Source organism: Mixophyes fleayi, chromosome 12 (assembly GCF_038048845.1).
Source record: "Mixophyes fleayi isolate aMixFle1 chromosome 12, aMixFle1.hap1, whole genome shotgun sequence".
Lineage (NCBI taxonomy): Eukaryota > Metazoa > Chordata > Amphibia > Anura > Limnodynastidae > Mixophyes > Mixophyes fleayi.
In genome coordinates, this window is record NC_134413.1 from 75,401,542 (window position 1) to 75,689,899 (window position 288,358).

At 43.4% G+C, this 288,358-nt stretch overlaps 4 protein-coding genes across 5 annotated transcripts in view; 1 reads left to right on the plus strand and 3 right to left on the minus strand.

Annotated features, from left to right (window-relative positions):
• Positions 1-11,057, minus strand: part of CIART (circadian associated repressor of transcription) — a 20,156-nt gene extending 9,099 nt beyond the window's left edge. The window contains exons 1-2 of the mRNA XM_075191999.1: positions 10,963-11,057; positions 2,065-2,626 (exon numbers count right to left, since the gene is read on the minus strand). Coding sequence (XP_075048100.1) covers positions 2,065-2,626; positions 10,963-11,057 — 657 coding nt within the window. The remainder of the gene's footprint in view (positions 1-2,064; positions 2,627-10,962) is intronic.
• A 13,531-nt stretch (positions 11,058-24,588) lies between these two features.
• Positions 24,589-52,447, plus strand: CA14 (carbonic anhydrase 14). Its single transcript, XM_075193560.1, has 11 exons — positions 24,589-24,803; positions 31,637-31,657; positions 36,474-36,653; positions 43,352-43,494; positions 46,200-46,295; positions 47,641-47,707; positions 48,412-48,569; positions 49,021-49,144; positions 50,812-50,829; positions 51,527-51,614; positions 52,082-52,447. Exons 1-11 carry the CDS (start codon positions 24,719-24,721, stop codon positions 52,089-52,091), a joined length of 990 nt encoding a protein of 329 aa, XP_075049661.1. The 5' UTR covers positions 24,589-24,718; the 3' UTR covers positions 52,092-52,447.
• A 4,639-nt stretch (positions 52,448-57,086) lies between these two features.
• Positions 57,087-69,471, minus strand: APH1A (aph-1A gamma-secretase subunit). Of its 2 annotated transcripts, none has more exons than XM_075192588.1 (7): positions 69,312-69,471; positions 65,158-65,328; positions 60,766-60,839; positions 60,504-60,626; positions 59,987-60,114; positions 59,583-59,706; positions 57,087-58,869 (listed from the first exon to the last, which is right to left on the minus strand). In XM_075192588.1, exons 1-7 carry the CDS (start codon positions 69,422-69,424, stop codon positions 58,859-58,861), a joined length of 744 nt encoding a protein of 247 aa, XP_075048689.1. In that variant the 5' UTR covers positions 69,425-69,471; the 3' UTR covers positions 57,087-58,858. The 2 variants fall into 2 exon arrangements, with proteins under 2 accessions (XP_075048689.1, XP_075048688.1); XM_075192587.1 differs by having other exon boundaries at positions 57,087-58,916.
• Positions 69,472-84,082: 14,611 nt separating this feature from the next.
• KIRREL1 (kirre like nephrin family adhesion molecule 1) lies at positions 84,083-238,704 on the minus strand. Its single transcript, XM_075192556.1, has 15 exons — positions 238,385-238,704; positions 113,116-113,262; positions 108,073-108,222; positions 105,911-106,068; positions 103,799-103,949; positions 101,380-101,485; positions 99,680-99,828; positions 98,285-98,412; positions 97,532-97,658; positions 94,046-94,146; positions 91,949-92,147; positions 91,745-91,852; positions 90,589-90,728; positions 90,371-90,445; positions 84,083-88,302 (listed from the first exon to the last, which is right to left on the minus strand). The coding sequence occupies exons 1-15, from the start codon at positions 238,434-238,436 to the stop codon at positions 87,832-87,834; spliced, it is 2,262 nt and encodes a 753-aa protein (XP_075048657.1). The 5' UTR covers positions 238,437-238,704; the 3' UTR covers positions 84,083-87,831.
• Between the last annotated feature and the right edge of the window lie 49,654 nt (positions 238,705-288,358).

Genomic DNA, 288,358 nt, shown 5'->3' on the forward strand with positions numbered 1-288,358 from the left:
TTGCGGTCTCTCTCTCCTATATCCGTCTATTGCGGTCTCTCTCTCCTATATCCGTCTATTGCGGTCTCTCTCTCCTATATCCGTCTATTGCGGTCTCTCTCTCCTATATCCGTCTATTGCGGTCTCTCTCTCCTATATCCGTCTATTGCGGTCTCTCTCTCCTATATCCGTCTATTGGGGGTCTCTCTCTCCTATATCCGTCTATTGGGGGTCTCTCTCTCCTATATCCGTCTATTGGGGGTCTCTCTCTCCTATATCCGTCTATTGGGGGTCTCTCTCTCCTATATCCGTCTATTGGGGGTCTCTCTCTCCTATATCCGTCTATTGGGGGTCTCTCTCTCCTATATCCGTCTATTGGGGGTCTCTCTCTCCTATATCCGTCTATTGGGGGTCTCTCTCTCCTATATCCGTCTATTGGGGGTCTCTCTCTCCTATATCCGTCTATTGGGGGTCTCTCTCTCCTATATCCGTCTATTGGGGGTCTCTCTCTCCTATATCCGTCTATTGGGGGTCTCTCTCTCCTATATCCGTCTATTGGGGGTCTCTCTCTCCTATATCCGTCTATTGGGGGTCTCTCTCTCCTATATCCGTCTATTGGGGGTCTCTCTCTCCTATATCCGTCTATTGGGGGTCTCTCTCTCCTATATCCGTCTATTGGGGGTCTCTCTCTCCTATATCCGTCTATTGGGGTCTCTCTCTACTATATCCGTCTATTGGGGTCTCTCTCTCTACTATATCCGTCTATTGGGGGTCTCTCTCTCTACTATATCCGTCTATTGGGGGTCTCTCTCTCTCTACTATATCCGTCTATTGGGGGTCTCTCTCTCTCTACTATATCCGTCTATTGGGGGTCTCTCTCTCTCTACTATATCCGTCTATTGGGGGTCTCTCTCTCTACTATATCCGTCTATTGGGGGTCTCTCTCTCTACTATATCCATCTATTGGGGGTCTCTCTCTCTACTATATCCATCTATTGGGGGTCTCTCTCTCTACTATATCCATCTATTGGGGGTCTCTCTCTCTACTATATCCATCTATTGGGGGTCTCTCTCTCTACTATATCCATCTATTGGGGGTCTCTCTCTCTACTATATCCATCTATTGGGGGTCTCTCTCTCTACTATATCCATCTATTGGGGGTCTCTCTCTCTACTATATCCATCTATTGGGGGTCTCTCTCTCTACTATATCCATCTATTGGGGGTCTCTCTCTCTACTATATCCATCTATTGGGGGTCTCTCTCTCTACTATATCCATCTATTGGGGGTCTCTCTCTCTACTATATCCATCTATTGGGGGTCTCTCTCTCTACTATATCCATCTATTGGGGGTCTCTCTCTCTACTATATCCATCTATTGGGGGTCTCTCTCTCTACTATATCCATCTATTGGGGGTCTCTCTCTCTACTATATCCATCTATTGGGGGTCTCTCTCTCTACTATATCCATCTATTGGGGGTCTCTCTCTCTACTATATCCATCTATTGGGGGTCTCTCTCTCTACTATATCCATCTATTGGGGGTCTCTCTCTCTACTATATCCATCTATTGGGGGTCTCTCTCTCTACTATATCCATCTATTGGGGGTCTCTCTCTCTCTACTATATCCATCTATTGGGGGTCTCTCTCTCTCCTATATCCATCTATTGGGGGTCTCTCTCTCTCCTATATCCATCTATTGGGGGTCTCTCTCTCTCTCTACTATATCAATCTATTGGGGAGTCTCTCTCCCCTATATCCATCTATTGGGGGTCTCTCTCCCTCCTATATCCGTCTACTGGGGTCTCTCTCCCTCCTATATCCGTCTACTGGGGTCTCTCTCCCTCCTATATCCGTCTACTGGGGTCTCTCTCCCTCCTATATCCGTCTACTGGGGTCTCTCTCTCCTGTACCCGTCTATTAGGCAGTGTCATGTATCTGTGTATTACAGGAGGTATCTGTGTATTACAGGAGGTCTCAGTCTACCCCCCCCCCCCCCCCCAGGGTCTCCAGCAGTCAGTGTCTCTGGAGAAAACCATCTAAGCAACTGAATAAGATCTTTCTATGTCTGAGGCTGTCTCACCTGTGTTGGATGTCTCTGGGGTACAGTGGATGTCTCTGGATGCAGCTGGAAGTCCCAAGCACTAGCACTCAGCAGTAGTGGGGTGTCGGTGGCTGTCTCTCGGTTGTCGGCGGCTGTCTCTCGGTTGTCGGGGGGCTCTGGGCAGCGGTGTAGGCAGTCTCGGCAGTGCTGGCTGTCTCTCGGGTGTCGGGGGGCTCTGCACAGCGGTGTAGGCAGTCTCCCTGTGTCTCCGCAGTGCTGGCTGTCTCGGGCAGTCTCGGGCTGGCTGCGGACGTGGCTCCTCCCCCTCCTCGCAGAACACTCGCATGCATACACGTGAAGGCCGGCACGTGCCTCCCCCTGTGCGCTCGTGTCTGGCTCCCCATTGGCCCCCTCCGCTGCCGCAACACAGAGGCGCCCGCCGGACGATTGGCTGAGGAGGGATCGGGGCGGGTGAGAGGAGGGGACGGAGCCGCCGGATTGGCGGAGGGCGAGCGCACACTCCGCCACGCCCCTACATGTGGACTCGCAAAGCCGCGAACGCCGCAGCCTGGATGCAATGTGAGGAGGTGAGAGGGCGGGGCTAGGCGGGCGAATGGAGGGAGAGCTGCGGCGTTATTGGCCGGGCTGGCTCGGTGGGCGGGGAAGGAGGAGGGGCGGAATGAGGTGGAGAAACGTGAGGAGGGCGGGGCCGGCTGAGTGTGACAGGGACGAGGGGCGGGGCTGACATGTCAGACGTGTTGTACAGGGAGATCTATTATAGAGATATTATATGTGTTATCTGAGATAAGTACAGAGCTGAGGACTTATCACTATCTGGCTGTGGGAGTGATGGGTTTCCCCATGTGGGGCCAGTGCCCCCTGCAGAACATACATGTGCCCCGTCCTCTGCTCATATAATAATGTACAAATCATATAATATACCTCAATGAAGAGAGTAATACAAGTACATACAGTAAACAGCAGAAATTAATTGGAATATAAATAATATTAATGAAGATTATGTATTCTTTTTAATAAAATTTTACATTTTAGGCACATTACTTTGGTTGTGCCCCCTCCTTTATCACACGGTGCCCCCTCCTCCGTCACAGTGACCCCTCCTTCATCACATGGTGCCCCCTCCTCCGTCACACTGTGCCCCCTCCTTCATCACATGGTGCCCCCTCCTCCGTCACACTGTGCCCCCTCCTTCATCACATGGTGCCCCCTCCTCCGTCACACTGTGCCCCCTCCTTCATCACATGGTGCCCCCTCCTCCGTCACACTGTGCCCCCTCCTCCGTCACACTGTGCCCCTTCCTTCATCACACTGTGCCCCCTCCTCCGTCACAGTGACCCCCTCCTCCGTCACACTGTGCCCCCTCCTTCATCACATGGTGCCCCCTCCTCCGTCACACTGTGCCCCCTCCTTCATCACACTGTGCCCCTTCCTTCATCACACTGTGCCCCCTCCTCCGTCACAGTGACCCCCTCCTCCGTCACAGTGACCCCCTCCTTCATCACACTGTGCCCCCTCCTCCGTCACACTGTGCCCCCTCCCTCGTCACAGTGACCCCCTCCTCCATCACACTGTGCCCCCTCCTCCGTCCCACTGTGCCCCCTCCTTCATCACACGGTGCCCCCTCCTTCATCACACTGTGCCCCCTCCTTCATCACACTGTGCCCCCTCCTCCGTCACAGTGACCCCCTCCTCCATCACAGTGACCCCCTCCTTCATCACACGGTGCCCCCTCCTTCATCACACGGTGCCTCCTCCTTCATCACACGGTGCCCCCTCCTTCATCACACGGTGTCCCCTCCTCCGTCACAGTGACCCCCTCCTTCATCACACGGTGCCTCCTCCTTCATCACACTGTGCCCCCTCCTTCATCACACTGTGCCCCCTCCTTCATCACACGGTGCACCCTCCATCATGGTGCCCCCTCCTCATCACACGGTGCACCCTCTTCATCAAACAGTGCCCCCTCCATCATGGTGCCCACTCCATCACGGTGCCATCTCCTTCATCACATGATGCCCCCCCTTTCATCACACGGTGCCATCTCCTTCATCACATGATGCCCCCTCCTTTATCACATGGTGCCCCCTCCTTCATCAAACAGTGCCCCCTCCTTCATCACATGGTGCCCCTCCTTCATCACATGATGCCCCCTCCTTCATTACACGGTGCACCCTCTTCATCAAACAGTGCCCCCTCCTTCATCATGGTGCCCCCTCCATCATCAAACAGTGCCCCTTCCATCATCACACTGTGCTCCTTCCTTCATCACATGGTGTCCCCTCCTTCATAACACTGCATCCTCCTTCATCACACTGTGCCCCCTCTTTCATCATACGGTGCCCCTTCCTTCATTACACTGTGCCCCCTTCATCATCACACTGTGCCCTTTATCACACTGTGCCCCTTCATCATCATACAGCCTTATTATCTAATAGGCTACAGCTTAGAGTGCAAGACCTTTAGAGGGGGTGCGCAAAATTTTGACTTGTGCAAAATTGTGACAGGGGAAAGTGTAAACTACAACTTATTTTGAAAATGAAAAGAGTTGTAATCGATGTATTCCCATGGTAAAGGCAACAGGTGCAGACGAGACAGCGCCCTTCACCCCTTCACCCTCAGTAGCGCTCGTTCCTGCCTCCCGTTCCACTATACAGTTCTCAATTTAAACGAGTGACAAAGATTGCTTTGACCCTTTTAAAGAGGTTAAGTGGAGCGGATTATCGAAAACACAGGATGCACCAATATCTTATTAATCCATTCATGCCTCAAATCAGCATTGTTTATGTTAATGGGCCACAAAAAGCCGAGTATACAATACAGTCCTTGGGGAAATGATGATAAAATGGTAGAGAAAACCGTAGCGGTTGTTAAGTTGTGTGAGGGAAACATTTATAGCTCTGATAAGATTTTGATCAATTAAACCCAAATCCTGATTTCCCAAAAAGTACAGGACACCGATGTATCACCTCCAGCAATTGAAATTCCACTTTAGGTTTTTGTGTTTCTTAATGAAGGACCTGAATTCAGTTAGCAAATTAGAATTTTGACCTGGTTATATATTCAACCGAATCCTAAAGTATAGATTTGGTGCATCCCTAAATGGTGCACACTAGTGGCCCATAGATATCATCATCTAGATCTAGGTTTGGGCATAAGTGTTGCATTTCAGGGGCTAGGTAGTGTTATTTACCATTTTCCTTATTTTGTTTCTTCCGGCTGCTTTTAATGATTTCTGAATCTGGACTACCATAGCAACCACAATCGCATGGCACATGATTTAGTGAGCAGGGAGCATTTGGAACATCCCTCTGCGCTGTGACATCCTCCTTCTCCCCCCTTTTCCATCACAGGACATGCTGCAAGCTCGTGTCTGTGTAGCTGACTGTGTCTGTGCCTGGCAGCCTTTTTTGTTTGCCAACCAAAGAGCTTTTGAAAAGGAGACAACAGAGGCATGCTTAAAAACTTAACTTGCATTTTAAAGGGGAAAAAAATCTATGTGAGATAGCTGCTTGAAGAAAATGTATTAAAATAGCAAATCTATGTGTTGCTTTCTCCTAACATCAGTGTCTACAAGCTCACATCGATGTCTTGCAACAAAGGACACGATTATGGCTAATCCTGTTGGTGGTACTCACAAGTATATTGTTTTATGACTTTGTCAACTTTCTCCGAATTAGGACAGAATGTTTTTCCAGGAGAAGTGTCACAATATGGCAGACTCCAGGATCTGAAGCTGTACATATGTTTGGAAATAAAATAAACAGCTGCTTTTAATTTATTCATGTACTCATAAACATTATAAACATTACCGTCACAGTGGAAGAAGTCTGCTGCCGGTACTGCGAACCTAAGGCACGCAGAACTATTGCACAATATTAATGAACCTGCAAACATGTAATTTTGTTCCCTACCGAATTTAGGTCAAAATAACTCGAGGATGGAGAGGCGTTGGATCGGTCTAATATTTTTGGTGAGTCATTAGGAAAACTGCCAGGAAGTCTCTGTACTTCACACACAGATGTATTCAACACAAACAAAGCACGGAGCGAGTAACACCAAGTATATTGAAAGCAAATGCTTCCGCAGATGTGGTTGATCGCATCCTATATATAGTTGGAATGCCGTGCATAAGACACTTACTACAGCTCACAAACTATGAACACCACCCCCCCCCCTTCCCCACACACACACTTTGGATCCATCCAACAGAAGTTACCTACTTGACATCTCTATTTCTGTTGACAACATGACATACATGACCTCGCAAGCTTGCTGCTTAGGTGTAATCCTTAACTCAGAACTATCCTTTGTCCCCCACATACAATCTATAACTACATCCTGTTATATACACCAAAAAATATTTCCAAAATATGGGCGTATCTCGCACAAGACATTGCAAAGAATAATGCACTCATTATCTCCCACATGGACTATTGCAATTCCCTCCCTCACACAATAAGACTTTCCTCTAGTCTTCAAACCTTCAAGCGTTCTCTGAAAACTCACCTCTTCAGGCAAGCTTATAATATTCCTGAACCACTTGCTTAACCTCCTTAGGTTACCCTATTACCACCCTTTACACAGGTCACACCTGACAACAGCCATCTGACCAACATTACTGTGTCACTGATCACACAGCCCACTCAATACTTATTACCTTTGCAATCTGGCTGGACCAATATGCAATATGTAGCACTTAACCTCATCTATCTGACTCCCATTGTCCCATAGATTGTAAGCCTACGAGCAGAGCCATCTTACGTCTCTGTCTGTATGTATTACCCAGTATTGTTTTAATACTGTGTTTGTATCCAATTGTAATGCGCTACGGCATCTGTTGGCACTATATACAATGATGATTATGATGAGTCCTCAAAGATTCCCCAAGGGACAGACTTCACGTTGACCTGACAACAAAATTGCATCACACATGTACAGAAAGTCCAATTGGAGACCTTTGTGTATTGGTCATGTGATAAGTCTGTGTGGTCACATGAGATACGGTTGTATGGCAAATCGCCAATATAGCCTTGGCCTTACTTCAGTGCTGACATTTTGGGTTTGGTTTTTCGCTGGCTTATAGGACTTTTGATCACTTCACCCTTAATATGCCAGCTGGAGCGCACGCAGCAGCGTCTGATTCACGCTTTGGGCGTCTCTCAGGTACATGATTCTCTTTCATATCACTTGCACCAGTTACAGGTCGGGTGTAAGTGCTGAGTGATAGTGATGACGGCTGTGTGTGCAGCTAGAACATGTGTTTGCAGGCTATAACATGTGTTTGCAATAAGGAGCCACTTTAAAAATGTATTTTATATACAGTAGACATTGATAACATCCTAATAAATGTATTTTTTTTTTATATTTGGTCATTAATTGCTATATTACAGGTGACATTTGTTTAATTGTTTTTTTCTGAGCGTGACTTTATATTCCACATATATACTGGACGCATCCTGCGGTGTATTGTCTGTTAGAGCAGAGCGGACCTAGACCCGTATTCATTAACAGATGCATCTTCACATTCGTTACTTGTTGAATACAGGCATGCATATGCCCGTATGTGCGTTCTGAAAAAATGCACTAGACGTCCGTTCGCTCTGTACATGTGTTGACAAGGATATTGTGTAGGTCTCGGGTGAGGAGATCCTACAGCGACGACAGAGGCGTAGTCAGCATTGTCCCCCCTAGGCACACAGCTCAGTACCATAACACAGGAGAGATTAATGAATGAGAGGAAGCATCCGCCCACTCTGCATCATCAGCCAATCGCATCCACCGCTGCTGTGTTTCCTCCTCCCCTCTTATATCCTGATGCCAAGCCTGTGATTGGACGGCACACAGGTCTCAATGGAGCTCAGTGTCACGGTGTTTAAAGCCACATGCCTCTTACACACACACTCAAAGCTCCAGAGCTGAAAATCTCTCATGTCTGGTGCAGCAGCCGCATGTACTTATGTGATCAGTGATGGCTGAGGATGCTATAATTACATTCAGTGACATTCAGATGTAGTTATTAGGTTCTATAAAACAAGAACATTTAATGATAGCCCAAACCCTGGCAACCAGGCTGCCGTGCCTTCACCTATAGCAGCTCTGTTCTAGTGCAATGGCTGCAGGGATCATCATCATCACCGATTATTTATATAGCGCCACTAATTCCGCAGCGCTGTACAGAGAACTCACATCAGTCCCTGCCCCATTGGAGCTTACAGTCTAAATTCCCTAACACACACACAGACAGACAGACAGACAGACACAGACTAGGGTCAATTTTGATAGCAGCCAATTAACCTACCAGTATGTTTTTGGAGTGTGGGAGGAAACTGGAGCACCCGGAGGAAACCCACGCAAACACGAGAACATACAAACTCCTCACAGATAAGGCCATGGTTGGGAATTGAACTCATGACCACAGTGCTGTGAGGCAGAAGTGCTAACCACTGAGCCACCGTGCTGCCCACAAACGGTGGCTTAGTGGTTAGCACTTCTGCCTCACAGCGCTGGGGTCATGAGTTCGATTCCCGACCATGGCCTTATCTGTGTGGAGTTTGTATGTTTATGGGGCAGATTAAATTCGGCGCGCCGTGCCGATGAAAATCGCCTCAATGTTCAGATGCGCAGGTTGCGTTACGAAACCTCAGCTCATGTTTCTGCGCCCCTCGATGGGACAGGAGGAAAAATGAGCGTAAAATTCTGTAATAACTGAATCTGCCCCCTGAGCTCAGAGATATGAAAGGAAAGTTCAGCAAGAGAACTAAGCGCCAACTCCGAATCCAAAAGCGAGGTCCGGGTAAAGCGGAGATCGGCAGTGGGACAAAAGGAATAGCAAAAACGTACTCCAAAGCCTAGTTTGGGCAGGCAGATAATACAGTAAACAGGGTCAGAAACCAGCAACCAGAGGCAGGCTGGGCTGGTGGGTAGGGGGGCATCTGAAAGTCACTGATCAGCGCCAGACGGATGAGGGGGCCGGACAACACAATGACACTGAGCTAACGCTTCTGAAAGTGGGGGGGACTAACTTGCTTATGCAATGTGGGACATTGAAGAAGTCATCCATAGAAACTGCACCTATAAATATATGGTGTGTCCAAGACATTAGATTGTAAGCTTTCAGGACCAGGATCCTCTTTCCTCCCGTCTCTTTCTCCTCTCCCACCTGTGCGCCCTTGTGTCAAACTTCTTGCATGTTCTTTATGACACCTGTGTGATATACACCGTACAAATGATGTCTTGCACACACAGTACTATGGTTAGTTTCATGCTAATCTGGCATTAATGCTTTTATCGTTGCCTGTGGGTCCTTCACGTCTTTGTATTTCCACACTGTACGGCGGCGCCGAATTTTACGCCGCCATAAAAATACATAAGTGATAATAATAGCAAGAAGCTGTGATGCTACTTCTGCATATTGCGTAATATAGAATATTGGGAAACTGCCTTGAAGTGATCAGTCCGGTCCATACACTAATCACAAATGTTATGAGACACAGATGTGGCATTTAAGGTGTAAACATTTTGCTATGGAACAGCGCAGAGGATTAATTGTATAGCTATAAATAGTTATATATGTCATACTTGTCCTCCTGCCCCTACTTGATAAATCAGCCTGGGCAAGTACTGACATTTGGGTTTTCTACCAACTTAATGTAGATTTTTCCAAAAACTTATTCTACCCAGTACACACAGCTTAGTTCCCGCAAGTGTGACATATGGGGGTAAATTTATCAAGCTGCAGGTTTGAAAAAGTGGAGATGTTGCCTACAGCAACCAATCAGATTCTAGTTGTCATTTTGTAGAATTTCCTAAATAAATGACAGCTAGAATCTGATTGGTTGCTATAGGCAACATCTCCACTTTTTCAAATCCACAGCTTGATACATTTACTTCCCTTGTGTTTCTCGCAGTCTCATCTTCTTTCATTTTCCTAGACGACGACTATGAACAACTGGAGCAGAATCCATAGACGCAGCATGAATCATCGGCAGGATCCTACATCGAGCAGCCTCATGACATAGGCTGGATAAACACTACAGGTTTTCAGATGATTATCGGCCCAATCACACGATAAAGGACCGTTCGGTCCGATATCACATTAGTGTGTACGCTCCAACGATGAACGATTATCGTTCCAAAGCACATTGTATGTTTTTATTTGATTTTTAAAATGAGTGTTGTACGTATACCAGCCATCTGTCCTGAGTTAGGCTAGACAGGCCAGGTTGCAGGGAACTGTCTCAACAGTCAGAACATTTGTCCCGACTGCCGAAACCATGAGGGGTAGGTCATGCTTACCTCTGCTTTGCACCAGGGCCATCTTAACAACATTATGGGCCCCCGGGCAAAGCAGTGCAGCGGGGCCCCTAGATATAGATAGATATATAGATGTATACAGATACAGATATAGATATATAGAGATAGAGATAGATGTACTTGCTCAGTGACCCTTGTAGGTTTTTTTGCAGGTTTTTTTTCTTTTGCAGGATTATTTATTCTCATTAAGAGCCATGCATATGGGGCCCCCTTGGCTGTGGGGCCCCCGGGCAGCTGCCCATCGTGCCCAATGGAAAAGATGGCCCTGCTTTGCACCCGTTTTTGTTAGGGGTAGCTTAGCCAAAATTAACATCTCTAAAACAGAACTCATTGTCTTTCCTCCCCCTAGACTCTCCTCCCACCATGACCACTCTATCGTTGTTAACAACCCCACCATCTCCTCTGTCAACCAACTCTGCTGCCTGGGTTTCACCCTTGACTCCTCTCTCTCTTTTGCCCTCCCACATTCAATCCCTTGCTCAAACCTGTTGCTTCCAACTACGCAACATTGCCTGCATCCGGCCCTTCCTCTGAGGATGCCACCAAAACTATCATCCACGCACTCATCATCTCCCGCCTCGATTATTGCAACCTCCTCCTTACTTGGCCTCCACCACTACCATCTCGTCCCCCTCCGCTCTGTACTGAATGCGGCTGCTGGACTCATCTTCCTTCAGGGGCGATAAAGAGGATGTCATGAAGCAAAATAATCAGAAATCATTAAAGAGCAGGATGACCCATTATGAACCACAGAGTAATCGGACCACTCGGCCGGAATACTCTCAGCAACAATTAATGAGGGTATGAGTGAGGCGTCTAGAAGAATAAAATCAATCTTAAATTTGGCGGCTTATGAAGCAGAATCAAATGTGAGCTACTAATCTAGTAGTATGACATTGTCTCCGCGTATCATCCAAACGAAAATCTCAAAGGACAGATTCTACGTCCTTCACGGCAAGAAGTTGGGGTGAAGGATCTATCCCAACGTAGCTCCTCAATCTTAAAGAGGAACTCTCCTAGGAAGGAGTCTACACCCGTAGACTGACCCAAGTCATCTTTCTAAACTAAAAAGAGACTGTTAGAATAATAAGCAACTTTCTGGTTCTCTATCAACATCTTTTTTTGCCCAAATTTAACTTTTTCGTCTATCACAATAGCTGTTCCCCTCTTTAGAGCAGGCCACCGCGTAAGGAATCTGACAAACCCTCATGTCTACACAGAAATTAAGTGAATTAATGTGTATATGTGTCACTTGGCGGAAAATAACATCAGACCAGGTGGCTCAGTGATGAATTATAGTTTTCCGTTCTGCACAAGATCTGCGTCTCTCATCCACACTCATTACATCCTCCCATTCCCGATTACAGGACTTTTTCCGGGCTGCACCTACTTTATGGAACTCTCTCCCTCGCACAATAAGACTCTCCTCTGGTCTACAAGCTTTAAAGCGTTCTCTGAAAACCCACCTCTTCAGACAAGCTTATAATATTCCTCAACCACCCTCTTAACCTCACATTACCCTATTACCACCTGTTATACAACTACCCCCTGACCAATATGGTTGTCTGACGGGATCATTTAGCTTATGAGTCATTTTTACCTTTGCAGTCTGGCTGGGCCGACTGCAAATGTAGATTTAACCTCATGTATCAAACTCCCATTGTCCATTAGATTGTAGCTTGCGAGCAGGGCCTTCTCACCTCTTTGTCTGTTTTACCCAGTTTGTTTATTAGTTTACTATGTTTGTCCCCAGTTGTAAAGCGCTACGGAATATGTTGGCGCTATATAAATAAATGATGATGATGATGATGCTGATTTCTGTTCGGTATTATTATGGGAAAATACTGACAGTGGAGATAAGTTATCCATCGTCCAGTAATTTCTGGTCCGGCGGAGAAGAAGTGAACAAGATAATATAAGAAACTTAATGGAAGAAAGAAATATTAAATATGGAAAGCAACAATCTGATTCTATTTGGACTTTACACTGTAGTTTCTTAAACAGTCCCTAGAGGGCAGCAAAGCAGCATGGAGTGCCCAAGGACTGAGCGTTGGGCTTTAACCGATACAGTTGAGACAGGACATTGGGGCCCTCTAGTGCCTGTGAATGGTATTTAACAACAATTGGCAAGATGATGGAAAGTCTCCAGTGAAAGAGAAAACAGAAATAAAAGTACGGCACAGACTTTGTCTTGAACGGCCTTTAATTATCCTCTAGGGAAATGCAAGGCCTGACGAATTTATATTTACCTTATATTTACCACTGTACAACTTAAGTTAATAGACCCAGCAAAATCCTCTGCTTATAGGTTTACTATCAGCGCTGTCAGTTACTCTCCTGGCAGGGGGAGGGGCTTCTTTTTAAGGGGGGGGGGGGGGAGCACTCACTCCTGAGGTGCGTAATATCAGCTGGACCCTGTTACGGACGTGGCAGGCTCGTTCCACTAATTGGATTTACCGCACACAATTTTACAGTCAATGAAAAGCTCTCGCCATTAGAAATGGCAAGTGAGGGTGGTGTTTACTACATTAGCCAATACCGCTGTTTTGGCGGCACGATAAAGGGCCACAGTCTCATCAGGAAACTTCCCTTCGAATCCCATAGGATTCTAAACATAAAAGGACAGAATGTTCCATTAAACGCTATGTCGCCGGCTAGCTCTGGGGCAACAGATGGGCACTTTTGTGCATGAATAAAGTGGATCAGGTCAATGGGTTATCTGGCGCTATCAGGGACCTGACAGGCAGGGGCGTATCGGGTGGAGCAGTTGCCCCTGGCTGTCATATGGGGCCCCTGACCTCTGCTCCTCCTGGCTGACCTCTGCTCCTCTTCCACTCGATGCTTGGCTCCTCGGCACCTATACTCCTCCCCCTAGGAGTTTGCCTCTGTGTCTTCAATATTTTTTTATGTGTACCCATCTCCCCCATGTGTGCTTCTGCTCCCCTTTGTGTATGTGTGTTCATATGTCTTCTATGTGTGTGACTGTCTGTATGTATGTATACCCCCCCTTGTTTATGGTTGCCCCCCCTCCGTATTGTGGGTTTCTGTCCTTTGACGACCTGTGCGATGAATCAAAGAAGGAAGAAGTGGATTCGGTCTATTCACCAAGATTTTAACATAGATTTTGAGGTCAACATTTAATAATGATATCGCCCAATAATTTGTACATAAATTGGGTTATCGTCCAGGTTATCGCCCAGGCTTGGGTTTCTGTTGGTTCTTTCCTCCATAACTAGTGTGACTCTTATATTTCTTTTTGATCTCACCAATGGGCTTGAGTGTCCTTTTTTTTGTCTTAATTGGGATTCCTTTGACGGGGGGGATTCCATCTTCGCAGAAGGGGAAGCTGGTATTTGGGTTTTTTTTAATAAAGGGTTTAAAACTAACGCCATCCCCTATAATTATGTGATATGGCACATCTTGTTCAATGCATCTAAAGGCCTTACTGACAAAGGGGCCTTGTCATTCATTGGGAACGCACCAGGGTGACTGTTTTGAAACGGAGAGAGCCAATCTCGCTATTGTTTAGCCGCAAGTCGTACACACAATTCCAGTATATCTGATCCTGTGGATCTCCTGCTGCTGTTATCTGCCTGCTTGGCCATTCACCAACCAGACTGGTGGGAGATCTCCATCACTGATTGGTGAATGGCTGGGATCATCCACCAATCAAAGTGCAGGAGGCTGTTAGACGTTGTACGTAGATGGGGTAAGTAATTTAATAGGTCATCCTCATCCGATCTGGGGTCTGATTTTTTTTTATTTTTTTTTTACTTTTTATTTGTAACAGCAGATGTGTGTAAAGCACAACAGTACATGTCATACATAATACTCAGGTACCAGGATTACAAAATGTAGAAACTTCAGATAAGAAAAATCAAAAGAAACGTAGAAAAGCAACAAAAAACATATAAATGTATTTTTCACATCCTAGTACATTCCGAGGGGGGCTTAAAAAATCTACAAAGTGAATACTAAGATAAAAAGTTTTCCCAGTTCTAAAAATGTATCTTGTACCATTGTACATATCCAGTGAATAGAGCAGACTGCCAGAATTTTTTATTTTTATTGGGGGTATAGGGTGAAGGAGGGAGGGAAGGGGAAGGGACAGTCCAAATTGGGTAAGTATCCTTATCTGAGAATTCAACACATTAGTATAGTAATAAAAAAGGAGGGGGAGAGGTGACCAGAGGGAACACAAAGAGAGTAGAACAAATAGAGTCCTAGAGATTGATAAAAGAAAAGGAGGGGGAAGCATCTAAAGCTTATGAGAGACCTGGCATAGAGCTGTTGTTAAAGCTATACCAAGGATCCCACACTTTGTGGAACGTGGGAACTGTGTCATGGAGGAGACTAGTCACATATTCCATGGATGCCAAGTTCTTTTCATAACACCCTCTCTAGAAGGTTGTGAGGCCTTCTTCCACTCACTAGCTATTTGTAACTTAGCTGCATTGTATATGTGTCGGATCAGCTTATCTGATGTCTTAGTAATGCCCTTAATAGGTTGGTATAGAAGCACTGAGAGTGGGGTCTTAGGCACATTGATTGAGGTAACCTGCTGAACCAGTGATATTACCTCGTCTCAAAATTTAGCCACCAGAGGGCAATCCCACCAAATATGAAGGAAAGAGCCCACCGCCCCACAATCACGCCAACAAAGATCTGAAGTCTGGGGAAAGATAGAATGAAGTCTCTCAGGGACCATATACCATCTGGTGTAGACCTTGTATGTATTTTCACGGATGGCTGTATTAATAGATGACCTCGAGACTCTTTCACGAATGAGGGACCATCTCTCCTTGTCTAGGGTCACCCCAAGATCCTGTTCCCAAGCCTGCTCAAATGGCTCCTTAGGAGGAGAAGAGGAGGTCATGAGAGAACTATACAGGATCGATATATAGCCTCGGCGGCCCGGACTATATATACAGTGCCTCTCGAAGGGTGTTGGCAACCGCAGCTTAGATGATTGAGTCTGGGCTTGTATAAAGCTTTTGATTTGCACATAGTGAAAATATAGGTTATTTGGAAGTGCATGTCTCTCACTCAGGTCTGTGAAGGAGCGTGGTGCATGCTCACCCATCAGGTGGAAGAATCTATCTAACCCCGCTTTCCTCCAAGGGTAGGCAAATGCATTGATGCAACCCTGTGGGAAACGAGGGTGTCTCCACAACTGGGTGAAAGGCGAGGGGTATGGGGCCAGTGTATACTTTTTGTTTAATTTGTCCCATACCTCCAGCGTAAAATGGATGGAGGGCGTAACAGTGGCTGAGGCTGTCGCTTCTCGGCTTTTTGGCTAAGATCAAGTGCAGTTGTGGCAGAGCTGCACTTGGTCCTCTGGCCAGGGGCCGGGATTGCTGCTTTGAAAGCCTGGGACAAATGTGCCTCCGGGAGTGGTGACCCCGGGGGGTGCCATAAATCACTGGTCATAGCACCTTAAACACGTGATTAGATTGGCACCCACGCACTTTTGACCACTTTCTTTTAAGCACTCGCTCTATTCTTTGCCCCGGCCTTATGGCTGGGCGAGAAAATTTTTATACCAAGCCCAGCCATTAGGCTGGGGCCGTACCCACTCGGCACTATTTATTTTTGTTCACGTTTGTCACTTTTTCTTTTGTGTTCCCATTTCTGGATTTTATTGGGTGCAGGTAGGCCCTTTTGGGCTCCTGTCCCCGAGACGATCTATGGGGGGTTGTGTGGCCCTGAGGCTCCGGCCCCCCTGAACACCTACGTAGGTCCTCCCCTTAGGGGGTGGACTAGTTGTTGAGCCCTGGGTGAAGCTTCGGTGGATCCCAGGGGCTTAAGGGACCCCCCTAGCCTTGCGGCGAAGGGGGTCTGAAGACCCTTGCCCCCTAAGGGACCTTTTTGTTTTCGGGGGGTCGGGGACCAGGGCCCTTTCTTTTTAAAGGGAGGGCCAGTACCGCACCCCTTGTGCACTTTTTTATGGTTTTGCACCTTTTTTGGGCACATTGGGTTTTTGATTGCACCTTCTCAGGCTTTCGATTAAAGAAAAAGTGGCTGAGGCTGGTCTGACACTCCCAGGGATCCAAGGTAAGAAGCGAACTCCTATACCTGGAGACAACAATTCTTCAATATCCACCCACTTCTTGAGTCCTAACGGTGAGAGACAAGAGATGAGATGGCGTCAATTGTGTAGCTTGGCAATATTTGTCAAATAAAGGAAGGCCCAGACCACCGTTATATTTAGATTTAGCTAGACAAAGTTTACTACGTCTGGGTCTCTTGCCTTGCCACACAAACTTACCACATATAGATTGAATAGAGCTTAAGAAAGAGTCAGAGACTTTAACCCGGAAGGGATTGGAATAAGTATAAGAGTCTGGGTAAGACATTTATTTAGATGGTATTGATCCTTCCGAACCACTCCAGGTCAATAAATCTTGTTTTATTGTGGACAGCAAAGGGGGGTAATTAGCCTGAAACAACATTTCGTAGGAGGCTGTTATATAAACTCCCAGATATCGGATTGCTCGGGGACGCCATTGAAACTCAAAGTTGAGCTCTAATACTTTCTTTATGTGAGGTGGAAGATGTAGCGCAAGCGCCTCTGATTTAGACTTATTCACTTTGTAGCCAGAAAGGGAACCAAAATTTTGCAGTTCCGCAAATAAATTAGGAAGAGAGGTTTGAGGTGATGATAATGTATGAAGAACATCATCTGCGAACAACGAAATCTTGTATTGTCTACTCTTGACCTGGATTCCTTTCACATCTGGGTTTAGTCGAATCCGAATTTACGTTCAAAAAAGTCTGAATTAACAGGCGGAGACCACTGACCAAAGTATAACCTTTGAGACCAATTCTGTCACAGAAATAAATACTTGGCCCTGATTTAAATGAAAATGGGACATTAATTTACTTTTTATTTATGTTATCTTTTCTATTATAGGTACCAATGGGTACTTACATGATTAACACCATACAGACTTGTCACTTTTGCAATTTTCTTCAGCTATTGTTCAAGATAATATTGTGTGAATAAGGTGATTTTATATTTAATGATTTGTATCCAGTTTTATATCTAGAAATATATATATATTTTAATGTTATTGTATGGGGATGTGTGTGTTATTCACTCATTTCATTTACATAATTAATAATAAACTTGCACATAATTAATTTTAGGGGGGACAAAACATCACTGAACTTTGTAACACCAAATTATTCTCGAAGCACAATATAAAGCCTTTTCTGTATTAAACAGATTTTGTGCAACACCCAAAAATAACAATTGTGACACATCATTCAAATATGTTTAGAACAGATTGCATATACCAAAAATTATTTATGCCACAAAATTTAGTTTGTGTGTTACAGAATTGTTTTGTGCCACAAAAGCATTTCCTGCTTTGCAAAAATGTTTTGTCACAAAAGCAAATCGACCCAACTGGTTTTGTGGCTACAAAATAGATTTTTGTTACAAAATGATGCTATATTTCAGCTGATTCATATCTATCTATCACAGTGAAGTGTCTAAATAGTTCCCAACATAAAAAATGTTGAACCGACAGACCTAGCCAGAATAATATCAAATGATGACGGTGCAAGTTTTTATTTTTAAACTGGAAATCAAAAAATAAATGCTAAATTAAATCTACTCTGGCTCATGGCATGGTCAAAATCATCCAACAGTTTATAACTCTAAAATCGAATTACAAATCCGCAAGATGTGTTTGCCATATCAGTGTAATTTACTGTGTGGAAAGTGGGGCTAGATAACCGAAATTCAACAAGAGCTGTTTATACCCATCTAAGGAAAGGTCAGCATAAGGGAGCGTGGAATTCACTCCCATCGCGGCTCCCTGCTCTTGGAAATAAAACTCGCTCCCAAATAAATAAATAACGTAGCAGTTAATGTATACTAAATAGAGCATTTAATAAACATTTTTTTTTTGTTTGGGAATGTATTGCATTGACTCTTTATATACAATATCAGGGCTGCTTTAAGAGCAAAAATCGAATGAATGAGCCCCTATACTTTGCAAAAAAAAAAAATCCTGCAACAGAGCAATACAAGACTTTTAACCTGGTATAAAATATACTGTAAGGATGTTTCATATCTTCTTATAACTTGTGGTCCCAATGGCCGTTTGTGGCCCCCCGAGCGTTCACCTGCGGCCCCCAGCTCCCTCCTGTTTTATTGGCAGACTATGAATTATTAAACTATTTTCAGACTTAATCTATGTCATTACACTTCTATGAAATTTCAGAGCACAAACCAAAATATGTTTGCATTTGTTTATTTTAAGCAGAAATAAAAATAAAAACAAAGGCCATCTAGAGAAACAAGAGTTACCGTACACTTGTCCATCCATACAGAATAAAAGCATATTAATAGAATTACACCCAACTTGTAGAACAGGGTGAATGGTTCTGTAAATTTGGCTATGCATACAAAATATGATTAACGCTGAAAGTTGTCTACAGGACAAGAGAAGTGGTACTGTGCAGCGGTCCATTTGTACAGAATGATATGACAGCGCAGTTATACTGTGTATGGATAACAATGAGGGTCTACGTCTTTTGGTGAATAGTAACTATCTCTCTTCCAAACAGGGCCCCAACATTCCAGGATCTGTGCGAACAGCAACAAAGCTTAAGATAGGCTCTTAAAGCTGCAAGAACAGGTAGGAGAACAGATCGGTCTACCTACTGTCCAACTCTACAGATATCTGCCTATGCTGCTGGTGGTGTGTGCGTAGACACTTCCACATTTGCCCGACATCCATCATTGATAGTGATTTTAGTCAATTTCTAAAAACAAATCAAACAATACCATGTGCTTTGGTACGATAAAACGTGATTGTGGGACTGTACACACTAGTGAGATATCGGACCTAACGGTCAATAAACATGTATTATCCGCAATAATTGGTTGAAAATTCAGTAGTGTGCACCCAGTCTTAGGCTGGGTACACACTAGATGTTTTTCATCTGATCTTTGTGCCAATCAGCCGACATACGACCATTCGGTCGGATATGGGGTCAGTGTGTATAGTGACACCATGATCTACAGTCGTTCCAAAGTACCGATCATCTTTTCATTTGGTTGGTCGTATGGTTTAATATTTTCTGACCAATCACCGACCGATCATGCAGTGGGTACGCACTCATGCTCACGATCCCCATAGAGTTTACAGAGTCGGGCTCTTTTCAGCCGATGCTAGCGATGAATGTCCTGGTGAATAAATGTAGAGAGTGCTGTAGAAGGAATAATTTATTCATTCCGAGACAGAATATTTTTCTTTCAGAGTCACAGGAGCTAACGAAATTTGTTAGGACATGTGGATAGCTATAACAAGGTGGTTTTAGTCAGTGTGATAATGTGATAATAATGAATGAATGAATATTGTGCTGTCATTCTCTGAAGACTAGAGGACCAGATGAAGGACCAGATGAAGAGCACAGATCTGAAGGTAAATCGTGTCAGTGTGTATGGATGGATCGTCAGACTGATCGGACCTTCAGTTGTAGGTACAATGGTTTGAGATAACAAGTCAGTTGGAAAAATTCCACTAATTACAAAGACTACACCAACACAATGGAACAGCTATTAGCTCTGCACAAAGTAACAATTGTAACGAAGGTGACATGAATCTGGCCACACATGGAAACGAAATATAAAAGGATACATTCTAATTATTCAAAGCACATTGACAAAGCAAATGAGAAAGTGAATATAACATTGTTACAGCATGGTACACACAATTATTTGTGTAATGTAGGAGGGGATCAAAGCACTTAGAGCCTTTAATTCTGTCACATCCTTTGTTTATTGTATTGTAATTTGTGTCGTTAGATTCATTATATTCTGTTCAATATATGACCTGCAGCAAAAGGTTTCTATAAAGTATGGCGAGCAATTGGAATGTTATCTGCGCCATTAATGGCTGGTTATGGGGTAGGGGCTTCTGAAATCATTCGTTAGAGTATAAATCCTCATAGAATAGGAACATATATATTTGTCTTAGGTTTATAGTTACCCAGGCTAGGAATATAACAATTCTCCCTCCAAATATCCTTTAAGCAGCAGCCTGGAAAGTTATCGCTGACATAAAAATGTTCTTGTTGGTAAAAAAAATACACTAACGCGTTTCGCAAATTGAAGGGAGTGACTTTGATAGGACCTTTCTCTGGTGCTTATTGTGAAGCCACAAAGAGATGGCGATATCTGGGCAATTTGCTGACATGACGGGCGATATCGCGGCCTTGACGCCAGCGTTACATTGTGCACAGAAATTTGCAAACGCAACCTGCGCGCAAGTCGTTTGTTCAATATCAGCGCGGAGCTTGAGCGCACGTACGGCCGTATTCAAATCCAAGTGGATCTCAAGATGCGTCAAGATAATACAGTATTTGTCGTTTGTTAAGAGACAGAACAAACTGCGGGATACACGCATGCATATGTGCTATATCAAGTCCGATCAGAACGCATGCAAAAAAATATTTTATAAAAGAAATTGTCACACTGTAATCATTCATAAAAATATCTGTTTATTTTTTTTTTATATTAACCACATAAATCAGGACGCAAGATACGGCACGCAAAGGGACTTACGCCTGAAAATGAATCACCGTAATGAAAAAGAAAACAGGTAAAAGTGAAATTTGCTTTGAATTGTTTTATAGAGTCCTATGATAATGAGCAGGGAAGGGGAGGGGCATGTAAGAGGGCAGACTTCTGTCTTTTCAAATATGATATCAAGAAGGTCTGACCACACTTATATTTAAAAGCTTTAAAGTCTGAGGGTCGTCTATATAAAAGAATCACCGACTTGGATATATAAATGGCTTTCTAGGACCAATGTAAAAAAAAAACATTAAACACCTAAATGTGGGGCATTTAAAATAGACCGTCCTGATGTCTCACTCTCATGATTTTAAGCCATCGTTGAGGCTAAATCAAGCAGTATTTTAGAAGAAAAACCTAAAAGTTTTATTTCAGGAAAGCAGTGGTAGTAAAGTGGATGGAGGATGGACTTTGAGGTCCTGTATGGACAAGGCGACTTGGTACCTTTTAATATAGTAATATATTTCATATCATTCTGGATTCTGGCCACTAGGGGGCTCTGCTGGATAATATGCAAAATTTCTCTGCCAATCACCTACATTATGCCAATCTGAGTAATAGGGTGCGGGATGATCAATGTCCCGAATCATTAAGGAACGCAATCTGAACACAACTTACTTCTCAAAAGATCGCACCCAAGGGAGGGGCATTTGACTGCTATGATCAGGATCCAAATTGGGATTCATGAATCTGTTTTTGAGGTCACTTGAATGTCATATATCAAACACCTTCTATTGGGAAGCGCATCTGGGGACCCAGAAAAATAACACATTGGTGTGTTGGGTTCTAGATAAAAATAGGTGTTTATGGAGGTTCCTCTGTATATTTCCCACAGTGAGTTCGGGAAAATGACCTTTTCTCTCTCCCTGGAGCACAGATTTTGGATGCCAGTCTTGTCAATAGACGGTTTTAGGTGTTAACATTATCAGTCACAGCCTCATCTAAATTTAGGGACCTGACCTCTGTGTAATTCGCTCTTTCAAATTCATTACTTGGGTGGGAATAGTCTTGTTACCGTAGAATATACTGTACACCCTGCATAGCTGTATATGAAGACTATATATATATATATATATATATATATATATATATATATATATATATATATATATATATAGATACACACACACACACACACATATATTTATATATATGTGTATGTGTGCGTGTGTACTGTATATCTATCTATATATATATATATATATATATATATATATTTTTTTTTTTTTTTTTTCTTTTTCTTTACAGATAATGAAGTGATTATAAGTAAGAGCTGAGGATTCTGTCTGTACTACACCTATCCAGCATTTGACAGATAAGCTTTATCTTTATCTGGAAAATGCTTTCATTTTCAACAGTTGTATTGATTGTACATTAATTACTACACTATAAGCGCCCTTTCTCCCTATGTTTTTTGAGCACTGTGCAGCCCTGCAGCATATATGTGTACTGAGTACTGTGTACTTTTATTAAAAACTGGAGTTTAAAAGTTAGTCAGGTTTTTCCTTTCTAGGTTGAACTGGACACAATTAATGATTACTGCCTGTTCCTGACCTCTGCCAGGACACTGACCACTGATGAATGTTGCCTGCCCTGACCTTTGCCTGGATGCTGACCACTGCTGAATGTTACCTGCCCTGACCTCTGCCTGGACGCTAACCACTGCTGAATGTTGCCTGCCCTGACTTCTGCCTGGACGTTGACCACTCTGAATGTTGCCTGCCCTGACCTCTGCCTGGACGCTAACCACTGCTGAATGTTGCCTGCCCTGACCTCTGCCTGGACGCTGACCACTCTGAATTTTGCCTGCCCTGACTTCTGCCTGGACGCTGACCATTGCTGAATGTTGCCTGCCCTGACCTCTGCCTGGACGCTGACCACTGCTGAATGTTGCCTGCCCTGACCTCTGCCTGGCCGCTGACCACTGCTGAATATTGACTGCCCTGACCTCTGCCTGGACGCTGACCACTGCTGAATGCTGCCTGCCCTGACCTCTGCCTGGACGCTGATCACTGCTGAATGTTGCCTGCCCTGACGCTGATCACTGCTGAATGTTGCCTGCCCTGACCTCTGCCTGGACGCTGACCACTGATGAATGTTGCCTGCCCTGATCTCTGCCTGGATTGTGACCTCTACTTTGGGCAATTTTCTGGGTTTATCTGTAGCCCATTCCTTAAAAATTCCTTTAGATTAATGTGTGAAAGTTTGAGGGTTAGATGGCAGTCCATTCATAGGAAGCTTGACCAAAGAAAATTTAGAGAAGGGATTTATTAGACCTATTACCACACCTGTTGGTTTTTATTTCTTTACACTTTTTTTAGCGGCTTAAACAACAATATATAGAGGATCGAGCCATACCATGAGCCAAAAATAACATGTTGAGCAAAATTTATCATCAACTATAGAAGACTGAACTGATGCCAAGGAGAACTCAGCAATGTGCGCTTACCAACCACAGCTGGAGAACTCTCGCGTGCGCCGGTTACCGGTGCAGCGACCGGTGCCCGCCAATCGCTCTTAGTAATGTCCCTGCTCTTCGCCAGTCGCTATACAGAATATGAACGTAGTCGAAGGTCGTCAGCCAACAATAAGCTCATAGAGGCTCAATTACAGTTGGCTGCAAAAACGTTGGACGTCTACACGCAAAAATACCGCCACCTAATTGTGCTTGTCATCCTCATCAATACTAAAAGTACAAAATGACGCAGTTTCTATAGGATGTGCAAAGATATGCCTATGGCCCTAACACACCTCTCTTCTGCGGTCGCAAACAACATGGAAACGTGTGTTTTTAAGCACTGAATGCGGACTTACTCATTGGTCAATGTGGAAACATGGAAGTGGCGGTGTGAAAAATGATCTGATAGGCTGTGATGTGATATTTGATGCAATTAATTATTATTTGAGCTATTGCGGACAAACCAGATGACATTTCATCATCACCATTTATTTATATAGCGCCACTGATTCCGCAGCGCTGTACAGAGAACTCACTCACATCAATCCCTGCCCCATTGGAGCTTACAGTCTAAATTCCCTAACACACACACACACACAGACTAGGGTCAATTTTGATAGCAGCCAATTAACCTACCAGTATGTTTTTGGAGTGTGGGAGGAAACCGGAGCACCCGGAGGAAACACGGGGAGAACATACAAACTCCACACAGATAAGGACATGGTCGGGAATTGAACTCATGACCCCAGTACTGTGAGGCAGAAGTGGGGGCCAGGTGTACGCGGGGGAACTTCATAAGGGTGACACACTGAAGATCATTACCCAGCGGTAAGATGTTGCAAATTGATACACTCTGCTAGGGAGTGTATCCAACCAACAATTATGCCGGCCACATCGGCTGAATTATCACAGGCCATATCAGCTAAATCAATTCTTAGATGCTCACAATTCTTTTCAAATTCTGCAAGAAAAATAAAAAATAAAATACGTCGACTAGGCTACGTGCGATTTGGTGGTAAATGATTGTTTGCTTTGCAAAGATCAGCCTCATCAGTGATTCAAATGTTGTATGTGCCCCCTACTGAGATTGGGGCTAGTACATCTGACTGTCCCTGCCCTCTATCTCTCTGGGACCACCTTAAATAGAGCTACAATCTCAGTGCCAGTATTTTCAGTGAGGTGGGGGCAGACTGCTGGACCTCAAAGTTCTCTCCAGCACTGTGCATGATCAGCCTGTCAGCAAATCCAGTGTAGGACACACAGGACAAGGATACCATCCTCTTGACGTTTAAAGCCCAGCAGCGGATATGTTTGCTCACAGTACCTGCGGGGTCCCTTGGATGCTGGGTTACTCCGTGCTCATCCTGAGGATCTGTCAGTCCGTGGTTGCAAGTGAGTAGACGGTATATGGATCTTTATATCAAATTCTGTCTCAATGTCCTTGAAACTGCAGATTTTTTTTGACATTTATCTCCTTTGGATTGAATAAGGAGATCACTACAGTCACATAGATACCTGTTAACCCTTTCACTGACTTCAACGTAACGCAGATGGGAAAGAGGTTTTAACGCTTTTGGCTTTTTAATTATAAGGCGCATTTTATTCCCGAAATCTTTGCGTGGGGTACTCCCTCCAGTTTCAATGTACCCCATTCATTGTGAGCCCCTCGTTGATGGTGCTTCTTATCCCCCCCAGACCTTCTTTTTGGTCGTTAGCATTTTGCAAATAATGAGTTGATTTGCATTCAAGAGTCATGGAGATTAAACTTTTCCGGACTTAAAAGGGAGATTAAACTTTCTCGCCTTTCCCGTGGGGTGGGGGTGGGGGGAACATTTTGTGAAACTTTCAAAATGTCATAGTTTGCAATGTTTCAAGATATTATATAATTGAAAATGAAGAATTATATGATTGTGTTTAAAATCACAGGTAGATTGTATTACAGCCAGGGTGTTGCCCTACTTGATGGGTCAACCACGGTGTAGATCAGTAGTGAGTTGTGCTTTATTATCATCATCATCATCATTTATTTATATAGCGCCACTGATTCCGCAGCGCTGTACAGAGAACTCATTCACATTAGTCTCTGCCCCATTGGAGCTTACAGTCTAAATTCCCTAATATACACACACACACACACACACACACACACACACACTTTAGAGATACCGGCGTCAACCAATATTTGCTGCATGTTGCATTTTTACATAATTCAGTTTCTTTACACCTTTGATACTAGTTTGTGACATTAAATGAAATTTAACCGGATGACCACAACACCCATATTTTATATAATGTGAAGTTTAATATAATGTTCTTGCTGTTGTAGGGGGGGAACAGACTGCAATTTATAGTCTCATAGCTTTTAATCATTGAAAATTGATGTTGAAACGCTATATTAGCACATGGTGTTTACTTTAACATCTCAATTGCGTTGTTTTTGTTGTTGTTAATATGACTGGAACCTTCTCTTTTGAATAGACTAAGTTAGTAAACTATTCACGTGTAGTTTATAATTTCTGTTAAAAGGACGGGGAAAAGATTGAACATTCACTGAAGTTGGATTTTGGCCAAATGGTCTTTGTCCGGTCACAGTAATGGTCTCTGTACGGTCATGGTAATGGTCTCTGTACGGTCATGGTAATGGTCTCTGTACGGTCATGGTAATGGCCTCTGTACGGTCATGGTAATGGCCTCTGTACGGTCATGGTAATGGCCTCTGTACGGTCATGGTAATGGCCTCTATCCAGTCATGGTAATGGTCTCTGTACGGTCATGGTAATGGCCTCTATCCAGTCATGGTAATGGTCTCTGTACGGTCATGGTAATGGTCTCTGTACGGTCATGGTAATGGCCTCTTTCCAGTCATGGTAATAGTCTCTGTACGGTCATGGTAATGGTCTCTGTACGGTCATGGTAATGGCCTCTTTCCAGTCATGGTAATAGTCTCTGTACGGTCATGGTAATGGCCTCTGTACGGTCATGGTAATGGCCTCTATCCAGTCATGGTAATGGTCTCTGTACGGTCATGGTAATGGCCTCTATCCAGTCATGGTAATGGTCTCTGTACGGTCATGGTAATGGTCTCTGTACGGTCATGGTAATGGACTCTGTACGGTCATGGTAATGGTCTCTATCCAGTCATGGTAATGGTCTCTATCCAGTCATGGTAATGGTCTCTGTACGGTCATGGTAATGGTCTCTGTACGGTCATGGTAATGGTCTCTGTACGGTTATGGTAATGGTCTCTGTACGGTCATGGTAATGGTCTCTGCACGGTCATGGTAATGGTCTCTATCCAGTCATGGTAATGGTCTCTGTCCAGTCACAGTAATGGTCTCTGTCCGGTCACGGTAATGGTCTCTGTACGGTCATGGTAATGGTCTCTATCCAGTCATGGTAATGGTCTCTGTACGGTCATGGTAATGGTCTCTGTACGGTCATGGTAATGGTCTCTGTACGGTCATGGTAATGGCCTCTGTACGGTCATGGTAATGGTCTCTATCCAGTCATGGTAGTGGTCTCTATACGGTCATGGTAATGGTCTCTATCCAGTCATGGTAAAGGTCTCTGTACGGTCATGGTAATGGTCTCTGTACGGTCATGGTCTCTATCCAGTCATGGTAATGGTCTCTATACGGTCATGGTAATGGTCTCTATCCAGTCATGGTAATGGTCTCTATCCAGTCATGGTAATGGTCTCTGTACGGTCATGGTAATGGTCTCTATACGGTCATGGTAATGGTCTCTGTCTGGTCACAGTAATGGTCTCTGTCTGGTTACGGTAATGGTCTCTATCCAGTCATGGTAATGGTGTCTGTCTGGTCACAGTAATGGTCTCTGTTCGGTCACGGCAATGGTCTCTATCCAGTCATGGTAATGGTCTCTGTCTGGTCACAGTAATGGTCTCTGTTCGGTCACGGCAATGGTCTCTGTCTAGTCACAGTAATAGTCTCTATCCAGTCATGGTAATGGTCTCTGTCTGGTCACGGTGATGGTCTCTATCCAGTCATGGTAATGGTCTCTGTTCGGTCACGGCAATGGTCTCTGTCTAGTCACAGTAATGGTCTCTATCCAGTCATGGTAATGGTCTCTGTCTGGTCACAGTAATGGTCTCTGTCTGGTCACGGTGATGGTCTCTATCCAGTCATGGTAATGGTCTCTGTTCGGTCATGGCAATGGTCTCTGTCTTGTCACGGTAGTGGTCTTTGTCCGGTCACGGTAATAGTCTCTGTCCAGATATGGTAATGGTGTCTATCCAGTCATGGTAATGGTCTCTGTCCAGATATGGTAGTTGTCTCTGTCCGATCATAGTAATGGTCTCTGTCCGATCACAGTAATGGTTTCAGTGGGTCAAGGTAATGGTCTATGTCCGATTACAGTAATGGTTTCTGTCCAGTCACAGTAATGGACTTTCTAATGGTGCAATAAGCCAGTGAGACTCAATATAATAAAGTTTGGGAGCCACCTCGAAAGGGCAGCACAATATATTTCTACTATGCTCACTCTGTATGTTTCACCAAAGTGCATTCACTGTGGATAAATTGTACTTATAAGGGAACAAAGCAATGATGATTTCATGATGATAATTTTATGACAACAATTAAAACTAATTGACATTTTCTCATACTGTATGAATCAAAAAGGTAAAATACATTGTTCTTAGGTCAAGCTCTGCCCAACCCTTGAGATCAGTGTCCTAACGTGATGCAATAAAGTTCAAAAAGTTGAGACTGCAGTCATGTGAGCTACTGTGACATCACCACGTAGAATTTCACCAATCCACTTAGAGCATTACAGCACAGCAAGTCTGCAAAGCCATCACTCATACTGTGCTCAATTACCACAGTCTAAACCCTAACATTGCTGCCAACTGCAAGTCACCTTGAAAGTGACCTCAAATGTTCTCATTATAATCAACAAAATGTCCAAGGGAACTTGGATAATGTTGACAATTTAGGCATCATGTCAACATTATCAATTTTTTGACATGTACCCATATATTCCCATTAACCTCGATATAGCCAAACTTATACCTCTGCAAACAAGTTACATTTTTAAATCTCTTATGTAACGAAATAGTGCAGAATCTGCAGATATTAACATAAGCTTCTAAGACAAATGATGGGGGCAGCACGGTGGCTCAGTGGTTAGCACTTCTGCCTCACAGCGCTGGGGTCATGAGTTCGATTTCCGACCATGGCCTTATCTGTGAGGAGTTTGTATGTTCTCCCTGTGTTTGCGTGGGTTTCCTCTGGGTGGTCTGATTTCCTCCCACACTCCAAAAACATACTGGTAGGTTAATTGGCTGCTATCAAATTGACCCTAGTCTCTCTATCTGTCTGTCTGTGTGTGTATGTTAGGAAATTAGACTGTAAGCTCCAGTGGGCAGGGACTGATGTGAGTGAGTTCTCTGTACAGCGCTGCGGAATTAGTGGTGCTATATAAATAAATGATGATAACTCATTGCATTGTCCGAAACTCTGTCCTACTTCTCCATAAAACCACCTTAAACCGTGCTGTGCAGTGCTGTAATCTCAGGGAGAGTTTCAGTGAGGTGGGGAACAGCTCCTGGACCAAAAAACTTCTCTCCGGCTCTGTGCATGATGAGCCTGTCAGCAAAAGCAGTGTAGGGATTCAAGACAGGGATTCTCTTATAGCTCATCAGCGGATATCTCTGTTCAAGCCCCCCTGTTAACCCTTTCCCTGCCTTCCACAGAAAGCATGTTTGGGCAGAGTTTGCAAAAACATCTCGTCACCAAAAGCGATCTCATGGCATTGTTGGCGAAACCACTTTGTTTGATTGACCCTGTGCATGGGCAAACGCAGGATTTGTAGAGGGGGGTTTCCATACCACGCCACCAGTGGACGTGACCAGTATGCATGGGGGCGTAGCTATAATTTTAGACAGTGCTTGGTTGCTCTCCAACTCTTCCTATCCCCATAACATACATGGGCAGTGTTGCGTGCACTACTGTTAGATGCACGCAGATCTCCCTTTTCAAGCAGAGCCGTGTGAAGCTGGGGCAGGGTCCAGCCACCTCAATTATACAGTGCCCCAGGCTTGGAGAGGGGTTGTCTAGGCACTAGGAAACCCCCCTTGGTTTGCCTATGCTGTGCTAAAATGCTTGAGCTGACACACTACCTTGCACATAATACACTTCTCAGGTTGCATATTAAGGGACCTTGGTTAGCCTTTGTCCTGTAATTAGAACTAGTTAGCTGAGAAAAATCACAGTCCAAAAATAAAGGGAGGGAAGGAGGGAGGAGAGGCAACAAATGTCCTGTTGTTTGATGGAGATTACATTCCCCGTGTGAATTGACCATTCCAATCCATCATACCTCCCCCCATTGGTGGGACAGTCCAAATTCTGGGGAACTAAAAAAAAAAAATAGATTTTTTTTTTGATTTTTTTTTTTTAAAAAAATGTATGCAATTTTTTTGAAATAAAGCATTTTATTTGGATGTATAGAAGCTTTCAATTAATCCAATTAGTCTACCCAGCATTATCTAACGTGATTCTAACTTAGTTTACAATGGCGGTGGTTATAGGTATATTTGTTTTGGGGAATAAGACCAATATTAAATAATAATTAAACTAAGCAACCGCTAATGAAAAATGCACGCTCAAAATAGCTCACTAATTATCTTCCATTAATAAATTGCTTGACTGATTATTTGCATGGCCAACCGTGACTAACAGAGAAATTGTTTCTCTATAGAAAATCTTTCCAGCTCAAACATCTCTCAGAAATCAAATGTATTTTTTCCTCATTGTTAAAGCAAAATTATAAAGCCGAAATAATTAATTAAAAAAGTATGGGAGACGCTCTTTAAAACAGGTTAGAAAGTGTGTTGGTGTTGTCCTTAGCAACCAATCGCATTCTGATTGGTAGATTTACTTAAGCTTCTAAAAAGGAAACGTGGAATTGTTGCTCATAGCAACCAATCAGAGTCTAGCTCTCGTGTTCTAGAACGTACTAGGATTGGGAATTCTAAGTATTTTGTTGGTGCTTGTAGGACAACATTACAAAACAATTGAAGAATTCTTCAATCTTTAAAATAATTTTTTTTCATGCCAAATTGTTTTACAAAAAAAATAATAAAATTTTCATATTTTTTGTTAAAATTGAGACTTTTTTTTTTATATAAATGTGCCTCTATGTTTTATACATCAATCATTGGCGAGCACAACATAGGTACTCCCAGAGATTGACTCTCCCTTTGATAAACAACAACAAAGTCTGCATTGTAGGCCGGATTCATTAAGGGACGCAAAACGAAAGAAAACTGTGTTGTTTTTTTAAAATAAATAAATAAATAAAATCTTGCATAAATCGAGCGTACGGACGTCCGTATTGTACAAGGAGCGGATCTAAAGATACGTTGATGAATACGGGTCTAGATCTGCTCTGCTCTAATGGCCAATACATATGTGGGATATAAAGTCACGAAACAACGCACAGGGTAAAAATAATATATTCTATTAATGACACCTGTTAATAATAGTTGTTAATGACAAAGCATTTAATTAAAAATAAATAAATGTTTTTTTCTTTTTCTTTTTTTCTCTCCATAAAATACATTTATTAGGATGTTATTAATGTCTTCTGTACATAAAATGCATTGTTACAGTTGCTCCTGATTGCAAACACATGTTATAGCATGCATACACAGCCGTCATCACTAGTGATCAGCACTTATACCTGACCTGTGGCTGGTGCAAGTGATACGGCAAAAAATCAGGTATCTGAGAGATGCCCAGAGTTTGAATCGGACGGTGCTGCGTGCACCTGACCTTGGCTCGTCCTTACTGTACAATGCATATGCCCAGTCGCCACCCCTGACATCCTAGGCTGTAGTAAGGGTCCTTTGTGCTCAAAGATGAATTGGACGTTGCAGCGTTTACTGGCGTATAGTCCGATACTGAACAAGTGCATAGTGATTTAATGCAAAATACGGCACGCATCAGCATTTAGGTTCCTTAATTAACCAGAACCCTGTAAGTGGATATATGTCACAGCGTTTTGAGGGTCTGTTTGTTTGTTTTTATCAAGAAAACCTCCTACTGAATGACTAGCATTCCTGAAACACATCAACTAAACACACTGCATAGTATCTGTATATTCTGACAAGTTGAGATTTATTATGATTCTGCTTTTCGCATCTTTAGAGCCATGTGCAGTTATCTGTTTGGTAACATTTTCTCATCTTGTCTTTCTTCCAGGTGCCTCGTGGACCTACACAGGTAAGTCGTCATTTGGTTTAATCTGACGTCTTAATTTTACGGAACTCTTACAAGTTCAAAGACAAAGTCTACAGTGTGTTGTGTATGAATGTGTGAGACATTGACAGATGTGCTGGATTCTCGGTCTGCACAGCGCAATGGTCAACCCGGTTGTCAGGCCAGGATTAGAGAATGTATTACTTGTGGGGAATTTATTTAAAAGTGGACCTGTCACACTCAGTGGAGGCCGCCATTTTGTGGGTTGGACTAATATTCAACATGGGAATGTAGCCCGTTAAGAAGGGAGTAACTATCGCCGTGACCCTGTATGTGGCTGCACTGCCTAAACGGGGAGATGTGGAAAATACGCTGGCACATTAGTTTGACAGGAGACAGAGCAACCAATCAGATTCTAGCTGTCATTTTGAAGAATGCACTAAATAAATGACAGCTAGAATCTGATTGGTTGCTATAGGCAACATCTCCACTTTTTCAAACCCGCAGTTTAGTAAATATACCCCTTGGTATTGTTCCTCCCTCTTGGAGGTATCAGGGTCTGTGCTACCATTAGGTAATCCTAGGCAGTTGCCTAGGTCGTCATATCTCCCAACATGCCAGTCAGCGAAAGTAGGGGCAGGGGGCGTGGCCATATCGCGATGGGGTCATGACCCCAGAGAGCTGCCTGAACACGCTGTAAAGACTCTCAAATTCATGGTAGGTCTCCCGGACTCCCGGGAGAGCAGGCCGTTGTCCTGCATCCTGCCCTGGGGCACGGTGGGAGCCTCCAAAAACCCCATCCCCCCATAAAAGCTTCCATTAGCAATTGGCCTTTTCACGGTTATAAATATGCCTCTAGATCTGCTGGTACAAGGGGTGGCAAGGCATGCTGGCTCTTGTAGTCACACAACAGTTGGGGAACCGCCGATTGCCTGTAGATCCCCACGTTCAGCAGAAGCCCCTCGCAGACTAAGCAGTAATCAACAGATCACTGCCTAAGAGGTTCTGCAGCAGCTGAATCTGGTGCCGATGCTGGGGAAGGGGGGGGGGGGGGGGCGTCCTTTGAATGACATAAGCTGAACGCCCATCATCTCACCCTGCTCCGTCCTATCCAGTCTAGACAGAGATGCTTCCCTCGCTCTCTGGACGAATATGTGACAATTCTCCGGACTATTTTGGAGCACTGTCTATATTTAGGACACCCTTGGTGAAGGTGAATGGCTGCTGGAATGGGCTGCAGATATGCTGCATCAGGGCAGAGATTCCTGGGCCAATTATATCATTGTTCAACAGGTTTGCTTCTCCTGGGGTTAGAAGTGGGGTAATCAAGTCCATACCATGAGGGTAGAGGGGGGGGGGAAGGAGATTATTTCCTGCTACCAAATTAGCATAGGCAGAAAGGGTTTTATTGAAATGCAAATAGGTCTCTGTCTTTAAACACCACATGTCCCATTACATAGCACTTTAAACAATGGTAAGATTGGAATGGAGGCCCAACATAAAAGGTCCTATGAGGCCCTGCTGAGGGAGGTGTATTGTAGTGATATCTTTTAGTGTCCCTTTTTCCCAAGGAAATTCCATTGTGTATCCATGTCCTGCATTCTCTATCTATCTAGCGTCTGATTGGTTATTAGGGGTTACAATATAGGTGGGCCTATAACGAGGTGAACTGGGGCAACTTTTAAGGACAGAGGTTATTGAAAGATAGTAAAAATTTGGGAATTAATTACAAAAATACAAGATTTTTTCAGCCACTAGAATACTACTTACTCTCTCGTTCTTTGAAGAGGTAACTCGACTCAAACTTTTTTTTTTTCCTCTAAATAAAATTAGACGAAGTGGAAAGACTAACGATACTTGAAAATTAGGCTTCTGCCTGAAATCAGCAGTTGACATAGCTGTTGCTGTCATTTGGCAACATAATGTGAGTATCTGATGCTCCTTATCAAACATTCATAACCATGGAAATAGTTGTTACAGTACACAGATTGTGTCCATGGTTACTGATGTTGCTAAGGAAGGCCTTTTATTCACTATCAACTGGTAGCAGCAGTGTGTTTCTTAGTTTTCAAAGGCAATTTCGCCAATGAGGACTGATGACAGTTAACGGCGTAGAGATTATCGTTGGCGATGATAGGGTCATCAACAGTTGTAGAAACCAAACAGTTCAAAAGGTTTAACCCACGTATTTCAAGGTAGAGCACATTTTTACTGTGATTACAAGGAGGTGGAGGAAGTCTGACACTTATGGACTATTTTCTCCATCAAAGAATAACTATTCAGTATATCCTTTGTTTACTAAGCCTACATCTTGCCCATTCCTGGCAGTCGCAATAGTCGAATGCTATGCTCAATGAAAAATCGTTTTCATTAGTGAAGTGTAGTACCATCCTGTAGCTGATAGGTGTCACTGTTGCAATGGAGAAATTGTATTTCCCACAAAACAGTTTTTCCTTTGGATGATTTTAATTTATTTGCATGTACTTGTCCTCCTCACCTCAACTAAATACACTTCCCTCTGTGTTTTTCAGCTATATATTATATTATCAGGAAGATTTTTTTTTTATTTTTATTGATTATGACACAGGCCTCCCATGCTCCACCCATAACTCCGCCCACTCAACCCAGGGCCTACCTAACCACGCCCACTTTCTGATAAACCCTGCCAATAAGAAATATTGAGAATTGGGGTAACACTTGCATAAACCAATAAATCAGTGTCTTATTTTTTTCCATTATCTCTACATATCCTTTGATTTATGTAACCTATAGGCTTTTGCAGTGTCATGCTTTTTGTGGAAAATATTACAGCTGTCAGCGAGTCACTGACTCTGCAAATGTTACCAGCTGCGCTCCCCCTTTTAGTATCAGGCATGTAAGAGACAGACAAAAATAGAGGCCACACATGTGTGTGTGTGTGTATGTCACATCACTCATATATGATTGACAGTACTGAAGTCAAACACATGTGGACATAATTTGCACCTAGTCGATTGGGGTGCAAGATACTATTAGAGATTATATCTATAAAGTTAAAACATGAAATTAAACGAGGTGCACTATGGAAATTCATAGTATATGTCATCAGACATAAATCATACTTGCCAACTTTTCCTCGTTGGCTTCAGGGAGATCCCGGGGGAGGTGGGTGTGTGGGGGCGGGGCTTGATAAATTGCATCATTTTGGCACCGCCCCCCTAAACAATTGTCTCAATTTTGGCCAATTACAGCAGAAGCAGGGGGCTAAGATGATGCGATATTTGCGTCATTAAGCCCCTCCCCCCAACATATCTATTGCGGGGGCGAGAACTGGGAGGTCTCCCAGAAATGCGGGCGTCTCCCGGGCATTTCGGGAGAGTAGGCAACTATTGCGTTAAAGAAAAGCAGCTAATGAATCTCTAGAAACTGAAGTGTCTTTTACATTTCTGTCTCCATTACTGAAGTCATGTTGTCTTACCTGCCAGTCTTTGATTAAATCTTGGTCTCCATGAAAATGGCCACCGCCATAGGAATCAATACATGGACATAGGTCACAATTTCTGAACTGTGTCATCATGCCACAGATGGCGAAGCCAACCACGTCTTGTACTGGCTCAGCATCAGGGAGAATGCCAGACTCTTCAGGGAGTGAGGGAGATCATCCCTATTTCTCCCTGACATTTAGGGACAGTTGGCAAGTGTGATATAAATAACATTCCCAACATCTATCATCATTGGAATAACTTGGGCCACACCCCCGTCACGCCCACGCCACACCCACTTATAGCGAGGCCTCTCTTGCTTTCCAGCAAGCCTTATCACTCCATGACCTGTCTGACCTTTGTGCACTACAAGCGCCATCGTGACTTTGCTGACTAAACTTGGTTATGTTATAGTTCTTAGTTTTTGATTGTTTTTTTTTTTTTGTATATTTAAACGCTCAGCTAAAATAAATATTAACATATGCTTCCCAGAGAACAAGAATGGAAGTAAGAATTGCACCAAATATATACATAACAGCAGGAATTGTACTGGGCAGGGGAGACTGGATTGTGCTGGGTAGGAGAGATGCTCTAATTATTCAAACAGGTTCATAAATGGATCACATTTTTCGGTCAGTTTCGATTTGGGTCTAACTGGGTCCGAATTTGCATTTTGGAGCTCAAGTTTGCTGCCCACAGTCGAAACAAGAAACATTAAAAAAAAATAAAAAAAAAAATTGTTGCCTAGCTGAAATTGCATTTTATAGTCTTTCTCTTTTTTAATCCAAACCGCTAACATTACTGTGTTTCTGTCTGAAGTTGGTGCACACCAAAAAGCCATTAAAAATACCATAAGAATTCACATTTTATGTTTATTTCTCAGAATTAATGTACACTCTTAGTGGTATATTGACTAAACTGCGGGTTTGAAAAGTGAAGATGTTGCCTATAGCAACCAATCAGATTCTAGTTATCATTTATTGAGTGTATTCTACAAAATGACAGCTAGAATCTGATTGGTTGCTATAGGCAACATCTGCACTTTTTCAAACCCGCAGCTTAGTAAATATACCCCTTAAACTTTATATTTGAAAGTGTACCTTTCATACAGCACAGCGCAGGAAGCCATTTCGGTGGCTGAACCAACATTCACAAGGATGCTTATCTAATCAATAAGAAATAAGAGCATTAATGACCTAAGAGAATTAACAGGACGACCATTGGTTCAACCCACAAAATGCCTCCTCTTACGTGTGACAGGTCACCCACAAAATGGCTACCCCCGCTGAAGGTGACAGATACACTTTAAGTGGAACTAATTTTACCCACCTGTATGAAATAGTTACCGATTGCTGTTCTCATCCAACATTATCCGACAGGTCATCATGGCCAGGAACATTGGGAAGTAACGTACCCAGACTGTGGAGGAACTGCCCAGTCCCCCATCAACATTAACACGTCTAACGTCTCCTATGATGAATCGTTACCAACCATGAAGGCGGAAGGATACAACGCTCCAGACGCTTCTCCCTTCACCCTCACCAACAACGGTCATACAGGTAATTAGTAGAGATGCTCGAGCTTGGTCTTCTGAAAACTGAGCCCACCCGAACTTAGGGGATCCAAGTAGGCTCACGAGCCGGCTCAGTGCTTTTGCGCGTCCTCGGATCTGAATCGAGGCAAAATGTCATTGTTGCGTTGTTGGATCTCGCGGGTTTTGGATTCCATAAGTACCTTCCTCTCCAGGAGATCCAGCGCCATTGCTCATACAGAAACAGGGGTAACAGTGTTCTTGTCACTCTCCAGTCTCCAGTGCCATTGCTCAGTGCCATTGCTCACACAGAAACAGGGGTAGCAGTGTTCTTGACACTCTCCAGTCTCCAGTGCCATTGCTCAGTGCCATTGCTCACACAGAAACATGGGTAGCAGTGTTCTTGTCACTCTCCAGTCTCCAGTAACATTGCTCAGTGCCATTGCTCACACAGAAACATGGGTAGCAGTGTTCTTGTCACTCTCCAGTCTCCAGTGACATTGCTCAGTGCCATTGCTCACACAGAAACATGGGTAGCAGTGTTCTTGTCACTCTCCAGTCTCCAGTGACATTGCTCAGTGCCATTGCTCATACAGAAACAGGAGGGGTAGCAGTGTTCTTGTCACTTGACAAAAATTGACTGGAAATGACTGGAAATTAATGTTATTGAGGTTAATAATAATGTAGGAACAACAAAAAAGCCAAATTATATGATTTTAGAAAAAAATAGGAATTTTGGAAAAAATAGGGATCCAAAACCCAAACATGCGAGGGCGGTTTTGCCAAAACCAAAACACAAAGTTAATCCAGATCCAAAACCAAAACACGGGGGTCAGTGAACATCTCTAGTAATTAGGATATTGATACTTTTAGTATTTTCTAAGATAAAGATAGAATTGTGGCACAAAATTTATGAAGTGCAAATTGTGCAAGGCACTTCGCCAAATTCTCCTCGGTGGTGTCACGTCCTTCGATTCACGCCGCAGCGCTGCAAAGCACACGGGCTTGAAGAACCAGATGGCGAAGTTTGAGGAGATGCAGAAGTTGGAAGAGAGGAGTTGTCACCCATAGCAACCAGATTCTATCTAGAATCAGATTCTATCTATCATTTACCTGGTGCATTCTAGAACATGTGAGCTAGATTGGTTGCTATGGGCGACACCACAACTTTTCCATTTGCTTTAGACGTTTTAGTAAATCTAGGCTGGTAACTTGATGCGCGGTGGGCGTGTCGTCTAGTTGCCAGCTACAGTTTTGATTGGTTGTTATAAAAACGATTACAACCCTGACCTGTTTAAACGGAAACACACATAGAAAACGCGGTAATAGTGGCCTATGTTTTTCTCTTGACTGGGCTATCGTACAGTATTATAATAACTGTCCTGGTAACATATAAGCACAATACAAATATTCAGATATATAATAACAAATTCACAGTTAAATCCTTCCGCATGGAAGGCTTACAGTAAACGCCTCTCACACAGAAGATACTCCGTCACCTCATAGAGGGTTAATCCTCAGGGTAATTAGACACAAACTCAGGGTATGCCCCCAATAAGGATCATAGAGCCCCCCCCCTACCAGGCACCTACTCTGTGTTTGTTGTGATACCTTAATCGCTTTAGCCGCTCAATACAACCTACTTCTGAATACAATAGGGTCATTGTCAGTGTGTCTCCTAGTCACGAAATAAGCGGACTGTGGAAACAGACTTGCCCTGTAAGGAATAACTTGTACCTATCGCTTGCACCAATGGTGCTTAGTCTTTTTTATTTTTCTTTAAGTGGCTAATTTATCAATGGACAAAATGTCCTATTGTCGTTTTTAACACTGTTATTGCGGCATGATTTGGAGAAGCCCGTTTAACAAGTATCATTGCGGTACTTGTACCATCGCAATACCTGTCCTGTTATTGCCAAGATGTTAAAATGATTAAAAAATGCTTTATTCTTCAAATAAAGCATTTTTTTTTTGAAAACTTTTTTAAAATAAATATTTAGGGCTGGATATACTAAACTGCGGGTTTGAAAAAGTGGAGATGTTGCCTATAGTAACCAATCAGATTCTAGCTGTCATTTTGTAGAATGCACTAAATAAATGAAAGCTAGAATCTGATTGGTTGCTATAGGCAACACCTCCACTTTTTCAAACCCGCAGTTTAGTAAATATACCTCCGATACCCAGTGAATTGCTAGGCTGCACCTCACGCCTCAGTGACGTGACCGAATCGACAGGCTGCTTTCTAATAAACATTGGTCCAGTCCGCAAACAATCTACTGTGTGTCGGCAAATGTCCATTCAGCTTTCACTCTGAGAGCGTAAATATCTTTCTTTTGCTAACAAAAGTATTATAAAAGGATAGATTGCTGAGCCCAGTCGTGACATGCATGTAAATAAAATGTTTAGTTTCCTTGGTAACACCACCCCCACCCCCCCTCCTTAGAATTGGGTCGCTCCACGCGCGTTTCTTATCCTAGCTCATTACGGGTTAGTTGTTTACAATGCTTTTTACAAGAGCGCTACACGTAGCGTTCGCACCTAGCAGGTTATCAAGCTGCTGACGTCCGAGACCATTGTAATGAATGCAAAGCACCCTGGCCTGTCATCACAATGTGTAAAAACCCAATTAAAGTATTAAGACATCCTTTTCCCCAGTGGACAAAAGTATCAGCATTAATAATATTCCTAAAATGCAATTGAGGTGGAGATCTTTTCTGCAAACTTTTAACTGCCTATTATTTTTGCTGCAGAGATGAACCGTGACTTTTGTTTTAAATAAATGCCCCCCCCCCCCCCCCCCGTTGTTATTAAAAAAACAAATCTTTCAGCCTCCGGAGCTCTTTTGGAAGATGAGGGACATGCCGGTGGTGGGAGAAGACAGGTGTCACCCTTGGGGGGGGGGGGGGGGGGGGGGTCACGGCTGGCGCATTTCTTGCACCCAGTTCTGTAATGATAGGTTAAGGAGGCAGGAGGGGGCAGTGAAGTCGTCGGAGGGTGTACGTGCTGTGACATGGGGCTCGGTGGTTTATCTTGGCACAGGCGGAGGAAGATGAAGCTCCCCTGGCCGGAGTCCTAGCAGCGAGAGGCTCTGTCGGGTGACGCTGCCATGGGGACAATTGTCCGTGTGAGAAAAGCAGAGTAGAGTGTCAGAGGGGGGAGAGGGAGGGGAGGGTGATATAGTGAGAGACTGAATAGAATAAAGCCGAGAGGGATGAAAGGGTGATAGTACAGAGTGAGGATGAGAAATAGAGGGAGAGGGGACGGAGGGAGGAGAAGGAGCTCTAGAAGTGGGGGAGGGAGGGTAATGGGGACAGTGCGGATAAAGGCAACCATGGGGCCAGTGAGGGAGAGATACAGGGCACGGGGGTGACCCACAGGGAGTTAATGTGTACAATGACTTGCAGGGATGAAGTTCTGTTGAAGTCAAGTTAACAACAGTTATAAAATACACACAATGATGTTCTAACCAAAGAGGATTTCAATGTTTTCATATTTTTTGATGGGATGTCAAACTGGCTCAAAGAGTTCTAATAGAGAGAGTGAGCCCAGTTCTAGATGAGGTCAGATGGTGAGAGACATATCAGTTCTAGATAAGGGCAGATAGAGAGAGTGAACAGAATTCTAGATAAGAGCAGATCGAGAGAGAGAGAGAGAGAGAGAGAGAGAGAGAGATTCTAGATAAGGGCAGAGTGAGCACAGTTCAAGATAAGGACAGATAGAGAGAGTGATCACAGTTCTAGATAAGGACAGATAGAGAGAGTGAGCACAGTTCAAGATAAGGACAGATGGAGAGAGTGATCACAGTTCTAGATAAGGACAGATAGAGAGAGTGATCACAGTTCAAGATAAGGACAGCTAGAGAGAGTGGTCACAGTTCTACATAAGGGCAGATAGAGAGACTGATCACAGTTCTAGATAAGGGCAGAGTGAGCACTGTTCAAGATAAGGACAGATAGAGAGAGTGATCACAGTTCTAGATAAGGACAGATAGAGAGAGTGAGCACAGTTCAAGATAAGGACAGATAGAGAGAGTGATCACAGTTCTAGATAAGGGCAGATAGAGAGAGTGATCACAGTTCTAGATAAGGGCAGATAGAGAGAGTGGTCACAGTTCTACATAAGGGCAGATAGAGAGACTGATCACAGTTCTAGATAAGGGCAGATAGAGAGAGTGATCATAGTTCTAGATAAGGGCAGATAGAGAGACTGATCACAGTTCTAGATAAGGGCAGATAGAGAGAGTGATCACAGTTCTAGATAAGGACAGATAGTAATCACAGTTCTAGATAAGGACATACAGAGAGAGTGAGCACAGTTCTAGATAAGGGCAGATGGAGAGAGTGATCACAGTTCTAGATAAGGGCAGATGGAGAGAATGATCACAGTTCTAGATAAGGACAGATAGAGTGATCACAGTTCTAGATAAGGACAGATAGAGAGTGATCACAGTTCTAGATAAGAACAGATAGAGAGAGTGAGCACAGTTCTAGATAAGGGCAGATAGAGAGAGTGATCACAGTTCTAGATGAGGGCAGATAAAGAGAGTGAGCACAGTTCTAGATAAGGGCAGATAGAGAGAGTGAGCACAGTTCTAGATAAGGACAGATAGAGAAAGTGATCACAGTTCTAGATAAGGACATATAGAGAGAGTGATCACAGTTCTAGATAAGGGCAGATAGAGAGAGTGATCACAGTTCTAGATAAGGACAGATAGAGAGAGTGATCACAGTTCTAGATAAGGACAGATAGAGAGAGTGATCATAGTTCTAGATAAGGACAGATAGAGAGAGTGATCACAGTTCTAGATAAGGCCATATAGAGTGAGCACAGTTCTAGATAAGGGCAGATAGAGAGAGTGAGTACAGTTCTAGATAAGGGCAGATAAAGGGAGTGATCACAGTTCTAGATAAGGGCAAATAGAGAGAGTGAGCACAGTTCTAGATAAGGACAGATAGAGAGACTGATCACAGTTCTAGATAAGGGCAGAAAAAGGGAGTGATCACAGTTCTAGATAAGGACAGATAGAGAGAGTGATCACAGTTCTAGATAAGGGCAGATAGAGAGAGTGATATCAGTTCTAGATAAGGGCAGATAAAGGGAGTGAGCACAGTTCTAGATAAGGGCAGATAGAGTGATCACAGTTCTAGATAAGGACATACAGAGAGTGAGCACAGTTCTAGATAAGGGCAGATAGAGTGAGCACAGTTCTAGATAAGGGCAGATAGAGAGACTGATCACAGTTCTAGATAAGGGCAGATAGAGAGAGTGATCACAGTTCTAGATAAGGGCAGAGAGAGAGAGTGATCACAGTTCTAGATAAGGGCAGATAGAGAGAGTGATCACAGTTTTAGATAAGGGCAGATAGAGAGAGTGAGCACAGTTTTAGATAAGGGCAGATAGAGAGTGATCACAGTTCTAGATAAGGGTAGATAAAGGGAGTGATCACAGTTCTAGATAAGGGCAGATAGAGAGAGTGAGCACAGTTCTAGATAAGGGCAGATAGAGAGAGTGAGCACAGTTCTAGATAAGGGAAGATAGAGACTGATCACAGTTCTAGATAAGGGCAGATAGAGAGAGTGAGCACAGTTCTAGATAAGGGCAGATAGAGAGACTGATCACAGTTCTAGATAAGGGCAGATAAAGGGAGTGATAACAGTTCTAGATAAGGACAGATAGAGAGAGCACAGTTCTAGATAAGGACAGATGATGAGAGACAGTCTGGTTCTAGACAAGGGCAGATAGAAAGACTGGGCACAATTGATCTAGTGGTAAGGTATTGACGACAGGTTAGATATTGATGATGATTGTGCTGTTTAGCCCGTAAGGTCTATTGTTTGTAATATTTGCAGCGCTGCGGAAAGCTTGTGGCGCCTTATAAAGCTTAATGACAATAATATTAATACACTAAATAAATTAAGGTAAATAAAATGAAGCTAAGCAGTAGGTTAGATGATTTTACTGGGACGTATCCACGGACGGTGTAGTGGGCTGGACACATAGGCACACTTGTACTAATAAAGGAACAATAAAGGTCCCCAGTTTTAGCAGTTCTTTAATTACCCCTTCTGAAAACTACACAGACCGGGAGCAACGAGAGAGTTAAATCCTGAATAACCTCCTGTGCAGTCACGCTCCCTACACTCACATCATATTGCCTCTCTGTCCTGAGAAATTGTAATAATTAGCATTAATAACACAGGAACTCGGCTTCCAGGGAACACACAGTTCAGTGAGGCAGAAGTTCCCAAAACAATCCCCTGCTCAGTCCAACATCCAGCCTGGATGACCACAGACAGGCTTTGAAGAGTTGGAAACAGTCTTCAGTGTTCCGTTACCACTTAACGCAAAATACGTCGTAAGCTCTTCAGCCGAGGCAACATCCCACAAGGTCACCTTGGTGCGGTGATGTAGTGCATTGGCGTTGATGAGCAAATGCTGCTCCTTGTCTACCAGGTGCCATTTCTTATGCCCACTGAGATGTTTTGTGTGATATTTTGCAGATGCTTAATCCGACTGTAAAGGTCATTTCAAAGTCCTGCAAAATGGCAAAAGTCTGGTTTGCTTGACTGAAAAGGTTCCCTGACGTGGGCAAGCCTGTAATAATGTATAATCTCCAACCCGTGAGACTAAAATAATTGTAGAGTATTTAAAGGCCCGCTGCTGGTAGGTATAGCGTGTAAGGCGAGATCTCTTTCTGATGTGAGTTTTGTGCATTTTGTATTCCAGCTGTGCTTTCTCTACCGTCATCTATGCACCTCCGCGGTCTCCGTAATAACTTCACAGCCGTCCAGCTCCACCTACATTGGGGCAACACGTCCCTAGCGGAAGGGTCTGAGCACCAGATTGACGAGAAGGTTTACCCGGGAGAGGTAAGATCGTAGAGCAGGGTCGTAACTAGGGATGTGCCAGAGGGGGAAACCGCCCAGGGCGCCAAGCTGAAGGGGGCACAGGGAGATGAATATTTTAGGTTAATTAGGTTCCAGTTGAGGACTAGGAGGCGTAGAGTGGCACTAAGTACTGTCATGTCTTATAATGGAGAGGCCGCTAAATGTCAGAAATAAGGATTAGATTAATTTACGGGGGTACGGGTATTTGGCCACCTTACCCTTCCGTGCCAGTATCCCCGGGGCATCTGAACATCGCTCAACGGATGAGTGGAAGAATTAAAGCTCTCCCTGGGAATTCTGGGAAGAGATATGCAAATCACTGCAATATTATCAAGATATTTGTTGCTGGGCCACAATTGGATTAAGGTTGAGGCTTAAATTCTTATTGCATGGTTTGTAGCATTAGTCAGGGTTCAGCTCAACAAAATCTTTTCTTTGTTGGAAAAAAGTTTATCCTTTCTCAGCGATGCCAACCTCAATGCGCAGCCGGGGGGTCAGACTATGAAATCCTAGCAGAAATCCCAGATACTAACAGCATCTGAAAGACTTTGTTCTATCATTTCATTTATTATATTGGTTGGATGGATCGCTTCTCAGCCTTTTGGCTAAGATCACCTTCAGGAGTGGCAGTGGTGTGCATATCCCTCTGGCTGGGGGGCCGGCATTGAAAGCGTGTCGGCCCTTATGGGCTCCATAGCCTGGAAGATCTAGGAAGGATTGGTGTGGCCCAGAGGTTGTCACCCCCCCTGAACCCCTCTGATGCCTCTCGGTGGAAGGGCATATTGTTGAGCCCCAGGTGGAGCTTTGGAAGAATCCAGGGGCTCAAGAATTTGGGGCCCCCAAGCCTTGCGGTGAAGGGGTCTGAAGATCTTTTGGTCTTGGAGGTCGAGGATAGAGCGGCCTTTTCTCTTTGACCTGAAGTTCGCACCCTTTAGCACTTTTTTTGTGTTTTTCACTAGGGCACAAAAACACCATTACTGGTCTTTCAATAACAACAAAAAAAAATAGTTGGAAGTACTTCAATTCAGTTAATGAAAAAAGATTTTGTTGAGTCAGAAAAAGTTGCATCTGACCACAGTATAACAGGGCCGGGCCTTCACTTCAGTAATGTCTTCCTGGATTCAATTGAATCCACTTCAATTGAAGTGGATATTTCAATACGGGCCTACTCACGTGCAAGTTATGTGCATTTTTTTTTGTTGCATTCACATTGCATTTGAAGATGAGTTATTAACTCAATGAGCACGGCAAAACGCGTCAGTTTTGCATCAGTTCATGTGCATGCTCTGACTAGCGCACATTAAGCTGCACGCCTCCCCTCCACTCTCTGGAGATTCTGACCTTTATATCATCATCATCATTTATTTATATAGCGCCACTAATTCCGCAGCGCTGTACAGAGAACTCACTCACATCAGTCCCTGCCCCATTGGAGCTCACAGTCTAAATTCCCTAACATACACACACAGACAGAAACAGAAACACAGACTAGGGTCAATTTTGATAGCAGCCAATTAGCTTACTAGTATGTTTTGGATTGTGGGAGGAAATTGTAGCACCCAGAGGAAACCCACGCAAACACAGGGAGAACATACAAACTTCACACAGTCGGCCATGGTCGGGAATCGAACTCATGACCCCAGCGCTGTGAGGCAGAAGTGCTAACCACTGAGCCACCGTGCTGCCCCATTGACGACTTACAGTAATTGTTACAGTGAAGGGACAATGGGATTGTTTTTCTTACATGCGGCAGTATCTAGCATTGATGTCATTTTCCGATCCCTGCGTTATTGAGCCAATTGCCCGATATCGACTGAGATGGCTCAGTGTCTACGGACAGGGTCAATTGGGCAGACACTGGGTGGGTGAGCTAAACACAGAGATAGAAAGGGCCCCCACGCCACCTGTTAACTGCTGACCAAACACATGCGGTTATCGGATTTTCCCACACTGACTGATAAAATCGGATGTGATTTTGATATTCTACTGTGATCATCTCCCGTGCCTCTGCCAAGGGAGCTCTCAGATCGGCAGACAATATCAGCAAGCGCGTATATATAGCTTGAGGCTCTTGACATTTTATTTGGAGGTGTTATACACTTATTGTTCGTGCGTAGGAAAGGTTAACCTGCTTCGGATCACAGCGGGACAATGTCTATTTTCTACTTCATTAACCCCGGAAGGATTATAAACCTGCAGACTCTTTTCTGCTGGGAATGGAGGAATGTGCTTACTGCCCTATAGAGCACTGAGCACAGTTAAAAGACAAAGGTTCCTTTATAACTCAGACAGCGGCCTCAGCAAATGTTCACCCCTCAGTCCATGGGCTATCCTAGTACAATAACTCGGGATTACACTATTGTAACATTGTAGTGGATGGAATAATTTGATATATTCATAAGGCATCAAGGTCTCACAGTACACCACTGAAAATGTCTTGGTCTTCCAATATTGAGTGTAAACTCATTCAGACAGCGCGATGTTTGACCGTTAAAGTGCAAGCTTCTCAGGACGGTATGTTCTTCTTATGCTGTTAGATTGTAATTTCTTGGAAACCTTTATACCTCAAGACAAATGCCTCTAGAACAGTAACTAGCATTATACACTAGACTGCAAGCTGATGGTTGCGGTGCTTGGGATAAGAAAATAATATAATGTTATATATCCATTTTTTGTTCACAAACCAGGTACACATCGTCCATTACAACTCGGACAAATTTTCCACTATCAATGATGCCAAAAACAAGCCGAATGGGCTGGCAGTCTTGGGGATCTTAATTGAGGTGAGAAACGCGTTGTGAGTTCCTTCTTCGTTCCCCCATTTAATTCCCCTATTAGGATGTAGAATTATTTAACGAGAGTAATGTACTTTACACTGTCTTACGTCCATATTGCATATGTTGTCTCCCATTTTTAGAGGCTTATGTTGAACGCCACGCATTTCGAGTCACAGCTCAATCACCAAGTTGTCAGTCTTGTTTCCAGGCCCAGTACTTGCTCTGAGGCCTTTAATGGGCATCCATTACTCCCTCCAAACTTGCGTAGAACGTACAGCTAACACCAAAGCAGCACGTTTTAGGTTGAGAGACACTTTGTTTTAAGTAAATCAGATTATAGGAATTATTCCTACGTTTGCAGGAATTATGGCTGCGTCAGGAGCCTGATTGATGGGGAAATCAGTATTTGAGTTCAAGTATTTGGGTGGAAAAAAAGGGGACTCTCCGGGGTAACTTGGGGCACATAGTGTCACAGGGGTATTTTTTTAAATTTATAAATAAAAATCCCACACTAGGGGGCGCCCCAGCCAATGACCTGGATGACTCAGTAGGTGTGTAATTGTGGCTCAGTGGTTAGCACTTCTGCCTCACAGCATTGGGGTCATGAGTTCAATTCCCCACCATGTGTGGAGTTTGTATGTTCTCCCCGTGTTTGCGTGGGTTTCCTCCGGGTGCTCCAGTTTCCTCCCACACTCCAAAAACATACTGGTAGGTTAATTGGCTGCTAACAAATTGACCCTAGTCTGTGTGTCTGTCCGTCTCTGCCTGTCTGTGTGTGTGTGTATGTTGGGGAATTTAGACTGTAAGCCCCAATGGGGCAGGAAATTATGTGAGTTCTCTGTACTGCGCTGCGGAATTAGTGGCGCTATATAAATAAATGGTAATAATAATAAGGGGCCTGATTCATTAAGGATCTTAACTTGAAAAACTTCTTATTTCAGTCTCCTGGACAAAACCATGCTACAATGCAAGGGGTGCAAATTAGTATTCTGTTTTGCACATAAGTTAAATACTGACTGTTTTTTCATGTAGCACACACATATCAACTTTAAATTTCAGTGTACAAATAAGCTATCAAGTATTTGTGTGCTACATGCAAAAACAGTCAGTATTTAACTTATGTGCAAAACAGAATACTAGTTTGCACCCCTTGCATTGTAGCATGGTTTTGTCCAGGAGACTGAGATAAGAAGTTTCTCAAGTTAAGATCCTGAATGAATCAGGCCCAAGATCTTTAAGACTTCCTGTAGGTATTTGATTTGGCGATCCCAGTCTGTATTTACATTCCTATTCTCCTGCTGTGCCACTGATCTGATATATCCTATTTTCTTCTTAAACCCGTATAAAACAGATAGGGACAATGGAGAACGTCGGATACAGCAACATTCTTAACTACCTGGATAAAGTCCGTTACGCAGGTAAGAAAATACATTTACTCTGCCATCAATGGTGGTCAGTTACAAGATGCCCCTTCTGCGGTGCAAAATCTGCATTTGCGTCCACTGCGCGCCCTGATGTGCACAACGGCAGCTAAATTCCTGCCGAGAGCCCCATCATAAGGTGGACGAATCTGCACTAGTGAACAACAGCCAGACAGATGTTAGTATAGCCCCAGTCCTCCTCTTCGCTCATCCGTCAGCTCTCTCTTCTTTTATGTTTCTCCACTGATTTTCCTTTTGCACTGATCGTTCTTCAAACTATTTGTTCTTCCGTGCGCTCCTTCCCCACTGTTCCTATATTTTCTCCTTTCGCTTCTCACTGCTCCGATTCTTTTCCTTCCTTACTGCTTGCTTTCTGTTCACCTTATTACGTCTAAACCATAGTTTCCGTTCTCCTGGAAAGTCCAGAAGTCACCCCAATTAGGGTGCGATCCCGCGAACTCCCGAAGGAGCAGGTAATTCTCCCGGAAGGGCACTTTAGCTCCCTGCGCGTGGGCGTGGATGTGACGCGATGATGCAAATCTCGCCATAAAGCCACGCCCACCTCAGTGCGCACAAAGTGGGCAGGGTCATGAAGACACAATTAGCATCAACCTCATCTTCTTTTTATGACTCCTCATGTCCCGGGAGCGAGGTAAGGGAAGCAGGTGAAGATGTACTAATGGCGGCGGTGTCTCCTGCAGGTCAGACCGTACAAGTCCCCTCTTTCGACGTGGAACAGCTGCTTCCTGAAAACATGGAAAAGTATTTCCGATACAGTGGATCCCTGACGACACCCCCCTGCTACCAGAGTGTACAGTGGACGGTCTTTCGGGACCCGGTCCAGATCTCAGTGCCTCAGGTGAGTGAAGGATATTCACTTAGCCTCCTGTGCTTTTTGTGTGCTAAAAAAAAATAGTTAAGGTGGACGTTTCACTTAAAGTGCCCCTGTCACCTACAAACGTCGGGAGCGGACATGTTGTGGGCTGACATTGCTCATAATGCATCCTAATAACAGGCTGCAGAATCATGAGCATTACCTCAGTCCACAAAATCTCTGCCCCCTCATAAAAATTGGTTTGTCCTACAAATTATCTGCCCCCCCCCCCCCCCCCTCATAAATAATGGTTCAGCCCACAAATTATCTGTCCTCCTCATAAATTCTGTTTAAGTCTACAAAATATCTGCCCCCCCTTATAAAAATTGGTTCTGCCCACAAAATATCTGCACCCCTCATAAATACTGGTTCGGCCACCTGGTGTGGAGCCGGATGTACTGTGTTTCATATTCTGTTCTCTCGTTTGTATTTGTAGATGCAGAAACTGCGCACGATGCTTTATTCTACTGAAGCCAGTTCACCCTCGAGCCCGCTGCAAAATAATTATCGGTACCCCCAGCCAATGAACCAGAGGACTGTATACTCCTCCTTTGTGATAAGTGAGTGCATGGTAACCTAGACCCTCAAAATGTCCGTGAACAAAGCAGCAGTCTAGTGTCCCTTTGATAATTAATTTGGAGACATTATCAGTTAAATACTTAAGAGTTCTTAGATGTGATCATGTCCCTTTATGGGGAGGTCACATATCTCTACACGTCTCTTTATGGGGAGGTCACATATCCCTACATGTCCCTTTATGGGGAGGTCACATATCTCTACATGTCCCTTTATGGGGAGGTCACATATCTCTACATGTCCCTTTATGGTGAGGTCACATATCTCTACATGACTTATGGGGAGTTCACATATCTCTACATGTCCCTTTATGGTGAGGTCACATATCCCTACACGTCCCTTTATGGGGAGGTCACATATCTCTACACGACTTATGGGGAGGTCACATATCTCTAAACGTCTTATGGTGAGGTCACATATCTCTACATGTCTTATGGGGAGGTCACATATCTCTACATGTCTTATGGTGAGGTCATATCTCTACACGTCTTATGGTGAGGTCACATATACCTACACATCTTATAGGGAGGTCACATATCTCTACACGTCTTATGGTGAGGTCACATAACTCTACTCGTCCCTTTATGGGGAGGTCACATATCTCTACACGTCTTATGGGGAGGTCACATATCTCTACACGTCTTATGGTGAGATCACATATACCTACACATCTTATAGGGAGGTCACATATCTCTACACGTCTTATGGTGAGGTCACATATCTCTACTCGTCCCTTTATGGGGAGGTCACATATCTCTACACGTCTTATGGGGAGGTCACATATCTCTACACGTCTTATGGGGAGGTCACACATCTCTACATGTCTTATGGTGAGGTCACATATCTCTACCCGTCTTATGGTGAGGTCACATATACCTACACATCTTATAGGGAGGTCACATATCTCTACACGTCTTATGGGGAGGTCACATATCCCTACACGTCTTATGGGGAGGTCACATATACCTACACATCTTATAGGGAGGTCACATATCTCTACACGTCTTATGGGGAGGTCACATATCCCTACACGTCTTATGGTGAGGTCACATATACCTACACATCTTATAGGGAGGTCACATATCTCTACACGTCTTATGGGGAGGTCACATATCCCTACACGTCCCTTAATGGGGAGGTCAAATATCTCTACACGTCTTATGGGGAGGTCACATATCCCTACACGTCTTATGGGGAGGTCACATATCTCTACACGTCCCTTAATGGGGAGGTCAAATATCTCTACACGTCTTATAGGGAGGTCACATATCTCTACACATCTTATAGGGAGGTCACATATCTCTACACGTCCCTTAATGGGGAGGTCAAATATCTCTACACGTCTTATAGGGAGGTCACATATCTCTACACATCTTATAGGGAGGTCACATATCTCTACACGTCTCTTAATGGGGAGGTCAAATATCTCTACACGTCTTATGGGGAGGTCACATATCCCTACACGTCCCTTAATGGGGAGGTCAAATATCTCTACACGTCTTATGGGGAGGTCACAAATTCCTATGAATTCCAAGTTGTTGAGGTCAGTATATTCTCATTCTAGTGAATAATTTTGAATATGATGTTTTTATTCCTCTGTTTACTATATTACATCACTAATCACTTGCTTTTTCTTTTTTTTTTTTTGCAGAACCAGCCTTGTCTTTAGGTACTGTCCCTTTATTCCCATTTCAGAAGGCTCAGGGGTTGGGGGGATTAATAAGTGCTGTACAAAGCCTGTAACCACTATTATTATTAACGCTGAACTGCGTGATGTCACTACCTGCCCCCCAATCACAAGTTGCGTTTGTCTCAGCCAATGAACACCCCCCATGCCTCCAGCCATTCAAAACATATCAGGCAGCAAATTAATTTGCAATCTTGTTTTAAAAGATTTTTCTTTTAGCATTTTGACCATCCTTCCTTTTAGCCTTATGTCTACTGTAAAATATAGTTTGTTGTCTATTCTAGGTCAGGTGGTATGGACTGTACTTGTGTGCATAAATCACAAATAAGATATAACGAATGACGAAACAAAGGGTGGGCGACTCCTATGAAAATCCTGTATTTGTCCCTGTTACAACGCCAATGCTTCTATAGGGTAAATGTGGACAGGTGTTGAGGAACTACATATACCAGCAAACTCTGCCAGAAACTAGGACTTGTCGTTCTACATCAACTGCCTACCCCTGGTTAGGAAAAATAATAATTAGGACTCTTAGCCTGCATCCCTGAAGTTTCCCAAACTGTCTTATAGTCTTTTATTTCAATAGGATTCCATAAAATGTCCTAAGAAATACATATAGTTTGCTGTTGACCCCACGCATTTTGCCCCTGACGATGGCGTCTCTGTTTCTCCCATTCAGGTGAAATTCTTGCTATTATTTTTGGAACATTGGGCGGAGTGCTCGTCCTCTCTCTCGTGATTTTGTTCTTTGTCATCAAGAAAATCAGGTAACGGATCTCACCAACATAACTCCACCATGTTAACGGGTGACTATAACGTTTCTGTACCAATAGTAATGGACTGAACTCCCATTTCAAAAATATGATTATATGAACATTTAAGAGAAATCATTTATGAAATTAAACCCTGCTTAACAGATATGTTTTCCTTAAAATGCAATAACCGGTTTAAAGGCCACTACAATTCGTTTAATCAGAGAGCATTACGATATGATCCCCCACCTCGTTGGGAAGTTAAGCCCGGTCTGTAGTCAGCCCTGAGGTTTTGTCTATGTTATATTGGTGCCAGATTTTTTTTTTAAAATAGTTTATCACATTGCGCCACCTGCAGTCTATTTGGGATACTGCAGATACATTTCAGTCGATCTCGTATTACTAAGGATACTTTGGTTTCAATCAAAACTAAACCTGCAAAATAAACAGATTTTCCACTGTATTTCTTTTTTTGTTTATAGGAAACAATGAACCTAAACACGTGAAAAAAACAAAGCAAGTAGAGAAGTAAACTGTGAAGACTTAATATGAAGATTTTTTTTTTTAAATAATATATGGCTGCCACTCTACTACTGGTAAAGTAAGATTTGGGAGCCAGTTTTAAGACTGTAAATCTTTTTCTGAATATGCTGCATCTGCAAAGCTCTACCAAGCAAGACACTGTCCTATCTTAGGAGATGAATTTAATTCACCCCCATCCTATACTGTTAATAATCCAGATATCTTGAATGACTAATGGGAGAATGACACTTTCCTCGCTGCGACAGTGACCTCCTGCTAATTGGAGAACAAAACAGAGTCCTTCAAAAACTGTTTTTTTTTTGTTTTTTTTTTAAAGCCATCGGAAACCACTGAGCAATGGGTTCCAAAAGTAAACATTTGTTCGCTGTAATGCTGATTTGTTACAGATATTATATTCCGAGTTCCAGTCTGGACTCTAAAAGACAAATGAACGCATGAATTTATGGAAGCGGTGAAACGCGTCGGTGGACAGATGAACGTGTACTTGGCGTTGATGCTGTGCTGTTGGGGAGAGATGGAATGATATAACTTAGACTGTAGCTAATACATTTCGTTGTGTGTTAACGATAGGGGGGTACGGTTAATCATTAGTTCTAATTGTTTGAAGAAATCGGTAGCAACTTCAGATGATGGTTTTTCCGATAGACCGCCCTTCCGCCAAAATGCTGTATAACCTCACGACCTTATCTGATTGTGGACTAGGTCCAAACCAGGGTTAGCTAACCACTCAAGTGCCTTTCAATCTTGTTTTATCATTCAGCTCTTCTGCCTTGTACATTCTCTCATCCAGAGGCAGAACTAGTGAACTGTGGGCCCCGGTACAGGGAGGCGTGAAGGAGGTACCCGGGGCCCCCCCGACCCTCATTTGCCATGCAACGGGCCCCATTATCTCTACGGGCCCCCATGCAATGAGCCTGCGGCAGCAATGGTAGTTCCACTACGGATCTCATCCCACATACCGGCAACATTGATTAACGTGTTACCGATACGCTCATGTTTTTCTCCACCTCTGCCGGTAGAGATTACTGAACAGCGGAGAATTCAAACCATACTGCGCCAGACCATTCCGAAATGCCTGCAAACACCCGTTTGAGAAACATATTATATGACATGTTCTTTGTGTATTAAGGACCTGCCACCTTCACACAGTGGGACGAATGAATACGTAATATCAATTCACTAGGAACAATAGTTCCTCTGGGATGTACTGCAATAATACTCAAAACGGCTCCATCCATGGTGTGCAAGTGACCGATCCACATTAATGCTGCAATTATTACCATGTCGTTTTAGACTAGCTGCTGCGTACTTCTTGGTTCATCTATTCGCATCAATGCTATGGACTGTTTCTGTTATTTTGTTTGTCAAGTTCTACAGTAATAAAGTTTTATTAATCTGAATGTGTCTTTTAGACACTGAAATGTAATGTTCAAAAGTATATTTTATTGGTGCAAAGTTGGACAGCTAGGGGGTGGGGCTTAGCCCAGGAGGGGAGGAGACTGCTACAAATGCCTTTACTTGTTGACAAATCGCCGCTTGAGCTATTAATCGACACTGCATTGCAGATTATTGTATAGTAAGATATTTAAATATTTTTGGGGATTTATCTGCAATACACAAGCATCCATTGTTCAAATGGATTTTTTAAACTATTAGAAGTGTATAATGAAAAAATGGTACATCCAGTAAATGAGTGCACCTTTGATGCCCCCCTACCTCCTAAATTATACTTAAAAGTGGTTCTTATAGAGGAGTTTGGTGCAGTGATGATGGAAATACGGCTGGGGTACTAGGTTTCGTTGACAGCAAAAATAACCAATATTAAGAAATGTATTGGAATAACACCATATATACTGTATAAATATCACGATAAATACTCATTTAGTAGAAAAGACAAAAACAAAACTAATCTATATTCTCTCCTCCTGTCATCACCACTGTTAACTCTGCTCTCCAGCTACTTAGCCCTCCTCCTTGAGGACCCTCTTTCCCGCGTCCCCTCTCGCTCCCTCCTCTCCCCTTGGAGGTCTCCCTGTCATCCGTGCCTTCCCTCTTGGACTCCGTCGTTGGCGGACCTTCCCCTCTCCCCTCCTCCGCCCCTCTAGGTGTGCTTTGAGCTCACTGAGTTACTGTGATTATTGTTTACTGTACTGTGCTGTCTCACCTCGTATTGTAATTTCGTTTGTCCCTGTACGGCGCTACGGCCACCTAGTGGCGCCCTATATATATATATATATATATATATATATATATATATATATATATATATATATATATATATATATATATATATACACATACATATAAAACTTACAATACCTCTATAGTAAAAGCATGGATATTTTGGAACCAAATAGTCAATATTAGGAGCAAATAAAGGCGATTGCGTCATAGGACCCAAAACATGGATATTTTTGCAAGCTGTCCACCACCTTAAACTCTTCACACTCCAACTCCTCCAAGCACCCAACTCTCCACCGCTCTTCTCTCCCCAACTTCTATGTTCTCCTGTCCTGATCTGGCGGTGCCACAAATTAATTGCACCCCAACAAGAGCCTTTGATCAGGTTGGGCCAACTAGGAGTTGCCTTTAAAAAAAAAAAAAAAAAATCTCCCAGAGAGTAGAACATCACTGGCAGAAATATCGTACATCTTGTGACCTCCTCAAATACCGCTACCTACCACACCTATCAAAAAAGCTCTGGTCACTGCAAAACAAACAGACGTCCAATCTCTCATCTCTGCTCAGGCTTCCAAATCCAAACACTTCGTTAATGCCTTTTAAATGTCTCCTCAACCCTCAAACTCTCTGACTACCAACGACCTTGCTTCCTACTTTAAGGACAAGACTACTGCCTGTACACTTTATCCTATCCACTCACAAATCAGTTGATGTCTCCTGTACTCATCCCAGCCTTAACTGACATAGATAATCTCTCTCTCTGCCCACTGGTAATTTTTCAGCATTATTCAAGCATGTGGTAATTACGTCTATTCTGAACTAAACTCTCTTGCAGATTACCGTTCCAACTTCTATGCCTCTCCGAACTTCTTCAAAGGCATGCCTACACTCAATTCACACAACCTGTAGGACCATCTACAGTCAGGCAGTGATCAATGATAAATCTAAAGGCCATTACTCATTTCTAATTCTCCTGGACCTCTCTACAGCCTTTGACACTGTTGATCACTCTTTTTTCAAACAAACACTACATTCACTAGGTCTTCAGGACATATTCCTATCCTGTTTCTTATCCTAATTATCAAACAGTCTTTCAGTGATTGTTTCCTTAGATCAGGGAACTTTATTACCTTTTACCCCCAAATATATTTAGATACGCCGACGTTACCCCCTTGATTTGAAAGGAAGGAAATCATATATTATTAATTATTGGAATTGAAAATTTTATTGAATCTATTCAAAATTTCTTTGAAAGCTTCAACTTCAAAACTTCAGGTTTTGGAGAAATGATGTTGCTTCATTTTTGACACTAGAGCATCAATATTGGGGCATTTTGATGTCAGAGCAATTTGGATACGGTCTTCAGAGTCCAATCGATTTCTCCGCTTTGTTTTTATGTTCGTTAGAGTGGAAAATACTTGTTCGCAAAGGTAGGTTGTTGCAAAAGGCAGCAACTTTTTGACTTCCTCCTCATGTGCAATTTTGATGCCTTTGCAGCTGTTGACATCCAAAAATTTGACAGATCTGCTTTGTTTTCCAATGCAATACGTGCTTCATTATTGCATCGAAGCTCAAGAAGTAACTCTGCCAACCATTGTGGCTCTTCTGGTACAACAGCAATTTCACGTTTAAAGTGGTCTACAATCCAACTGACAGCATGTGAATCGGCAGCATTACCCCCAGGAATTTCATTTTTACCCCATTTGGGGTAATTTACCCCTGTTCCCTGACCACTGCCCTAGATCTACCTCCTCTATCAGTTGGCTCACACTATAGAAAATTTCTCCCGATGTGACATCTTTAACGATTTTAACAATGACGGAAAAAAAATCCCAATCAGCAGCCGATTCATGTGTACACACTATACACGTTTTACCTTCAGATCTGTGATCTTCATCTGTCATAACCATCGGCTGAAAAGATGGTGACTCTGCACACTCCATAGAGATCTATGGACACTGCCGGTCCTGAGTGTGTACACACTGCAGGATCGGAACGTCATCGTTCCATCGTTGAATGACATTTTTAGTCCGGTTTAAAAAAATCAAATGAAACGAACGAATGAAACGATACGATGAGTTTTGGAACGATAATTGTTCATCGTTGGAGCGTACACACTAATGCGATGTTGGGCCAGACGGTCGTTTATCGTTTGATTGGCCCAATAGTTGGCTGAAGACACAGTAGCCTTAGTCCTAGACCGGTGATGGCTAACCTGTGACTCTCCAGATGTTGTGAAACTACAAGTCCCAGCATGCTTTGCCAGTAGATAACTAGCCGATAGCTGGCAGAGCATGCTAGGACTTGTAGTTTCGCAACACCTGGAGAGTCACAGGTTAGCCATCACTGTCCTAGACCATCCTTTAACTACACCTCTTCTCTTGGAAAACATTAAAACAAACATTTCACCGCAGCTCAACTCTATCAGTCTCTACGTTGGGTATCTGTAGTTTACTGAATACTGTGCAATATCCGTCACCAGCTAGGTAATGTTAACACCAACTTCAAAGGATATATAAATGCCAAAACGCGTTCAAATATCAGCGGATTCCCATCAACACCAGTGCACAGGAAAAAGATGTCATTCACAACATCCTGGCATTTGTCTGCATTCTCTAAATTGCATAGTTAATGTCTTTGCGTGTACCAGCACCTAATATTTATTTTTCTTCCGTTACCTGCGCCCTTGTTTTATAAGCGCCCCCCCCCCCCCGCTCTCTAGACTGGAAAGAATGTTGTCTATATAAAAACACACAAACAAAATAACCAAGAAATTAGTCTTTATTGGAGAAATGTATTGCAGGCTTTGTAAAAACAGTAGTGATTTGTACCTGTTGAATGGCTGCTCACAGAACGTAGCCACGGACCCCGCAATGCATAGTGGGAGGTTGGCCGCGTAGGATCTCTCGAAGGGCTACGTGACGCCTACGCGGCACAGTTTAGCCCTCTCTACGCACTGAACCTTTAAAAACCTGCCAGTAGAGAGATTAAGTTCCGCTTCCTTCAGACCCCCCTCCCCCCAAACAAAAACCATAGGTCTGAGAATACATGGGGATTGGAAAACCCAACTCATAATGGTGAACTTAAAAAAGGATTCTAAACGCAGTTTGTTTTTTTTTCCCCATCTATTCCTCACCTCCCCTTCTAAAGTAGCGTCCTTAAAATAAGAGATTCTGCTAACATATAATAATTCATTTCCTACTGTAAATTATGATATTAGAAGTGACCATTGAGTTCTGTGACCTTATAAAGAGGTCAAAGACATCCAAGGTGACTTCTTAAGTTACTTTCAGCAGAGGGTGTTTTATTCCTTATAACACATAAGTTTCCCTTGCGATGGCATCACAACTCACCGATTATACTCAGATTATTCCCAGGAGTTTATATATCTATTAACATCACTTGAAGAGGGAGGGGGGGGGGGATCCGCTTATGAACAGGATATACCTGGTTCTTAAATCATGTCTCGGAGCTTAGTCGTTAACTTTTGCTTAATGCAACTCAAAACAGAGAAGTGTCTAACCTAAAACACCCCAAAAGTGGTTTGGAGAAAGCCCAGAGGAGGTCGCTGTGTACTCACAACAAATCTGACGGAGGTGCAGGGTTTATTTTAACAATAAAGCAATGCTAACCTTGTGTAAGTCTTGCAGTAGGGCTACGTAGGCAGCTGTCAAAGGGAGTCCCCCCCGCCCCAACTTTAGATACAAGCCCTTGAACAAGGACAGCTGTATAGACGACCCTTCCTCTACATAGAGGAGCAACAGCTACAGATTAAATAAAATCAAAGTAAGTTCTGGCACCCACAGTACATCCTGACACTTCTGATGTTCCGTAAGTAGGTTAGTGCACACATAAATAATCCCCCTGAATGTAGTATAATTACACGCCTTGTCATAGTGTTAATCACGGACCTTTTAGTAGAATACCAAGTCATATTCTTGCCACAAAAGGAAAAGCTCTACAACAAAACTGAAAAATGATTTACAACTGCTGTGATTTCCATTCCCTGAGGAGCAGCCTTTCCCGACTGTCCTTTGACAGGAGGGAGGAGAAAATAAAACATTGTGTGAAAAAAAAAAAAGTCTCCCACATTCAGAGCACCTTTAGCAACAATACGTAGATGTTCTAGGATTAACGGTTCTCCGGGACAGCAGTTCTCAGCCTCATCACAGGAATGTCTCCATTGTAACGGACGGAAAACAAAACAAAAAAAACCACACATGAGGAAAGCCGTAGACTTGTTGAGGATCCCAGTAGAAGAACAGCATGTGGCCTCGAAAAGTCATGCTATTGTACTGGTTTGGAATACATGAGCAATGCCAGATTGCTCCACAGCCTGAGTAGGCCCAGCACCGGCGTGTAGGACGGAGGGACTGGAGGCAAAACAAAGACACAAGAGAGGAAGGGAAAGGTCCTTATCGTCTTGGGGAGGAAGGTATAGAAAAGGGAGCCGGATTCTGGGAGAGAGGAGCACTTGAATGGTGACTCTTAATGTCTGTTCCTGGCTGCACGGCAGCGGAGCCGGGTATCACTCCTCACTGGGCACCTGAAGAGCAGAATATACCATAACCTGGTTACTCTCTTGCCGTTTGCCTGCAGAAACAAAACAGTTTCTGTTTTACCTATAAACCCAGAAATGGCTGCGGGGGAGACTGGTCCTGCAAAATCAAAGCTGGCAAGGTATGCTTGGACTTGTAGTTTCACAACAGCTGGAGACAGGCCAGCCCCAAGACACGACGGGCAGTATCTATTGTAAATATGTCATCTAATGCTTAAATAGTCAATTGTGAAATGAATGACCATATAGCCCTGTACATTCATTGTCACCAATTAAATGGGAAATTATCTCCCTACCCAACCCCCTTTACAGAGAGTCTTATTTTCTATTAAGAGTGCCCTGCTTCAACGTGCGGCCAGTAGACCATCTAACGTTGCCCCCCCCCTGCTCCTGACACATACAGCTATGAAGCGCTATACTGCGATGTGCGTGGAAGTCTGTCATGCGCTGAACGTAAACCAGATCGCAGCCAAGGCCCATGAACCAGTGCAGCAAAAATAACTAGTCTTATATACACAATAAAATAACGTACCGAGGTGTGAAAATTAGCGTGTGCAATAGAATCATTTCCCCTAGCGCACACAGTATTAAACAAACTTCTTTAACTATGTATGCACAGAGTACTATAAAAGGAATTTTATAGATCATTGTTTCCGTCTGCCCAACGTCAGTCTGCACCTTGTAAAGGCCCCAATACTTACAAGCAAGGCATTTGCGTATGTTGCGGTGGTTGCCTCCGGCAGCCACAAAGGCCCACACTCCCATGCCTAGGGTGATGACGTATATCGGGATCAGGCTAGCCTCATACCACGGGTTCAGGAACGTCTGCAGAGGAGATTAAATAACAGCGAGCTAAATATTACGCCTTAAAAACAAATTTACCATCGACTTCGTTATTATGCGAGAAGTGCCCGAATTATTACAAGAGCAGAAAGCGTCATTGAAAACAAGAAAACAGACTCCCTTTATTGGTTTTTATGACTAATGAGGTGGCCATATTATTGTACAACATGCTCTCTGATGGTAAAGTGTTGCAAAACAATATATATCATTTTCAGAATATCGTTCATTTGTCCAAATACAGCACCCCCTCCACCCGACTCACCAGACCGGAGGTAACCAGATGGCTGAGCACAACGCCCACGATGTGCAGAGGTTTCCGTTTCTCGCAGGCCGCGAAGAACACGATGCCCCAGAACGTGTGCAGGAAAACAATCGCCATGGTCAGGAACGCTGGCAGGAGACAACAGAGAGACATGACATACTGCACCTGCCATGGGCCGCTTTGCCGACATGCAGAATAGGAACAGGACGCACGTAAAATGTTTGGATTTATATGAAGAAATCATTTTTTCTTTTTTAATAAATTATTATTATTTTGGTTGCTTCCAGAAAAATCTACTGCAAACCTCATACCCAATTTATTAGAATTCTAAGTCGGAATTTTGACACTGTGTTGTGAAAGCACCAGACAAAGCCACGATCCACCGATACGGGTGTAATTATCATTATAAATGGGGTCTGAGGACTGTTACCAGATTTATACATTGTCCCAACAATGACTTGATACACGGTGAAGACACTGGGGCCGTGCACCCGACCCGTTACAGAACATCCCGTACCTGAAGTTAGAAAGTAATATTGGGAATCTCCGTGGACTCCCACAATCCCAGGACCCACCGCGTCCGCCAAGATATTGATGACGGAAAACACACCGCTGATGATGCCGAAAGAGAAGCCGGACACTGCGGAAGACAGACAGGCAATCGTTACCGAACGGACACAGGCTAACATGCGGAGGACACGATCGAGGGCTGATAAGAACGCCCTGTTATTAGATTACAGCTGCTATTATAGTGATTATACAGAACAAACGGTCCTTACCGTAAGCCATCTGCTGGATAGAGATGGGCGACCTTCCATCCTCACTGATGGTAGCCAGACCCTCGTCAGCTTTCCTGGGAAACACAGATCATAATCAGTTTCACGCAACAAGTGGAAATTTAGTCTATAACTGGGTAATGCATCACTGTACAGGAGATGGCTAAATATTTGACGATTTCAAAAAAGATATTTTTGAGACAAGGAGATCCAATGAACTTAAGAGGACGTTACGACGGAGAAAAGCAAGGTCAGATCATGACAGAAAAATAAGGAACACTGAGATTAATCTAACGCTATATATTCTCCAGAGACATCATAAATAGTCCAGAACTATTGGCAAAATTCCAAAAAAAAGGTACTTTTCAAAAAAGAAAAAAATGATAAGTTCCAGAGAATGAGACGGAATTGTACACAAGTAGAGAAGTATAATCAACAAGCTTCAAATTTGAAAAATCAGTTTGTAGCTAAAGGATATGATAATCAAAAATTAGATTTGGTTATTGAAAAAGTACAAAATATGGAACGAAAGGAACTCCTTATTCCAAAACCAAATCGAGATACAAATGAAAAAAATATTCAAAGGGGGTCAAGTATATCATTTATCACCCAATTTAATCCCCATTATAAACAGGTTGAAAGAATAATAAAAAAACATTGGTCTATTTTAAGAAAGGATAGGGAATTGGAGGAGGCTATAAAAGAATATACTGGCTTTATATACAGGAAAGCTCCAATATTAAAAGATATTCTAGTTAAAAGTGTAATCTCTAAACCTCAAAGAACATTGAATATGTCCAAAGGTTTTTTTTAGATGCGGCTCTTGTATAGTATGCAGAAATGTGAAATCTGAGACCACCAAATGGACAGAAGTCCAAATTAACACCACTGGTGCAGTCTATAAGATTGAAGATTTTATCACATGCAACACAAACAACTGCATTTATTTGGTGGAGTGTGAATGCAAAAAACAATATATAGGTAGAACTAGCCACAAAATAAGAGAACGTTGGGCAGAACACCTAAGGAATATCAGAAAAGGATAGGAGTTGCATTCCCTATCACTTCCCTGCAAAAATGAACATAAATGCAATGTTTCATCGATTAAATATTTCTGTGGTTTTAAAAAAGTTTGGGGAGATTGGAGAAAAAGAGAATCAAAAGGAGAGTTAGCAAAAATGGAAATGAAACTCATATATGCGATGGATACTTTAGAACCAAAGGGTCTGAATTCGGACTTTGAAATTAAATGGTTTTTGGGAGAAAATGTAGGGTATAAAGAGATATGGGTTACCATGTGGTTGGAATGGTGACATATATTTACCTCATAATGTATTTTCTCTTTTGTGATATAAATTGGAAGACCATTTTTATATATAGTTTGTGCAAAAGTCAATATATGAAGTCTATCCATAAGTCATAGGAAGAGGCTTATCCTTGCTTGTGGGGGTATATGAGAATTAATCTTCAATCCCTAGAGATAAAGTGTGTACTATTATGACCATCATATGATAACTAGGATAGAAAAGAATAGGTTTTGAAGAATTTTCTAATATACATACAATGTCTTATTCCAATGAGATAAACATCCCCTCTCACCTTTTTCCTCCCCCGCTGGATATATATTAAAGTATTATTTGATTGGTTTACTGAAAGGAGGAAAAGATACTATTGACCTGTGAGAAAAGTCTATGAGAGATAGAACAGACTACTAACGAAAGTAAGGAATATTTTAAGTCAAACTGTGTGTTATTGATGTTTTTTATTAGTACATTATGTGAATTAGGTTAAAATGTGTTATGTTGCAAGATTCTTTTAAATAACTTTACCCGAGCGATGACGGGTAACCATAGCAACTGTATGCTAATATGGAAGATCCTGATTGGATACAAGTGCTTTAAGACCTTGCAGTTTTTGAATGTCACTATACTGCCTTGATAAAGATTTTTTCAAAGTGAAACGCGTTGGCGGAGGCGGTGACTAGGAGGAGGAAGTACGCAGATCACCTGAAAGGAGAGGAATCATAACCCGATTATTGTGGAGTATGCAACGGTAACCAGCCGGCAACCCGATCTTTTGGAGAGGGATAAAAGGTTTCCCTACATGTGTAAGACCATCCCACATGGGGTAAGAGTCCAACTGTTTTCAGGATTTTCAGCGACTTCACTATGACCTCACTTTTTATATGTGTTTTTATGTTGTGCTTATATTAAATCTGTTTTATTAAGATAATGCACCATTTGTAGCACTTCTATTTTTTCTTTTGAGCAATTACTCAGAGAATGATGTGGATCTGATTGAGGAGCAGCAAGTATAATCTACTCCCACTATTGAAATCACAGAAACACTTATGTGTAAGTGTATTATTCAATTGGGAGTTCAGTGGTCACATGTGGTGGTAATTAAATATCTTCAATACCACATGAGGGTTAAGAGGTTATTGATCGTGGCAGAGTATATAGTATATATGAAATTACTCAACCCAATTTTTTTTCTGTTTGTTTATATATATGAACATCGGTGGAGAATCAATATCTGGATACACATCCATTTATACTGAGATATGTATGAACATTGAAGACATTATTTTTATCATTTTTATCTTTTTTGAAAAGTACCTTTTTTGGAATTTTACCAATAGTTCTGGACTATTTATGATGTCTCTGGAGAATATATATAGAGTATAAGCGCCATATCTGTTGCCTTATAATATATGGTTTTGTTGATTTTATATACATAGATAGGTTGTATTTTAGCAAATAGAGGCAGCTAGTATACTAGTCAGCGCAGACAGGTCCACCCTTAGTAATAACTGAGATTAATCTGCATTATATGTACAATCCAAATAATTCACAATATTAAATTACACACAGAGTTTTACTCCTTTGTCTTCGATACCGGGGGAAGAGGCTGTAAGAATGTAGCACTCATCACAACGGCTTCCTGATTCCTCCTACGCAACTCCCCTATGACCTCATCGCTGCATGTGATAAGCTGCATCAGCCAAAACCACAAACTTACAATAATAAATGTCTGGGAGTCAACTACGGGAGGGGAAGGGATGAATCACAGCCCTGTTAACAGGCTCAACAAGATTATCAGTGAACTGCAACCCCCAGCAGGCTCTACCGTCAGATGAAAACAAAACAAGGAAGAATTAGAAATCTAGCCCTCGTTTTACTAAAATAAATTTTGTTATAAGGATAAGTGAATAAACAACCAACATTAGATAGTCAATAATTTCAATGAAAAGATACCAAGATGATCTGCAAATATTTGTGTCCGCTGCCTTATGGCTGAAAACCGGCATTTAGTTTATCTGTTTCTCTGCAGCGGAGGCTAACGAGTCTATGTTGTGTCCACATATGATCGCTGCATACAACGTGTGAACGGTGAGCTCCGGCAAACCGTAGAGTAAACATCTGGCAAGCGGAACTAGTGCAGTCGTTCTGTGCAGTTCACATCAATATATCAATCATAGGATATAGCACAGACTGATATACATCTAGACAAGACTCTCCCCATTGTACCCTGAAATCTGGCTATCACTAAAGTACTAAAATTTTTACTGTATGACCAAACTTGTCCGTGTCATGAGATGGATGCAGAGAACGGCACTTGAGGAATGTAGTAGTAATATAAGAGAACTCCAACTCTATTCGCTCTGCTGAGGGGAATCTCCTAAACAGAACTTACTCCACAACATCAGTTTCAGGTGAATTAACTTCACAGTGTGTCTGTATTACTGACTGAACTATATTGGGCAGGAGACATTTTTCTGGAGACCAAAATGCACTGAAGTCCATGAAAATAGCTCCCCCTATGTGGCTTCCTAATTGGAGACAAATTTGTTTGTGACAATTGGTTACCAAGGGGTGACAAGCAGTAGGGAGAAGTGACGGTATGACATACCGCCCTATACTGGCCCACTTCAACCACTGTATATCACAGTTTTACATAACAATATACATATATTAAACACACATTGTAGGTCTTATTTTACATTATAGAATTTTGCTCTATTAAATCTACAGTAAATCCTTGAATGTTACTGCTGTCTCCTTAAATCCCCATGGTAAGTTAAAAACGCCTACAGTGTCATAGAAAATACTAAACATAGTAAAAAACGAAAGCTCACAGAAAAATAAACCTTATATAGCAAATTTACAATAGATGTGCACTTCTTAACTTATTTTTAATTAAATAGGATCCACAGAATTCATTGGACAGCTCCCCCTAGGAAACAAATCATCATTAAAAACTATAAAATACCGTCCGGACCACAGAGGAATAACTTTTGAGCAAAGCGTAATACAAGGGCTGACAATCGCATTGGATTCATATCGCTATATAACAAGGGGTGATTACGGCAACTAGAGTTGACGAGCAACTTACTTGAGCAATCTGTAGTACGCATATCTGAAGGCCTCCTGTAGCAGGACAGAGATGGCTGCTCCGAATATTAACAGTCCATACTGAAGATTGGAGTCATTCTTATTACTGACCTGCACAGACACGAACCAAATCAGAGAGGACAGGAGGACCGACACCAACCAGAAGAAGGAGCTGCGTGGGGAAGAGAATTGGTTGTCAATACTGCGTGCAGATAAAAGATACACAGAGTCTATACACGCTAATCCTCTAGCTCCATATGCAGATTTCTCCACAAAAGTTCAAGGAGAACGGAGAATAAATTTGACTAATACTTCACATTGTGCACTCACTAAACAGACCAACTTATAATGGTGTCCACACAGGTCGCTATCGTGCTCAACATGGATCAGTCACACATAATGCAATCCCACCGTCACTTCCAGGTCACACTATGATCCCAAACCCAAATTTGAATATTTATAGCGATTGTTTTGTAACCAACAATCCATACAATTACTGCTAACCAAATAGTATCAAACCTTGTGTACACAGCAGTCTATAGTGTCTCCTATTCAACCCTGTGTGTGCCGTATTAATGTGCATCACCCCCCCAAGTGTGACATCTATTTCTGTGCCACCAATCTCACCAGCCCCCCTTCACCCTACAGCCACCCCTTTCCCAAATGTCACCTACAGCCCCCCTTCCCCAAGTGTCACCTCACATCCCCCCTTCCCCCAGTGTCACCTCACAGCCCCCCTTCCCCAGGTGTCACCTCACATCCCCCTTCCCCCAAGTGTCACCTCACATCCCCCCCCTTCCCCCAGTGTCACCTCACATCCCCCCCCTTCCCCCAGTGTCACCTCACATCCCCCTTCCCCCAGTGTCACCTCACATCCCCCCTTCCCCCAGTGTCACCTCACAGCCCCCCTTCCCCCAGTGTCACCTCACTTCCCCCCCCCCCGTCACCTCACTTCCCCCCCCCCCGTCACCTCACTTCCCCAAGTGTCACCTCACAGCCCCCCTTCCCCAAGTGTCACCTCACATCCCCCCTTCCCCCAAGTGTCACCTCACATCCCCCCTTCCCCCAGTGTCACCTCACAGCCCACCTTCCCCCAGTGTCACCTCACAGCCCCCTTCCCCCAGTGTCACCTCACAGGCCCCCCTTCCCCCAGTGTCACCTCACTTTCCCCCCTGTCACCTCACTTCCCCAAGTGTCACCTCACAGCCCCCCTTCCCCCAGTGTCACCTCACATCCCCATTTCCCCCAGTGTCACCTCACATCCCCCCTTCCCCCAGTGTCACCTCACAGCCCCCCTTCCCCCAAGTGTCACCTCACATCCCCCCCTTCCCCCAGTGTCACCTCACAGCCCCCCCTTCCCCCAGCGCCACCTCACAGCCCCCCTTCCCCCAGCGTCACCTCACAGCCCCCCTTCCCCCAACGTCCTCACATCCCCCCTTCCCCCAGCGTCACCTCACAGCCCCCCTTCCCCCAAGTGTCACCTCACATCCCCCCTTCCCCCAAGTGTCACCTCACATCCCCCCTTCCCCCAGTGTCACCTCACAGCCCCCCTTCCCCCAAGTGTCACCTCACATCCCCCCTTCCCCCAGTGTCACCTCACAGCCCCCCTTCCCCCAGTGTCACCTCACAGCCCCCCTTCCCCCAAGTGTCACCTCACAGCCCCCCTTCCCCCAGTGTCACCTCACATCCCCCCTTCTCCCAGTGTCACCTCACAGCCCCCCCTTCCCCCAGTGTCACCTCACATCCCCCCCTTCCCCCAGTGTCACCTCACAGCCCCCCTTCCCCCAGTGTCACCTCACATCCCCCCTTCTCCCAGTGTCACCTCACAGCCCCCCCTTCCCCCAGTGTCACCTCACACCCCCCCCCTTCCCCCAGCGTCACCTCACACCCCCCCTTCCCCCAGCGTCACCTCACATCCCCCCCTTCCCCCAGTGTCACCTCACAGCCCCCCTTCCCCCAGTGTCACCTCACATCCCCCCTTCCCCCAGTGTCACCTCACAGCACCCCTTCCCCCAGTGTCACCTCACAGCACCCCCTTCCCCCAGTGTCACCTCACAGCACCCCCTTCCCCCAGTGTCACCTCACACCCCCCCCTTCCCCCAGTGTCACCTCACACCCCCCCATCCCCCAGTGTCACCTCACACCCCCCCCTTCCCCCAGCGTCACCTCACATCCCCCCCTTCCCCCAGCGTCACCTCACAGCCCCCCTTCCCCCAGCGTCACCTCACATCCCCCCTTCTCCCAGTGTCACCTCACAGCCCCCCCTTCCCCCAGTGTCACCTAACAGCACCCCCTTCCCCCAGTGTCACCTCACACCCCCCCCTTCCCCCAGTGTCACCTCACACCCCCCCCCTTCCCCCAGTGTCACCTCACACCCCCCCTTCCCCCAGTGTCACCTCACACCCCCCCCCTTCCCCCAGTGTCACCTCACACCCCCCCCCTTCCCCCAGTGTCACCTCACACCCCCCCTTCCCCCAGTGTCACCTCACATCCCCCCCTTCCCCCAGTGTCACCTCACATCCCCCCCTTCCCCCAGCGTCACCTCACAGCCCCCCTTCCCCCAGCGTCACCTCACAGCCCCCCTTCCCCCAGCGTCACCTCACAGCCCCCCTTCCCCCAGCGTCACCTCACAGCCCCCCTTCCCCCAGCGTCACCTCACAGCCCCCCTTCCCCCAGCGTCACCTCACAGCCCCCCTTCCCCCAGTGTCACCTCACAGCCCCCCCTTCCCCCAGTGTCACCTCACATCCCCCCTTCCCCCAGTGTCACCTCACAGCCCCCCCTTCCCCCAGTGTCACCTCACATCCCCCCCTTCCCCCAGTGTCACCTCACATCCCCCCTTCCCCCAGTGTCACCTCACAGCCCCCCTTCCCCCAGCGTCACCTCACATCCCCCCCTTCCCCCAGTGTCACCTCACATCCCCCCTTCCCCCAGTGTCACCTCACATCCCCCCTTCCCCCAGTGTCACCTCACAGCCCCCCTTCCCCCAGTGTCACCTCACATCCCCCCCTTCCCCCAGTGTCACCTCACAGCCCCCCTTCCCCCAGTGTCACCTCACATCCCCCCCTTCCCCCAGTGTCACCTCACATCCCCCCTTCCCCCAGTGTCACCTCACATCCCCCCCTTCCCCCAGTGTCACCTCACAGCCCCCCTTCCCCCAGCGTCACCTCACAGCCCCCCTTCCCCCAGCGTCACCTCACAGCCCCCCTTCCCCCAGTGTCACCTCACAGCCCCCCCTTCCCCCAGTGTCACCTCACATCCCCCCTTCCCCCAGTGTCACCTCACAGCCCCCCCTTCCCCCAGTGTCACCTCACATCCCCCCCTTCCCCCAGTGTCACCTCACATCCCCCCTTCCCCCAGTGTCACCTCACAGCCCCCCTTCCCCCAGCGTCACCTCACATCCCCCCCTTCCCCCAGTGTCACCTCACATCCCCCCTTCCCCCAGTGTCACCTCACATCCCCCCTTCCCCCAGTGTCACCTCACAGCCCCCCTTCCCCCAGTGTCACCTCACATCCCCCCCTTCCCCCAGTGTCACCTCACAGCCCCCCTTCCCCCAGTGTCACCTCACATCCCCCCCTTCCCCCAGTGTCACCTCACATCCCCCCTTCCCCCAGTGTCACCTCACATCCCCCCTTCCCCCAGTGTCACCTCACAGCCCCCCTTCCCCCAGTGTCACCTCACAGCCCCCCTTCCCCCAGTGTCACCTCACATCCCCCCCTTCCCCCAGTGTCACCTCACATCCCCCCCTTCCCCCAGTGTCACCTCACATCCCCCCCTTCCCCCAGGACGTAGCAGTCACCCAGCACAGCTCCGTATAACACGGGGACACAGTACAGTACAGTACAGCACACAGCACACAGTACAGCACACAGCACAGCACACAGTGCACAGTACAGCACACAGCGGACCCCCCCAGCACAGCTCCGTATAACACGGGGACACAGTACAGTACAGTACAGCACACAGTACAGCACACAGCACAGCACACAGTGCACAGTACAGCACACAGCGGACCCCCCCAGCACAGCTCCGTATAACACGGGGACACAGTACAGTACAGTACAGCACACAGTACAGCACACAGTACACAGCACACAGCACACAGTACACAGCGGACCCCCCCAGCACAGCTCCGTATAACACGGGGACACCGTACCCGGCCACCAGGATGATGACTCTCAGCGGGTCCCCGGCGATGGTCAGGATAAACAGGGACAGCGCCGGCCCGAAGGCCACGAAGGTGCAGCCGAAGAACACGGCCGCCCCCATCTTCCCGGAGCGCCACTTCCGCCCTCCCCCTGTACGGCGGCCCGCGGGGAACACAAAGCTACAGAGCGCGGCGCTGCTGCGTCGTCACGTGACTAGCGCCCCGGGGCATGCCGGGAGTTGTAGTCCCGTGCTCAGCAGTGCAGCATTGAGGGGCTGGTGGTAATAATAGAGGGATGTGCTGACTGCAGACAGGTGAGTCCTTCCTCACCCTTTATTTATATATTATCACCCACCTCACCCCCATCCCTGTCATATACATAATTATATGTAATACCCCCATACCTGGCATACAGGAGACGTCCATAGCCCCTGGTAACTGTCAGTACCTGTACATAGGCTCTTATGGAGACCCTCCCCCCAAAAAACACCCTGCATAGGCTGTAGAGACACCCCAAAACTTTCTATACCCCTGTAAACAGGCTTTGGAGACCCCCTAGCACTCTCCAGTCTATTGCATAAGTTCCCCTAATACCCCCACAAACCTTTGGAGCCAAGGTCTGGATGACCGACCCTCCACCCCGATACCTGCCAGACCCCTGGAGACCGTATAGAACCAACTACGGAGACCCCCCCCTAATTGCTCCACACAGAGGAGACGTTTTCCTCTTAGGAAATTTGTATATTTGTGGTACTATTTTACCAAGTTTTCAAAATATATTTACTGACACGTCTGTGTAATACTAAGGGGTAAATAAATTTATCAAGCTGCGGGTTTGAAAATGTGGAGATGTTGCCTATAGCAACCAATCAGATTCTAGTTATAATGTATTTAGTACATTCTACAAAATGACCTCTAGAATCCGATTGGTTGCTATAGGCAACATCTCCACTTTTTCACACCCACAGCTTGATAAATTTACCACTGTTTGCGTATGAATGTTGGATCATTTAGAAGACACAATCGCTCTGAAATTGCAAAAAGAAAATTGTGTATTGTAACCAATATCATAAAAACAATGACATGTTGTCAGGCTCTGGTATTACAGGGGTCTCCCAGGACCTGATTGTGAAATTAAACTTGGTAAGGAGGACTTGTTTTTATCCTACATAAATGGCTTCTCAACCCGTAGTTATAAATTCCGCATTTCACATTATTTATAGTCTGGGACAACATCAATGTCATCCTTCTTTGAGGGTTGGGGCAGAATAAAGGCAGACATCCGGGCGAATTCTTTGCAGAACACTTCAGAATGCAAAACGTGCAAAATTTAGTGTCCAAATGCAGTATGAGGCAAATGTTTGAACAGTTTTGAAAATTTAATATATTCCTTTTCCATTTTTATTTGAAGTGCTTTTGTTTAACTATTGCCAGTTTGTGGATACAACCAATATTTAATAGCAGTTTATGAACTCACTAAGGAAACAGTGATCTCACTGAGGCAGTGTGGAGGCTGCCATTTTGTGTGCTGAACCAATATTTGAACATCGCCTATCGATGAACTAAATTCTTAGTGAATTGATAGGTCTGTAGTCACATAAATCTTGCTTTCACCTTAGCGATGCCACTTTTAAGCGAATCCACTTTAAGATCACTGATTTATTGTTTTGGCAGATCCCACGTCTTGAAGTCCCGGTGAGGGAGGTAGCTGCCATCGCAGCTAGTTGAGAGGGAGATTACATTATAAAGGTATGTAAGGAAACATGTCACTAGAATGCTATTATTTTGTTATCCAGGATTAGGAATTTTGTAGTCTTCCTGATATGGTTAGAGCATAATTCCCAGCTATGTCGTACATTATGGTGTTGCAGTATATCTTCTGTGAGAGGTTTGGGGCGTGGACATGAATAATATTGACCCTTGCCAAGTCATTTAATTTTATGGACTGCGTTCTGTTATTAAAGATCTGTACTGAAAAATGACACTTTGCATAAACAAACTTATACTTATCGGGCCTGATTCATTAAGGAAAGTAAAGCAAAAAAATGAGTAAGTTTTCTCCGGGACAAACCATGTTACAATGCAAGGGGTGCAAATTAGTTTATTATTTTGCACATAAGTTATATATTGGCTGTTTTTCGTGTAGCACACAAATACTTGATAGCTTTATTTTTACACTAAAATTTAACGTTCATCTAGGACATGCCCTACCCCAACTATAAATCTGTCCCCATTACATTTTATTCCCCCCCCCCCTCCAATGCAACATGGTTTTGCTAAGGTGTAAAGTTACTAAATTTTTTTTGCTTTCCTTTCCTTAATGAATCAGGCCCATCTTGTATACACCATTTTCCAGATGTATTTGCCAGTATATTTATACTGTTCTAATGTTCTCATTGTTTAAATGTGGATTAATTACCTAAAACAATACAAATCTACAATACACCATATTAAGCAATCAGCATTTAGGCTAAAGAGGTCTAGTTCAGGTTAGGCTAGGTACACACCGGCCCGATGATTGCACGAAAAACCTACAATCAGCCGACATCCGACCGTTCGGTCAGATATCGTGTCAGTGTGTATAGTGACACCATGATCTAAAGTCGTCCCAAAGTGCCGATCATCGTATCATTTGGTTGGTCGTACTGTGTAATATTTTCTGACCAATCACCGACCAATCATGTGGTGTGTACGCACTCATGCTCACGATCCCCATAGAGGTTACAGAGTCGGGCTCTTTTCAGCCGATGCTAGCGATGAATGTCCTGGTGAATAAATGTAGAGAGTGCTATAGAAGGAACAATTCATTTGTTCGTTCTGAGACAGAATGTTTCCTTTCAGAGTCACAAAATGCGTTAGGACATGTGGATAGCTATAGCAAGGCGGTTTTAATCAGTGTGACAATGTGACAATTATTAATGAATGAATATTGTGCTGTCATTCTCTGAAGACTAGAGGACCAGATGAAGAGCACAGATCTGAAGGTAAATCGTGTCAGTGTGTATGGATGAATCGTCAGACTGATCGGACCTTCAATCGTAGGTTCAATCGTTTGAGATAACAAGTTGGTCGGAAAATTCTTCAGTGTGTACCTAGCGTGAGACAGCGAAAGCAAATGTGTAATTAGAAAAATTGCAGAACTCCAGTGCAAATGCTGCTTTTGGGATGTCAGGGTCTTTTTTTGTTTGGGGGGATATCGGGGAGTTACTTGGTGAATGCACGCATCTCTCAATCCCCTCTTATTGTGCCTGTGAAAGAAAGAAGTTTTGTGTTGCCGGCTAAAATGTTAACATGAGACTCAAGGAGTAGAGATTTATATTTCTGCATTAGTGGGGGCTGCAGAACTGTTGCTCACCTCTAGTAAAAGGACTTGCACCTTAGACTCACTTTAGACAGGAAATTGCATTGTTCTGAGCACTGTAAAAGGGGTCTGTGTGTTTGTCACATCCTACAACCAGAGTTAGGAGCATATTAAAGATGTTCCTAAACACTTGTGACCTCTGTACTCTTCCTAGGACTCCTTGTAGTTCACTATAATAACATACAGCCTTCACTTTGTTCCATAGTTAGTGTACCAAGGCTGTATGTACAATAGAAATCTCACTATCAGAGTGTAGATATATAGGTATAAAATAGTATATTTTCCTTACAAAGCAATGTTACAACATATGTATTCAGTAATATACTCTTACACAGTCCACATAACAGTTCAACATCGATGAAACAATATCTGTGTGTTGGTGCATTAACTTCCGTGACTGTGTCCTTTGTACAACTCCTGTCTCCATGTGCATGTGTACAATTCCCTTGTTGCTTAGCATCTCATGATTATAATATCAGAATACAATCCCCATCGTATCAATCTCAGCATAATCATAATTATATCACATCAGTATTATCTCAGATTCTATTTCAGAACTACTCCAAAAAAGAGTTTACTTAAAGTGTAGATGTGGTAATCAAAATAGATTTAGCTGTTCTCCTCGGGTCTTGGAAGAAGTAGACTTGGGCTTTCTGTAGATCGTGGTCCAGTCCTTGGTTGGGGATCGTTGCAAGATGGGCAGTGGAGTAGTTGAAGCCGTGGATGGTGGGTCCACAGAAGGTAGTGGCTGGGTGGAAAAGCCAAGCTTGCTAGGACAAGAGTGGGCCTCTTATGTATTCTTGGCCTAATACATTGTGTTATGGTGCCTCAGAAGAAGACGTAACGTATAGCCCCACATTTATTTTATGTTCTGAACGTGGAGTAGGGTGCTGAAATCTCTGCGTTTTGCTAGGGTTAGGGGGAAATGTCCTGCAAAATTTGAAGTTGGGTGCCCTCGAAGGTGATTCGATGGTGCTTGCGAGACTCTGTCATCACCATGTGTTTCGCTGTAGAAAACTCTGACAACAATTGGGCCTAGGGTCCATTGGGCTGACGCGTTTCGTCACCACTTCTTGCATCTGAAGAATAACCACTCTCATGGGGTCATAAATGGCTTCCCACAGTCTAGTTGTAAAATGCTCATGAGAATGGGATCATTCCTTTGATGAAGTCAAATAAAGATGCCCTGAGTGACGACGAAACGCGTCAGCACAAGGACCCTGTTTGGACCTAGACCTAGTTGATGTCAGATTTTTCTAATTTATGTACTGTGCTTTAATGAGGTATTTCAAAGAGTAAATAAAATTTGCTGCTTTTATATAGAAGTGACCCACAAGCTTGACTTTGGTTGTCGTGCACATGTTTGCATGAGATTTTTATATTTTTATAAGTAAGTGAGCGGTGTATTTTATTTGGAAGATGTTGGACCTCATTGGGACCTCATATCTCTACTATTGTTTTATTGATGTCCAAGATGTATGACTTATGCTATCCAATAGGTATACACCTGCACTCCGCTGTTTATGCATACTGAAGTACAGTTTGATATTTTGATATTGAACATTTGCATCTATACCTATATCTACCACTGTCGATGTTGATTTCCAAGATTACCACATTCATCTACATCGTCTGTGGCAATTGAACTCTCCATTATCAGAGTCCATACATTGATTTGTCTTACCTGGCATTATCATTGATTTATCATTATTGCTATCAACCAGTTATACATTAGCACCGTATTGTTTATGCATATTGATCTGCAGTCTGACATTTTTTTATACTGTACCTTTGTATCCACTTGCACCAATAAAGTGGTTTTGCTACACCCATACATCAATATTTGTTATCTTGGCGCCACGAGATTGTCCAACATCTTCCATGTACGTTATTTAGAGGGTGGAAGCCTACCCCTCTTTTTTCTTGAGGCAGCCTACCATCTACATCTGAGGGAAGCGCAGGCCCCAACCCACTTTCGCACTTGTGTATTTTATTTATTAACTTTTCTTCCATGTTTATATAATCCCAATTGTATATCACTGCATTATCTCAGATGGCCTTATCTGTGTGGAGTTTGTATGTTCTCCCCGTGTTTGCGTGGGTTTCCTCCGGGTGCTCCGGTTTCCTCCCACACTCCAAAAACATACTAGTAGGTTAATTGGCTGCTATCAAAATTGACCCTAGTCTGTCTGTCTGTGTGTGTGTGTTAGGGAATTTAGACTGTAAGCTCCAATGAGGCAGGGACTGATGTGAGTGAGTTCTCTGTACAGCGCTGCGGAATTAGTGGCGCTATATAAATAAATAATTAGTGGCGCTATATAAATAGCTGCTGCTGATAATGATTATGGGAATCTCAACATGTACTCAGTTTATCACATTTCAGTCTATCAATATCACTATGAGTATATAGCAATCCTTCACTATACCTATATTCCTATATCAATATAGCGATCCCTTCCTTCTCTTTGCCCCAATGTGTTCGCAACTCATGGGCGATCTCTGCACGTTGCCGGGTTCGATGACTCATTGTCCATTGTGTAAGGCTAGTTTGAGGCAGCCTAGACACCGCTGCCGTGTCTGTGCCAAACGGATTCTCTTGTGACAGATCACGACCCCCGCGATGACGTCGTGGAGGAATTATTGCATATTAGCGAGGGCTCGCTCCTTCACATGGACAGATCCCAAAGTAATAAAACATTTTAAAAAAGTGTAGACGTTGTAATTCATGAAGGCGTGGCCCTAAGGGGTGAGCAGTTGGAATTTTAACGCGGCAGTTTTACTCGGTCCAACATGCGAATCTCCATCTGGCTCTGCAATCGCGCAGAACGTTGCGCCAGTCAGTTTTACGGCTCCCACAAGCATAACGAGGGCAAACGGGCTCCTCTCTGCTCTGTATAGCAAAGTGCCCTGCGCCTCTGAGCATTTGGAAATGACCACTACTGTGTATAAAAGTGCCCATTTTTGTATTACATTTAGCTTTATAAATAAAATATCATCGTTAGGGACACCATGAAACACAAATACTAAAGATCGAGTGTACATGTGCAAATATATAAGAGACTTCAAAAGCAAGTGTCTGATTGGTTGCTAGGGTGCAAAAGTTGCACCTAAATGTCTGTGACTGCCACCTTCACTGATCACCTCCTCTCACTCTCGTCTTCAGGACTTTGCCCGGGCTGCTCCCCAGCTGTGGAACGATCTTCCACGTTCCATCAGGTTAGCATCTACTCTGAAAGGCTTCAAGCGTGCCCTTTAGACTCATTTCTTTATTCAAGTCTACCAGTCCTCCTCCTAACTCCCGTGTCCCGGCTCTCTCCCCCAGTTACTACCACCCTATTTGTGTCTCCCCCTTCCCTTTAGGATGTAAGCTCTCATGAGCAGGTCCCTCGTTCCTTGTGTTCTCCTTCTACTATTCCATCACCCTCTGTAACTCTTGGCCTGCTTCCCTAGCCCTGTTTTCTTAAGCTTCGGCCTACTTCTCAATGATTTCTACCATCACTTCCACTCATTGTCCCAGATATAATTTGATTTGCATTATCATGTTACCTGTGTGTATATGTTTTTTTTTGTGTATTTTTTTTTTTTGTTCTTCATTTTTTGCTCTTTCTGTATCATGTTGTGTCATGGGTCACTGTTTTCTGCATATTTAATGTACGGCGCTGCGGACCCTTTGTGGCGCCTTATAAATTAAAGATAATAATAATAAATGCAATATTAGTGATTGAGTTCTAAAGTTTTCCTTCTTCTCCAACAATGCTGCTTATTTATATGTTACATAGGTTATGAGAATAAGGGACCATCTGGGACTGTCTTCATTTGTTTTGTCACATTTTAATGTTCTAACTACTTTGGTATTGGTGTGCCTATAAATTCCCATATGAATGTCCTCTGGATGGCGCAGAAGGTGGGCGGGCTGTCCGACGCCTGATGTGTAGCGCCTCCGAGGTAGTAGAAAAATCAGGATTTTTTGCTCCCACCTAAGTGCGTCCAATTGAAATCTTGAAGCCCAATTAAATACCTGCTCCCACAACTGGAAACTCTTATGAATGTTTTCCGTAGACAGAAATAGCGCCACCTTCTGGTAATGCTGTGCCTTGCTCCAAAAATAGGAAGACTACGAATCGCAACGGAGAAGATTTTAATTGGCAATTCACTCCCCACATTTAAAGGGCAGTTATGAAATTCATTCCTTTAACAGTCCATTAAATCCTAAAAATACAGGTAGACAATTGGGTACTACATTTCATAAAGCCAAAGAAATCTAGCTGAACGTGTTGACTTATCATTTAGTGGGCAGTCTGCAGTAACATTCATTTAACCACAAGGTGGCGCCTTTGTACCATGGATGCTAGTTATGGATTTTTCGATAATTGGCCCTTGTTTTCTCAGCATCTGCCAAAAAGACTTGCCTGAATATTCAACACTGACATTAAACATGAGGACTTCCTCACTCCAAAACGGGAATGGAGAAGTATGCACGTGTGTTAATAGAATTAATGACAATATTGACATTATTTTGCAGTGGCGTATCGACAGAGGATCATGGACCTCTAGGACAACTGGGGGCCCAGAACCCCTAATTCCCCCAATGTGCAGTGTCTACAGCTCAGCCGCTACTCATTGGGGCACTCCCAGATCTCGGACACTCTCTACTGCACATTGGGCAAATGATAAAACATGCGCTTGTTGTCTAATTAAAAAGTCTTAGCTGATGGGGACTGGGGGACGTTTGGGGTGGGCAAAGGCAGCGTCGCTCCTCAGGTGGATTAATCCACTGCCCCAGCTGTTGATCACAACGCAGGGATGTCACATAGTGCCAGCGGTACAAAGGAGATCGGGGAACTGCAGACTGCACATGATCTCCCCCGTCCTCTTTGGGAAAGAGTTGTGTGATTACCGCTTACTTCAGTCAAAACAGGTGAGAAATTTTAGGCGGGCTCTTTTATGTACCTGCGTGCTGCAAAGTTCAACAGGCAATCCTCTATCACGGGACACGTTAAAAGCAAAAAGCCCAACAGTTTGACGTACTGGAACCGCATTGTGTCTCTCCCAGCACTTAACTTTTAAAAGCGTGTGAAAAATCGGGTCATCCAGAAGTCACATTGAATTGTCAGATTTGTTTGTTATAGCTTGTAACATTTATTTATCTTACAATGCCTGACGATTGGCGTCGCTCTTTGATTAAACTATTGCTTTAACTTATTACAGTGTAAGGGTAACGTGCGGCCCTTTTGACGGATAGAGGGCCCTTGAAGGGTATCGTACAGCTTCTTTAACTGTATACATTGGTTGGTGTATGGAGATGCTATACAATCATCATCATCACAATTTATTTATATAGCGCCACTGACTCCGTAGCGCTGTACAGAGAACTCACTCACATCAGTCCCTGCCCCATTGGAGCTTAGTCTAAATTTCCTAACACACACACACACACACACACACACACACAGACAGACTAGGGTCAAATTTTGATAGCAGCCAATTAACCTACCAGTATGTTTTTGAAGTGTGGGAGGAAACCGGAGCACCCGAAGGAAACCCACACAAACACGGGGAGAACATACAAACTACACACAGATAAGGCCACGGTCGTGATTTGAACTCATGACCCCAGTGCTGTGAGGCAGAAGTGCTAGCCACTAAGCCACCATGCTACCCAAGGATATCTCTAATGGTTATTGACACTGCAGAATTTCATTCTCCAGTCTACAAACATCACCAAACTCCAGTAAGAGAAGGGGACTCCTAAACTGCGACAAGTACACCAGATAGCATTTCCTCTACTCCCCTGTCCCATCTGCTTTTCTTCTCAAGTTACAGGTACCAAGGCGAGCACTCTTCCTGCCCTCTATGGACTCTTCAATGAATTGGAAACCCACCAACAGAAACAATGTTGCTGTGCTCTATCAATGGGAAATCCAGCGTTTCTTTTTTTAAAAAAAATAATTCTTATGCCGGCAGCCCTGCTTGTGTGTGCCGGTGGCAACCCTGGTAATTGGCATTCTTTTGGGCATGCTGACGCCTAAAGGCATATACTGCCACCTATAGGCTATTCAGTGTATTGCAGCTTGTTGGAATTGCACATCTGCCTGCAAGAGATCTACAGGACTGTTAAAAATATGAAGAAAAGGAATTCATTAATTCACACTCTTCATAAGCTCAGTCTTTGCATTTCTTGTTTGAATATGTAGCAAGTTTTAATTACTTATGTTCTTTGCACGCAGAGCAAAATATGCTTATTGTGGTTTATTCATCATGAGATTACCACATTCAATTGTTCTCCCCTAAAAGCCATTGTCCCTCTTTTATTGTACAGAAAATGTGCACAGTACCAGCTCTTGTTCTGTATCCCGGACATAATTCTGAGTTCTTATTCAGTATGTCTGGTGAGATTTAGCATAGTACTTCTTCTATATGTCGTTTGCAATTCCCAGTGTCTCTTGCAATGTCCTATGAATAATTCTCAGTGTGTGTGTTCTTATGCTTTATATATGGTCATTCATCATCATCAGCTATTTATATAGCGCCACTAATTCCGCAGCGCTGTACAGAGAATTCACTCACATCAGTCCCTGCCCCATTGGAGCTTACAGTCTAAATTTTCTAACATAAGCACAGACAGACTAGGGTAATTTTGATAGCAGCCAATTAACCTACCGTTATATTTTAGGACTGTGGGAGGAAACCGGAGCACCTGGAGGAAACCCACGCAAACACGGGGAGAACATACAAACTCCACACAGATAAGGCCAACTTTCCTCTACCTTAGTATGTTCTTAATGTGTAGGGCAGCACGGTGGCTTAGTGGTTAGCACTTCTGCCTGACAGCACTGAGGTCATGAGTTTGATTCCCGATCATGGCCTTATCTGTGTGGAGTTTGTATGTTCTCCCCGTGTTTGTGTGGGTTTCCTCCAGGTGCTCTGGTTTCCTCCCACACTCCAAAAACATACTGGCAGGTTAATTGGCTGCTAACAAATTGAACTTAGTCTCTCTCAGTCTGTGTGTGTGTTAGGGAATTTAGACTGTAAGCTCCAATCAGGGCAGAGACTGATGTGAGTGAGTTCTCTGTACAGCGCTGCGGAATTAGTGGCGCTATATAAATAAATAGATGATAATGAACGTGTACTGCACATACAATGCGTTTTTATAGTCTATCTTCCTTACATACACATGTTCTGTACTGTTATTGGCATGCACAGGTGTAGTTTTCCAAGCACACACTATGCGGTGACTATCAGTGGGCACTTGCACCTGCCCTGTAGCCGGTAGGATACGTCTGAAACCAAAAGTATTTTCAAGAGACCCTGGACTTGAATCCCTGCGTAAGCACACCCTTACTGTACATTGGCTACGGCCGTCCGCCCCTTACCTCCCCCGTTCCGATCTTCAAGTCGTAGGCAGTCATAAGTATGATTTGCATTCAGACACGAATTGCATGCAATTCCCTGGTGTAAGGACCGGTTCTCAGCATTCGCAGAGCTATTTCGTGCGAGATACAGAACGCAACTGTTTTTTTCATCCATTATGCACACACAACTGCACAATACTACTTCTCTTGTTCCATATGCTGTATATAATATTCAATATCTGTTCCTGCTCAGTACCACTTCTCTTGTGCTCTATACACGGGCAAACGCAGGATTTGTAGAGGGGGGTTTCCACACCACGCCGCGAGTGGGCGTGACCAGCATGCATGGGGGCGTGGCTATAATATTAGACAATGCTTGGCTGCTCTCCAACTCTTCCTATCCCCATAATATACATGGGCAATGCTGCGTGCACTACTGTTAGGTGCACACAGCTCTCTCTTTTCAAGCAGAGCCGTGTGAAGCGGGGGCAGGGTCCAGCCACCTCTATTATACAGTACCCCAGGCTTGGAGAGGGTTTCCAGGCACTAAGAAACCCTCCTCGGTTTGGCTATGCTATGGTGGATGTAATAATGTGTATCTGTTTTATTCCATACACAGAGGCCCAGTACTGCCTGTCATTCCCCATATGCTGGGTTGGTAATAATCAGTATGTGTTGTTATTCAGCATGCACAGCTGACTGCGCACAGTACTACTTCTCTTGTCCTGTATACTGGATGCAGCACTGAGCATTTGCACAACAGCATCAGACTTACCAAGCGATTTCTCGATCTTCAGAGCAATTATTATCCTTGTCCCTATTTTCTATGCACGTGTCCATTAGAATCTCTTTATTTATTTTTCTTATTCCAATTCCACAGGCTCCAGATTACAAGATGGGAAATTTTGAACGTTAAAAAAACCCAATTCTACCGCAAATAACAGAAACACACAACACTTTCTTGTAACATTTATTTTTATATATATTTATATATATAAAAAATTAAATATATATCATATATTGTGTTTAAGACTAAAAAATATAGTACATAATATAAAAAAAAAAGAAAAAAAAAAAGGAATGGAATAGAAGTGAACATTAAACAGAGTGTGGGGAACGTTTCTATACTTTTACAATGATTAATATTCCTGTTTTTTTGTGTGTGTCAGTGTTGGTCTATTGGGGAGGTGTTCCATAGTATCCACCCCACTTCCCAATCGGCTGATGCCTGGTGCTGGAAAGATGCTGTAATGCAGGCCTGTCCAACCTGCGGCCCTCCAGGTGTTGTGAAACTTCAAGCCCCAGCATGCTTTGCTAGTAGACAACCTGTTGATAGCTGGAAGGGCATGCTGGGACTTGTAGTTTCACAACATCTGGAGGGCCGCAGGTTGGACAGGCCTGCTGTAATGGATAGAACCAATGAGTCATATTGGCGCTATATATCCTTATTTTCATTGAATTTGACATCTGCAATACTGCCTATGACAGTTTAAATGGGAAAGTTCACCTTGAGACAACCTTATCTTCATTGCATCATTTTGGGCGCCCCCCGTGGTAAAATGACATGTCTGCATCATTACGTCACAGGGGGCGGGGCCAAAATTGTCTCGATTCGCGGAGTTTCACCCCTCCCCCTCAACACCGAGATTTCTGGAAGCCAATCTTCAAAGGTTGGCGACCTGTCTTCAATAATTACCAAACTTTTTTTTTACTGTTGGCTCAAGAGTCAAGTATCATATTTTAAGAACACAAACAATTCTCACCAGTCATTCAGCGGGAGCAGCCATTTTGTGTCCTGAACCAACATCTAGCCTATCAGCTACCTGGGAACTAGTGACATCACTAGGACGCAATTCCTAGTGCAGTTATAGGCTGCATCCAAGCTTATTGTCTCAGCACACAAGATGGCGGCTTCCACTGTGTGCAGGTGACCCGTGCACCTGAAAGAGTCCATCCTTCAGTGTCACGCTGCGGCAATAGATATTTCATCAGCCGTTTCTTTTTACTCTGTAAACCCCCGACAAGCATACATTGGCATTATTATTAAAAATGTACCTGTCATGGCCGCTGGAAAACAGACCATTGAAGTGAACATAAATAAAAATTAGTTTTGTTGTGTAAATTTTACCACACGTATTTCTATAATCTGCTCGTGAGCCGTTTTATGGTTTTCAATTTTCGCCGGGGACTAATCGCTTTTCTTCCTTAATAAGTTGTGACGCTCACGTGCGAAGGAAGAGGAATGGTGATGTCACAGGGACTGGTCTTGGCATTTCCGGCAGGGTTATGCCCAGAGCCAACGGTGCCCACACACAGCAGTTCTGATTAAGAGACCTTCTCACAGTCAGTGTATGATTTATACTCGTGCAAAACGATCTAAATCTGATAAACTTTATACAGCGGATATGTGCTGTAAGGAGATTAATTACGGTCGTTCAGTCTGACTGCGCACATGGCGATATGACTGGTTTCAAACTGCAATGATGTTCCTGAAGGTCTTATCAACTAAGACGTCAGACAATGATGACATCCAGTAAATAAATATATATTGTGTCACTGGATTAGTCTGTGGCGGCAGCTATATTTCACCTAGGGTTTTTGTTTTAAAACCCCAGAAAAATGTTATTGCCTGTGAGCTTCTGAAGGGCTATAGGCCCGTTGAAAAGGAGAAAAGGGGTCCTGGGGTCACGAATGGAGAGAAGGGGGGCGGGCTCCATCCATTAGGCCCATGAACCAGGTCTTCCAAGTTACCAGTGATCCTGCTGCTAATCAGGAGCTGCACCTGAGAGGTGCTAATAAATGGCTGCAGATCAGTCAGTCTGTATATATATATATATATATATATATATATAAAAAAACATGATTGCCTCATGAGAAAAAATTGTGTGTAGGCACCTTACTGACTGGCACAGGCAGCTGAGTACTGCAAAGTGGCACATCAGTGCCCGCTGTTTAGCAATATAGACATTTTATTATGTGTCCTCAATCATACCTGCAATTTTATGGTGTTGTTTTGATGTGACAGGTATACTCTAAATAACTGTTTACAGGAATCCGCCATTAAAAAGATAATAGGATTTGTGGTTAATGTGCACCCGCCGTCTGCGCGGCACCCGTGTTAAATGAACTGAACGGGGGAAACGTCCTAACGCAGAAATAAAGCTGTTCATGCTTACAGCTGAGGCTGGTTTTATGGACATCTAGAGAAATGCTGACCATTTATTGCCAATTGCAGCCTGGAGATTTCCCCCGAGCCCGTTCCTCAGCTCAGTAATTAGAATCCTGCACTAAATACACATTAGGCGGAATGTAATAAGCTATAGAAAGATTCCGCTGGATGCCGGTGTCTTGGCAATTTTCTCTAGATGATCCTTCAATGTCTCACAGACACCCTTCGGGGGGTGCAGGGAATAGGTTTTGATGACCTGGAATGGGGAGTTTAGTCTAGACGTTGGCTCTGTTGGAAGAAGTGGCTCTGGAGACAAGACAGACACACAGATATTCCTAAGATCTGCTCTCTTTCACCTCCGTAAAGTATAAAGTGCAGAGCCAGCACAGAATTTCGACAGGGGTGAAAGGAAGTGATTGTTATGTCTGGAATGGGTTTAAACATGGTTTCAGTCACGCATTGGGGGGAATTAAATAAGCCGCGAAGGATCTCCGGAACGTCCGTAAGACACTTCGCGGCAGAGATTTGCAGGAAATCCAAGTCGATTAGTGAACTGATTGGTCACATTCTCACCGATGTCTGTAGGTGATGGATACACTTTCAATATGACACTAGTAACAGAGTAATGCTGTAGCCCACAGCTACCAATCAGATATTGGCTTTCATTAGTCTGTTGCATGATTAATTAAAGCAGACACCTGATTAGTTGAGACCTCAGACATCTTATCTTTTCAAACTGAAATGACACGTGTCTGCTGAAAGCTCCGGCGCACAAGTAGATAGGTTAGAAACAACTTGCTTGCGCTTTTGTGTTGTTAAAGAATACTTTAGAGGTGATGAATGGGATAGAAAGACATATAATTTAAGGTGATATACAAGCACATGACAGCATAAAATATAATTGTGGAATGTATGACATTTTTATTTAATGACCTACAGGTGTCATTGCTAACTATGACAAGATTTAAATAGCAATATTGATACTTCTGGGGGTATAAAGTACTATTCAACATATCAAGAGAGAACAATAAATAGAATCAAAACTTTGGCTTTTTTTTTCTAATCAATTATTGCAAAGATTCCTTTCATTTCAACGCGTTTCACTTTTATTATAAATGTTTTGCCCCTTTTCAGATTGTCAGCTGTGTGTGACAGGCATGCAAGTTTCACTCCTTCGTACAGTTGCCTTTAAAGTAAGTCGGTCGAATTCACAAACACTAATGTGACGCCCTGTGAGACAATCCTGTAAGGTGTGTAAAAGTGCGACAATATTGTTTCAATAAACTTAAAAAGCAAAGCCCTAAATAACTAGCAAGAATAGTGGCTGGCAAGTTGTATTATGGCTAAGGAGGAGAGATGCGAGTCCTGGGACAACTATCTTTTCAAACTGAAATGATACGTGTCTGCTGACATCTCCAGCTCACAAGTGGATAGTTTAGAAACGACTTTTAATATATACCCTTTGTTTTGTCAGAAGGCAGTAAAAATGCTAATAAATTGTTCCTTATTATGAGTACTGGAATATGAATGAAAACAAAATATATGGCTTTCCCTTTTAATCAATCTCCTTACTTTAATACATATTATATCCTTTAAACAACGTATTTTAACGCTACCCAGGGTGTGGCTTATCAGATGTCAGAACAACCAGTGACACAATATATTAAAAAAAAACGAAAATGCATTCTTTACATCAGCCTAGGAACCGTAACGCGGTAGAGAAAATGAAAGGAAAAAATTTCTTCTTGACCCAAAAAAACTCAAGAAACGTCAGTGTTCTCATGAAAAAAAATAAAATAAAAAATAGAATATAATACTGATAATATCACTCGTGTATGCTTTTCACGTTTTACAAGATATATAAAAAATATATATGTATATTTACACACGGACTGTACAAAAATGATTGCCTACGAGTCTCCGTTTGCAAAAAGAACAGATTTCGTACAAAAGAGAAATTTGGTTGAAATTGTAAAAAAATGTAAAAAAAAATCAGTTATGTACAGACTGATAGGAAATCGATACAGATCTACTTAACCCTTTCAATGGAGAGAGATGCTGGTCTTTATGAAGCCACTGATAATTCTGTACACTTTTCAGGGAAAAATGGAAATCCCCATTCGCTATACGAATGTATAATTTGGTTAATTGTTGTATATTGGTTTGTTTTGGCAAAACATAAAGGATAATAGTTCATATTCTATCAGAATGGTATCTTTAGGACGTTAAAAGCAGCAATAGTTTACATAACTGTACCATGTATTTCAAATTCAGGGTGATTCTCCGATATTTTAGATAGGGCATTTAAATACGTCATCGATATACCGAGTCCTCACATTAACTGGAATTGACCAGTTACTTAGCACATATTTGTCCTCGTTGCCATATACAAGTGCATTTTTTCTACGTAATTTTTAGAAAGACCAATCAATGTTCTGCTAACGCAACGATGGAGTCCGTTCACTGATACAAGCAATATAAGCCACAGTAAACCTCTTTCATGAAAGATGGCAGGGTTGCCTGTCCCCATACACAGACCAGAACAAAGTCACATCAATCATACAAAAAATGTACTCTTCGTTTACATCGCGATTCCCATAGGAATAATAAAAAGTACCATGCTTTTAAAGTCTTAGCGAATACAAGTGTTTTTTGCTTTTTTTCTTTCTTTTTTTTATAAAAGGTATAAATCCTTAACAACGAAATGTGTTAAGGCACAGGAATGAAAATAAACGGGTTGTTTTGGACATGGGCAAGGCCATGTCAGGTACCAAGGTGAATAGTTTGATCGTTAAATATTAGATGTGAGCGAGACTGAGGTCTATTTTAACATGAAAGACCCCACGACTGTTTCAAACAGACATGTGGAATGGATAAGCGCAATTAATGGTTCTTCTCTTTTAAATATAAGCCCACGTACTACTAAAATGTTGTACTGTCTTTCATTGGTACCACCTTGGAGGTTTACTGCTTTCCACTCCGGTTGTACGTTCTCTTACAGACTATGGTTGAACATCTATAAAGAAGCTTCAGTGGTTTCATGGAGAACTACACACTGTGGATCATTAAACCGGTTGTCCCCCCCCCCCATTTATGGTCAGTTGTGATAGTGTCACAGACAACACCCCAAGTTTAAAGTAAGAGTTATTTGCCATACGAAACAAAGAGATTGATATTAAATAAGAGATACATAATATATTGCTGGATGGGCAGGACGTCTGGATTGACCACCAGTGTGCGATAGCAAAACGTTCTTCACTCTGGACATTCATTCTGCTGTGATATACCCAGCCCTTTAAGGATAAATAAATACAATAAAATGCATGTGTTATAGTCTAATACTCAGTACTGTAACCTGTTTTAGTATGTGGTACAGCCTAGTAGACCCTCACGTGTTCCAAAGTGGAAGGTTGACTATGAGTTTTAGAGCCAGTCGGCACATTTGGCCTCAATGTTCTCAGTGATTGTCTATACCAAGTCCATCACCTAAAGGTCCACATGAGACGGATATATATTAGGGCATAATACTGATTCACCAAAATCTTAGACCATTCATCCCCAAGTCACTCACTCAATCAAAGAGCAATGCTGGAGTTTTAAAAATGTAACACTGGTCATTGTCTACTGAAGCCCAATGTTCTACATCTACTAGAAAAGGTCTAGATTGAATTAAGATTAACAAAAAAAAATATTATGTGCAGAAAAATAGGCAGTAAGGATCAAATAATTATACGTTGAAATACCATTTACCCTCAGTTGGCCATAAAGTACAATTCAAACATGGGTAGAGCTATGTTTACTTAGCAGTGTTTGGTAACCCGTGCTGAGGGATGGGAAAGTGAACTTAAGCTCAGCATTTGGTAGTAATCTTAGGCCATGTGTTACTGAAGCAAAAAATAATATCCACACAAGTGGAGTTTATAAAATGACTTATAAAGACGCAAATAAAAAGATTCCCTAAATTTTTCTGATTGTCCAAATCCTGGATTCTCCACTTTCCAGCTGCCGCTGCCCAAAATGGGCTGCTTGCGTGCCAGAATGTTGAAGACCGCTGTGACAGCAGATTGGTGATGACCACGCATGGCATGTATGTTACATTACAATGTTCCTCTTCCTCCCCTCTCTTCCAGCAGCTGGAATGTATACCTACAAAAGACCCTGCTATGGTAAGACCAGATGTTGATTAGCAGTGATGCAACAACCTTCGTAGCATCTGAGGAGAGTAAGAAAATGCAGGAATGTGTCCCCAAGAGAGTGTAGACACCCATCAAAGTATTGGTGGAAAGAAAAGCTTCACCGGTACCAAGAGACTCTTTAAGTCATACCATTTGCCATACACCAGATGGCAAAAGCAGTGGTATTCAAGGAATGATCAGGTGCTGAAAGGCCAGCCTTCTGTTTGGCATCGTATTCCGTATCAAAGCCTCAAGGCTTTTCCTGGTCGGGCAACTTCAACTGGTTTCTTGGGGACTTCTGAGATCAAGACAATAAGGTCCCTGAGTATCAGAAGACACGGTAAGAGGTCGTTGCTCCTCCTGGAGTCCTATCTCGTCTTTTGATGTCATGTCAGAGAGGATTTACCCGATTAGTGTCCTCCACTCTGCTTTTCCCCATTTATGCCCACCAGTTTTTTTTTTCCGACAGTCCTCAGACATGCGTCTGCATCCGTTGCTGAAATCTCTGTCCGTAGTCGGAGTGTTGGGAAGTGTATGAGAATCGAGTGGCACCTGTGAACTTCCCAACTGGGTCAAAAGTGTCATATGGTCCCCGATCCATACCTGTGGTGGTTGGCTGTGTGTAACCAAGCCGGTATGTTGGGTAGCCAGAGTTAGCTGAAAATCCATGTGTCCCGAATTTATCATAGTTATCGTAAGAAAGTTGACTGGTGGTATCTGTTGCGGCTGATGTAACTGTGGGTGTTGGGTCTGTACTATAATCTGAAGTAGGAGCCCTACTATAAGTGTTCAGTTGGGCATAACCACTGGAGTGAGAGAGACGTGATGAAGGGCGAGCATCGAAACGCGCTGGTCCAGGATTGCGGTAATCTGGGTACAACACCGTCCGGGAGTTCGGCCTGTCGTCGTGAGCACGGACATTGTAATAGCCATTAGTTGGATCCTAGGGAAGAAGAGCAGGGTGATCAATGATGGGCATGGTCAAAGAATTAGGAAAGAAAGGATAGAATTAGAAAGGAACAAGTGGGTTGACTTATCTATGATCTACGATGACTTTGAGGAACATACTGAACACTGATCTATATGTTTACACATATATATGTGTTTAAATACTCAGTGAAGCAAAAGCCACTATACAGGTGCATACATTTATTAAGACAATGAAGTAAGAACGGTTTTAGACTACAGACATATACGTAAACATATGCTTGCAAAATCGAGGAACGCTTGAAATCTACTCATCAAAGTCATGACGGCATAAGAAAAATCTCTATGATGATTACATTTTGTATGTACTCATCACCTCCAAGGAGGATGCAACCTAACAAGAAATGGCAGCCTACGGTAAGAGTTGGTAACAGCTATACTTTAAGACCTCGCAGTCCTGAGTGGGATACTTAATGGGATTTCTTTAAGCTCTGTAAAAGCCCGTTAACTTTTGTACATTGTAAACAAATGGAACTGTAAACATACTTTATTATACGCTTTCCGCGAGAGTTATATATAATGGAGATGTATGGGAGCACTCTTTAATGACGTAGTACGTTATGCTGAGGGGAGGCTTTGAGAACACACTTTGAATGCTCTGTAAAAAGGGGGGACAACTACAAGGTTTTGTCAAAGCTTTTAACAGGAGACTCCCAAACCCATGAGTACAAGGCTTTAAAGTCCTAAATTCATCGATGTGTACTGCATAGAAATTTGCCTAAGAACCTGTGTTTGATCTATTGTTTCAAAAGGCATTGCGTTAGTATGAACATTTATCTGCTGTTCAAGGACAGGCGAAATGGCCTGTTTCTCAACACAGGATCAATTTTGGATTCAGATTGGAATTTAAGGTGGAAATCTCTCTCTCTCTGTTGTCTGAATCTCTGCTGCCCAAACCTGTTTTCAAAAATTAAACAGATTAGATCTTATTTGTGTCGTTTTCTAGGAATGGATTTTTTTTTTCTGGAAATGGATTTGTAATTCCCTCAAAGAAAACTTTAATTAACCAGTAAGGAGTTTAGAGGACATTGATTTTTATGGTTTTAAAAAAAATAAAAAAAAAATGTTTGAATTTTACGTGATCTTTAATGCTCTCATTGGCAAGTGTGTACATTCACCAGACATGTCTTTGATGACTAGACCCAAGTTTCGGCACTGATGGTTACAAGATAGATGAAGAAAGTCAGGCTCCGTAGGCGGTGTGCGGAAGCAGTGTTTGACCAGTCCATAGAAGTAAATATATGTCCATAATGTTCAGTTCAAAGATATTTGTAAATCCACGTGAAGACTTGTCAACCATAAAGGGCACCTCCATCTGGTTGGAGGCACAGTCCACAAAGTTCCACACAAGTCTGGATAAAATGTTCACATCACATCCCTGTAGGACATTTCCAGTTTACGGTCCATCAGACTAAGTGGACTTCACTGGATTCTGGTCAAAGTTCTCCTTCGGGATCACGTCCTACCAAGGCACGCCAGGTCCCATAACACGAGCGTTCAATATGTGTCCTTGTTACACCTGCAACAATCTGCTGCCACATCTCCCCTAACTTCACAGAAGTGTAACTGGGGTCGGGGGACCTTCTTCACCAAACAGCTTATAAGTCACAAATCGAAACCGAACTGTAATACTGATCTTTGTCTAATGCCTAAAAGTATGCAACTGTATAGTAATGTTTGCTTCACTCTCCAAGGTATAGAGGAAGGTACAGAGGAAAAGAAAGGGAGAGGTATTACACACACATAGTACAATACTTTACACACTTCACAAATATTACACAATTCTTGATGGTCTTGCATGCCAGACAACTCGTTCATGCCTAATACAATGTGTCCAGATACTTTCAGACTAATGGCTCGGTGATGCCAATACGCGACTCCTGCCGGCATCGTCTCGCCAACGCTTAACCGCGCTGCGGCTCGTGCAGGACCCGGTGGTAACTAGACATCCTGCAAGTGCATCATCTGGATTACATTTATTTTTTTTATTATTTGTATGGGTTGAAAAGAGACGGATGTCGCACCTTCAGCTCGTACTCCTCTCTGTCGATGGTGTCGCAACGTAGGTCTTGCTTCAAGTCCACGTCGTCCTTGAAGGACTGAAATTAAGAAGAATTTGGAGGCAGAAAGTCAGTATAACCAGCGTATTGTTTCACAAGTCAACATAAGCAGATTTAGAATTTATATAGCTAACGCGTTTGTATTCTGACACTCGGGTTCTTTGTGAACAGCCCTCCCTTACCGAATAGATGGCTTTCATGACGCGTGTTGCGGTGGACACGCTTGAGGTGTCCTCCTCTCTGTCTGCGTGCATGGTTAGGGGCTCACGGTTGACCGTCTCCACCTTGATATCGAGCTTCCTCAGTGTGACATCCTTGCGGCCTGGGGAGAAAACCTTGATTACTGGATGATAGCAGTGTTGGGGGGCCAGGTTAGTGTTAGGGTCACAAGATAATGTTAAGACATGGCAAGAAAATCTAAGTAAGACTAGGGATGGAGTAAAGATTATGGTTGAAATTCAGAACTTAAGTCTAACTGAGATCCATATTGGATGGAGCGAGGGCCCTTCAAAACATCCGACCTAGTAACAGTTCACGACCTCCATCTTCATTCATTTAATAATTTTCGATTTTTCCTGAACTACTGCTCCGTTTAGCCTCATTAACGTCTTAAATTAATCATGAGTGACTGTATTTATTATATTGGGCACATTTCTTAATTGTATTTTTATTAATTCTTTATTTAACTGTTTATCATTTCTAATGACATTAGATCATGCAAAACAGTTGATGTACAAACCTATTTACATTTTTGGGTACATCATTACGCATTGTAAGAAATAAGATACAGATGTGTACAGTTTATGAGGTATAAATATGTACTTAGTATAAATCTGCGTGTTTTGAATGTTTTCATGACGTTCAAAGTGCATCTAGATACGCGTTTTTCCACAGTATTGCATGGCACGATGCAAAACGCGTTGTACTGAATGTATAGGGGGAGATCCGACTGCTGTGACCGCCAAGGTGGTGGAGAAAAATCTGTGCATCTTCCCGTAAAGTATGTAAGGCCACTATCCCCATCCCTTCATCTCAGTTATATAATCTCGTCCAGTAAGAGGTATCTTTGCATGTTGGTGTACTCATGTGCGTAATCCTTACTCGGCAAGAATCCCTCCAATCCACCATTGAAGTTGTCTATCGCAAGCTGAATAGAACCGTGACGAGACGAGGGGCTAGTAGTGATAATTGGGGAGTTACAGGAGTAAAAATCTAATAGATTTCCTTAGTGGTGCTGGGCATAGATCTTAGCAGAATCTTACGCAAAGAGCTGTCTACCACCAAAACAGTGGATCCAACGCTTCTCACAAAGTATGATACCCGTCCCCTCGTACTCACTGCCTTTACGTCGGCGATAGAGGAAGAAAATCAGGAAGACAAAGAAGATGGTGACCAGAATCCCCACTGCAATAGTCACTCCGATAATGGTTCCCACCGGTACACCTTCTGAAAAAGGACAAAGGAAACGTTGGGTTAGGTGCGTAGCCGTTCTTGATGACGACGTTGGCTATAATGTACGGCAGGAGATTGGTCTCCGCCTACCTTTCTCTACCAGCTTGATGATGGCCGTTCCCGATCCGAACGTGTTCCATGCCGAGCAGTTGTAACTGGTCTGGAAGTCTGTCTCCACGACCCTGCTGATGCTGAGAGTTGACCGCACGCCGTTCTCTGTTTTGGTCCGTTCCACCGTGTACCGATCCATCGTTCCGGCCTCCAGGAATTTCTCCTTCCATGCCCAGGCCTAAAGTTTAAAGGGAATTAATCATCAAAAGTCCTGAAAAACATATGTCTGGTTGCACATGGCAACTTCATGTTACGGTAATAATAGTATTATTTTCTTTAGCTAATAAACATTCTGTGCTATTACAGCCTATAAAGTATGATCTTGAGTGGGACAGGGAAAAATTTGAGTCATTGCTTATAGCTATAGCAATAAAGATAGCTCATCGGAGGTCTACTAGAAAATCAAAACGATTGCTGCCTTAATGTCAAATACAATGATAAAAAAAATAAGTACCATTTTCAGCAAAACGGCTCAATGAATAAAACAGTTTTGCAGACTACAGGGTAGATTTATCAAACCTTTTAAAATATATAGGTGTTGCCTATAGCAACCAATCAAATTCTAGCTATCATGTATTGAGTACATTCTAGAAAATTACAGCTAGAATCTGATTGGTTGCTATGGGCAACACCTCCACTTTTCTTTTTAGTTAATCTACCATTATAACTAAATAATGTCACACTCAACACTGATTTTTAATGTTTATTAATAATTTTCCTGGCCAGAAAAAAATAAATGGATCGAAGGTTTGAAAATAAAGTGTACAAAAACAATGTTTTGCATTTATCTATGTTCAAAATACGCTACTTTAATGCTCTGCCACGTTTGAGAATAAATTTAATTATTTAAAATAAGTGTAAGCACTATTTTTGGACTATATTGTCCATAATCCTCCCGAGCACAGGAAATTTGGCAGCGAAATAATGTATTGCGTGTCATTTATTAATCCACCCGCTGGCAGACCGCATTTGGGATGTATAATTTAACGGCCGCTGAATAGCCACAAGTTGAGTATCTGTAAATGAATCATTTGGTTGATGTGTTTTTTCCGTGCTGCAGCTGTGGAATGGTTAACTAGGAAACAGCCACATCGCTGAGAGAGCCTGTAATGAATTCTCCTCAGTCGCTTCCTCTGCTAAACACTTCATTTTGTAAGCCGTGATAAAATGATTTCAGCCGCAGTGGATGCTGTTTGGAGAGAGCGTCTCCCTCGGGACTCTGCAGAGAAGCATTTGTGGCTGTTGTACAAATCTGCACTTTAATTAATACAAAAAAAGACATATATATATATATCTCTATATCTGGAGAGGTGGGACTGGTCACTCGCTTTATCCAAGCTGGGGATTCGGAAAGGCTCCCCCCTCGTCTGTTTACAAATGCCCCTGTCACTTATTCCATCAAATTCCCACCTAATTTAAAGCCTCAACCAATTTAAAAGCGACAAAGCCGTTTCTCACTTGCCAGGGAGGATTGTAGTAACATGAGAAGATGGATAGATGGCGCCAATGCTAAGGTTACAGGCAGGTGAAAGATTGTCTCCAGCCATTGTCCCCTTAGCCATAAGTAATTACTGATATAATCATTCATCAGTTGAGCAAAGCACATAAAAGACGTAATTTCAATATAGAGCTTTTCGTCTAGGGTGGGCAAAGCTTTAATAATCACCTAGGGGATGATGAAAGTTTATAACAGGGCTATAGACAAAACTATTTACTAATATATGATAATACAACAGTCAGGCCTCATATGGCTTCTTTATTCTCCCAATAAGGTGCCCGTACATGGGCAAATATATCCGCACATACCCGGCGTCCAATAGCCGAATATAAAACAAGCCCCGCTCCTACTTAGTATTGCAGCACAATAAAAATCCGGTGGCAAGCCATCGAGGCGGAGAGATAAATGTACCGCAGGCCTCGGTGATGCCATTGGTTCCTAATGAATGGATAGGCCATGTTACCGCCAATATTGGTTCAGCCCACAGGACGGCCACCACCACTGCTCGAGGAGGACACCTTAATAATGTGTCACCACGCTGCGTATGGTGACCTGGCCGATGACGACAGTATACTCACAATGCGGTCTGGGGGTGGTGTGCTCCCGATAAAACACTCTACTTTTCCTGTGGTCCCTTGCGCGGCGTACTGCACTCCCTCGCTGGTGATCACAGGAGGACCTTAAAGGAGAACAAAGGACATGGTTGTGTTCAGGGCTTCTCATATTTTGCTATACATTTAAAAAAAAAATGGCTAAATGTATGATATAATGGATACGATACTGTAAATAATAGGGATACTAGAAGTCACCGAAAAGTTCTGTGGACATATAACAAGAGAAGGCTGTAGACAGAAATCCGAGGTGACTTCTAATATCTAATCATTTACAGTGTGTGGTGCACTATAGCTTATAATACACATGATGGACACAGAAGTGATTACATTAGAACTGATTATAATGTAACAGAAGCTCTCACTCTTTATACAAGTATTATTTACTTTGAACCCAAATCTCTGTTTAGGATAAACGGTCTAATGGTGATATATATTTTACAATAAGACTTTCCTATCACCAGGTTATATCTCTTTCGCAGATGGCACACTTTACCACATCCTTTCTAAATAGAAAACAAACACCACAAAGTCCTCTAAATTTAAGGTTTTAAAGAACCACTATACAAAAACCGAAAACGGCTTCTCTGTTAGCAAGGGGTAATAATGTTTCCATAGCTTCGCTTATTAGGGCAGACTTGCATTGCGGTGGTAAAGCAGTGAGTATGGCTAGGTACACACTGGCCCGATGATTGCACGTAAAACCTCCAATCAGCTGACATCCAACCATTTGGTCAGATATCTTGTGAGTGTGTATAGTGACACCATGATCTAAAGTTGTCCCAAAGTGCCCGATCGTCGTTTCATTTGGTTGGTCGTACTGTTTAATATTTTCCGACCAATCATTGACCGATCATGTAGTGTGTATGCACCCGCGCTTACGATCTCCATACAGAGTTGTGTTCTTTTCAGCCGATGCTAGCGATAAATGTCCCGGTGAATAAATGTAGAGAGTGCTGTAGAAGGAATAATTCATTTGTTCGTTCTGAGACAGAATGTTTCGTTTCAGAGTCACAGAAGCTAACGAAATTTGTTAGGACATGTGGATAGCTATAACAAGGCGGTTTAATCAGTGTGACAAGAATGAATGAATGAATATTGTGCTGTCATTCTCTGAAGACAAGAGGACCAGATGAAGGACCAGATGAAGAGCACAGATCTGAAGGTAAATCGTGTCAGTGTATGCATGAATCGTCAGACTGATCGGACCTTCAGTCGTAGGTACAATGCTTTGAGATAACAGGTCGGTCGGAAAATTCTTCAGTGTGTACCGAGCCTATCTTGGCATGGGGGTGGCTATATACAATGGAAGTGGGGATAGAACTCAAATACGTTGCTATCTGTGTGTCGTGCTATTTTTGACCTTGTTTAGGACAGACGAGACAGAGTAGAAAACAAATCATTATTCCTCTAGTATAACTAAGCCAGATTTGAAATTTGGGTGACACGGGAGAAAACAAGTTGGGGCTCCAACATTCCCCTTGGGTATGGTGCCATGTTAAATTAAAAACACTAATATCTATATTACTAGAGCACTGAAAACAAATAAACAATTGCAAAAAACTGTTTGCCCCTCAGTCCTGTAATCCCACTCCCCCTATAACACCATTCTCCATGATAAATGTTTTAGTTAATGATCTTGTTCCATTTCTTCCACAAACTAGACCTATTAACCATGTTGTTTCTATATACAATATTCTGTTATATAGTTATTGTATATCAGTTATCTGTTGAAAAATAAAAACATAACCCCCCCACTGATATTGGCATAAAAATAATAAAAATAGCAAAAAGAATATGGAATCATTATAGGAACCCACAGGAAACCTTTGTATAGGGGGTCCTCTGGGAAATGTACTCCTGTACTCCTTAGCCCTGCCCGAAAAACAGCCTGTTGTTTGGGGGGAGACTTCAGATTATTTGCGTGTAATCTGAGTTTTGTAAATTTTAATTTCCACACAGGCTGTGTAATGAACGAGTCCCTTTAAACTTGTCTTCGAGCAGACAGACGTCTCTTTGTGAGACAGATTAGGACGACGTTCATGCCCATTATCTCATCAGGAGGAATTAATGCAATCCTACTGAATTTGCAACCACATTACGGGTAATGCGCTATTTGTTTTATACCTTCCTTTGTTTTATTGTCCAATCTGCTGATTTTATCGCTGCGTATAATCTGCTTGTGCCAGTTTTTACTGAAGTGCCTACGAGACTGATGTATTCTGCTTGCAACGAACATTGCCGGTTCTTCACAGGGAAGTCACTATGGGAGGACCCAGGGTGCCAGAACGTTATAGATGATTTGGGGGAGAGGTCACTCTGCAGGATTAATCGATTGCCTATTCAGCAGCGGGATTTAAACTAAGTTACGCTATGGTAATTTGCACATTGGCTAACATTTAAGGTATCGTTGTGTATTTAAGTCTCAAGGGAACGTGAGCTGCAAGACTAACATTTGGGACCAGAAACTTTTCTTTAAGTGAGAGAAATGCACCTTGTTCCGGCCAGTACTTTGCGCATGGTGCATGTAAGTCTAGCACTAGGACCACCTCTTCGTTCCACCCTTTCCAAACCACACCCAGGTCTCCACAGACACACCCACATTCTTGTGAAGCCACACCCCTCTGCGGAAGCTTCAATTTGGCGCTCCAGGTTTTAAAAGGTGTAGCTACATTCAAACACCACCGGTTAGAGAGCTTCATTGCAAGACAGGTATTTCATTTCATTGTATATTTTGTTGACTAGTTGAAAAGGCTGAGTCCAAACTGACTCCTTTTAATGTCCAACCACTAGAGCACATATATATAATGCAAAATAAATAAGAATAAAATGTGGTAAAAAAAAAAATTGGAGTTATATAATAGATTTATGAATGCATTTGTTAAGAGGTGACTGAACAAAAAAAATATTTAAGAATACATTTATGTTAACTTCAGGTTGAGAAGACCATGGTGAAATTAATTTACTGTATTATGCATAATTTAACACCAAGGGCTAGATTTACTAAACTGCGGGTTTGGAAAAGTGGAGATGATGCCTATAGCAACCAATCAGATTCTAGTTATCATTTATTAATTCATTCTACAAAATGACAGCTAGAATCTGATTGGTTGCTATAGGCAACATCTCCACATTTTTAAACCCGCAGTTTAGTAAATCGAGGAGAGATTGGAGAGTACCAAGAACCGGCAGGTTAACCCATCTCCGATGCCCCTAGTGGCCGGGGCTTAAGCCATTTCACACAAGCCTACTGTCTTACAGCAGAACCCCGCCCCCCTTCCAATAGTGGAACTAACCACTAGCAGATGGTTCATTGGTCAGAAGGTCTTGGTAACCGCGGTTGAACATTTAGAGGCACTACCTACTGATCTCGCTGCAAGACTGGAAGAATGTCAATCACTGTAGGTCTATTCAGTAAAGAATAGTCGCAGATACTGATGTAACGGTACTCACCGTTCACATACAATGTCACCTCCCTCTCTCCGACTCCAATGCGGGGGACAATGGCTTTGCACACGTACTGCCCCGCTTCTTCCTGGATGACGGACTTCAGAAATAGCTGGTTGCTGTTGCTTAGTACCTGCGGACGAGAGACCGAGATTTAGAAACTGCCAGTAGAATGTTATAAAACAGCCACCGAACATGACCGATGTCACATGCAGCCCTGTCCTCACTAACACATCACTCATCTCCTGATATACTCTGTGCTGCTGGAGGACCCTGCTCCTTCCACTATATAACTCTCAGTCTGTGACTTCCTGCTGCCTCCATTCCCCTCCTCACATCATGTCACTGCCCCTGTCACATGCAGCCCTGTCCTCACTAACACATCACACATCTCCTGATATACTCTGTGCTGCTGGGGGACCCTGCTCCTCCCACTATATAACTCTCAGTCTGTGGCTTCCTGCTGCCTCCATTCCCCTCCTCACATCATGTCACTGCCCCTGTCACATGCAGCCCTGTCCTCACTAACACATCACACATCTCCTGATATACTCTGTGCTGCTGGGGGACCCTGCTCCTCCCACTATATAACTCTCAGTCTGTGGCTTCCTGCTGCCTCCATTCCCCTCCTCACAACATGTCACTGCCCCTGTCACATGCAGCCCTGTCCTCACTAACACATCACACATCTCCTGATATACTCTGTGCTGCGGGAGGACCCTGCTCCCCCCCAAAAAAACAACTTAAAGTGCTACTCACCATATTTGATCCTTTCTTGGTCCATGTCAGGGTGAGCGGAGGATTTCCTGCCCAAATACAGGTCAGGGTGACATCGGATCCTATATCTATCGTTGCAGGTTTGGGTTCAACGACAATGCGGGGGGCAACTGTGGAGAGAAGTCTTCTCATTAGCAGGGTCCCCAGGCATCGGCATGAAGCAAAGCGCAGCCTCTTAATATAGAAAGCCCCGTCCTATATCAGGGGTATTGAGTATTACTTATTCATGCCCATCTATATTAACCAAAGCTGGAGCACATTATATATCAAAAGCTTATCACTGGAGAGATGGATTCCCTCACTGTCTTCAAAAGAATAAGGAATGTGATTTCTAATGTAACAGAATTGCGCTTTTTTTTTTCCCTCAGACCTCAGTCTAATTTCCTCTTTTAAGGATGCTTTTATTTCCTGTGGGAATCCCGAAATGGCCTTGAGCGGGAGAGCACAATCTCAGAGATAAAGTGGTCTGTGAAGCTTCTCGCTGATCTGTGGCAAAATTTATTAACTTTCCTAGCGCGGCCAAATCACTGATTGAAGGGAGAATGGACATAGTAACCTCACCGGGACTTCTGTCACTCGTCCAGGAACCATTTTGTGATGGATGAGACCTTACTAATTATCAGGGCTATCACTGTAGCTTGGCCTACAACAATATGGCTTATTTTGTCCCCTAGAATAATCTTTTTGAAATGTTTTTCGCACACAGTACAGTAGAGGTACAAGTGGCCTCCTCTGGTATCAAACGTGCTTTAGTTGATTTCTGAAATCTATTAGCTATATAAGTCTATTTTAGACTATTGTGTTTTTAGAACCTTGATACTCCACCGGTGACTCTCCAACCTTTTGTGGAACTACACATCCCAGCATGCCCTACCAGCCAGAGGCAAGCCCACGTTTCATTCACAGAAGAAAATGGGCGTGCTAATTAAAAATAGATTGTTTTTAACACATATAGTGACTTATAAGTGGGTTTACCAAGAAAGCTATATAGGTGTCTATTACTAATTATAGTATATTACAGTATGTACATTACTAGGTTAAATTGTAGGAAAAGAATCATATAAAAAAAATTGGAACGAAAAGTGGGACTATAGGCATGTGCAAGGTTATATTTGCCATGTGGGCTAACTGGGCACATGCTTAGGGCAGCACACTTTATGGGGCATCGAAATGGTTTATGTTAATTTTATTTACTTTGCTAACTGGGGGTTATCAACCATGTATATAGGTAGCATATAGCTATAACCAAGTACCACAGCTTGCAAATAATGGGAGATGTCAGATGGAAGGGCATGAGCATCGGGATGTACGTTTTATATTTTTGGGGCGTATTTACTCTCTAGCATTGGTCACACTTGGGAGAGAGGCCGAACTTACAGTGAACATCCACTAGGGTGCTGACGTTGGTACTGCCGACTTCATTGTGCACTTCACACGAGACGGGCTCCGTGAAAAAGGTGTAATCCACTTGTGTCTCATAGGTGCTGTCCCTGGCCGCCTCGATGATCACCCCCCCTTTAGCCCACCTAAAAAATAAATAAAAAAAGAGTGTAAGATGTCAAATTCACTAAACATTTTCAGCGGCATACACTGAAGCAGCTAGTAGGGCTATGTACATAATCTAATAAGTGCAGTTCAGCGTCTTGAAGGTAACACACCTTTTCAAAAATATGGCACATTGATGGTGATAAAACGAAGATATAATTTCTCCATCAGTGATGTCACTACTTCATAGTGATTTAATAGGTTGCATATGGGTTCAGGCCACCCAAAAATGACTCCGTTGTGTAATTAGTCCACTTTAAGTATGTCCAAAGGGTCAGCTGTTTAGGCAGAGTGTACTTACACTCAGATTCAGATCGAAGCACATTTTGAGAGGCGCTCAACTTCCGTGCTCAGTCTTGAAACGCAAGTTGCGTTCGGACTTAGGTCAAGCCCGTAAACAGGTCTTGTGGTCTGCACTTTTATACACATCGTACGTGATTCTTACAGAAACACGACACCCTGATGCGATGACGTTTAAATTGCACCGTACTAAAAGTCCCCCCCCTTAAGGTTAGGGTTCCCCTTTTAGGGTTAATACTCGCACCACCACTTCATAGGCCATCTTCAAGCTCCGTTTAACCCTGCTTCCTCCCTCCCTACCCCGCTCTGCAGAGCCAGTCTCCGCTCCCTGCCCTCACTTCACAAACACGGCGCGGATAACAGGCGCACTTGAAGGCAGCAATAAATAAAACATTAATACACCCGTACAGTTTAAATATGCATGATTGTAAAACAGAAGCAGTTGGCAGTAAACAGGATCGTAAAATAAAAAGGCATTAAATTCCTCAGATAAGGTGTTTAATGGACAGCCCGGGCCCTGCCGATCTTAACGCTTCTGTGCCCGCTGCCGTCTGCGCCTCACAGGGAACGGTAGGTTGATTTTTCACCTACGGCCCCCGCCAAAGCTACAACCAAGGGGTTAAATAATTGCAGTCATCAGGACATAAATACTAGGACAGAGGCTTTCACGGTTTGTTGTGCTTTATAGAGCGCAAGCTCTTTGGCGCAGGATCACTTTACTTCATGTGCTTTTCAAACCTTGGTGCTTGTCCCGTTAATTTTATACATTTTCTGTGTACTTCTATTTATTTTTTTTGTATTTGCTTTTGCATGACTGCCTACCTCCCATGGAGCTAATTAAATGCATGTAAGTGTGAGGTGTTTGCAGATTAAAATTTTTAATTCTGACAGAAAAATACACCTTAAAACCTCATTATAGCACGTCTGCCTGCATTGGTCTCGTTTTCATTAGCAGTCACATGATCTGTGGCGATAAGCACTTTACTTTATACAGCGTCAAGCTCTGTGGTAACGAACGCCACTTGGCCTGGCTCGGTTTCAGAAATTATGTCACCGTAGCTGGCGTTAATAAATTAATCCCTGCCAGCGATTTAGTTGTCAAATACTTTATAATATAACTATATAAAAATATAATTCACAATAAATAAATGAAAAAAAATCTAAAAAAAATAATAATAATATATAAGTACAAAAAAATAATAATCCAAAAACCACTTGGCCTATATACTGACCTGTAACCTTTAATGGCTGGATTAGCGGTCGCCATGCAGGTGAAGCGAACTCTTTCGCCCTCTTGCACTGTCTGGGGGTGGATAGACAGGGTGACGGTGGGGGGATCTGTGGAGGGAAAGAATACACTCAAGGGTTAATACATGCTTATTAAGTAATTAGAGGAATTAACTTTTTGTAATCCTGCGCCTTTTTTTTCCTGTACGGATTCCTTTTTTTTTTATCAGGGGGTCACTAGTTCCTCTCTTCTCATGAATTCAACCTACAAGATGGCTGCCTCCGCTTAGTGTAGACGGTGGGTGCAATTTAAGGTCGATTTTGCTGCCACTATGTATGTCTTACGGCTTTCATTCACAATGGCTCCCTCTGTTTTTATCTTTGCATAACTATTTGAGTCCTGCCCCCCCCAAAAAAAATGCGATGCCGCTAGTTGTTTGTGAATTAGCAGGCTGTGTCCTTATCGCTACTGGTGCGGCCAAGAAATATCGTCCGCCATTTTTTTGTAGACAGTGTGGATACTGTTTTTTTCTGTCTATAGGTTTTTCATTTGTTTTTTATATCTCCCCCCACTCGCCTATATTATTAAATACAGATTTTCACTGTTACCTTGTGTTTAAAACCACAAACAAATCTTTAATTTAATTACAGGTTGAGATGAGCATAAGGGATAAATATGTTCTTTAACACTGGTGTGTTCCTGTCACCAACTAACTCGGACAAATCTAAGGCGTAAGCAGCGTCAGGTCTAAACGGCGAAACGCATGAGGGGGGGTTCCTTTGAAAGACTTGATAGGTTCAGATTTGCAGCCGCGTTTTGCTATCTGATGGCAATAAATAGCTGGGAATATCTTAAATCACTATCAAGGAGATGTATTGTCTTTCTCCCCTCATCTGCATTCACTTGGCGTCGGGGAGCCTTGCATCCAAAATAAGCCTAGGTTAGATAAATGCTATTAAGCAAATTGTCTGTTAAGTCACACAGCCATACGTCTATGCAAATAGAGCCTCGCACAAGTGCCATTACACATTAGAGAGAGAGATGGAGCTGGGGGGGGGGGGGGGGGGGGGTTGATGGTGCAGAGAATCCGAGACTACGAGAGAGAGAGAGAAAAAGAGGGAGAGAACCTGTGGTTCTCCAGCTATTGTAGAACTACTACTCCCAGCATTCCCTGACAGCCAAAGCTGGAGAGGCACAGCCTATAGCTTCTCTGTAGACACCTAATCAGACAAAAGAACCCTGCAACACAGAGGGAATCAATGAGACGGCCTCCGATCAGTCAGGGGGGGAGAGATGGGGGCCGCGCAGCCTGTTCTCATAGAGAGTTATTACCTGCCCTGCAATCAGATAACTCAGCATTTTCTTGCTCCAGGCTCGTATTAAGATAAGACGTGTGCAGCCCCCTCCCAGACGTTAATCAATGCACTTGGCTTTCTTAATCCAATTTAATAATGCTAACAGCAGTACCCTTGGCACCGGCCATTAATTATTTTTATATTTTTATATATATGCACACAGAATTTCTTCCTGATGATTATTGATGCTATGACATCACCAGGCAGCCATTGTCACGATCATTTTCAGCAGGTTTATAAGTGGAATAATTACACATTTGTGCCTAGCTCTTAGTGAATCGATAACCTGCATACTCGTGACTGTTGCTTCAGCTCCCAAAATGGCTGCCTCTATTGAGTTTGTTAGTGATGTCGCTGGTTTCCAGTGAATTAATAGGACACTTCCTCATGACTATTAATTCAGCTCACAAAATGGCTGCCTCCATTGTTTCACTTAGTGATGTCACTGGCTCCTGGTAAATTAATCGGACACCTCCTCATGACTATTAATTCAGCTCACAAAATGGCGACCTCCATCGTGTTACTTAATGTTGTCACTGGTTTCTAATAAATGATTAGGATGCCTCCTCAGGAATATTACAAAATGGCTGCCATAATTGTCCAGATTTCCATATAACTTTATATGTGGGCATTTATGCTACAGTTACTCAGGCACTAGGGTGAATGACTAGATGTCAAAAATGAATCGGCCTGAAGAAGCTTGGTTCCATTTCCATGACTGCTGAAAGCATCCCCTGCACGTTTAAGGTCATCGGTCAAATTGGCTTTTTGACCTGTTGGGTAACGATCCTGATAGGATGAGACAACACAACGTATATTTATATGAAAGATCAGTCGGCCAAATCTCCACGTTGGTGGCCAGCTTTAGAAGCCAACACAAAGACCTCAGACCCAGTAATGATGACATCACTAAACAACAGATTATATGCATTGGTATATATATTAATATGACGTGTGTTCTCGCACACTAACAAAATAAAGAGTAAGGTTAGAAGTGACAGGGAGAATAAAAGAATATGTAGAAATATATGTTTATATTATAGTATGAGCTGGAGATGAAGGACTCACGGTGGACATCTAACTTGACCGAAGTCTCCTTTCCAGTCGGTAGAGCGTCGTTCGACGTCCTACAAGTGAACACTCGTCCGATGTCTTGATCCGTGGGGACGATCAGCAGGAAACTTATAGTGGTCTCGCGTTTTCCATCCGCCAACACGGTCTGCGGAGAGAAAGTAGGGATAACCATGGCTGCACTGATGTCAACGAGCAAACGTTTGTTAATGATAAGGGACGCCAATATGATCATCGCCTCCTTCTTCCACCGCATGACGTATCGGCTCCCAGTCACTACTGGGCTTTGAGAACTACAAATCCCAGCATGCAACATGGTAGACAGGAATTTGCATGGGTATGCTAGGGGCACGACTAGTCACAGAAAATGTAGCTATTACAAGAGTTTATACATATAATACACAAGTAATATTAGTCTATTAGGGGAATTCAATTGACCGCGAGTTGTTTTTTACCCCCGCAGAGTTGAAAAAAAAAAAATCCTGCGTGGGTTTTTAACTGCTATAGCGACCGGTTTTAGTTAACGCAGCGTTAAAACTTGTGCAATTCAATTGAAAAAGAGGTAACGCTGCCCCCCCGTGTTAATCATTGGTGCTTGCAAATTTTTAGGGGAGTGAAGGGGAGGGTTTAACGCGGTCATGTATATAAAAAATAAAACGATTGGCATACATTAGATTGCATTATACAACCTTTCTATTTGATAATATTATTATTATAATATTATTTCACTATTTTTACTATAGAATCATCTATACCATGTCAAAACACATTAGTACATACATATTAGTACAAAAAACATACATAAATATAATTAATTAGTGATTTTTAATTTTTTATTTTTAAGTGGTTTTTTTTCATTATTTTTTAAAATAAAATCAACTTTTTCATGTTATGCATTACTGATAAACATAGTTTATCTTTTTTTTGTTCATTATTACATGATTTCAAATAGTTTTCTTAGGTTTTTTATTTTTAGCACACCCCAAAGAGGTGCGAGATAAAACAGCACATTGGCCTGTTTAACGCGCCGCGTTAAAAAACAGTTGAATAGCTTTTAACTCGGCTGCCTCTCGCACACCCTATACTTTCAATAGACCATCTACTGGAGCGCGAGAGGACCGTTTGATGAAAAAAAAAACGTTGCGTTAAAAATGGAATTGAATCGCGGATAAAGTTAACCCGCTCGAAAATGATAAAAAACTGTGTTAAAGTGAATTAACGTGGTGTTAAAAAAAACAAAAAAAAACTTGCGCTCAATTAAATTTTCCCCTATGTATAAACTTCTGGGGCATGATTCATTAAGGATCTTAACTTAAGAAACTTCTTATTTAAGTCTCCTTCTTATTTAAGTCTTATTTAAGTCTGACTGTTTTTCCATGTAGCACACAAATATCAACTTTAAATGTCAGTGTACAAATAAGCTATCAAGTATTTGTGCGCTACATGAAAAAGCAGTCAGTATTTAACTTATGTGCAAAACAGAATACTAATTTGCACCCCTTGCATTGTAACATGGTTTTGTCCCAGAGACTGAAATAAGAAGTTTCTTAAGTTAAGATCCTTAATGAATCAGGCCCCAGGTGATTACATCTGTATAAATGGTTCGGATGTCATTGCTTATAATCAGTGAGTGCTGATATCACATCAGTGCTCATTAAGGCAAATTGATTTCTGAATAGCTGGAGAGCACCTCGTTGTAGAAAGGAGCAGCTAAATGAAATAATTTGGTACAACCCTACAATGTACGATATCTCTCTAGTGATGAGCCGGGCGTGTTAGAACTCTCCCCGGCTCAGATGTGTTACAGAGATAGATCTGGCCGCGTTTTTTTTTCCCTGCAGGATAAAGGAGATATTGTTACAGGGTTCAACAGTGCGTCTCTGGTCACCTCAGATGTCTCTCTTTGGAAGAACTAAAGACAGACACTTCCACAATGACCTTTTCATGTCGGCTCGGCAGACACAGATCAAACTCTCCTTTGCTCTCCAGGGCCGTCCGCGGCTGCCGGAGGCTTGAGTGAAACCAAGAGGGCAGGATTTCGAGAAGGGAGAACAAAGGGCTTTCACGACACAGTAGAGAGTAGGCATCCGTGGCCTTTGGACTTCTCACCGTGCTAGTGACGGCTCCTTCCTGTGAGTTCCCGTCCCGGAGCCACTCTATTGAAGCCGCTGGTTTAGCGTTCTCAGCCCTGCAGGTCAAGTTAGTCGGGGTCCCGGCTCTGAGAAGGATCTCCGAACCTCCTTCTATAATGGGGTCTTCTGGGGGAACTGGGAACAAAAGATAAAAAGAGACAAGTCTGAAAATGTCAAACATCAATCCAGAAAGAGTAAAAAAAAATAGATGTTGACAGCAGATAACGACCAGATGGTAACTCCAGTCTGCCCCACTCACTTCTTAATTGCTTACTCTCATCTGTGTTTATATCACACATACTTAAATTAATTTACTTTTTTTTCTCTCATTCCTGCACCCGATGCTTGCATGTTTTTCAGTGCAGAATTACCCGTCTTGTTCCGCTCATAACTTCTGCAAAAACTGCCATTCTTTACAGTGGATATAAGACCTCTACTCTATTTCCGATTACTCTGCCCATGCAGTCCAGGGTTCCACTAATCTTACTTCACGTCTTAGTTATAGGACTTCATAAGTTACCCACCAATGCCTGTCAAAAACGTACGACTCCTTTATTTAAAAGTATTTCGTAATAACCAAAGATATCTGCACTATTTCCCCACGGCTTAATACATCACTTAGACCCCAATATATTCCCAATGAGATTGGGAAGCATTCAAGAAATCGGGAATTCAACGTAAAATCGATTCCCCCTAGTAGCTGTGAACCACTAATATCACATTTTTTTTATACGTTTTTTTAATGTACGGTATGTTCTTTCGTCTAAATTAATTATGGTAATTACTAAGTCTAGCAAAATACTGCTCCTGAATTAAACTGGGGCAGTGTGGTGTCAATAATTTGACTACTGACGGCTGAAAGTTGCGTATAGTAAAGTAGGTGAGAAAGTAAACATTGGAGGAAAGAGCTTTGCACAATACCCTGATTGTTCCACGCTTGATTGTTACTAAGTGGGCGAGCACTTGGAAGCCTCTCTGACTGCCTGACTGCTGATTGCTGGCAGGTTGCTGCAGGTCTTGCACTGTTCCTCTTAGGTATAAAACACCCCACTCCATGCAGACCCGGAGGAGGGGGGTGTGAGCTGCGCCCACTAAACAAACTCCCAACCTTTTAAGGTGTGAGAGGAGATCATAGGTTTATTCCCTAAATCTCCATTAATGGCCACGTGTAAGGAGTGTGAAAGCACTAGCACCTCAGCTGCTGCAAAACCTCTCGAGAAGCAGAATTGCCCTTCAGGTGATGTCACCCCCCCCCAAAGCGGCTCCTGTCACATGGTCATTGTGGCGTAGAGTGTAGACAGTGGGTGCCAAACAGAACCTGGGACCTTCTATCACACCAGATCACAAACTCTATGATTTAGGGTCTGATTAATCGATATACAAAAAAAACTCTATTGCCAGAGAATTAATTCTGCTGAAGCAAATGCATTTAAACTAGAGATGCTCACTGACCCCCGTGAACTGGTTTTGGATCTGGATTAGCTTCGTGTTTTGATTTTGCTAAAACCGCCCTCGTGTGTTTTGGTTTTGGTTTTCTATTTTTTTAGAAAAAATCCTAAAATATTCTAAAATCACATAATTTTGCTCTTTTTTTTGTTCCTACATTATTATCACAATATTATTTTCATACACTTTTAAACAAATACTGCAGCGACCTGGCTGGATGGTAAGCGACAGAGCAATGACACCAACAGACGGCAGTTCCTAGCACTAGGACACATTGGCACACAGCAGTGGCAGAAAAGAAAAATGGTGCAAGATGGAATTGTCCTTGGTCCGCCTGCCCTCCCTCCCACCCACCGTTATGTTGGATCTTAAAAAGGATTCCAAAACTTGCGAGATCCGACAACGTAACGATAACGTTTTGCTTTGTTTTCAAATCCAAGGTCGCGGAACAGTACCGACCCGGCTCGGTACTCGGATCTGTTAAGTTCGGGTGTGTTCGGTTCTAAGGAACCGAGCCTGAGCATCTCTAATCTACATATCCCTGGTTACCACTTTTCCTCCATGCCTGGTGTGAGAAGCGCGCACATAAATACCTGACATAGGTTATTTAAAGACTTCATTACCAACTGAACGCTGAGTACCACTGATACACATTCAGCGGTACCCGTATTAAGACATCCTTTAAATCCTTACTTAACACGGTCAGCTTGGCTCCTTTGGATCGCAGGGCGGCCTCGGTTGCCTGGCACTCGAAGTTGGCATCATCATAAATACTGGCGTTGGTAATCTCCAGGTTGAACTGCCCAGAATCTGGGACTCCAACCACTTGGTAACGGGGCCAAACTATGGAGAAAAGAGAAGAGAAGATGACTTAATTTACTGTATGTAAGACATCAAAACCATGCACTCAGCATTAAAGGAGAAATATACCCTATGTGGAACTAGTTTTATTTCCATGTGATGCACACAGTACATACATATAGACAACATACTTTTATTTGTTAACAAGACAGATGACAACCATATTGATTACTCTGCCAAAGAAATATGAAAAAATGTAGTAGACTTGCATCCAATTATAATTAGAGATGCTCACTGACCCCCGTGAACTGGTTTTCGTTTTGGATCTGGATTAGCTTCGTGCTTTGCTTTTGGCAAAACCGCCCTCGTGTGTTTTGGTTTTGGATTTTTTAGAAAAAATCCTAAAATATGCTAAAATCACATAATTTTGCTCTTTTTTTGTTCCTACATTATTGTTAATAACCTCAATAACACTAATTTCAAGTCATTTGCAGTCAATTTTGACCACCTCACAGGTCACAATATTATTTTCATACACTTTCGGACAAATACTGCAGCGACCTGGCTGGATGGTAAGCGACAGAGCAATGACACAAACACACGGCAGTTCCTACCACATCTAGGACACATTGGCACACAGCAGTGGCAGAAAAGAAAAATGGGGGTCCGCCCAGACTCCCACCCCCCGCTATGTTGGATCTTAAAAAGGAATTCAAAACTCCAGAGATCCGACGACGTAACAATGACGTTTTGCCTCGTTTTCAATTCCGAGGGCGCACGACAGTACGGAGCCGGCTCTGCTCGGTACTCGGATCCTCTAAGCTCGGGTGTGTTCGGTTCTCGAGGAACCGAGCCTGAGCATCTCTAATTATAATGGTATAATATATCTCCTAAATTATAGGGGTATTTAATATCACTGAAGACAACTATGACCATATAAGGATGAGTGTCCAACGCCAGTTAAACCGTATTCAAGCGCAAACGCAGTTGACATGCATTGGTTTGAGACCCTGTCTTCGTATATTTTTCTAACATCGCAAACTCTAGTACGATACACAAATTTACCGGCGTTGGGAATGAGACATGAAGTTACAAGGCCACAGAGTGAGTTATTTATGCAGATCATGGAATGGCTTATAACATCTATAAAAATGAATAATAGACGTTTTTGATAATTCAGACTTTAAGGAGGACTAGATCGAAGTAAGGCAGCCATTTTGGATCACAAATTGCTTACAGCCCTGTGTATCGCCCCGTACATGACATTTTGTGAACAATTATTGCCATTGTTTATGTGCAGTTCTCCGCTGCGCCCATAGGGGACAGTGTTGCACCACATTAGCATACAATCCGCTGATAACAATGAATGGGAGAGAAAAACAACATTGTAATGAGGGAACCAGTCTGGAGACAGAAGATCTCAATAGAGATGTTTAAAAATAGGCAGTGGGTGACGTGAGGTGCTTTGAAATATTAATTTCTACCCCCAGTCATAAATAAATTTATTATTGCCCCCCCCCCCGTAAAGGTCCATGTGTTCAACTGGCAGATGGCCAGGCGCAGAAATCCAAATTGCATTTTTTGGGTGGCGCTCTTGTCAATGTTGGCTCAGGTTGCAAAATGGCCGCCTTGTGTAGGCGACGGATTCGCTGTTAATGGGACCATTGTGTGCAGAATATTTACGCCCAGGAGAAAGAACGTTCATATATTATACTATATAAACAGCAATAGGTTACACAGTACCAAAATGATTTAAGGGAACGCCTGTAATGCTTTCATGTGGGAAATAGCTATAGATTGAAGTGCAGAGTGTGGGAAAGTCCCCAGTAATTCACCCACACATGACGTAGGACAATGCCAGCTACACCAGTTTACTGACGGCTTCCGATGTCTGATAACTATTGTGTCATTGATACCATATTTCTAGGAATGTTTATTACTAAATAAGGCGTTTAAAGCCATCCAGGACATATATCCTGTAATTGTCTATTGGGAAATAAAATAAGATGTGTGATCATCTACAGAGAACATATCCGTTTGTTATCTTTTAATTATTATTATTTCTCTATAAATTCAGAAACGTACATAAGAACAAATCATTTGTAGTTGATAACCCTATTTTTTTCTACATATTTGCATTTAATAGCCTGTCTATTAGGCCGACTATAACCATATTGGTTGCTCTGTGAGGTAAAAATGACAGCAATAGAACAGTAAAACACACAGGACTAATGAATAACCGTGAAAAAAGGTAAAATATTTACCAAAAAGTGTTTTTTGGTGGGAAAAAACCTCACAGGCACAAAGGGGCTATTTAGTACCAAATTAACTGACCTATTGCAAGCTAAACAATAAGGAGTAGATTAACTAAAACTTCTGAAAAGTAAAAAGTGGAGGTGTTGCCCTTAGCAACCAATCAGATTCTAGCTATCGTGTTCTAGAATGCAGTAGATAAATGATAGCTAGAATCTGATTGGTTGCTATGGGCAACACCTCCACTTTTAATTTTTAGAAATTTTAGTAAATCTACTCCTGGAGGGTCATTTCCTAATTGCAGGAAATGTGGATCCGCTCCGATGGCACAAGTGTGCTTGATTGTCCGCAAGGCACATTTTGAGGTGCACGCCTACACCCGAGAAAATTAAATTGTGACTATATTCTTGTGTTTGCGGATACTTCAGAAAATGTCCATTGTGGAAGCAGTAAAAGTGTCCAAGTTACTTCAACATAGTTATATTTTTCTCCCATAATACTGCTTGTTTTTCCGATTTATTTAATTCTTGAATTAATGTTATAAGTGAGGGGACATTGAGTCTCTATTACACGTTACACTTTTGTGTGCTTTCCAACATTTGGGTAGGCAGCATCAGGGGACAGGGGGCGCTTTAGAAGGCTGCCACGTTCTCTCCACCCCTCCCCTCCAAGCCCCTTCAATGCCATGTGCAAGCCGTTTTTCTGGGGAGGAAAATCCAACACACCTACCCTTAAACCGCAAGTAAGGTGAAAAGTACATTTGAAGAAATAAATTGTGGGGCAGCATGGTGGTTCAGTGGTTAGCACTTCTGCCTTACAGCACTGGGGTCATGAATTCGATTCCTGACCATGGCCTTATCTGTGAGGAGTTTGTATGTTCTCCCCGTGTTTGTGTGGGTTTCCTCCAGGTGCTCTGGTTTCCTCCCACACTGCAAAAACATACTGGTAGGTTAATTGGCTGCTATCAAATTGATAATTGTCTGTCTGTCTGTCTGTGTGTGGGGAATTAGGGAATTTAGACTGTAAGCCCCAATGGGGCAGGGACTGATGTGAGTGAGTTCTCTGTACAGCGCTGCGGAATCAGTGGCGCTATATAAATAAATGATGATGATGATAAATTACTACCAGCAATTAAAATACATGTATGTGATTGCTGATGTCAATCCTTCTTGTATAGAGGTAACTAGAGTTGAATGAGGGGATATCTCGTTCACCTGGATAACTGAGGACGCACCCCATGTACAGACAGCCTTGTAGCAAAGTAGATCATATATAGCACCTGAATCTGACCCCAGACTCTTATCATCCCCATTCAGAGCCTCCCACGCTGCAAGCAGCGAGGACCTTGGCATCTATCACTGTGTCAACAGGACGCCAACAAAATGAAGCATTTAATGCAATCCTGGTTAGTCAGCAGAATCCAGACCTGTGTGCAAGGCCGGGGGGGGGGGGGGGGGGGGATGAATTGCTGCCTGTGGTTTTGTGGAGCAGAAGCAAGAGGAGGGGGCAGCAACTGATGGATGGGGAAGACTGTAAGAGCCTGTCCTGATGTATTAGATAGGTAGTGGGGCCCTATGAGGGTAGACAGTGGATCTATAGATGATGTAGCAAATGAGAGCTCTGATATATATATATATATATATATATATATATATATATATATATACACACATCCACATGACATTATTAAAGAGCAGGTAACATTACTATTTCAAGTGATATAAATGAAAAACAAATGCTGCAATAATATATATGAAATAACTGGAGTGTTTATACTTAACTAAATATGCACCCCAATGCACTTTCATTCCTTTTCAACAGGTTGCCATGTTAGAAGGAAAAACTTCTCTAACAGAGCAGGCACAGAGTGACTAACATATATTCTAGACTTGCTTTGTAGAAATGCACAGTTGTGGATAGGTGGAGTCGCACACAGGGGTAAGGCCAGTGACGTCACAGCAGCTCAAACGACTGCATTCTCCAATTGTCCTATAGCTTCAACTGGGAACAGTGTATTTTTACATGAAGGTTTATATCTGAAAATGCCACTGTTGGTGTCCAGTGGCCCTTTGAAGTGTACCCATTGCCTACACAGAGAGGTCAGCCAGTTTGTGGACTGACACTATATTCAAGTTTATGAATTCACTCGTGGAATAGAGACATCACTAAGTACTGGTGAAATGATGGGCTCAGTGATGTCACTAGTAAATTGGTAGTCTCAATTTTTATGAATATTGGTTCATCTCAAAAAATGGCTGCTTCCTGGGTGTAAAGACAATAGCCATATTTGGCCTTCCCGCCCCCCCTTTTTGCTTTTCTGTACCCCTTAAACTTTGAAGAAATAAAAATACTATTGAAGTTAAAAGACAATAGCCATACTCCTCTGATTGGCTGAATTAGGTCAACCAATCGGCAGTGATTGAGATAAGGCGTTACTTCAGCTCACTCCAACCTGAACGCTGCTAATCTCTCACCATTATAGTAAACGGATGGGGAGTTGCTATGCGCTATAATTATATTATATTAAACAGTTAACACTCAGTGAGGATGGGAGTTTAGCGTTAAGCGTGGAAGTTATAGCGAGCGCCTTTTCTTTGTCAGGTGGTACGAGACAGAATGTCACGATTGAATGTCAAGGGTGAGAAAAATGACAGTGGGAAAGAGAATGAAACTTAGTCTTACTTTTCAGATTTCCCAGTCCTAACGCCAGTCCATCTTTGGTCCATTGCACAATGCCAGAGTAGTTGAGCACCACGCACGACAAGACCACCTTCTGCCCCGCCACCACGATCTGGTCTGTAGGTTCCTGGAGGAAACGTGGCTGCACGGCTGCAATAAAATAATGATTCCAAGAATTAAAACAAATTCAGATTCATACTAAAAGAGGTAAAAACGTATATATGTATAGTGTGGTTGGCGCCCAGCAGCAGGTAGTGATACCATTTTGGTTTTAATGACAGGAAATGTTGGCCTGAATGCAATAAGGCTTAATTAATTGCACCATGCAAATGACACACCTCTGCTGTAACCCGTAGCAACCAATAAGATATCTGCGTTCATGTATCATGACCTACGTTAATCATAGCTATTATCAAATTAGTTGCTAGGGGTGATAGATGGATGCAAAAATGTAGCTTTGAAATGTACCTGTTGCTATACACAGCGGGGGGCAGCCATTTTGTGGACTCAACCAAGATTTAAGCTATATCTATTAACTTTAATAATACAACAGGTAGCCTCCCATACATAAAACCAAATGTTTTCTAAGATGTCTGCCGTCTGCGCAACTGACAGTATGTGATTTAATGCCATTACTAGACTATTTTTGAGGTAAAAAAAATAATTCAGCTTTAGAAATCTTTTCAAATATCCTCTCTTGACATAATACAACTTATCTATGAGAATTAACATTCCCTTGAAAATGACCAAAAAAGCCGGTCATTCCGCAAATTTAACTGACACAAGCTCCTTTCAGGATTATAAAGAAGAAGCCGTGGTCTAGGCTGCAGGCAATCTGACGGGATGGAGCACATTTAGGGGTCTGCAGGAAATAAGGGGTTAGGTACAGCAAGATTTGGGACTTTTATGTATGAAATTATCTCTTCATCATCATCATCACCATTTATTTATATAGCGCCACTGATTCCGCAGCGCTGTACAGAGAACTCACTCACATCAGTCCCTGTCCCATGGAGCTTACAGTCTAAATTCCCTAACACACACACACACACAGACAGAGCGAGAGAGAGACTAGGGTCAATTTTGATAGCCAATTAACCTACTGGTATGTTTTTGGAGTGTTGGAGGAAACCGGAGCACCCCGAGGAAACCCACACACGGGGAGAACATACAAACTCCACACAGATAAGGCCATGGTCGGGAATTGAACTCATGACCCCAGCGCTGTGAGGCAGAAGTGCTAACCACTTAGCCATCGAGCTTCATCAACATCTTCGTCCACTCTGTAAATGGTTCCTACAGTCTGTGACTAATTTACTAACAAATATATGGCTGATTTCCGTCACGGCCAAGTGTTCAGGTCATAGCTGCGACATTATACTAACGCGGAACATGACGTGTAGACGCGGTCCTACGACAAGTGTGAGAGTTATTTTACTGGTTATTTATATACTTCCCTAAAGGGTACTAAATCAGGTAAAAAAAAAAAACACAGATCTATAAACATCCAATGCTAAATGGCCGTAGCAAATGCAATCGGAAAAAGTAGAAACCAGTTCCCTGTCCCAAAGAGCTTACAATCTAAATGAGGCTGTATGGCAAACTATGGCAAAAAAAGTTTTACCACCAGTTCCTGTTTTTCAGGATTTCTTTAATCCTGCACAGGTGAGTTAATCTATTTTTCCTGGGTCATTCATTATCCCACCTGTTTCTACAGACAGAAGTCCTGGAAACATGACCTGCGCTCCATGGTGTAGGACAGTGTTGACTAACCTTTGACACTCCAGGTGTTGTGAAACTACAAGTCCCAGCATGCTTTGCCAATATATAGCAGCTTATTGCTGGAAGGGTATGCTGGGACTTGTAGTTTCACAACATCTGGAGTGTCACAGGTTAGCCAACACTGACATAGGTTCTAACAGCTGCAGCATCCCAGAGTGAGTGGAGGGAACATATTTGGGTTTTCTCTCTGTCCCTGAGGACACAGCTAAAGCAGAAAGCTGTACTCTGAGCAACTCGCTGCCCACAGGGAGTAATTGATGTTAACTGTAGGGCTAAACGCAGCCATCCCCCCCCCTCCCCTCCAGGAAACTTCCAGGCCGATCAATAGCAGCCATGTTTCCAAAGAGATGCAGCGTGATTCAGTCTCCGAGGTTAAAAGCTGAGCGGCCGCCCAGGCTGCCCCGGGGGCAACAACAGGTTATCGATTGAGCCATTCACTACAATGACCCTCTGCTACCTCTACTGTGGGTACAACTGTTCCCAGCAGGGGCATCAGTTAATTGAGATGGCCCCCTCATAGGGAATTTAGGGACACAGCAGGCAAATAAAGCATTGCAATACAAATCTTAATTTACATAGGAAAGCAACAGAGATTTTGCAAAGTTGGCCATTGTTAAAAGGACAGTCCCAGTTTTTCAAGATTTATCCTTTGTCCCTGTTTTTTTTCAATACTGACAAACTGACCAGAACAATTCATTTTATTCTGTATTATATTTAATGCATATCTCTTTTCTTGTTCTCTGCGCTTTAAAATTAAGAATTGATGAAGTTGAGCAGATAAGAATGAAAAATAATTGTGTGTATATATATATATATAGTTTGTATCTATGGCACTTTGCACCATTGAAAACATTTCTAGGGTAAAGGATTCTGGGAAGTTGAGCCTAGCCAATCAGAAATCTGAAGATGTTGTCTTCTTGTCCCCATATAAATGTACCGTACCCCCGTACACATAGAGACGTGTTACAGCATCGCCCACGTGAAGCAGTGCAGAACAATTCCCCCTCAACACTATTGTTTTGGCATCTTCGAGCCCTAATTAGCATTTTTAAATAGACGGGAGAAGCCAGCTCTAGGTTAAACATTCAGCCTGGTTCCCTGGTGCCTAAGATGCTCAGCAGGTTGTGTTCCTGGCTGGGAGAAGAGCTTAATAATCCACATATGCTGTGAGCCCCGCAGCTCGTCAGACAGTAGTGTGCAAGAGATTAATACAGCCCCGAGTCCTGGCAGCCGGTGCAATTTCTCATCACACCAGCTGACAATCTAATTGTGGGTATTTCAGATGTGCCTGCTGGGAAAGTGTGACAACGGTAGCGTCTAGGTTGGCCAGAAGACCATCCATTGCCTCTCTCACTCCTGTTTGACCGCAGTGCTCTAAATCTGTCCTGTGTAGAATTGAATAGTGTCATATTCCAAAGTAGAAACGAACGGCGTTGCCGCAACGGTTCATGCAAATTGAATTTACAGGCGGAACGGACCGTTCAGCGCTGTATTTGTAAAGTCACATTACATAGGATTTATAGTCTTACCAGTAGAGCTGAGAGTTCCCAGACCTACCCCGACTCCTGACAGCGAAACGCGTGGCGCTTCTCAGACAAATGCGGGACGGGCTGAATTCCACTGGTGAAACGTGTCAAATCTTCACGGCCAGACGCGAGGCGAGTGGTTTGTGGAACGTTTTTGAAAATGAAGTCTCTCTCTATCTTACGGTCTCGTACAATATTAGCTCCGCCCACAAAATGGCAGCCTCTATGATGTGCAGATCATTAACGCAGCACTTGTCAGAGGCTTCAATTTGAATCCATTCGCCCAGCAGATATTTGTTTTCCCCTTTAAATTAGCACTGACTTTTAACCTGGGTGTAAGAACTCGTAACCTGATATGAAAAACAAAAATGGAATGGATCAGATTGACATCTATGAATCGGATTGGTTTATTGTTGACCGTGCTTTTGTTGTTAAGTTTAAGTAAAACATAACATTGGATATGTTGTAAGTCTCCCAGCACTGCACTTAGCCTGTAATCTAAAGTACGGTTTTATCTGTTGCCAGTTCTCCTCCGAGTGAAGCCACACAAACTATTTTTTTTTTCTTCCAATTTACAGATCCTGAAAAGTTTAATTTGCTAAAAGCATACTTTAAATGCACCCTTTCCTTTGCTTCCTTACCTATCTCAGTCAATTAAATTAATGGCGGAAAAAGAAAAATCACTATTAAAGAAAACCGCTGCGGAAGCAAGAACTGGAATTGGTGTACGTAATGTCTCCACAGAATAACCCTTGATGGTGCTGTTTAGTAAGACTTAAGAAGAGTGTTGCGGGCTGAGTGGAAGCCGCGGGGGTGAAAGTTCATTGCTTTAAGGTGCAAGCTCCTGGTCCTAGCCCCTTGTACTCCTGCTGGAGCACAGTTATGTTTAAAGAAGAATTTTAAACAGCTCTATTGCTCCTCTGTTCAGATAAAAAAAAAATGGACGTAACATACACTGTATGGAGAACATTTTTTTTTTCCCCCGATGAGCATTCATTTATAATAAAATATGTGTATTATTTTGAAGATAACTCGCAAACCAGTGTAATAAAACGATATACTGTTCATAGAACGCAGAGGAGGTCGGAAGCCGGGAAGGTTTTGAAACAATAGTGTATTGTTCTAAATATGAAAAAATAAAAATTCATGTGTGACACTTGAATAAGAATCACTCTTGTCAAGGACTCACATGTTTCCATGAACTGTTCAGTAGAATAATAAGATAAGATTTTTGCAATCCCCCCCCCCATATTCAGTGATTAGGAGAAGGCAGATTCAACAGGAAATTAAGCAGGTTAATTAACCAGACTGTGTTTGGGAATCTTTCAATCTCACTAACAGGTCCCAGCAACGGTGAAGTGATCTGGGCACTCGTCGTAGATCTTATCCAATTTGGTCATATATAAGTGTGACCAAATAGGACATTGATCCTGTTGCTCAGCGATTAGGATAGGTTAATGTTTGGCGCCGTTAAGGTGTTTATAGACGGACAGACCGAGCACAGATCTATGCCCAGTTTAAGTTCCGAAGGGGCAAATTGGTGCAGTTGGGCGGAGCAGATAGTTAGATGCGATCAATGGATTTTTCATCAGATAAAGATCTGATCATGGTCAAGATCAGCAACGTTTTTTGGGGCATACCGATATGTCTTGCAGCCAAACGAGTAACCGACCGGCAGATCGCGTGTACCGCCACCTAAGATGGACTTATGCACGCGTGGCAAACGCATACCTCAAAAGACGTCAAGACACAAACATCACAGAGCTTGTGCTGGCATAGAACAGCTATCTACAGACAGACAGTTTTGGTCTTGTTTGGTCTCATCAGTGCAGGCTGGTCTGATAAAAGCCATAGAAGCAAGATAAGTATAGCTAGCGTTTTCTATTAACATATACCACCCGGTAAACGGGGTCTGTATTTTAATTTTAAGTTCAGAACCTATAATAAGTAATGTTTCTTTTTGTTTATTTCTAAAAGTGTTCTGTGTGGACATAAGCTGCCCTACACACAGAAGCTTAATTCTCTACGTATTTACCTCTATTAATAAGCTGAGATATCATTGGTGCCGAGGACACGACGGTAAAATATACCCGCCCCTTCCACACAATGGAGGCGGCCATTTTGTACACTAAACCAAAGTGCCTCCATGATAGGCTATATTCTCATGAATATTGGCTCAGCTCACCCCAGGGCTGCTTTCACTGTAAGTAGGTCATGAGTATAATTATAAAGACCATTCATTATCTCCCATGGAACAGTGTGAGGGCCTGGACAACCGGCAGCTCAACAAACTACATGTCCCAGCATGCCTTGCCAGCTACAGGCTGGCTATTGGCTAGCAAGGCATGCTGGGGCTTGTAGTTTCACAACACCTGCAGAGCCACAGCTCCCCTAGGCCTATCAAAGACTTAATGTTACCTGTGCTCAGGTAGAGCAAAGGCTGAAAAAGCACCTCGGTGTAAGGACACTCCTCGCTTTTACCCTCAAACTCAGTTTTTCTGCTTTGAAGCTACATCTGGGCCCCCCCTGGTGAGGGGAATATCGCACTTTCCTCCCCACTTCCTCTATTTAAATGATTTGTGCTCCCTGTGCCTGTCTGCTCAGTGACTAAGACAGGAGTCTCACCTGGGAGCTGAATGACTGATGAATAGAATGTTCTAAGCTTTGCTGTTCCTATTCCAAGAGAATCTCTACCCTCCCCTTCCTACCATCTTCTAAGGCGTCACGTTGTAGGAACACGTCTCACCTTCCACTTCACTTTAACATCCTCCCTATGTGCTGTCGGAATCCACAGCCCGGACTCCGTGCATGTTATACATGAGGAGAGACACAGGGAAAACCATGTTAAAGGAGAAATAGACAAGTACAACTTATATCCCCTTAAAGGGCAGGTTACATGTCAGACACCCCAAATACTCAAAGGGGCCACCTCACAGTAGTGAGGTCGGCTTACCTTGCCTGTGGTCCCCCGCTGTTAGCAGGGGACCACTGTTGGAAAGATAGGAAGTGTTGATTATTAAAACTGCAGGGGACGTTAGTTGGCTAGTGAAGGCGACGTCTGATTGGAAAGCTTCTATAGCCAGCCAATCAGGTGGCGACAATGCTACACATCTCCCAACATTGGTGGTTTGGATGTTTCCACTCCAGCATTTTAGTCTCAGATCCGTTACCGTTCTATACACCTGATAGCAGTGCATTACTTTATAATTCTTTTATCCTTTTCTCTTCATGGGTTTACTAGTTAGCCTGTTTTCCTGCTACCTATTTCTGGCGTAAACCATGGCAGGGGGCGTTTCCCAACGGAACACAACCATATAGGGTGCAAAATAACCGTACTTGCCAACTTTTCCTTGCTGGGTCAACTGGCCAGTGTTGCGACTACCAGAAACTGCGTTGTTAAGCCCCGTCTCCACCCTGGAATCGGGAGTATGCCTGTTCTTCCAGGAGCCCGGGAGGACTCCCCAAAACTCTGGAGCTTCCCAAACATTCCGGCAGAACATTCAAGTATAGGTCATCAGCGTATATCAATCAATGAACACAGTGGACGCAGACATTTTTTTAGCTGAGACAATACCAACAATGCAGCCTCGGTGATGTCACGAGTTCCTAGCAAATTAATAGGCTCAATATTGATCCAGCCAGATAAAATGTGTGCTTGTCAGACATCGGATTCACGACTTTGTGGAGTTGTGTCTGTTTCCTGGAGAGATTTCCCTTTGTCTTATCAAACAGTGGCGGAAAGAACGTTCACTCCTTGGTATCTTGAAAGAACTTCCCAATGTCCTCATTACCCAGGAGAAGCGTGTCAGTTCATTTTAGCATTTGACCGCTTTTTTCTGCCTCTAATACCATCACACAAAGGTCACGTCTCTTTAAATATTCCTCCCATCCAAGTCACTTTTGCAAATACTCTGATCTCCTTCACAAAGCCGCCTTCATCTCCGTCACGTCTGAGCCTCTCCGTCCCCTTATCTGCATGACAAAGAGACGTTTGGATGGACGCGTTTTCATAGACTGGAATTAAAAAAGGACTGAGAATGGCTTCTGATTGTAATATTTGGTTAAGGAAATAGAAGGAACAAGTCTAAAAAAACCAACCCAAAAACATAGGGATACACCAAATAAAATGGGTATAAAATTCTACAAAACCTGAGTATTTTGCTGATAAAATACCTGGGTACTATGTGGCTGGCTCAAAGGCAACCTAGGTAGTTGCCTATGGGCGCTGCTCAGTTTATGAGATTCTCTCCGCTGTCCGTTAATATGAACACTCCCACCTAGGTCTATTTTCTCTGTCTTTTTTCTATTCGCAGTGATAACAGACGACTTAACGGAGCAATTTACCATTACAGCCGTGCCGTTGAAGCGCATCCGCTATGACTGCGCCCCATTCTTTTGCAGCTTGCTTAATTCAGCGGCGAAAGAAGGAACTTACGAGTTCTGACCCGTGATCTGTACTGAGCATGATCCGTCATCGGGCCGTGTTCCGAAGATCCAATTCATCCATCCTATAGGCTACAGCTGGTGACGCCATTCTGAGATGGCATTAGCTGTGGTGGGGTCAATCTCCGAATGTGTGAGCTGGATAAATAGGGAATTTTTTGCTGTCCCCTTAGGGGACCTCGGATAATAACTAGGCAGGTAAATTTAGTAATCCTCTGGGATAAATTGGTTCATAAGCAGGCCCCATAGTGAGGGTGGCAGTGATTCTGTTTGTACACTTCCACGGCTACTGGGGAATAGCACAGGGAACAATCGCACACAAATATGATTTCGATGGAAAGTCCCATTTTTCTCTAATTAACTACGCGGCACAGGTGACTTGATAGAAAGATAATAATGATAAAACACTGGGTGGCTCTGACAAGAGAGGAAACGGAGGCCTATGTCACATACTGAGAGAGATAAGACCATGGGAGGGGGAGTGATGGAAAGAATGAGAAGGGGGGGGAGGCAGCGGGAATCCAACACCCCTCTATATTTAATAAAATCTGGAAGCTTTATCTGCAAAAAGCTGTCTTTCCCCCCCCCCCCCCCCCCGCATCTAGAGGCTTACAAAAATAAGACTTGCGATTCCTGTAAAGGCTTAACAGGAAACCGCCAAGACCTCTTAGACTTAGAAATGGCTTTCGCTCCATCAGACAGGACTGCTATCGAGGCCAAAAATAAGGCGCCATTTAATTTGCCCTTTAACCTGTGCCGCAGTGATCATTGACCCCCCACCTTAACCCCCCGGAGGCTTTTGCTGGAGAATTATCCTGTACAGTATAGCCACTTGGTTTTCCCTATAACACAGCCCTGAGGTAAATGTTTTGTTAAATGCCCTTAGAATGCCACGTTATATTAATATGAGTCTTGAAATTCAGATTGTGGAATTTTTAGGGCAACCGGTACCACAGAAAATCTGTTTGAAGTCTACCAGTCGGCTGCACACAAAGGAGGCGGCCATTTTGTTTATAAGAACGCGGTCAATCGGTTCATTGGGAACTAGTGACATCATTGATTCGGTGGTTGTGGTTTATTTTCTTGTGTGTTCCTTTATAACCACAAATTCACAATTTGCTTTTCCATAGTCTAAAGCAGCCACATATTTGGTCAGCCAGTTTGTTAGAAAATGTACATGTGTGGGTTCTCATTAAAAACTAAATTAAATTTGATTTATTCAGACTGTAAAATTGTATAAACTGATGAACACCTCAGCATACTTCTCTAAACAACTAAGTACAATTAAATTTCATCATTACCGTGTGTAGCCAAATTGCATCAAATCCGGTTGGTCATCAATCAGATTGAGCAACTGGATCTGCCTGTGTGTGGCATCATTAAGCAGGGACACAACCTTCTTAAATCTGTACTACCCCATAAGTGACATAGAAAATGGCCGTGGGGGGGGGGGGAGATGTTAAGCAAGAGGACCAATCAGAAGCTTTAATGTCCATGATTGCTTTTCTATAGAATTACACTGTTCGACTTATTTTCCATTTATGAGAACGTAAGCGTGAGCGCGTCTTGGCGAGAAATCGCTCCGCGCGTGCAACAGCCGTCCAGCTGAGATGGTACCGGTTTACCATTAACAAAATGCAACTGTAGCTATTGTGAATATAAAAGGAAGGTAAATGATTACAGGATTTAACGAAGAAAGAGAGGGGCCGGCTGGGTGTTCCCGGCCACCGTTCATGTGATGTTGTGATGGAAAGGGCCCTTTGACTCACTCATCTGACGGGCCATTAATAACACGTAACTCCTATTGTGCATTCATTACCACGCTCTGGAAAACAAATGACGTTGCCATGATTTGCATCGAGTCTGTGAGGCCGCTGGTGCAGTCGACATACAGAAAAGACCTATTATCAAAATCTACAGCCGCAACCCCTGGCTCTGTTAGAGCGGCCGCTTATAGGAGGTGGGCTGCAGATTTCACAAGCAATTAATGGATGATGAACACTGGCACGCTCCCTCGCCAACACATCCTTTTATTGTAGTCTTCAGTACAGATTCTGCAGGGTTATCGGGTGAGGGGAAAAATTCGCCAGGTGTTGCTGATTCACTGGGGATCTCAGAATAAATTCAAGTAAACAAAACCTTAATTATTAATGGAAATGGAAATTCTTTTAAAATATTTTTTTTTTATCGATTTTTTTTTTTTTTTTAAAAACATTTTTTTCCCACTTAGTGGAACTGACTCTAGGCCTTCAGTTTCCCTGTGCGCGTGAGAACAGCGTGCATCCTCCGAGACTGTAAAAGTTAAGCTTTACCGATCGTCGACAGTATCGCTGGGGATGTGATAAGCGGAGATAGAAAGCCAACCCTATCGTCACGCCTTAGTAAATAGACCCCTTACCATATCTCCAAACATTAGGAAACCCAAACTGAAAAATGTCTATACTATGCCACCCATATTTCTGTTAAGCCTTGCCTCTTTGACGGCCCCGCGAATCGGAATGTCCCGGCCAAAATGGGGACAGTTGTGAGGAACGCCCTTAGGGCTAGATTTACTAAGCTGCGGGTTTGAAAAAGTGGGGATGTTGCCTATAGCAACCAATCAAATTCTAGCTTTCATTTGTTTAGTACATTCTACAAAATGACAGCTAGAATCTGATTGGTTGCTATAGGCAACATCCCCTCTTTTTCAAACCCGCAGTTTAGTAAATCTAGCCCTTAGACTTTAAGCATAGCTCCCAATATTGGCGGACCAGTGCTGAATTGCCACCCTCGATAGGGACGGGGTTTATTCAGAAGTGGGTGGGCTTTCACCTAAAAATGGGCTTTCACCTAAAAATGGGCTTTCGGGGAGTAATCTGGGCAGGGTTTGGCTGGATTTGGGGTGGTGTTTAGGCGGATTGAGGGAGGGGCTTACCGTGTTCCGGTTCTCCATGTCTCAGTGGGGGGGGGGGTAGGCTTTAACTACACGTTTTACTACAAATACATTGTTCATTTCAGGAACTTCATTTCCAAATAGCAAAATGATATCCTAAGCGTTAGCAATAACTCAGATTTTGAGTTCACCAGTAGTAGTGGATACACAGTGTTATCTCCCAGCCATAAATAGATGTGTTTAGGAGATAAATGATTTGGATGTGAGTGTACTGTGTTTGTGAGCTTTGTAATGCATTTGCCTATATTTACTATATACATTGTGCATGTGATTCTAGGCTCCCCTGTGCTCAGTACATTGTTGAGCCCGGTAGATTTACCCAGCTCTATTTAATCGCCGCTTTTGAAGATGTTGCCTTGTGATTGATTTTTGCATTGTTGTCTGCAGGTCACCCTGAAGATACGTCCCACTTCACCCACCGCCGGAAACGAGTTAAAACACTTTCCTTGTTCTTTTACCTCGAACATTATGCTAAAAAGTAGCTGATCCTAACAGAGTTTTGTTGTCTAAAAGGTATCTTGTGTACCGACCTCACAGTTCTCTCCAGCAGCTGAATTATTTACATTTTTCGGAGGCAGGCTGAGGTTATGCTCACTGATCTGGACTGAGCACCTAAATATCCATGCAATTGCTTCGTCAACCCGCACATGGCGTTTCAGGTGCAGTGAGGGATTCTGGGAGAAACTACGCACAGAGCCTGACAATTGTACATTGTTATATGGGGTATCGTTCTTCTTTGCAGTTTGCGGTACTTAGAAAGTGTAGACACAGACTTTGCTAACACGGTCTAGGCATGCAAGACAGTTTATGAGTCTAGAAGAGGATGAGTTGGAAGTTCCTAAAATAAGAATAAAAAGACGTTTGGGATCTGCCATTTCTGTCAAAGGAGGTGAGCTGACAGGTTGCCCAAACTTCTTCACGTCACATTCAGTGCTTTTGTTTCAGCAAATAAATAGTAATTGTGCATTCAAGCAGAGCTACGGTAATTTTACTGGAGATCTTACGCTTCTCTTAGTGTAAGGGAACGCAAGTCAACGATAGGCAAAAATCTAAATTATGGGGTATATTTACTAAACTGCGGGTTTGAAAAAGTGGAGATGTTGCCTATAGCAACCAATCAGATTCTAGCTGTCATTTATTTAGTACATTCTACAGAATGACAGCTAGAATCTGATTGGTTGCTATGGGCAACATCTCCACTTTTTCAAACCCGCAGTTTAGTAAATATATATCCCTTAGTGTGCACGTGAAAATGCATAGGTTACACCAAATAAAACGTCGGCAAAATGAGAGTTAGATAGATATTCAATTTCAGCCCAAACCCATGCTTTAAAAGCCCAGAGTGCCGTGTGAACATAATCTCCACAAGAGTCCGTTCTCCTGAATAGGAGTCGCTTGTTAACACTTTAATTAAAATTTGCAGGGGAAAAACAAATTTACCGACTGTCTTTGGAAATTAGATACACTTGGGGAGCAATGCTTTTTGGCTGAAAAAAAAAAAGTCAAAACACATGATTAAAAATGCAGTTATGAAGGAACGAGATGGTTCAAGGATTGTGTACAGGAGCGAAGGAAGGGGTGTATTGGAGAAAGGGATAGCCTGAGAATGAGGGAATGCATCAGAGTGGAGAGAAAAGGCATCAACACTCACACTGTGTAGGTTCTGTCGCCCCGTATTTATCAAATGAGTCTCTGATTAAACCCCAGGGCTCCCAGCTACAGTCTCTCTCTCTCTTCCCGCTATTAAACTCAAGGTTCAAAGAAAAGCCTTTTATTCATGTCGACAGCTTTCAGATGGAACTAAATCTCTCCGTGCTATACTCTTTTCTCTTTTTTTTTTTTTCCCCTCCGTCCTTCTCTCCTTTTCTCCCTCGCTTTAAAATGTAAGCTTTTATTTTTTTCTAAGACCGTCTTCTCCTATCGGTATAAAAAAATTAAATAAAACATTGGACAAAAAAGAAGAAGGAAAAAAAAAGTATAAAGGTGTCTGTGGATTCACAAAAACTAGGCTGTGATATTTTGGAGGGTGGGGGTTGGAGGGGAGTAGGAGAACTTGCGGTGACATTGAAGAAAGTAGAAGGGAGACGTGGTGGTAGTAGATACAGAGAACCGCCTCTCGGTAGAATTACCATATACGGAACAAATCACGGAAGGCGGTTTATGATTTTTAAGTGTAGGTGGAACCCATATTCAGCCTATCAAGTCACTGGAGACTAGTGATGCCAAGGAGGCACTTTATGCCTCACGCCTCAGCGACACTACTTCCTCCGTACTCTTAAACATAGCTCACAAGACTTACCTAGACAAAATAAGACAAGCCCCCGACCTGGGCAGGCCAACCCCCAAGTCGGAGAAAGACGCCCTAATCCATCCAATCACAGCCATGTTCAGATGAAGCCACACCCACTTACCCAAATGCCACACCCCCTTCCTGGTTCTGTAAATCCGCACAGTTGAGAGGTACGTCTTATATATTGGTTTTGCCAACACAATTCGGTACCACACTGGTGAGAATTTGGCCTATCAAGTCGCTAAGAACCAGTTTTATATCGAGTTTCGAGTTTTAATCAATTTTAGTGCCCACTCTTATACCACCCAATATTTTAAAGGTATTTTCCATATTCAGATGACCTGTCATATATATATATATATATATATATATATATATATACACACAAATATATACCCTCCTGCAATATTTACTACATACAGTGCTTAATCTGCTCTTTTCAGTCTTGTCTCTACATCATCAGGCAGGCTTACTGCGGTTGCACCAGGATACGACACAAAGCCGTTCCCTGGATACAGTCGTATCCAGTGCAGAGAGAGCAGCAGAGCTGGCTCGTATCCCACAGCGACCAAAACAAACACTTTTGCCTGATGCTATAAACACATGCCTGCAAACCTCAGAAGCCAAAACAAGAAAGCAAATGACGGCGTAAAAGTCGAAAGAAGGCGTAGACCAGGCAAAGCATAGTCATCTGAAGGCGAAGAATCCCTTTAAATGCTTTAAAAAAACATTTTGTCCTTATGGACTTTTTGGGTGGAAATTAGCGGAAAATAAATTCTCACATGGCATGTTGAGACTTGTAGTTCCACAGCAGCCAGATTTGCTTAGCTGCTGCCTAACGCCGAGAGGCAACACCACTCCGTTCAGTTAATATTACCACTACAAAGTACCAGTGTACAGAGTATCTGACTACTGAGTGGCTTCCTCCGGTCCTTTGCTGGCTGCTTGAAGATTGCTAATCAAGTCCTGTCCCCATTCCAAGCAAATCATTATCCAGATTTACGTCAACTGGCAGAGCTTGTGAAGCAGAAGAATATCATCTCTATACATGATAGGCACAACTCGCTGTAACGATGAGCACATCTGCACGCTCGTCTACTGGCCTTTCATGAGGGTGCTCAACGGACCTTAAACTGAAGCACTAGACAAGGTATCAGATTGGAAACGCCCGGAGATGCCGCCATTTCGGACATAAGGATTTCTGATAGCCTAGAACTTCAGCACAGATGGTCTTGATTCCGAATATATATATATATATATATATATATATATATACAATTCTATATACCCGCGCTGCTACTAATTATCTGAGCTGGAGAGTTTGTCTGCTGACCAGACCTCTGGGGAAATCACAGTTCTTCAGCCATTAGTGTACAAAGTGCTGCGGACAACACTATTAATACATAGCGGATTGTCTCATTTATCAACGCATAAAAAACTGCTTATATATCATACTTTCGCCAGTGATAGCTTCCCCAAGCCTCGTACGGGCGCAAAACCTGTACTCTTATCACCGTCGTAGGAGGACGATACAGATGAACGTCGCTCAAAAATTGATTATTCTTTGCATAAAGTATTTTTTAAAGGTTTTTAAATATATGGATTTTGTAACCTAATTTACCTATTTTATTTATTTTTTAACAATTTTTGTTATTAGCGGAACTGACGTGCTCTCAGTTGCGCCGTGTATCCGGCACTGAGCCGGTAAGTTCACCAGTACCAGCAGCTGCCCCGGATATATTTTTTTTTGTAAGGAATAAGGGACTGTTTTTTATCACCAAAAATCATCCTTATCACAGGAATCATCGGCTTATTTGATGCTGATGATATTAGTTAGGGACACGGCAAGTGTGATGCTTATATTCATTAAAATAATCTCAGAATTTAATTAAATAAATACAATCTAATATCCGGGATTGTTGACAGTTTTGCTCATTAGAAGCTTTCTTCCACTGTCGTTAATGGCCGGTCACTGAAGCAGAAACACTCTTAAATCCACTGATTCATTCATGCAGGTTTCGTGTGCAAAATGATATATTCCCAAATGTATTATTAGACACTTATTACAAAAAAAGTACCGTTCAATTAAACCCTGCTTGTAAGTGTAGAACATTTTACCTTTAATTATGGAAAAACTAAAAATATTTATTTAGTACGTTTGAAAATTCACTGGGCTTTGTCGAAGGGCTTATAGCCGTAAGACACCTTAAATGCCGCCCATGGCACTGGACAGGTTTCAGCCTTAAGTGATTTTGAACAATGTGATTGGTTGTCACCTGCTCACAGCCAATCAGATGCAATCCTCTATGGCTATAAACGTTCCCCCTGACTTTGAAGCCGCCCCAAGTGAAAACTCTACAAATATGAATCTTTTTAGGCCTTATTCACGCATATGTGCCGGGAAAATGGATAAGAACTCATAATTACTAACCTGGACTGTGAGTCGTGGTTTAGGGGTGTGTTTTAAACGCATTTGCCATACTACCAGTACAATTAGCACAATTGCACTGTTGCGCTCTAACACTTTAAATACTGCAATGAAATTTTCTAAAGCGTTAGTGTTAATGTCACCATTGACTCATATTTTAGCTATTTTGAATGCGCTTTGTCGAACGTGCAAGAGAAAAAGCAGATATGTAGGAACGAGCTCTTAATGTGATAAAATGGTGTGTTTACATTTTGTAAAAAACTAGCCTCTACTGGAGACATATGGACAGACCTAGTCACAGGTAATGGTGGAGGGATAGGGGGGGGGGGGGTGTCAGAAGTACCCGCTATTGAGATGTAGGTAAGAACTAGAAGGATTGTAAAAAAAATATATTGTTATACTATAGAGAATGTCTGTACAAAAGACAGTAACAGCTGGATTAGTTCTAAAACCAGACTTTAGTTTCTAAGTGAACTTCGCGAAGTTAGGTGTGAAACGCGTCGGTGGAACAGAGTAGGAGTTAAAGGTAAAGAAGATGAGAAGGGTTTTTTTTTGTGTGGGTTTTTTTTTTCCAATCGCAGAAGCAACGTTACACACAGACAGGGGAACAAGAGGAAATATTGCAATTATAATAACATCCAGCGAGCTTGCAAGGGCAGCACATAACTTGTGCCGAGAACAGCGCGCAGAGCCTGACATTTCGTCCTTAATAAAATGCGCCTCTGGGCTGGTGTAAAGTTGTCCCAATTACACCAGAAAATGTGCCTTTTTTTATCTTTGCAGGGCATCATAGAGCACATTTATTCTAACAAGAGATGAAGTCAGGCAAGGTTACCCTGGTACTGTTCTACGGAAGTTCGAGCCTTCTCCTGTCTACCCATCGCTATTAACCCTATAGAGGAAGCGGTTGGACCCCTGCATTGTAGATAATTAGGTCTCTTTCTTCAATGTGTTGTAACATGTTTGGCAGGATTGACACAATTCTCATGTAAAATCTGGAGTAAGCACAATACGAAGCTGAAAGAAATGATAGAATTTCAGATGTCGTTTTCCTAGACGTAAATTAGAGACAGTCTGTTTCTGCCGTGCCTTGCTGGGACTTGTAGTTGGATAGCCACAGGCTCCCTATGGATGGTGCATGTAGAGAGTACATATTATTTTAGGGTGATTTCACGTGTCATATTCACCTTTTGCACTGATCATAGAACATCAAATTTTGGTATTCAAACCGACGGGGGCGCGGGGTGGGGGTGGGTTTCTAGTGCCAAGATAGCTTTATTTTGGCCTGAAATTTAAAGTTGATCTAGGACATGCCCTATCCCAACTATAAATCTGTCTCCACATTTCAAATTTACCTCCCCCTCCAATGCAACATGGTTTTTCCCAGGTGCAAAGTTACTCTTTTTTTTATACTTTACTCTCCTTAATGACTCAGGCCCTATTTATCTATCTTATTGTACACTGGTGAGGCTATATAAATTGAGGGTAGGCTTTTTCCTCCTCTTGTGCGGGTTTTACCCTGACCACATTTGTTGGGATTGTAGGTTTTCGCAGTGAGCGTTAGAGAACATCGCCATTAAATTGAATCATTTATTTTCTGTACTCTATCCACCAGTAAGATTTTTCCTGCCCAAATCTTGCAAATACGTCTCCCATGTGTTTCCATCAGCTCAAACCCACCTTCTGTATTAGATTCTCTTCTGAATATTATGATTGGCAAAAAAAAATAATAGCCCTGATTTTGGATGCTACCTTGCCAAAATGTTTCATCATTTGAAATCTCTTTAATGAACGAGAAAAAGAGGACCAGTGAGTTTAAAAGCGGCTTTGGTGTACGACAGGTAATGTACCGGTGTAAATAACGGTTCTCACAGCAACCAATCGGGTGTTATCGATTTTCTGGTACGGTTTAGAAACGAGACGGGAAAGATCTGATTGGTTGCTAAGGGCTGCAACTCCTTTCTAAGCAGTTTTCAGAAATGTCTTCTCGTTCCCTTACGATTAATCCCACGACCCACTTTCTTCTAGGAAGTGAGAAAATAACTATTTCACAGTAGTGGAGTTTTGGTTACATACACTCTCTATCAGGCTGTATCTAACAGGTCCCTTATATGCCTCAATGACCTGGGTCTATGTAGTCTTCAACATTGCGTCACCTGCCCAACGTCAGCAGATTGAGAGCACTAGTATTTTGGCTAGCGACTGACATGGTTGGGGGGGGGGGAGTTCTATCAGAAGATATTAATTCATTGCGACAGGTACATTTGTTCCGAAGCTGCCGGACACGTTTTTAATGATACTTTAAAATTGCACTGTGCGGTATTCTTCACAAGTCTAACCTCTGATCCAAACCTCCTGTCGCCAGGCAGCGGCAAATTCTTTTATTTCCATTTGAAACAGACCATGTTTTACCTCTAAAAGGAAGACGCGCTGTGCAGAGTGCAAACGACACATCAAACAAGTCCGGGCCCCGTCGCACTCCGCCAACAATGGAGCACGATTGTTTGGTGTGTAGCGAGCTCTGACAAGGTCACTCCGTACACTGGGGCTGTGATTAGCAGCCAGTTACTGCTGCAGTCTACGGAGGACAAAAACGGCCTTTTTATCTTCTCCGCACGACGTGGAGGCACACAGCAAGGAATTCACCTAGGACTGAGGACAGCAGCCCGGTCTCCAGAGGATAGCACAGCTTCTGCAGAGGAAGCAGCAAATATATTTGTTTTCAGCAGTGACTTGTTTTTCTTGGGCTAAAAAAAAAAATCAACTCTCATTCCCGTAGAGCGAATAGTCACTCGCTGGAAAGAAACTTCCTTCAAATCAATGTGGAGAGAGCAGGTACTCACTGAAAACTGTTTTCACCCTGCAAAACTCAAGTACCATTATTTTTTGGGGGGTAAGATCATCATCATCATCAGCATTATTTATATAGCGCCACTAATTCCGCAGCGCTGTACAGAGAACTCACTCACATCAGTCCCTGCCCCATTGGGACTTACAGTCTAAATTCCCTAACACACACACACACACACACACACACACAGACACACACACACACAGACTAGGGTCAATTTGTTAGCAGCCAATTAACCTACCAGCATGTTTTTGGAGTGTGGGAGGAAACCGGAGCACCCGGAGGAAACCCACGCACACACGGGGAGAACATACAAACTCCTCACATGGTCGGGAATTGAACTCATGACCCCAGTGATGTAAGCCACAAGTGCTAACCACTTGGCCACCGTGCATATAGTCCTAAACTTGGGCAAAAAGCCTTATGTTCGTTTGTTTAGCGATAAACAAGAGGATGAGAAAAATACAGCTTTTGGCAGACTGGATGTCAAAGCTTGCAAAAATTAAATTATAACTACAGCACATCTTAACATAAAAGATCCAGCATGCTTATCTGATTCTTCAGTTCCTCCGTAAGAACCAAAGAAACAGGCTCCGCCCACGCTTAGGCTAACCTTGCACTCTGTGAAAACATTCCGCAATGGAACGATCGTCGTCATCGCTGTTAATTTGTGAGACTCCAGCAAAACTCAGAATGTACAGTCAGAATGTACAAATATACATAAAGACAAAACAGATAGCTACAATGGAAAGTAAGGTGTCAAGCAGAGATTATAGCGGGCCCTGCTTTTGAGAGCCAAGTGTTTAACACAAGTATCACATGCACTTGTGCCAAACCAATTTTGAGGGGCGCAAAGACCTTGTCTCTTTTCGAAAAAATAATGTTGGGGAGATTGTGTAGGGAACACCTAGGTGCCACCTAGCGACCAAAGGGAGTGTGTAGTGGCAGAGAGCGTTGGGATGCCAGGTAATGGCGTTACATCGCATGAGTGACGCCTCTGTGAGTGCCGGGAGTTCCAGAGGCTCAGTGCGGATCTGGGAGACTCTCGGACAATTTGGGAGAGTAGTCAACTAAGATATAACAGTGAGATTCAGCTCTAGATCTAACTGTATACAATACAGATCTATAGCTGAATCTCACTATTATATTCTGTGTGTAGAACAATCTCACTGGCCCGAAAGCCTGAGGAAACACTGGGGAGAAGACTAAGTAATGACTACGTCTGTGCGCTGAATAGTGGTGGCCATTTTCTTGTAGCACACCGCCTCCTGGTTTATTTACCAAGAGGTGTGCTACAAGAAAATGGCCACCGCTCTCCAGCACACAGGCGTAGTCATTACTTATTTCCCCCTCCCCCGGGTTTCCTCTGTAGTGAGTGGACAGTGATGACGTGAATAACGTCATTATGCTGAACTCCTCCCACCATTTCTCTGTCCCGTCCAAATTCTCACAGTAACTGCTCAGCGCAGACCCAACAGGGTGCAACTTTCCATTGGAGGAGATCTCCACCCAATTCATAATTCTCCAGTCAGATGTACTGGTGGAATCCAGCCTCTCCATTAACCCAGCCGACTCCACCAGGCTACTAGATATGTATGATAATAAGGCATGTTGTGCTTTATTAACTATTAATGAGCAGCAGCCCCCTCCATAAGTAGCCTGTGGCCCTTTTCCTTCCACATGAGTTGTTGTTGTATCTTTGGATGCATTATAGGAGGCTGAGTGGGAGGACAGAATGCATCTCTCCTTCTCTGCAGTCTTTTTATTCTCTACAAGCTGCTGTTCTCCACTTTGTTACCTGTTGACTGGGTGCGCGCACACACACAGCTGCGGGCAATGTCTCATTATCTATCCAATACGCACTCTCGCCTCGTAACGTTGACCAGCCAATCACTTTCCTTTTCTGCATGACATGAACCCTGTGTGTCAAGTGCTGGCAATCTTTATTGCTGCACCGTATGCCTTCAGTTCAATCCACTTGTACAGGTATCTACAACTCACAATACATTTTCTTTGTATATGTACACACGCATATATATATATATATGTGTATTTTGTCAAAGTCAAATAATTGAATGAAAGAAAGTATATTGATTAATATTGTTATACCGCGCGGTTACGATCGGTGCGCCACGTGTAATGACGCAATCGCACAATAAATAATGCACGCATACACTCACTTACACATTCACTTGTACATAGTTCATTTTATAATAAGTTCCAACCTTGCGTATGCTAGATATGAATTATAGGGAATAAATGATCAGAATGGTATTGTCTGTGTAATGTAAATAGACCAGTTTGAACTAGTTCTTGGCAGGAAGATTAGTATGCATCTTCTGGAGAGCTGACCCCCACCCTTGGAGGGCATCGTTTGAACTGGCCAATGACCTGCATTACACTGGACCGTCCTGAAGCCTGAACCTATGGAAACATGCCAAATCATTTGTACTGTTTTCATTGTATCACTAACTGTATATAAGTAAGGGCTCTGGGACCAGCAGGCAGTCTCAGACTTGACCACAGACTTCAGGACTGAATGACTGTATAGCTGGATCCAGCAGAGCGCAGCACAGCGCAACGTATGTATCGGCTGTACTTATTTATTTAATTGTCATTCTTTTGCTTTTGCTAATAAGTCGCTTTGTGCTTTGGAACCACACAAATCGCATAGACAATGATTATTGGTAAACAATAAAATAACTTTAACAATATACGCGCTTAAAGAGGCTGTGTGCTGTCAGCGTTGGATGTTTTTGTAACGTATATATGTCAAGCTGACGGAAATAAGCAACTCTGCTCAAGTCTAAATAGAGCTGAACAGAAAAAAGTTGAAAGATCATATATATATTTTGTGGCAATATTGGCTATACCTTTTCGCATGATTTTGTCCTCTCACCCCCCACTTTATTTTGTGTTACCTTTTCTGCAATTGTTAGCTCATGCTCCTGCCCTTTCCATGCTATAGGCAACTTGGCGATTCAGCGGGGAGAGACAGATACTGCAATGTATAATTGTACATGTAGTTCTCTGTCACTGTTCACCGCTGGCAAGGAAAGAGAGCTGCAGATTGGTCAACTTTTGAATCTAAGTGGCCTATTTATCAAGATTTCTGTTTTCATCGCTGCTTGGCTGGGGCAGTCTTTGCAGATATTTGCAGTGTATAGGAAGGAACTAGAAAATATCAGATTAGCAACCCTGATCTATCGTGAGAGGTCAGGGGTACCAGCCCAGGTACACCAGCAATGAGGTACGCTAGCAGCGTCAACTGCCCAGAAGAAACCCGGTTCTGGATGCCGGTATAGCAGTCCAGTGGTGGCAGTCTTTGTAAGCCCCTCCTACTGCGGCAAGAGGGCGCATCTGGGATAACGAAAGGGAACAGTGGCAAAGTAAGCCCAGCCGGTTCCCAGCAACAAGGTGCCATAGGCGGTCCATCCTGTCACACACCTGTTTTTAATCTGCCGATAAATCAGCCCCTAAATTGCAGTCCGTACCTTTCCACGGCATTGGGGGAGGAGGGGTTGTAACATTGCAGGTTGCTGAAGCCTACTCCGTAGTCTAAATTTACTATGTTAACTTTTCCATCAGCAGAACTGCGTTAAATACCGTGGAGGGGGTTAACCTACAGGAGCGAGCAGGGAGTTGGATGCATTTAGATAAGCCTCGCTTAGCACCAGCATAAAGGTAGCTAACACTAAACCTTTTCACCATCTGACATGGATGGGTTTCTATCTTGGGGCTTGTCAGGAGAGGCCGGGAAGGAGGAGAAGCCGAGCAGTAACAGCCATATAAATCATTTATAGCACAGAGCATTCCCAGCCTCTAAAAGCAATGAACCTGGGTAAAAAGCTGTTAAACGTTGGTTACAATCCAACAACTCCGCGAACAAGAAAGATGAAGTGGGAAATGTAGGTTTACGGGGATGGAACACGAGAGTCTATCAGTCTTTGGTAATTAGGGGGCAATATCTGGATATTAATTGCTGCCACTGATAAATTATGGGATCCGGCAGAGCCTCAGGCTAAGGGGCCTGTTTAACAAAGGGTGAAAAAACACCTTATTTTCTGAAAACAGGGGTCATCACCAGATTCAGGACTTCTCCCTATTTAACAAACTTCCCTCGAAGACCCCCCCCCCCCCCCGACAATAGCTTGCACTGGGGGTCTCCGGCAAAGACTCCGAAAGGCATGGGGAAGCCTATTCATCGTGGACAGCGGCGGTACAAGTACCACTGCAATAGCAGAGGCTGTGTACAAGAAAAAAATGCTTTATTATGTAAATTAGTTTAAAGGTATGAAAAGTTGTTTCTATTTTTTTCCCCTTTAAATGATAGACTTCTAAGTCATTGGAAAGGTCTTTCAGGATGGGAGTATTGGGTGATCATCATCAACATCATCATTTATTTATATAGGGCCACTGATTCTGCAGCGCTGTACAGAGAACTTGCATCGCTCCCAAAAACATATCAGCAGGTCAATTGGCCTCCTGTGAATTGTTTGGATATTAAACCATTGCAGTAAAACCAAAACAAAAAAAACATTTTTTCCCCCCAAGCATATTTTCTGCGGTTCCATTAGGCCACCTGCTTCCCCTTTGGCACGCTGTGACTTGTAGTTCTACAGCAGGCAGAGAGACTGCGCTCCCCAGGGCGTGCTGGGACTTGCAGTTCTACAGCTGCCTGTGAGCCACCTCTTCCCCGGGCACTCTGGGACTTGTAGTTCTTCAGCAGCTGGAGAAGCACAGCTTCCAGGGCATGCTGGTGCTTGTAGTTCTACAGCTAGCTGTCCATCCATGGCTTCCCTAAGCCTGGTTGATAGCCCCATGCAGACTGTCATGTAATAATAAGCACAATTTACTTTCTAATGTTCCTTAAGTCCACCAATAATTGGTTTATATAAGCAGATGCATTATATATTACAGCCATCCATTATCAGATATACAGTATTGGTTCTGAGGAAGTTCCTGTCTACAGGGCTTATTTTGTTTCCGTGAAACCAAACATTTTTTTATATCAACAAATCTGTGCAATTACTGCAAAAAATCATCATCGTCACCATTTATTTATATAGCGCCACTAATTACGCAGCGCTGTACAGAGACCTCACTCACATCAGTCCCTGCCCCAATAGAACTTACAGTCTAAATCCCCTAACATACACACACACACACACACACACAGACTAGGGTCAATTTGATAGCAGCCAATTAACCCATTAGCATGTTGTTTGGAGTGTGGGAGGAAACCGGAGCACCTGGAGGAAACCCACGCAAATACATGACCAGGAATCAAATTCATGACCCCAGTGCTGTGAGGCAGAAGTGCTAAACGCTAATGCTTTGTGAACACTCATGACATCACTCACTAAGAGAACAGGCCTCACTCCCAGAATGCCTTGCGAACACTCAAGACATCACTCACTAAGAGAACAGGTCTCACACTCCCAGAATGCTTTGTGAACACTCAAGACATCACTCACTAAGAGAACAGGTCTCACACTCCCAGAATGGTTTGTGAACACTCATGACATCACTCACTGAGAGAACAGGTCTCACACTCCCAGAATGCTTTGTGAACACTCATGACATCAACCACTAGGTCTCACACTCCCAGAATGCTTTGTGAACACTCATGACATCACTCGCTAATAGAATCGATCTCACCTTCCCAGAATGCCTGGTGTGATAACCTATAACATCACATAGAAATAAGCCATTTCAAGCTCAGATCCCTTTATTGTATTCCCAGAATGCTTTGTGTGCACAGCCTCTACCCGTAGGAATACACAGCTACGTATAAATGTTATCAGATGATATGGAGGAATAATTTGGGTACGGTGCTCATAACAGACCTTACATTCCCTCACAACCATATGGCAGTGTGCACCACATCTCGTCACCTAGGATCAGAGCAGTGCGCCAACAGCGAAATGCTCCCTGACACAGATTAGAGTCTTTCTGTAACAACAAACTGTAAGAGCCGCGGACATAACCGATTTAGAAAATAGCTTTACGTGTAACCGTTCCCTGAGTGCTTGTTCTCTAATGTGAAAGTACAACTATTTTCTGGAAGGAACTCATTCTGTCTCCCAAACTGGGAATTGTTGTGTCTCTTTCTTTTTTTCTCCAATTGCCTTGTTACAAAGCCCAATTCTTCTTGTTGGTAGAAATGAAGGTAGAGCTCAGAGACCGGGGCGGGCCAGAGTTTCTATGATGTCGCAGGATAAGCCTATAGATTTATTAGTTTATAGCAGGGGTGGGCAATTAATTTCTTTCGGGGGCCACATGGAAAATCAGATCTGTGTTCGAGGGCCGAACCAAATTTATAAAAGGCCATTATAAAGGGCCCATCATAAAATGCAGCAAATTATATATAAGAATCATTTACCTGTTCAGTGGGAGAAATCTAGTCTGTCTTGGGCTTGAACAAGCCCTGCTGCACCCGGCATGATGTTGTCTGTAACGGTAATACTTACCTTTTTACTGTCTTCTTTCATACTCTTCTGTGCTCTCCTCCGCGGCGCTGCGAATGCGGCGGGAGAGGTGTATGGACAGTGCGCACTTCCTCCCTACGCAGCAGCGCAGGGGATTACGCTGTATCCGGCCCCGGCATGATCTGATGCTCTGGAAGGGACGCGCATGGCCGACCAGCTCCGTATCCCTTCCAGAACCTGTGGCTGGCAGCAAAATTAATTAAATCTCCTGGGCAGACCCGGCGGGCCGGATTCGGAAGGCTGGCGGGCCGTATGTGGCCCGTGGGCCGGAGTTTGCCCAGGTCTGGTTTATAGCTAGTTTTCTCTATGTATCGATCGCTTTAAACTCATCTTTTATTTAAAGTTCATCCCTGAAATTAAAGAAGCGGACTCTGATTGTCTTCAGCTGTTGCGTCCTGAATCGCCTTTGTCAAATCACAATGCTCCTGAACAAGAGGATCTTTTAATAACGTATTGAAGGACTCATGGATGGTCGACTCAGAAGGAGCAACGACATAGCCCCAGTTTAAGCCGAGTAGAAAATACCATCTACTGGGTCTTTAAGAAACTCAAACTTGCCTTCCAAAGGGATTCCTTTCCACATGGAAAAAATAGAGCACTCAAAACAGGTCCAACACTGCACAGAGTCTTTGTGTAGTGCCAATTTGGCAAAGAGATCGTTGTGTGGCCTCGTCAAACGGCAGAAGAGGCAACAATATAGTCATGGTCCTACTAACCTTTCGGTTTAAGTTAATGCAACAGAAACCTGTTTATTATCATATATCTAGGCGCTGGAGTCTCAACATAGTGCAAAACTTTTAACTTTCGGCTGGCTTTAAACAAAATGGAGTAGAGACCAAGGATTAGACCCCTTGGGGTGTATTCAATTGTCAGCGAGTTTTTTTTCCCCCCGCAGCATAAAAAAATAAATCTCCCTGGGGTTTGTGACGGCAATAGCGACCGTTTTGAGTCAGCGCAGCGGAAAAACTCGTGCAATTCAATTGAAAAAGAGGTAACGCTTCCCCCGCACGTTCGACATTGTGTTTGCGAGATTTTAGGGGAGTGAAGGGGAGTTTTAACGCAATCATGTATAACACAAAAAAAAGGCTTTGCATACATTTCCATACAATAGATTGCATTACACATTGATAATATCTACATTACAGTACTTTCTTTAGCATATTTTTTAATTGAACTATTTTTTACCATACAATAACCTATACCATGTTAAAACACATTACTACATTCATATTTGTACCAAAAACATACATAAATATAATTAATTAGTGATTTAAATTTTTTATTTTTTGTTATGTGATAAACATAAGTTTTTTTTCCACATTATTACATGATTTAAAATACCTTTCAGAGGTTTTTTATTTTTAACACACCCCAAGGAGGTGCGAGATAAAACAGCATATTTTCCTGTTTAACGCGCCGCGTTAAAAAACAATTGAATCCCTTTTAACGCGGATGCTTCTCGCACAGCCTATACTTTCAATAGACCTTCTACTGGAGCGCGAGAGGACCGTTTCATGAAAAAAAACCTGAGCGTTACAAATGGAATTGAATCGCGGGTAAAGTTAACTTAACGCGGTCAAAAAAAAACAACAACTCGCTGACAACTCGCTTTTTCTAGACCACCGTTGTAATGGCTTGTGTATAAATTAAACCCAAGTTCTGGTGGCTAGTATACAATACAGACTCCAATTTTAGTGGCTACAATATCATGGAGACCCCAATTCCAAAGTTCTGGTAATTAAGTGCAGATACGATTCATATGGCTAGTATACAATACAGACCCCAATTCTGCATGGATAGTATATAATCCTGGACTAGGCAACATTTGGCGCTCTAGCTTTCGAGGAAGCACAATTTTCAGCATGCCCTGCTAACAAGAGGATACTAGGAAATGCCACAACGACTATGAGACCAGAGATGGCCTACTTCTGGATTGTATACTAGCCACCACAATTAGGGTCTGCTTTGTGCACTAGCTACAAGACTCTACTAGTTAACATAAGTGGAATGCACAATTCAGAAGACAAAAATTTCAGCAGATGACATACAGCCTACAATTAAATAAATGAACATTTGATTATTTTGATTATTAATTCCCAAAAATGTAAATTTGTACTGTTTTTTACAATCCGCCGTTTTGCACCAGTCAGAGGTCTATTCTTGCCCGACAGAGATAATACATTTGTATCGTGCGAAAAAAAGAATCCAAAACTGTTCTCGTGCTGTCAATTATTGAACCTCAGTATAAGCTGGTCTCCCGTTTTTTAACTGTAAAGCGGAGAGATATATACACTTCAGCATTTTGGGGGAAAAAAACATGACTGGGAGCAAAATATAACTGACAAGCTTATGCAAATGCCGGGAAGGTACAGAACGAAAAAAATGTCTCTTTGTGGAAACGTGCCTAGGAGCGCCAGAGGATCAGGATTCATTAGGGCGGATGAGAGTGACGGGAGGAAGGGAGGGGAGGGGGGGATAAATGAAGAGAGGCTGTGGACTTGGGAAAGAGTCCCTGCATAAATTGAATCTTTATATTTCTGCCAGAGATAGTGTCTGCTGTCTTAGCAAAACCGAGAATCCTCAAGAGGAAGAATGTTAACCTCTTGTAAACTGGCGGCAACGATCCTGCGGAACGCGGAGGAGACAGAGCGAATATCCTAACTTGTTTTGAACCTGCAACAAGTTCCGCATCACCAGACAAGACGATACGTTACTGTGGCTGGTCCTCTTTCTCCCCTCAACGCACATGTTGTGAAAAGAAAAGAAACTCACGCTGGTGGTCTAGTGGATTGGTGGGTCTAGTAGTGTTTTGGGTTTGCTTCCTCTGCTTCTGGTAAGAGGAGACGGCACAGTAGCCCCAAACGAACCCCGCATTGAGTTAGAGGCGACCAGTGGCATTTGGGACTGCCCATATATAGACAAGAGAACACCCTTCTCCCTACACGGCCCAGGCTAGCCCCAATTCACGTTTTGCCGCAGCTTCGACAGTAGGCTTACAATTTAATTTCCATAACACAGGTACACAAACACTACGGACAATTCTAGACAGCAGCCAGTTACTATGATATGGTCATTGGATAGTGGTAAGAAACTAGAGCACCGGGAGAATTCGTAGGGGAACACTGGGTCAAATTATTTTCAGCCCTCGTACAAACGCAAAGGACTACAAAGTCATTTGTACGCTCTATGAACACATCTTATGATGATACAATTGAAGTACATGGACTCCAGAAACTGCAAACCCTACAGATATCTTGAGAATATGAGAGAAGCTGGATGTAACTTCAGTTACTACGATTCATTTTACACCAGGACACTGATATCACCAGCTTTGCTTGAAATTGATAGGACTCTAGCAGAATTAGGTCGAGGTGGGCTGGTGTATGAATGCAATTGGACACCCACTGATTTGAACAAGCAGCGAGACATATGTCCCATGTTTCGCTGCTTGGCTTCATTAAGATGGCGCCCGCTGTGCTGCATTTGTTCAAACAACAACTTTTTAACCTCTGATTTCAGCATATGGTAACGTTAGGAAGCTTGAAACTGAACAAGTGTGCGGCACATTAGCATAATATCGCAAAACTATGCTGTGTTTAAAGTCCTAGGTGTCTCTCGATTTGGTAGTAGTGGTTGTAGTTATCCACTCAATTACATGTAGGCGTCACTTCCACACCGAGGATGCCGCCATTTTGTTGGCTAAACTGACACTAAGCTATCAATTCATGACGAACCCACAAAAAGCCCCCACTGTGTGCTTGTTGACGCTTCTCCCTATATATGAAGTTATAACTGCATTTTGTGTGCAGGTATTGACAATTAGCGGCACAACAACGAGTAGTTGAAAACTCCCACGTGCTCGCCATTACCTCTAAAGGCCTCTAAAAAAACAAAATACCTCATAAGAAAGATTTGCCGGCCTGTAAAGATGTCGCAGCCTATGTAGTAACCCATTTCTAGGATCGAGACGTCTATTATTTACTCTCCGAGGGGCAGTGAGGAATCCGAAATATAGAGAAATAAGACTAACCGTATGGGAAGAACGAGGGAGGGGAACGGAGCGAGTAAAGAGAGAGGATTAATCCTGATTTAAGCACTTAGGCTGTAGAAGAAAAAAAAAGGCAAAAAAAAAATCTCCTGAAAATAGAAGATATTTCTCTGCAGGGATTAGCCCTGAGCTGTATTTTTTTTTTCTTCTTCTCCTTGGCGAGGCCAAGGTACGAAAGGGCTGCATTTATTCAAATAAAAAGCAGTATAAGATTAATTTCCAGCTGTTTCAGTTTTATTGGAGGGGAAATTGGCGTCTTAAGCTGCTTTTGTGTGTAAATGTGTGTGTCGTTCTGCTGATGGTTTTTTCTGTCCGGAGAAATAAGTCGCTTTCCTCGGATGGCGGGAGGGGAGCATTATGAAGTAGAGGTGAGGCTTCTTCTGGGTGAAGACGCATATAACACGGGCTGTACATTCAGGGTAGGCCGCGGCCTTCGGCGATGTCCGCTACGTGCTGTTAGAGGGTAGGCTGTGAGACCGCTCGTGATTGGCTGATGCTCTCTCGGCTTGTCTACTTCTGACAAAAAAAATGGCTGCCATGTTGTTCGGAGATCAAACAAACTCAAGCAGAGGGAACCTTATATTACCCAAAGGCACCGAGGAATGGATGGACAAATGCGAGACAGCGGCTTCGTCCATGGACAACGCTGACAGACAAAAGGCTGCCATCTTGTATAGAAAAGACAGTAGCAAGACAACAGCATCGTCTACAGAGACACCGGAGACACTACTTCTGGCAGGATAGCGGCTGCCATTTTGCAGTAGGAAGACAGATGCAGTTGACCACACGTCCCTTCAACCCCTTGAGTTGCGGTGACCCGTTAAGGGAGTAATATTCTTGCATCCCTCGTTCAGGTCTTGGCTTCTGTCCATTCAGTCGGCTGGCGTCGTTTCAACGAACGAAGGCCGTATATAAAAGAAATGTACTGCGATTTTGCATATCTAGAGAAGGCCCAGTCCGTGATGCTTTTAGGCTGATAATATATGTATTAATGTTGCACTTCACAGAAATAAATTTTTCTGTCATGGAAATACCATAGTTCCACAACCCACTAACTCATTATTACTATACTGTGCTAGATTTGAATCTTTCATGAACAGGGGCCTGTCAGTTTGCAAACTAATTAGTATGAAGAACATCTTAATTATGATCCTACTTTGTCTGGCCAAAGTGTGGCTCTCTAGGATGGCAAAGCATGCTGGGACTTTTAGTTTCGCAACTGGAGAGCCGTAGGTTGCTAAGGCCTGGTATCAGATTGCCATGGTAGAACACTAAATACTATGGAAGGCATATGCTATGTTTGTTATGTAGATTAGATTGTACGCTCCTCTGAGCAGGGCCATCTCTCCTCCTGTTTCCACCACTTCTAACTCTGCTCTCCAGCTACTTAGCCCTCCTCCTCAAAGGTCCTCCACCCCACGTCCACTTTCGCTCCCTCCTCCCCCCTGGGGGTCTCCCTGTCTTCCGCGCCCCCCTTCTTGGGCCCCGTCGTTTTCGGATCCTCCCTCCCCTTTCCCCGCCCTCTCTAGCTGTGCATTGAGCGTACTGAGTTGCTGTGTTTACTGTACTGTGCTGTCTCCCACTGTATTGTGATTTTGTTTGTCTCTGTACGGCGCTGCGGATGCCTTGTAGCGCCTTATAAATAAATATTAAATATTAATAATAATGTAGGAGAGCTGGATTCTAGAATGCAGAATGCCGATAGAGACTCGGATACCCCAACATTATCCTCCCCACATAGGCAAACTGTTCACAAGTATAGTTGGACTACATTTCCCAGCATGCTTTGCTAGCACCACGGTGAGGTAATGTCCTTGCAGATTCATGCTGCGCGCTGACTTGTGTAAAAATATTAGTTTTTAACAGTGCAAAATTACCAGATTACATCCTATTATTGTTCTCCTGTTGCCTTCCTTTTCTGTTAGTCGTTAGGCAGTCCGGCCAAGAAGTTAGTGTCACCTATTTTATTAACGGGAAGAACTCCAGGCAAATACAAAAATTTCATGTATTCCATCTATATTATACTAACAAACCTACTGATGTTCAATAAAAAAAAATAATCCAAAGATGATGATAATTCACTGCCACCTACTGGTTATATTATCATGAAAATTGTTACAACGCATGATTGATGTTGAATAAATAACAGCATTGACCAAAGGACCTCTCAGAGATAGACATCTCAGACATTACAAATTTGCCCACACTATGGGGCTAATTTGCAGTCTAGTGTAGTCAGACTAATATAAGATATAATGTAATTAATTGCTAGGGGTGACAGCGCAAGGAGTTGTAACGTCTGCTTGCACTTTACATTAAAGGACAACGACAAAATGGCCAAAAGGAGCTAATATGGTCATACAGAAACCGTTAAACGGTTTCTGGCAGCTCATCAAAGTACAAAAGGAAAGGAAAGGTATCATTTTACAGTATTTTGTTACATGGCTGTGTTATACTATTGTATTTTGTTCTTTTATCTGTACTCTGCAATCTATCTAGTGTGTACTGCCTTAGGAAGTGATCATGTTTCAAAAGATATCCGCAGCCCCTTCATTCCGCTACCTCCTGAACACTGCCAGTTCCTGTGAAGTATACCAGCGCTAATGTTTTTTTTATATAGCTTTTATTCTTACTCTTTTAGTCTTCCATTTTTAGCTAACATATTTTGGGAAGCTGGATATATCAGATTAAAGTGTATCCATCGCCTGACCACAGTGCCGGCAGCCATTTTGTGCTCTGCGTCGGTACGCCTGGGTGAATAGCCCTCAATTCACTAAGAGGCGTCACTGAGGCAAAGGGGCACCTTTGTGGGTACTCTTTAAGGGTTACACTAAAAACAAAATCTGAAAAGGAAAAGTGGAGGTGTTGCCCGTGGCAGCCAATCAGATTCTAGCTATCATTTATCTAGTAAGTGTTAGAAAATGTTAGCTTGGATCTGATTGGATGCTGCGAGTAGAACCTCTGTTTTTACTTTTTAGAAGTTTTAAGTAAATCTACCCCTAAATCTCGTAAAATAGTGTCAGTCTGAGAAATATCTTACACGATGGAGGTGTTATTTCAGTCAAAGTCATCGCTACTCGCGAATGTGAAACCCAGTTCCCGCTGGTAGCCAATGGGTTACAGGGCTGATCCTCGACGAGTGACTAAAATGATTGGCCGGGCCTTGCATTCCAGGGCGATGAAGCAGAGAAGCCTCTCTGTTCTACTGGCAGCGTTAATAATCATAATTTCTGAATAAAAAGCTGCCGTGCCATCTGGTATGTGAATCTAGTTTTTAATGTTGCTCTGCACTCGGAGGCTTTTTACGAGGTCTTCAGGAGCACGAGTACTCACAACAGTTTGCCGTGTAGTGTTTTGGTTTTTTTGTATGTTTGGGGAAGTGAGGCGATGAAGGACAAGCTCCCCAGACAATGCCATGTTTTTATTCCCTGACCATTCTTGGCATCTTCTTTTGGCTGCAAACGGCTTATTATCATCGCTGCTGGCTTCTGCTCCAACGTTGTAAAGCTTCAGAGAAAGCCGGTGTACAGGTTCTGCTTCCCTGGAACGGGGCAAATCGCTTTCCAAAAGATTCCGTTAGTCTTGAACGTTGTCCAAGGAAATGTCTGATTGTCAATACAGCCATCTGTGTCACCCTGAGGGGATTCTAGTGGTGTTTGCATGCCGGTTAGGCAGGATGCCAGCCATTATATATAATATAGATATACATTTCTATATTATATATTTATATGATACAAAATACAGTAAATCTATGAGTGTTGACCTATATAAAAACTGTCATCCTACAGCTATATATATATATATATATATATATATATATATGCATGTGTGTGTCTATATATAAATATATATATATATATATATATATATATATATTGTACTTTAGGTATTAGTAACGTGGACTGGTTAAAAAACGGTAGTTTGAAGATTACAGTATGTGGGCCAGGTGGCCATATAATGATTTTTTTTTGGAACTCTAATACGATTACAGATTAAAACACAGTAGACAGTATTTTGGGGACATTGAGGTGACTGAAACTCTTCCCATATGCTTGGGTTACTTAGTTTTCAGAAGGTGGCAGGTTAAGTTCAAGGCCTGGGTTTACCCTCGAAAGCCATCTGTGTAGTAAAACATACGGTGGTCGGTCACCACAGTCTACCGTCTTAAAATCGTGTATAATACAACACGACCGTAATCTGTATTTAGCATTCAGTCCGTTTGAAATGTTTATTGCTGTTAAAACTTCAGCTGCATACATACATACACATTAGAATTCGGTCATCTGGGTTATCAGCCAAGCGATCAGATTCCAAAGCATACTTCATCACCATTTATTTATATAGCGCCACTAATTTTCGCAGCGCTGTACAGAAAACTCATTAACATCAGTCCCTGCCCCATTGGAGCTTACAGTCTAAATTCTCTAATATAGACACACACAGACTAGGGTCAATTTGATAGCAGCCAATTAACCCACCAGTATGTTTTTGAGATGTGGGAGGAAACTGGAGCACCCGGAGGAAACCCACGCAAACTCGGGGAGAACATACAAACTCCACACAGATAAGGCCATGGTCGGGAATTGAACTCATGACCCCAGTGCTGTGAGGCAGAAGTGCTAACCACTTAGCCAGTGTGCTGCCCACAACTTTTTTGAGTAGGAAGTGCGGTAGCACCACTTGCGACATCATGGCCCTTGTGGGAGGGTGGCCCTCTCTCCCAGGGGCCCGAGTAACTAGTCAAGTATGTTCCAATGTCCTTTTGACCAATCTGAGGACCTCTCCTCTTTGTCCTCATACACATAGCAGTAGCTATCATCAATCTACTGGGTTTTTGTCTGGTAAATGTGTGAAACCAGACGGACTTTGATTCTCATCAGCGCTATCGTTAGTAGCTGGTGGAGCCCAACAAACGGGACGATCCATACTGACCGAAAACACTGCCGCTTGTGTTACCAGCTTTAGAGCTAATCCTGTGTTCCATCGATTAACAAATCTGGACGTCAACAACGGAATCTCTAGCAAGAGCAAAACAATTCCCACATTTCCCAACTCTACAAAGCAAAAATCAACTTTTACAGTGAAAAAAGAGGTACACAAGCCGAGTTCAGAGGAGAGGAACAAATGCAATAAAGAGGATGGGCAGATTGAATTAGGTAGACACACCAAATTGTGTTTGTTCTCCGAGAATGGGGAGAACCTCGCACAGATGATGCGATTATCTCACAGGAACAAATCAGAGGTCAATACCGAGGTCTTGAAATCAAACTGCCCATTCCATCAACTTGGTTGATGGCTACAAGAGGGATCCCTTGAGAGCTGAACAGTGTTTTTATTTTTTTTGTCATGTGGACTGGAAACTTGCTGTAAATACAAACTCATTGGATAAACTCGCTCTGCTTCGAGATTATTGTTGGAAGTTTCACTGGTTGTTAAATGCGACGGCTATACCCATAGCCCTGTTCCTCACAGAAGTGTGCCAAGGAAATCGTAGTCTCTAATGATGAATGTGATGTCAAATGTTTAAGACATGTACCTCAAAGTTCATGAATTTACCTCAGGTTTAGCATCAAACCAGAAAGCATGGGGAGAAAACCCACCAATATCCCAGATATACCCACACAACTCAGGGGCAAACGCAGGATCCGTAGAGGGGGGTTTCCACACCACACCGCCAGTGGGCGTGACCAGCGTGCATGGGGGCGTGGCTATAATTTTGACAGTGCTTGGCTGCTCTCCAACTCTTCCTACCCCGATAATATACATGGGCAATGCTGTGTGCACTACTGTTAGGTGCACGCAGCTCTCCCTTTTCAAACCGCCGTGTGAAGCGGAAACCGGGCCCGGCCACCTCAATTATACAGTGCCCCAGGCTTGGAGGGGGGTTACCAGGCACTAGGGAACCCCCCCTTCCCTCGGTTTGCCTATGCAACTCATTTCATCAGGCTTGGTATTCCCAATTGGAGATGTTCGAAGTGGCCACAAATCGCTCTTTGAACCAGTTTGCCGTTTCGTTATCAAAATTAGAAAATTCCCCAGCATTTCTCAATCCGTAGATAAATTAAAATAATCTGAGCTAAATTCAAGAAAGCCGAACCGGTTCAACCACATTTGAGCTTGTTCAATCATGTCCAAGCTTAATTTTTTTAAATGGTTTTAATGAGGAACCTCAAAGGGCGATCTACAATATTTGAACCTCCAACACTGTAGTATTCCTTCTTAGAATTAAAAAAAAAAAATATCAAAATGATTTTTTACTTTTACAAATGTAATTTAAATAGGGGTTAAAGATATCTAAAAAATACACATTTTAACACGGACCTCGGATGGGGGCTGCAAATGACAAACCCCTAACTTAACTTTCTACCATGAAAATGCTTGTGGCCTGCAAACCGGTGAAGCTCGAATGAGAGTCATTGGTGTCTGTTCACAATTTATGTTTTGACTGATTTAAGCATGTGAAAATAATGAACTGAACCTAGGAGATTTCAGTCAGAAAGTAAGTGAATAATATAGAAAAAATGTCTATCTCATGAAATGAGTTCTGTTGGCATGTCATATATATATATATATATATATATATATATATATATATATATAGATAGATAGACATTTTGGAAATAATGACAAGTCTTGTAATTCATCAGCAGTTGAAGAACTATGGATTATGTACCTCTCATTTAGATATATTATCATCATCATCTATTTATATAAAAAAAAATATGATGTGAATTCATTCACATCAGTCCCTGCCCCATTGGAGCTTACAATCTAAATCCCCTGACATACACACACACTGACCGAGGGAGACTAAGGACAATTTTTGAATAGCTGCCAATTAACCTACCAGTATGTTTTTGGAGTGTGGGAGGAAAGCAGAGCACCCGGAGGAAACCCACGCAAACACGGGGAGGACATACAAACTCCACACAGATAAGGCCATGGTCGGGAATCAAACTCATGACCCCAGTGCTGTGAGGTAGAAGTGCTAACCACTGAGCCACCGTGCTGCCCTATATATTTATTCCAGCAATTATTTTGAAAGCTCATTATGATGATGCAAGTAGACGGCTTCCATTCTATCTATGGTGGTGTTTTCACAGCAATGCCAGGTTAGAAATAAGGGTTACATAGGCCTGAAAACCTCTATTTCTTCCTTTGTTCTTGCTCTCTGAGGTACCAGAGAGTCTATTCATTTTTTTCCACCAATCTCTGTATTTGTTTTGTCCTTTCTTCCCTCTCTTACAGTGGTTTCAAAGCTCCCTTGAGGCCAGGGGATAACAATTTTAGCTTTAATGAATAGAAGGTGCCTGAAAAAAACCAAAACAACTACTTTTTTTTGCCACTTTAAAAATGAAACGTATTAAAGGTGGTTCACTCTCTGTGGTGATTTGAAAGTCATTTTTCGCACAAGTATATTACATGGGCATCTCCGTATTGTGCCTCTAAGTACAGACCGAAAAGGCGTAATGACACAAATGTACGATGCGGGGTTATAGAAAAATACAGCTACTTTAAAAAAAAAAATATATATTCTAGCCTCTAACAGCTGGTGAGGTACAGAGGAGCCGAGAGGGAGGGGGGGCAGGTACAAAGCACAGGGGCCCGAGCCTGCCTGGGGGCCCTGTGTAATGGGAGGAGCCACCAACCTGGTGTAGACACCAACCCCCTCCTCAGTGGCTATGAAAGGGGCCCCAAAAAGTTGCTGTATCAGGACCCGAAAATTTTCTTGGCCTTGGCTGTGTATTATGTATCATCGAAGCTTAGAAAATAACTTACTGCATATTGCTTTTTATTAATGTTATTAATTTGCTTGAAATTACCTTTTTTGGGCCCATTGGTGAAAACGTTACCTTGCAAGAAAAATTAGACACCAGTTCAGATTTTATAGTTTCAACTAGCACAGAAATTCATAAAAGAAGGACACCCAATCAGAATAGAGAGAAAATATCACATGGTTGAAGTGAGTTGATGGTGAACTGGCACTGAAAGTTCACTCTGCTACAAACCCTAAGAACTCGTTCTCATATGAACTAGGGATGTGCACCGACCACTTTTGGTGTCTCGTGTTTTGGATTCGGATTTGCTTGAGGTTTTGGGTTCGAATTTGTTTTGCAAAACACCTGACGAAAGGTTTTGGTTCGGATTTAAGGTTTTGGATTCGGATTTATTTTGAAAAAAACATAAAAAGTGTTAAAATCAAGTTTTTGGGTTTATTTTCACTCCTACGCTATTATTAACCTCAATAACATTCAATAACAATCATTTCCACTAATTCCCAGTCTATTCTGAACACCTCACACCTCACAATATTGTTTTTAGTCCAAAACGTTTCACCGAGGTAGCTCCCCTGCTTATTTGAGCTTTACATAAGCTACATATGGCCATACATTGGTTGTCCGGATTTGGATAAAAATAACTCCAGACCGAAGAGATGCATTTTTTGGTCTTCTGACCAGGCATGACGATGGGCTTTTTCATCCCATGGACATCAGCTGTTTCCCCCCCTGGTGCCTCATTTACAAAACCCACATCACCATCCTCATCATCAAGTTCCTCCACAGCACCAGCAACATCAATAGCCTCCTTCCGGTGTACAACATTGACACCTTGATTATCCAAATCTGGATCTACACTGTGGGTGATCCTTACAACATATGCAGAGGGTGTACTGCAAATGCTGGATGGAGTCACCTCTTCCCGTACAGTGATGGGAAGGTCAGGGTTCACAACCAACAACACCCTTGGACTCGCCTTGGGGATTTGTGATGTCATCTGTTTAGAAGGCAGAGTTCTTTGCTGTTTTGTTGTTGTTGCTGACAGCATAACTCTCTTAAATTTTTTGTAGGGGGGGGGAGGAGGAGGGCTTAGATCCTTGGGTGAAGCTGGACCACTAGTCATGAACACGGGCCAGGGCCTAAGCCGTTCCTTGCCACTCCGTGTCGTAAATGGCATATTGCCAACTTTACGTTTCTCCTCAGATGATTTTAAGTTTCTCTTTTTGCTACTTTTTGAGAATTTGTGCTTTTTGGATTTTACATGCCCTGTACTAGGAGATTGGGCATCGGGCTTGCCAGACAACGTTGATGGCATTTCATCGTCTATGTCATGACTAGTGGCAGCAGCTTCAGCATTAGAAGGAAGTGGGTCTTGATCTTTCCCTACTTTATCCTCCAAATTTTGGTTTTCCATTATATGTAGCACAAGAGAGCGTACCCCTAAGCCACACACACTCGGCAAAGCCTTTAAAAATTATATGCGGCACAGGAGAGTACCACTGGACTTATACTGCTGAATCAGTGAACTTTGTAATATAGCAGCACCAATGGACTTATACTGCAGAATCAGTGAACTTTATAATATAGCAGTTCCACTGCACTTATACTGCTGAATCAGTGAACTTTGTAATATAGCAGTACCAATGGACTTATACTGCAGAATCAGTGAACTTTATAATATAGCAGTACCACTGGACTTATACTGCTGAATCAGTGAACTTTGTAATATAGCAGTACCACTGGACTTATACTGCTGAATCAGTGAACTTTGTAATATAGCAGTACCAATGGACTTATACTGCAGAATCAGTGAACTTTGTAATATAGCAGTACCACTGGACTTATACTGCTGAATCAGTGAACTTTGTAATATAGCAGTACGAATGGACTTATACTGCAGAATCAGTGAACTTTGTAATATTGCAGTACCAATGGACTTATACTGCAGGATTGTTTTTGGATTTTTTTTTTTATTTCTTTTTTTTATAATTTTTTTTCAAAATTTTTATAACTTGGGAATAATAGGGAAATAACAATGCCCTTAGAAGGACAGAGCACAGGACACAGCACCACTGGACTGAACAGGACACAGCACAGGACCCAGCAGCACCACTGAACTCAGAAGGACAGAGCACAGGACACAGCACCACTGGACTGAGCAGAACACAGCACAGAACTGAACAGCACAGCACGAGATATAGCAGGACAGAGGACCACCTAACACAACCTCCCTCTACCCTGATCAATGCCCGAGTGAAGATGGCGGCGGCTAGCGGCGAATTTATAGAATACGAGTATCGCGAGATCCGACAGCGGGATTATGACTCAGAGCCTCGGTTTCAGTTTTGCAATTGGCGGGAATACCCGGATCTGTCTCGGATCCGGCTCAGATCGGCTACGTTCGGGTGGGCTCGGATTTCAGATATCCGAGCCCGCTCATCTCTAGTATGAACGTCTTGTGAAATTTACAGTATATCTTTGTTTTTTTTTCTCCAGAGTTTTGGAAAGGTCTTTGTAGTGTTTTTAAAGTGCTGTAAGCTACAAGTGATATCTTTTTTTTTTATCATGGTTCTACTCTTCACAGAGGTTTAGTATTCGACTAAATTGTCCAAAGTTAAGATCACTTTAGAGGCTCTTTCCTATAGTCTGCATTATAAGATTATTTATCACTACTTAGGCCCCTATTTATCAAAAAATGGGAGGTGCGGCGATCGGGCTACTTGTCGCTCCGCCCAATATATCAGTGGGGTAACCAGAGACAATAACACTTCCAGTGGTAAGTGTCGCTGGTAGCGGGGGGCTTATTTACCAGGTATAGCAGTGGTAGAACGGTGGAAAGACGGAGACTTGCCACGCAAAGCCGTAAGTCGCTTCTATCAATCCAGAATTAATAATAACGCTGCCACAACCCCCCCAACAAAGAGAACCCCCGTACAAAAAGAATATTTTACACAGCTGACATGTGAAATAGCCAGTAAACTTCAATGTGTTAACTTCAGTATGACAAGCCCTCAATGCATACAATATCAGGATAAAACAAGCTCCGATCCAGCCAACGTTTGCGTGATCTACCCGAAAAACGCCCACTTGTGGGCAAAACACTGCCCACTTTCAGGCAAGCTCCGCCCATGAATTAGAATTAGCCCGCCAAAATCAGGACAGGTGGGAGGTCTGCTTAAAACTCAAGAGTAGGCAGAAGGAAGGGGTCTGGTGACTACACTCAGGATGGGGACAGTAAGTCCAATTAATAATCAATAATTATCATCAACTTGTTTAGTTACTCCTTCCTCCATGTCATTACCAGGTTTGTATCCCCTCTCTGAAAAAGCAGGCCTCAATCCCATTTTTTATTGATGTCCCAAGTTTAACCCATACATATCACTAAGGAAAAGTAATGTGACCCAGCTACCGGGCCCACCTGCCTTATAGGCCCTACAGACCCATACATTGCATGCTGTAATATATTGCTCTGTGATATCATACGCAGTCATTTCCTTCGCCGTTACGTGTAGCAAAATGACTTAAATTGAGGTTGACCACTTGGGACCCGAAATCTCGACTCGACACCACCGTCTTGAGAGATTGCAAGAGTATATTAAGAGGGCGGCTTGTTGGTTCCACATAGATATTGACTCACGTCATTACATCACTCTGGTGACAAATGACAGGTGTTTGTGTAAGCAATACGTGTGGCAGAATAATAGACAGATCATTCCTCTGTGGACATCAGCAAGTCAGGGTTCACTAATTAACAAGTAATGAATTGTTTTCTTCATCGATAAACTATATATATATATATTTGTATGTATGTGCGTGTGTGTGTGTATATATATGTGTGTGTGTATATATATATATATATATATATGTGTGTGTGTATATATATGTGTGTATATATATATATGTGTGTATATATATATATATATATATATATATATATATACACACACACACACACACACACACACAGTAAAGCAGCAAAAACGACATCCTCACCATTCACCTGTTCCCAAATAAAATATTTAGCAATACTATCTGCATGCGTGGTATTGCTCACTATGAGGATTATAAAACTGCACAGAGTATCATTCGTCACCTGTTGGGGGCGGTAGAGGTTAACCTAGAAAAGCCCCCAATAGCCCCAAAGTTCATGGGACCGCTCAGTTTTTAGACATGGCTGACAGATAAGGAGCATCTGAGGTGCTCACCCTGGAATATAGTCTTAACTGACAATTTTATTTAAAAGAATTCTGACAGATAATAGTTACAGACGTTCAACTATTTAACATTCTGCAGTAGAACACCGTTAGTGAGTTCCGCACGGTCAGTGCACAGGTGATATTGTATGCCGGTATGAGCCAAAGACTTATTATAGGATGGTAGCGAAGACTAAATAATGAAAAAGATTCTACCCAATCAAATTCGACCATTGATTTGCATATTGATATTACCTATCTATGTATTTCATATCTATCTATATATCTATCTTAGATCTATCTATCCATTTATCTTTGTAGTTCATATCTATCTATGTGTCTATCTATATATCTATGTGTCTATATATCTATGTATTTCATATCTATTTATCTATGCATCTTATATTTATCAATCTATCCATCTATCTATGTATTTCATATCTATCAATATATCTATGTATTTCATATCTATATATCTATATATCTGTCTATCTACTATGTATCTCATATCTATCTATCTATCTATCTATCTATCTGTCTGTCTGTCTACTATGTATCTCATATCTATCTATTATATATCTATCTATCTATCTATATACTATGTATCTCATATCTATCTATATACTATGTATCTCATATCTATCTGTATCTACTATGTATCTCATATCTATCTATATACTATGTATCTCATCTATCTATCTCATATCTATCTATCTATCTACTATATATCTATCTATATACTATGTATCTCATCTATCTATCTCATATCTATCTATCTATCTACTATATACCGGTATCTATCTATCTATATACTATGTATCTCATCTATCTATCTCATATCTATCTATCTATCATATATCTATCTATCTATATACTATGTATCTCATCTATCTATCTCATATCTATCTATATACTATGTATCTCATATCTATCTATCTACTATGTATCTCATATATATCTATCTGTCTATCTATCATGTATCTCATATCTATCTATCTATCTATCTATCTACTATGTATCTCATATATATCTATCTGTCTATCTATCTATCATGTATCTCATATCTATCTATCTAATCTATCTACTATATATCTCATATCTATCTATCTACTATGTATCTCATATCTATCTATCTATCTATCTACTATGTATCTCATATCTATCTATCTATCTATCTACTATGTATCTCATATCTATCTATCTATATATCTATCTGTCTATCTACTATGTATCTCATATCTATCTACTATGTATCTCATATCTATCTATCTATCTATCTATCTACTATGTATCTCATATCTATCTATATATCTATCTATCTACTAAGTATCTCACCATCATCATCATTTATTTATATAGCGCCACTAATTCCGCAGCGCTGTACAGAGAACCCATTCACATCAGTCCCTGCCCCATTGGAGCTTACAGTCTAAATTCCCTAACATACACAGACACACACAGACAGACAGACAGACAGACAGACACTAGGGTCAATTTTTTTTTTTTTTTATAGCAGCCAATTAACCTACCAGTATGTTTTTGGAGTGTGGGAGGAACCCGGAGGAAACCCACGCAAACACAGGGAGAACATACAAACTCCACACAGATAAGGCCATGGTCTGGAATTGAACTCATGACCTCAGCGCTGTGAGGCAGAAGTGCTAACCACTGAGCCACCGTGCTGCCAAATCTCATATCTATCTATCTATCTATCTCATATCTATCTATCTATCTATCTATCTATCTATCTATCTATCTATCTATCTATCTATCTCATATCTATTTATCTATCTCATATCTATCTATCTTATATCTATTTATCTATCTCATATCTATCTATCTCATATCTATTTATCTATCTCATATCTATCTATCTCATATCTATTTATCTATCTCATATCTATCTATCTATCTCATATCTATCTATCTATCTCATATCTATCTCATATCTATCTATCTATCTCATATCTATCTATCTATCTCATATCTATCTATCTCATATCTATCTATCTATCTATCTATCTCTCTATCTCATATCTATTTATCGATCTCATATCTATCTATTTATCTATCTATCTATCTATCTATCTATCTATCTCATATCTATCTATGTATCTATCTATCTCATATCTATTTATCTATCTATCTATCTCATATTTATTTATCTATCTATCTATCTCATATCTATCTATCTATCTATCTATCTATCTCATATCTATCTATCTATCTATCTATCTATCTATCTATGTATCTCATATCTATCTATCTATCTATCTATCTATCTATCTATCTATCTATCTATATCTAGTTAGTGCATTCGCTTTTTTTAACATATTTCCTCCTAACTTCACTTCCATTCTATATAGATTTCCGGTAACTTTGTCAATCCTTTCTACCTAGGAACACTAATTGGAACATTTAATCGTTATAATTAATCCCAGTTAAAAGATTGCAGTAAACGCGGGGCTGAGTTTTTGAAGCGATTAAGAAGGGAGGTCAGGGCAGTTCTATCAGTTTGACGGCGCAGCCCGCTCCAAAATCAATATTGTTTCCTTCTCTAGCTCTTTGTGTGCGAGCGCTTGGAGAAAATGACATTAAATGTTAATTTCCCCAAAAGTATAAAAATAAGGATAACAAAGATAGGAGGATTAAATAATTAACCAAGTTTTTAATTTGCGCACAATATGGTGTTATGAAATATTTAGGGAGATGCAATGTAGGATTCGCGTCGGCAGCTGTCAGTTGCAGGGATAATTCCAAAGACGGATTTAGTCAGTGTTACGTAAAATGTGAAATAGCCAAACGAAAAAAAAAATGTTTCTGAAAACTGTCTCTTCGAATTATAGACCGAAAACTGAGAATAGAATATTCTAAGCTAAATCCGGTCCCAGAAGATGACTTAATGGGGGTTTGGCGGGACTCCTTGGGGAATAGTGTACGTCCAAAGCTGTGTGCTTGCTCCCGCTGACCGGGTTTTGTTGGTGGTCGTCATGCATGAGAAAAGATCGGGACTGCGGGATCTAGGAGAAGCCCCCTGAGATCTCCAGTACTCTCCTCGCTCAGGGGGTATATTTACTAAACTGTGGGTTTGAAAAAGTGGAGATGTTGCCTTTAGCAACCAATCAGATTCTAATTATCATTTATTTAGTACATTCTACAAAATGACAGCTAGAATCTGATTGGTTGCTATAGGCAACATCTCCACTTTTTTAGCCCCAGGGGGTAAATGTATCAAGCTAAGAGTTTTCCGGCGGGTTTGAAAAGTGGAGATGTTGCCTATAACAACCAATCAGATTCAAGCTGTCATTGTGTAGAATGTACTAAATAAATGATACTTAGAATCTGATTGGTTTTCCAAACCCGCCGGAAAACTCTCAGCTTGATACATTTACCGCCAGGTGTTGTCTCATACACGCTACCAGCGGTGTCGCGGAAGACATCGGTGAACCCGCCAGTCCGTGAGACCTCAGGTAGGTAGTCTCCTGGGATCTGGTTTAAGTAAGGATATTCCTGCCAAGACTGAATTATCAATTATGGGTGGAATCAGGGCATGATTATGGGTTCAGGATGCCCTAGGCTTATACGCTCGTATTGCCCCTCTTGTCTTTCATACCTTGCTAATTCAGGGTAGGTAAAAACAAAATTGGTCATATTTTAAAGTCCAGCTTCCTTCACCCCCCTACCAATGTTTATGTTCCTCCACTATCGAAAGTCAGCTCCACTTGGTTTTTCAAAAGGGTCATGGATATCTTTGTCACTCATTAAGTTTTGAGTAAATGGGAACTGTACCGCAGAACAGAGGCATGAACGAACGCCAGTGTTAACCCTTTGGTAGATTGGGGGGGCTCGAGAAAAGGGTCCTGTCTCCGCAGAGAAAATAATATTTTTGCTAGGGATAGAGCTTTATTTGATATGATAAATAGTCCTGAGATAGGGGCTGGATGCTTCAATTCAATTACAGGCAGGAAGTGTGCTGTGCATAAGAAGAAATGTCTTTCTACAAAGTCACAGGATTAGTTCTGATTAAGTTTTGAGACTTTCCCATATATATTGTGAAACTAACACCTGGGAGGTAACAGACACAAGCAACATTGTCCAGATGACACCAGGCGTCCCTCGCTCTAGACACAGATCAGCTGCCTAGTCACCGGCCAACTAGCTGGCATAGGTCGCCACTCTCACAAGAACAGACAGTGTTTTACCCTCCACCCAAGTACTACAAACCAATCACAGAAAACAACAAACCAATTACACACCGGTGGTGCACTTGTGTGTTCGTGTGCTGCAATAGAAACCCAGAGGGGATTTAACCCTGTCTGCAGCCTGTTCCTGCAGACACCTTGGGATTTTACCTATCCCCCACAATATATGTGAATGTTGAGTATCTTTTTTTATATTATGCGATCCTTTATGTCATCAGAGCTGTCTTATTACATATAATAGCATCAGAAATGTTATTTTTATACAGATATTGTTTAAAGGTGATTATATGTACATATATAAAATTGAATGAAATAGCTGGGGATAGTTGTATAAAGTGTGAGTGTTCTATCCTCCTGTAGCGTGGTGAAGTCAGCTTATGTAGAACACTGTTCACAGAGGGGGGAAGGGTCTCTGCCGTGTCTTGCCACGTTCTTCTTTGTTCTGTGACTTATTCAAATAAAAAAAAAAAGCCGTATGCTTTGCAGGAAAAGATAAGGAAGGAGAGCTTGACGGTTTAAGAGAACTGAGCAAAGGAAATCAATTTCAGCATTTATGAGCACTAAACTCTCGGGCAGAAGTGTGGTCCTCCGACCCCCTCGGTAACCTGCCAGTGTTCTCGCCAAGTGCCAAGGTTCTGCGGGTGAGGCAGCAAACACATTTAGAGATGATAGCGGAGAGGACCTCTTGTGTTCTAGATGTGACATCTACATCTGTGTGTTTTAGCTCTTCCACGCTCAGTGCCGAAGGTTAGTGCGTTAAAACAATTTTGCGGTTAACAATCAAGAAAGGTGGATGACCTCTGCCTCCTTCTACTCCCCCCCCCCCCCTAATCTCCGGCTGCGGCGGCAGCAAAAGAGAATTAACTCAGAATTTCCTTGTAATTCTGGATGGTGATTATATAAATATATGTGTTACTGGTACTGTAAGTTTTTATTATGATGGATAGACCCCTGTCTCATATAAAGCTTTGGCACAACGGCATCTTGTCTGAATAGGCTCTTTGGTAAGTGTATAATTACAGACGTCCTGCCCTCATCATCACCATCATTTATCACCATCATCATCATCACCATCTATTTATATAGCGCCACTAATTCCGCAGCGCTGTACAAAGAACTCACTCACATCAGTCCCTGCACCATTGGAGCTTACAGTCTAAATTCCCTAACATACACAGACAGACAGAGAGAGAGACAGACTGGGGTCAATTTGATTGCAGCCAATTAACCTACCAGTATGTTTTTGGAGTGTGGGAGGAAACCGGAGCACCCGGAGGAAACCCACGCAAACACAGGGAGAACATACAAACTCCTCACAGATAAGGCTATGGTCAGGAATTGAACTCATGACCCCAGCGCTGTGAGGCAGAAGTGCTAACCACTGAGCCACCGTGCACCAATCATGGGATGTGCCGGCAGTATGTGTGATATCACCCCAAACACTGCCATATTGGCAGTAGTATCACACAGTTGGCCTGCTGTCGCAGTAGGTGTGGCTCCAAAACAAGCGTCATGCTTAAAAATGATCCAATCAAAATCTATCAGATCATACTCGGCCATATTGGTAAACGCCATCAGGGATGGCAGTCAGTCTGTGAGTGTGTGTGTGAGCATTTTGCAACCACAGTCAAACAGATACTTGTCTACTCTCCCAAAATTCCCAGTAGTGAAGTGGACGGGACGGTTCCACTGTTAGACAGCAGTATGGCTTGTCGCCCTTTGATAAACCTCAGAAAAGATGGGACTTCTCTGTAGACGGCTTTTAGCCACATCCCACTTTTTGTTGGAGAAAGGTTTTTGGCTTGAGGGACATAGCATGTGGGGCGCATTCATTTAAGGCATATTTGTTCACAAAACCAGCAGTGTCAATTCTAAATGTGCTGTTGGTAAATTTACCCTAGGGGGTACATTTATCAAAGGGAAGGTTTGAAAAAGTGGAGATGTTGCCTTTAGCAACCAATCAGATTCTAGCTGTCATTTCGTAGAGTGTAATAAATAAATGATAACTAGAATCTGATTGGTTGCTATAGGCAACATCTCCACTTTTTGAAACCTGCAGCTTGATTAATTTACCCCCTAGTTTTTCCACACAGCAATACGGTCCCTTGCCCCAGAATACTGGCAGTAACAACCGCAAAATTAGATTGTGCTGGATATCTTACCATTACTCGTGCTGCCGGTAACATTCCAGCGCACTGAAGTAAACGCAGTGGAGAATGACGCAGTGACAAATTAGTCCCAACAAAGTATTGGGGCCGTAAACACAGCTGCGTTCAGGGGAACCAGACATCTAAACAGCTATCATTAATTTTCCATTAGCCTGCAACCAGGGTAAAAGACGGGGGGGGGGGAGCAACAAATTTAGTTGAGTGCTTAGTGTGTAATGAGGACATTGTGCATATATAAATATTGTGATTCCTGGGATGCGTAAGAGGGTCAAAGAGCAGCCACTATGGCTTCGTTCATGTAAAGATGTGCAATAGAGACGTTAGAAGGTTGAGATGCTCAGTTCTGATTGGCTGTCAGCGATCGCATTTTTTCCAGTCTCTAGGCAGACTCCCTCTCAAAATCCATAGACAATTAAAATTCCTACTATCTATCATTCAAAAGGTTGTAACTTCCTATCACCAACTTACATCATCATCATCATCTATTTATTTATATAGCGCCACTAATTCCGCAGCGCTGTACAGAGAGCTCACTCTCATCAGTCCCTGCCCCTTTTGAGCTTACAGTCTAAATTCCCTAATATATACACACACAGACAGAGAGACTAAGGGCAATTTAATAGCAGCCAATTAACCTACTAGTATGCTTTTGGAGTGTGGGACAAAACCGGAGCACTGGAGGAAACCCACGCAAACACGGGGAGAACATACAAACTCCACACAGATAAGGCCATGGTCAGGAATCGAACTCATGGCTACAACGCTACAATTTACTCAAATACTCAGCTCCCTGGCATTAAACTGGCAGCGGTAACAGAGGTGGTACCACTTCAATGCTTGCACCCCTCCGGCAGTAGGATTCCCCTGCATGGAAGAGCCTATTTAACAAATACTTGTACAGCTGCAATAGCTGTTCTGTTATGGCCATCTCGCTCATGCTCACCTCTGCAAATCCGAGCGCCAGTAGTTTAACCTTTACCGCTTCTGTTCCAGCAGCGTTAAGGTGGCTGAGTATCAAGGGTAAATAACTATGATTTGGGCTTTTGTTTGGGTTACTTGTTAAATAGACTTCCCCGACCGTACCTGCAGGCAATGCAATAATGAGCCGTATTGCTTTTAAAAATGGTTTTTAGGGCTCTTTGCCCTTTGATAATTACACCTCCAAATTCTTTAAAACCTGGACTAGTCTTTGGAAATTAATGGCAATTGACAGCCGTGCATGATGTCACCGAACCAAGCTCTTTCGCGCAGTACGGCCGCTTATGTCAGATATAAAACAGTCTGACCTCCGCGTTTCAAACCACATTCGCCGAACGCGTCTTTTGTGGGATAATGAAGGTATTGAATATGCTCGGTATTGAAGTGCATTGTTCGTATGTAAGCCATAGGAGCCTGCTGTCTTTGTATACTGAGATACTGTGTGATATCTTCCTCTCTGTGCAACGCTGTAAAGGCTTTGACAACCTTTACAGCCCTTCTTGAAATGTCAGTGTGACTTCACCATAGCTCTTAAGTCAGACTGATAGGTAGATAAAACGACAAGCCACGGATACGCTCGTTTCTGTGCTCCAGTATATGGTAATTGGCTTCTGACTGCTGGATAAAGAGCTGAAATAATCAAAGCTTTGCATTACCCATTCACTGGAAACAATATCGCACAGGAACCCTCTTATCAGGTTAACCCATTCACGGCAAGCGCTAGTTGGCGCGAATATCTGATTCCTCTGTCCTGGTGTTACCTGTTCATTAACAATCCAGATTTAAGCAGACAAATAACTTCAGTTTGTCCATTCTTCATCATCATCATCATCATTTATTTATATAGCGCCACTGATTCCGCAGCGCTGTACAGAGAACTCATTCACATCAGTCCCTGCCCCATTGGAGCTTACAGTCTAAATTCCCTAACATACGCACACTGACAGAGAGAGAGAGACAGACTTCAGTCAATTTTGATAGCAGTCAATTAACCTACTAGTATGTTTTTGGATTGTGGGAGGAAACCGGAGCACCCGGAGGAAACCCACGCAAACACGGGTAGAGCATACTAACTCCACACAGATAAGACCATGGTTGGGAATTGAACTCATGACCCCAGCGCTGTGAGGCAGAAGTACTAACCACTGAGCCACCGTGCTGCCCCATTCACACAATGAGATTTAGGGGGGAATTCAATTGCCTGCAGGTTTTTTTTTTAACACCGTGTTAAGTCATTTTAACCCGGTTTTCACTCATTTTGGAGGGGGTTAACTTTACACAATATTTATTTACATTTTTAGCACACTTTTTTTTTTGCTCAAACGGTCCTATCGTGGACAAATTGACGATTCATTGAAAGAATAGGGAGGGAGAAGCGTTAAAAGCCATTCAATTCTTTATTAACGCGGCACGGTGAACTGTCAAATCTCCAGTTTTATCTCGCACCTCTCATGGCTGTGCAAAAAATTAAAAACATAAAAAAACTATTGAAATCATGTAATAATATAAAATAAAAAAAAAAGAAAAATTATGTTTCTCAGTAATGTATAACATGGAAAAGGTCATTTTATTTTTACAAAAAGCATGTTAAAAAAGAAATCATAAACACAATAATTACTAATTAATATATTTATGTATGTATGCACCAATATGTATGTACTAATGTGTTTTGTCATGGTATAGATGATTGTATAGTAAAAAAATATAGAAAAAAAAAAGTACTGTTATGTAGATATTATAAAATAGAAGGTTGTGTAATGTAATGCAAATGTATGCCAATGCATTCTTTTTATTATAGATGACCGCGTTAAACCCTCCCCTTCACTCCCCTAAAAATTTGCAAGCACCAATGATTAAAGCCCAGGGGCTGCCTTACCTGTTGTTAAATTGAATTGCACGATTTTTTTATGCAGCGTTAGCTAAAAACGGTCGGCCAGCGGGTCAAAACCCGCACGGGTAGATTTATTTTTTAAAAAAAAAACAAAAAGCGCAGTCAATTGAATTCCCCCTATGAGGTCAGTTTAGAAAAAGATTGGCCTAAAAATTTTTCTAAAACTGGTCAACTTCTGAAATAACTGCAGAAAATCTGCTCGGATGATGACTTCGACCTGCCTGTACGAGGGTTACCTGTACCTGCGGTCTATGCAATCCAGTGTCTAAGCCTAATCAGGGGGCAATATCTTTAATTCGGTTGCCCTTGTGTGTATTTTTTTCTAATAAATCCTCCTGAATTGTTTAAAACAGTTGTTATTTGTGATGAATACAAGAGAAAGGGGAATTCACTCATACCGCCTCCAGGATCCTTTCACAATGGTGTTATAATAAATGTTATTAGCCTAAATAATATAACCACCTGCCGATGTAGAACATTGGTTGTACGTTTACACACAGGATTTGCCCGTCTCGCAGAACGTACACAGTGGCACTCAATAGGAGCGTAGTGCTTTAATAACATGCTTAACGGTTGATGTCATAACAATTACCACTGTATGCTCTTCCTTAACACTATAATATAAATAAACGACACCACAAGTAAGATGTTGGCAAATAAAGAGGTGTTTATTTAACCCAATAAACACACTATTTGGTACAGGAGAACACTGTAGGCAATCGACTAAGGCTCAATACCAATTGGATGTCCAATTACGGGCCTCTTATCCTCTGGACATCAATGATTTATACACCACTTTTACCTGACCACACCTTTGTCATTGGTCTTTAAATAAGGACAATAATCCCAGACATTCCAGAACCCGAACCCTTCTGAGCTAACGTAACGCAACTAGCACCAAACCTGAGCCAAGTCTTCGAAGGGAACGAGTGCCAGACGCATTGATACAAGTAATGTGGCGCTCCACCAACCTCACCCGTCGACTGTACAGTGTTCTCCTGCCATGCCAGGTTCTTTCACGAACCAAGGCCCACCACCATACCTATAGTAACCAAACTCCCCTGAATCTGCCTCATAAACAAACTCTCTTCGGGCAAATGAATCCCATCCGACCATACAAGAGAGCACAACGGGATGTCGAAGATGCTCCATCTGTCGACCGTGAAAATGGTGGAGGTGCGCCCAAACCTGACTATCTAAATTAATTGTAATTTCACCACACCTTGTCAGCCACCCCTATGGGGAAAAGACAGCCGTATTGGCCTGGAAACTGCATTGGACCATCAGAGGACCAAATCAGGCCAGAAGGAATGTGTCCACACCAGGTCAGATCCAAACAGGACATTAGGATATGAGGCATTAGGGTATGTCAAAACGGAGGAGCCCCAACACATACCGCCAGCTTTTCCTGGATCCAAGAGACCAGATTCACTCTTCCACATAACTTTATAGTCTGTCTCTTAAGCCTTCCCCCAATGTCACCCACATTGGGCGTACCCAAACCTTCCCTTATTTGTTAACCCTTAGTGAGGTATAAACTAGTTAGGTAAACAAACCTCAGCTTTTAATATCCCTAAGGCTTGGTCCATCCCTCAGTTATAACACCCTTCCGAATTCCTCCACATGCCGCTTAAACCCCCACTCACTAAACACCCACATAAACCTTTTCGAAACCCACTTACCCCAAAATGCTTCCCACATGCCCGAAAACACCACTCGGTCTCCCCAATTACTGGCGCCACAGGCGAAGCTAAATGGGCTGCCTATTACTGATCTAAAAGCTATCGAATTTATATAATGCTAATCGTAAATTCCGCAGAGAAAAGATTTTCTTTTGCTGCGGTAAAAAATCTTTGATATCGCTGGGCTATGATAAATAAACCCCAAAGAGAGTTATTAACCAGTAAAAGAAAGGAGTTTATTCATTAAAGTGCGAGAGGTGGGATCACACGATTTGCATCAGCGACCTCCCCCCCCCACTTCCTGTTGACATCATCAATGCCCCATCCTCTTTACAATCGGAAACTCGGAATCTTACGAACATTCCGAAAGAGTAGGTCATTAGTTCAAAGGGCAACCGGTCACAAAATAAATGATACACTCTGCCCATAAGTGACAATAAAAAAATCATACTTTACAGCTCTATAAAATTTACTTTTATAAACTGACTTCTATAAGTCAACGGATCAGGTTCCTCTCCTGAGACTAACAAATTACACTGCAAGACCTTCCACAACTGTATATCTTACTGACCTTCAATTAACATTTTGGAACCTGGTAATATATGCAATTGCACTGTCCTATTCTAATCTCTTATCAAGAGATCCGGACTGGATAATAGGCTGTCTTGGAAGGGTTAGTAACATCTGTGTTGTGGATATATTCATTAATGCAAGGAAATACAGGAGAGAAGCACTGGCTGTACTGTAGGAGAGTGATTTGTGTGCACAATGCATATCTTCCCTTTGATCTCGCTACATCACACCCCTCATATCATGCCTCTCTGTGTCTCACCTTTCCCCTCTCCTACCGTGATGCCTCTGACATATCTCCCCCCTCCTGAAATAACCTAATGATTGTCATCAAGCTGCCCAGTCTCGGAGCCTGGCTGACTCCTTTATTGACTGTGACACCAATCTCACAACAAATTTAGCACCTCATTTACTGAACGATCAAATATTCCACCTCGATTATCCGGCTGATGTGGGGACAAGGGGGTTTTTCTGCATCACGGAAAATAGAGGCAACGTCGCTGCTTGGCGTCAGAGGCAATCGAGATAACTTGAAGGGGAGACCAAACGAAAGGACACAGAATAGAAAAGAAAGGTGATCACAGAAAGAATACAGAGCAGTGGACAAGGGAGAATATAGATTGCTAGCTCCTTGGGGGAGAAGATTCTTTTCCATTATTTCTAATATTATCGTGATATATGTGTCACATGTTGTTGACCATATATATTTTAACAAATAATTAGAATACTCAGGGGCTTGTTCATTGTTTAGCGACCCTTTGTGACTATAAGCAAGATTTTTTTATTGCCGTCTCATGTGATACATGGCTGCAGTCAGCTTGTCGTCTCACGTGATACTTAGCTAGGGTCAGCTTGCCGTCTCGCGCTTGCTAAGCAGCAATGAAAGCCCAGATTCAAAGTTCAAAATAAATTGCATTTATTTTGTTAAAAAATTATTTTAAAACTTTTGTGACCGGATGGGCTCACTTCGCCACCCGGGCTATTGGGGGAAGAAGACTGAAGTGATGTTTCTCCGACTGGTGTCACCCTGCCACCAGACACTCGCTGACTTGCGAATGCCAACTGCGCAATAGTTGTAGGAGAATTCGGCTGCCACCACTAGGCTCCTTCAACAGCGCCTAGAACCGCTTACATCTTGATAGCTGCTGCAGCACCTCATTGCTGTGGGTTGGCTGGTACTTGCTGACCGGTTACTATGGATCAGGACTGCTGGGTAGCGGACAGAGCGTTGACACAAAGACGTTGGGGTCAACACAGGACAGCCGAGGAACGGATTAGAGTGTAAGCTCTTATCTGTTGGTGACAGGATACAGCAGCCAATAGGCGTCAGGCAGAATCTTTAAGCAGTGATGTTTATTTGCTTAAGGGGTCCTACAAGGACCATTACGCACTAGTTGGAGGTACTAGTGATCACCCAGAAGTACAGATGGTATAATACAGTTAAAATACAAAATACGGCTCTTATATACTGTTTCTGACACACATGTTGGCAGGGTAACCCAGCCCCCCTTCCTAGTTGGCACCGCAAAGTCTGAGATATTACATCAGATATTTACCATCAGGATGTAATATATTCTCTAATGTTGGATTTAATAGAATTCACATCAATCTGTGATTTCCTAAATCACTAATTAAATTATTCATGCAGTTCCACTATCTTTGTAACAAGAAAGGATAAAACGTAACGACCCCCTGCTGTGTATTCAAGCTAAAAAAGTGTTGGTCACTCCCAGATGAAAAAAGGCTTAATTAGCATGGGATTTCCTTTCTTCAGACGGTTGCAGAAACAAATTTCCTCTGACTTGGTGTTAGTAAATTTCCAATACAATACTCGGCACGTTTGCAATGATAAACATTGGCGCACTTCGCCACTAAGTGAAACAAATTTATATAATAAATTAGCCACAACTTTTATGCATTAAAAAAAGTTTTTTTTTCCAGAGGAAAAAGCATTTTTCACCATCCTGAGATGGCGATAGCAAGGAACAAGTACGTATCTGTCACATTTTACCTCACAATGCTATGACCAGACTTTTTATGAATAAAGCGAGACGAGAATTAGCCCCATTACCTGTGAACCAGTATTTGCAGGCAATAGACTTTTTCATCCCTTCCTAAATATGCCCATAGTTCTTTTCGGGTAATTGTCTAAGGATTTATGGCAAAAAAAACATTTATGGCAGCACGGTGGCTCAGTGGTTAGCACTTCTGCCTCACAGCACTGGGGTCATGAGTTCAATTCCTGACCATGGCATTATCTGTGAGGAGTTTGTATGTTCTCCCCGTGTTTGCGTGGGTTTCCTCCGGGTGCTCTGGTTTCCTCCCACACTCCAAAAACATACTGGTAGGTTAATTGGCTGCTAACAAATTGACCCTAGTCTGTGTGTCTGTATGTCCCTGTCTGTCTGTGTGTGTGTATTTTAGGGAATTTAGACTGTAAGCCCCAATGGGGCAGGGACTGATGAGAGTGAGTTCTCCGTACAGCGCTGTGGAATTAGTGGCGCTATATAAATAAATGGTAATAAAATAAGTGACACAGAATAGACAAGGCACACAACGGGATTCTGTGTCACAAAGAAAAAACATTCTGTCATTTTACTTGTTTATTTTTTGTTTAAGCCTGTGCGGTGTCTGGTTTGAGCTGTAAAGTACATCCTATGTGATCGCACACCTCACATGATGACATAGGCAGATGTTAGCGAGCATGTGTGCAATCATTCAGTGCACTTTTACCGTTCTGCAATTGTTTACTAATGCCAGTAATGACTGGATTCCGGGGGCAGAAAATATGGTAATTTCCGCCCATTTTTCATGTAGCTGTCTGTGCATCGAGGACCTGCTGCCCTAAGGTGGGAGAGCTGTGACTGACTAATTATGAGTCTTCATAGGAGAGACGAACTCCTACAGGAGTGCAGTGTTGTGCATATTAATATATTCACGTTCTGCACAGCACGGAGCGGATGCCTGTGTGTGTTTTAACTTAACATTTATCTGTAAGCTCGAGAGAAGCTAACGTCTTGTCAGCTGTACTTTGACTCTTTCCATCATTTCACTAGAAACTAGTTTCATCGCTGAGGTATGAGGCACCTAAAGTGCCTCGTGGCTCAGTGATGTCACTAGTCTTGAGGCTGCATTCTCATTGGTGTTGGTTCAACCCACAGAATAGCTGCCTCTAGTCTAGTAGGCAGAGGTACAGTGTAACTACCTCTGTAGATCATTGCCAAACTGACTGACATGAGTATCGCAAAGGGGTACACAAAGTCTGACAGACAGACAAGGCTTAAAACTACTGTATACATCTAGATTACAAACTCAGCAATGGTAAAATCACTGGACTATTTAATCATCATCATCATCACCATTTATTTATATAGCGCCACTAATTCCGCAGCGCTGTACAGAGAACTCACATCAGTCCCTGCCCCATTGGAGCTTACAGTCTAAATTCATTAACGCACACACACAAAGACTAGGGTCAATTTGTTAGCAGCCAATTAACCTACCAGTATGTTTTTGGAGTGTGGGAGGAAACCGGAGCACCTGGAAGAAACCCACGCAAACACGGGGAGAACATACAAACTCCACACAGATAAGGCCATGGTTGGGAATTGAACTCATGACCCGAGTGCTGTGAGGCAGAAGTGCTAACCACTACGCCACCATGCTGCCCGCGTTATAAAATCTTTGGTACTGCCATTATACGACTAGACTGCAAGCGTCTTTTGTCAGAGTCTATGGAGTGCAAGCTCTTTGGAGCAAGACGTCTCGTTGTACCGTTATACCGTAAGCGCCTCCCAACACAGTCTCCTCCCCCATTAAAACATTAGGATAGGTTTCTGAAACGCATTTCTTAAAAAGATGTAAATGAAAAGCTTCTTGGGAGATTGCAGTTTCCAACTGTCGGTAAAGTTACTGTCAATAGTATTCGGAATGTTAGTACAATTTTATTAAAAAAAAATGAAGAATTGGCAACTCTAACCGTAAAGTGATTTTTGCCTTTTACAAAATAACCCTAAAGCGTAAATGTGAGTAGATCCGATTTAAAAAAAAAAAAATGACAGGTTTGCTCAAACCAGGGAGTTATAACAACAGCGTTTTGTTGACGTAACCTTTACAATGGTGGATTATGTAAGGCAGTGACGGGCGACGGGTGACTTTAGGGCTGCATGCGGACCTCCGAGCCTTCAATTTCAGTCCCCAGGTCCTAATTTATTTTCAGTTGTGTTTGTTACAACTTGTAACACTTGTTTATAATGCCTGCTGATGTTATTACAGATAGGTGTCTCTTTCTTTGATTACATGTTTTATTTGAAGTTATCACTGAGATTACGGGCAATGTGCGGCCCTTTTGAAGGCTAGAGGGCCGCCTTCTACCCACGAGAGAAGGACGCATGCGCGGCGTGAGGTGGGAAACGGCACGCGCAACTGCAGGTTGGTCTTTGGCCCTCCCTCCATCTGCGTTTGCAAGGTGTGATCCCATTAGCGGGTGTTTGTGCGGCCTGTACTCCAATAATTGCCTTGTCAGCAAACCGGTGCATACATTAAACATTAACAATTAGAAGCTCATTAGCGGGAAAAAAAAAAAATGCCACAAGCCGAGAAGAGGAATAAACTCTCCTGTTCGGTTTCTACTTTCCCGCAATGTTGGCCGGAGAATGAAATAAAAACCTTGACTGGTGCCTGGAGAAATGGGTAATAGAAATCAATAGAATATTTACTTTAAATAAATGGCCTGGAGCGAAAGGAATCAACACAGCAAGCTTCAAAACTCCCTAACTCAATATGGGATGGAATATCGTGCCGGCTCTTTTAACTCCTATCATAGATGTGTTTACGGTGTAGCAATACACGGCATGACCTAGTCTATCGGCAGCTGAGTGACACGTCTCTGACTTGTAGGTGTTCTCATCAGAGGAGATCCTCTAGTCAGAAGGTCGGATGCTAGGAGCACGAGGTGCCTGTGTTCAAGGGGTATAGCTGCCACCCCTATAGCAGCCCTCTCTCCAAATTGTCGGAGGCTCCCTGCTTTTGGTGCGGAGATGAAGATTTAGTTCCCCGAGAGAAGTTTTGACCCCTCTGAACCTTGTAGTGGAGGTGGACCTGAAGAGCCTTGTGCCATTAGGCTCCAGGGATGTCAATATTGAAAACTCCCGGCAGTGGTTATTTTCATTATACTATGACAGCACGGTGGCTCAGTGATTAACACTTCTGCCTCACAGCACTGGAGTCATGAGTTTGATTCCCGACCATGGCTTTATCTGTGGGGAGTTTGTATGTTCTGCCCGTGTTTGCGTGAGTTTCCTCCGGGTGCTCCGGTTTCCTCCCACAATCCAAAACCATACTAGTAGGTTAATTGGCTGCTATCAAATTGAACCTAGTCTGCTCGTGTGTATATTAGGGAATTTAGACTGTAAGCTCCAATGGGGCAGGGACTGATGTGAGTGAGTTCTCTGTACAGCGCTGCGGAATTAGTGGAGCTATATAAATAACTGATGATGATTATACTACCAGACTGTAAGAATTTTAGAACCATTTTGTACCACGAGAGATCAAATCACATCATTGATTTTAATAAACTGCAGTCAGATGCTGAAAATGTCTGAATAATCCAAGCAGGTCATGTTTTCAAATCGGCACGTTTCAGAATCCTGACTTTTTTGGGGGGACCCCATATCATCCCTTTGCACTGGTTACATACACAGGACAACACCAATTAATACAATCCGTGGCCCGCTCCTCCCCCCCAGCCCTCCCTTGTATTTCCAAGCAAATCATGTGCTCTGTTTCACATATCTCCCTGAACACACGTCCCCCAGGAATGTGATGGGCCTCACGGAACGTCTGTTTCTTTCATAAAACGTCCCCTCCTCAGGGTTACCTGCGGGACTCCCTAAAACTTAGAGTACCATTTTTGTTTTTCCCTGAAAACAAAAAAATATGTCATGCTAGGTAAAAGAGAGTGAGCGCACACACAATTTCTGTCATGTAATTATCCGAACCATAGAATCTCAAATTTCACTCCCTCAAAGCTGGACGCTCAGGAATTTTAGGAAAGCCTTTAGGAAAAACGCGCACACGAGGTTTACATGTTGGTTGCTGTGCAATCTCAATTACGCGACCCTAAAACGTGAGTTTTAATGGTAGCATGACAGGGGCAAACGCAGGATTCGTAGAGGGGGGTTTCCACACCACGCCGCCAGTTGGCGTGACCAGCATGCATGGGGGCGTGGCTATACTTTAAGACAGTGCTTGGCTGCTCTCCAACTCTTCCTATCCCCATAATATACATGGGCAATGCTGCGTGCACTACTGTTAGGTGCACGCAGCTCTCTCTTTTCAAGCAGAGCTGTGTGAAGCGGGGGCAGGGTCCAGCCATCTCAATTATACAGTGCCCCAGGCTTGGGGGGGGGGGGGTGGGGGGGTTTCCAGGCACTAGGAAATCCCCCCTTGGTTTGCCTATGCATGAAGAATACTAACAACTGAAGAAAGGTTGACAGCCTCTCTTCACAAATTTGCCACTGTTTTGGCGTTAGTGCAATTTATATAACCATAACATTTTGCATGTTGCACCTATCCAACAAAACCATATTTTCTGAGGTAAAATAGTTTTTTCAACTGGTTATTTTGATGAAACGTTGATATGTTTATCCGGGCGAATTAGCCGCGTCTATTTTTCACGTGTCGCTATTAGCATCATGACCAACACGAAAAAGGCCCCTCTGGCACTTAACTGGGTTAAAGAGAGAAAAAAAAAAAAGAAATAATTCCTCTATTTTGAATTTCAATCAGTTTTGCTCATTTTTTTCGTGGCTTGCAGGGGTTGATAACATGCAGGAAAGAAAAAAAGAAAAAGAAAACAGATTTTCTCAAATGCCAGCAAAATGAATATGTAAATTTTATTGTGAGCAATTAAGTGTTGGAGGGAAGTTGCAGGAATCTGACAGGAGAGGAAGAATACTTCGCTCCGAGATGTTTCGATGTTTTATTTTTCATTTCTTAAACTGCACAGCGGAGACTATTCACGCTGTTGCAGCAATTACACTATGGAAAGAGATGGAAAAAAAATAAATAAAAAGAGAGAGAGAGAGAGAGGTATTTCTCACTACAACGACAGAATAAAATCATAACAATGCGAGTCAAGCAGACAGCCCGAGCAATTCATTCATGGCTGGTAGAATCTTTATTGTGTACCCTGACAGCGTAGAAAGGTACAAAATGGAGGCACAATGGCATACAGCATACAAATGATTTCAATTAGACCCAGAGCTTAACAAACAGATAGCCGGCCTTTCGTGTCTAATGCGTGGTAGGGTCATTTTACTCCTTTGAAAACAATTGTCTGCAACTCTTTTGTGCCAGATACAATTATAATGTCTTATAATGTACCAGACTGTAGTTACAAAGTGGGTGGCATCCTTAGAAACACACCAGGTTAATAATTTAGGCCGTGTTCCTGTATGGCAACCGTGTCAAGACACAGTGCCAAAGAGAATTATACAGACTTTTTAGTTTCGCCAAGGTTGGAGAGCAAGCTCTCTGGTCAAGTCAGTCGTGGGACAGGACAGAGAGGGTGGGTGTACAAACATCAGGGGGTGGTCGTAATACGAGTTAGGATAGTACCTGATATCATACTTGCCAACTTTCCCGGAATGTCCGGGAGACTTCCGAATTACGGGTAGGTCTCCCGGACTCCCGGGAGAGCTGACAATTCTCCCGCATCTGGGCAGATCTGAAGCCTCCATGGTGCGATTCTCCGGGAATCGCATCATTTTGGCCCGCCCCCGTGTTAAAATGACGCGTTGGCATCATTACATCACAGGGGCGTGGCCAAAATGACTTGATTAACGTTGCCCCGCCTCCTCACGCCCGCCACCTCTACTCCAAGACTCCTGGAGGCCAATCGTTAAAGGTTGACAACTATGCCTGATATCAATGTACTGCTATAACTGTATTTTATGATCGGATTATTTAATCAATAATAGATCGGGAAGCTAAATATTGGACCGCCTTGCTTACAAAAGAAGACGGTGTCTGAAGCCCCAGCGGGAAAGATAAAGGTTCAGGGTTTTTCTTCTGAAAAGGGGCTACTAACACAAGTGCATGGTCCATTAATGAAGAGGTCACATGATCAGCAGGCAGCCATGTTTTCAAAGAAAGTATAATAGCTACATCCTCTCTCTTTTTTTAGGAGGGGGGGGGATGCGATCTTCTGCATGGCTGCTGGCATAATGGTCCAGTAAAAAAAAGGCACCTAAATGGCTACAAAACCACAGAGATGCTGAATACAATTACAATACACTCACTCCAGCACCAATGGAAGTGACAATGACAAGTTAATATTTATACAAATATCAGAGGCCTATTGGATATACTATTATATCTGTACCTCAAGCTTCGGAGATGTCACTGGTTCTTGGCCAATTGTTAGGCTACGTTGGCTCAGCTCACAAAATGGCTGCCTCCGTTGTATACAGCAGTTAGATTTTAATGATCCGCCTGATCTGGACCCCGTGTGGTATCTCAGAGATTGGGAACCGCTGGATTTAAAGTGTGGAGCGAGAAGGGTTGATGGTTTTATGGCATACTTGCCAACATTTCTTTTTCTTTTTCCGGGAGATGCCGGCTGGGATGTGGGCGTGCAGGGGGCGGGGCGGCGAAATCGCGTCATTTTGGCCCCGCCCCCGTGACGGAATGACGCAAATCGCGTCATTTTACGGTGGGGGCGGGGCTAAACGCCGCGATTCCGGGTGAATCGCGGCGTTTAAACTGAATTTTTCCCACTTCCTATCAGGGAGATTGCCACACTCGTCCGGGAGACTCTCGCAAAATGCGGGAGTCTCCCGGACAATCCGGGAGAGTTGGCAAGTATGTTTTATGGGCGCTAAATCCGGGCGAATATTATTCATAAACGGAGATGATGATATTTTCTGTGCTTTCTTGGCGCCAATGTCCTATATACATAATGATATGTGTGACCTCTGTGTGAGCAGTAATGGGAGAAATAACGTCTATACAGTCTGAATCAGTGGGGTCCTCCGGCAGCCGGTCCCGTTCCGTTGTTCTTATTTGCAACTGCAGGGGGCGCCAGGACGGTGGATGAGGGAGAGATCAGTGGTTCCAGCTGTGGTAAAGTTTACAGCCACAGTATTAAGCTTTAGTACGTTATCTCTGCTTATTCACACAGGTGTATCAAGTACTTGTGTCATGGGTCTCTTTTATCCTGACATGAAAACACCCGCGTTAGCAGGCCGCTCGTCCCAGAGAGACAAATGGCAGATCTGGTACAATTTGGCCACTCCAGGCCCGTTGCCAGAAGAAAGGACGATCCTGTCACTCAAGTCTTCGGGCGGCTGGCAGGATCGTCAGCCTTGTAGCCCCACTTAAACATGGACCTTATCTGAGGGGGTAAAAAAACGTTTTAAATTGAATCTCCCCCTTCATAGGCAAACCAAGGGGGGGTTTCCTAGTGTCTGGAAACCCCTCCCAGCATGGGGCACTGTATGCTTGAGGTGGCTTGCCCCGTGTATATGATGTGGATAGGAAGAGTTGGAGAGCAGCCAAGCGTTGTCTAAAATTATAGCCACGCCCCCAAATATCCTTCGGTTGCGCACAAGACGGTTTCCCATCTTGCAGTATCGTAACTTTACCATAGGGTTACATCTGGCGAGATGCCCTCTTGGCTCCCTATATTGGAGCCCACAAATCGAAAGTGCCCATACACGGTTGCAGTTCTTCAGGCCAATTAGATCATTTTAGAGCTGAAAGGAGCAATCAAGCACATTAATCCAGAGATAGACGCTTTCAGAGACGAACAGTCATCAGTTGCAAGACTGTACAAGGTGCGACAGTAGAAGGACAGTCCATCTATTACAAAGAAATACACATATTGTCGATAGCTGTCAGATATCACTCAGGCCTCCTCCTGCGGGGGCTGTCACTGCTGATTGCAATATTGGTCTTATTTAGCTAATGGAATGTCACTCTACACGGAGGTCAGTAACATGCTATAATTGGAATTTCTTTGGTGGAATTAACTGAACGTCGCCGGCATTGTGGAAAGGCCCAGGGTCAGACGCGGGCTGAACCTCGACGTGATAGGAGTCCGTGAACGAGGTCTCAGCGGCCAGGCTGAGAGCGCGGCGCTTTCCCCGTCTACGCCGTCCATTCATCGCTTCCTATCCTGCGCACATGTTAATGCGATGCAATTAGACTTTTCCTTTCTGAAATAATTACACTATAATACATATTGTTCGGAAGGCTCAGTCAGCGCTGGGTTAAATACAATACAATGATATCCTTTGTGTTCTTGCTGGGGAGTAGAAAATGCTATATCCAATTCAATAGCTGTATGAGATATTTAATCACAGACACATCTCGTAACTCAATATTATCACACACTGTCTCAGATGTTTATATGTCTGCCGAGAATGAGGATTATACAATGTGCAGAAGACATTTACATTCTTAGTCACAGATAGCAGACACAATGCCTGCTATGGCATGCAGGGGATGTATTATTCAAGGGGTACAGTGCTAAGCGGGACTACCACTTACACATTAGTATTAGTGTAATTTACATACAGGATAAAAGTGAAATATTAATACTAACCTACATTAGATCTAGCAACATGCAGGAACTGCTCATTGAGACTGCAGCAGGGTGGCTCAGTGGTTAGCACTTCTGCCTTACAGCACTGGGGTCATGAGTTCGATTCCCGACCATGGCCTTATCTGTGTGGAGTTTGTATGTTCTCCCTGTGTTTGCGTGGGTTTCCTCCGGGTGCTCCGGTTTCCTCCCACACTCCAAAAACACACTACTGCTATCAAAATGACCCTAGTCTCTCTCTCTCTGTCTCTGTGTGTGTATGTTAGGGAATTTAGACTGTAAGCTCCAATGGGGCAGGGACTGATGTGAGCGAGTTCTCTGGACAGCGCTGCGGAATTAGAGGCACTATATAAATAAATGATGATGACTGTGGAATTTTTGTTTTATATTTTATTGCCCTTAGACAGCCAGTGACATCAATGCCTACCTTTGGGATGAAAAGCATAAGAATAACATAGAAAATGTTTTTTTTGAAAGGGTAGTGCCACTTTGGTACTTTGTACTTTTATAATCTCACGTACCTCCCTTCCTCCCCAACATCCTCACCCGAAAATTGGGACTGTCCCGCTGAATTGAGGACAGTTAGGTGCTATGCCTATACTATTTATATACCATACATGCCAACTCTCCCGGAATCTCCGGGAGACTCCGGAATCCCGGGAGAGCTGCCAATTCTCCCGCATCTGCCAGATTAGAGCCAGCATGTATGGGAGGAGGTGCGGTGCTTCACAAATCACATCATTTTGGCCACGCCCCCATTGACGTAATGTCTGTTTTGGTTGTTTTTACCACTGTAAAAAGACCCAAAACAGGCATTACGTCGCTTGGGGCGGGGCCAAAATGACGCTATTTGCAATGCTCCACCCATACACCCCTCCAGGAACTCCCGGACGTGGCCAGCATAAAGTTGACAAGTATGTTATATATACAGGGCTATCCTATGGTTTAATGAAATCCACACAACTGCAAATTCAACATTTTGCAACAAGGTCCTGAGTGGCCAAATTAATATAACAATAGTGCAAAGAAATAATTACTAGTGAAACAAATATACTCTTATAGCTGAGAGTTGTAACTTGTCATTTCTGGCCGTCAAAAACTCCAAGGGGTATATTTACTAAACTGCGGGTTTGAAGAATTGGAGATGTTGCCTATAGCAACCAATCAGATTCTAGCTATCATTTTGTAGAATGTACTAAATAAATGATAACTAAGGGCCTGATTCATTAAGGATCTTAACTTAATTTCAGTCTCCTGGACAAAACCATGTTACAGTCCAAGGGGTGCAAATTAGTATTCTGTTTTGCACATAAGTTAAATACTGACTGTTTTTTCATGTAGCACACAAATATCAACTTTAAATTTCAGTGTACAAATAAGCTATCAAGTATTTGTGTGCTACATGTAAAAACAGTCAGTATTTAACTTATGTGCAAAACAGAATACTAATTTGCACCCCTTGCATTGTAACATGGTTTTGTCCAGGAGACTAAAATAAGAAGTTTCTTAAGTTAAGATCCTTAATGAATCAGGCCCTAGAATCTGATTGGTTGCTATAGGCAACATCTCCACTTTTTCAAACCCGCAGTTTAGTAAATATACCCCCAAGATCGTGTTTCCTTGCACATATCGGTAAAGGAATATTATAAAGGAATATTTGGCATGTTTCATGAGGCTCATACATGCACACTGTATATTTGTACCTCCCTGCACGGGAATCATGACCTTGGTTTGTAGTCGTGTGTTGCACACAATGGTTCCTATAATGAATAGGAACGTACAGTACATCGTCTACTGACACCTGTACATTCCTTACCACTGTGTTAGCGGCCATTCATCACCAGCCTATCAATACTTCAACGTCTTTCTGATAAATGCTAACTGGTCCTAGATAAGCTGAACAGTGCTCATTACAGCAGCCATTCTTCACCGGTGCACATGACATGATAGGAAATTAAATCTTCCCTAATAAACTGCTGAGCTAAACTGGAAAAAAAAAAAATATATGATCACTTGACAGTCCAGGTTAATCCCCACCGGCTTTCGGCAACGTGACTGTGAAACTCCTGGCAAAATTTATTACCGCTGTAAAAAAAAAAATGAGAGTGGGCCCTGGTGGATTAGTAACGGACGAGGAGAGGGTAGAATCGGTGTTAATTAGGTAGGGTTCATGCAGAGCCAGATCCACACGCTGTTAATTCAGTGCACCGCGTCCGTGACGGTTGTACAAGCGGGGGCCGGGGAGATTTAGCTCTTTCCTGGCGGATTTTTAACTCACCAGAGGTAAAAAAAAAAATGAAAGAAGGAATTTTGAGTCTGAGTCATTAATTTAAAAAAAAACATTATTTGGGGGAGATTTGCTAAAGCTTTTAAAAAGGAAAAATGTTGGTGTTGCCCACAGCAACCAATCAGATTCTAGCTATCATCTTCTAGAATGTACTGGACAAATGATAGTTAGCAACCAATCAGATTCTAGCTATGATGTTCTAGAATGTACTGGATAAATGATAGTTAGCAACCAATCAGATTCTAGCTATCGTGTTCTAGAATGTACTGGATTAATGAGAGCTAGACTCTGGTTGCTATGGGCAACACCTCCACTATTCATTTATTTAAATTTCTTTGACACAGATGCAAACTTACCCTGTGTAATAACCCATAGCAACCAAACTCTGCCTTCCATTGGTCTACTGTGCTCTAGGCCAGGGCTGGCCGACCTGTCTCTCTCCAGGTGTTTGTGAAACTACAAGTCCCAGCATGCACTGCCAGCTATCAGCTGGCTATCTACTGGCAAGGCATGCTGGGGCTTGTAGTTTCACAACACCTGAAGAGCCATAGGCCTGCTCAGAGCAGATCATAACTAGTGACTCGTTGGTGCCCTGTGTTAGTACATAGCACCCTGTAAATTTCAGATCTTCAGATTGTCTTTGTCTTACATAAAAAGGCACATTTTATTTGCTTGCCAAGTTTTTTTAATGTTACTTTAAGACAAGCGGGTTTGTTTATCATTAGAACCTTAATTATGGCGACTAGCCTGATTTGTTATTGCCGCTTATCGCAGCGATAACAAAAAAAAAGGCGGTTATCGCCGCAATTTTAAATGAAACATTGCTGAGATAGCTTCTCTTTCTACCTAATTTTAATCTATTCAGAACAGTTTACACAGTGAGTTGCACGATGGAAGATATCCCATATTCCCTCAACAGAGCAGGTTATATGGCCCTCCCACTGATTTTAATAAATTTGCATATGTAGAGAACCCTGCACGGAACAATATCGTAGCTGCTAAGATTTTAAAATGATTTCCAGGGACACATGGCTGCTCGGTCGTTGTCTCTGAGCACGTCAAAGACGATACTGTTTTAGTAGACCTTGGGGCACTACAAATCCCAGCATGCCTTGTTTGCTGAACTTGATTAAAATGCACTTTTTAAACACTCCTCTACAATATATATTTACTCATAAGTGCTATAGAATAAGAATAGATGATAAAAGCTGCATTGACATCTAGAAAAAGAGGGATGGCTTTGTGCTGGTGGGCAGCACGGTGGCTTAGTGGTTGGCACTTCTGCCTCACAGCACTGGGATCATGAGTTCGATTCCCGACCATGGCCTTATCTGTGTGGAGTTTGTATGTTCTCCCCGTGTTTGCGTGGGTTTCCTCTGGGTGCTCCAGTTTCCTCCCACACTCCAAAACATACTGGTGGTTAATTGGCTGATATCAAATTGACCCTAGTCTCTGTCTCTCTCTGTCTCTGTCTGTGTATGTTAGGAAATTTAGACTGTAAGCTCTAATGGGGCAGGGACTGATGTGAGTGAGTTCTCTGTACAGCGCTACTGAATTAGTGGCGCTATATAAATAAATGGTGATGATGGTCAAAATTTTTAGGGACTAATCCATACTCGCCTACTTTTTCTACCTCCACTAGGAGTTTTCGGTGTGAGGTCCAACGCTCAAGTGGGGGGTGGGAAGGGGCTTAACGACACGATCCCATCAAATAGTGTTGTGATGAAGCACAGATGACTAAACAGTCCCTTGCGGTTGGGTATGTTATCTTTCTCCGGGAACCAAAGAGAAAATCAGACAGACAACTGGGATAAGCAGACATTTTTTTTTCTTCTGTTTTTTCTACCACGTTCTAGAAAAATAAGCTAATAAAACAGTAAAATATAGAGCGATTCTGTCATTAGGAGCCGGTGGGATTAAATAATTGGCCTAGCAGCCCTAGATCCCCCGCATCTACTGAAACGTGAGGTAATTCAGCCTCTTTTCATCCTTCTAAATCTATTCTATCCGAGCCTCTATTAAATGTGAGCGTTTCATCTTTGTCGGTGCTGAGATGGGGTCAGGAGATAAAGAGGCCGCAGTGCAGGAATAAAAAAAAAAACCTTCTTGGAAAAGGTCTGAGGTAAAAGAGCTCGATTATCTCCAGCAGATAAAGGGGTGAGCGGGCCGCACCTCTCTCAGACCGCGCTGGACTGAACGCAGTCCAGACCTGAGGAGACATCCAAATAAACCTTTATAGATGCCAACATGAGAAGAATAACGTTCAGTTACCCTCTGCTTCTGAGTGGTGGCGTCTAAGCGCACCACACGCATTCTGCACAAACCTTGGTTCACCAAAATCCCCATCGTCACAGTACTTTGTGATGAGGAAATATTTTTTTTCGTTTAACTTGATTTTAAAATCTGATTTTCGAAAAAATATTAACTTGCTACTGTGAAAGTCGATAGATATTGAAAAATAGGGATAAATAATATCAAGGACAAGTCTTGAAAACCTGAGACTACACATGCTCGTGCAAAGCTGCGAAACGCGTGGGTGGGCTCTGAGACAAAGTTTCGCCTCCGGGTGGGGGCTCGTCCGGGAGAGTAGTCAAGTATGCAATGCACACCTCAGTTATTTACACTGTAACTTGTACTTGACAATTATTCATATATGCCCTTAGTATTTGCGGAGGACATGTATAAAAAGAAAAAAGATAAAAGAGTTGCCCGGGGCGAAAGCTATGAATGAAACAAAATGGTGTCTTGATGACAGGTTAAGCGACTGCGCAGGTTCTACAGGAGTGAAATAATAGTTTTCTGGGACAACATCTCTATATAGGAATGATGTGTGGGTAGGGATTCATAGAACATGTACTAGTCCCTCTTCGGACATCTGATAGTGATGGAGACTATTGGTGGCAATCTATAGAGGAAATTTCACTATGTCCACTTACTGCTTCGCACTTTGCCCCTTCCCGTCATCCCACTGACCTATACAGATGTTTTCTTCTCTAAACCAGGATGCTGTAATAAATATCTTAGGCATTTTATAGTCTCTGAACAAAATTTTATTAAAATCGCCCATCTTAACTCCACCTCACCTCAAGGTGACCTTTTCCCAGGTCAACCCTCTCTGCATTTCAAATAGCCACGTAATTTTTATAGATCCTTTGTTGCTGACTAAAACTATGGTATTTGCATTTACCAGATATGCTATGTTGTAAAATTATTGCCTATTATAAGAAACTATTTTTTTGCACGATAATTCGGCCATTAGGGGGCACTGTTCCACTGGAATGTATTACTGATATTTCACTATATGTTGACTGAGTAAGCAATATGGCAGCTTCCCGATTTTTGTGGGAAACATCATAGTTTTAACGGATAATGGATGGGGTTTGAGCACATCAGGACATATAGGGCCTGATTCATTAAGGATCTTAACTTGAGAAACTTCTTATTTCAGTCTCCTGGGCAAAACAATGCAAGGGGTGCAAATTAGTATCTGTTTTGCACATAAGTTAAATACTGACTGTTTTTTCATGTAGCACACAAATACTTGATAGCTTATTTGTACACTGAAGTTTAAAGTTGATATTTGTGTGCTACATGAAAAAACAGTCAGTATTTAACATATGTGCGAAACAGAATACTAATTTGCACCCCTTGCATTGTAACATGGTTTTGTCCAGGAGACTGAAATAAAAAGTTTCTCAAGGTAAGATCCTTAATGATTCAGGCCCATGGTTTGGTGAAAAGGCTCAGAGCCGTTATCCCCCAACCGCACCAGAATGAATTGACACTGACGTCCTACCAGCGCACATCAGCTGGAATTTACCAATACAACGCGGAATGGCGAAACAACACCACAACTCGAAGATTGTATCGCCGAAGCTTTACGCCTTAATTCCACCGCAAAATTCAATTTTGTAGCAGCTCTGCTCATGTCTGATTCCCATGTGCTAGACACAATTGCGCTCAGCAAATGTTTGATGTTATGATCTATTTAAATTCAGGACCCAGACAAACATTTTTAAGAGGCAATAATCCATCCGAAAAAAGGATGACGATAAAGGAAACAAGGATAAGGTGAATGGATCGAAAAGAAAGGGACCCAAAACGAGGGAGAGTTGGAAAGTACGAGTGTCTGACGAAGCTTCATGTACCAGCGACCTGCTTGTAACATCCTCGGTGGCACCGATGACTCTCGTATTACTCCAGGGTAGTCAGCGAGATCTTGAGACTGGACGGGTGCCAGGCACACAGCCTGCTCTGAGCCAGCTACCGTAACACAGTATCAGTGGCATGTTCAGTAAACCCCATCCAGGAACTCCAGCCTGGGGACGACTCTGACGTGACGGCTGAGCGTGCAGCGACCTGTGGATCATATCTGTGGGAAAGCATCATATAAACTTGGCCGTACGAAAACCCGGCGAATGAAAGAGGCTATTGTACGTCCTCCTCTGGGACGATATCCGTGGGACTCGGATACCTGCAGGAATTTTCTGCATGTCTTAACGAATCAAGGACTGATTAGCTGGCACACCCGAAGGTTCAGGTACCCACCATCATTGGCAAAGGCCATAGAGAGCCTTGAGGTGTTCTGAGGTCTTTGAATAGAATGAGAGGTGAAAGCTTATTTTTGGATTTTTAAATAATTTATCTCCACCGAGCCTTCGGGAGGTGCAGACGAGAGACACCAAGTACCATCCGGTACAGCGTTTCACGCTGCAATGCACATTCCAAACAGTAGGCGGCGAGATTGTTATGACCTTAATGTATGGGGGATGCTGATCATGTTTTGTCTGGAACTGCAGACAACAAGAATTCCAAAAAATCCACACAAATAATAAAATAAAAATGTGAGAAAAAGAGTGTGTGACCGACCTCGCCCGGCCAATTCTGATAAATATTGCAACGCCAGTAGGGATTTCCATTTCATTTCATATTTATTTTCATCGGTTTACGGGTTTCCATGGTAACAGAACAGTTAAAAATTGTCCCCATCGCCCTCACAGATAGGACACGGACATTTTGTAAGCGGAACCGGAAAAACCTAGCTCCGGTCAGCCAAAATAAACATTAGTATTGTATACGATTTTACCTACATACCAGGGGTAGTGTATGTGTCTGTGACTTATTTGTGGTGAAATCATTATAGTGCGAGAATAAGTAGCCGTCACATACAGTGGGGGCAGCCATGTTTGGGCTGAACCAATATTCAGACTGCCACTTCCTAGGAGCTAGTGTCATTAGGTATGAGATACAAAATGGCTTCCTGCTGTTTGTAGACAACAGGCTCATATACTTTCCAATCTATTCATGGGCTTTGAATTGATGACACGTTTGCAAATAATAACTCCCATGATCCTCAGGGGGCCTGTTTCAAAGGGAGTTACAGTATATTATGGAAATATGGTGAGGAATTTAGATGTGGAACAGAATATATACAGATATATATCATACTTGACAACTTTCCCTCGTTGGGTTCAGGGAGATCCCTGGAAGGTGGGCGTGCAGGGGCGCGGCTTGATGACGCAATATTTGCATCATTAAGACCCGCCACTTATCTATTGCGGGGGCGAGAACTGGGAGGTTGCCCTGCTCTCCCGGAAGCCCGAGAGGTCTCCCAGAAATGCGGGAGTCTCCCAGACATTCCGAGAGAGTAGACAACTATGCGTTAAAGAAAAGCAGCTAATGAATCTCTAGAGACTGAAGTGTCGTTTTACATTTCTGTCTCCATTACTGAAGTCATGTTGTCTTACCTGTCAGTCTTTGGTTAAATCTTGGTCTCCATGAAAATGGCCACCTCCATAGGCATCAATACATGGACATAGGACACAATTTCTGAACTGTGTCATCATGCCACAGATGGGGAAGCCAACCACGTCTTGTACTGGCTCAGCATCAGGGAGAATGCCAGACTCTTCAGGGAGTGAGGGAGATCACCCCTATTTCAGGGAGTCTCCCTGACATTCAGGGAGAGTTGGCAAGTATGATTATATATATATATATATATATATTACACATATTTTTTTAAGGTGATACTTAATTAGCCCTCAAAATTGAAATCCTAAATCAAACTCCAGTTTGCATAAAATGCATTGGGAGGAGCTAACATTTTTAAATGCATCTCTAAACTAATCCCCGTTATCCAATAAATTGTCACTGTCAGCAATTTCAGAAGTGCAAAAATGTTAAGTCAGAGTCATTGCAAGTGGGTCGTCAAAGTCTACTGCCACCTGCTGGCCAAACACTTGCAGGGTAGCCAAGGATTTCCAATAGGTAGTTTTTAAATCCCGGTCACTTATTCAGCAGTATTCCTCCCACTAAGGTGGAATGGGTGAGAAGTCATGGCCGGGTCAGTGGCTGTTCCTCAGCTCTCCACTAGAGGCAGCGCAGTAAGTGTAATGCAGAGGATGAGCTGGTGAAAAAAAGGGAGGGGGTGGGTAGAAATTAGCTTATCAGTGCGGTGGATGCTATTAACTACACATTACTGTCATTATTGTTAGAAAACTTCACTTTTAGCAACAGAGGGACATCTAAACCTTGTCTTAAAACGGAATTAAACGATTTAGAATGATTTTACTTTGTTGTAGGTGAAGGTAACTAAATCTTGCCTTTCCTTGAACATCAGATCAGCTCTTTACAAATTACTCACTGCACGATGCCATATTTCTACGAATGGCCACCCCACATCCCAAGCCACTGACTTGGTTCAATAAACTGTCCCCATAACAGTCATGTAAGCTGTAACACTACTTTGCATATGTATAAATATATATATATGTATATATATATATATATATATATATATATATATATATATATATATATACATATATATATAACAGCTGCTAAGAAGTACTCATTTTTATATACAAGATATCGGCTTTTCCACAGGGGTTTCTAAATAAGTATTTACCTTTTTTGGTCTTAATTTACAATAATAAGCAGTCACTTGGTGGTAATATGGCCGCTCAGTAGCTCTTTAATTTAGATAAAACAAACCTTTACGGAATGATTTACAAATGTGCTGCCATTAAGCTCTTATCATGTATAATTAAATCGGTCATGTTCATTTTTTTTTTTCTCTCCCTTTGAAAAGTCTCCACCACTTTGCAAATTAAATTGTCGTGGGGAAACCGCGGAGAATGTTCCGCCATTAACTCTAGGTTCTACCTACTGGCGCCTAATGAACAATTACCGCGACGCGCTTTCAGATCTGCGATTATTTTTCGCACTGACTCAGGAGCAGGTAACACCTTCCTTTCAGCGCAGTCAGATCTTACCTCTGATGAATCATTGCTCAGCCAAACAGACATCTGCTTGCCCCTTTCATATACGCAAAACTCACATTTCTGAGAAACGGCCTCATTAAAATAATCAAAGTGAAAGAAATTCGCAGCGTTAAAAAAAAAAAAATCAGCCGGCTAAAGTGCTTTGTTTTTTTTTGTTTTTTTTTTCTTCTTATCAACCAATCATTAAAAGATGTGGTTTTTTTTTAAAGCCTCAATTAGCCATCGTTCCTATCTGGGTTATTACACAAATGAATTAAAGACGGACTAATAAATTCAGTTGCGTGTGATGGTGGATGGGGAAATGTGTGATGGCAACTAGCTCATTTCAGGCTTAGAGATGATGAATTTTAATAATATAATGGTGATTGGCAAACCTGGTACACCTCAGGCGAAGCATCGATGGACCTGTAAAGTTCAGGAAGGCCGGACACTGCCTTTAATCTCGGTGTGATTTAAAACACATTAAATCGAACAAAGAAACACATCTGTAATAACATCAGCAGGCGTTGTAAACAAGTGTTACAAGCTGTAACAGACACATCTGATAATCAAGCAGGGTGGAGCTGGGGGCCACCAGGGAAGGCTCAGAGGGCCGCATGTGGCCCTTGGACATCCTGTTGCTCATCACTGGTCTAACGTCTCAGAATGTGAACAGGAACCCCTGCATGTAAGAGGTTAACTGGCTCATGGTGGACTAGTGAAGGTTCGCCGCCATCTGAGTAGTTGGAGACTCCCTGAAATAGGGGTGATCTCCCTCACTCCCTGAAGAGTCTGACATTCTCCCTGATGCTGAGCCAGTACAAGACATGGTTGGCTTCGCCATCTGTGGCATGATGACACAGTTCAGAAATTGTGTCCTATGTCCATGTATTGATGCCTATGGGCAGCACAGTGGCCTAGTGGTTAGCACGTCTGCCTCACAGCACTGGGGTCATGAGTTCGATTCCCGACCATGGCCTTATCTGTGTGGAGTTTGTATGTTCTCCCTGTGTTTGCGTGGGTTTCCTCCGGGTGCTCCGGTTTCCTCCCACACTCCAAAAACATACTGGTAGGGTAATTGGCTGCAATCAAAAAAAAATTGACCCTAGTCTCTCCCTCTCTGTCTGTCTGTCTCTGTGTGTGAGTGTGTGTCTATAGTAGGGAATTTAGACTGTAAGCTCCAATGGGGCAGGGACTGATGTGAATGAGTTCTCTGTACAGCGCTGCGGAATTAGTGGCGCTATATAAATAAATGATGATGATGATGATGATATGGAGGGGGCCATTTTCATGGAGACCAAGATTTAATCAAAGACTGACAGGTAAGACAACATGACTTCTGTAATGGAGACAGAAAGGTAAAAGACTCTTCAGTCTCTAGAGATTCATTAGCTGCTTTTCTTTAATGCATAGTTGCCTACTCAGGTTCAGAGGTCTCCCAGAACGTCCGGGAGACTCCCGCATTTCTGGGAGACCTCCCGGGAGAGCAGGGCAACCTCCCGGTTCTCGCTCGTGCAATAGATAAGTGGTGGGGGCGGGGCTTAATGACGCAAATATTGCATCATCGTAGCCCCAGCCCCTGCAAATGGACGAACGTCTCGTCCCTTTGTTTCCACTTGTTCTATTTAAAAATGTAGTTGTAAAGATAACAGAATAACCAGTACACCACTTCTATTTCATCAGATATTGTATAAACATGAAAATACGCATATGATTGACAGTGAATATAAACAACTGTGTGATTACCTGATTATATACAGACGTGTAAATCATATACGCATGACAAGGTAATAAGTAGAATAATCAACAGTACAAACCCACAAATAAAGCAGCAGATTAGGAAGAACAGTATCTAGAGGAAGGAGTTGAGTACTCTGCAATGTTGAGGCAGTTTTCTCCTCTATCCAGCGTATCCGCCTACAAGATACCCGCTGCCGATTTTGGTTTGTATCGATCCGTTCAGGAGATCAATCTGATTTTGATGGACTTGAAAATGTGGTCACACAATCCCCCCAAAACACACCGATCCATACAAGCCCATTTTTCAAAAGCCACCATAGGCAACCGAGGGGGGTTTACTTGTGCCTGGAAACCCCCCTCCAAGCCCGGGGAACTGTATAATTGTGGTGGCTGGACCCTGCCCCCGCTTCACACGGCTCTACTTGAAAAGGGAGAGCTGCGTGCACCTAACAGTAGTGCACGCAGCATTGCCCATGTATATTATGGGGATAGGAAGAGTTGGAGAGCAGCCAAGCACTGTCTAATATTATAGCCACGCCCCCATGCATGCTGGTCACGCCCAGTGGCGGCGTGGTGTGGAAACCCCCCTCTACAAATCCTGCGTTTGCCCCTGCTCCCCCATCTTTTTCGAGGTCGGGAAATTGGGACTGTCCAGACAAGATTGGGATTTTTGGGAAGTATGTAGATAACTCTGGCTGTCCAGTGGGTAACAAAAATCAGATCTATATTTGTTATTGTTAAATATATGACTGACTCCAATCCCCTATTTTCTCACAAACTGATTATCATTTGACATAAAAGTAGTTCAAGTAGAAATGTGAATTTTTCAAGTTCCAAACAAAAGCCGCTGACGATATAACTGATCCACGATCGATAAAAGAATTTCTGACGTCTCCTGCCGTCCACAACCGCCTTCATAACACAATTAGGTCCGTCGTTAATTTGCGCACCCTCATCTCCGTCTCGCTATGAAATTTGCATATTTCAGAGAAATAAATGGCATTCTGTCAGTACTAATTATAACGTGTTGGCTGCGGACTCTAATCAGGTGAGACGTAACCAGTTAGCCATTCGCCATATTTTATTTACCAGGGGAGCGGCTGAAACAAAAATGGTAGCGTCGCGTTCAGCAATCAATGGGGAAATTAGGAATTTTGGAATTATACAGGTCCCTTGGTTCTTTTTTCCTGACAGCTATTTTAGGAGTCCTTAACGGAAGAATTGCCCTTGGGGCTGTTAAGCAAATCATGCAGAATTCAGCGACCAATTTGACATAGAGGAAGACAGATTTGTTAAATGGTTACTACTTCATCATCACCATTTATTTATATAGCGCCACTGATTCCGTACAGAGAACTCACTCACATCAGTCCCTGCCCCATTGGAGCTTACAGTCTAAATTCCCTAACACACACAGACACACACACACAGACAGACAGATAGACTAGGGTCAATTTTGATAGCAGCGAATTAACCTACTAGTATGTTTTTGGAGTGTGGGAGGAAACCGGAGCACCCGGAGGAAACCCACGCAAACACGGGGAGAACATACAAACTCCTCACAGATAAGGCCATGGTCGGAAATTGAACTTATGACCCCAGCGCTGTGAGGCAGAAGTGCTAACCACTATTAAATTGCCCTTAGTCTCTCTTGCTCTTGGGTTTCCTCTGGGTGCTCCGGTTTCCTCCCACACTCCAAAAACATACTGGTAGGTTAATTGGCTGCTATAAAATTGACCCTAGTCTCTCTGTCAGTGTGTATGTTAGGGGATTTAGACTGTAAGCTCCAATGGAGCAGGGACTGATGTGAATGAGTTCTCTGTACAACACTGCGGAATTAGTTGCGCTATATAAATAAATAGATGATGACGATGATGATTTCAACAGATATCTGATTGGTTGTTGTAGTTCCAGCTCCTTTTTCAGCCCGTTAACAACTTTTTATAAATTACCCCCTTACAAGCTCGTTCCAGTGCCGGCTTATAGGTCTAGTGACATTATGCACTATCTCCAGCCCTCCTACTGTTTCCAGATCCATGATGACTTCGAAACAGTTGCTTTATGGGAGCCCATATGGATAAGCACATACCGTATCTTGCACTGATGAGAGCTCATAAGCCAGAAACAGGCGTTAGCAAGTTGAATATAGACCTCTACATATCCAGCAGCATCCGTGCTGTGCACCGATCCTGGTTCATATTTAGCTATAGAGAATGATTTGCTTGTCTTTAAATAAAGATTACACCTTTCAATGATTGTACATTTGAAGGCAACGTTACCTCGCCCTAACCTTAATGGTTATTCTATACGGGACAGATGTTGTGCGGTTTGTTTTTCTAGCCCCCACCTGCAGGGTAATAAACACTCTCTCCTTAACGATTTCTCGTTTACCTACAGCTAATGAGCAGCAGCAAAAACACAATAGTTTTAGTAACTTGTTGCTAATTGCTGCCAGGAGGGGTTGGGTGGTTTTGTGGAGGAGTAGGCCGCCGATAATGGTCTTTATGAAAAGGTTTCTCAGGGAGGTTTAGGATGGGGGTGAATTAATATACCATCCATTAGCTGCCTGAGAGGTAAATGGCTTCTTTACTGTGACCTCATTCAGCTGACCATGAAATAGGGAGTTGAGTGTTGCATTGTTATTAATATGTAAAATAATACTGTCTACGGGACTGTGCCGTTTTATTTTTTTGTGAAAGGGGGCACATTTATGACCTAGGAAGGGTGGAAAGAGCCCTTTATTTGAGGCTGATACTCTGGATGCTGGGGGGGTATTTCAGGGGTGCCCAAAGCACTGGCGAATCCAGAGGGGCTCGATCGGGGCAATCACCCCCCCCCCCATGCAATCTTTATCCCACTGAATTGCGGTGGAGAGGTTCGATCACCAGGGGAAGGAGGCTGGGGCCAACCAGGATCAACCAAACATAGTAAAGGAAGGGCATGGCTAGGCTATGCAAAATCACCCCCCCCCCCTTAAAAAAAGTAGGTCTCCCCCTGGCACAACACCTGGCTGCAGCTCCATATCATCATCATCATCACCATTTATTTATATAGCGCCACTGATTCCGCAGCGCTGTACAGAGAACTCACTCACATCAGTCCCTGCCCCATTTAAGCTTACAGTCTATATTCCCTAACATACACACAGACAGACAGGCAGAGAGACACAGACTAGGGGTAAATTTGATAGCAGCCAATTAACCTACCAGTAAGTTTTTGGAGTGTGGGAGGAAACCGGAGCACCCGGAGGAAACCCACGCAAACACAAGGGGAACATACATACTCCACAGATAAGACCATGGTCGGGAATCAAACTCATGACCCCAATGCTGTGAGGCAGAAGTGCTGACCACTGAGCCACCGTTTAATGCTAGTGGCTGGAACGGTGCTCGCAAAGTCTCGTGCAGCCGTGATTAGGGTCATCATGGCTACGAGATCTTGCACGGCCGTGATGATACAGGAAGTGGCCACACCCCATCTTGGTGTGGCCACGTCCCACAGCGATGTAGCCACACCCAATCCTATTGTGGTCACACACCCCCTTTGCATTGTGAACGCTTGGAGCTACAACGATTTGTAGATAGATAACGTGCAGCGGTTTGATGACTGCAGCTCACATGAGTGACAGATAACGGGATAGGATTCAACACGATACGATGCAGCGATGGGTGTTTGTCACTCTGAAGACACGTGACAATATCCCATTGATGAATATCACCCAGAAATAATATGAAATTGATATGATTTAATTCACAGTCAAGTACTGACTACTTTTATTATAGCATTTGATTTAAGAGTTCATTGTAAAACAAAAAAAGAAAAAAGCATTAGGTTATTATGTCAGCATTTTTACTCCCCTATAAATATCAGGTTCATTGCACTCTACGGTTTATTGACGGATTGATCAGTTATATTTCAATTTTGCTGGATGGATGATTCCATTTAGCGGTAACCTTTCGTTTTCACCTCTGATCCTTTTACAGTAAACCCGTCGCCGACACACAGCATTCAAGCCTATGACCGCAGGAGGCACCCGTGACCTCACCGAGGCACGAGGCATTTTGTAACATGGAATCTTATGCGCAGAGTGCAGGAGAACTAATTATATAGAAGCGGTGGAAAAAGATATAACATTATAGCTGGGGGGAGTCCAATTCAGAGCAAGGTCCTGTTGGAGCATCCCCATGCCGTCTTCTGTACCTAAAACATCGCTGATTTCTGTTTGTGTCTCATAGAGGTACCGTAATACCATTATATGGCAACAACGTTTCAACAAAATAATAATGTAGCAATGGGGGGTAAAATAGAGATTATTCTCTTACAATCAGTGGTGGATCCGGGGGGGACCCCTAGCAACACAAGTCCTTTAAATTTGCATCCAAGATGTCGATCAAAGCGGGTGGAGGGGGCGGGGCCAATCTCTGTGGTGGGCGGAGTTTTCCAGGGCCAGCCAATCAGAATGAAGGAGGGGCGTGATTATACAAAATCGTCCCGTCCCCCCCCCCCCTAAAAATTACGTCTAGGTCCGCCCTTGCTTATAATCTATATATCATACATGTAATCCATACTTGCCAACTTCTTCTAGTTGGCTGCTGGGGGTAGTGTGGCTCCGAAAATCGCGTCATTTTGGACCCGCCCCCGTGATATAATGGTGCAAAACATCATTTTACAGTGGGCGCGGGGCCAAATGCCGCAATTCCTTTAGAATCGCGGCATTGTGGGCCAAATTCTGCCCACTCCCGGAATGTCCAAGAGTCTCCCGGACATTCCGGTAGAGTTGGCAAGTATGATGTAATCTGAATTCTCCCCAATCTACGGATCTATCTGTAGTACCAATAAATTGCAAACCGTCCTATTACCAGCCCGAGCCTATGATATAAAAAAGAGACAGACTTCTCCTGTCCATTACATTTACCATAACCCGGGGAAACTTTTAAACTTACAAGCGGGAAGAGTGAATTTTCCATTGCACACTCTGCTTAGTTTTATTTCCTGTTTCCTGTACAGGAAGTGGAGTGTGCTCCAGAAAATGCATCCCCCGCCACTTATCTGTCAATATGAATCTTGTAGAATGTTCTGTAACTATGTATCTCATACTCCTTCTTGGGCTGTTCCCTTTAGCACCGATCAGACTGTGTCCATAAGCTGTCCTAGTGACACGGCTACTGTAACCCATGTATTTATGTAGTGTGTATTTATTACCCAGCATGCACATCTTCTTTTTTTTTGCTATGTGTGCCCCGTTGCCTTGTTGTTGTCTATAATCCTATTGCTCAACCCCCTCTCTCTCTCTCTCTGCTCTCCCCGCAGCCTCAACTCTGCAATGACCCCACAAGTCAGGAATCTGAGGAATTTCCTGCCTGCACAGACCTTGTCATTAACCCCAGACTCTCCCCATCCTGTCTTTACAAGCCTAGGAGGCTTATTACCCCTGGGGCTAACTAGCACCCATCAGCCTGCCAACACAGGGGGATTTATCACACATAACAATGTCTGGAGCTTCTATTGACTTTTTTTGGAGGTCACGTTTTCAGCAGAGAAATACAGGAAACAAAAAAAATAGAACTTTGGGGTTCGTTGCGAAGCGGAGGATTCTGGGAGAAAAAAAAGTTTGGACACTGCCAGGCTCTAAACATAATTGTTCAACAAATCCGCTGTATTACAGGGTTACCAAATAAATGCGCTCGAATTGTAAAACAGGAAAAAAAAAAAATATAGCCTTGAAAGTTCAACATAGAACGGTTGTCTTTCTGTGACTTTCCAATGTCTCGCATTGTTTCCAAGGCAATGTCTGGAAATATTTCTGCATATCACCTATAGCGTGGCCTGTTTTATTAAAACCCCCTTTTCTTCCCTGGGTGTATCGACTCGTCTCCCCAGAGTCTTCTCTCGCATTCTCTCTCTCTCTCTTTGTGAGGAGGAAAGGAGTTAAATTGAGGAATGCAGCCATCCCGCTGTGTCAGAAAAAAATAATAAAAAAAATTGTCATTTTCAGATGGATCGTTGGGCAATTGTTCACTTAGAATCCTGGAAAATGATCCGCGTTCATGTCGCGCGTGCGCCTATTGTCTTAAGAAAGAGAGAGACCCCCCCCCAGGACCCACTAGATTGCAAGCTCTCCTTCATTCCTTTGTTCCTGCTGTTTCTATGTATTTGTATGCAGCTTTGTATAAATGAAGGATAAGGGGGATTGTCTGTTTCTACACTCTACAAAAATATTTGTGTGGAACTCATCATCATCAGTTATTTATATAGCGCCACTAATTCCGCAGCGCTGTACAGAGAACTCACTCATATCAGTCCCTGCCCCATTGGAGTTTACAGTCTAAATTCCCTTACATACACACATAACAGACAGACTAAGGGCAATTTTAATAGCAGCCAATTAACCTACCAGTATGTTTTTGGAGTGTGGGAGGAAACCGGAGCACCCGGAGGAAACCCACGCAAACACGGGGAGAACATACAAACTCCACACAGATAAGGCCATGGTTGGGAATAAGACTCATAACCCCAGTGCTGTGAGGCAGAAGTGCTGTCTGGCTGTCGAAGTGATAAATCTGATTTTTTTTTATCAATAGCCCATAGAATTGTGGATTAACTTATCACTTCATTTTAAAGACTTTGATCGACTATCGCCATCTCCACATGGTGTGACAACCCCCCCTCTTGGAGAGACCTCGCCTCATGCTTATATATGGCGCACACCTTGACGCGATTTGCACCATACAAAGCTGCGAAGTACGTTTTGGGTTGAGCCCACAACACGTCCGCCTCCGTTGTCCATTAATCTGTTGTTAACGACATGGGTCCTGTTTGGCGTGGCTTTAGGATTGATCATTTAATAGCCGTGTTCTACACATGTTCCCGAAATCTCAGTTCTATGATACAACACCTCCTGGTCCCTCAGTCTCTCACCCTCCGGTATTCTAGACATCCTCAGTGTCCGCTCTCTCTCTCTCTCTCTGATCCCCTACAGCTAACTCATCTTAGAAAACCTGTTCACATACCTTCATTTTTTCATTTTCCCTTCGCCACAAATATTTCATGGCTCACTCGGAGATCAAAGAGCAGCTCATCCTCTAAAAATGAGGGGAAATATTGAAGGAAGAAGCAAAAGAAAAAGAGGAATCAGAAAAGAAATCGTACACACACATCCTGTTTATATTTTGCAGATTTATCCGAGTGGTTTTCCCATTTCTTTTCTTTTTATTGTGTGGTTAATTGAGGGAAAGATTTCACCTCATGTGAAGGAGAAGCAGTTTGATAAAGCGAGGTCTGTTTTATGAGGGAATTCTCCAAGGGGGAACAAGTGTACAGATGGTGGTCCTATGTCAGTGGAACATCACCGGAAGCACCTTTAAATAGAAAATGCATGTGGTTAATGTACTCTGAGGTATAAATTATAAAGGTAGAACGAGGCTCACAAGGGAGAGGGAAAGCAGAGGCTCCCGGGGCGGCCTATATAACCATTTTTTTTTTCCTTTGAACATGGGAATTGATGCTCTTCTATAGCAGAACATAGTTTTATTTTGTTGTGTATGTGGTGGATATATAAGGTATTAAAGTCAGGGTTTTGAAAACGTGGATCTCAGTGGTTAGCATTGCTAGGGGTCATGGCTTTGTGTCTGTGTGTGTGTTAGGGAATTTAGACTGTAAGCTCCAGGGTTCAGAAGCTGATGTGAATGAATCCATGGAAGATACTTGGCAACTTTTCCTCGTTGGCTTCAGGGAGATCTCGGGGGGAGGTGGGCGTACGGGGGCGGGGCTTGACGAATCACATCATTTTGGCCTCGCCCTCTAAACGAATATCACAATTTTAGCCAATTACAGCAATTGCCACCCCCCACTACTTATCTATTGCGGGGGCGAGAACCGGGAGGTTGCCCTGCTCTCCCGGGAGGTCTCCCAGAGATGCGGGAGTCTCCCGGACATTCCAGGAGATTAGGCAGCTATGCGTTAAAGAAAAGAAGCTAATGAATCTCTAGAGACTGAAGTTTCTTTTACATTTCTGTCTCCATTACTGAAGTCATGTTGTTTTACCTGTCAGTCTTTGATTAATAGACATCAATACATGGACATAGGACACAATTTCTGAACTGTGTCATCATGCCACAGATTTTTTTTTTTTTTATTGAAAGCCTGGGAACGTGCAATCAAAAACCCAATGTGCCCAAAAAAGGTGCAAAACCATAAAAAAGTGCACAAGGGGTACGGTACTGGCCCCTCCTTTAAAAAGAAAGGGCCCTGGTCCCCGACCCCCGGAACCAAAAGGTCCCTTAGGGGACAAGGGTCTTCAGACTCCCTTCGCCGCAAGGCTAGGGGGGTCCCTTTAGCCCCTGGGATCCACCGAAGCTTCACCCAGGGCTCAACAACTAGTCCACCCCCTAAGGGGAGGACCTACGTAGGTGTTCAGAGGGGGCGGAGCCTCAGGGCCACACAACCCCCCTAGATCGTCTCGGGGACAGGAGCCCAAAAGGGCCTACCCGTACCCAATAAAATCCAGAAACGTGAACACATAAAAGTGACAAACGTCAAGAAAAATAAATAGTGCCGAGTGGGTACGGCCCCAACCTAATGGCTGGGCTTAGTATAAAAATTTTCTCGCCCAGCCATAAGGCCAGGGCAAAGAATAGAGCGAGTGCTTAAAAGAAAGTGGTCAAAAGTGCGTGGGTGCCAATCTAATCACGTGTTTAAGGTGCTATGACCAGTGATTTATGGCACCCCCGGGGTCGCCACTCCTGGAGGCACATTTGTCCCAGGCTTTCAAAGCAGCAATCCTGACCCCTGGCCAGAGAACCAAGTGCAGCTCTGCCACAACTGCACTTGATCTTAGCCAAAAGGCCGAGAAGCGACAGATGGAGAAGCCAACCACGTCTTGTACTGGCTCAGCATCAGGGAGAATGCCAGACTCTTCAGGGAGTGAGGGAGATCACCCCTATTTCAGGGAGAGTAGGCAAGTATGCCGTGCAACCATCGGCATCAGCGACATACAGCGCCCGCCTCTCCCCTGGCTCCATGAATACCTTTCGCAGGAGGCAAAACAAGGACCCGGTACAAATAAGCTAAACGGTCCTTATTTTGGTCTACTTGATAAAGTTACCACAAGTGATTTTTCACTTTTTCCTCTGATACAGGCCAATCTCTGGCCCTGGAGTGTGAAACTACAAACCCCAGCATGCTTTGCCAGTAGATAGTCAGCTGTTAGTTGGCAGGGCATGCTGGGGCTTGTAGTTTCACAAAATATGTTTTTCTCTGGTACTTGTCTGACACGTTTTTTTAATACAACCTCCCTGTTGGATATATTGGTGTTCTAACCCGAAGTTCTAGAACATTACGTTATAGGAGAGAACGGAATTCTATCAGGACACAGTATCACATCCTGTTCTTCATTTGTAGTTTGGTTTTTTTTTTGGTGGGGGGGGGGAGTTTAAAAAATGATGGTACTTTGAAGTGAGGCTTTTGTGCCTATTGGATATGCATAGATTTAACATAAAGAGATACAGTGCGGCGTGTTCATATTTAATAAATGATCACACTTACGGGATGGAATTTTAACATTTTAATGTGATTTCTTCTCCCCAATTCCCAGACCTCATTCGCCAGCGTAAGTCGACCATGACAGGCTTTGGGTGTGGACGTACTTACTCACTCTTCCAGAATTGAAATTCCTGCAGCTTCCCTTGTTAGTTACAAGCTCCAACTCTTATTCATCTTATTTACCCCAAGGACTGCCCCAGGACCCCCCAGACATGGAATAAATGCCTATTTTGCTATTGATATTTTTGCCTATTGCTCAGATCTTTTGATTTATTTATTTTTTATTAAAAAGAGACTTCACTAATGGTTTAAAAAAAAAGTTCAGGGGCAAATATTTTAAGACAGGGAGAGCTGACAACTCTATATATATATATATATATATATATATATATATATATATATATATAGTAGTATCTCAAGAGGTATGACATAACTAAACTAATACACACATTATGGCTTCATTAATTACTGAAAAATTGCCGAATCAAGTTCATTTTTAAAGCTTTCACGCTGATAATCGTGTAACAATGAGGAGTGCTTAGACGTGGCCGGGCTATCGTAGGAAACAAGCAATTTACCTCTCTATACCCGCAATGCTCTAACACGAATGACTCTGTCACCTTTCATTATAGGTCAGTCTATTGTCTTCTTATATATTCAGTTTATCTCACCGATTGTGCAGGATGATAAGACTAAGTACTTCAGGGCAACGCGCTTTTATGGTGAAGGCAAATTTATTTAGAAGCTCCTGGTTTCTAAAATTCATGGTAAATATCATCATCATCATAACCATTTATTTATATAGCGCCACTAATTCCGCAGCGCTGTACAGAGAACTCACTCACATCGGTCCCTGCCCCATTGGGGCTTACAGTCTAAATTCCCTAATATATACACACAGACAGAGAGACTAGGGTCAATTTTATAGCAGCCAATTAACCTACTAGTATGTTTTTGGAGTGTGGGAGGAAACCGGAGCACCCAGAGGAAACCCACGCAAACACAGGGAGAACATACAAACTCCACACAGATAAGGCCATGGTCACCTGCACATTCAGTATGATTGCCACCGCCGTGCCCCCACATTAAACACAGCTACCAAGGGTCCCATTTTGGTGACACATCCCGATTAGCGGGGCTGAAAAGGGGGCAAAGTTTAACCAGAAGTGTGTGGTTGCTTTAGCCCAATTTGCTAATTTTGTGGGTGGAGTTTGCATGGAACAGGGGTGGGGCTTATTTTGTGGCGCTTTCGTGATTCTAAACGTGTGTAGGTATGCATTGGAGTGGAGCAGCAACTGGCAGTTCCTTCCCTCTGAAGCTGCTCCTCCATGTTGGTAATGGGCTGGGTGCGAGGCGTTGGGCTATGATGTCACATGAGAGCGCCACACTCCCAAGAACAGAAGATGGTGTCCCACCCCCGTTCCACATTAGCTAAGATTTGGGGGTGGAGTGGAATCTTCTGTTCTTGGGAGTGTGGGGCTCTATTGTGACATCATCGCTCAGCGCCACGCTCCCAGCCCATTACAAACATGGAGGAGCAGCAACTGGCAGCTTCTTCCCTGTGAAGCTGCTCCTCCATGTTTGTAATGGGCTGGGTGCCTGGCGCTGGGCTATGATGTCACATAAGAGCGCCACACTCCCAAGAGCAGAAGATGGTGCCCCACCCCCGTTCCACGCTAGCTAAGATTTGGGGGCGGGGCGCTGTCATGTGACATCATATCCCAGCGCCACGCTCCCATCCCTTTACAAACATGGAGGACCAGCTTCACAGGTAAGAAGCTGCCAGTAGCTGCTCAACCATAACATTCAAAGTCTGTTTTCTTTATTCTACATCTTGTCTATTACTGTGACAACAGTCCCCCCCCCCCATCCTCTCCAGATACGGTGGTCCTATTGTTTTAAAGAAAAGTTTAGTTCCCCCCCCACACACACATTATCAGTTAAAGTTCTGTTGCTGACTGTGTCCTTGTCTCCTACCCCCTACCCGGCTCCTTTATCTCCTCTTTCACTCCTGTTTTGATTTCCATTTGGTTTATATAATCTGCCTGTTTCCAAGGCAACAATGACAGGACATTACTCTTCAAACCAGACCTTATAAAAAAAAAAAGAAAAGAAACGTCTTCCATTTCTTTAAGTTATTTTATTTCTTATCTAGCAGTGAGTGGGGGAAAAAAAAAAAAAAAGAGGGGATTAATGAGCGAGACTTGGTAGGGGTGGTGGGGGGGCACGTCGGAGAGAGGGGGAGCGGGCAGAATGGTTGGTGGATCAGAGATCTGAACTAAAATGTTGAAATTTGGAAAACACTATTAAAAAGAAGTAAAAATACAAAGAGAGCATCATAACATTTGTTGAGAGTTCTCAGCGAACGGAGAAAAGTGTTTCTGTTTCCATGGAAACGAGTACTCACACACATTCTCCGATGGTTCAATGGTTAAAGGGCATCGGTGTAGACCCACTTATACGCGTTTAAAAGCTTTCCGAATCAATCAGAAAAAATTCAAGCCACTGTTGGAGGCCATTATAGCGTAAGAGGTCTCTCTCTAAATCCGACTTCTCCTGCCGAGAGGAGGGAGCCCATAGGAGGCCTATTAGCATGTAAATGAGATGATGGTGTGGGCTCTCGTAATGACCAGGGGAGAGAGGAAGAGAGGAGATTTTCAAATAGGAAAATTCCATTTAGGCTGATAGATGTAACGGAGGAGGGCCGTTGAAAGTGTGAAAGCAAGGATATAATCAGTATTTGGATTTATATAGTTTAGCGGAGCACGGTGGCTTAGTGGTTAGCACTTCTGCCTCACAGCACTGGGGTCATGAGTTCAATTCCCAACCATGGAGTTTGTATGTTCTCCCTGTGTTTGCGTGGGTTTCCTCCGGGTGCTCCGGTTTCCTCCCACACTTCAAAAAAACATACTGGTAGGTTAATTGGCTGCTGACAAATTGATCCTAGTGTGTGTTAGGGAATTTAAACTGTAAGCCCCAATGGGCAGGGACTGATGTGAGTTCTCTGTACAGCGCTGCGGATTTAGTGGCGCTGTATAAATAAATGATGATGATGATTTAATAACTTTATTTTATTATATATACTACTTTTCCTACTTTGCTTCGAGGAGATCTGGAGGAAAGGTAGGAAAAGGTGAGGCGGACGGATCTTGATGACCGCGCCAAAAAATGGACTGGCAGTTCCGTTACCAAGCCCCACCCTGCTCAGTACACACTGATTGACCTCTGCCCTGCCGCTAGGTGTTTAGTAAAAATGGGCAGGGCTTGGTGACACATTGTGCATCATGACTCCGCCCACTACGTGGCAGATAAGCGCGGCTATGGGAGAATTGCCTTGTATCTTAGGAGTACCGGAGGTCTGCTACCCTGAAACACTTTTATAACATTTTCACAGCTCTGTTTTCAAAGGCATTTAAAATACACTTCATGTAGACTCGCAACCCAATGGTACGAACAAGTCCCGTTATGACGGTCGTATTCAGCTCATGCATTTCATATAGATCGGGATTATGGGGACATTTTCTTTTCTGAGTAACATAAACTTTCGCCTAAAATTCTGTAGTAGCTGCTTTAACCCTTTGAATGTTGAGGGCGCAAACGCAGGATTTGTATAGGGGGGGTTTCCACACCACGCCACCAGTGGGCGTGACCAGCATGCATGGGGGCGTGACTATAATATTAGACAGTGCTTGGCTGCTCTCCAACTCTTCCTATCCCCATAATATACATGGGCAATGCTGCATGCACTACTGTTAGGTGCACGCAGCTCTCCCTTTTCAAGCGGGGGCAGTGTCCAGCCATCTCAATTATACAGTGCTCCAGGTTTGGAGGGGGGTTTCCATGCACTAGAAACCCCCCCCCCCCCTCGGTTTGCCTATGCTCCATCATCCCGCCAAGGTGAAATGATCTCACTGGTGGAATCACACTTGAATCCGATGACGAGGATGAGTCCTTCAAAGGAACCTCTACTGGGCAGCCAAAGCCTCGATAGCTTATTCTAGACAAGACCGCGTTTTGGATTGCTGGCCTTTCCGGACGCGGCGGATACATCGTACAGCCGTGAAAGGGCTGACAACTATTGTAACGGATCCCAAACGTCAGTTTCTGGCGGAGATAAGTCATGCAATAACTCGCGAGCTTCACTTTGATTCCTCCTGCTCTTTGTCTCCAGGACAGCAATGATAATCGGAATGAAGAATAGTTTTTCCAGACTCTTATTTTTGCTTCATTTTTTTTCTTCCCCTTCGCTTCTACCTTACTGGGTCTGTCATTCTGTGGCTTCGAGCGGGAGGTTATGAAAATGAGCTTGGTACCCAGGAGACACTAATTATCTACTAAGTGTGGAAGCCAGAGTGATTAATTAAGAGATAATAAAGAGAGAGGGGAGGGCAGGGGAAGGAATAACGCCTTGCTTTGATGATAAAACCCGAGGTAAGCCAAGCAATTAGGGGAATCTTTATCAGGCGTTAGCTATAATCCACAAGTTATCTCCATCCCCAATGTTCCAGCCAGGGAGAGGGAAGTTTCGGCTCAGAGAGAGAGACCAGGCAGTATTAAAAAGGACAGGAAAGGACATCCACGAGGTGCAATTATAATACAGATTCCGCAAATTAAAAAGCTAAAAATTCTGCTTGTTTCATAAGAGAGACAAGTGTAATATGACAAATACAGGGGTAACAGGTACATAACTAAAACTAAAGACTAGCGCTAAACAGATCATTTAATATGTGTTATGTAATAGAGTGAAATGAGCTCGCTCCTAAAATAGTAAAACAGTCAGTTATCCCAGCGCTGCCCAGCGCTCGCTGCCATATTCCTGTGAATATCTATCACACAGCTCAAGTCAGTGACTTGTATCAGTACATTTTTGACAACATCCATGTTCACCCTGCGTGACGTAAAGAAATCCGTGCGCAGTCTGTGCAGTTCTCATAGGGATCAATGAGCCCGTGCTTGACGGCTCTCTCCTGTTTTAACTCCGTCTATTGGACCAGAAACCGGACGCAATAGCGGATTATAGCAGCCCATGTGCACTAACCTATACGCAGTAGACGCATCCACCTCTTCAAAGCCCCATGTATATGTGTATATATATATATATATATATATATATATATTCATACCTCCAAACTGTCCCGATTGTGACGGGGTAGTCCAGACTCGCAGATCTCAAAAGAGGTGGGGCTTGCATTAAAGGGGGAGGCGATTCGGCCGAAAGTGGGCATTTTAATCATGAGAATTCAGTATATCAATTCACCAGGAGCCAGTAACCTCACTGGAGGCACTCTGTACCTCATGCCTCAGTGTCGTAACTAGTTCCCGGTGAATTGCTAGTCTGGCTGTTCATTCAGCCGAGAAAACAACTGTCTGTTTCTAGTTACACTTTAATGCACCACCGGCAGTTTTCAGTACATCTCTAAAATGATTGTTAGATACAGTGAGCGGCCGTCCATTAGAGGCGGTGGCAGCTCTCCCTGTGCACAGGCTCACACCATCATAATTTGGCTGCTGCGGCCCAGACGCCATATATTACGGGATCAGTGAAGTGCTGTCACTTTAAATGGATAGTATAAAGGACCAGAGAAGCCAATTATTAGATCACAAAACCTGCTCAGCAGAAATTGAAAGTTGTCCCACTTCCAGCAGTATAAAACGCAGGAAAGGAAAAGCAAACTTGGCCGGGCGTTCTCCCTCTCTCCCTGATGTATAGGCAGTCGCCAGGGAGGTGGAGGGGGAGGGGGGAGATAGGTCTCTGAGCAGCACGATACCTACTCGTGGATTGTAATAAGTGAAAAGCTCCTATTTTTCTGTTTTCCTAAAATCATACTTGCCAACTCTCCCTGAATGTCCGGGAGACTCCTGCATTTTTGGGAGACCTCCCGGGAGAGCAGAATAACCTCCCAGTTCTCGCCCCGTGCAATAGATAAGTGGTGAGGGTGGAGCTTAATGATGCAAATATTGTGTCATTTTAGCCCCGCCCCCTGCTGTAATTGGCCAAAATTGTGATAATCGTTTAGGGATCGGGACCCAAATGATGCGATTCTTCAAGCCCCGCCCACACATTCCCAGGATCTCCCTGAAGCCAATGAGGAAAAGTTGGCAAGTATGCCTAAAATGTGATATAAGACACCGTAACGTGCTCCCGTGCACACAGCCATGCTGAGATGAGATGTGTACTTGGTGCTTTTTTAGGATAGTTGATCCCCATGATAGATACCACAGCTTGATTGTTCACACAGTCAAATGCGCCAGAGGTGTTAAACTGCGTCATTTTGGACCCTCCCACCCCCGCGATGAGAGGATGCAATTTGCGCCAAATCACGTCATGGAGGTACTCATCCCGCCTACTTCATTAGGAAGCTTGCGGGACGCGGGGGAATGGTCTGGGAGACCTGCCCACAATTCGGAAGTATATCGGACATTTCGGGAGAGTGGACAAGAATGAGTGACATCCCCTATCCATCCATAAACACAGCGACTGTTTTAGACAGCAGAAAGATACAGGTTTGTCATTTAAGTATTACAATGCAAAGAAGGAGTTCAGCCAGGCAAAACATGACTGATTATCCCAATCTAACGATGGATATAGCACGCGCTTCTTTTTACCCAGCTAGAGGTGACAGGCCTAGTGCATTATTCCCCAGCAGTAAATGGGTTACTGAATTACCCACACCTACCTTTAAATTAATTTTAAAGCCTACGCAAATCAAATCAGACAGGCCACAGATTCCTCTAGGAGAGGTTCTTAAATGCACTTTCAGGCCCCGATAATGGCATTTAATGATGTAGAGTATAATTCTTGTTAGAGATAATTTAACTCCCTATAACAGGACCACACTCCAGCACTATGCGGTTTTTCTTTCATTTACAAATGGGGTAGAGAGCATCTCTAATCATGCCAGGCTCTTTATATTTCTAAGATGTTTGCAGTGATCCCCTTGTATGGGTTTTTTAGGTGTTACGGTCACCGACTAGGCAGAAGTTTTGTCAAATAGCGTATGATAGACAGCAATAGAGACAGATGCAAATTTATTCTTTGAATAAAGCATTTGTTTACATCTAAACAAAGCATTTTTTCTACATACCGGCCTGAGTCGTATCAGAACACAACTTGTACGCAACTCGCAGATAAACAAAGACCACGGAACTTGAGAGTAATTTCAACCGCATTCAAGTCCCTGTGGATCTCGAAATTTATTTCTGTTTGAATCTGTTTATAAGTTCGCACTACCTAAACGTTACTTGTTGTATATAGACAGACAGAAGAGAGTGCAGGATACACACGTGCATATCTGTAACGTAAAGTCAGAACGCATGCAAAAAATAAATAAATCAAAACACATAATACTATAATCTTGAATAAAAATGTGCCTAAAAACATTTCTTTTGTTTTCACATTACATACATAAATCAGGATGATTCGTAGGGAGTGATAAGTGCCATTTGCATTGATTGGCGTAACGTCTGCTTTGATGGGTGCACAGAGCGAATTCACGCAAGATACGGCACGCAAAGATGGATGAGGCCAATTATGATTATATTTTGTACGTAATTTTAAACAATTTTTGGATTCGGTAGGTCAAATTGATAAACTGAGGTGATGAAAGATTTGTTTTATGTCTGTGAGTTGGTAAATAGGCCCCTTAATCACAGTCGCGGCCATCTTGATGCGCTAATCAATGAAAAATTTGGCGTAATCAGCCAGAAGTCGGCGCATTATGTCACCCCGCCTCTCCACATTTCTACCGGCAAAATTGGGGCACAAAAAAAGCCCTGACCCAGATCTCAAAGCACTACCACAATTCACCAAACCTCACATAGGCAAACCGAGGGGGGAAGGGGGGGGGGGGGTTCCTAGTGCCTGGAAAGCCCCCTCCAAGCCTGGGGCACTGTATAATAGAGGGGGCTGGACCCTGCCCCCGCTTCACACAGCTCTACTTGAAAAGGGAGAGCTGTGTGCACCTAACAGTAGTACACGCAGCATTGTCCATGTATATTATGGGGATAGGAAGAGTTGGAGAGCAGCCAATCACTGTCTAGTATTATAGCCACGCCCCCGTGCACGCTGGTAGCGCCCACTGGCGGCGTGGTGTGGAAACCCCCCTCTACGAATCCTGCGTTTGCCCCTGCCACACACCATTTTCCAAGCATGCCTCATTTGTGGCCAACCACGCACTTCCCCTTTAGCCCCACCCCCTACGAATGGGAACACCCGCGCTGAAATCAAGGCAGTTAGGAAGTATTCGTCCCCATTTTCTCTTATTTCACAAATGATCCTTATACTGTACTTTTGATGAAAACCTTTCTATATTTTGTTGCAATACCAGAAACAATAGTGCACAAGGTGAAGAACACTGTAGAGCTGCCACAAAGAGTGCTCACTAGTCCACATTACATCTATGGCAATGGGAACAGCCAATAAATTACAGCCAGCCGTACGATATCATCATCAAAACTAATTGCTCTACAGTAGAAAAGCCAAAGGGACGACGCATTAAATAAACAATTGTTTTATTTCCATGTAAACCACCAAAATCAATAATTCCATCTGGAAACATTGTATTTTAATGAAGATTTTGCTTCCAGTAAGTCAAGTCACATAAAAGCTGGTTATTGTCAATATGAAGGAGCGCCGGGGTCTGCCACTACGCCAACAATGTAACTGTACGGTCTTATATCAGCGAAAGTGGTCCTGTCATGTACACATTGATGGTGACAGGGAGGAAAATCGATACACTGCGCTGGCAAAATTGTTATAAAATGTATAGATTTTTTTTTGCCTGCAATATCAGCTTTTAAACTTTGTACAATGGGACTATGGGCAAATTAAATATACGCAGTTGTTGTCAGTGTTTATCCTTAACACTGCATATCTGTGTGTATCTACCAACGTGAAAACATGAGATATTGGTTCATATTTTGATCAAAATATTTTAACCTGCATCCCAGCGTCCAGGGCACCTCATGGTATGCAGGTCCTACACCGACTGTTTTGTATACACATAGGGCGTTTACATTGTCATGCAGCTGGTACCATATAAAATATGGGATTAACCCTGCGCGTGCTTGTTTGCTGCTCTTAGTTTTCCGCCAAAGCACAGAGTTTGCAGAGGAGGGGAAATTTTTGCTCCGGTCGACAGGAGGAGTTAGGTGAAGTGTGGGCGTTACTGGCTGAGTGGAGATTGGCGCAACGGTGCGCTTAGTGTCTCGGAGCAGTGCAAAGACAAGATTTAATTTTGCCAAGCAAGATTATTGAAACAAGATGGGGGTGGCATTATTCCTGGCGTTCTTGCCACTTTCACTACACAAGAGGACGTGATTTTTGCACCCAGCGCAGAGCTGGTGCTCTTCGGGTCTTGCATTTTTGCGTGCCCTTCGCCCGATATAAGGGAAGGTTTCGAGGGCAGAAATGTGACACCTGCCATGAAAACAGTCCCAGTTTCCCCCTCGTCATGAATTATTAATTAACTCTGCATGTCGGAGATGTCGTTGCTTGACGGGTAGAGGGTGGCACTATATAATTACCCACTTATCTGTCTGTAGTGGTTAGTATAAAGCTTTAATAACTAAGAGAGCTTCTAAATTGCCCAGAAGAATCTGGTATACTCGTAAAAAAAAATTCCATTCCATTATACTTGCGGGAGAAAAAAAGAAAACTTTTAATAATTAAGTTGAACTAAAAAGCTTTCAGAGTGAATTAGTTTTTTTAATCACACGTTCAGAATTGTTACATCTTAAAAGAGTGATAGTTCAGATGTTCAAAACACGGTTTTGATAAATGGAACGTTTTATTAAACATTTTGTCTGCTTTTTGTCGTTATTACGTTTTTTTTTATGTTGTTTTTTTATTTTACATTAAATCGTATTTGTTCTCTGACACCTACAGAGTGAAGAATTGCTTGTCTAATACTCCTCCATTAAGAGGCCCAGGGGAGTTTTAAGATTGTCATTCACTTTCCGTAAGGAATCAACATAGTTTATAGAATATAATAAATATATAGGGCGTTTAATAATGTTCATATACATAGAGGAAATATAGACACCTTTTTTGTGGCCTCATATATTCCATCAGACACCTGTGATTGGGTTAGGGAATGTGCAAACTAGTCCTATATAGGATCCAATCAACAGATTGGTGGAAGAGCCATGCAAATTAGTCATATCTCCCAAGCAGTTCTACAGCAGTCTGTGATTGGTGGAAGAAGACATGCAAATTAGTCCTATATCCGTCAGTTCTTCTTTCTATAGCAGCCTGTGACTGGGGGTGGAGACATGCAAATTATTAATATACTCTCAGAAGAACATTAGTACAGCCACCTGTGACTGGGGGAGGAGAAATGCAAATTAGTCCTATACCCTGCACTTCTACTTTCTACAGCAGCCTAGGACTGGGGGAGGAGACATGCAAATTAGTCCTATATCCAGCAGTTATACTTTCTATAGCAGCCTATGACTGGAGGAGGAGCATGCAAATTATTAATATACTCTCAGAAGACCCTGAGTACAGTCACATGTGACTGGGGGAGGAGACATGCAAATTATTAATATACTTTCAGAAGAACCTGAGTACAGCCACCTGTGACTGGGGGAGGAGACATGCAAATTATTAATATACTCTCAGAAGCCCTAGAGCAGCCTGTGATTGGTGGAAGAAGACATGCAAATTTTTCATATTCCCAGAAGTTCTACAACAGCCTGTGACTGGAGGAGGAGACATGCAAATTAGTCATATTCCCAGAAGCCCTACAGCATCCTGTGACTGGGGGAGGAGACATGCAAATGACTAATATGTTCTCAAAAGAACTGATTAGAGCCACCTGTGATTGGGGGGAGGAGAGATGCAAATTAGTCATACCTCCCCCAGCAGCCTCTTAATTTGCTTTGCAGCTAACACTCCCTATAAATAATTGCCCAGTAATCTGATAGTCTGTATGTGCAGACATTGTATAAATAAGTTATATGAAGTCTGCGCTTTCACCCACAGGGTAAAGGTAATGAGTTCTCTCTCTGCCCCCCTATGGTCCTGTCTCTCCTCTCTTCTCCTCTACGAGATGGATATCTACGGCAGAACACAGGCAAGAGCCTAATGACCTACTTTCTGCCGAAGTCGAAGGGATCACTTTCTCCTTTTGATTCTCCTGGACCCATCTCAGGCCTTTTATGCTGTCAATCATCAACCTTCTCCTGGACACTCTCCGTTCAATTATGATGTGATTCAGCTTTTTATTCTGCTTCATATCCTATTTATCCAGCTGCTGTGCTCTCCTTCTCCCCTCCGGTGGCTCATCCACTACACCAGACTTGTCAGACGACCCCTGGTCCCTCCGCCTTTACTGTCAGGGGAAACACCGCCGCTAAATTCCCACGTCTGATTCCTGACACGCTTAGAAAAATAATATATATCATTAAAAGGCATCAGGCGATGATGCTGTCTGTCTATACCTTTATACTGCAATGAAACTGAAATGACCCCTTACTTTGCTTGTTCGGGGACTATAAGACACAATGCTGCTCCCTGTACGCAACTGCATTCGACGCAGAGAAGCAGAACGGTCCTTTGTCGTATCCAAGGGCAACGACTTTACAACTGTCATTATATTAATACGTGGCTGAAAACTACAAAATAAGGCAGAAAGATGAAGCTAAAGTTACATAAAGGCATGTATAAGCCAATAAATAATACCTGAGTTTTCCCAGTGCTTTACCTTCCAGTGTTTAAAAAGAAAAAAATCTGGACCCCATAAGCCCTTTTTTAGCCATGTCTATAATCCAACAATTACATGCCCACTTTCAACGTCACGTCCCCACCCATCCATGCAGGCCATTCCCCCACAGGGTTCAAAAATCAACATGCACTTTCTGATAAGCCGCCCCCATTTTGAGCCTTCTGAGAGATATTAGATAGTATGTGAGCAGTAGAACGAGACATCGGTAGTGGATCTCTCTGCAACTAGAGCAGTGAATGCCGCGCTTCCTTCCAACATGAATAATACTTACCTCTAATTATGGGGATTCTGAATCGGGTCATCATTCAGAGAAATCCAGGTAGTTTTCGCCTTTGGGAGGGGAAAGAGGACACACGTTTTCTGGAATCCGGGTTTTGTTTTCATTAATTTGGTTTTTGAGCCTGGTTCTTGAGACTTTACCCTGACAAAGTTTGATTGTACATCTCATGGAACTCTGAGGCATTCAGGCCATCTCTCACGGTCCCACTGTAAACCTAGCGCTGCTTTGGGACTGTTAGGCCATTTTATAAAGGCAAAAGGCTCCTTTGTCGACAGAAACGTCTGTTTTGGCCAACGATGGGCCATTTTCTCACTTTGCCTTATACAGGAAAAGGTTAACATGGCTTATCAGGACAGATTTACAAATAAGCCCCCGGCTCTCATACTGATCAGAAATTTAAATTTTTTGGAGAACGGGTGGTATATGGGCTAAGTCGAGTCTCCTGTGAGATATCATGCCGGCCCTGCGTCCCTCCTCTGTCCAACACTCTGATTTTTAAATAAGCAGAGGCTGGATCGGACTAGAGGCGCAATGACTATCGCCACTGCAGATCCCAAAGAGTGGATTTGTGATTATTCCTTGGGGAGAGTGAAGGTTATATCATTATATAGGGGCATATTAAATTATATGGGCATATACTGGCAGCATATAAGGCTATATGGTGGTATACTGGCTATCTGTCTGCACTGCATATAAGGCTATATGGTGTTATACTGGCTATCTGTCTGCATATAAGGCTATATGGTGGTATACTGGCTATCTGTCTGCATATAAGGCTATATCGTGGTATACCGGCTGTCTCCACTGAATATAAGGCTATATAGTGGTATATTGACTATATGTCTGCATATAAGGCTATATGATGGCATACTGGCTATCTGTTTGCATGTAAGGCTATATGGTGATATACTGGCTATCTGCATATAAGGCTATATGGTGATATACTGGCTATCTGCATATAAGGCTATATGGTGGTATACTGTCTATCTGTCTGCATATAAGGCTATATGGTGATATACTGGTTATCTGCATATAAGGCTATATGGTGGTATACTGGCTATCTGTCTGTATATAAGCCTATATGGTGATATACTGGCAATCTGTCTGCATATAAGGCTATATTGTGGTATACTGGCAATCTGTCTGCATATAAGGCTATATGGTGATATACTGGCTATCTGCATATAAGGCTATATGGTGGTATACTGGCTATCTGTCTGTATATAAGGCTATATGGTGATATACTGGCTATCTGTCTGCATATAAGGCTATATGGTGATATACTGGCAATCTGTCTGCATATAAGGCTATATCGTGGTATACTGGCAATCTGTCTGCATATAAGGCTATATGGTGATATACTGGCAATCTGTCTGCATATAAGGCTATATCGTGGTATACTGGCTATCTGTCTGCATGTAAGGCTAAATTGGGTATACTGACAATTTTTATTTCCTGTAATACCATGCTAAGATTGGTATACATACTACTTTACAGAATTACTTTTGCCATGTGCAGTGCACTACGTATATTTTTAGTGGTAATGGAACAATCATTTTGCCGCTTCGCTGTAATTTAATACATTATGTTTGCAGCACCAAAGTCACACTAACAATGTGGCACGCTAATTTTACCTCTTACTCTCCGACGCGCGGAGCCCTTCGCCTCAGACCATGCAGAGAAGACATCTCGACCTTGCGATCTGGGCAATAGTCAACTACACAAAGGACAGATTCCCAGCACGACGGGCTGAATTTAGGGCAACAGACTGAAAGAAAAATGGTTGCTACAGGGTAAAGCTGCCGATGTTACAGGTGGAGCTCAGAGAGATGCTGAAAACATGACAGAACCCCCCTGAGGGATTGGTGATTAAAGGGCATTGCTTAGTACTGTGCCCACTAACAGCTGCCAAGGACAAGGTGCCACGCTGTGCGTCTCTCACCGCCGCTTCTCATTGATGGCACCACTGATATATAAAATACATACAAATAGATGCATTTATCTGTTGACTTTTTGGTAACAGTAATGAGCCCCCCCACTGGGCGGCTGAGCAGAGCAAAAGCTGTCAAACTGTGCCATTTGCACTTACTCATCCTCCAGAATTGATTCTCTCTTCTGCTCTGACTAATCACTGGCTACAGGAACTACTCCTCCTACCTTCCACTGCAGTCGCATGAGCAGGACGAAGAGCTTCATTTTAACCTGTTCACACAACGGTAAATACACGCCATGGCTTTGAAGCCAACTTGTCTTCTACGTAGCGTGGGTGCAGCCATTTTGTGGGCGGAGCTAGGGACTAGTGACATTACTCATGAGGCGCTTCGAACCCCTACACAAAAAAAAAATTTGCATAGAAGAATTATATTTTTACAACAAAAGCCGCTCCCATGCCTTGGTTTCCCAATTTAGGTCGACAGTAACTCGCCTCTGCCAGCGCTCAAAGTCCAAGAGGTGACACCTGGAGCATTATGGGAGAGGAGGCAGAGTCAGGGAATCATGGGGTCTGGGTATTGCATACTGCAGCCGCTTCTAGGTCCCTCCATGAACAGAGCTGCCGTAGGCAAGTGCCTACTTCGCCGATATAGTTAATAGAGCTCTGTCAACTGCCCCCAGACATATATTTGATCTGTTTAGCAAGATACAAGGCATAGCCCTCATACTGCAGATTACTTCATAAACATCTGAGATGGGGTTAAATGTGCACAATAGGCTAAAAAAGGGATGACTTCGAGAATTACGCTTAGACACATTTCACTTTTAATTACGCTGACGTTTAAGTGTATACCTTCATGGCAAACATCGCACTTGCACCTGCTTTGAATAGGTGCAAAAAAAAATACACCTACAAATGCAGCAGGAGACCTCACAGGAGAGAGAGATGTAGTAGGAGACCTCACAGGAGAGAGAGATGCAGTAGGAGACCTCACAGGAGAGAGAGATGTAGTAGGAGACCTCACAGGAAAGAGAGATGCAGTAGGAGACCTCACAGGAGAGAGAGATGCAGTAGGAGACCTCACAGGAGAGAGAGATGCAGTAGGAGACCTCACAGGAGAGAGAGATGCAGTAGGAGACCTCACAGGAGAGAGAGATGTAGTAGGAGACCTCACAGGAGAGAGAGATGCAGTAGGGGACCTCACAGGAGAGAGAGATGCAAGAGAAGACCTCACAGGAGAGAGAGATGCAGTAGGAGACCTCACAGGAGAGAGAGATGCAAGAGAAGACCTCACAGGAGAGAGAGATGCAGTAGGAGACCTCACAGGAGAGAGAGATGCAGTAGGAGACCTCACAGGAGAGAGAGATGCAAGAGAAGACCTCACAGGAGAGAGAGATGCAGTAGGAGACCTCAGGAGAGAGATGCAATAGGAGACCTCAGAAGAGAGAGAGAGATGCAATAGGAGACCTCACAGGAGAGAGAGATGTAGTAGGAGACCTCACAGCAAAGAGATGCAGTAGGAGACCTCACAGGAGATAGAGATGCAGTAGGAGACCTCACAGGAGAGAGAGATGCAGTAGGAGACCTCATGAGAGAGAGATGCAGTAGGAGACCTCAGGAGACAGAGATGCAGTAGGAGACCTCAGGAGAGAGAGATGCAGTAGGAGACCTCACAGGAGAGAGAGATGCAGTAGGAGACCTCACAGGAGAGAGATGTAGTAGGAGACCTCACGGGAGAGAGAGATGCAATAGGAGACCATAGGAGAGAGAGATGCAGTAGGAGACCTCAGGAGAGAGAGATGCAGTAGGAGACCTCACAGGAGAGAGAGATGTAGTAGGAGACCTCACAGGAGAGAGATGCAGTAGGAGACCTCACAGGAGAGAGAGATGCAGTAGGAGACCTCATGAGAGAGAGATGCAGTAGGAGACCTCAGGAGAGAGAGATGCAGTAGGAGACCTCAGGAGAGAGAGATGCAGTAGGAAACCTCACAGGAGAGAGAGATGCAGTAGGAGACCTCACAGGAGAGAGATGTAGTAGGAGACCTCACAGGAGAGAGAGATGCAATAGGAGACCTCAGGAGAGAGAGATGCAGTAGGAGACCTCAGGAGAGAGAGATGCAGTAGGAGACCTCACAGGAGAGAGATGTAGTAGGAGACCTCACAGGAGAGAGAGATGCAGTAGGAGACCTCACAGGACAGAGAGATGCAGTAGGAGACCTCACAGGAGAGAGAGATGCAGTAGGAGACCTCACAGGAGAGAGAGAGAGATGCAGTAGGAGACCTCACAGGAGAGAGAGATGTAGTAGGAGACCTCACAGGAGAGAGAGATGCAGTAGGGGACCTCAGGAGAGAGAGATGCAGTAGGAGACCTCACAGGAGAAAGAGATGCAAGAGAAGACCTCACAGGAGAGAGAGAGATGCAGTAGGAGACCTCACAGGAGAGAGAGATGCAAGAGAAGACCTCACAGGAGAGAGAGATGCAGTAGGAGACCTCAGGAGAGAGATGCAATAGGAGACCTCAGAAGAGAGAGAGATGCAATAGGAGACCTCACAGGAGAGAGAGATGTAGTAGGAGACCTCACAGGAGAGAGATGCAGTAGGAGACCTCACAGGAGAGAGAGATGCAGTAGGAGACCTCACAGGAGAGAGAGATGCAGTAGGAGACCTCATGAGAGAGAGATGCAGTAGGAGACCTCAGGAGAGAGAGATGCAGTAGGAGACCTCAGGAGAGAGAGATGCAGTAGGAGACCTCACAGGAGAGAGATGCAGTAGGAGACCTCACAGGAGAGAGATGTAGTAGGAGACCTCATAGGAGAGAGAGATGCAATAGGAGACCTCAGGAGAGAGAGATGCACTAGGAGACCTCAGGAGAGAGAGATGCAGTAGGAGACCTCACAGGAGAGAGAGATGCAGTAGGAGACCTCATGAGATGAGAGAGAGATGCAGTAGGAGACCTCAGGAGAGAGAGATGCAGTAGGAGACCTCAGGAGAGAGAGATGCAGTAGGAGACCTCAGGAGAGAGAGATGCAGTAGGAGACCTCACAGGAGAGAGATGCAGTAGGAGACCTCACAGGAGAGAGATGCAGTAGGAGACCTCACAGGAGAGAGATGTAGTAGGAGACCTCACAGGAGAGAGAGATGCAATAGGAGACCTCAGGAGAGAGAGATGCACTAGGAGACCTCAGGAGAGAGAGATGCAGTAGGAGACCTCACAGGAGAGAGAGATGCAGTAGGAGACCTCATGAGATGAGAGAGAGATGCAGTAGGAGACCTCAGGAGAGAGAGATGCAGTAGGAGACCTCAGGAGAGAGAGATGCAGTAGGAGACCTCACAGGAGAGAGAGATGCAGTAGGAGACCTCACAGGAGAGAGATGTAGTAGGAGACCTCACAGGAGAGAGAGATGCAGTAGGAGACCTCAGGAGAGAGAGATGCAGTAGGAGACCTCACAGGAGAGAGATGTAGTACGAGACCTCACAGGAGAGAGAGATGCAGTAGGAGACCTCACAGGACAGAGAGATGCAGTAGGAGACCTCACAGGACAGAGAGATGCAGTAGGAGACCTCACAGGAGAGAGAGATGCAGTAGGAGACCTCACAGGAGAGAGAGATGTAGTAGGAGACCTCACAGGAGAGAGAGATGCAGTAGGGGACCTCAGGAGAGAGAGATGCAGTAGGAGACCTCACAGGAGAAAGAGATGCAAGAGAAGACCTCACAGGAGAGAGAGAGATGCAGTAGGAGACCTCACAGGAGAGAGAGATGCAAGAGAAGACCTCACAGGAGAGAGAGATGCAGTAGGAGACCTCAGGAGAGAGATGCAATAGGAGACCTCAGAAGAGAGAGAGATGCAATAGGAGACCTCACAGGAGAGAGAGATGTAGTAGGAGACCTCACAGGAGAGAGATGCAGTAGGAGACCTCACAGGAGAGAGAGATGCAGTAGGAGACCTCACAGGAGAGAGAGATGCAGTAGGAGACCTCACAGGAGAGAGAGATGCAGTAGGAGACCTCATGAGAGAGAGATGCAGTAGGAGACCTCAGGAGAGAGAGATGCAGTAGGAGACCTCAGGAGAGAGAGATGCAGTAGGAGACCTCACAGGAGAGAGATGCAGTAGGAGACCTCACAGGAGAGAGATGTAGTAGGAGACCTCACAGGAGAGAGAGATGCAATAGGAGACCTCAGGAGAGAGAGATGCACTAGGAGACCTCAGGAGAGAGAGATGCAGTAGGAGACCTCACAGGAGAGAGAGATGCAGTAGGAGACCTCATGAGATGAGAGAGAGATGCAGTAGGAGACCTCAGGAGAGAGAGATGCAGTAGGAGACCTCAGGAGAGAGAGATGCAGTAGGAGACCTCACAGGAGAGAGAGATGCAGTAGGAGACCTCACAGGAGAGAGATGTAGTAGGAGACCTCACAGGAGAGAGAGATGCAATAGGAGACCTCAGGAGAGAGAGATGCAGTAGAAGACCTCAGGAGAGAGAGATGCAGTAGGAGACCTCACAGGAGAGAGAGATGCAGTAGGAGACCTCACAGGAGAGAGAGATGCAGTAGGAGACCTCACAGGAGAGAGAGATGCAGTAGGAGACCTCACAGGAGAGAGAGATGCAGTAGGAGACCTCACAGGAGAGAGAGATGCAAGAGAAGACCTCACAGGAGAGAGAGATGCAGTAGGAGACCTCAGGAGAGAGATGCAATTGGAGACCTCAGAAGAGAGAGAGAGATGCAGTAGGAGACCTCACAGGAGAGAGAGATGTAGTAGGAGACCTCACAGGAGAGAGATGCAGTAGGAGACCTCACAGGAGATAGAGATGCAGTAGGAGACCTCACAGGAGAGAGAGATGCAGTAGGAGACCTCATGAGAGAGAGATGCAGTAGGAGACCTCAGGAGAGAGAGATGCAGTAGGAGACCTCAGGAGAGAGAGATGCAGTAGGAGACCTCAGGAGAGAGAGATGCAGTAGGAGACCTCACAGGAGAGAGAGATGCAATAGGAGACCTCAGGAGAGAGAGATGCAGTAGGAGACCTCAGGAGAGAGAGATGCAGTAGGAGACCTCACAGGAGAGAGAGATGCAGTAGGAGACCTCACAGGAGAGAGATGCAGTAGGAGACCTCACAGGAGAGAGAGATGCAGTAGGAGACCTCACAGGAGAGAGATGCAGTAGGAGACCTCACAGGAGAGAGATGTAGTAGGAGACCTCACAGGAGAGAGATATGCAGTAGGAGACCTCAGGAGAGAGAGATGCAGTAGGAGACCTCACAGGAGAGAGAGATGCAGTAGGAGACCTCACAGGAGAGAAAGATGCAATAGGAGACCTCAGGAGAGAGAGATGCAGTAGGAGACCTCAGGAGAGAGAGATGCAGTAGGAGACCTCACAGGAGAGAGAGATGCAGTCGGAGACCTCATGAGAGAGAGATGCAGTAGGAGACCTCACAGGAGAGAGATGCAGTAGGAGACCTCACAGGAGAGAGAGATGCAGTAGGAGACCTCACAGGAGAGAGATGCAGTAGGAGACCTCACAGGAGAGAGAGATGCAGTAGGAGACCTCATGAGAGAGAGATGCAGTAGGAGACCTCAGGAGAGAGAGATGCAGTAGGAGACCTCAGGAGAGAGAGATGCAGTAGGAGACCTCATAGGAGAGAGATGTAGTAGGAGACCTCACAGGAGAGAGAGATGCAGTAGGAGACCTCAGGAGAGAGAGATGCAGTAGGAGACCTCACAGGAGAGAGAGATGCAGTAGGAGACCTCACAGGAGAGAGAGATGCAATAGGAGACCTCAGGAGAGAGAGATGCAGTAGGAGACCTCAGGAGAGAGAGATGCAGTAGGAGACCTCACAGGAGAGAGAGATGCAGTAGGAGACCTCACAGGAGAGAGAGATGCAGTAGGAGACCTCACAGGAGAGAGAGATGCAGTAGGAGACTTCAGGAGAGAGAGATGCAGTAGGAGACTTCAGGAGAGAGAGATGCAGTAGGAGACTTCAGGAGAGAGAGATGCAGTAGGAGACTTCAGGAGAGAGAGATGCAATAGGAGACCTCAGGAGAGAGAGATGCAATAGGAGAACTCAGGAGAGAGAGATGCAGTAGGAGACCTCAGGAGAGAGAGATGCAGTAGGACACCTCACAGGAGAGAGAGATGTAGTAGGAGACCTCACAGGAGAGAGAGATGCAGTAGGAGACCTCAGGAGAGAGAGATGCAGTAGGAGACCTCAGGAGAGAGAGATGCAGTAGGAGACTTCAGGAGAGAGAGATGCAGTAGGAGACTTCAGGAGAGAGAGATGCAGTAGGAGACTTCAGGAGAGAGAGATGCAATAGGAGACCTCAGGAGAGAGAGATGCAGTAGGAGACCTCAGGAGAGAGAGATGCAGTAGGAGACCTCACAGGAGAGAGAGATGCAGTAGGAGACCTCACAGGAGAGAGAGATGCAGTAGGAGACCTCACAGGAGAGAGAGATGCAGTAGGAGACTTCAGGAGAGAGAGATGCAGTAGGAGACTTCAGGAGAGAGAGATGCAGTAGGAGACTTCCGGAGAGAGAGATGCAGTAGGAGACTTCAGGAGAGAGAGATGCAATAGGAGACCTCAGGAGAGAGAGATGCAATAGGAGAACTCAGGAGAGAGAGATGCAGTAGGAGACCTCAGGAGAGAGAGATGCAGTAGGACACCTCACAGGAGAGAGAGATGTAGTAGGAGACCTCACAGGAGAGAGAGATGCAGTAGGAGACCTCAGGAGAGAGAGATGCAGTAGGAGACCTCAGGAGAGAGAGATGCAGTAGGAGACTTCAGGAGAGAGAGATGCAGTAGGAGACTTCAGGAGAGAGAGATGCAGTAGGAGACTTCAGGAGAGAGAGATGCAATAGGAGACCTCAGGAGAGAGAGATGCAATAGGAGACCTCAGGAGAGAGAGATGCAACAGGAGACCTCATGAGAGAGATGCAATAGGAGACCTCAGAGGAGAGAGAGATGCAATGGGAGACCTCATGACAGAGAGATGCAGTAGGAGACCTCACAAGAAAGATAACATAGTAACTGCTTTACAGCTGAACTAGAGGTAAGGTTTATGTAGAGGTTATATTTGCAAACAAATAGACCCTTTATATCTGTTTTACAGATTTAACCCCCCAATAAATCCTCTACAGAACTAGCCTTTAAGTGCTTGCGAGACATTTGTGTGGCTGCACATCTATAGTCACGTACGAGATGAGGTTATACAGACAAGAGACAACGTGGTAGATTATATAGGGCAGTAGGGTCTTACTGGACCTCAAATGCTGCTGGTGAAAATCTCAGCTTCACAGGGGCTCGGAGTAATAAAAAAAATAGAGGGCAGTCTGTTGGATTTGTATTTGAAAGATATGGGTAATCAGACAGAATATAAGGCATCTGCATTATGAGTCAATGCCACGACTTCCCATCACAAACAGCCAGTCCCTCCGCTCTGTTCGCCAACAATAAGGATCTCTATGTTGAACAGAGGCTTTTATAGACTCTCCAGCGTACAAATATTAAAAAACCACCCGGGAGCGGGGAGGAAACGCAGGCACGCAGAAAAGCATGTTTGGAGTTGATAAGAGGTTTAGAATGAAAAAAAAATAATATATGAAGGCTTTATAGTAGAAAGCACCGCGCAATTTCACCATGCAGGAAAAGGTGATCGCTGCATTCTAACAGGTTCAAAAACTGAGGATTGTCAGTGTCTCACATAGGTCAATTAGGGTCACAATTAATACCAAGCCTCGTGCCTCCCTCATATGCCCTGTGTGACAGGGGTGTGTACGCTGGTATGGATGGCACATTTAATATATAGTATCTAGCTGACACATGGGCTGTAGATCTCTATTGAAGGACCACACACACACTCCGCTGGTACCTTCCTGGTTTGCCTGTGGCTCTCCAGGTGCTGTGAAACTACAAGCCCCAGCATGCTTTGCCAGTAGATAGCAAGAGAATAGTTGGCAGGGCATGCTGGGACATGTAGTTTCACAACACCTGGAGAGTCACAGGTTGACTAGGCCTGACCTATATGGTAAATACAACCATCCTTATTCTTCCCCCAGGTCGGTCAGGTGACGAAGATAGACCAATCAGATCACCCGTTATATCAAGTGAGGGCATTGACCTCTTCAAAAATGAAGATGGCCTCTACAGCTGTACTTTTGGTGAGAGGATCGATGACATAGATACAAACTCCTGAGATTTTGACACAAATCAGCATGACTTTAGGTGAAGGAGGTGAGCAGTTCACTTTAAGGTACAGGTGTGTAAGCTGCGGACAGGTATGTCTACAACTCGTGTCACGTGAGTTGAGCCAGCCAGCGCAGACAGAATGTCAGAAGAGCCATTCTCATTCTCCAGCATAAAAGAAGAACAAGGCAGATTAGACATTTGCTGCGACTGCCGTTCAGGAATTAAAGACTCCGAAATCAGCCTTTTCTGTTCTAAAACAAAAGTCCGGGATCTCGTCAAGTTGATTAATTAGCAGGATATTTCCCCTTGCAGGAGGTGATTACGGAGGGCAATCGCAGCCCCTGGAGGATGTGATATTAATAAGCGTGTCTTATCATGACTATCATTAAGCAGCCTTTGTTTGGGGACAAAAAGAAGCCTAATTGCAGTTGATTTTATTTGCACAGAGCGTCTTAATATAAACACAGAGGAGGCAGCAGGAAGCGGCGTTGATGTGAATACAGGCGTCGTAAACACTGCGGCATTGTAGAACGATACCAGGCCTCTCCTGCCAGCCCTGCCATGCTGGTGGCTGGACACACGCAGAGAGAGGGCACACAGTGGCTGGTAATTAGTGACGGGAAGCTGGCATGGGGGTGGGGGTACCGGATTAAGTGCACGCTCCTCACTGAAAGTCTAACATAAAATGGAAGTTAAAGGTCAATATATATATATATTTTGTTTATAAATATCATGTTAACCCTTACCGCTCCGGGATGATATCACCGGGGCAACTGAGGAAGGTAGAAGATGGCGGGCCTATTTTGTGAAAGTGGCCTGGTGTTGCAGCTGAGATCTGTTATTAATCTGGGTTCCGCGTATCAAAGAGCTTCTGAGCGGAGGATAAACTATAGGAGCAAGCAAATACCGTACTGTGATTTCGTAGAAATGGTCGATCCGCGGTGTAAAAAATTATTTGCACCCGTTGTGTGCCTTCGTCTCCGCTGGGGGGCGTTGGCTAAGAGAGCAATATGGCTGCATTTGCAATACAATAACCTCCGTTGCAGGCAGCCATTTTGTGAGCAGAACCATTCTTCATAAGAATTCAGCCTCTCCATAGTGACATTAACGAGACAAAAATGGTTTCCTCAACTTTTATTTTGGCGTCAGGTGCACTTTTAACAGCATCCAAAACAGTTATTTTCAGAAATAAAGTATTTTACTGTTGTCATTCACAGTTCCTGCGTTTTCCCCTCCCGGCAAACTTCTGTATTTTAAGATTAATCCGTTTTAATAGGATTACATGGGTACTTTGCAGTGTGGAATTGATTTTGCCCCCATTACATCTGCCTAATTTTTACAAAGCAGAGTTGCTGGACTAGAGTCTCTTATATGTGACGCTTCTGACTGCGGCTCCTGCGTGTCTGTGGGGGTGCGGCGCCGGGCTATGATGTCACAGCTTGAGGAGGCGAGGATGCCGGTCACACCCCTTGCCGGCCAGTGTATGAAACAGTAGGGGGTGGGGCATAATTCCGCAGTGGGGAGGGGGCTCTGTTTTCAGGTGAAATGAAGCGTTACCAAGGCTGGCGCTGTGTATGCTGATCGCCAAGACACTTCAGATAAGTGCTAACGCTCAGGTAATATATACGTTCATATTTATATGGGAAAAGAACTTCCTTAGAATTGTGATAATCAAAGATGGGGGTTTTAGTGTGGGGACCAATCAGAAGTGCAATCTCTTGATCACGTCTTGTGTTTGGTCCTCACACGGAGCTCCAGGAAAAATGTCTGACCGGATGAGCTATACTTCGCCACCCGGTTTGTAGAGGGGAAAGGAGGAACGGAGGAATATTCTTCCTACACAGTTTATCTTGGTTTCCTTCTCACCGTCAGTAACCGACTGTTACTGACCGCTCCTACTGGTGTCACCTTTCCACCAGACACTCGCCAACTGCGCAAAAGTTGTTGGAGAATTTGTCTGCCGCCACTCGGCTCCTTTGCAGCACCAAGAACCGATTACTTCTGGGGTAGCTGGTATAGATGCTGTAATGCCTCTTTGCTGTGGGCTGGCTGGTACCTCCTGACCGCTTACTATGGATCTCAAGAGACATGACAAAGACTTTTACACACCAGTTTGTGGTACTGGTGATCATCCAGAAGTTCAGATGGAAAATGATACATTACATGGTCAAACAGTCCTCCTTTTATACAGATTCTGCCACACATACCCTGGCAGGAAGTAATCCAGCCCCCCTGATTCTAGCTGGCACAGAAACATCTGATATTACATCAGATAATTTAACATAAGGATGTGATATATCCGGTATTCACACAGCAAAAGGTCTAATTAACATGAGATTAACATGGGGTCCTTTCTTCAGATAGATGCAAAAACAACATTTCTTTCACACACATGACTATTGCATTAGAAATCAATACGTAAATATGAAAATAAATACATTTATACTCCCAGCGCAGGGACTTAGCCCTTTCTGGCACTTGGCGCCGGTTACTAACTGGCACCACAGCGCCCATACATTAAATATTTACATTAATAAATATACCCTTTAATACATCTTTAATCTTTTAGTGCTGAGGTTGAACCCGTTCGATGCTCCCCTGGCCACAGAACGTCTTAGGAATAATGTTTCCTAGGTGGTAATGCAGCTTTAAATCATCAGAAATTGGTTTTGTCTTAAACCTACAAGCAAACCTAAAAGGGAAAAGGAAAGGAAATAGTGTGAGAGGCTCTTGAGAACAGCTGCTTCTAATGAGCCATTGAGGGTCCTGTAAATACAGCTGATTATAAAACAAAGGAGGCATCAGTCAGTCGTTGTATGGGACACCCGCAGGAAGCTATTTACTGTGGAGCCAAAAGCTATAGGCGGACGGAGCCGTACACAAAGGCTTCCGGAGAAACGCGCTTCCCCCCACCACCACCACTCCAGCCCGCTTCTAAGGAGCGTGTCAAGTTTATTATTCGGGAACACAAACGCATCATTTTCCTGGAGCCATCTGTAGCTGAATTATAGAAAGAAAAAAAATATTGACAGAAACTAATAACGGAAGAGGCTTTATAAAATGCGCTACAAGATAATTAGCACAAATGAGTAATAACTTTCAGGACCTGTTAAAATGTATAAACAAAACTTCCGAATTGCGTCCAGCATACAAGAGAAAGTTGTACTGTGCAGTTATACATGGCGACTAAGACGAGAGACGGAGAATTACACCCAGCATATAGATGAAGAAAGTGACGCTAAGTAGTTGCATAAGAATAAAGAAAATAATGGCTATTTATTAAAGGCAAACAAGCCCTTTTTGCAGCGGAAACAAGATATGGCTATTCATGATAAACCTACTGGCCTGTGGGCCTCTCTGGCTCTCTGCCCCTGCATGTAGAGTCTGCAATTATGAGTAATACTTGTCATTGCTATGTATCACTTGCCAACATGTTGGAGCTCAATGCTGAAATTTGTGGCATAATACAGTGGGGGCGGGGCCAGAGTGGCGCATTTCGCTGTGAATCGCATCATTAAGCCACGCCCCTACCCACTTCATTAGGGATATGGGCTGGATGTGGGAGGTGCAGTGCAGGGATAGGTTGGGGGGCATCTGCCCACGGGCCGGTCCCATAGTGGGCTACCTCTGACTGGGTCACTGGACTATCTGCATTTCTTTTTCCTTTAAAATATTCCTAATAGGCTGCTTTGTCAAGTCTTCCCCCCCGAGCTAAAATTTTCCAGCCCTCCCCTGTCTGAACGGGAGGTGAATTTCTATGTCATTACGCTGCGTGGCCCAAAAGTACGTGATTCGCAACAAATGTGTGTCATGGAGGCCCCCATCTAACCAACGTCACTAGGAAGTGGGCTGAATGCTGGAGAATGGCCCGAGAGTCCAGGAGACCCCCAACATCAGTGTAGTGGGCAAGAATGAATTATGTGTAAAGAATATGAACAGATACTAACAATATTGCCTATCCTACACAACCAGTGTAGAGGTACAGTTACCGAGCAAACGCTAAGAATTACGTATAGTGCAGATGACAAGTAGTACATCAGGGTATGAGGAAAAGAGGGGGCTCGTCACCGAACTGACAGCGCAGCGGAAAAATCCAGCAGTAACCCGCGACTTCACACACCTGCCGCTTAACCTATCTGTACGTCAAAATGGATGGATTTGTTCTGCAAGACGGTATCTCAGTGTAGGCACTTTTTTTTTGTTGCTTAGGACAATGGCCACGTCTGAGCGGAGCGTGATTTATAGACGGCAAGATACTCTCTGCTAATATAATTATACACCAACGGACTGGATAGTGCAACTGAGGGTTTTTTTTAGGTCTCCTACAGATGTTCCTACATTCTGTTACCTGAGGACATTGGATCACTTGCTGGAAACAGTTTTTATCTGTTGTTGTTGGACAGCCTAGTGCAGTGCGGGACTTGTAGTTCCACAAGAGCAAGCGACGCACACGCTGTCCACCTCTGGCATAGAGATTGATGATACAGCCTTATCAGATATCATTTAATATATAGGCGCAATATGTATTTGGGCAGCTAGGCAGCTCTCTATTCAACAAAATAACCGGCTTCACCAGCTTAGAGGCTCTGATTGTAGCTCAGGCAGCTAAAGGGTTGTTTCCAGGGCACACATACTCCCACTTATCTTTCCAAACATTGAGCTGCGGCAGGGAAAGCTAACCGAAACGGTACAAAAACAGCACAGCAGAGGGCTGGCAGCCCCTATTGTCGCCGGCACTTTAACGAGAGATTTGCACAATGCGGTAATCACCTGTTACAATTACATAATTCTTATCCTCTACCTCCTGTAGAAATTACCAACGGCGAGGAAAAAATAAGATAAATGCAGACTGAGAGATGTGTGCTTGCCTGTCTGTTCTGTAAGCCTGGAAGGTGGTGGCGGCCTGATGGTGAACACCGCGTGGCGTATACAGCGCCATAGAAAGTAGGAATTGTACTTGTACTGCCGCTGTCCTTGTTGAATAGTCATCCTCGATTTGGACAGCTGTGAGGTGCCTAATGGGTTAGTAATGCTGCCCCCCAAAACTTCAGTGTGCTGAAAGCAATCACGTGTCTCTTCCTTGTCCCGGAGTTGGATCCTCTAGGAAGACCTCCCATAAAAATAATTATCTTTATATTTTTTCTTTTCTCTATAATAAGATAGAGCAATAGAGACTTCACACTCAATTGCACAAGCAGATGTTATAGCTTACATCAGGGATGCACTGAAATCTAGGGACTGGTCTTCATTGTTCCAATCCATCTCTGCTTCACGTTCCATTGCTGAGCTGAAAGGCTTGCAATTCATCATTGGAACAGAGCGAAGCAGGTCCTAGAGGCCGATTTATCAAAGGGTGAAAAGCCCTGAGTGGTAGATTTATCAAACCTTGTAAAAAAAAGAAAAGTGAAGGTGTTGCCCATAGCAACCATTCATATTCTAGCGCTTGTGTTCTAGAATGTACTCGATAAATGATAGCTAGAAACTGATTGGTTGCTATGGGCAACACCTCCAACATTCTATTCTATACATGAAGGGGGTTCAGGCCAGTGATAACTGCGTTGGCATTACATGGGAGGGGAGTTTGGTATTAACAGAAAGAGAGAACTGAAAACATGTGTTTCTTGAGTAAATGAATAAATATTTTCAGTGCAGGGTTATCTTAAACTGGAGCAGTACCCTGTTCCCAAGGAAAATAAATATCCTACATGCGCACGACCCCCCAAAATGCTTGGCGTAGCAGAACGGGGGCTCCACAGCGCTAAGTATTACATTGGATAGTTTTCGCGGCGCAGGTGAGTACTTCTCAGATGCCACAGAGTTAAGATGGTCAAAGATCAAGGGGCATATTTAATAAAGCACGATAGTGCTTTTAACGGGTCATTAAGGTCCCACAGTGTCCTCCGCAAATTTATTAAGGGGGCATCGCAGCAGATATCATGGATATCTGCTGCTTTGCATTCCTCTTCGTTTTTGGGAGCAGTCTAACAAGTCCCGAAAAAACATTTTTTTCGGGAACTTGTCATGACTGAAGCTGGCGTACATCATCCGAATTGAAGAAATCTAATGCTGTCAGCTCTGCTCCGAAGAGCAGAGCTGGACAGCGCATGTGTGGAGGGATCACATAATCCCTCCCTGTCACTCAGCGCGCTCTCTCTGCAACTGTCGTTGCAGAGACAGAGAGGGGATCTGTGTGCGCATGTCCAGTTCTTGGAACTGGACATGCGCAATTGAAGAGTGAAGAGAAGACCCGGAGACAGCGCTTCCGAAGAGGGGGGTAAGTATGATTTTTTTTATCACTGAAACAGCAGTTTTTCGGAACTGCTGTTTCTGTGCAGGGCTGTACATAAATGTGAGAAGTAGTTCAATCTTTATCATTGCGATAAGGATTGAAAACTACTTTTCACTTTATGTGAATATTGATAAATGTGCCCCCAAATCACGGCGCCAACTAATTGGCAACTATATAAACGTACTGCTAACGCCGCAATAAGTGTAAGTCATTTTTCTCATGGGGACCAGTGTGATCTTGCTCTGAAATTAACCTCCTCCCAAAAACACATATATATACCCCAGCACGAAGCAACTGCTCCCCGTCCGACTGAACGTCATGTAACTTCACCGTGAAATCTCTGTAGAAATTGATTGCAACACGCAGCCTGCAAGGAAAGGGATTTGACCGAACCAGCAGGAGAATGGTGCATTCTCCGGAGTTTATTAATTCCACTTCTGGGGTTTTACGTCAATAAGTCCTTGGTCTCTCTCAGGGTAGATGGACATGAAGGGGAAGGGGGGTGGATTTCCTTTGATTAGGTTCATACATGTCTATACAGTACACTTTATCCTTCAGCCACATTCTGTGTATTAAATAAATATATCTGGGAATCTACTGCCGCTCGGTGCAAGAGGCAACAAGCGGGATGCGTAATGATTTATCCAAGCTTACGATGGCCTGTCGGGATAAAAAATAAATGCAATCTTCATATTGTATGGAGTAGCTAATTAGCAATCTATTCAAATGGACATTAACTACAAATCAGCACTCATATTAATAAGTAGAACTATGTAGAGCATGCTTGGGCAACCTGTGGCTTTCCAGCTGCTGTGGAACTACAAGGCTCAGCATGCAACACCGTCCCTAAAAACCGCAACGTCTCTCCAACGTTTATGGTGCTACCATTCTCCACTTGCTGGGACTTGTAGTCCCACAATCGCTGGGAAGCTGCCTACCAGTGGTGAAGAAAAAAAAACATCAACCGCTAATCTTTGTAGAATACGTATTTCTAACCATTGGATGGCCAAGCAGGCAGCAAGAAGAGAGCCCCAGGGATTGGTACTTTTAAGGCGATGTGGGTGGTATTTTTTTTTTATTACAGCAGAGAACTACAGGTCCCAGCGGGCTCCGTTTGTAGTTCGACAAGGTCCAGCGTGCTCTGGCAGCCATGGGTATGCTGGAACTTGTAATACTTCGATCCTGACTTTGCTTTACACAGACCCTTAAAGAGCTCCACCCAGAGATAAAACTGTATTCTAACAAATCTTGCCCCCAATTAGCAAAGCTGTGGGGGTTCGGGACCCCCACCAGGTCTGAGAGACCCACGCGCTGGAAGCTGATTAATGGGCACTTGTTTTGTAGACAACTCAAGCTGGACGCCTGCCCAGAAAACCCCACATTGCTCTTGACACTAGAAAGAAGTGTGGTAGCATCGTTTCCAAATTCTCCTGCTTCATCCAGCAGGAGAATTGGTCATTGCTCAGTAGATCAAGTTAGTGTCTAACCAACGAGGGCTTCTTAAAGAACCTTTTCTTGTTGCAAATAATACCTATCCCTCTTCACTCGTCCAATATTCTCCATGCCAACCCTTCACATATTTATGGGTATATATAATTACCGTGCCATTCAGTTCTGCTTGATGCTCTTCCAAGCCTCTGCAATATTAAACAATCCCAATAACACAGTTTCCGAATGGCAGACCAGCGCTAGGCTTCAATGCACATTGCGGCTCACGCAAAAGACAAGGGCCTTGAGGAATTTCAGAGGCTGTTTAATAAGACGCAGCGCCAAACATACAATCTCCCCCTGAATTTCCACCTCCTCAACAACTTCCTAAAGCGGGTTCGCTCCAACTGGAAAATAAATCAATTGCCTAGATGACAAATAAAACCACAACTTTAAAAAGGGATGTATGGAAGTGGAAGTATCATATTAAATATTTATGTGTTTATACGGTTTCTAATAAAGAGGTTTCTGATGTGCGAACTGGACTAAAGGGTAGATTTATCAAACATTCTAAAAGGGAAAAGTGGAGGTGTGGCCCATAGCAACCAATCAGATTCTAGCTATAGTGTTCTAGAATGTACTGGATAAATGATAGTTAGCAACCAATCAGATTCTAGCTATCATGTTCTAAAATGTACTGGATAAATGATAGTTAGCAACCAATCAGATTCTAGCTATCATGTTCTAGAATGCACTGGATAAATGATAGTTAGCAACCAATCAGAATCTAGCTATCACGTTCTAGAATGTACTAAATAAATGATAGCTAGAATCTGATTGGTTGCTATGGGGAACAACTCCACTTTTCCTTTTTAAAAGGTTTGATAAATCTACCCCTAAATCTCTCTGATTGTTATAAATACGGAGGGAAGAGAGGACAGAAGGATATGCCCGTTTTTGGCGTACTATGTCCTCATTGGCCAAACATGGCCCCAGTCCCCAGTGAATAAATAGTCTACATTTTCATGAATATTGAAACGAGCATAGCTGGTAGTTGCTTTAAAACCACAAAACCTGGAATCTAGTATTTGGTTTCTGGTAGTTTGGAAACAGACTGATTTAAGCCAGATCTTCAAAGGCAGTCACATCCTGTGCCCGACATCCTGACACACTAAGAGACTTACAGAAACACAGCTATTAACTGGACATATACTTATTTTATCCTTTTTTTATCTTTTTTTTTTTTTTCTTGAACCCCGTCAAACATGAAATGCCAACAACAATATAACAGAAAATGTATCAGTCTTCAACAAATATTAAAATGGTTTTCATGATAAATAAATGTCCTTGAGGAATTACACAGGATTATATATCTGAATATGAAATGTTCAGGTTTGGGGCTTTAACATAATTCAAACCCCCATCCCTGAGACCACGATTGCCAAGTTACTCAAGACTTATCCACCTTCTTGTCTTAACTGGCGACCTCTGCTGGAGAGGTGTGGAACAGCATTTGAAGAGTTATAATTTAATGTGCTGATTGAAATGTCAAGTGGCTCCTGATTGGACAAGCGATGCAGCCATCCAATCAGGAGCTAAGCGTCGTTTTAGTCGGTCAGTCCGACAAATCGGTTTTGTAGTTGAGGCTCTCCAGCGGATCCCCAGACCAAGTGAACTGTCACCACCTGAATCTAACATCTTAAAAAATACAGTTTACTTTTAACTCCCAAATCATAAAGAATACATTAATAGAACAACTAAAATCAACATAATCCTCCTTTATTTGATTATCTTAACTTACCACGCACAATAAGATTATGGTTGGTCAATTAAACCCAACCATTGTACAGTCTATGGCCACATCATAGACAATCAATATCCGATTTTATCAAGCAGGATGGAAAATCAGGTTGGCAAAAGACCCACGTTAGTATGTTAGGAACGGTTGACCCTTAAGGCTGTTGAGACTCATTTGCCAGCAACGTTCATTGTGTATACCGGCATTAGTGTGTTTTCACTGCCTACCTCAGTACGCATAGGCAAACCGGGGGAGGGGGGTTGCCTAGTGCCTGGAAACCCCCCTCCAAGCCTGGGGCACTGTATAATTGAGGTGGCTGGACCCTGCCCCCGCTTCACACAGCTCTGCTTAAAAAGGGAGAGCTGCGTGCACCTAACAGTAGTACACTCAGCATTGCCCATGTATATTATGGGGATAGGAAGAGTTGGAGAGCAGCCAAGCACTGTCTAAAATTATAGCCACGCCCCCATGCATGCTGGCCACTCCCATTGGCGGCGTGGTGTGGAAACCCCCTCTGCAAATCTTGCACCTGGTACGGTCAGGTAAACAGTATGTGTGAATGCCAGGGTTCATGAGACAGAAACAGGTCATGTTTTCAGGATTTCTTTACTCATGCACAGCCGAGTTAAGCTATTTTCATGGGTCAGTAATTATACCACCTGTATCTACAGACAGAAATCCTGAAACATGATCTGTTGGTAGGACTGGAGGACTGGGTTTGAACACCCAGGGTTAAATGTATCAAGCTGAGTTTTCTGGCGGGTTTTAAAAACCAATCAGATTCTAGCTATCATTTATTTAGTACATTCTACAAAATGACAGCTAGAATCTGACTGGTTGCTATAGGCAACATCTCCACTTTTCAATCCCGCAGGAAAACTCTCAGCTTGATACATTTACCCATCAGTGTTTCTTAAATCCGGTTCTGTGGGAACAGTACATGTTTTCCAGGTCTCCACATGGAATTACAAGTGAAATCATTGTGCATAATTTTATAATGTGTCCGTCAGGGCTTAAACCACTTCCAGGTAGGAGATATAGAAATCTTTCACTGTTTAGTGGCCCCTGAGGGCCAGATTTGAGAATGCTACAACACAGTATACATCATGACAAACTGCGCTCCAGTCCATCCAGGCTAATTTTCTGCCAAACAGGACTGAATAAAAAATTTGCCTTACCCAGGGTCTTTTAATTAAAGATGCCCTAAATGTGTAAGTGGTTGGTAAAAAAAAACAGGTATTCAAAATACTTTTTAAAGGGAAAATAGTTTAATAAACCTATTTCCTTACTACCTTCTGAACAGCTGCCTTAGTGCCCGATTGGCCTATCTTGTACCGTTACCGTCAACAAATCCCATTCAGAAGAACGCTGGCCGTGGCAAGAGGTTTAATTAATACATGGGCATGCTTACATTAAAGAGGAGCAGTCTGCATTATTATAGAAGACAGTATCTCTCTCATTTCACAAAGCATTTGCTCGCAGAACCTCTTCTTAAGCTGCTGTCTGGCACCAGCTTCACAATCAAACACGATTCTGAGAGTAATTTAATTCCACTTGGAAAAGCACTTAGTTCCTCAGGGATTAAAAGGGGTGCACAGGAACTCTTAAGGAGGGGGAGGGGTGAGGCTGGCAGCACGTTGGCACAGTAGTTAGTATTGCTGGCTCACAGCACTGAGGTCATGAGTTCGGTTCGCAACCAGGGCCTTATCCGTGTTTATATGGTTTCCTCCCACAGCTCAAAAACATGGCTGGTAGGCTGCTGACTAACATCGGACCATAGTGTGTGTGTGTGTTGGGGAATTGATAATATTTATGGCCTGAGGCATACTAACTGTTGCTTTCCTACTGTTATGGAACTACAAGTCTCAGCATGGCCTGATTTGCTGGCAGAGCATTCTGGGACTTGTAGTTCCACGCCTTATTTGGGAGATACAGTCGTCAAAAGTCGATGCTACTCTGTGCAAAGTTTGCAGCTAAACAATACAAGAGGAGAGTACAGCTTGGAAGAAAACCACTGGTTTCTGGAGTGCTTGTGGCCAGCCTAATCCCAGCCCCCAACCCGGGAGGAATTCAATCCTCTTAGGATCTGCTTCACAAGTGTCATACTGCTTTCACCAAAAAAAAAAAATAATTCTGCTTTTCCTGGCTATTTCACTCTCCAATTAAATACACATGTTTCTGTTCACTCTCCTCCCTGGTTGCAGGCAGGGCTCCTGTCCACTGGCAGTAACCCCTCCTTGTCCAAATCCCATTGTCTTTATAACGCTGGATAGATAGACAAACGCTTGCTTCAACCTTCTCTCTAGTGCCCTGCTCAATTCAAACTGGACAACAGCAGTTCATTTTCTTTTCCCAAGCTGCGGACCCCTGTAGTTTGGGAGAAAAAAACACCACCCCCCCCCCCCCCATTGTTGCCTCCGCATCTCCCAAACAGTCCTATCCATTGATTGTTCCACTTACTCAGAAGTAGGGTAAATTATAGCTTGTCTTAGACACTCAACAAGACTAATTTAGCACCTTCCAGTTACCCAATCAACATCATCATTTATTTATATAGCGGCACTAACTCCGCAGCGCTGTACAGAGAACTCACTCACACCAGTCCCTGCCCCATTGGAGCTTACAGTCTAAATTCCCTAACACACACACACAAACTAGGGTCAATTTGTTAGCAGTCAATTTACCTACAAGTATGTTTTTGGAGTGTGGGAGGAAACCGAAGCACCCAGAGAAAACCCCCACGCAAACACGGGGAGAACATACAAACTCCTCACAGATAAGGCCACGGTCTGGAATTGAACTCATGACCCCAGTGCTGTAAGGCAGAAGTGCTAACCACTGAGCCACTGTGCTGCCCAATGCAAAATAAAACGTCAAATGCAAAAATGACATGTGTAACAAAAACCAATATGATGTTCTATCACTCTTCTGATTCATTTAAGGCACAATAAGGCTAAAATGAACAGTATTTCTGGAGAAAAATAGTTTCAATTAATGTACCAGAGACTAAATGTAACTGTGTCCTGAGCAGGATTTCCTGATCCACATAATCAAACTATTATTAATGCTATTTATTTTCACTTTATCCTCCTATAAAACTTTGGAGGACTTTCCTTCCCTGTATATTTACAATAAGGGAGTAGGAGCTGTCATGCTGGTTACTTAGTCAAGGTGAACTAATATACCACCCTCAGACTCCAATGTAACACTGCCCCTAGTGGACACATTATTACAGGACACTGGAGGATTGCTTTCATAAGCAATGGCTGCACAAAAAAATACTCTGACATAGAAGTCACTCCAGACTTATTTAACACTACAAAATAAATATTTGTAAGATGGGTACATATAATAAATATAATAATATAAGAAAGTTTTCATAAACAAATCTTCCAGCAACACCAGTATTTGTTTTTTTTTCCCTCTTAGTACAATAACTTGTTATTAATAGTCCATAGAAATTCTACTGTATACAATTGTTCATAACCACAACTGTTTACCCAAGTGGACAAAACTACCGTCCCTCCCAGTCCAAAACATAATTCATCATTCAACTAACGTCAAACTTTTCATAATTACATCTCCAATTAAATAACACTACACATAACTACTTCTCCAGCGACATCAAATTATTCATAACTACTTCTCCAACTACATCGACCTACACATAACTACTTCTCCAACTACATCGACCTACACATAACTACTTCTCCAACTACACCAAACTATTCATAACTACTTCTCCAACTATATCGACCTACACATGACTACCTCTCCAACTACATTGACCTACACATAACTACCTCTTCAACTACACTAAACTATTCATAACTACTTCTCCAACTATATCGACCTACACATGACTACCTCTCCAACTACATTGACCTACACATAACTACCTCTTCAACTACACTAAACTATCCATAACTACTTCTCCAACTACATTGACCTACACATAACTACCTCTCCAACTACATTGACCTACACATAACCTACCTCTTTAACTACACTAAACTATTCATAACTACTTCTCCAGCTACATTGACCTACACATAACTACCTCTCCAACTACACTAAAATATCCATAACTACTTCTCCAACTACATTGACCTACACATAACTACCTCTCCAACTACATTGACCTACACATAACTACCTCTTCAACTACACTAAACTATCCATAACTACTTCTCCAACTACTTCGATCTACACATAACTACCTCTTCAACTACACTAAACTATCCATAACTACTTCACCAACTACATCGACCTACACATAACTACCTCTTCAACTACACTAAACTATTCATAACTACTTCTCCAGCTACATCGACTTACACATAACTACCTCTCCAACTACATCGACCTACACATAACTACCTCTTCAACTACACTAAACTATCCATAACTACTTCACCAACTACATCGACCTACACATGACTACCTCTCCAACTACATCGACCTACACATAACTACTTCTTCAACTACACTAAACTATCCATAACTACTTCTCCAACTACATCAACCTACACATAACTTCCTTCTCCAACTACACCAAACTATTCATAACTACTTCTCCAACTACATGACACTTTTTGTAACTACTTTTCCAGCTACACCAAACTATTTATAACTAATAATTGTATTATATCACGCTACTAAAACTATCTTATTAACTATATTAAAAAAATAGCTATTACCCTTTGTTTATTACTATTTGTTTTAATAACTCCTCTACCAACTATTCAAACTATCCATAGTATAGTAAAGCAATCTGGATAGGTGTAGTAAGTCAATAGCTGGATTTAGTAGAACTTGTCTAAGTTATTCTGACTCATTTTAACGTGTTCTTTTTTGACAAACAGAGGTGGGGAAGGGGGCCCAAATCCAATATGTTACCTAGGGCCCTATCATGTCTTAATCAGGCTCTGGTACTTGTAAGTAATTAGCTATAGTAAGAAGTATAATTGTGTACTATTTTGTGATGTATGATTAGTTTGAAGTGAGTGTAGTAATAGCAGTTTTGTATAGTTTTGTCTAGTAACAAGAATGGTCTTGTATAGTTGGGTGTTCTACGTGGATAATATTGAATTGGTAACCAGAAACCTTGTTTTTGGAGCGATCTTTATACCGGATGTTTATATGAACTGAACCTAACAATTTTGTGTATTTAACCGGTATTAACGCATATACACTCATAGGCAAACAATGGGGGGGGGGGGGTTCCTAGTGCCTGGAAACCCCCCTCCAAGCCTGGGGCACTGTATGATTGAGGTGGCTGGACCCTGCCCCCGCTTCACACGGCTCTGCTTGAAAAGGGAGAGCTGTGTGCACCTAACAGTAGTCCACGCAGCATTGCCCATGTATATTATGGGGATAGGAAGAGTTGGAGAGCAGCCAAGCACTGTCTAAAATTATAGCCACGCCCCCATTCATGCTGGTCACGCCCACTGGCGGTGTGGTGTGGAAACCCCCTCTACAAAATCTACGCTTGCCCCTGATACTGAACGAGTCTTTGGCAAACATACTGCTAAAATAAATGTGTGGACTGTGTTATATTATTCTGCATGTAAAGTATAATGTGTATCTATAATATAAATGTCTAGTGGCGTGTGTTAGTCTGTCTGTGTGTGTGGAAAAAATAAAACCAAGCTGCAGCGCCACCTGCTGGGCGGAGTTATACACTGACCTACTAAATTCTTAGTGTGTGTGGGAAAAAAAATTCAGAAAGGGCTGAAATTTGGTATACTAAGATGTTTTTAATTTGTTAATTGTTAAAAGTGTTTATAAAGATTTAAAAAATATATATATATATTTCTTGAAGGAGAAGTGACAGTTGGGAGTGGTTGGTGGTTGCCGGGGGTGACAGTGGGGAGTGGTTGGTGGTTGCCGGGGGTGACAGTGGGGAGTGGTTGGTGGTTGAGGCCTGGGCTATGGCCCAAATGCATGACAAGAACCTTTTTTACACCTTAAGTAACTTGATTTGACTAGAATGCATGAGTATCATGCACGGGTTAACTTGTTATAAATATATATATATATAGATATATTAGATTCACTTTAATTGTACAATGGTACCCATAACAAAAGATCTGCTGTTGGGCCCTCGACACCAGCGCTGTATGTAATGGTACAGAACCAATGAACGCCAGATGATTAGCGCAGCATAAACCTGAGATTACAGGTGTCAGCATAAAACACAGATTGTGACAGCGAAGCGCACGTTTCTCAGACCCAGACGTTGCAAAACAACTTTCCGAGGAAAATGCAAGAAAATAAAAAAAAAATCAATAGAAATTCATCATGTTTTTTTTTTTTTTCTTTCGATGCTCGGATTCCAGCTGCCTTACACGTATGTTCTGTACAGCCACACAGGCTGCTGTACCTTAACCCAGTCTGGTTTTAATTATACATAATTGCACCTCATTTGCATGGAGCTTTAGACAGATCTCGTGTTGCAAAACCTTCAGGATTTCAAACAATGGGAATTTTTTATGGTGGCATGCTCTAAAGCAGGGGTCGGCAACCCCCGGCACGCGTGCCAGACGTGGCACGCTGACCACTTTTGTCTGGCACGCCGACGCAGAAGCTGCTTCAGCAAAGCAGCCGATGATGGCCGAAACAGAGCTTCTGCGCATGCGCAGAAGCTCCGTTTCGGCCATCATCGGCTGCTTTGCTGAAGCAGCTCCCAGGTTTCTCCAGAAAGTCTACAAAGGTAAGTAAGGGCAGCAAATTGAGGGGCACATATACTTGGCATACTTTGCATTTGTGAGGGCAACTGTGGCATACTATGTATTTATGGGGGCAACTGTGGCAAAGTATGAATTGTAGGCACAACTATGAGGCATAAGATGAATTGGGGACACAATTATGAGGTATGATGTGAACTGGGGCACTACTGTGCGGCAAAACGTTTTTTTGCTGGTCCCTTACTGTTAATATGATATTGGCCTCACAAAATGAGATATATATGTATATATAGCCGAGAGGGAAGAGGGCGGCTACAAATTGCCCGGGCCTGCTTGGTGGCCCGAGTCCCCACTGGAGACCTATCTTTGAAAATACATTTTTTATTTTAAAAGTATTTTTTTAAATTTTTTTTATTGAGTGCAGGGGGATCGGTAGTGGCTAAATCCCCTTCAGCTCAGGTATCTTCAGACGCCAGGTCATGTGACTGCAGTGGTCACATGGTACTCGGTGGGCTGCTGGATATCTTCCCATGCTGTGCAGTGGAGAATAAGGTAAGAAGGTGTGATGGAGAGGGGGCATGTGTCACTAAAGGTGCTGGGCAGAGGGGGGGGCGAGTGTAATTAAAGCATGTGGGCAGAGGGGACATATGTGAGCAAAGCTGCTGAGCAAGGGGGCATGTGTGAGTAATGCATTTTTCTGTAAGAGGGGGGCCTGGTGCTTTTCACCTTCTAGACACGCCCCCACAACATTTTTTTCCCCATGCTTGACTATAAAGGTGGACACATGAAGTTGCTATACTGGGGCCATGAATTTCTCTAGGCAGCCCTGTATGTATGTATGTATGTATGTATGTATGTATGTATGTATGTGTGTGTATATAGATATATATATATATATATATCTCACACCCAACTGGCACACCTGGGCTTCACTAGATTTTAGGTGGCACTCTGATAGAAAAAGGTTGCCAACCCCTGCTCTAAAGTCTGGGGCGTCATCCGTACCAGTTGTGGGCGACCTGTGGTGGGACTAAAAGTCCCAGCATGCCCTGCTAGCTGGCCAGACGTTACTTTGTAGGCCTGGGGCTAGCCCACTGTAACCCTCAGGCCCACCAGGGCTTCACACAACTGTAGTTGCCACATTGCAGGGGCAGAACGGTGGCTCAGTGGTTAGCACTTCTGCCTCACAGCACTGGGGTCATGAGTTCAATTCCCGACCATGGTCTTATCTGTGTGGAGTTTGTATGTCTTCCCCGTGTTTGCGTGGTGTTTCCTCCGGGTGCTCCGGTTTCCTCCCACACTTCAAATAAAACATACTGGTAGGTTAATTGGCTGCTATCAAAATGATTGCGGGCCTGTGTACCGATTACATGTGAGTCCCTGCTGATTATCTGAGAACATGGACATTCCACTGACAACAGACACGATTCATAAGAATATTTCTAATCATTCTAATAATAACATTCTTCTCTAGCCGAACTTACGCTGGACCTCCCGCAATTCTCCTCAACACAGTGATTGTGAAAATATCACAAGAGTTTTTAAGCCACAACTATCTACGTCCTCTGTGTTACAAATCATGGAGGATGTGCGGACTGAGCAAAAAACACTAGTCGTTTCATTTTATTCCTACTCAGATTGCAAGCTCTTGGGTCAACTGAGCACTTGGGTGCAGGGAAATGGGCCAATTGTCTTTGCATTGGTCAGCACCAGACTACCACAGCTCTGGCACAAGCAGGAGCTTAGTACTGATATCACAAGATGCTGAGCAGGCATCCAGCTGTGTTTAGGAGGGCGGGGGGGGGGGCACAAAATACCGTGGGAGTTGTGTTTTCCAGAGGCAGAAATGTGGCCTTCTGCAGGGGACAGGACATAGGAGGGGGAGAAGAGGCACATCTGGGGGGGGGGTTGGTGGAGATATACCAGCGTGTAGACTTCCTCTCTTTCTTCCTGTCACATTTTTAGTAAGGGAAGATCTCTCTACCTCCTCCCTTGTCCCGCTTCCTCCGCTTCCCTTCATAACCACTCTCTGTATTCCTGTGTGCGGAAGATGAGGTGGTGAAAGTGAGTGGAGGAAACACAACAGCACCTGGTGGAGTATGAATGGGCCATAGATGCACACAATCAACTCTTACAATGGGCTGCATCCAAGCCTTTCATCCACTGCAGAGCCTCTTGGGAAGCAGAGCTGTCAATCAACTCTCAACTAGCAGAGGGGTGATTGACAGCCTGGCAGGAGAATCTAGTGTAGCTGATGTCACCTGGGCACAGTGCACTCTCAGCTTCTGGGAACCCCCCCCCCTGTATCAGTCTCCATTCAACAAGTAAAAGAGTGATTGACAGCTCTGCTTGAAAGCTGGTTCTGCAGTAGCGATGCTCACAGCTCCACAGATAGCCAATACATTGTTGTTTATTCCAAATTGATGGGGAAAAACAGCTTTACACATTCTGGGGTTCAGATCTAAAACAGCCTTCAGATCTAGGGGTAATAAAACATTTCTTTCTCTCTCTCTCTCCCCCCCCCTCTTACCAATCCATTATTCAGCGGGTTAGTTTTCCAAAAAGGAGCCTGATCTATTGCTAGCATAAAACTGGGATGCAGACATCGCTTCTGTGTTATACAAAGGTTGCCATCAGCCGGCTCTCTGAGCTGTGTGTGTGAAGACTGTGTATAACACATAGGACGCAAGCATTTGTTTTGCAACAGAGTCCGAGATGTAAGAGTTAACACTATCCGCGGTGCTCCTGACTCATGTCACACTCATCCATCTCCACCAGCGTCTGGGGTGCTGTACCAAACCAACATCCCCCCCCCCCCCTTCCTCTCCCTTCTCCCCAGTTCACATCAGCCAAGGACCAGCGTAAAGTTGCGAACCTCAGCCATTCAAAAACCCCCAGAAGAAAGCAGAATACAAGAGGCAAGAGAAAGGGAACAAGTGTCACGTCTTTTGCAAACCATCTATCTGCCTCTAAAGACTTCTGCATACTTCCCAAATGGCTAAACACAGCGCAACAGTTTCATATAGGGTTACAATAGAGCTCTCCAAATTCCAAGCGCACTCCGCGCAATCCTCTCTGCAAAGTCCATCAATCTCTCCATCTAAGTCTATCCACGCAGTACAATCCATGTACAGCTCCCAAGACATGTTGCTTCCTTATATTTCAACTCTCTTCTTTTTTTTTATTAACATTGGTTTCATGAACCCCCATCCAGTGCCCCCCAGATGTGGGCGCCAATTGGGAAAATAAAGGTGCCCCCCCTTACCTTGTGAAAGAGTGTCGGGCAACGTGAAAATCCATACGAAGAGAATAAGCATGCTCTCTGCCTGGTCTCCCGGAGTCAAATGACAATTGGCAGTGGGTCTTGTTCCTATCCAAGTCTGCAATCCTTATTGTCCCTTGAAAAACATATCCCACAGCATGGGCTGATAATGTGTGCTGGCTTCTGGTGAAATTGGCTCCCACAGTCAAGCTACAGTTTCCAGTTCTCCCTCTCTCTTTCTCCCTCTCTCTCACACAACACAAAAAAAGTCTTGGAATGAGAGGACGAATCCAGTAGGGGGACAAACCATTCCACTGGCAGGAGGGGGGAGGGAACATACTTTCCTAAACTCTCTCCCTCTCTCTCTCTCTCTGGCACATTTTTCCTTTCTCTCCATGCACCAGAAAAACAAACATTTAAAAAAAAAGTTAGATTTATTAGAGGAAGAATGGAGAGGACTGGGGCTGCTGCTGTGAGTGGGGGAGCCCTGCAAGGATTTGCTGATGCAAAGGAAGGAATTTGGGAATTTTAATTTTACTCATGTTAAGAGTTTTCTAAACCTTGGTCCTCCCCCCTCCCCCACTTACATGCACTGTTCCTTCCCCTCTCCAGCATTCCATATCTTGTCTGGAAGAGAGATTTAAAGGCTCACTTTTTTTTTTTACTTCTGTAACAAAGGAGAAAACTTGTATCAACCCAGCTAGTCACTGTTACGCGCACACTGTGTAGATTGCAAGCTTTTCAGACCAGGACATTGATTTTAGAGCATTTTTATTTAAAAAAAACTACTATAGGGCTGAACATGTTGTAAAAACAAATCTGTATTAATGATGAAACGATTCAGGTCGTGGAGGGAGTTAGATTGCAAGCTCTTCAGGGAATGTATTTTTTTAGATGTCTCTTTAAACTTTAGCAACACTTTTGTTTTTTAGTTTTATTCTTGGGGAACAATGTAGAGTATAAGAGTTTGAGAGCAGACATATGCCTATCCCATTATGGAATGATGTAATATTAATGTGTACATTAAAATCTCCTTTTATGTAGGGCGCAATGCCCAAAAAGTACGTGTTTCTGCTTCTTTAAACGTGTTTGAAATGTAACTTTGATTGCAGCCGGTTGACTCAGTGCAGAGTATTAGTCGTTCAACATCCCCGTCACTTCCTCGGTCTGTCTGTCTGTCGATAGATCATCTGGATGTGAGTCTGTCTCTCTGCCCTGTGTAATATCCAGTCATCCAATGTGTCAGTGATAGGATTCACGAGCCAGAGGCAATATGAGATAAAATGTCTTACCTCGAGTCACAGGAGACAGCCAGCTTAGGATGTCACTGACATCATCCTATCTGCTTGTCTATTAGAACGTACGGATCATCTTCTCAATCAGTGATGGGTAATAGGCAGCAACAGTACCGCATGCGGCCCTCTGAGCCTCCGCCACCGGCCCCCAGCTGCTTCCTGCCTTATTGTCCGATTGTTATAACTTGTAACACTTGTATGGCTGTCTCTTTCTTTCATTAAATGTATTGTCTTAGCTCATTGCTAAGAGTAATCTGTGGCCCCTTTGAAGGTTAAAGGGCGACAACATGCCCTCAAAGTGTAACAGGTTGCCCATCAATGTTCTAAGTGGTACTGAATTTAGGGTGAGCAGGATCAGTTGTAATTACTGTACCTCAACTCCTACAGGTAGATTGGTTATTGTCTCCGTGTTGTATTTGACAGCGAGCAGCCCACCGAATTTTTGGAAGCCCCTCCCCCTTTCACCACGGTGGCGAGGAAGATGGTACGTTACTGGCGCAAAAGCCATGGCTAGCCAATCACATGCCACCTATCCGAGGTCAGAGGCACCCTCTGTTAGATCTCCATGCCCCCTCTTTCAAATTACCAGGCAGTGCTCAGGCATGGTGTAAGGAGGGCATAGAAAATCTTTAAATGGTGACAAGATATCACAGTGAGTCGCGTCCACGAAAACAGCATTAACGTTACTTGTAACATCAAAAACAAAATTGTGTCTTTAAAAGTGGGTGTGGAGGGTTGGGTTATTCCTGGGGCGTTCACCCAAACATCAGGGGTACCCCCACAAATGTTCCCTGCTGCCGCCCGCTTCACCCACTGAGACCGACTGACATTACGGTGGGTGTCTCTGACATCCCGATTCACGCATAGGCAAACCGAGAGGGGTTTTTTCTAATGCCTGGAAACCCCCTCCAAGCCTGGGGCACTGTATAATTGAGGTGGCTGGACTCTGCTTCCGCTTCACACGGCTCTGCTTGAAAAGGGAGAGCTGCGTGCACCTAACAGTAGTACACGCAGCATTGCCCATATATATTATGGGGATAGGGAGAGTTGGAGAGCAGCCAAGCACTGTCTAAAATTATAGCTACGCCCCCATGCATGCTGGTCACGCCCACTGGCAGCGTGATGTTGAAACCCCCCTCTAGAAATCCTGCGTTTGCCCCTGTCACGGACCTCACAAACGTAGGAAAGGGGGTGGAGTTTTACATCACTTTGTTCCATTTATGGGTGGAGTTTGGGTGGAACGTGGGGCGGTCCTTATTTTGCCCGTCTTTCAGGATTCTAAAGGGAGGTGTGTGGACATGACTAGATCTGGCTGCGGGCAATTTGTTTTGGGAAGCGGCCCCCACAATCCTTAATCCGGCCCTTTGGGTGTGTCTACAGTAAAGAATCAGAAAGTGAAGACTACGACGATAAGTGGGTTGGTCTTAGTAAGTTTAACATTTAATATCAACGTTTGAGGTGCAAATGTTGTTTGCCCTGTTCGTATCTTTGATTTCATCCTCAGACCATGCGATGTCATGTTAGTGGGAACGGCCACTAGTTTCTGCAACCCTGACATCATCATCATCAACATTTATTTATATAGCGCCACCAAATTCCGTAGCGCTTTACAATTGGGACATCTTTGTTTCAGCAATGCATTAAGTTACCCTGGAAATTAGGGCTACTGTTTGCATCTAGACAGAGCTATACTCACAGAGATATTCACAATGTCACAAACCAATTGCGTAAGCTGAACGCAAGCCCCAAGTTTGAGGTACGTCACCTTTTGAAATATCCCTGCACTGCAATACTGAGATACTGTTGCCAGAACAGATAGTTGTATTGTAGATTGGAGAAGACCACAAAAACGGTAGACAATAAAGCGTTTCATGATTCTTTAATGTATCCAATCGTGCCCCCAAGCACCAGCCCGATATTAAACAATCTGAGAGCTGTCACGGATTTCGGTAATCTGCTTGATGTAATAAAACAATACCATTAAAAGAAAGCTTCTTTCAGAGATAATGTGATCCTCTGTTGTAAAGGACAGATGGGAGGAGATGGCAGTTCTGGGGGGGGCCCTCAGAGAGTGGGGGCCCGAGACACGTGCCACCTGCCCCCCTTAATCCAGCTTTGTGGTAACTGAATGTCGTGTTGGCGCCCCATACAATCATGTGAATGTCATGTTGGTGCTCCCATACAATCATGTGGATGTTATGTTGGTGCACCCATACAATCATGTGGCTATCATGTTGGCACCCCCATACAATCATGTGGATGTCATGTTGGTGCTCCCATACAATCATGAGAATGTTATGTTGGCGCCCCATACAATCATATGGATGTTATGTTGGCGCCCCCGTACAATCATGTGGATGTTATGTTGGCGCCCCCATACAATCATGTGGATGTCATGTTGGCGCCCCTATACAATCATATGGATGTTATGTTGGCGCCCCCATACAATCATGTGGCTGTTATGTTGGCGCCCCCATACAATCATGTGGCTGTTATGTTGGCGCCCCCATACAATCATCTGGATGTTATGTTGGCGCCCATACAATTAAGCACCCTAGGCATTTGTCCGGTCAGGCCTTGGCTATTGGGAGCAAAGAGGGGGACCCGGGCGATGGGAACAGTTTAGCTGGGCACCCACCTAAATTTATGGGACCCTGGCAATGTACTGTTCTGCTCATATATAATTATATTTTAAGGGGCCACAAAGATTTCCTAAATGAACTATGAAGTTATACTCAGTTTTCCTGACTTTCCAAGTACACAGTGGAGGGACTGTAGCAATTAACTTCATGTTTTGACCATCCCCTTTTTATTTGTATTGTTAATATAACTCATTTTCCGACAGAGGTGCATCTCGATTCTTCAGTTTGCCAAAAGAAACCCTGGCGGACGGAACGGAACGTTGAGCAGTTCTAGAGTTGCGCAATGGCTATTGGGGAACAATCTGTGTCCATTGTCTTAACCGTCCAGCAGGGTCTCTCTACAGCTGTGTAATTGGCCACTTTCTGGAACACCTACAGCAAAATAAACTCTTTTCTCCAAGCGTCGCCAATTAAGAGCAGTGCCGAGTTTTCACAGAGTCGCCCATGCTCTGCGAGGAGCGGGTGACTGGAGAGAAGCAAATTAACAAAACTCTGCGGACGGACCAGGACATTATTTTGCAGACAGGTTTACATCGAAGCGGTCATCAAAAAAATGTCTAGAATTGAATTAACTATTATAATAGGGAGCTGGAATGCAACACTTACAAGCAAGCCTCAGGTATTCATGTAGAGGAAAGCAAAATCATTCGCCACTTTTTATTTTGCCCATTTCAGGGTTCTTGAGTTAAGATTGTGGGCCTTTTGGCAAATTTAAAATGCGCAGACAGATTTAGAGTTGGGAGGGGGTGTGCTTTAGCTCAACTCTAAATTGCTTTGTATGAATAAAACTGCCGGCCGGGTTAGGCGGAACTTATCCCAATGATGCATATCGTCCATTGCTGTGAAGCGTAATGGCGAAATTAGCTTCGCCTTGCTCCGATGCGGATGGTGACAATAAGCCACGCCCACCTCTTGTCAAGCCCTCCGCTCTACATGGCAAGGTGTGGAAAGTAGGCAAGCGTGATTTGTTTTAATAAATATACGTTGTTTAAAGAAGAAGAGCCAGCGCTTGGCTGACAGTTGGCATGTAGTACGTTTTTCAGCGAAAATGTTCAGGGCAGCTTTACAGACACCCCTTTAGAAATCCGCCCTGACACGGCAGCCCGTGCACCTCGACGACTGAACGGCAGGGTGAGCCCATATCAAAAGATCCTGCAGGCCAGGTGTTCTACACCTACTGCACAAAGAGCCTCTTTGTTCCTCCCCATCCAGCCGTCTGCATTGATCTAATGAACGCTGGAGAGGAGACAAGAAGCCTGGACAATGGTGCAGGATTCCGACCGACATCCAACATTCCATGTGTGGAACTTCTACAATCACTGACCCTAACACTGCTTATTACATCATATTATAGACCACAGCAGGGCAACGCATAGATCTCACATGTAGGAAAGTTACAGGAGTGAAGCCTGCCTTAATGGGAGAGGGGCTATAAAATATATAATAGATAATATGCAGCGGTTATGGGAACCAGGTGGCCCTAGGACCTGGTGTGGCCCTCCAAAGTTCACCTGTGGCCCCCAGCTCCTTCCTGCTGTATTGTCAAATGTGTTATAGCTTGTAACACTTGTGTAAAATGCCTGCTGATATATTATTACAGATAGGCGTCTCTCTCTTTAATTAAATGTATTGTTTTACCGTATTACTGAGATTAAGGGTCACATGCGGCCCTTTTGAAATTAAGAGGGTGAAAGGTTCCCCAGAAGTCTATTTAACAAGGATAACGGTAGTATATGTTCCATCGCAGTCCTCTTCTCGCTACTGGCATTTCCACATTGGCGATAGCAGAGGATATTAATAGAAAAAAAGACTTTATTTATTTAAATATGCATTTTTTTAATTGTAATACCTGCAAAATAGTTATTACTAAATATATATATATATATATATATTATTAATTTTTATTTATAGGGCGCCACTAGGTGTCCGTAGCGCCGTACAGGGACAAACGAGATTACAATACGAGGTGAGACAGCACAGTACAGTAAACAATAATCACAGTAACTCAGTGAGCTCAAAGCACCGCTAGAGGGGCGGAGGAGGGGAGAGGGGAAGGTCCGCCAACGACGGAGTCCAAGAGGGAAGGCACGGATGACAGGGAGACCCCTAGAGGGGAGAGGAGGGAGCGAGAGGGGACGCGGGAAAGAGGGTCCTCAAGGAGGAGGGCTAAGTAGCTGGAGAGCAGAGTTAACAGTGGTGAAGACAGGAGGAGAGAATACCCTGCTCAAAGGAGCGTACAATCTAAGGGGTGGGGTAGACAGACAGAGAGACACGGGGGAGAGATGGAGGAACGGAGGATAAGGATAAGGGGGGGAGGAAGAGGCAGAAGAAAAGGTAGGAAGTTAAGTGGAAGTTAAATATATATATATATATATATATATATATATATATATATTTTTAAACATTTTAATTTAAATATTTTTTTTAGAAGTGGAACTGGTAGCTCAAGTCAGATCTTCCGGTTCCATAGTGTGAACCTTGTGCCGATGCGTCTAGGACTGGCTGACGGAGTGGTAGGCTTTCTCTTAATGCTGTCAGCTAGTCATAGAAAATAGTATTATATATAGTAATAACATACAGCTATAGACGTATATATAATCTGATTTATGTAAATGACATTACTTCAACAATTATTTGCTATTTTTATTTCATCTGGTACAGACATGTAGTTATTAGGCTGCTGTAGGAGAACTATTGTACTAATACTAGAGAACGCTTATTGCACATTGCCCCCTGCTGGTCATCTATGGTAGAGCCTTAAAGAACTCAACATTTCTGTCTTGCAATCTTACGGGTCCTAACAACAGGAACCTAAAACCAGATGTATGACAGAGGCATGCAATACTCCCAAATGAGACTGACAATTACCACACGTGGCTTATTATTGTTTTCTGAGTTTACAAGTTTACAATTAACCTACCAGTATGTTTTTGGAGTGTGGGAGGAAACCGGAGCACCCGGAGGAAACCCACGCATACACGGGGAGAACATACAAACTCCACACAGATAAGGCCATGGTCGGGAATTGAACTCATGACCCCAGTGCTGTAAGGCAGAAGTGCTAACCACTGTGCTGCCCATTATAATAATTGATTACGCCCAGTAGCATCTGTATTTCCATATGTATACCCGCCTGACCTTTAAATACTTTAAATGAAAGTCTGTGTATTGTGGACTGAATACTATACATGAAATAACTGGAGTGTTTAAGCTAAAATAAACAGTGTCCAGCACACTCTTTCACTCCCCTGCGAAAGGCTCTCATGTTAGGAGCGAAGAGCTTCTGTAACTGAGCAGGCACAGAGGGAGTGTCAGAACGTCAAACTTGCTGTGTAGAAATGCACTGTGTGGACTGGTTTATTTATACGCAGCGGTGGGATCGCAATGCAAAGAGTTATATATATAATCCTATATATGTACAGATGAAGTGAGAAAAACCCTTTCACTTTTCACCCGCTGATTAATCTACCCCATTGACTGTAATACGTGATAGCCTGTTTTTCTACCTATATTTATTATTTAGGTATTTACCCTTATTTTGCTGGTTCTGCTCAGAGCCAGCGTCAGGAGACAGCATTGGGGAATTTGCTACTGCATGCAGTTTTCAGTAAAGCCCCCTGGAGCAGACTTTTCTTGTTTCTAGGATAATTTTCATACTTGCTACTGGTTTGATGATTTGACATGTTTTTGTTTGCATTATTGATGTCTTGTGTTTTAGCTGCATAACAGTAATCCAGCTGAATGCTGGGCTTGTTCTCTGCCCACAGTCCTGTCTTTCTGTTGTTGGCATCTTCTCCCTAATCACAGAGGTACAAGAGCGCCTTAAACATAACGCCTCCGGAGATGAAATTCTAGTGCTGTCCCCCCTTTGATGTGATATCGTTAACGATTTTACCAACGACTGAAAGTCCCGATCAGCAGCCGATTCCTGTGTACACACTATAGACGTTTTACAAGATTTATCGTCAGATCTGTGCTCTTCATCTGTCATAACCATCGGCTGAGAAGAAGGTAACTCTGCACACTCCATAGAGATCTATGGACACTGCCGATCCTGAGTACATACACACTGCAGAATCGGAACGACATAGTTCCATTGTTTATAGGGTTTTTGGAGTTTATAGAGAATCAAACGAAACGATACAACGAGCTTTGGAACATTAATCGTTCATCGTTGGAGCGTACACACTACTGCGATATCGGGCCGAACGGTCGTTTATTGTGAGATTGGCCCGATAATTGGCTGACAACCCTGTAGTGTGTACCCAGCCTTAGGGGTCTAATTTATGACCCATCTTATTTTAGGCACGTTCATTTATTGCAATGATAAGAAAAGATTTAACTCCACTATTTATTCAAATTCCTCAGGGGCTCCGAGGTAGGCAAAGCTATCTGCCGCCTCTCTTAAAACGCCACCTAATGCAGGGTACTCACCTTGCCTTATGGTTGGCTTTGCCCTAAAATAAAATATCTTCTGTGAAGACAAAGGGGGCCTACTTATTAATTGCCGAATATGCCCCCCTGTTAAATATCATCCCTTATCGCCATTTTGCCATCATTACCGGAGGGCAGAGCAAGAAGGCCGCGGTGAGGGATCCGAAGGTCCCTCTACTGCAATGCTCATAGGATAGAATGACTAATGCCAACTTCATGGACTCAAGCTCCGAAAACCTAGACTTACCCATGGTTTATGGCTTGATAGGCCCCAAAAAGAGGACGTAACAATATATGCCTTTTATTTTTTAATTTGCAAACAGAGAAATCTTAAATAAATAAAACTTAAGCCATTTACAGCGTATACATGAAAGAAAAACATTACAATGTAAGTCTCAATTCTTGTTCGCAGCCTTGTAGAGACTATTTCCAGAATATAAAGCAAATCTAGTTTCCAAATCTGCTTTGTGACCTATTTTGCAAATCCCCTGCACAGGATAACCAGCAGGTCCGACCGGTGCCAAATATCTGTTCCGTCGGTTCCTCCCCTACGTTCTGCCACATAAGGATCAGTACCCGGCCTCTCCGTGCCAGGCTTGGACGGCCGTGCCCTCGTTTGGCTGCAAGCTAACGCTCTTCCCCTCCGCGGCTTCCAATGCAGTAGCGGAGAGTAGAACTGTGCGTCGAGAAGCCTTGGGACACGAAGGGGTTAAGTGGCACAGGTGTCGCTCGGTGCGTAGCGACAGGATAACAGGTTCCTAGCAGATGGCAGAGAGATGGATGGCAGCTTCCATGCCACGTCCGCCAGACACTTGCCCAACTTCCCCATGTGGAGTGTTGAATTTTAAAAAGGAATTAGGGATGTAATCTGTATGGTTATCATGACGCGTAATTCTTGGCTGAACGAGACGGAGGGAGGCAGAACACATGGTGTGCATAATTATAGGGACATTACGGCTTACTTTCTGGAAGATAAAGGTAGTCTTCTCTATTTGGGGAATAAATAGTAACCAACTAGTTTTAGAGCTCAAGAGAACAGAGTGTCTGGCGGCGTAAAAGGATATTAGTGAGGATTCTGTTCTGCGACATCACGCTCCTGCTTTTGCGGGTTAGTTTTTATGGGTAAACCATGGATTCGCGGACATCTGCACAATGGTGGTCCGCAGGAGTTGGGCGGACTGGGGACGTACCTTGCTGGGCAGGAATTACGCCCTTGAGTAAGCCCACTTTTCCACCCACTGCAAAAACCCCCCCCCCCCCCAGAGATTTTGATTTACTGGTGAGAATATTTAAAAGACAAAAAGAGGTGCAGATGGGGAACTGTGGCGCTAGATTTTGGGAGGCCGCGCAGCATTTTTCACCCCCTGTGATTTCTCCAGTACCCATGTTGAAACTTTGTAGGAAAGTTCATTTCCAGGCTCATGTTGACAAATGTGTCAAAAAGAAGTTGGCAAGGAGCAGATGTGGGCATGCGGGAGTGGGCACAGTGGAGCTGACAACCCAAATTTAAGCTTTCAGAATCGATACTACGGAGAAGTGTTTTAAAAAAGTTAATTAAAGAATAAAATTACAAATAATCATTTTAATCTGTTATCACCATTCTAAGTCCCCCAAATCCTCGTATATAACTGCAGATAGAATATTATATACACTCCGGTATATAGACACTGCTAGTATAATGTATGTACACCGGCTGTATATAGAGAATGCTAGTATAATGTATGTACACCGGTTGCCGGTATATAGACACTGCTAGTATAATGTATGTACACCGGCTGCCGGTATATAGACACTGCTAGTATAATGTATGTACACCGGCTGCCGGTATATAGACACTGCTAGTATAATGTATGTACACCGGCTGTATATAGACACGGCTAGTATAATGTATGTACACCGGCTGTATATAGACACTGCTAGTATAATGTATGTACACCAGCTGCCGGTATATAGACACTGCTAGTATAATGTATGTACACCGGCTGTATATAGACACTGCTAGTATAATGTATGTACACCGGCTGTATATAGACGCTGCTAGTATAATGTATGTACACCGGCTGCCGGTATATAGACACTGCTAGTATAATGTATGTACACCGGCTGCTGGTATATAGACACTGCTAGTATAATGTATGTACACCGGCTGTATATAGACACTGCTAGTATAATGTATGTACACCGGCTGCCGGTATATAGACACTGCTAGTATAATGTATGTACACCGGCTGCTGGTATATAGACACTGCTAGTATAATGTATGTACACCGGCTGCCGGTATATGGACACTGCTAGTATAATGTATGTACACCGGCTGCCGGTATATAGACACTGCTAGTATAATGTATGTACACCGGCTGCCGGTATATAGACACTGCTAGTATAATGTATGTACACCGGCTGCCGGTATATAGACACTGCTAGTATAATGTATGTACACCGGCTGCCGGTATATAGACACTGCTAGTATAATGTATGTACAGCGGCTGCCGGTATATAGACACTGCTAGTATAATGTATGTACACCGGCTGTATATAGACACTGCTAGTATAATGTATGTACACCGGCTGTATATAGACACTGCTAGTATAATGTATGTACACCGGCTGTATATAGACACTGCTAGTATAATGTATGTACACCGGCTGCCGGTATATAGACACTGCTAGTATAATGTATGTACACCGGCTGCCGGTATATAGACACTGCTAGTATAATGTATGTACACCGGCTGCCGGTATATAGAGACTGCTAGTATAATGTATGTACACCGGCTGTATATAGACACTGCTAGTATAATGTATGTACACCGGCTGCCGGTATATAGAGACTGATAGTATAATGTATGTACACCGGCTGTATATAGACACTGCAAGTATAATGTATGTACACCGGCTGTATAGAGACACTGCTAGTATAATGTATGTACACCGGCTGTATATAGACACTGCTAGTATAATGTATGTACACCGGCTGTATATAGACACTGCTAGTATAATGTATGTACACCAGCTGCCGGTATATAGACACTGCTAGTATAATGTATGTACACCGGCTGTATATAGACACTGCTAGTATAATGTATGTACACCGGCTGCCGGTATATAGACACTGCTAGTATAATGTATGTACACCGGCTGCCGGTATATAGACACTGCTAGTATAATGTATGTACACCGGCTGCCGGTATATAGACACTGCTAGTATAATGTATGTAGACCGGCTGTATATAGACACTGCTAGTATAATGTATGTACACCGGCTGTATATAGACACTGCTAGTATAATGTATGTACACCGGCTGTATATAAACACTGCTAGTATGTACACCGGCTGCCGGTATATAGACACTGCTAGTATAATGTATGTACACTGGCTGCCGGTATATAGACACTGCTAGTATAATGTATGTACACCGGCTGCCGGTATATAGACACTGCATGTACACTGAGCTGGAATAACTGTGTTTGTAATAGTAAATGATGAGCACATTTTCAGTTACAATAAGATGTAAAACAAATGGTTGTTGGTATAAGATGAGATAGGACAGACTGTGTAACAAGAGGGGTTTATCTGTTTCTCCCTTATTGAGAGGCCACATTAAATCTATAGACCTTTCCTCCCAGCCCTGGGTCTCGGGGACGGTGATAGAAACCAGTGTTTGCATTCTGCACCTCGTATTGTTTGCACATTCTATTGCTGGGTATTTATTCTCCTCCTTATCACCGGCGCCCACCTCCCCGGGAGCCCAACACAACGCAGCCAGGAGTGGCGCGTGAATCGCAGGCGTCGGGTTTGGATAAGAGAGCGGATTGTGTGACCGCCAAGCGAAAGCTAAGTGTGCAGACTTTCATTTTCAGGTCTGTGACCCCCATCCTAATATTATTTGATGGCATTTCAAACATTACAGCTACAGCAAGGTGTTGGCGACACCTTTACAGGAACGCGTCGAGATACATTTCTAACGTACGAGATTCCCTCGTGGTATGTAGTGCATAGAAAAATAGGAATTACTCATTTAAAGTCAACCTGTCTCCTGCTCACGCTGGAAATATCTATTTTATCGGCTGATCTGATATTTAGATCGTGAGACCACATGACCCAGTGACGTCACTCTTGCAAAAATTATGTCACTAACTCCTAAGGAATTGATCATAATTGCCTACACTCCCGGAAGGTGTGGGAGGCTCCCGAAATTTGGGTAGTGCTCTCAGACTCCCAGGCATGGGGTCTTGGATGATAAGATTCGCGAGGAATCCTGTCAGTTTGGGTACGCTCCCGCAGAGCTAGATGACGAACCAAAATAACATGCCAAAATTATGTGAATCACAGCATCACGCACCCTCACCCCATGTTATTTGTCCCCTGATCTCCTCGGCGAGGAGGAAAGGTGACAAGTTTGTCCTTGACAGTCCCCATTGTCAGGGGTATGGGTACAAACACAGGGAGAACATCATCATCATCATCATTTATTTATATAGCGCCACTAATTCCGCAGCACTGTACAGAGAACTCACTCACATCAGTCCCTGCCCAATTGGAGCTTACAGTCTAAATTCCCTAACATACACACAGACAGACAGAGGGACTAGGGTCAACTTTTGATAGCAGCCAATTAACCTACCAGTATGTTTTTGGAGTGTGGGAGGAAACCGCAGCACCCGGAGGAAACCCATGCAAACACGGGGAGAACATACAAACTCCTCACAGATAAGGCCATGGTCGGGAATTGAACTCATCACCCCAGTGCTGCAAGGCAGAAGTGCTAACCACTAGGCCACTGTGCTGCTTATATGGCGGATTTAAGTGTACTATTCATAAGTATACAGTATGACGGACCGGTATAAGGTGACAACGGACTTAACAGGTCAATGTATAGTAATATGATATTACCAATGGTCGGTCAGACAAGCTGCCATATTTCAGCTGATGTCTGGTAATTGACCCAATAGTTGCTGGGCTCCTGTGATGGTCTGTAAATGGTCTCAAAATACCTGAACAACATTGATTATATCATTTGATCGTGGAAGCGTACCTACACCATGAGCGGGTGTAGCCGGTAGCTGCAGTTTGCTGCTTACCAATAGTTGTGAAAGGGATTTGATATAGGTTAAGAAGCTGAAATTTCAATAAGTTAATCTGGAGCCACAAAGCCCCGGTCTTGTGTATGAATCCACCAATCCGCTCACTGCTTTTCAGCAGGGCAAGCCTGTCATTCTCACCCTGACTGCTCAGACCTCCCTTCCAACATAGCAACTTCTCGCAGAGGAGTGAAAGAGCAGGATGGACATTTTTTTTAGTTCATTATAAACACTTAAGTTATTACGTTCAGTGGAATTCATATTCAGCCAAACAAGGCTATGCTGAAAACATGGCCCGGCTCGTTAGAGTATCAAGAAGGGGGGCTGGAGACACTCAATCCTTGCGCACTGCCTCCCCCCCATTCCTGCCTCCCTCCCCCCATATCCCCTCCAAACTGAACACATCATAATTCTACTTTCGCGGTAGACCACAGCCTTTCTCTCTTCTATATTCAGCATCTGCACCACAGTAGTTTAATTAATAAACCCAAAGGCATCTAGCTGCCAGACATTCTTTTTCCGTGCTTGTCTAATTAATCAGTTAATCAGGTTATTAAAGTGTCATGTGCTGTAGATCATTAGTCTGAACCCAGCACAAGTTAAAATAAAAAAATAAGAAAGAAAGGAAATAGTTCCAGCGTAATGGGTGTCAGAGGCCGTTGGCAGGACAGGGGTTAATGGGAGTAGATGGGTTTGTTTTATTCGACTGTTCTTGTGGTTCCATCTCTGATTCATTGGCGTTCCACTACTCCTTCTCAAGCCTTGCTCTCATCCTTTATGATTTAAACAGCCCAGCACCTCCTGGGGCTACGGTTAAAACCATCTTATTTTGGCTCACCAGAGCAGAAAGGCTTTTCTTTTACAATGGACATAATTTTAGTTAGGAATTATATCTCACCCAGATTTAGAAGTGAGAGGAATAAAAAAAAAAACACCCTGGAGCCCCCAAAATGCTTCAAGAGTCAGTAGACTGCCATCAGTTTGGAAGAGCAGATGCTATTTACGCTCAGATTAGGCTGTGGCAAAGGAACCCGGTTAAGAAGAGTCTTGATCAAGCGTGGCCACCAGCCCGTTCCTCAATAAAATTTTAATATCTTCTTTTTTTTTTTTTTTTGCTGCAAATGCTTATTTAATCAGCAGTCCCAAGGGAAGGCATCCTCGCCTGTTTCAACAATTCTATTTTTAGACATGAATTTTCTGTGGTCAATAGATTTCTTCAGCGTTCTCCGAATGTGCCCGACAGGCTGTAGAAACACATAATTCAATCTTTGCCCATGCAGGGCCAAATATAGATAATCGGCTTACTGATGTCACGAGACTGACATTATTTTTGTCTTTTGGACAGGGCCAATGTGTTCTACGGCGTTGGTACTTATCTTTTATTTTCCTGGTGGGAACCCATGTTTCAGTGTGATATCGTTCTGGTTCCACAAGTACCAGTGGTTCATTGTCTTGGGACCCCATGTTTCATTGATGCCATTGTTCTGAGAATCCCAAGTGTTAGTGGGCTGTGATTCTGGGACCCCAAAAGTCAGTGTGCCGTGGTTCTGATCCCCAAGTGTTGGTCCTGTGCTTCTGGGAACCCAAATGCCAGGGTGCCATTGTTCTGGGACCCTAAGTACCAGGATGACATTGTTCTGGGACCCCAAGTGCCAGTGTGCCAATGTTCTGGGACCCTAAGTACCAGGATGACATTGTTCTGGGTCCCCAAGTGCCAGAGTGCCAATGTTTTGGGACCCTAAGTACCAGGATGACATTGTTCTGGGACCCCAAGTGCCAGAGTGCCAATGTTCTGGGACCCTAAGTACCAGGATGAGATTGTTCTGGGACCCCAAGTGCCAGAGTGCCAGTGTTCTGGGACCCCAAGTATCAGGATGACATTGTTCTGGGACCCCAAGTGCCAGAATGCCAGTGTTCTGGGACCTCAAGTATCAGGATGACATTGTCCTGGGACCCCAAGTACCAGGGTGCCATTGTTATGGGACCAAGTACCAGGATAAAAATGTTCTCTGACCCCAAGTACCAGGATAACATTATTCTTGGACCCCAAGTACCAGGATGACATAGTTTTGGGACCCCAAGTAGCAGGATAACATTGTTCTTGGACCCCAAGTACCAGGGTGCCATTGTTATGGGACCAAGTACCAGGATAACATTGTTCTGGGACCCCAAGTACCAGGGTGCCATTGTTATTGGACCAAGTACCAGGATGACATTGTTCTGGGACCCCAAGTACCAGGGTGCCAGTGTTCTGGGACCCAAAGTACCAGGTTGCCATGGCACAGAAAGGTTTTTACCCCCACCACTTGTTTGATAGTCAGTTTTCCTGTCACAGAAACTTACAAGTTCCATTGTATTTTTTCAGCCCACTGGTTGCTATTATATGCACAATAACTGATACCCTATTATACGTTAGTCCATCATCTTGCCTCTCTCGTCACACATCTATACTGTGCCTATGGGACTATATTGCATGTACATTCATCTGGGGTTTGGGAACACTCCCCCTTCATCTTCCCACTGGCAGCACACTGATTTTTACACTAATAGTGAAGCACGGACTCCCAATTTTAGTTTCAATTTGTTCCTGTCGGAGATGTCTGAAATTCAAAAGCTTCGACACCTAATCACCCAGAAAGGCGTCCAATCAGAGCGTCCGACACAAGAAGTGTGCTACTTGAATTTCAAACTTCTCCCACAGTCCTCTGGGAACAGAACTGATCGTTAAACTATGGCGGGGGGAAAGCGCATCTCAAAAATGTTGGGGGTTCCAGACACCAGAGCCCCCATGGATGTGCTAATTGGGGTGTAACAATGCACCTTAGTTTGTTGGAAAAATAGTATTTTAACTATAAATAAAATCCATATGTTATCCGGGACACAGGTTTAAAAGTTTTGTGTTTTTTTTCTTTTATTATTTTCATCGGAATAGAATGTCTTCGGAGCTTTGTTTTTGAGGCTCAGCAGCAAATTAATTATTGAAGCCAGTTGGTTAAAAGTGCTGTACATTACTTTACTTTCATCGTGCAGTCGTGTAGTTTAAACACTCTACCATTTGTTATAATGCTCTCCGCAGCATCCTGGGACTTGTCTGAGTGAATTCAATCATTAATAGAGGACTAAGCACCCACTCTTCCTGCCAAGGGTCAGCTGGAATAGAGGGAGTTGGAGGCCACGAGTAGGGGAGGGGGGGGACTTTTATAAACTCCCACCAGCAGTCCTCACTCCTAACATCCATTGTAGGAGTTTGAGGCATCCCATTCGTGTGTGTTGGAGTGGAAGACATTTCTCTTTTCACGGCGGACGCCACCTTTGAAAAGAGTTTTGCCGACTTTAACGTGATGGGCTCGGCCTCTGACATAAAACACACAAAGGGGCACCACATTATACGAGGCAAGCCAACGGGTGGTAAAAAATGAAAGATCTACTTCTGGTCTTAAAACCAGACGCCCCACTTTCCACTCAAGAGGAGTTGTTGCGTGTGCATTAAGGGGTTAACTTGTAATTGTAGACCAATAATGGTTATTTATCTAGTATATAATAATAATGTTTATGTACTGCATTGGGTTACCACTCTGTTACAACTTTATAATACAGTTTATTTTGTGTCTTGTACTTATTTGGCCTTATATACAGTTCAGAGCAAAACAAAAAAAGGAGCAAATTTGAACAAACCATTTTGCGATGCAAGGGGGGGGGGGTGTTAGATGCATTAATTATGTTGCAGACGCAGGAAATACAGGGTGCTTTTGCATATAACACACAGACCTTGGACAGTTTTATTTTAGACTACAATTTAGAATTGAGCTAGGACATGACCCCTTTTAACTCTAAGGGCTAGATTTACTAAGCTGCGGGTTTGAAAAAGTGGGGATGTTGCCTACAGCAACCAATCAGATTCTAGCTGTCATTTTGTAGAAGGTACTAAATAAATGAAAGCTAGAATATAGCATCCCCACTTTTTCAAACCCGCAGCTTAGTAAATCTAGCCCTAAGTCTGTACGCACATTTTAGATTCCCCCCCCCCCCCCCACACCCCTCTGCTGTGCAACATGGTTTTGACAAGGTGCAAACTTGCTCCTTTTTTTGCTTTGCTCATAACTCTAAGCGGGTTCATGTAGAATTGGAGGTAAGTTCAAAACGGAAACACAAAATGCTGTAAATGTCGTACGACCTATTTTGCAGAGTTGGAATGGTGGAGCCAAGGCCTGGCCTTTGTAACCTGAGTACAGTATGAGCATGTTAAAGCACCTTATTTACTATGTACGGATGGAAATAAGAGTGAATTCACCTCTAAGGAGGGATATATTTTGCTCCTGTTGCCCCCATGTTCAAGTTCTGTGCTCTTGGTCATCAGTATGGACCTTGCTAGTATGCGTTACAAAAAAAAAAAAAGAAAGAAAAAAAAAACAAAACGAATGTCCCATCCAAAGAAGTTGAAACCAGCTCTAGTGCTGCCAACCTAGGCTGGCATAAGCAAAATGGGGGGTACGAAAAGGGTGGGATTTTCCCAAATTTGCCAATAACAGCAATAGACTATGCCAACCAGGATTGGTGGCACTATAGCAGGGAAATCCACAGTACAGGGTCCCACTGCCATAGTACCCAGCAGCCCTAGGCCCACCCAAAACAAAATGTTCCCACGCCCCTGGGTGGTGCATGTGGGTTAATAAATAAAATGAAAGGGTTAACCTATCATTTTATCCATGGTGACCTGCAAGTTCCAGTATGCCCTGGCCTGCCTTTAAGCGGTTGGACATGTTGGTGCTTGTAGTACTGCAAGCTCCAGCATACCTATGGCTACCAAGCACGTTGGCACCTGAGGAACCACAAGAGCCAGCATGGCGTGAAATTTAGGGCCCACTGTGAGAAGAATGGTTCTAAATAACCCCCCCCCCCCCCCACACACACACACACACACAACCCTCTTTATTTCGTCACCTAAATATGAAGGATGCCAGCCACATCTTCAAACTAGGTCTTGGCAAAATTTAAAACCCCTGTACGATAAAGCAGTACCAGCTCCACCAAGGGTTCTGTAGCAAATGAGCCCTTAGCGGCAGCGCAGTAATATTTATAACCGGGGAATTTACATGCCGTCAGGTCAGGGTCTAGGAAGTTCCCTGGTCTGACGCAGTCCTTGTAAGTGGGCTTTTCAAACATTCTCAGTGGAGTCATGAAGAATCGTAGGCACACAATAGAGGTACTACCACTGGTGGTCCTGACCCCTGGTGACCTTGGCCTCATATGGACACTGTGTTCGCTGGCTGTGGTCTGCCGTTGGCGATAAGCATAGCCAAAATTTGACTAGAACTGGGTGGCGAAACGGCTCAAAACGCCACTGAACAGGCTCGAATATGGTTGAGCTTGTTTGACTTTCTTGTATTTCTCTAAAATTTGAGAAATTACGGTAAATTTTAAAATTTTAGAACCAAATTCTTCAAACCAGTATGAGAATCATAACTCGCCTGGTTCGATTATCTCTTCCTGGGCACCTACATGAGCGTATTGGAAGAGCAAGGGTATAAATTGGACTGAGTTATCGAAAAAATGGACAACCATCATCTTCAACGTTTATTTATATATAGCGTCAGCAAATTCCGTAGAGGTTTACAATTGGCGACAAACACGGTAATTAAACAGTACTGGGTAATACGGACAAAGAGGTGAGAAGACTTTAAAACTGCCAAAGGCAGAATCGTACATGAAATTTGAATTATTAAATAAAATTTGTAATTAGTTTCAATTGAATATAAAACACGTATTACTATACCACACAGTAGAAAATTCCAGTTACAAGCAAGAGGACTTCCATACGGATGGCGATTATGGGCCGATTAGAGTTTCTGTTCTGAGAAAATAAAATCTCATCCAGTTGGATTTTGAAGGAAAGATCATTTGTTTGCTAGCCGCGTTGCAATCTCAGGCTGAATTATGTAGATATGTCACTGTATAAACTCAGCGACAGCAGTCTCCATTATGATTGCTCTCTACAAATACATTAGGGGTCAATATAGAGAACTTTCATGGGAACTTTTTACCCCAAGGACTGTACAGAGGACACGCGATCACCCCCTAAGGTTAGAGGAGAGGAGATTTCACAACCAGCAAAGGAAGGGGTTCTTTACAGTAAGGGCAGTCAAGATATGAAATTCATTGCCAGGGATGGTTGTGATGGCAGATTCAATAGATATGTTTAACAAAGGGTTAGACAAATATTTAGCGGAAATGGGAATCCAGGGTTATGGCCGTTAATTAAAATGAAGGTCATTAGTGGATCCAGGGAGAAATAGGACTGAAATATTGAGTCAGGAGGGATTTTTCCTGATTGAAACAGATTGGCGGTTGCTTCATCTGGATAAATTTCAAATATAAGAGAGGGATCACAGGAGATCCAAAATAGGTTGATCTTGGTGTCTTTTTTTTTCAACCTCAACAACTATGTTAGTTTTTGTCTATAATTTATTTTCGCTATAATATCTAATATCCTTATATTTTACAGTAATATGAACGTAATTCCCATTAAATGTAATTTTTTCTTGTTTAATTTAATTTTATTGAACAAATAAGTTGATACAGAGAAATGGGCACATTGAGATAACCTTGGGAGAGTCATATTATTAAGTTATTAAGAAAACTCAGTGAACTGAAAAGTTAGACTAATGCAAAACCCTTTCAGGCAAGCACAAGGAAAACATGGAAAGAAACATCGTATTTGGTTTTTATTATATAAGGGGGAGGGACAGAACCAAGAGGGGAGGGGGTTTGAACAAGGGAAGAGAGGGTGAAGGGAAGGGAAGAGTTCAAGGTAAAGGGAAGCAACACCTCTGAGAGAAAGGTTAGTGCCAGAGTCAAGGAGGTGTCAAATCTTGGGGCAGTGGTCTGAACACAGTCCTCAAAGCAGTGAGGGGCCCCGTGTGTGGCCCTCCATCCTTCGAAGGGGCCGCACAGAGCAAGGAAGGACACCACAGTGCGCTCCCTCCTCTGGATATGCCGCGTGACCGCCCTGCACAGGACAGATGAGGTCACATGACGCAGAAGGCTGGCGAGCCGCAGGTGAAGGCTGGATGGGGCTGCTGGTGGCCCAAGGGCCACCTATTGACCTCCGATGCCTCAGGGGGATCAAATCCAAACTCTCAATGTGCTTCTTCAGGGAGAGCTTTCAAAAACTTATGACCCAGTTCGTTGAAGTTTAAAAGAGTCGGAATCTTTTAAACTTCATTTTTTATCAGCAATGTTCCAGAAAATCCTCTGCCCCATGTTAAGCAAAAAAACAAAACAGAATACAACAAAAGAACAAAATTAATGAAACTGGAATACAACGAAATAGATGAAACGTCTTTTTAAACACAGAATATACATCATCATAGTGATCCCAGAGAATCACTCTGTGACTACTTTTGCAGTATTCTGGGTCCAGAATGGAAATGCATACGGGGGAAAGAATTAAAAACGAAATCCAGCCTACTACCACTTTAGGATCGTCCCCTTCATCAATTTTACCTTTCATCTTCCTCCTATAATACTATTCGCCCGACATAATTAGATAGTTTCTTAAACTGTTTCTCGATCTTCACCACTGGTAAGGACATCTGGTAGTTTTGCAGAGATCACTCCACTCCAGAATCTCATTTAAATATCTCGTCCTACAAAACAAAATCTAGTGTTTGCACATGGGAGCAATACAAGGTGCATTTCTGAGTCGAATGTCTTATGTATCAAGTCTTCCCCACACCTATTAGATTGTAAGCTCATATGTCCAGGGCCATCTTTACCCTCTGTGTCATGTCATTTGTGTCATGACCCCCTCAAAGTCCAGCTCTGTGTACTATGTCAGCACTTTATAAATACAAGATGATAATAATAATATACTAATGTTAACGGCTATGATGTTCCAGCGTTTTTGGCCAACTTTACAGACTAAGTTAAATAAGTTCCTGCATAAAGTTAATAATCCACCTGGGAGGAGGTTATAAGCCAATCAAACTGGCTGCTCTCTAGAGCTTGAGCCACAGCTAATATGTAACTGAGGATTTCATTGTGCATACAGAACACATCAGTAGCATGAGACTGGGCATTGTCACCTCATTAAGAGGCCTATTTAATTATTAACGGGTTTCTGCCCTGTTAATTATCATTTGTCATTGCAACGATGACAGATGATTTTTCGGCTCCATCTAGCAAAAAAAAAAAAATCTCGGGATAGCGTATCAGATAGGAGGCTGTTTTGCTGATGGCTTTCCTAACCTTTAAACTGTGTTAGTCTGTCTCTCCTCTCTGGTTACTATGGCGCATGCGCGGCCTAAGGACGCGCATGCGCAAAGCCACTTTGCGAAAGTCACCGAAAGGGGAGAGCAGAAAGGCTGCGGTGAGGGGTCCAAAGATCCCTCAAACGCAATGCTCTCCCCGTAGGGCATAATGGCTAACGCACCATCTTCAGATGGCATTAGCCAATTTAACAAGCTCCAAAGAGCTAGGCTCTTTAGAGCTTCTTAAATTGGCCCAAACCGCAGTCCACTTTGAAAATTATTTGGGCTACGTTTTAATGTAGCCTAATGCAGTGGTCTAGTGGTTAGTACTTCTGCCTCACAGCACTGGGGTCATGAGTTTAATTCCCGACCATGGCCTTATCTGTGTGGAGTTTGTATGTTCTCCCCGTGTTTGCGTGGGTTTCCTCCGGGTGCTCCGGTTTCCTCCCACACTCCAAAAACATACTGGTAGGTTAATTTGCTGCTATCAAAATTGACCTCAGTCTCTCTCTCTGTCTATTTGTGTGTATGTTAGGGAATTTAGACTGTAAGCTCCAATGGGGCAGGGACTGATGTGAGTGAGTTCTCTGTACAGCGCTGCGGGATTAGTGGCGCTATATAAATAACTGATGTTGATGATGATGATGAATGATACCTCCTGCGTTAGGCTTTTGTTAGATAGCTCATTACCTTAAAAATACCTAAACCAATGCGGAAAGAGCATTGATATATTTAAATGTATCAATGTTTTATCCCAGATAATGGTTGAGCTCTCTCTCTCTCTCTCTATAAATATACTGTTACATACAGAAATATGTATTAATAAACCTGTTTTACTTAAGCAGGTAAAACAACCTCAGATGAATCTATCCCCGTAATACATTTGTTACTTTTAATATAGACGCTAAAGGACAAAATATTAAATAATAGATGGGTTACGCTGTGTTAATGCAGTGTGCTTGCTAGACAGCCATAAATCCCGCCGAGCTAAGCTGCCACTTTGACAAAAGACAGCAAAACAATCCTCTTGCATATGTAGCACGGCACAGCAGATAAGATACACTGTTATCCGGCTGAATCTCAGCCAAAAAAATGAAACTCGCAAACAAGCCTACTGGTTCTCACACCAAGCGGCGTCCCCAGGGCACCCGGCTCTGGGTGTGTGGGTGAAATTAAAGATCGCTTTTCTTGACTTCAGATAAAATTATCTCCCCAGATCTGCACAGAGAGAATCTGACGGTTCATTCCCCCCCCCCCCCCACCTCTCCCAGAGAGGGCTGCAAGCTCCACAGGGGCTCCCGCAGTGCGTACAGTTTCGTGAAGATCCATCTGTACTGATCAGAATAATAAAAGTAATCATAATGATATTTATTCAGGGGGTTTAATGTCTTGTCGCATGCAATGCAAGCACTGTGAAGCATCCACAATTTCTGAGCTCATTATAGCGACGCATCCATGGACGGATAACATAACTGCATGCAAACAGTAAGGAGAATTATTCTTTTGAGGAAGCTAAGGTGGGGCGGGAGGGGGGGGGGGGCTGTCTCTTTATTTCTGTGAACCAAAAACAAATATTTTATTTTATACCTCCCACCTCGTGAGTACACGCTAGCTCGGAGCTAGCCGCCCTTAGAAGGGAGAGTCTGCTTTTGGGAAGATAACTTAAAAAAGATATTTGAATGGGTTCCGGCGGTTCACAAACTCGCCTCGGAAGTGGAAGAGCTAGAAATCGTTATGCAGTTTTTTTCTGCTTTCATCTTCCGCGTTGGGATAATTGGTTGCAGTTTTTCGGAGTTGTATAAATATATATTTTCCGGGATCCCTCTGAGCGTCTTTCCAGTTACCGCTCGGTGAGGAAGAGGCACTAAATTCTAGTTTGTGGCTTAACATGAAAAGTTTTTTCAAAATGTTGTCTGCGGGTTTCTTGGCACAGTAGAGTTGAGATGTAGATGTTCTTTGCTCAGTGATCTAGTAAATACGTTCAATTCTGCGCAAGGCGCCGCGGAACGCTTTCCAGGAACACACTCAGTGGCGATGTATCACAGATTTTTCCTCACACCCCATAGAAGTGCCCAGAAAAATCTTGTTCGAGTACCGTAGTACCTGGAAATTGGCGCAATTGAACATCAATGTCCAGCGACTCATCGTGGGGAATTCAATTACCGCCACTGTCTTCACATTTCACCGTATTCCTCAAATCCTCAGTCTCATCTCAACTTTCTGTTAATGAAATGTAGTGCACAGTGCACAGGTACTGTAACCCATAGCAACCAGGCATTTACTTTGAATTTATAATCTGAAATAATAATACTGACTGGAAGAACGCAGTAGCCATCCAATCACACGGACGTTTCTACCAGCGCATTAGATCCTGGAACTTTCAGATATCTATATAGGGGAGGTCCTCAGTAGACAGGATCAATGTTACCACTAGGCGAACCAAGGTTTTGGGAGGTCGCCTAAATCACTGAATGAGTCAAATAATGTCACTAATTCAATGTTTTTAAATTAACTGTGGCGTCCCCACACAGAGCCCTGTATGCTGACATGGAGGAGTACCACACACCAGCTATTTACCTGTGAGGACCCTGGCTGCTGCTCCGCCATCTTGGTAATGGGCAGGGAGTGTGACGTTGGACTATGATGTCACTCCATCTTGGTAATGGGCAGGGAGTGTGATGTTAGGCTATGATGTCACTCCATCTTGGTAATGGACAGGGAGTGTGATGTTGGGCTATGATGTCATTCCATCTTGGTTATGGACAGGGTGTGTGATGTTAGGCTATGATGTCACTCCATCTTGGTAATGGGCAGGGAGTGTGATGTTGGGCTATGATGTCACTCCATCTTGGTAGCGGGCAGGGAGTTTGATGTTGGGCTATGATGTCACTCCATCTTGGTAATGGACAGGGAGTGTGATGTTGGGCTATGATGTCACTCCATCTTGGTTATGGACAGGGTGTGTGATGTTAGGCTATGATGTCACTCCATCTTGGTAATGGGCAGGGTGTGTGATGTTGGGCTATGATGTCACTCCATCTTGGTAATGGGCAGGGAGTGTAACGTTGGGCTATGATGTCACTCCATCTTGGTAATGGGCAGGGAGTATAACGTTGGACTATAATGTCACTCCATCTTGGTAATGGGCAGTGAGCGTGACGTTGGGCTATGATGTCACTCCATCTAGGTAATGGGCAGGGAGTGTAATATTGGGTTATGATGTCACTCCATCTTGGTAATGGGCAAGGAGTGTGATGTTGGGTTATGATGTCACTCCATCTTGTTAATGGGCAGGGAGTGTGATGTTGGGCTATGATGTCACTCCATCTTGGTAATGGGCAGGGAGTATAACGTTGGGCTATGATGTCACTCCATCTTGGTAATGGGCAGGGAGTGTAACGTTGGGCTATGATATCGCTCCATCTTGGTAATGGGCAGGGAGTGTGACGTTGGGCTATGATGTCACTCCATCTTGGTAATGGGCATGGAGTGTAACGTTGGGTTATGATGTCACTCCATCTTGCTAATGGGCAGAGATTGTGGAAATTGCCGGAGCCTTGATGATGTAATTTGTTGTGCAGTGGGGGCATTATCACACCCCCTGAACCTGTCCCTCCCCTTGGAGGGGTCACAAAAATTAGGCAAATATGAATGAACCAAACCTAACTTGACCATGCCCCTTGTCCCGTTGTCTAGGACTGAAATGTTGGAAGCTATGGAAACTAGAGACATTACTGAGGCACTTAGTTGTCACTGGTCCTTGTGAATTGATAGGCTGCAAGCCCGCCAATATTGGTTCAGTCTCAAAAATGGCCACCTCCATTGTGTGCAGACGATGCATCCTCTTTCAAAAAGAAGGAAAAAGAGCCTTTTTTTTGCTACTAAAAAAAAAAAAACATTACGGTAATTTGCAATGCATGCCTCCCAATTCGGGAGAGAGACGTCTAATCTGGAATGGGAGGCCGATCCCTCTCGCTGATTGCACCAGACAGCTGAGGGGAATAAACATTAGTATGTCTTGAGGTTCCTGTACAAAATTAAAAACAAACAACTCTGGCAAGAAGCAATTTCATTATTGTATAATTGCTCAGCATATTGATGTCACTCCCACATTGCGGAGGCTCGGTAATTGTTTGTGGCTGTAATATAACCGAGTGCATTAACTATAAAATGATAATATTATGAGAGGATAAAATGATTGGTACTGGAGCTGTCCCGACAGGCTTTAAAAAAAAAGAAAAACTGATTAGGAAAGTGAAATGAAATGAATGAAATTTGTATTTCTCCGTCACTATGTAATTGTAAAAAAAAATAATCTTCTAAATTCAATTGTATTGCTAATGATTGGGAAGTTCGGAACTGGTGAATCTATGCGATATATAAGTGATAATGTATCATTAAAATATTGTAAGAAACCATGGAGTTATGTCACCATCTGAAGTAGTTAAAATAGTGGTGCAGTGCGATATATAATATAATAGTGTATCCTCTAGTATAAATTATAATAGTTAGGAGTCATTATATAGTTCTGTGGCCATTTAAAGATATAAGCCTTCTAATTTCCTTATGTCCTACAATGCAATCATTTTCTTAGGTAATAATATAATTATACTGAAGGATCATCATCATCATCACCACCAATTATTTATATAGCGCCACTGATTCCGCAGCGCTGTACAGAGAACTCATTCACATCAGTCCCTGCCCCATTGGAGCTTGCAGTTTAAATTTCCTAACATACAGACACACAGATAGAGAGAGACTAGGGTAAATTTTGATAGCAGCCAATTAACCTACCAGTATGTTTTTGGAGTGTGGGAGGAAACCGGAGCACCCGGAGGAAACCCACGCCAACACTGAGAGAACATACAAACTCCACACACATAAGGCCACGGTCGGGAATTGAACTCAGGAACCCAGCGCTGTGAGGCAGAAGTGCTAACCACTGAGCCACCATGCTGCCCAATGATGACATCATATATCACCATTTATATATATATAATGTACCAGGTCTGCTTGGATTTGCTCAGTAGGAGTATATACCATAGTTGGCTTGTGTTGTTTGTTACTGATTGCTGGGGAAGACCCTTGGCCCTTCTGGAAAAGCCATAGAGGACTCTTACAGTATGTGCTCATAGATGCATTGTCCTGCAATGTGGTGTAAGCACTTCAAGCTGACCTCAAGGTAGCAATCTCTTCACCACAATTGTGGACACTTTGTCAATAGTGGCCGCACCCCCAATTTTGCTATTACCGTGCAGCCTGTACAGCCTCACATCACTACAAACCTTTAGATCTTCTGGAATTTTAAGTGGGACCCTTTGGTCTTCTGGTAGAAGTCTGTGGAGAATGATGCAAAGGGCCTTCTGGTACTAATCTGTCACAGAGGACTAGAGAAACTTTCTAGGTCAGTTCTGTCCAAAGACCCCCGTCTTGTTGACTTAACCACCACCATCGTTCTTCTTGTAGCAATCCCTTCTGTAATCAGATGTTGGATGATTCTGGGATGTTTAATTAATCTGCACAAGGAAACGCGTTAAGTTCTCTCAGATCAGTAATATGATGACATCTTGCTGGCTGTCGCACGTACCTGGTCCCCGATTACAGCTCACTCGTCCCAGCTGCCACAGCAGACCCGTTCTATCTATTTCCTCTGTCTCTTTCTGATTGGCTCATCATTTTGGCTCCAAACTTTAAAGACCACCTACTCCAAACATATGGTGCCTGTTCTTTTAGCCATCTACCTTAGATGCTGGACCTGGCTCCCTTCTGCTTTGTGCTGTCAGCTGTTCCTGTACTGCATACCCCGTGTCACATCCACCATTCCAGTGGTAACGCCGCAGTCCGCTGATTACACTTTGCTATCAGCTGTTTCAGTGTCCCAGGACGACATATTCTGTGTGTTCTCTGCTATTACAGTGGTAGTCTTACCTCATCTGCCAGCAAGTTTCTCTCTCACGGAGCTGTTCGATTTTTGCTGATCATCTCTGCATATTTCCTTGTAGGGTTTCGTTTGGTACTCTAGTGAGGACTGCGACCTGCGGGATAGGCGCAGCTAAGACCAAACCAACTTGGGGCAGTCCCTGGTGAACACTGTCTCCCCGTTAGACGCTGTGATTCGCTGGGGTTGTGCTATCTGGGTAAACTGGGGATCATGGCTGGCAGCCCTATTATTCGTCAAATATTGGGGATTTGTGTGTAATGACGGAAGTCTGCTGTCCGTACGGTATGACACCCACCCCTCCACCATAGGTAAAACACTATTGTTAGTTTTGATATGCTCTTGACATATATTTCTGAATGTTATTGGTATGACTTTTATAGATGCCAACTTGTACTTTAGCTTTGTGGTCTGATATGATCAGTGAGTGATGAATGAGTGGATGAGCCTTAAAGGGTCATTTACTACGGGCTAAAAAATGCCGACTTGCATCTTGCAATGCTTTATATATAATTGTCCGTCAAGCGTACACTACCTTCCCAATCTTTGGAAACAATTGCGTAAATGGGGGGTGAACCAACCTTTGCAATCTTACCGGTACTCCAGAACATGATGGGAACAGTTAAAGTGCCACTTCAAAGTCCAACCAAACTTTCGCCTTCGGACCACCTTCTTGATTAATTTTAACTTCTACATTTTCCTCTCAAAACATTGCTTGGTTCAGCCATATTAATGTCTTAAATAAACCATAAGAGTGACGGGGACAATGCGTCTGTCTTCATCACATGTGTCACTTTTGTGTGTTGTGGAGGTTTTTTTTAATTACATCAGTCAAAGTGCACCTAGAAACTCGTTTCTCCACCAAAGTACAACTGTAAGGTGCGAAACGCGTCTCATTATAAGTATAGAGATGAAGTTGGATTTGCAGCACCTCTGACCAGCTGTAGAATTCAATTTGTTTTGCTGGAAGGAAAAGAGCGCCTACATATAAAACAGGGAATGTTTCCCTAATGGCGCCAATTCTACTCCGCCATTTAAATAATCCCATCTCGCCAAATGCTGCCTTCCCTGCCTGCAAATCCAAAACAGAGTTTCCTTTAAAAACAAATGCATTTGCGCAGCAGTAGGCGCGTGATGTCACAAAAGAGTATTCGCTCTGGACTTCTGCATTTTTGTAAATGGCCCTTTAAGTTTCAGCTGTTTTAGAAATTAACTAGCCTTCCTCTATAAGTACTGCATATGACCGTTAAAGAATATATGAATACAAGAACTCCTGATCAGTGAGTGTAGAAGTCTTGTGTTTCATAGACATAAAGGGGAATTTCAGGAATGTTAGGAGGAGTGGAACGCGTTATTGGTGCCAGGATTTGTGCAGAAGTAGCAAATATCTGATTATCAGAAGGAGTGAGACAGAGAGAGGAGAGATTTGGCTGGCTAAAGATGCTACCAAGTGTGGAATAGTGCATCACTGGTTCCCATAGCAAAATTTGGTTAGGGGCCAGCCATACAGCTCCGGCCTCCCAGACCCCGGTATGATCTGCATGCAAGACGCCTCCACTCTGCTCTTTTGAGTGCAGAGCTGGGTGCACGGGGACCTTGGATGGTGTTAGGGGTGTGGTGACTAGACTGAGACTGTTATGGATCCTTAAGGTGCAGATCACAACCCCACACGATGCCCACCAGGAGAACTTTGGTTTTGAACCAATGAGCCCCAATGACTGCCCAGTGCATGTCTCTGCTGCGCAGTTGGGATAATCCTTCCCAATCGGAAAGTGCATCTCAATCTATGGAAAGAGACAGAAAATCTATAAGGGGGCCGCTGTGAGCGTCACAGTAAAGTCCAACCTCCTGTCCGTTTAGTAGCACGCCTTTCAATGAATCAGGTGTTTTCTCCTAAAATACTGCTCACTTTAGCTTTATGTATGACTTAAATACATCTCAAGAGTCAAAGGACATCAGTACTTTTGTGTGTATAAAGCTTTCTATTGCAGCGCACCTAGAAACGCGTAACGTATACGTTTAATGTGACCCGGTCGGCGGAGAAACGTACACATACGCCCTCTATAGTAAACAGTCCCCATGTGCAATGCTCTGTGTGATAAATATTAAAAAAAAAGGGTGGAGTATCCGAACCCCAAATTCTCAAACTGCCCCAGCGATAGCCAGAAACAACAGACAGGGTGGCATAGGCGGTCCATCCTGTCACCCCCCCCCCCCCCCACCCTCCCCTCCAGCATTTCGAACAAAAGTCCAGACTGTCGAGATGATTAGACAGTCCCCAAAAATCGCCTACAGCAATGTGGGCTAAACTACTTAAAACAATATGATTATTTTATTAATAAACTAATTCAGACCAGGAAACGGCAATTGAAAAACAGGGGCAAAAGATAACATCACTATAGTGGGTCATGTTATTTAAGGTCTGATGATATATATCAGAAAGATAGCTTATAGCAATGTTACTATTAACAAGGTACAGTGCTTGACTTGAGGTCTGTGTTCCGTCTCAATGGCTGCCCCTATAATTGCATTGCTGTAAAGATGTATCAAAAAACGTAGAGTCTTATTTGTTACACCTCTCCTGCAGAGTTATAGGTAAAATCCCAAGGAGTCTGCAGGAGCAGGCTGCAGACAGGGCTAAATCCCCTCTGGGTTTCTCTTGCAGCACACAAACACACAAGTGCACCACAGGGGTGTAATTGGTTTGTTGTTTTCTGTGATTGGTTTATAGTGCTCGGGTGGAATACAAAATGACTGCTTGTTTTGCTGGGCGGGGCGACCAATGCCAGCTAGTTGGCCAGCGACTAGGCAGCTTAACTGTGTCTAGCTAGAGCGAGGGTCGCCTAGTGTCATCCTACCAAAAGTCTGCTGTGCTAGCACCGTTTTTACAAGCAAAAAGTTGTTTGTGTCTGTCATCTGCTGGGTGTCAATATCACACCATGCATTCATTCAAAGGTGATTATTGCATAGATCCCTCTTTCTTTTCAATCAGTGGGCTTTAAAGTATAGATAGGTAGCTAAATCTTACAATTTTATGTTGAATTTATTGCTGTACCAGTGTTATGTAATTCCCTACAAGACACCACTGGATTCTGGTTAAAATGTACTTAGTGAAGATATTCTCCATAGGATGCAAGATTCCTCCGAAGAGAACAGGGTCAACAGTGGTACTTGACCACCTAAGATACCTCGGGGAGATTGACTTGCATGTGTTTGTCCTCGGTTAACTGGAACAGACGATTGGAAGTGTCAAAATAGCCCAGCGCGTGTGTTTCACAGCTGGGTCTCCGGTTATGAGATGTAAATTGAGCAGATGGGAGGTGGAAAGCTGGTTAATTACCCTTAGGGGGGGAGGATGCCAGCATCTGAGCGTCTTCTATCCGCTGACTCAGAACCCTCTTTAGCAAAAACTTATAAAAATTAAGGGGAGATTCAACAATACAGCTTTAGAGTTTTCCATGCTTAGTAAAAAAAAATTTCAAAGGTTACAATGCAAAATGTAATTTTTAGAATGGTGATGGGTGCATTTTTGTTAGACGTTAGCGTTGCTATTTGTAGGTAGGTTTGTTCACCTGCCATTCCAGTTATTCATGTGCTCAAATACAAATATCCAGGACATATTTATTATGCGTAGAGAATATATGTCTATATGTATATATATACAAGTTAACCCGTGCATGATACTCATGCATTCTAGTCAAATCAAGCTACTTAAGGTGTTAAAAAGGTTCTTGTCATGCATTTGGGGCTAGCCCAGGCCTCCTCAGGGGAAGAGCGTTACTTCCCGACGTAAGCGCCCTTTTTTAACGTGGTTTTGTCCACATGTCACCACCTCATCATTCTTCTCCATCACCTCATCCTTCATCTTCATCGCCACATCTATCCAGATGTCTATCCAGACACAGGGATCTCTCTCAGCGGTCCTGAGTATCACACTCCTCTCACTCTGTCACCCCCGGCAACCACCAACCACTCCCCACTGTCACCCCCGGCAACCACCAACCACTCCCCACTGTCACCCCCGGCAACCACCAACCACTCCCCACTGTCACCCCCGGCAACCACCAACCACTCCCAACTGTCACTTCCCCTTCAAGAAATATATATATATTTTTTAAAAATCTTTATAAACACTTTTAACAATTAACAAATTAAATTAACAAATTAAAAACATCTTAGTATACCAAATTTCAGCCCTTTCTGAATTTTTTTCCCCACACACACTAAGAATTTAGTAGGTCAGTGTATAACTCCGCCCAGCAGGTGGCGCTGCATCTTGGTTTTATTTTTTCCACACACACACAGACAGACTAACACACGCCACTAAGCATTTATATTATAGATATAGATATATATATATATATATATATATAGTATATAACATATATACCTACCTCATCCTGTATCCTTATAATTGGTAGCAAAATCTGAAACGATGAGAGATTATTGTTCTGTGTACTCTCTCCCAATTTGCAGTATTTTGATTTTGGTACTAATTTTATTTTCAGACATTTAAAAAAAAGTCTGTACAAAATAATCCAAAATCCGACTAGCCTTGCCACTAATAACCCCGTATTTTATACAAGTCACGCCCATCCCTACAGGCCACACCTCCTTTGGCAAAAGAAATAAGCTATGCTGCCAAAATTGGGTCTATTACTATTGGGAATTATGCATCTGCCTACAAACAGATAAGGGGATCTGAGCCAATGCTGACCTCTGTGCCTCAATGATGTTATTGGTTATCCCGGCGGCATGACTTGGCGTTGCTCTCTTTTTTCCCAGCCATTCTCGACAAATTATTCCTGCTACCCCTGAGTCCATCTCCAAGACCCAAGAGGTCTCCTAGCCCAAGCAGAGAGTAGAGCCCCGATCAAGCTTCCCCGCTGCGGTGAAGGGCCTGCTCGCTGACTCTTCACAGTTCTATTATAACAAAATATTCAGCACGGTGGCTTAGTGGTTAGCACTTCTGCCTCACGGCGCTGGGGTCATGAGTTCGATTCCCGACCATGGCGTTATCTGTGTGGAGTTTGTATGTTCTCCCCGTATTTGCGTGAGGGTTTTCTTTAGGTGCTCCGGTTTCCTCCCACACTCCAAAAACATACTGTTAGGTTAATTGGCTGCTATCAAATTGACTCTAGTCTCTCTCTCTCTGTCTGTGTGTGTGTGTGTTAGGGAATTTAGACTGTAAACTCCAATGGAGCAGGGACTGATGTGAGCGAGTTCTCTGTATAGCGCTGTGGAATTAGTGGCGCTGATAATGATTACATCTTAGAATGCGCTTTCTAAAACAGACTACAGTAAGTGTTGTTCATTGTTTAAAACCCGCGTTATTGAAATGTTTTGATCAAGCTAGAGAGGAATTCTATTCGTTCAAATTGTTCACTATGGGATCACTGGACCCTATGGATGATATTTCAGTTCAAAATATCTTAATGTGTTTCAAATGAAAAAACATTATTGACGGGATGTACTGTACTTTCTCGCCTTCCCTTGCATATCAGAAGAGCTCTTTAACTCATCTAATAATGCACACGTTGCTCACTGCACCATGCCATATTTCTGTGTGAGTCCACATCCCAGGTTGGTGACTTGTATCACCAGCTGTACTGCCCTGGTGGCTGTAATGTATTTTCATGTTTTCTTTTCCTATCGCTTCATAGCATGCTTTTTAAGATCAACAATATTTTGATAAAAAAAAGAAAATCACACAGCGATTATAAATGTATTATAAAAAATAAAAAAAATAGCTTCCCTGTAATTCATGGATTTGGCACTGTGTCGTATTAACGTGTCGCTTTCTGAATGATCTGGTTTTTCGGTGTGAATAACCTACATTCTGCTCTCGCCTGGCTCAGGCAGGAAGGGGTTAGCACAGCAGGATTGGCGCCGTTCTAATGAACACTGTTTCTTCCTTCGGGGCTTTAGTAAGTCAAGTCGCTCCCATCCAGTCAGATATGACTTATTGCAGATGTCTATGAAAGGAATAAGCAGCCGGGTAATATTTTAATGGGAAAAAAAAGGGTATATTTTTCATGTGGCAATTTCACAGAGGAGAGCAGCAATTTCTCCTCTCGTTCAAAGGAGCCATTTTTATTAATGAAGAAATGAAGTAAAGCCCCCAAGACCCCCCCCCCATCCTTTACTATATCCTTTTTTGTAGATTGGGCTGCTAAGGTCTTATATCTGACCAGGCAAGGGAGAGAAAAAGAAAAGAGATTATTCCTGAGAAATGGATTGTAAATATTCCAAAATCAGATGAATGGACAAGCTACATACATGGATCAAACTCCCTACAGGATACTACGGCCTGCTTGATATAATCATCTACTTCCTGCAGGGGTCAATATAGAAGAAACCTTAATTAGAGCAAACTTGTGGTCCTGGACGAAGGCTGGAAAAAAATCCGCCCGGAAAATTTACGCCCCATATTCTGCCTTGCCTATCACAGGTCAATATAAGCGAATGGTCTTGTACACACACTTTGCTTTGCGTTAATTTCAATCCTCAAGAGAATTAACGCTCTGTCCAATATTAAGAAGTCCTTAGTAATTACATAGCACACTGTGCTGCAGGGATGCCTTTAGAACGTGGTGCGAACGCTCAAACACGGTACAATTTTTGGGCTGTTTTAACAGGCAATTGACCTATTTAAATAATCCTAAATGTTAAATTATAAGGGGATTAGAAAAGGTCCAAAAATAACAGACAATTCAATTCAAGTTTTTTTTTTTTACTTTTTAAGAGCGTACTTTCATTTTACCTTGTTATCGTGCATATGTTTATATGATGCTATTCAATCCCCCCTTTTTTTCTTTTTTAAATAGCCATAGTGTTATTGTGGCGTTATAAAATATAGGCGGCTGCGGAAAAAGCTATTTGATTGCAAAATAAAACAACTAAACAAACATTAATTCCCCTTAAGCATATATGTATGTGAACCAGGTATGTTGAATTTGTAGCAGACATTTTTAATAAAGTTAAGGGTAGCTGTATGTAGGAAAATTGCAGATATATATGCTTACATATTTATGCTTTTAGCGTGTTATTTACCCGTACTTTCTTCATCCCGTATTGCTATTTCAATATCTTTGTGGCAAAGCTTTACACTGCCACTTGGAACCAAGGAGGAAAGGCCAGGACATGCCATGAACAAATGGTGAGTTGTTGTAGGGATTACACTTAAGAGAGGGATCAGCTTCTGTAATGGTCCAACTTCTGGTCTATAATGGTCCAACTTCTGGTCTGTGATGGTCCAGCTCCTAATATATAATAGTCCAATTTTTGCTATGTACTTATCCAACTTCTGTTCTATAATAGTCAAGCTTCTGGTCTGTAATAGTTCAGCTTCTTCAATTTCTGATTGGATTGCAAACTATAGCTAGATGGATATGTTGGTGCTGACTGAAGGAATATGTTACAATGTTCCAGCATTTTTTTAAAAATCTATCTATCCATCTCATATCTATCTGTATCATATCTATCTATCTATCTATCTATCTATCTATCTATCTATCTATCTATCTATCTATCTATCTCATATCTATCTGTATCATATCTATCTATCTATCTATCTATCTATCTCATATCTATCTGTATCATATCTATCTATCTATCTATGTATCTATCTATCTATCTCATATCTATCTGTCTTCTATCTATCTATCTATCTATCTATCTATCTATCTATCTATCTCATATCTATCTGTCTCATATCTATCTATCTCATATCTATCTATCTATCTATCTCATATCTATCTATCTCATATCTATCTGTCTCATATCTATCTATCTATCTATCTATCTATCTATCTATCTATCTATCTATCTATCTATCTATCTATCTATCTTTCTCATATTTACCTATCTATATCATATCTATCTCATATCTATCTATCTATATCATATCTATCTATCTATATCGACAGCAAGAAAAAATAGTTAATAAACAGAAAAAAGTATGGTAATCTAAAAAAACTAAGAAAAAATATGTGTTTTTGTGTATATGTGTATAGTATAGGGGGTAGTTGTCTTGTGTGAAATTGTGTAACGGGTGGTAATAGGGTAATGTAGTGAGGTTAAGAGGGCGGTTGAGGAATATTATAAGCTTGTCTGAAGAGGTGGGTGAACCAGTGAATACATTTTTCGAATGGAGAACTTTCAGTCCAGCCATCGTTATATACTGAGTGCTGGGCCACAGAGAGGAAGGAGGGAGAGCACGGCGCACTCCCCCCTGCTTCGGTATGCCGCACCCTGCACTGTGCCCCATTGGAGCTTACAATCGAAATCCCCTAACATACACACACACACAGACCGAGGGAAACTAAGGGCAATTTAATAGCAGCCAATTAACCTACTTATCGGCCGCTGTCTGGGACAAAGCACGCAAATCTGCATTGGTTACTTTCCCTGGAATGCGCAGAGCTGTTTCACGCAAGAAACGCTACGCAAAAGTCTCTTCAACAGCCTCACAATGTTTGTCAGAGACAATATAGATGAGGAACCAGCATGAAAAAATCATTTATTTACTGCCCTAAATAGCCCCCATGTTTATTTTCCTTCTGAAATCTGTTTGTGCCGGCTATATTTCTGTGCCGCGTCTGCTTTTAGTCAAATGTTCTTTGCTAGCAGGAGCTTTCAGGGAAAAAAGATTGAGTGAGGTAATTCTCTGCGAAAGCCACAATGAATAGTCACTAATTATACGATGTTGGCAGTGGATAGTTTGGGGTCTCAGACCATTACTATCAGTCAAAGAAATCGTGTTCGAGTGACGAGCGCCAGCCAGGGCTGCGTGTGTGGGGAGAGATTTAATTACGCTGGTGTCAAGTTAAGAAGGCTCTCACAAAATGGGATTCGCACTGTCGCAGACGTGCCGAACCTCTCTCACGTTTAGCGAGAGAATTGCATGTTCTCCTTGTCTTTCTCTGTGAATTATAATAATTCCTTGCAAGAGGAACCCACAGAGAATTACCAACGGAGATGTGAGGAATTGAATGTGAGCTAAAAAAATGTGAATGTAATACTTATAATATATAATATCAGCAATGTGTTCTTTACTGTAGAGAAAATCAATCAATGCTTGGACATTTCTTATATACAATGCACGCTGCATTATATATATACATTATATATATATTATATATAATGCGCAAGGGTAGATATTCACTAGTATGAATGTTCAAGCAGCTTCAACATTGCCCCTGTGGCTGTTCGTCAGTGTTGGAGTTAATTCACACCCTTTGATGTTAAATTTGAAATATTTGGGATTTTTTTCTTATTGCGAACAGAGAACCTGGAAAGCAGTTTAATATAAAAACAAAATTGAAATAGTTAAAAAAAAAAGTTAAAAACGTTAATATCAAAGTGGATGGCAAAAGCTTCGAATGGCAAACCTCAAACGCACATCCGTCTGATTCAAGCTCGGGTATCTCTGAGTTATACGGAATTTTCAACCGTATCACTTGCACCAGCTACAGGTCAGGTGTAAGTGATGATTGCTAGTGATGACGGCTGTGTATGCATGCTATAAGATGTGTTTGCATGCTATAAGATGTGTTTGCAATCAGAAGCAACTGTAAAAATGCAATTTATGTACAGTAGACATTAATAACATCCTGATAAATGTATCTCATGGGGTGGAAAAAATAATTTATTTGTTTATAATCTTTTTTCATTATTGACTATATCATTAACAGGTGACAATATCTAAATACTTTTTTTTTGGGGGGGGGGCGTTCTACTGGGACTTTATACATGACCAGTGGCCTAGTGGTTAGCACTTCTGCCTCACAGCGCTGGGGTCATGAGTTCAATTCCCGACCATGGCCTTATCTGTGTGGAGTTTGTATGTTCTCCCTGTGTTTGCGTGGGTTTCCTCCGGGTGCTCCGGTTTCCTCCCACACTCCAAAAACATACTGGTAGGTTAATTGGCTGCTATCAAAATTGACCCTAGTCTCTGTCTGTCTGCCCCCCTCTCTGTCTGTCTGTCTTTGTCTGTGTGTATGTATGGGTCTATATTAGGGAATTTAGACTGTAAGCTCCAATGGGGCAGGGACTGATGTGAATGAGTTCTCTGTACAGCACTGCGGAATTAGTGGCGCTATATAAATAAATGATGATGATGATGATGATGAGTATTGTACATGTTCTGCAGTGTGTTGTGTACGTACATCCGTAGTCAACAAGAGACGTTCCTTCAGATACGCTTTTAGTTGAATACGGACGTGCGTAGGCCCCAATTATGTTTTCTGAATGAGTGACATCACGTCAAAATGCAGCCTATCGGGTCGCTAGGAGCCAGTGACATCACGGAGGCGCTTGTTGAACCGATTTTTGTGCCTTAGTGATGTCACTTGGTCCCTAGTGAATTGACAAGCCGTGACAGGCCCACTTTGACGTATACAAATAGGCCGACATTGATTTCCGGGACTAAATAGGACACAGACTTATGTTAGAAAGAAAAAGAGAAGAGTGATAGAGTAACCCTTGTTATTAATAGTTGAGCCCCCCCTCAATTGCTCCTCGGTAATTTTACAGCAATGAAAAAACGGTGCTTAGAACGCTTAAGAGACCTTTCCTACCTCCATCACAATTGCATTGTCATTTCAGTATGAGTGAGTGGGTCCCTCACTACCCACATCTCACATTAAACCCCCCCTCCCCTTGCATAGAACTCTCAGGCGCGACCTCTATTCCGAGCCAATTATCTACTGGCCAGGAGCTGGTCTTGCAGCTACCCTGCTCCCAGGAGCGATGCCGGCTTCAGGATGTACACAAGCTGGCCGAGATGATGAGCTTGTAAGGAGAAGAATTGAACCAGACAGTGATGACCTGGGGTCTGTATAGACTGCATTAGTGCGGAACAATGTGAGAGAGCAGAGGCGCTCAGACACAGGGCTTGGATTGAAAAAAAACCTCAGAGTGGGTTATGTACTATCCACGGAAAACACACAGGAACCTGTTGTCTGCTCCGTTCCGTCTGTCCTTACGGACACACTGGTCGGTGCAGCAAAATGGCAATGATTGGGAGTGACGTGCATGCAGTATTTACTCCTGATGATGCATGTATCTGGGTGCTGCATGATGAATGTAGCTTAGCCAATGCGCTTGCATATAGGTGCCACTTTTTTTAATTGCTCCTGCTTAACGTGGAGATAAAAAATAGTTTAACGTTGGTATTAATCCAAAAATTATTGCCAGGGCAGCTAAGCGATACTAAGCAGCGACCTGGATCAGGAATAGTAAACTTACAGCTTCGTTGGGCCGGACTTGGCCAATATGTGAATGGGTGAACCGACTTACCTCCGAAACACGTGCTCAATGGCAAAAAAAATGATGGTTCTGATGATGTCATCCTGCCCTGTTCTCTCCTCTTTATAATCGCCCTCCGTCAAGTAAGCAGTTTGGTTTTCGATGCCCCTCCCCCTGTGAACTTAGCATTGGGTAGGAGGAGGAAACGAGCAGTGTTGGACGGCTACAGTCTAATACGCAGAGCCATATCTGGTGTCCAGTGTAATACGCAGAGCCGTATCTGGTGTCCAGTCTAATACACAGAGCCGTATCTGGTGTCCAGTCTAATACGCAGAGCCGTATCTGGTACCCAGTCTAATACGCAGAGCCATATCTGGTGTTCAGTCTAATACGCAGAGCCGTATCTGATGTCCAGTCTAATACACAGAGCCGTATCTGATGTCCAATCTAATACGCAGAGCCCTATCTGGTGTCAAGTCTAATAGGCAGAGCCGTATCTGGTGTCCAGTCTAATACGCAGAGCCGTATCTGGTGTCCAGTCTAATACGCAGAGCCCTATCTGGTGTCCAGTCTAATAAGCAGAGCCGTATCTGGTGTCCAGTCTAATATGCAGAGCCGTATCTGATGTCCAGTCTAATACGCAGAGCCATATCTGCTGTCCAGTCCAGTACGCAGAGCCGTATCTGGTGTCCAGTCCAATACGCAGAGCCGTATCTGGTGTCCAGCCTAATACGCAGAGCCGTATCTGGTGTCCAGTCTAATACGCAGAGCCGTATCTAGTGTCCAGTGTAATACGCAGAGCTGTATCTGATGTCCAGCTTAATACGCAGAGCCGTATCTGCTGTCCAGTCTAATACGCAGAGCCGTATCTAGTGTCCAGTGTAAGACGCAGAGCCGTATCTGATGTCCAGTCTAATAGGCAGAGCCGTATCTGATGTCCAGTCTAATACGCAGAGCCGTATCTGGTGGCCAGTCTAATACGCAGAGCCGTATCTGATGTCCAGTCTAATACGCAGAGCCGTATCTGGTACCCAGTCTAATACGCAGAGCCATATCTAGTGTCCAGTCTAATACGCAGAGCCGTATCTGATGTCCAGTCTAATACGCAGAGCCGTATCTGCTGTCCAGTCTAATACGCAGAGCCGTATCTGGTGCCCAGTCTAATATGCAGAGCCGTATCTGATGTCCAGTCTAATAAGCAGAGCCGTATCTGGTGTCCAGTCTAATATGCAGAGCCGTATCTGATGTCCAGTCTAATACGCAGAGCCATATCTGCTGTCCAGTCCAATACGCAGAGCCGTATCTGGTGTCCAGTCTAATATGCAGAGCCGTATCTGATGTCCAGTCTAATACGCAGAGCCATATCTGCTGTCCAGTCCAATACGCAGAGCCGTATCTGGTGTCCAGTCCAATACGCAGAGCCGTATCTGGTGTCCAGCCTAATACGCAGAGCTGTATCTTGTGTCCAGTCTAATACGCAGAGCCGTATCTAGTGTCCAGTGTAATACGCAGAGCTGTATCTGATGTCCAGCCTAATACGCAGAGCCGTATCTGCTGTCCAGTCTTATACGCAGAGCCGTATCTAGTGTCCAGTCTAATACGCAGAGCCGTATCTAGTGTCCAGTGTAATACGCAGAGCCGTATCTGATGTCCAGTCTAATACACAGAGCCGTATCTGATGCCCAGTCTAATACGCAGTTTAGTCCTTTTAAAGATGTAGTTTGTTTGGTTGCCTCAATAAAATGCCATCATAAAGTGACCCGTCTCCTACACACAGTGCAGACGGCCATTTTGAAGTGTGAACCAATGTTCATGAGAATGTTCCCTGCTAACTCTGTGCCTCATGCCTCATACCTCAGCGATGTCAACAGGTCTTCTGTACTGACATAGAGCAGAAAATAAAATAGCTAAAAAAGGGAAACAGACATCACAGACGTCAATTGATATTCTTCATTGCAGCCGCTGATCCAGAATAAAGCATTTAAATTATGTGATCCACAAGAGCATATAAGTGGAAAGCTGTGAATTATCTCCTGAAATGATTTATGTCTCGGTTATTTCTGAAAAGATGAGGCCATCCACTTCAAGTCCCTCAGATTTATAGGTGCTGCCGTTTGACAAACGGCTGCCATATTTCCTAGTCACCGCCGTCTGATTCTACCAACAAAAGCTATGCGTTAGATTGCAAGCTCTGTGGGTCAGTGGTACAGTTGAACTGCTGAGTCGATACAGGAAGGGAGGGAATGGTTTGAGAGAAGGAGACTAGTTTATTTTCTGCGGCGGGGTAGTAATGGCTGGTCTGAGGTCTGCCTGACAGAAAATCCTGATTGTATTAAATAGTAGACTCTCTTCCCTGTTAATAGAACATCGTTGGAGACCGCTGAGAGGTTTAAAGGTTCTATTACACCTCTGAACGGTGCTAAATCATGGCGGGGGGGACGTGTTAAAGGTGCGCTTGCTAGCACAAAATCATTTTTATTTCCTCACCCATCTGTGATCTCTTTTCCAACTCTCTACGCCAGTATTAAGCCTTAACCCTCTCACTGCTCAGCCTTCCTGCTCTGTCTCCTGCAGTAACCTGGCTTTCTTTGCCCCTCCGCCTCTTGTGGAACTACAAATCCCAGCCCTGACTGGCAAGGGATGCCTGGAATGTGTTCTACAACACCTGGGAGGTTACTTCTCTCTGCAAAACGCTTAGAGGCCAATTAAAGCATTGCAGTGAAGTGAACCCTTAGTATAAAGCAAAGGTAGGGACTGTGCTATTGTTGTAGAACTGATTATCCCAGTAGTCTGCTGAGACTTATAGTTCTACAAAAAGAGTAATAGGTTGTCTAGCTATGTATTACTGAACCTACTAGGTCATTCACAGAAATCATCCTGTAATATCCACTTTTCCACTTTTCCTTATCTACATTAAGGCTTAACCCCTAATATGCCAAGCTTTTATCATCATCATCATTATCATTTATTTATATAGCGCCACTGATTCCGCAGCGCTGTACAGAGAACTCACTCAAATCAGTCCCTGCCCCATTGGGGCTTACAGTCTAAATTTCCTAACACAAACACAGAGAGAGAGAGAGAGACTAGGGTCAATTTTGATAGCAGTCAATTAACCTATTAGTATGTTTTTGGAGTGTGGGAGGAAACCGGAGCACCCGGAGGAAACCCACGCAACCACGGGGAGAACATAAAAACTTCATACAGATTTATTGGCCTGTCTTTCACTTCTTCTATACTGGCTTCAGTGTATCCACTGATGGGGCATGCTGGGACATGTAGTTCATTCAGAGCCAGAAGAAAAAATAATCCCACGCTCAGTTAATCCCATACTATATATGGTATCAGATGCACGCCAATATAAACGCCCTATGTGTATACAAGACAATTGCTGTCAGCGCTTATCCTTAACACTGCAGATCTGTGTGTACCTAGCAAAATAAAACCATGAAGTATTGGTTCATATTTTGATTAAAACATTTAAGCCTGCATCCCGATGTCCAGTTCATTCAGAGGCCTGAGATGGGTATACCAGAAGAAGGATAGCTGCAGGACTTGTAAGATAGGCTTCAACATGTTTGCACGGGAAAGCTTTTGCCGGCGAGACCCGTTGAATCTTCTGAATTTATTTAAGATGAACAGGTTGAGCCTATTCTAAACGTAAATTTAACTTCACGGCTCATTGAATTCCACCCCTGGAATCCATAAACCCAATGGGACTGCCGTCAAATAGACTAAACTCCTACATTGGTACATTTCTAACTCTCCATTTGTAAGCTCATCGATATCTACCTGACCTATTCTCTGGAGAGACCATGGAGTAGATTTACTGAAGGTTCTAAAAAGGAAAAGTGGAGGTGTTGCCCATAGCAACCAATAGCTATAATTTATCTAGTACATTCTAGAACAGGACAGCTAGGATCTGATTGGTTGCTATAGGCAACACCTCCACTTTTCCTTTGTAGTAAATCTTCCCCTCGTATACTTCACTATTCCTTATTACCAGTCGTCAGATGGTGGTGCGAGGTGGTAGTAATTTCAAACCATAAATCTATTAAATTATATATTTATTTATTTATTTATTTTTTAGACATTTTGTAAAAATTAGGAATGGCTACCAACGAATAAATGATACAACCCAATACATATAAATACCCATACAAGTAAACTGTCGGACTGTATATAAATGTACAAACTGCCATGGTAAAATAATTGTGGATTAAAAATATTTCCTCCATCGTGTCAATTTGTAAATTGACAACAAAAACGACTTTAAAACATAACAAAAACAAAACAAAACAATCTATACAGAATACTGTGAATTTTACCGGCATTGTAGCTTTTGACGTACTCAATTTATTTATTTTCTAGTCGATTGCTTTGGCAAATACCCTCTGCTCCCATGTCCGTAACATTTGTACAATAATAGTAATAATAATATTTATATCACACTTTTCTCCTGTGTCCAGTGTAATACGCAGAGCCGTATCTGATGTCCAGTCTAATACGCAGAGCCGTATCTGGTACCCAGTCTAATACGCAGAGCCATATCTAGTGTCCAGTCTAATATGCAGAGCCGTATCTGATGTCCAGTCTAATACGCAGAGCCGTATCTGGTGTCCAGTCTAATATGCAGAGCCGTATCTGCTGTCCAGTCTAATACGCAGAGCCGTATCTGGTGCCCAGTCTAATATGCAGAGCCGTATCTGATGTCCAGTCTAATAAGCAGAGCCGTATCTGGTGTCCAGTCTAATACGCAGAGCCGTATCTGATGCCCAGTCTAATACGCAGAGCCATATCTGCTGTCCAGTCCAATACGCAGAGCCGTATCTGGTGTCCAGTCCAATACGCAGAGCCGTATCTTTGTGTCCAGCCTAATACGCAGAGCCCTATCTTGTGTCCAGTCTAATACGCAGAGCCGTATCTAGTGTCCAGTGTAATACGCAGAGCTGTATCTGATTTCCAGCCTAATACGCAGAGCCGTATTTGCTGTCCAGTCTAATATGCAGAGCCGTATCTGGTGTCCAGTCTAATACACAGAGCCGTATCTAGTGTCCAGCGTAATACACAGAGCCGCATCTGATGTCCAGTCTAATACACAGAGCCGTATCTGATGCCCAGTCTAATACGCAGTTTAGTCCTTTTAAAGATGTAGTTTGTTTGGTTGCCTCAATAATATTTATATCACACTTTTCTCCCAAAGAGGATTTGTTATGTTACAATAGTTTCTAAGTAAGGATAATGTTGCTGTAATCGATAACATGTATTTTCTCCAATCAATGGCATCTATATATATATATATATATATATATATATATGTATTTTTTAAAACAATTCCCATCTGTGTTAGATGTATTTAGAATGCGGTCTTACTTGTAAGATAGACATTCCTCAGGACAGAACAAGGCTATATCAGAACAAGACATATTGGCATGAGGAGGTTTGTTCCTGGTGAGTCAACGCTGAGAAATATTCATTGTTCTGCAACACTAAGATGCCCAGAGGCAGACAGTATGATCAAAATGGTAATTTTCTGGATTACTTAGAGTTCAAAACAGTTCTACAGGATAACAGGCCTATGTAAACATAAATCACGCTGGTTTGTTTGCTTGTAATAAATGAACGTTGCAGTTCCCGGCATCGCTACACAGTTTTAACAGAGTCGTCACTGAATAATTCGGCAATAACGCAGTGCGTTAACGTCGGGCGAACGCCGAGAGCGCAAAACCTGTTTAACCCTCCCATGACTGGGTTACTCTCAGGGGAAAGCTGGGCAGGGGAAAGGGCACCTGCCCCCCCCCCCTCCCCGGCCAGTCCCATAGTGGGTTACCCCCTGGTTACTCAGACACATTTTAACATATTTGCCAGTTAAATGACAATGGGAGCCATGTGCAGTTGGGCGCATATCAATTTTTGTTGGCATAAGGTGATACATACCGACTTCCTGAAGTCGGCATCCAGGAGCTGCCTGGGGGAGCTTGGTGTTTTGGGGGTGGGGCTATGCAAATAGCACCATTTTGGCCCCGCCCAGTGAAGTAATGGCGCAAATGCGTAATTTTACAGCGGAGGCGAGGCCAAATGCTGCAATTCCCTGAGAATCTCGGCATTTTGGATCTAATTCTGTCCACTTCACTAGGAAGTGGGCAGATGTGGGAGACTGCCATACTCTACTGGGAGTTCGGAAGACCTACCCAGAATCAGGGAGTTACGGGAGAGTTGGCAAGTATGTGTAAGGTGAAGATACATACGGGTATGTCCATAGCTAGTTTTTTGCGTATCAAAGTCCTTTTATGCTTCTGAGAGCATCACAGGGCCCCAGAGTGGTGGATTGGCAACTCTACTTCCCCCCCTCCTCCCACCGCTTCCAACTTTTGCTCTGGTGCCCGCTGACTATGTTCCGCACCAAGTTTAAAAAAAACGCTAACTTATTTTTTTTCACTATGAGAGATAATAGGTTTTTATTTAGACCCAGTAATGCTTTCTCCTGCAGACAAAGCCCCGAGGTTCACGTGGTGCAAGCGGGAACCCGAGGATCATATGGGGCAGACAGGGCCCGAGGATCACATGGGGCAGACAGGGCCCCGAGGATCACCTGGGGCAGACAGGGCCCCAAGGATCACATGGGGCAGAAAGGGCCCCGAAGATCAAAAGGAGCAGACAGGGCCCGAGGATCATATGGTGCAAGCAGGGCCCCAAGAATCACATGGTCCAGACAAGGCCCCGAGGATCACCTGGGGCAGACAGGGCCCCGAGGATCACATGGTACAGACAGGGCCCCGAAGATCAAAAGGGGCAGACAGGGCCCGAGGATCATATGGTGCAAGCAGGGCCCCAAGAATCACATGGTCCAGACAGGGCCAGATGATCACATGCTACAGACAGGGCCCCGAGGATCACCTGGGGCAGACAGGGCCCCGAGGATCACAGGTTACAGACAGGGCCCCAAGAATCACATGGGGCAGACAGGGCCCGAGAATCACATGGGGCAGACAGGGCCCTGAGGATCACCTGGGGCAGACAGGGCCAGAGGATCACATTCTACAGACAGGGCCCCGAGGATCACCTGGGGCAAACAGGGCCCCGATGGATCACAGGGTACAGACAGGGCCCCGAGGATCACCTGGGGCAGACAGGGCCCGAGGATCACATGGTGCAAACAGGGCCCCGAGGATCACAGGGTGCAGACAGGGCCAGAGGATCACAGGGTGCAGACAGGGCCAGAGAATCACAGGGTACAGACAGGGCCCCGAGAATCACAGGGTACAGACAGGGCCCCGAGGATCACAGGTTACAGACAGGGCTCCGGTGATCAGATGGTGATATGTGCATACCTCACAATAGTCTTGATTTTGGAGGGACATCCCTATTTGTGGACCTCAAAAGGGGAGGGGCTTAAGAGGATAGTGGGTGGGGTTTTGCATAATTTTTCCCATTTGTTGTCGAAGTTTCAGTGGAGATTATTTTGCCCCGCTTTCAGTATTCTAAATGTTGGGAGGTATGATATGACAATGCAGAGATGATCATATCTCCAGCGTCCTGAGCTCTAAGTGTAGGGGCTGGGCTTGGCGATTTGCATCATTTGGCCCTGCCCCCTAAACAGACTTCATCATTTCTAGCCTATTATGGCAGGGGGCGGTGCATCGCATCCGAACCCCCGCCACTTAACTAATGAAGTGCCCACGATCCGGTAGGTTGCCCAGCTCTCCTGCCAGTCTGGGCGACTCCCAGAAATTCGAGAGTCTCCCGGACATTTTGGGAGAGTAGACAACGATGGTTGTAATATATGGAACAAAGTACTGTCTGTTGTAAGTTATTACGGACATTATAAGTCGCTGTTTGCACAGACATTATTTACAGTCAACAAACACATCAACAACCTGCTGTCAGAAGTTTATCCCTTGCCTAATTTTGCAAGGTCCGACTGAAAAAAGTCACTTCAAAAAGTCCGCCCTACTACCACCTTAGCGTCACTCTCGTCACTAATTTAAACTTAAAGTTTTTGTCTTAAAATAATGCTCGGTTTAGCCTCATTAATAATAACTAAAGCTAATCACGATGGTCACCACCACGGCCTATATTACAGGCGGCATTTTTGTATTTTATTTTCTATGTTTTTCTTTACATTGATCCCAAAACGCGTGTCCCTTCGTATCGGACCGGTCTGTAATACCAAGACCTTCTGCGTACCCCTGTACTAGACATCACGGTAGGTTTTCCTCAACCGTGGAGGGCACTTGTTATGCTCTTAACTCTTTAATTTCCAGATGACTCAGCCTAATAGAGGACGTGTAGCATAAGAAGAAATAGCGACAAACTGCGGCTTTTGTTTCCTATTTTTTTTTCTACTGCTTTAAAAACAAAAACAAATGGTCTATGTGTATATTGTAATAAATCCTATAGCGTATGTGCCATATATTGCCTCTAACTGGGCAGATTTCTGTGTTTACACAGCGAGTGGGGCAGAAAGACGACATCGACCGGAGAGCTGGAAATTAAAAGTAGAGGAAAATGAGTAGCAGTGATTGGCAGAGTACACGCAGCTGTCCTGACAACCAAAGTCCAGAACGTTATGAAACGTGGATTATTGTTCTGCACCGGATAAAAATAATCAAAACAGAAAACGGCGAAGATCTATTAACCCCTTTATCTCCACCCATGGTAGATGTACGTTCTGTTGACCTGGGTTTACAGCGACAGGGTGTAGATCTAAGTCTGGGGGGTATATTTATTAAACTGCAGTTTTGAAAAAGTGGAGATGTTGCCTATAGCAACCAATCAGATTCTAGCTATTATTTTGTAGAATGTACCAAACAAATGATAACTAGAATCTGAATGGTTGCTATAGGCAACATCTCCACTTTTTCAAACCACTAGTAAATCTAGCCCTGGTACTCTCTGTGGATTGGGTATACAGGGACCATTTGATTTGGTTCCCAGGCACGTGATTGGTCAAATGTATTGTTCGCTATAATACGTTCCCCAGTGTGGAAGCAGAACTTGCAAATTGGGGATTGCTAAGGAAACCTGGTAACAGCATCATATGTAAATAAATAACTATATAGAACAAGAATTGCAGAAACAATCTTTAGTTTCTAAAGACATACTCATAACAAAAAGAGACCTACATATAATCTCTGTTGCATATCCCTGTTATAGAAGTGAATTGTTAGACTAAGTAGCAATATTACAGCCTATGGTATGGCTGCCCTCCAGAGAGATTTTAAAAAGGAGATAGTGATTTGTAGGAGGAACAGCTAAAAAAAATTAAATGCATGCTTACAAGATACGTAACTTTCTATTTAAAGAAAAAAAATGTTAAGGAATAAGACTACAGGGCTGCAAGACATCTTTAGGCATTGTTCTGCAGGTGAGTAATTGCGCCAGTGGTAATTTAGAAAAATATCTAATGATAAAGAGGGTCAAGAGGGAAGGATGAAATCTTTCTGCGCAATGTCACAAAACAATAAAAATAATAATAAAATAAAATATACGACAATATTAATGCTGATAAGGAACGGTTAAGAAAGTTGGATAGTAGAGAAACTGCCATTGGGAAAGGACTTAGGAAACGATGCTGAGCGAGCGATACTGCATTGGTTCGGACACAGAGACATGTGATAATGACGCTGGCAATCTCAGAAGTGGCATGTAACCCGGATTGGAGGAAATGGAGGTAGAACTCAATATTTGCAAGCACATAGACCTAGGTAGTGAAATGCTGGATGGTTACTTCTCTGTGTAAATCCCTTCATTGGCTCCCTATCAGTTTCAGAATTCAGTTCAAGCTCCTTACCCTCACTTACAAAGCCCTTCCTGACACTTCTTCCCATTACATCTCTGACCTTGTCTCGAGCTACATACCTACCCGACCACCCCGCTCTGCCTCAATTCACCTCTCATTACCTCCTCCCATGCTCGTCTCCAAGACTTTTCCTGTGCTGCCCCTAATCTTTGGAACTCCCTACCCCTTCTCACTCGACTCTCCCCCAACCTTCAAACGCTCACTCAAAGCTCACCTTTTCAAGCTCACCTATCCTACCACCTCCTAACCATTTCATCCATCACCTCCTCTTTCTCATCTGTCATCTCCATCTCTTCCCAGTTGGTTCTACTGTCTCTCAATACCCCTCCCTCTAGAATGTAAGCTCTCACGGGTAGGGTCCTCTCTACCTATTGTCCCACATCTGTCTACTGTCTGACTCCCTCGTACGTCCCGTCACTTCTTTTGCTGCACTCTTTGTGAGTCCTCATAGCATTACTCACACTCATCTGCGCTACTGACATGTATTAGCTCATCTGTTTTGTTACTTGCTTCTGTATCCGGTGCTACGGAATCTGTGGCACCTTATAAATAAATAATAATAACAATAATAATAACGGTGGTTTGGTCAGAAATAATACAGCCGCACTCCATTACAGATATCCCTTGCTGAGATCTAATACAGCTGTTGAGTTGCTGTGACATCACTAGGCCAGTGTGCGAATCAACCAATCCGCACAGTGTATTTCTGCAAAGCAAGTCCGGCAATCTGTCACTCACAACTTGCCTGCTCAGTTACACAAACACTTGCCTGCTGACATGCCAGCCTGCAGCAGAAGAGTGTGAGCTTTCCAGCTATTTCAAATATATTATTCAGCTCAGTAATATAGAGACTTTGCTATATATTCACGTCACATAGTGGCATTACTTGCTCGTTAATCTATTTTCCATTTCAGGGTCTTGCAATCTGTTCTGAGATATCCAGTCATGATTATTAGTCACATAACCTGGACGGCTTTCCCATAACTCCGCCATGATGTTACCAGTACTTCCTCATAGCGACGTTATCAGTATGACTAATAGCTGTAATTAAGAGGACATCACCTCTTATGGTCTAAAGGGATCGGTGCAATATTAAAATCTGCATCTCCACGCGTGGTGTCTCCGAGGTGCATATATTAAATGTTAACCTCCTAATTACTTTTTATTGCACATACATGATATTACCCGTGATGCTTTCCCAGAACGCACTTGATTAAATTTGCAGCGTCTACTCTTTGTCCTTTATCGAATAGCCTTGCCTAAAAATGTCATTAATATTAGC

What these genes read in the sequence shown, in the direction of transcription:
- CA14 (XM_075193560.1), top strand. Translation starts at nt 24,719, where the DNA reads ATGTTTGCTCACAGTACCTGCGGGGTCCCTTGGATGCTGGGTTACTCC. An exon ending in CACCAACAACGGTCATACAG is followed by an intron (nt 36,654 to 43,351) that starts GTAATTAGTAGA and finishes TTTGTATTCCAG; the next exon opens with CTGTGCTTTCTCTACCGTCA. An exon ending in AGAAGGTTTACCCGGGAGAG is followed by an intron (nt 43,495 to 46,199) that starts GTAAGATCGTAG and finishes TTCACAAACCAG; the next exon opens with GTACACATCGTCCATTACAA.
- APH1A (XM_075192587.1), bottom strand. Translation starts at nt 69,424, where the DNA reads ATGGGGGCGGCCGTGTTCTTCGGCTGCACCTTCGTGGCCTTCGGGCCG. An exon ending in GCGTACTACAGATTGCTCAA is followed by an intron (nt 60,840 to 65,157) that starts GTAAGTTGCTCG and finishes TGTGTTTCCCAG; the next exon opens with GAAAGCTGACGAGGGTCTGG. An exon ending in ATCTGGTTACCTCCGGTCTG is followed by an intron (nt 59,707 to 59,986) that starts GTGAGTCGGGTG and finishes TCTCCTCTGCAG; the next exon opens with ACGTTCCTGAACCCGTGGTA.
- KIRREL1 (XM_075192556.1), bottom strand. Translation starts at nt 238,436, where the DNA reads ATGCTTATTCTCTTCGTATGGATTTTCACGTTGCCCGACACTCTTTCA. An exon ending in AGGACTGGGAAATCTGAAAA is followed by an intron (nt 108,223 to 113,115) that starts GTAAGACTAAGT and finishes TTTTCTCCATAG; the next exon opens with TTTGGCCCCGTTACCAAGTG. An exon ending in GGTGACATTGTATGTGAACG is followed by an intron (nt 94,147 to 97,531) that starts GTGAGTACCGTT and finishes TTCTCCTTTAAG; the next exon opens with GTCCTCCTGTGATCACCAGC.